General features: G+C 43.5%; 5 protein-coding genes across 13 annotated transcripts; 3 read left to right on the top strand and 2 right to left on the bottom strand.

Annotated features, from left to right (window-relative positions):
- Positions 1-2772: 2772 nt before the first annotated feature.
- Positions 2773-47865, bottom strand: FBH1 (F-box DNA helicase 1). The gene is made up of 21 exons (XM_060005998.1): positions 47772-47865; positions 36509-36664; positions 34623-35206; positions 30711-30841; positions 30469-30604; positions 28727-28917; positions 28125-28217; positions 27677-27771; positions 25743-25911; positions 24827-25049; positions 24114-24201; positions 23949-24035; positions 23127-23263; positions 19175-19274; positions 18964-19085; positions 17176-17251; positions 16392-16589; positions 15736-15861; positions 14098-14204; positions 3746-3877; positions 2773-3262 (listed from the first exon to the last, which is right to left on the bottom strand). Coding segments are annotated over exons 1-21 (3123 nt in total). The 5' UTR covers positions 47773-47865; the 3' UTR covers positions 2773-3091.
- A 616-nt stretch (positions 47866-48481) lies between these two features.
- ANKRD16 (ankyrin repeat domain 16) lies at positions 48482-67894 on the top strand. 3 transcript variants are annotated; one of them, XM_060005997.1, is made up of 8 exons: positions 48482-48819; positions 50704-50924; positions 52459-52501; positions 55491-55599; positions 56090-56251; positions 57382-57460; positions 59833-60011; positions 67661-67894. In XM_060005997.1, exons 1-8 carry the CDS (start codon positions 48500-48502, stop codon positions 67892-67894), a joined length of 1347 nt encoding a protein of 448 aa, XP_059861980.1. In that variant the 5' UTR covers positions 48482-48499. The 3 variants fall into 3 exon arrangements, with proteins under 3 accessions (XP_059861980.1, XP_059861978.1, XP_059861979.1); XM_060005995.1 differs by lacking the exons at positions 52459-52501; positions 59833-60011; positions 67661-67894 and adding exons at positions 52712-52841; positions 58495-59681; XM_060005996.1 differs by lacking the exons at positions 59833-60011; positions 67661-67894 and adding an exon at positions 58495-59680.
- Positions 67895-93928: 26034 nt separating this feature from the next.
- GDI2 (GDP dissociation inhibitor 2) lies at positions 93929-138030 on the top strand. Of its 2 annotated transcripts, none has more exons than XM_060005992.1 (11): positions 93929-94206; positions 105029-105136; positions 109061-109160; positions 114317-114451; positions 119973-120171; positions 120434-120565; positions 133455-133554; positions 135171-135342; positions 136877-137021; positions 137206-137260; positions 137349-138030. In XM_060005992.1, exons 1-11 carry the CDS (start codon positions 94162-94164, stop codon positions 137493-137495), a joined length of 1338 nt encoding a protein of 445 aa, XP_059861975.1. In that variant the 5' UTR covers positions 93929-94161; the 3' UTR covers positions 137496-138030. The 2 variants fall into 2 exon arrangements, with proteins under 2 accessions (XP_059861975.1, XP_059861976.1); XM_060005993.1 differs by having other exon boundaries at positions 105008-105136.
- Positions 138031-140164: 2134 nt separating this feature from the next.
- TASOR2 (transcription activation suppressor family member 2) lies at positions 140165-207080 on the bottom strand. Of its 4 annotated transcripts, XM_060005988.1 has the most exons (26): positions 206533-206548; positions 196935-197111; positions 189391-189524; positions 185064-185209; positions 184672-184767; positions 183515-183587; positions 180404-180495; positions 179042-179179; positions 178778-178908; positions 178676-178695; positions 178476-178575; positions 176547-176647; positions 172858-172961; positions 169646-169718; positions 169486-169548; positions 165516-166220; positions 164918-165205; positions 161749-161991; positions 157069-157936; positions 156310-156739; positions 149337-153149; positions 146011-146136; positions 145092-145245; positions 144075-144180; positions 141804-141985; positions 140165-141379 (listed from the first exon to the last, which is right to left on the bottom strand). In XM_060005988.1, exons 2-26 carry the CDS (start codon positions 196955-196957, stop codon positions 141261-141263), a joined length of 8328 nt encoding a protein of 2775 aa, XP_059861971.1. In that variant the 5' UTR covers positions 196958-197111; positions 206533-206548; the 3' UTR covers positions 140165-141260. The 4 variants fall into 4 exon arrangements, with proteins under 4 accessions (XP_059861971.1, XP_059861972.1, XP_059861973.1 ...); XM_060005989.1 differs by lacking the exons at positions 196935-197111; positions 206533-206548 and adding an exon at positions 194369-195251; XM_060005990.2 differs by lacking the exons at positions 189391-189524; positions 196935-197111 and having other exon boundaries at positions 206533-207080.
- Positions 207081-222346: 15266 nt separating this feature from the next.
- ASB13 (ankyrin repeat and SOCS box containing 13) lies at positions 222347-249240 on the top strand. Of its 3 annotated transcripts, XM_060005985.1 has the most exons (7): positions 222347-222441; positions 235815-236002; positions 237147-237297; positions 239531-239665; positions 245961-246152; positions 247348-247379; positions 248326-249240. In XM_060005985.1, the coding sequence occupies exons 1-7, from the start codon at positions 222399-222401 to the stop codon at positions 248515-248517; spliced, it is 933 nt and encodes a 310-aa protein (XP_059861968.1). In that variant the 5' UTR covers positions 222347-222398; the 3' UTR covers positions 248518-249240. The 3 variants fall into 3 exon arrangements, with proteins under 3 accessions (XP_059861968.1, XP_059861969.1, XP_059861970.1); XM_060005986.1 differs by having other exon boundaries at positions 247348-248457; XM_060005987.1 differs by lacking the exons at positions 245961-246152; positions 247348-247379; positions 248326-249240 and adding an exon at positions 241351-241641.
- Positions 249241-276954: the final 27714 nt, after the last annotated feature.

Below are 276954 nucleotides of genomic sequence, written 5' to 3'. Positions count from 1 at the left end.
AATCTCTCATTGACTCATAATCTTTGAGGATACCACCCAAACTCCTTCGTGTCCCGGGCCCTTTGTTACCTGGCCCTCGCTAGCCGGCTCCTACTATATACATTCTCCAGCCATACACATCTCATTTCCCCAAGCCTTTCCTACAGTGGCATACCTTTAGTGAATGCAATTTCAGGTGCTGATGTTCTGTGACATTTTAAAATTTCTCTATGCCAATATTTCAGGTTGGTCAACTACTATCACCTAGTTTTTTAAAAATCTAAAATCTGAAATATGTTTTGAGAATAATTATGTGAAAGGAAAAACTAATGCATAGTCTACAATGCACTATGATATTTTAACACTTCTATTCCAAGAATAATTTTTATTTTATTTCAAATACCTTCTAAACAAATGGATTATGACATAACATAATTTGTTTTTATATGAGTAACTCTGCATCAGAACCTCTATATACATGACAAAGTCAAAGACAGAGACAAATCAGAAATCCTAACTTTGAAACAAAAAAACTAGAACTTGCTATCAGTAGACTGCACATTCTTAAACAACTGAAAAAAGAACTCCTCTAAGTTATCAAATAAGAGGGATTATTTAAAAATTAATGAACCAAAGAAAAATATTTGGAACTAGCTTATAATTATTTTTTCTCCCAATTTACGTGGTGTAAAAACAAAACAAACTTCTACAGAAAATTGTGCACAAAAATACATTAACAACTAAATGAAATCATGGAAGCCCCATATTTTAAAGACTATACCTTATAAAAGATCTAAAAGATTTTCATTTTCATGTAGTATTTAGTTTACATTTTTGAATAATGCTTTTACTCTTTCCATCTAATCACTTTTATTCAAGTGATAATGGGTATTTAACACTTATAGATAAGGGTATGGGATTAAGAGATGCAAACTACTATGTATAAAATAGATAAGCAACAAAGATATATTGTACAGCACAGGGAAATATAACCATTTTTAAAAACTTTAAACGGAGTATATCTATAAAAATATTAAATCACTATGTTGTACACCTGAAACTAATATAATATTGTAAATCAACTACACTTCAATAAAAAATTTTTAATAAAAATAAATAGAATATAATTAACTTTATAAGTATATTTAACAAAATTGTAAGTTTTATATAGGAATTTCTATCTTAAACTGATTACTGATAAGAAACTAAAATAAATAACATTTCTATTTTTACTGTGTATTTAAAAATTGTTTTTCTATTTGAAACACACCAACCATTTGATTTTACTGATTTTTTAGAAATTCTTAACACTTAAAAAATAAAGTACCAGCATCAATTCCTAGATCCTATTATTTTTTAAATAAGTACCAAAATACTAGTGCTGACATTTTGCCCTGGTAGTGCCGTGACCACCAACACCTTCATGTTTTTCCTTCTTTCTAGAATATTCTTTTCTTCTTTAATAGCTAACGACTCACCCCGTTATTAAAAACAGCTCCAGCACCACCCGCTTTGGTGGTCCTCCGACCTCACCTCTGAGAGAGACACCCCTCCCGCCCCAGAGCAGCAGTGCGGCCCCCTCTCCGGACGCCCTCTGCCCCACACCCGAGCGGCCCACCTCCAAACACCCCACACGCATCACACCTCTTACTGTCACCTCTCCGAGTCAGGACCACGGCTGACTGCAGGCGCCCGCGACCAGGGCCCTGCCCCACATCAGGTGCTCTGAGAAGGTCTAGAGAATTCATGACTTCTCCCCAATAAATAAGTTGCTTCCTCTCTGGTTGGTAAAAGCAGATTTCCAGAAAACGTGTTCATGGCCCCTCTTGCCACCCACCCCCACAAACCCCTCTTCTGAACGACTCTGAGCACTGTGACCTCCAAATCCAAACCATTTCCTTTCACGTGCTGTTTTGCTCTGAGTTAACCAAAAGCACCAAATGAGGCGAGGCGAGGCCAGGCATGCCGGCGGAGCAGATGAAAGCACCCCGTCCCACCTCTGTCTTCAGGGCCCATTCTGTGAATCCTCTGCTATATGCAGACATGTCCCTCACCCTTTCCAAGCACCCCAGCCCGATCCAACAGCACCCTTGCTTTACTCACCGGCCTGCTCGCTAAACTCCACTAGAGGCCTGACGTGGGAGAGGTTAGGGGCGGCCGCAACAATGAGGCTAGGAGTCTGCTCTCCACTCCGCTGACTGGGCTCAGACACTAGCTGGTGAACTCTCTGGGCAATGCCCTCACCTGCCATCTGCATCCCTGAAGTGCTGCATGGCAAAAATGTAAAAAACCAGATCCATGTACGGCTAAGCAACGTGGGTTTTCCCACTGGTCTCTATAAAGAACAGCTTTATTACGACATCCACCCAGCATCCCCAGGCAGTGAACTAGGTACCAGCTGCCCATCTCCACCTGCTCCTGTCTCCCCCACAACGTGGCTGGCCTACTCCGCCTCCCTCTCAGGTATTTCTGGTCTTCCGTTCTACCTGTGGGAACACAAGGTGTCTAGCTAGTGTCACTTCCTACTTGTCTTGTTATATGTCACGCTGCCTCCCTGTTCAGGCTGTGAACCCCGTGATGACAAAGGCGCACCCTGTGTCTTATACATGTGTGATTCCCCACAGCATGAAAAATCTCATTTTTGATGCATTAGTTGTCACCCTGGACAATAAGCCTCCTACTCTGCTTGGTGTGCACTGTGAACAGTTACAGAGCTTTGAAAAGAGTAAGAGGAGAAAAGGAGAAAGTCCAGAAACAACAGGGCTGAAGGCAGGGGCCGTCACACAGTGGAACGCCAGTGCTACAATGCCTGTTTAATCGAAACCTTGTAATAAAAGTTTAAATACATAATTTTTCTTTTTTTTTTCTCTTTTTTTTTTTTTATCAAAAGACCATCCCCTGCATCCCCGGCCTGCTGGGGTGGAGGAGGGGCAGTGGGGTCTGGCTACCTCCAGGGGTGGAGACACGGCAAGTCCAGCTCCAGTCGGCTTCATCTTCCTCAGAAGATGCTCTGTGAGTGAGTCCGGTCTCGGGGAGGGAGCCCCCCATGCCGCCGTCCACGGAGGCAGGAGTCTGCCCAGCATCCCGGCCGGAGGAGAGAGCTCCCTGCACCTCAGAAGACAAGGAAGAGCAGGGCCTCATGCCGGGGAAGCACGATGTTCTCCACGGTGCGGTCCATGGCGCGCACCTGCTCGGGGGAGGCAGTCAGGAAGGCCAGCGGCCCAATGCGCTGCTCTGCACATGAGTGGCACAGGTACCCACCCTTGTTTTCCTTCCTGTTGCTCTGCAGGGCGGGATGAGAAAAAGGGAGCAGGGGGAACAATTGAAGGGCAAGCGTTTCCCACCAAGAAGCGTGAACCAACCACCACCAGCACTGCCATCATGACTGATGCTTTCAGACCCGCCTGTGTGGCCCTGAGGCCGTACCTCCCCCAGCACAAGTGCCCAGGGTGGACTCTGCTCTATCAAATCCCCCAGAACGTATCAAGGCAAGGGATGAAGAGCCAAGAAAAACCTAACTGGGCCCCCAGGTAAATTGTCCTCACCTGAGTGTCCACACAAGCCCACCTCCCAGACTGTGGTCACCCAGCCTGGCCCCACTGGGTCCAGCATCTGTGACACTGAGGCCCACCAGACACCTCTGGGCCTTCCTCGTGGAAGGATCGGACGAGCTTCCCCTTCACCTCCCTCACCCACAACCCAGATGGGCACAAAGACGACAGAACTAAATCCTACGGAGAGCAGAGGTCGTGGCCGAGACACGTACATAGGTGATGGGCAGCTTCCGCATGGTGAGCACGGTGTCCATGGGGATGGCGTTGCTGCACTGCCCCACGCAGCAGCGGACCACGCCTGTCTTCAAAACATTACTTGTCAGCTCTGCTTGCAAGAAATACTCCTGGGAAGGAAAGAGTGAGGACAAGAGTCACAGCAATGCCTCTGCCACTTCCTACTTGGACACCCCAACAGCTGAGGGCTGTCAACACTCTGTAGACCTTGCACAAGTCCCGGAATGAGAAGAGCACTGACCCCTGCATCTTCCCTCCATTTCTCTACCTTCCTCCTGCCTGTAACACCGTCTCCAAGAGAACACTCACAGCTGGACCCAGTCTAGCTGGATTCTTGCTAAAATGGTCAGTTTAAAAAGGAAAGGTTTAATGGACAAATGTGAAACTGTTGGCTATAATGATATTTCAGGACTATTTCTGGATTTTATCTTAGGCTGACCTGTGCCTGAATCATTAAGGATGACTTGTATATTCTCTTTACAGCCCAGATGAGCTTAAAAGACCTGCCCACATCAGTCCTGCCCACTACCATCTTGCAAGTCTTTGGCTGTCCTAGGGGGCAAACACTCAACCTCTCTAAACCCCAGTTTCTCCATCTGTAAAATGCACAGAAGCCAGCACCCACTTCACCCAGCTGTTGTGAGGAAGATACACAACACCGAGAGCTAAGTGCTCAGCGACTGCACACAATGGGCACCCAGATCAAATGCCAGACGGGAAATGCCATGAGAACAGGGACCAGGGTCTGGTCTGCTGCTGCCCCACAGGAGGCTAACAAGGTTCTGGCATACCAGTAAGACTGCAAATACTTGCTGACAAAATAATTATGATTTCATGTTTTTTTGGATTACAACTGGCTATTTATCCAATTTTTGCAAAATCCGTGTCCAAAGTTCTGATTTATATGGTTTTTCTCTCTTTCAGGATCTGGCTACCTGCTTTAGGAAAGAACAGAAAATAAATAAACACTAGTGTTCCCAATCTAACGGTGGGAAATCCTTTCTAAAATAAAATTAGAGATTTTCTTGGAGTCCCCTTTGCCCATCTGTCATCAAAGTCCCTCCCTAGGGGAAAGCAGCATCATGAATCTGGCATGAATCCTTTCCAATCCATTCTAAACTGGCTTTACACTTCACATATATTTCTAAGAACATAAGGTGTCATATTATAGGTATTTATTTACGTAAGTGTTATACTGTTAGTTTGCTTCTCATCTAGTACATTTCTTTTTGGTTTTTTTGGTTTGTTTTTGTTTTTGCGGTATGTGGGCCTCTCACTGTTGTGGCCTCTCCCGTTGCGGAGCAAGGCTCTGGACGCGCAGGCTCAGCGGCCATGGCTCACAGGCCCAGCCGCTCCGCGGCATGTGGGATCTTCCCGGACCGGGGCACGAACCCGTGTCCCCTGCATCGGCAGGCGGACTCTCAACCACTGCACCACCAGGGAAGCCCTAGTACATTTCTTTTAAGTGCTGTACAGGATTCAATCATCTCACTCTCCCACATTTTATTAAGACAGTCCCTCTGTGTGGAGACTGATGTTACCAAATTATTTCCAACAACACAGCAATGAACATCCTTGTACATGATTTCCCGCCCACACATGCATGAGGTCCTCCAGGGCTTTCTACCTTTTCTGACCCCGATCCATGCCAAGAAATCCACTCAGCACTACAATTCTACATACACACACATGAATGTATGAAAGACTGAAATCAGTTTCACAAAATAGTATGTAACCTCACATGCTGTGGACTGATTCCTCCTTTAGACTTTACTCCACTTCCCTTTTTTTTTTTAAAAGATCATCATAACCCACTAACTAGGTTCCTAAGTCGTTAATAAATTGCAATCTACAGTTGGAAAAACACTGCTGCAGAGCAGTGGTTTTCAAACATTTTGGTCTCGGGACTCCTTTACACTAATAAACATTAAAGGCTCCAAAGAGGTATTGCTTCCATGAGTTAGAGCTACTAATGTTTACCTGATTAGAAATTTAAACTTTTGTTTTTTGGTTGTGCCGGGTCTTAGTTGCAGCTCATGGGCTCCTTAGTTGATGCATGCGAACTCTTAGTTGCGGCATGCATGTAGGATCTAGCTCCCTGACCAGGGATCGAACCCAGGCCCCCTGCATTGGGAGCCTGGAGTCTTAACCACTGCACCACCAGGGAAGTCCCAAACGTTTTAAAATGTTTATTAATTCATTTAAAACGTAACATAATAAACCTATCATATGTTAACCTGTATATTTTTATGAAAAACAACTGTATTAAAAAAAACCTTAACAAGGGACTTCCCCAGCAGTCCAGTGGTTAACACTCTGCCTTTCAATGCAGGGGGCGTGGGTTCAATCCCTGGTTGGGGAACTAAGATCCCACATGCCGTGCAGTGTGGCCAAAAAAGAAAAAAAACAAAGGGTACCATGAAAACAAACCAGCTCAATAAAAGTAAATAAACAGACTGGACAGCTAATATGTCAATTAGGCGTTGTGTTCTACTGCCTGTAACACTTAAATAATGGCTCAAATAATTGCAGGGTTTTTATTTAAAAAAAAAAAAAACTTTAACGAGAAGAGTAGCATTGCTATACATTTTTGCAAATCTCTTTCATGTCCGGCTTAAAAGAAGGCAACTGGGCTCCCATCTCTGCCTCTGGGTTCAATCTGTGGTGACGACATGCCATGTGGCCTCTGGAAAACTCCACTGTACACTTGTGAGAGCACTGAGGGAAAAGGGCAAGTAACTACCCAGTATTATGAGAAGAGCACGGAGTACACGTAGAGTGTGTATTGTGAAAGGTTCCCAGAAGGTTCCTCTGACCACACTTTGAGAACCAGTGCCCACCCCCGACCATCCTGGCCAGAATCTGAAAGGACAGACTTCTTCATTCTCACCCATCAGACAATTTTAGGTTGCATTTCCCTGACCATCAAGGAGGCTGCATAAATATAAATTTTTTAACAGATTCCCTGGCCCCTGGGGCTTTCTTTGCCCATTTACCCACTAGGTTGCCTGTGTCTCAGGAATGTGCAGTTCTTTATGACTGTGTGGGTCCTCTTTTCCACGATCACATAAGCTCAAGGAGGGCAGAGTTATGCTTGGCTCATGCCCACGACCTCAGCACTGTGCCCAGTACAGTGCTGAGTACAGCTGCGCTGAGTAAGCACATGCAGGACGGATGGGAGAAGTGTCCCCTCCACTCCGTGACGGGCCTTTTAACTGCATGCAAAGCAGCGGCCGGCACGGTGAAGGGCACAGGCCCTGCAGACTCACCTCAGTTCACAGCCCAGTCTACCCACTTTGGGGTAGTGCACCTTTGGGCAGGTGATTCTACTCGGTGCCTCAGTTTTCTCATCAGTAAAACTGGCAAAACGACAACTGCATCACGAAAGATGTTTTTTTAAGGGTTAACTATATGTTAGCTGTTACTTTATCACACTGAAGCTTTACATCTCGATGCAATCAGATTTACCTGTTTTATCATTTACTATTATATGTCCTGCTTATTATTAATCTCCTCCTAAATGCCAGGCCTCCCTCGGCCCCTGCCCCTGGAGGTCAACGTCTCAAAGACAAGTAGCCATCTCTGAGGACCCTGACGCTTCTCCCAATCGACTGTAATGCAGTTATCTCATTAGCTCATCACAACCCTTCTCTAACCGTCTCCTCTGAGGTGTGGTGATCGCCGTTTTGCCAGTATTACAGACTAGGAAACAGAGGTACAGAGCAATGAGTAACTTGCCAAGGTCTCAGAGCGCCCACGTGGAGGACCCAGTCTGACCCGGATCTGTAGAATTGGCCCCGCAAAGCCTCTCAACAGGAGGGGATGCTGCTGTCCCTCATCCCACAAATGCGCACTGAGTGTTGACTCTGTGCAGGCCCTGTTCTAAGGAGAGACCCGTGAGGGCTGGGTTCAGAATCCAAGATGCTGAGGCTGAGAAGCGTCTTTGAGCAACCAGCATAACTCCACGTCATTTAATAATTCAATAATGTAATGATCCCCTCGCTTCCTCAAAACTTAAAGAAACAAAAGGTGTTTACCTAGATTTTCTAAGGGGGTCAGAGAAAAAGGAGTCTGCCTGCCCTACTTTTGGTTACAGGGGAGACCAGGATGGCTCATCACCTTACAGGTGATAAGGTAGCAGGAAACAAGGGCTCCCTTTTGTTCTAAATCCTCACCAGGCACGACTTGCTTTCACCTTCTCCAGTGACTACCCTCCTCTCCCCCTCCAGAACCTCCAAGATCCCCCATGAGCTGAGGGTAGGCTTAGCCACTTCTGAAACAGGATGACCCCAAATTGGTTCATATTGCAGCTGCGATAAAGAAAAAGCAGAAGTCCTCACGCAAGGTCCTTCAGACTTAGAAACAAATGGGCAATATTTCTGGGGCTTCCTCAGAGCCCCCCACCCTGTGGGCCAACAGATGTTTCCCAGCCCAGTCTCAGTAAGGGGGAAGTATTTCTCTAGAGTCTGTGTTCTTTTTTCCATGGAGAAAATTCATTTTCCCCATAAAATATATGCAGTGACCAACTGATAAGCTTCCAGTTAGTTTTAAAAAGCCTATTAGACTCTAATACATAACTTGTGGGACTCTAAGGTATAAAATCCATGTGATGAATTTAGCAATACCTAGAAAAATGACATATCCATTTACCCTTGACCCAGAAATTTAGACTATAGAAATGTATCCCCAAGAAGCACTGGCAAAAACAGAACATGACTTGTGCATAAGATTATGCATTGTGGCATTAGTTTTAAAACCAAAAGATTGGAAAGAACCCAATACCCATCAGTGAGGAGCTACATAAATCATGATAAATGGACACAGTGAATACTACTCAGCTGTAAAAAGGAGAAAGAGCTTTAGAAACTGATAAAGAGCCAGCATCAAAAAATCTAGAAACAATAAATGCTGGAGAGGGTGTGGAGAAAAGGGAACCCTCCTGCACTATTGGTGGGAATGTAAATTGATACAGCCACTATGGAGAACAGTATGCAGCTCCTTTAAAAAACTAAAAACAGGGCTTCCCTGGTGGCACAGTGGTTGAGAGTCCGCCTGCTGATGTAGGGGACACAGGTTCATGCCCCGGTCTGGGAGGGTCCCACATGCCGCGGAGCGACTGGGCCCATAGGCCATGGCCGCTGAGCCTGCGCGTCCAGAGCCTGTGCTCCGCAACGGGAGAGGCCACAGCAGTGAGAGGCCCACGTAGCGCCAAAAAAAAAACAAGAACAAAAAAAACTAAAAACAACTACCATATGACCCAGCAATCCTAGTACTGGGTATATAGCCCTGAGAAAACCATAATTCAAAAAGATAACATGTACCACAATGTTCATTGCAGCACTATTTACAATAGCCAGGACATGGAAACAACCTAAATGTCCATCGACAGACGAATGGATAAAGAAGATGTGGCATGTATATACAATGGAATATTACTCAGCCATAAAAAGGAACGAAAATGGGTTATTTGTAGTGAGGTGGATGGACCCAGAGTCTGTCATACAGAGTGAAGTAAGTCAGAAAGAGAAAAACAAATACCGTATGCTAACACATATATATGGAATCTAGAAAAATGGTACTGATTAACCTAGTGGTAGGGCAGGAATAAAGATGCAGACGTTGAGAACAGATTGAGGACCCAGGGGGGAAGGGGAAGCTGGGATGCAGTCAGCGAGTAGCACTGACATACATACACTACCAAATGTAAAATGGATGGCCGGTGCGAAGCTGCTGCACAGCTCATGGAGATCAGCTCGGTGCTTTGTAATGACCTAGAGGGGTGGGATAGGGAGGGTGGGAGGGAGACGCAAGAGGGAGGGGATATGGGGATATGTGTGTGCATATAGCTGATTCACTTTGTTATACAGCAGAAACTAACACAACATTGTGAAGCAATTATACCCCAGTAAAGATTTATTAAAAAATGTTATTAAAAAAAAAGGAACTGATAAAGAATGATTTCCATGTCTATTTCTCGGTGACAAAGTGAGGTACAGAATTTTACAGAATGCTACTTTCTGTGAAAAAGGAGAACAGAAGAATATATGTACACATATCTGCCAATATTTGCAAAAAGAAATACTGAAGGATAAATCAAAAACTAATTTTTAAAAACTAGCTATCGGGACTTCCCTGGTTGGCACAGTGGTTAAGAATCCACCTGCCAATGCAGGGGACACGGCTTCAATTCCTGGTCTGGGAAGATCCCACATGCCGCAGGGCAGCTAAGCCCGTGTGCCACAACTACTGAGCCTGTGCCCTAGGGCCCGCATGCCACAACTACTGAAGCCCACGTGCTCTAGGGCCCACATGCCACAACTACTGAGTCCGCGTGCTGCAACCACTGAAGCCTGCGTGCCTAGAGCCCTTGCTCCACAACAAGAGAAGCCACTGCGATGAGAAGCCTGCGCACCACAATGAATAGCAGCCCCCGCTCGCCGCAACTAGAGAAAGCCCGTGCACAGCAACGAAGACCCAACGCAGCCAAAAATTTAAAAATAAGTAAAAACTAGCTATCAACAATGGAGGGAAAGAAAGTGTGCAGGAGACAGGGAGGGAATGAGACTTCTCGGGGATACATGTGTTACAAAGTTTTCACTTTGAAAACGTAAATTTTATACATTCAAAAAAGATAATCAAACAGGAAAGCAATTCTTTCAGGAAGTGTAGACAAAGAAACATATCTGCCTACAATTAAACTGGTGATCATACCATACAAAGAGAGACTCATCTCAGGCACCTTCAAAACATGCTCTTCTGACTGCACATCCTCGGTGGAATGTGGGGAAACAGAGATGGTAGGAAATCTTAAATTCCATACAGTATTCTGCCAACAGTAATACTGGTATTACATTAAAACTTTTATACACAGAATAGTGTAAATAAGTAAGTAATAAATACTGTTCGGAACCAAGATTTTCAGTGTAAGAGAAAATATTCAAGCATTTAAAAGAAGTAAAAATCCTTAAAGGTTAAATCTGATTGGGCTGGAAAACCACAAGTGATGAGGTTTATAAATGTAATTGGCCACCGGCTCCGACAGTGCGGACACAGAGCAGCCTCACGAAACGGGAGCAGAAGGACAGCAGGTGAAGAAAAGGTTTTCACTGTCTGTGGTGCACACTCGGCAAAAAACTCTGAGGAAAAGTGAGAAAGTGCTTGTGGTCACAGCTGGGGCGGTGGCTACTCCCGGGGGTGTGGGTGGGGGGTGGGGGTGCTGGCTGTGAGGCCACCAGGAAGGCAGTGGGGACAGCTGGCAGACCCACTCTCCTGACCTGGGTGGATGCCCACCTCACCCCTAGTTGCACCCGCCCGTGTGTTTTATACATTTGTGTCACGTTTAACAACAAGAAGTTTAAATTAAAAATTGCGATTGGAATTATCAGTATGATAATAATCAGAACTGTTGATTTTTCTTTTCAAAAATACGGATTTCCTAGCCCTGTCTACTAAAAAGGTAAACAGTCTGAGCATCACTAACAGGGAGAGAATCTGAAATCACGCCTCCTGATGGGATGCAACACAAAGCAAAGCCCCCTGCCCACCCCACCCCCCATGGAGGATTCTGGCCAGAACAGTTAGACCCAAATCCAGTAATGCCCCTGCAGTGACTTCCAGTGATGGGGAGCCCAGGGCGGGGGACAGCAGAACAAACCCAGAACGGGAGACGTTCTGGGGGACAACCAACTCGGTTTCCACAAAAAGACAGGAGCGTCAGAAAGGACGCAGGGGGTCCTGGGCTGCTCTAAATTAAGAAGCTTAAAAGACCTTATAACCAAACATGCGTTTGGGTCCTAATTTGAACAAATCAACTGTAAAAGACATTTCTGAGATAATCATAAAAGTATGACTGCAGAATGGGTAGTAGAGCCCATAAGGAATCACCATAAATTTTATAAGATATAAAATGGGACCGTGGTTACGAGAGAAAGGTCCAGGGCGTTTTAGAGATGTGGACTCCAAATATACACATGGGTGATTTGTACACGGAAATTCGATATACCATTTTCTCAACTTTAAAACGTCTCAAAATTTTCCTTATGTAGCCCATGTTGTGAAGTATCACTGCTCTACAAGACCTCCATTAAAAGTCACAGATGAGGGCTTCCCTGGTGGCACAGTGGTTGAGAGTCCGCCTGCCGATGCAAGGGACACGGCTTCGTGGCCCGGTCCGGGAAGATCCCACATGCCGCGGAGCAGCTGGGCCTGTGAGGCATGGCCGCTGAGCCTGTGCGTCCAGAGCCTGTGCTCCACAGTGGGAGGGGCCGCGACAGTGGAAGGCCCACATACCGCAAAAAAAACCCAAAAAGTCACGGATGTGACAATCTGCTTTCGTTACAGATCTAACCACTACCATAACACAGGTTCTACAAGAAAACCATACTACAGGTTCTAAAAAAAATTACTTATGATCAAAGTTTATGCAAAAACTCACACAGTAGGTACAGATTATTTGTACATAAAAATTACTCTCCTACTTCACTCCCTAGGGTACTGGTTTTAGAGGTTAAAAAAAGCCATGCTTATCTCTACACTAGGAGTCAGCAAACTGCAACCAGGGGCCAAATCCAGACCCGCGTCCGCTGCTGTCAATAAAGTTTTATTGGGACGTGGCCCACCGTTTGTTAACAGATGGCCCACAGCTCTCTTTGCTGTGGTGGCAGAGTTGAGAAGACGCAGCAGAAACTGCAGGCCTGCAAAGCCTCAGATATTTACCGTCTGGCCCTTGACAGAAACAGATGGCAGCACTCTGCTCTAAGTCATCTCTGGAAACCCCACTGGGTGACCCAGGTGCCACCAAGGGTGCAGCCAAAGAAAAAGGCTTACAGTTCTAAGCGCTGACACATTAGCTGTTACACACAGCGAGGCCCAGGCGAAGCAAAGCTGCTGGGGAAGCATGCAGCTGACTTCAAATTCCAGAAACATTCTTATGGTCAAACAGGCCTGTCTTCGAGAGGCATGGAAGACAAGTGCCAGAGAGGGTTCAGAGAAAAGTGCAATAAAAATGCAAGGTCATCAGTCTCACACAGGAAGCTTTTGCTGCCACGACAGGTCATACAGCATATTCATCTGCAATTTCTCCCTTTTAAGCGCTGACACACTCTTCCTCAAGAATGTGAAGAGAAATGCTATTTGCTAACTTGTTTACCATCTATCTCTCGTCCTAGAACTCAGGCTCTGTGAGGGGAGGAATTTCTCTGGCCCACTATCACACCCCAGGGCCTAGACACGCACTTGGAACACATCAGACATTCAACAGATATTCGATTATGAGCATCAGGGTTCTGTGTTACCACCACTTACCAACTCTGAGACTGTGGACACCACTTACTAGAAAGGACCACTGCCCCCCATCTCCCCCAGCCCAGGCCCCAAGCCGTGAGCAGCAAAGCTGAGATTCCGCGGCTCCCAGTGTTCTCACCTCTGAGAGAACACGCACTACAGCACTTGGACTAAATCCTCCTACTGTACAAAACCTCACACATTTGGGAGACGGCTAAGGAAAAAAGAGTATTTATAGGGGCTTCCCTGGCGATCTGGTGGTTAAGATTTCCAATGCAGGGTTCAATCCCTGGTCAGGGAACTAAGATCCTGCAAGCCATGCAGCACAGCCAAAAGGAAAAAAAAAAAAGAATATTTACAGTCTCTTTTACGTGTAAGTTTTATGTTTCGGGCTTAAGAATCTTTGCTTCAGGGAAAGACAGACGAAGTAGTAACCATTAGCTCAAATTTCTGTTCTAGTTTCAACCCAACAGCGTTGAAAAAACTGAACAGCTTATCCTCTAGACCCTGAAAGGCAGAAAAGACGTGGAAATGAGGGGGTGGGGGAGGGGGCTGGTCTGTGAGGGGTAAAGAGGGAGGGCTGACACTTTCCTGCTTCTCACCAGTGACAAGGACAGGTGCCTGAACACGCGCTCTCCCTGGCAGGACACATTCTGTCCAAGTCTGGAGTCCACCAGTCCAAAAGGGACCAAGGAGCAGGAGGAGGGCGTGCAGACCCAGAGGACATTCCTGCTGTTCTTCCCGAAGAGTGCTGAGCGCTAACCGAGCAGGGAGAACTCACCAAAGACGTGAGTGCAGTTAGCGTTTTAAAAAGAACTTTTAAAACTGACTCAGGAAAGAACGTAGAAAAGAACCCAGGTTTTTGTTTCTGTGGTTAGGAAGGACCCTCCCCCACTGGCAATCGGCCTCCAAGCACCCAAGAAAGAGAAGCCCCTCTCTTCTGATGCAGACCCCCAACCAAAAGCCTCGAAGGCCCCGGGTTGGCTGATCCCTTATTCAAACCGGTAAAATCCGGACGTTGTTAAATTAACTCGTGCTGTCCTCTTACCCCAGCCAAAGTCAAGATGTTCTCCAGTGACCTGGTCATGATGAGACGCTTCCTGGCGCGAGTTACTGCTACATACAGTAAATTCCACTCGTCCTCAGAAAACGACTCTGAAGAAAGCAAAGGGGAAAAAAATATCAACACAGAAGCCCGCTTACAGAAATTTATATTCTTATCTAAACGTTTACTATTCGGGTCTTCCCTGGTGGCGCAGTGGTTAAGAATCTGCCTGCCAATGCAGGGGACACAGGTCTTATCCCTGGTTCGGGAAGATCCCACATGCCGTGGAGCAACTAAGCCCATGCGCCACACCTACTGAACCTGAGCTCAAGAGCCTGCAAGCCATAACTACTGAAGCCCATGCACCACAACTACTGAGCCTGTGCTCAAGAGCCCACAAGCCACAATTACTGAACCCATGCACAACTACTGAAGTCCATGCATCCTAGAGCCCGCGCCACAACTACTGAGCCCACATGCCTCAACTACTGAAGCCCACGTGCTCTAGGACTCACATGCTGCAACTACTGAGCCCACGTGCTGCAACTACTGAAGCCCACACGCCCTAGAGCCTGTGCCGCAATTACTGAGCCCACGTGCTGCAACTACTAAAGCCTGTGCGCCTAGAGCCCGTGCTCCGCAACAAGAGAAGCCACTGCAATGAGAAGCCCATGCACCACAACAAAGAGCAGTCCCTGCTCACCGCAACTAGAGAAAGCCCGTGTGCAAAGCGCGCGTGCAGCAATGAAGACCCAACACAGCCAAAAAAAAAAAAGTTTACTACGCCCCATCGCCCCAAAAAACCCTCAGGATTTGCTGGCTTTATAAGCAAAATTTTCCTACAAACACCAACTCCGAAAAGAAACAAAACTCTAACAGATTAGGGGCACAGAACACCCACACTTTGACTCCATGACTAACAGAGAGCTTTTGTGTCTGTTTGTGGGAAAACTTCAAATGGTTTTATTATAAGACTTAAAACCAAAACAACAACACTGGGCTTCCCTGGTGGCGCAAGTGGTTGAGAGTCCGCCTGCCGATGCAGGGGACACGGGTTCGTGCCCCAGTCCGGGGGGATCCCACATGCCGCGGAGCGGCTGGGCCCGTGAGCCATGGCCGCTGAGCCTGCGCGTCCGGAGCCTGTGCTCCACAACGGGAGAGGCCACAACAGTGAGAGGCCCACGTACCACAAAAAAAAAAAAAAAAAAAAACAGCACTGATGCTTAGATGCTTAGAGTTTAACAGGTAGCCTTGAGTATAACTGATACAAAAGCAGACAAATGATAGAGTGCTTACACTAATCCCTTGTATGATTTTCGGGCCTCTTTAATAAAAAGGAGAATTAATTAAAGAAAACACCTTGGCGAGCAGGTAAACTGTTTTAGAGCTTCTGTCTGATGGGGAAAAACCCACAGCTGAAGAGCCGGTGCAGGTTAAACAGGATGCAATAAACACAGCTGCCCTCCGAGCAGCCCTGAGGGAGGTGGACCCTGGAGGCTCAGTTTTTCTAAACACACAGTCTAAAAACAACAAATTTAGGAGCAGGAGGATTTTCTTGTTCTAGAAGGATCCTTCCAAGGAGCCACACCGTGCAAGAAAAAGCAAGGCAGCCCTGCAGTGAGGCGCCAGCGGTCTCCTTACCGACTCTGAAGTGGGGCAGCTGAGCGAGGTTGTGCCTAGCACAAGGCACTTTCACGAAATCATCTAGGACATGCACAGTGTCAAACTCCAGGCCTTTGGCCTTGTGCACAGTGCCCAAGATGTACTCTGGAACAGAAACACAGCGGACGGGCAGATGAGGGGGTGACTGGGAAAGAAAGGAAAGAGGTGAAAAGCTTACACTTCCCACCACTCCCAAAACGCTAATTACGTTTTCTTGCCTGGGTGCGGCTCTGCAGAAAAAGGGGGAAAGAGGAAACCTCAGTCAGAATAAAAAAGGGAGAAACAAAAAAAAGACGAGGGGAAAGTAGAAATTCGTTGCAGGTGTTGCGAACACGGCCGAGTTCCAGTCCAGAGCTCATGGCGGCTGCCCACCGCCTGCTTCCTACGCACGAGGGGACAGAGGCCCAGAAGAGGCTGGGGGTTTGCCAAGGGTCAGCCGGTAGCAGAGATGGGACTCGGGAGCCCCTTCTACGGGCTGGAAGTAGAACAGAAATAAAGGGGCCACAGGAGAACAGCAGCCTTGTTCCACTGACACAGCCGCCCCTAGTCACCCATGATGTCCACGCTGGCAAGAGGCACCAGAGGCGGGCTGCCCCCGCCCCCAGGGGGAAGTGAAGAGCCCCCGTGTCCCTCACCTGCAAAGTCCAAGTCCTCTATGTGGCATCTCTCTATCCTTTCCACCAGCTCTGGAATCCGGATGTTGTACTTCTCCACGACCGCAATCTTGGCTTCCAGCTCCTTGTCCTCGGCCGCAGTCACATACCGCTTGAAGCCACTGAAGCCCTCTCTGTGCACCCACCTTCTGATGAACCTGTCTTTAATGACGAGGTTTCCTAGAGGGAACAGGCGTAGGGGTCAAGGTGACACAGGCTGCACCGACGTGCACTCCTCACTGACCACATGATAAATGAATGGTCTCAGAGCTGGAGACCCAGGTCCAGGCTCGACGGCATCACTAACCTGCCGTGGGTGCCTGGGCAAGTCAGCGCAGTGACCTGTGCCATAGCCCCTCCAGCTCCAAACTCAGGGTCAAGAGCCCTGCTGACATCCTTGTCTGCTTCTCAGGGATTCGAAATTGTGCAGTAATGAAAAAACGAAAGTGCTACAGAAAATTAGAAAGGATCACATGGGGCCCATGCAGAAGTCTCGGTGTGTGAGGTCACCCGGGCAGACAGAAAGATGGCGGGGAAGACGGCCTAGGGGCCAGCGTGACAGAGAAACTTAGACTCCTGAGAAAAGGGTCTGGAAAGAGCCATCGGTGCCTCTGAAAACAGGAGGTCTCTGGCATCCCACCGCTGATGAGAAGAAGCCACACTGGCTCCTCCAGAGCAAACGGGAACTGACTCAGAACCTGCCCGCTCTCCTCCACCCCGCCACTGTGTGCCTGCGTCCACCCCACGCAGCAAGGAGGACACTCACGTCTCTTCCGTTCTTCCTCCGGCTGAAGAAGCGTCCAAATATCAATGATTCTGTCCAATCCAAATGATTTAATCCCCTGAAAAAGTTTTTCGGTGGGAATTTTTTGGTGTTTTGTTGTTTTTAATTTTGTTTTATTTTTGTTACTGTTGTTAACAGGACAAAGTAAAGCAAATGTAGAGGTGGGATTTTGAAATGAGACGCTTTTTTTGGAAACAGATCTCAAATTGCACCCAATGCATAAAGACATCGAGTGGGAACCTTCATTACGCACAAAAGCAGAGGTCACAACGCAGCCTGCAAACTCGGGATGACCCAGTGCTAAGCTCTGGCTGCTCCCTCAGACTTCTCCTACGTTTAAAAAAACGGCAAGAACTAGCTGCATGTTGCTTTCATGTCAAAGAAGGCAATTTAAATCATCTACCTTCCACGAATATAAAACAGCTGCAGCAAAGAAGACAGACGAGACCTGAATACTGAGCGTGGAGCACAAACACTTGCCGCTGTTCCTTCTGAGGAAAGAACTAGACTGTCTACAGGTACTGGATCTGTTAAAAGGTCAGCTCCTGGAGGAGAGGGCCTGACCCTCCCAGTTCAGCCCACCTCTACTGGGAAGCATGTACTGAGCACTGACTGGGGCCCAGGACAAAGGCTCCACACTCCAAGGGTTTAGATCATTTGGGGAAGGGACACATAAAACATTAACATCAAACTGAGACCAAAATAAGACAGTACAGATTATAACGTAACCAGAAGTGATCAAGCGGGATGACACATGTGGGAGTGAGACAGGGGAGAGGACAAGCTCACATCCTGCCTGGCATGGAAGATGCTCCAACAGTACCATTTCCTTACAATAACAAAGATGGCTAAACTATGCTACATCCACTGAGAAAGTATTGTAAAGTCACTCAAATAGCAACATGGGAGAAAATATGCTCGTGGGTGGAGTAAAAAACACATACTCTTTTTTGTACTCTCTAAATGCAATTGTGTAAAAATACACAACTATAAGGCCAAAGACATAAATAATTAGCAAAAATGAGAATTTTTACATAAAACACTGAGATTAAGGGTGATTTTTTTCCTTTTAATTTCCAAAACTTCTGTAACTTGGTTACATAATCTTTATAAATTAAAAAAAGGAGCATCAGAAATTTTTTATTTTGATTCACTTACTGTATGTACTGAGGGTCTACACATAGTAGGCCCTAGAAAATATTTTTTTCATACATGAACGGATGAATGTCTCTTAGACATAAAACTCTTGCTTCCAAGAGTTAAAAACGCCATACACATGTCACTCAACCCTCTTAGCTTCCCTGTGAAACAAGCAGTGTCGCTGTCCCAGAGACAGAGGGGCTGAGTCGCCTGCCACAAGCCACACACAGTTAGTGAAGAAGCAGAGCTAGAACCAGTGTCCACTCTGCATCTGGAGCCCCGGGCACCTCCCAGCTGTGCCCTCACCTCGCTTGTCTTACACGACTGATCATCACACCCCAGGACACTCACAGGCAGCTGGCAGGCCCGCATGCACACAGGTTAGAAGGGCATTCTTTTTTTTTTTTTAAATAACGGAGGAAAAGGTCCACAGTCCTTGCTGGGCCAGACTTTACAGGACTCGCTGGACCAGAATGGCCAGGGGGAAGGACTTCACAGCGCAGGCTCGGGAACAGTCACAAACCCAAATGCCTGTGTGCAGAGTAAGCCTGGACATGCGGGCCGTTTTCAATGGCTCTGTGTGTCGGCAATGTTTCCGGGCGAGAGCAGAGAACAGAAACGCACTCCTACCCCTATCAGGTGGATCCGGGCAGGCACTTCTCCTTCCGTCACCCGGACGGCCTCATCAAACACGTTGGCGTTGGTCCGGGACAGCAGGGCCACCTGCCCCTTCGTGTCACCTCGAATGCCACCTTTTGGGAGAGAGCACAAACTCTAGGGCAAATCCAGATAAAGAGGGAAGCTAATCTGTGTAACAAATACGTGTAACTGAAAGCCTTACTCTGATGGTTGCCTCCAACCAAAGTCTTTTTTCTTACTCGCTTGCAGACATCCAAGATTGTAGCTCCCACATAGGCAATTTCCACACCAAACCTAAAACTCTGTGGGAGAACAACACAATGAAAGGAGTTAACACCCCCTGAAGAACGTGAGCGCATTGCTACCACTGCCAAGGCCTGGCCTCGCCAAACCCCACTGAGCATCTCTGACTTGCCCGACCTGGAATGGGTACTTGGAAATTCCCTACTGTAAACTGATTTACACAGAACAGGAGCTTGGAAAGCAAAGAATCACCATTCTAAGTTTTCAGAATAGCATTTTCTATCTTGAAACCTGAGAGTTACCTGCTTTTCTTTATCTCTTGCCCCCAAATCCAAACCTTGACAATCTTCCACCATGTTTTCTACAGTCGTTTTCTTACCACTGCTCCCAGCGCAGCTCAGAGACCCCTACCTCATGCATCCCCAACTTGGCCTCTTTCCCTCTGCCACTTGAATCTTTCCCTCATGTGTTCATCAAGCCCCGTGCCTCGCCACAAAAAGGACGAGCACTCTACGAAGAAAAGGTGACGTATGGACTTTCAGGACTCCTGCAGCCTGGACAGCCTTAAGCCCCTTCGTTCCCCGAGACCAGCAGCAAACTTTTCTTTTAAGCAAATCTACCATTCTTTCCAAACTGCCTCTAACAAAGAAGCGTATATTATACAGAAAATTAAGGGAGGAGGGGGTCTCTCCCTGCCCCCTGAGGCTCCCTCAACATCGATTCAAACCCTACATAACCGGCCACAGGACCAATCACCATTTCCTGAGCGTTCCCTGCCCTCCCCCTGCCGTGCTGCATGGCAGTAACTTCAAAACGCGGCCCAACACACTAATCCCTTGACCACTGTAGCTGGAAAGACACCATTCTTGCCCAAACTCGTGGTATTTATTGCCTTTTTCCATTCACTTATAACTTAAGGTAATGAAGTATTATGTACTTTGGTGAATATCAATAACACAGCCTAAGGAAAGCAAGACTTTCAACAAACAGTACTTTGTTGCTATAGAACTATTCTAAGTGAGCCATAACTCAAATTATAAAGATCCACGAGTCTATACTGACACAAATGAATAAATGAATAAATAAATGGAAGAGAAGACACAAAATCTCCTTTGCAGAAGAATTCCGAATAATCTATGTAGACACTCCAACTCTTGTTCCCGAGTGAGCACTGAGGGCAGTGACTTCCTTCCAAGGCACACAGTGTGGAGGGGTGGCGGGGGGAGTCACTTCACGGTGAAGGGAACTGCCAAGCACCACTTCAGCCAGGGGACCAAGACAACATCATCAGTTATAAATCATGTTGATGGGGGACTTCCCTGGTGGCGCAGTGGGTAAGACTACACACTCCCAAGGCAGGGGGCCCAGGTTCGATCCCTGGTTGGGGAACTAGATCCCATATGCATGCCCCAGCTGAGAGTTCACATGCCACAACTAAGGAGCCCGCCTGCCGTAACTAAGACCCAGTGCAACCAAATAAATAAATAAATATTTTTCAAATAAATAAATAAATAAATAAACCACGTTGACAGTACGGGCCCCCAATACCTTGTAATGAAAATGGCAATTTTTCTTCCAAGGCCTTCCTCCCAAAACATCAGTGCAACCACCAGACAAACACCAACAGAGGGGTATCCGACAGAACACCTAACCAGTCCTCTTCAAGGTCCAAAAAAAAGACAAGCGTGAGAAACCACAGAGCACAGCCAATAGGAGCCTAAGAAGACTTGACAACTGAATGCAGATAGGGTCACCTGAATAAGATCCTGGAATAGAAAAAGGACATTTGGTAAAAAACCAAGGAAATCTGAATAAACGATGGACTTTAGTTTATAATAATGTATCCACAGTAGTTCATTAACTGTAGCAAATGTACCACACGAATATAAGACGTGAATAATAAAGGAAACTGAATGTAGGATGTGTAAGAACTTTCCATACTATCTTCTCAACTCTTCTATATATCTGAAACTAAAAAACGTCTATTAAAAAAAATTCCTCTGGGTTGACACCACCCTAAGTCACTACAGCAAACAAGGGAAACTCCAGGAAATAAGGTCACTGAGTGGGCTACAGGGCCTCCTAGAAAAGAACAGAACACAGTTTAGATGACGCTGGCACTTTCGCTGGCAGTCTCACATCCTCTTACTAGAAGTGAGGTTTTTAAAAGCAGTGGTTTTCACACCTTTTAGTCTCAGGACTCCTCATACTTTAAAAAATTAGTGAGCACCCAAAGATGCTTATCATTTACGTGAGTTGTACCTACCTACAATTACCACATTAGCAACTTTAGTGCATTTCAATATAACAATAACCCCATTACATGATAACATACAGAACATATTTTTAAAACGGTATTTTTCAGGACTTCCCTGGTGGCACAGTGGTTAAGAATCCACCTGTCAATGCAGGGGACACGGGTTCGAGCCCTGGTCCGGGAAGATCCACATGCCATGGAGCAACTAAGCCCATGCGCCACAACTACTGAGCCTGCACTCTAGAGCCTGAGAGCCACAACTACTGGGCCCACGGCGGTGCCCTAGAGCCCACACGCCGCAACTACTGAGCCCTCATGCTGCAACTACTGAAGCCCGCATGCCTAGAGCCCGTGCTCCACAACAAGAGAAGCCACCGCAATGAGAAGCCTGCACACCGCAACAAAGAGTAGCCCCCACTCACCGCAACTAGAGAAAGCCCGCACGCAGCAACAAGACCCGACGCAGCCAAAAAATAAAAAAAAAATTTTTAAATGGTATTTTCCAAAACAGAAGTTAGAGAGAAGAGTGGCACTGTTTTTACATTTTTGCAAATGTTTTTAGTGCCCAGCTTAAGACAGCCGAATCTCAGAGCTCTGTCTGCATCCAGCCTGGTGTGACAGCCTCACAAAGATGAGTGCTGAAAAGGGGAGGAACATGTAACAGCTTTTCCAGATAATCAAGGCCCCAGGAATTGCCATGCTCATGCTGGAGACAAGGTTTCCAAAATCTGGATTTCACTTGAAAGCAAGTTTATCTTCGGCAATACATATGTCAGCTGTTTTCCTTGAAGTCACAGCTCATAGCATGCGTTTTTGAGAAAATGCCAAATCCCCAAGTCTGAATAACCAGAATTGGTCTGTCAGCTGCTCGTTCAAGCACAAACGAAAGAAGCAGCGGTGGAGCTCACAACACAATCACAAAAGTGCTCCTGGTCAGACAGCAGCACACTGCAGGGGCAGAAGGACTTCATCCTACTTCCCATTTCATCACACAGACTGTGAGAGAGACGGACTCAAGGGTCTACAGTAATGAAATTAATCATTTTTCCTGTGCCATCAAGGATGTTCTTAGTAGGGACTTCCCTGGTGGTCCAGTGGGTAAGACTCTGCGCCCCCAATGCAGGGGGCCCAGGTTCGATCCCTGGTCAGGGAACTAGATCCCATATGCATGCCACAACTAAGAGTTTGCATGCTGCAACCAGAAGATCCTGTGTGCTACAATGAAGATAATAAATAAAAATAAATATTAAAAAAAATAGTACTCTTAAAAACAAAAGATGTTCTTAGTGAACTGCCTACTTTCTTTTTTGACTCAGTGCCTTGCAGTGAAGAATAAGGCAACTGCTAGGACCGGCTGGTGCCAAAGCCGAGATTCTCAGCCACAGTCTCACCACTGACTTTGCATCATCAGTGCAAATGTCAACATAGTGCAAGAGGCAGATAACTATTATGAAAACAGTTTTGACTTTGCAGACCCCCTGAGAACCACGGAGAGCCACTGCTTAGAGGCCCGGATTTGCTACACACAGTGAGCCTCATGAAGAGCCTTACACGGGGCCTGGCACATAGTCAACACTGGAGAACCAGGGTGGGGAGCCACAAGGCTTGCGTGTATATACGCGTCTGGGGACTGGGAAGAAAAGACAGCGCTTACCTGTGTGAGATAGAAGACGTGCGTGTGAGGGACTGTGAACAGAGCGTTGACTGCACCTCGGAAGGTATAGATCTGTTGGTGTGGGTCCCCCACGAAGATTTTCCCACATGGCTGAGACAGAACTATGTTCATGATCGCTGCGACCAAGAAGATGGAAAGTAAGGGCTCTGAAGCGACACCAACCCACGGAGCAAAAAGAAACCAAACTTAAGACAGAAAAGGATGAAAACGCTTGCACACTGGACAACAGTTATCTTTCCCTCCAGCATAGGTGCACTCAGTCCAAAGAAATGATTTTATAACAAACAAAAGAAACAGCTTCTAACCCTACGAATGCAGATTATTTTTACTCCTGAATAAATTATTGAGTATAAGAAACCACATAGGCAAATATAAAATGAGGCAAGTTATCTTCTCTGATATTATAATTTAAGGCCCCAAAATGACCTAGTCACACTATTTTCTATCAGCCACTGGAAAAATACACAACACAAATTGTTCACTCTAAATTGACTACCTTTTCCCCCTCCACATGAGTCTCAACCCAATCATCTGGTGACCTAGGCTCAGCCAATATTTTAAGAATAACGCAAGCAAAACATTTAGAGAAAATTAAGTCTCCTTTGGGTGAGGGGTGGGGGTGGAGAGACAAGTGCTGAAATCCACAGTCAGACAGCAAAGGGTTTCTGAATGACTAAGCGTCATGCGCTCCTCCTCATGACAGACAAGAATCATCGACTTATGCACACACGTGTCCTCTTACACATTCACAACACTGTTGCTATATGTTTGGGACTACTGGTGTCCTGAATGGTTTATCACCTGGGGTACAGTCCTGGGCCTCGTCCACAAAGATGGCGTCAAAAGAGGCCAGCAGAGGCTTGCTGAGCTGCCAGAGTTTCAAGTAGCCTACAAGAAGGGGCAGAAGAGTCAGAAATCGGAATGAGGCAGGTCCACGGCGGGGCTCAGGACTGGGCGCGTGCGTACCGTCGTGCGTCATATGGTAAGCCTCCTCCTTGCACTCGCCCAGCTTCCGCATGTTGTCCCAAAGTCGGCTCGCTTCGAGGACACCGTTCTAGAAAGCAAGTGACACGGTGATGTGAAGGTCATGACCCTGAAATCAGGAGTTCATGTCCATGTGCAGGGGTCAAAGCAAAGGCCCCAGCTCACGGTGAACGGCAGCCCCCCTCCCCCGACCTCCCCCGGCTCCACGAGGGCCTCATGTCAACGTCAGGCGCCCAGATGGGCAAAAGCCAGGGGCTGGACCACACCCAGAGGTAGAGCATCGCTCAGGGAGCACAGCATCTGATGAACCAAGAAAGGCTGGATGATTCCTCTAGATTTATGACCAAGAGTTAATTCATAAAAAGTGTGGTCAATGACTGAAAAGACTTGATAAAAATTAGAAAAGAGAATCACATCTTTAGACCCTGGACCAGCAGACCCCACGACGAGCTCTTATAAGCCCTGGGCAGGAGCCCCATCTGTGAAATGGAGGACCAGGCTGAGGACTAAGCAAGATGAGTGCTCTTCACAGAAAACCCTATATACTTCGCAGCCAGCACAACTGGCCTAGGGTCTCCCCTCCACCTCTACCTCCTGCCAGCAGCTCTAGAGACATCAAAGACCAGTACAAGCTGGCACCGTGTTGAGCCCTTGTTCCTCCCGAGCCCTAACTCCAAAGGGACTGAGACACTCACAAGCTTCTCGCTCTGCTCGACCATGACTCTCTGTCCCTGGCTGTTCTTACACCAGATGGGCACGTGGTCGATCGTCAGCTCGTCGTCAGCCGAGGCAAAGAAGTTTTCCAGAGTCTTACATACTAGCTTGGCCCTTATGAAGCCACCCTTCCCTTCAGCGAGGACAGAGTTGACCATGAAGGGGGTTAACTTGAAGAGATTCAACTTCTTCTTCAATTGGTACCTGCAATGCACGTCCCAAAGGCACCGGGTTGGCTTTTGTGGCAACTCGCGATTTAGTGTCTCCCCCAGGTCTGCCCCCTTCTCTCCAATGACACCACCAGGTCACTGGAAGTGGCACATACAGGTGACAAAAAAAAGCCTGAGGAGCTGAGTGAGGTCCTCGTAGGATTGGAAAGGGCTCCATTACGCTTTCCAGAATTCACATCTAATAACCCAGGAGACGAAGTGGCTCACAGCAGATACCACTGTTCCAAGGTGTGGACCAGACTCCAGGAGGCCCCAGGGGGGGACCCTCGAAGCTCCCTGAAGCTTTCTCGTCCAAGAGGACATGGCTCAGAGGCCCTGGGTGCCTGGAACAAGTGCCCCTCAGCCCCGTCTTCTCCCCTCCAGCTTCTGAGGAAAGCCTGAATGGGTCAACCAGACTGGTGATGCCCTGAACTTTAGGCAAGTCACTCTGACCTTCTGTGCCTCAGTTCGAGACATGAAAATGCCTCCCTCAGTGAGACAGTGTTAAGCTTCCCTCAGTAGCAATATATCTCTATGGGGGAAGTAAAAATTACTCAATCTATGGCCATATTCCCTGCCTGTAAGTGAAGATAAAGCACTAAGTTTTCTCCGAGTCACTGTGGTGTACTGACTGCAACGTGAGAGCAGTAACTGGACGTAATGGCAACAGTGGCACCATGATGCTCACTTGCGCCCGATGTGCCCGTAGGCCATGGAGTGGAAGGTCTTGCAGATGACATTGCTGGGGAAGACGAGCTCGGCCTGCTTGGCGATGCTCTTGTTGAAGGTCACGTACAGAAACCTGCTCTCAGACCACTTCTCAGCGTACTTGACCAGGGTGGAGGTCTTCCCAGTACCTGAGGAAGCCAAGAGCAAGGGAGGTGACCCTCTGACCAGGAATAACGGTTCCCACAGACGCTATAATCGGGTCCCACCCATGTCTATCTCCCCGCTTGTCTGGGACCAGACAGTGGCAAGTTCTCCAGTACTGATGAAAATTAAAAACAGTGCTGTGAAGGGAGCAGCAGACTCAAGATAGAGCCACCTGGGTTGGGGTAGCAGATCCTGCAGCTCTAAAGGGGCCACTTCAGTCTGCTCCTCAGCCTGTGTGGGTAACACTGACCTCATAGGGTGTGCAGGATAATTACCCAGGTACCCAGCAGAGGAACTCATAAACAGTAGCTATGCTGGCCTAGGCACCATTCATGCTTCGACAGCAAGAGCATGAAAATGAGATTCAAGGATCCTTCCAACCTGTTCTGAACTATCCTATCTACCCCCCCTCCCCACCTTTCATTCAGTTATTCAGTTAGTCAACTGTCACCCACTGAACAAGTATTTCCTGAGCACCTACTGCACATTCAGCCCTACACTAGGCATGTCACAAACACAAAGCAAGGTTCCTGCATTACAATCTAGTTGGGAATAAAACACCAACACAGTTGGAACAATTGGAACAAAAAAAAAGAGAATAATGATAACACAGTAGAGTGAAAAAGAATATGGATCTGGAAACAAAAAAGAAAATCTCGCCTATGAAAGAAGAAAAATAGCACCTCCTTTCCTACCTACCAGGGCTGTTTGAAGATCAACAGATCAATGACATAGTGTGGAGGTGTTTACAGAAGGTGTGTGTTGGCTATTCTTCCTATGTAATCAGGCACCAAACAGTTAATACAGATTAGTCACAGTGAGAGTTCAGAATCACGGAGATCTCAAAGGGCTGAGGAAGCCTCCACCAAGAAGACACATAAGTGACGGGGGTCAACGTCAGATGGCAGAGAGATAGAGGAAGTAGGGGACGGGGAGGGTAGGCGAACAGGCACGTTTCTGGAGAGAAATAGATCCAGCTTTGAATTCCACCTCCACCACGTATTTGCTCATTTAATCTGGACCACATCATTTTAATTTCCCTGAGCTTTAAAACCTCATACATAAAATGAACCAGAAATTCCCTGGCCATCCACACTTCCACCGCAGAGGGCATGGGTTCAATCCCTGGGGAATTAGGATCCTCCATGCCACGCAGTGCAGCCAAAAAATAAATAAATAAACCAACCTCACAGAATGTTAGGATTAGCACAGGGCAGACATTTGATAAAGTGGCTGTTGTTTTTAGTACGATATTTAGGCAGAAAAGAAGCGGGAAGGCATTCCAGGTAGAGAAAATAGTATAAGCAAAGGTTCAAAGAGCAACCAAGTACTTTAAGAGCCAGGAAGCACAATTAGCTGACTGAGTAATGTATGTTAGAACCAAAGGTAGGAGGCCCTTCCAGACTTCACCCTATAGAAATCAAGGAGCTCCTGACACTGTCTGAACAAGGGATTCACATGACCTACCGCCCCATAAGCAATCAGTGTCTGTGCAGATATGATGATACATAATAGGCTGGATCAATCCCAGTGGCATCTACCCCACAAACAAACTCCTATGGACCATTTGTTCAGCAGGAAGCCCAGTGTGGATGCCCCCCTGGAGTGGTAAGAAAAAGCACTTATCCCTTGGCAACTGCTTTTTAGATGATTTAATTGCAGCAGTTCAATAATAGATTAAGGTAAAGATATTCTGGCAGGTGGTGGGTAAGGTGGTAAGAGGCATTCCAGGAATGGCAGCCCCCTTACCTGCAAATGCCATAATTTTTACCACCTGGAGAGGTTCCATCTTATGGCTTAGGATCAGCTGTTGTTCATGTGTCAGCTGGATGGTTGTTTTCTTGCTATAATCATTACAGAAGAGAAATCAGGAAAAGAATAAGGAATTGAAAAGATCAGGTGATAGACTGTCAAAAATGAAACAGGAAACCAAATGGGACGAATAAAATTTAACCAGAAAAAAGGGGAGGGCCGCCTCCCCTTAGGGTGATTAAATTGTTCTAAAACTAGGTTATGATGTTAGTTGCACACTCAGTAAATCTACTAAAAATTATTGAATTATACAATTAAAATGGGTGAATTTTATTTAATGTAAATTATAACTCAATAAAGTGGTTAAAACAAAACACCTTTTCCTCTTCAAGTACGAGAGTCAGGAATCAAAGACGTCCACACACACACACCCTTACAGACATACCCTGGCCAGACCGATGGTTCCTCTTTGACTTCTGTGGCCTGAGCACAGGAATTCTCCTGAAGATACAGGCAATAGAAAATGTTGTAGTGAATCCTAACAGGAAAAAAGCAGATTAGAGATTTTCAAATTCAGTCATGACCTGTATCTTATTTTTCCTCAGATGTTTTTTAGACTCCTAATCATTGCTAAAAATAAAATATGTACCACCATTTTATGAAAAAAAGGGAAGAAAAGGGTTTAAATATACCTAGAGCTGAGCTATATTTACCTGCACTGTTGGAGGTAAATATTTGGAGAGCACGGTTCTGGGAGAGATGCCTGGCTGCGATGGGCAGAGGCAAAGGAGACAGACCAGGATGTGCTCTTTGGGGAACAAAATGTAGCCACGTATGAACACAGAAGGCTCCGTCCACTCCAGGCTCAACAGCCCTGTAGGTAAACACTATCTTGGGGATGGCGTACGACCCCACGGCACCTCACGTTCACAGAGCCCGCCTGCCTGCATCACTGCACTCAAACCTCACGGAGAACCTGGCGGAGCAGTGGGTGGTGGGGCTCGCCCAGCGGTAACGCGGGGAAGGGGCAGGGCGGGGGCCAGTTACCGGTTGCTGATGTTGATCCCTTTCTCCCTCATGGCGTAGAGCAACACGGCAATGCAGTACAGAGTCTCGGTGATGTCTGGCATGGTCACTGTGGAGCTGGGCCGCCGGAGGCAGAAGAGCAGCTGCTGGATGTCATTGACGCTGCTGGACAGGAGGATGATGGCCGCCACCAAGGCCCACACGTTGACACCCTGAGGAGGGAGGTGGACAGGACAGGAGACGAGACCCAAAACACAACCGGTAAGAATCACATGGGACAGCCGGTGAAGAAAGCCAGGTTTGGGGTTCGTGTACCTTCCTCAGACCATCTAAACGGAGCGCAAACTTCCTGAATGACATATGGGAAACACCAGGCATGTCTCCTTTTACCCTGGATTCCTTCTTTCTCATCATTTTTGGGTTTGAGTTCTTAAGTTTTCTTTGATTAAATAACATTTATAAAGTACTTAACGCAAGACGCTGCACAGACGTGATCCTCCCGCCTCCTCACCAGCCCACCCTACCCGCACCACCAGGTCAGTGTGAGCTCTGAGGTCCAGACACGCAACTCAAACAAGCTCACTATTAAATGGGTGCCCATCTGGGAGGCACAAAAACTGGGGGATACAAAAGAAGACAGCAGTCTTTAGGGGGAAATCAAGACTGACAATTCAATGGCATTAAGATGTTAATTTAGTATTTATGTTATTATTATTTAATACTTATTAAATATTAAGTTAACTAAATATTAAATTATTGAAAATTTATTATTATGGACACAGTATGCTCCATTTATTAATGTCTAAGAAAATGTTCACTAACATGGAAATATCAATAACAGACATATAGGGACTTCCCTGGTGGCTCAGTGGTCAAGACTCCACTCTCCCAATGCAGAGGGCCTGGGTTCGATCCCTGATCAAGGAACTAGATCCCACATGCAGGCCTCAACTAAGAGTTCGCAAGCCACAACTAAGGAGCCAGCAAGCCGCAACTAAGGAGCCCGCCTGCTGCAACTAAGACCCAGCACAACCAAATAAAAATAAAAATAATAATAATAGACATATAAGTATATAACTATCATTCTTAACTTTACTGCAAGCCTCCCTGTTAAAAATGCATCCACAAAAGCAAAGTTCCACACACCTTTCACTACAACCATACTGGGAAACAAATCTCACTCCATCGACAATCACTTCACTAAAGATGGACAGAGAAATGCACATGGCTGGATTTCCAACCCTCGACTGGCTGCAGAATGAGGCTGAGGTTGCATGTGGCTTCCAAAACAAAATTTAAGAATCGCTATCCAGATGAGAAGCCACAAGACAAAGGAAACTGGAGACTATTTCCAGCTTCTCATTAACTCACTGTGCGTCAGTACAAAATCCTTCTTTTCTCTGGTTCTTTCAAATAACCCAAGGTGTCAACAATACAATGGGCTGCCTTGTAAAGAAGTCCTTACTAATCAAAGTGTGTAGAGGCTAGATGACCATCCTCTGTTGGAACCGCTCAACAGAATGGGAAATTGGATGAAATACTTTTTAAAATTCCTTCCAAATTAAAGAATCTATAACAATGTAGCCTTTTATTTCTCTATGGGACCAATGACAAGATTAAGGCTTCAAAGCAAAGGCTGAAGGAAGATTTTGAAAATAAATCTAAAATAACCTTCAACCAAATTTGATCACCAATACACTTTCTTCCAAAGAGAAAAGGTGTCACCTCCCCAACCCTCCCCTCCCTGCAGCCTCTTCACGTACGGCAGGGGCAGCGTAGAGATCGGGGAGGTGTTGGCGCACGCAGGCCTCTGCCTCGGGGAGGAGGAGGTGATCCCTCAGACTCCACAACGCCCGTCCAGGGTCCACACTCGGGGAGCACTTAGTGGTGGCTGTGTAGCTGTAAGACATTCACAGCAGCGTCCATGGGAAAGGTGATCCAGTAAGTGCTGATTTCTGGGAAAGGACTTTGGAAACTGACTTCCTCCCAGGAAACGGGGACTCACCGGATGAGGTTCAGCACACACAGGTCTGACTCCTTCTCTATGCCATAGCTCGAGAGGATGCCATCCACTTTGCTGACAGCTTGCTCTTCATTCATCAGGTATCGGTGATACAGCTTTTTCCAAGGAATGAACTAGACAGTTTAAAAAATCCAAAACAACATGCAGGCAATGGCTATTAGAGAACTTATCAGGCCACAAACATATAGATAATTGCTTGAAAAACAATCACAGTCTCCAATTCAAAAGCTGGGCAAATAGGGTAGAAACATTATACAAATTTTAGTTGGAAACTAGAAGGGGGGGCTCTTGGTTTGGGTTCCAACATAACTTTTTACAGAATCTGGGAAAAGCCAGTGCTTCAATTTCCCTGTCTGAAATAGTGTCCTGTCCCTGTAGGGACACTAATGGCTCAGAGCTTCAGCGAGGATTAAATAACATGAGAGTTGTGGCTATACTAAGATTAGACAAAATAGACTTTAAGTCAAAAGTTATTAGAAGAGGGACTTCCTTGGTGGTCCAGTGGTGAAGAATCCGCCTTCCAAGGCAGGGGACACAGGTTCGATCCCTGGCCGGGGAACTAAGATCCCACATGCTGCAGGGCAACTAAGCCCACGTGCCACAACTACTGAGCTCACGCACCTCAACTAGAGCCTGCATGCTGCAAACTACAGAGCCCACGTGCCCTGGAGCCCACGCCACAACTAGAGAAGAGAAAACCTGCACAGCACAACTAGAGAGAAGCCCGCGTGCCACAACAAAGACCCCGCGCGCCACAGCGAGCGCTGCAATGAAGATCCTGCGTGCCTCGATGAAGACCCGATGCAGCCGAATAAATAACTTAAAAAAAATTATTAGAAGAGACAAAGAATATTACTTGATGATAAAAGGGTCAATTCACCAAGAAAATATAACAATTATAAATATGCATGTACCAAATATCAGAGCTCCTAAATCTAGGAAGGAAACACTGACAGAATTGAAGAGAAAAACAGCAACATAGTAACAGGAGACTTCTATACTCCACTTTCAAGAATGGATAGAACAAACAACACTGGACCAAAAAGGCATATACTGAACACTCCATCCAGCAACAGTAGAATATACAATCTTCTCAAGTATACATAGAACATTCTCCAGGAAAGATCACGTACAAGAACACAAAACAAGTGTCTTAACATATTTTAAAAGACTGAAATTATAGAAAGTATGTTTTTCAATCACTATAGAAACTAGAAATCAGTAGCAGAAAGAAAACTGGAAAATCCACAAATATGTGGAAATTAAACAACACACTTAAAACAACCAATGGGTCAAAAAGGAAATCACAAAGAAATTAGAAAATACCTTGAGACAAATGAAAACAAAAACACAGCATATCAAAACGTATGGAATGAAGTGCAAGCAGGGCTAAAAGTTAAGTTGATAGTTATAAAAACTTACATTAAAGAAGAAGAAAGATCTGGATTTCCCTGGTGGTGCAGTGGTTAAGAATCCGCCTGCCAATGCAGAGGACACAGGTTTGAGCCCTGGTCCAGGAAGATTCCACAGGCCGCGGAGCAACTAAGCCCATGTGTCGCAACTACTTAGCCTGTGCTCTAGAGCCTACGAGCCACAACTACAGAGCCCACGTGCCTACAGCCCATGCTCTGCAACAAAAGAAGCCACCACAATGAGAAGCCCGCACACCACAACGAAGAGTAGTCCCCACTCACCGCAACTAGAGAAAGCCCACATGCAGCAATGAAGACCCAACAAGCCAAAAATAAAATAATGTTTTAAAAATATTTTTAAAAAAATGAAGAAAGATCACAAATCAACAACCTAACTTTACACCTAAAGGAACTATAAAAAGAACAAACTAAACCCAAAGCTAGCAGGAGGGAGGAAATAATAAAGACTAAAGAGCAGAGATAAATGAAATAGAGAATAGAAAAATAGGAAAAAAAACCAATAAGGGCTTCCCTGGTGGCGCAGTGATTGAGAGTCTGCCTGCCGATGCAGGGGACATAGGTTCGTGCCCTGGTCCGGGAAGATCCCACATGCCGCAGAGCAGCTAGGCCCGTGAGCCATGGCTGCTGAGCCTGCGCGTCCGGAGCCTGTGCTCCGCAATGGGAGAGGCCACAACAGTGAGAGGCCCGCGTACCGCAAAAAAAAAAAAAAAAAAAACAAACAAACAAACAAAAAAAACAAAAAAAACAATAAAACTAAGAGTTGTTTTTTTTTTTAACAAGATCAACAAAATTGACAACCCTTAGATATATTTTGGAAAAAAGAGAAGATTCAAATAACTGAACTCAGAAATGAGGGGAACATTACAACTGATGTCACAGAAATAACAAGACTTATAAGAATACTATGACCAACTGCAGATCAACCAACTGGATATAGTAGAAGAAATGGATAAATTCCTAGGAACACACAACCTACAAAGACTGAATGATGAAGAAATAGAAAATCTGAACAGACCAATAATTAGTAAAGAGACTGAATCGGTAATCAAAAGCCTCCCAAAAAGTTAAGAGTCCAGGACCAGACTGCTTCACTGAAAAATTCTACTGAACATTTAAAGAAGAACTAACATCAATCCCCCTCAAACTCTTCAAAAAAACTGAAGAGGAGGGAGCACTTGCAGACTTATTCTGAGGCCAGCATAATCTTATACCAAAGCCAGACAAAGACACTACAAGAAATAAAAAGAAAATGAGAGCTGTGACAAGGTCACTGAAAATAACCAAGTCATTGCTGGTGATGATAAAAACATCAAGAGGTAAGGATAAGCTGGGATATCCTCCCAAAATCCTCTCGAGCAGAATGGAGTGAAACCTCATCTATCCCCAGTTCACATCAGAGAGATAATTAAATGGGTAGAAATACTGAACCAAAACAGAGTTCACAAATAAAAACAGAAAGATATTTCTTAGAAAGTAGGAGACAAGACCCCAGGCAAAGAATGGAGCAAGAGCGATACGAAATTTCCTCCAAAATCTTTTGGGCTTGGAAGAGAAATGTACCAAGTTTTGATATATCCACCTTTCCCTCCATCTCCAAGGTTTTAAACTTCAATGCATTTGAAGAATAAATTAAACTCTCTACCTCTGGTTTCTTCCCAATGTCTGGTCTAAGGGACATACAAGCTAAGGAGAACATTCTCCCAGCCCTCAGGCTTACTGGAGACCTGAACCTGGGAAGTATAATGACACAACAAAGGGAAGGGCAGGGCACAGGATAACGGTATCAGGAAATCCTTTCTGAGATCACCGGCTGCCCCTGTGTCATCTTCAAAAGGTACTCTTGTGACTAAACGCAACACTCATTTACTAATCACCTACTGTATGTAGAACATCGTGAGACAGTGCCGAATGCAAAAACAAACAGGACAACCAGCCCTCTAGCAATATGCTAATAATTTACAGGGAGGAAGAAGGCTCTCTAAGACCATAACAGAACATGATAAGCTTGAACAGAGGTATAAATCACTATAATAGCACAAGGAAGAGAGTGAGTGATTTCAGTGGGATGGAATGGGAAAGCGTTAGTCTAAGAGTGCAGCCTTGAAGAGGAAAGACATCAACAGAGCTATGAGGGGCCCTTTTGGTTAGCTGGGGGAAGTGGGGTGCAGATTAGACCAACATAAGGGAAGTACTGTGCAGTCCACAGTTGGGAAGCAGAACATCATTGGTTGTGGACAGAATACAGGAATGGACTGGAATGAAGTCAGCAATGAGCCTGGAATAATAAGGTGGGACACACACAGAAGGTCCCGGTTGCCTCCAGGAGATTGGGATTTGATCCTGCAGGCAAATGGACACCAACATTTCTGAAGAAATGCCATTGTCAGGAGTATGCATTAAGTGAAGCGAATCCATGGACTTTTTAGAGAAAACACGAGAGAACAAAAAGCGCTTTCCGTACCAGTGGATCACTGATTATCTCCCTCCAAAAGTGGCACACCAAGCTCAGATTCCAGTAGAGGTCTTCCATGGGGAGGAAAGCAAAGATGTGCCTTAGGACCTCACTGGGCAGGCTGCAGATGTGGCTCTGGGGTTCCTGGCAGGGCGAGGTCCCAAGAAGCCCATAGTAAGAGTCAGGAACAGGATCAGGACCAATGTCCTCCACCTCCTGGCTGGATTCTCCAGGCTGCGCAGAGAACCACGACACACCGTCCTCTGCTTCCTGCCTGCCTTCCCTGGGCCGTCTGCACGACAGGGACAGATGATGCCGTGGGGTCTTCCTAGAAACCCCATCCCACTGACTGGTCCCTGTGGCTTGATTCCTCTCGTCCTCGAAGGACCGAGACCGCTTCCCTGACGAGCGTGGCCGTACTGCTCCATCACCTCCCTGAGGCAGGGCGCAGTGGCCTTCTGCAGCAAAAATCATCTCGTCCTCCGAGTCCTTAGAGCTGTCCTGGCCCACAGAATTGCTTTTGGCCATGTCATTGGTGCGCCGCTGCTGGCCAGCGAGGAAGAATTCAGGGTTGTATCCCAGGCATCCTCGACCTGGAGAGAGAACCCAAACAAGGTGAACGAGAAGTGAATAATGACTGATGACCCTTTGTTGACCCAAATAAGACAAACTAATTTTCAATTATCTATTTTAATAGAGGAAAGAGACAAGGATGTATTTTATTGGTCAACTAATTATATAAATAGATTAATCCAAAAAATATTTATATCGGGCTCTATCATACAGTCAGATACACATTTGGAAAGGGACAGAGACCAGTCTTTGGATGGTGTGAGGACCACAGTACACCTTGCAATAGGCCAGGGTTAAATTCTGATGTTTTCTAATTGTGGAGTTAATTACACCAATATTTATGAAGAGCTACCACCTGCTCAGTGCTAGGACTTCATGCTGAAACACACATGCTGATAAGTCTTTATCAGTAAAGAACTCACAACACAGAGGAGAAGTTGACTTATACACACAAAACAGACAAAATATCAAACACTATATAACCACCGAGTTTAAAACTGCCTCATACAATTGGTTACAGTGGTTCCAAAAAGTGGGAAACAGAGACTACAATCACATCACAAGAATTGAAGATGACCAGTGAGATCCGAGTTGGATTCTGAAATGAGATATATCACAGGGAAATAAGACAATCTGGATTATACAAACAGGTATTAACGAAAGTGGGAATTCACTTGGCACTAAATGGGTCATAAGGAAAACAATCTGCCAGAAGTAGAGCCTGCATGTAATAACGTCAGGGGATTGAACCTGAGTCCCTCATAGTAACAGGGAACATACCACACTGGAGGTTCTTGAGAGTGGCAGTGACATGACAGAAAATGGTACTCAGGAACATTATTTGATATTCGAGCTGATATGGAAAAAATAAACTCTGAATGCAACGAGAGGGTTATTGCACCAGCCCAGGTACGAGGTGACTGAGCGCACAATCTACCGTAAAAGCACTGAGTGAGGGGACGTTTGGGAGAAAAAGAGTGAGACGGTGGACCTAGTGATGGATTGGACAAAGAGGACTGCTGAAGAGTCAGGAAATCACGACGGTTCCAGAATGGTATCGTGGTGATGCTGGGACGTGTTCCCTACCACGTTAAAGTTAAGCCAGCTAGTGGAATTCATTCAGCCGTGCTTTTCTGGGGCTTTTACCAACCACTATGATAGGATGGAATTTTCACAGAAAACTCACAAATAGTGAAAAAGTGTCAAACTACTGCAACAGAACCACAAGATCACAGTAGCAGTATTTACAAATACCGGGAGATACTCAAAGGTCACACACACTACAGATTCTGAAACGCAAGATATTTGGGGGAAAGACATACCTCTAGTCCCTCTTTTGGTTCTGGGTCTAGGATAGAGACCGTGGTTCGGGTCTCTGTTTGTCCATCTTTGACCGAAGGGCTGGGTCACGGCCAAGTGACTGCGAGCCAGATGTTGGCAGTCGACGGCTGTAAGATGCTTCCGCTTAAACGGTCTCACTGTTTTGTATCAACAGGCAGAAGAAATGGGACACTTGTTAGTTATCACCAATTCTACAAGCTAGCAAGTTAACCTTAATTTTCAGGAATACAGTGGCTGTGGGCCACCCCAGCCAGCCCTTTCCCTCTTCCCCATATTCCCATCAACTTTCAGTCATTTTATAGTTTCTTTGCATCTCTTCCTTAGGATTTGAGAATCCTAAAATAGCCTTCTTTTCCACCTATCACACTTTGTAGAAGCCCTGATCATGAAGTGCTCATTCAAAAAGAAGTTGCCACTAATGGATAAATGGAGATCTGGCAACTTTTCCTTGACTTTAGCCAGGCCATTTATACTATCATAATAACCATAAATATTTTAAGAGTTGGCTATAGCTTTTCAAAATATACTCATGCATTGTCCCCTGTATACACCAGCTTTTCCAAGTCTGAGAAGCAGAAGGCACTAAGCGGACAGTCACAGGAGATTTCCCACCCCTGCTGTATGTCTCTCCCCATGCACCCCACCCCACCCCATGCACCCCTCTCAGCCCCGAGAGCATCTCAGCATCGGGCACTGATGTAATAGGACAGGAGCAAGGCCCCCAAGTAGAAGAGAAAAGAGCCCACTTTTCAGCATCTTCAGAGGAGGAAATTTCATATTCTCCCTCAGCAAAACACTACAGCAGTGACTGTGCCTAGAATTCTGTCTCGAGAGTATTGAAATACTTTTGTTTATATTAGTCATTTTTCTGCCAGGTATTTTTTCATTCCTATTTCTGCATTTTATCGCATGTAAGATCTAACTACCTCCTTATGGCATTAAATAGAACAGTTACACTACTGTAAAACAGAATAGTTACACTTAAAAAAAAAAAGAGGACAAGAACAGATACAAGAGAATTAAAGTGACCCTTTAAGGACTTCCCTGGTGGCGCAGTGGTTAAGAATCACCTGCCAGGGCTTCCCTGGTGGCGCAGCGGTTGAGAGTCCGGCTGCTGATGCAGGGGACACGGGTTCGTGCCCCGGTCTGGGAAGATCCCACATGCCGCAGAGCGGCTGGGCCCATGAGCCATGGCCGCTGAGCCTGCACGTCCGGAGCCTGTGCTCCACAATGGGAGAGGCCACAACAGTGAGAGGCCCGTATACCGCAAAAACAAACAAACAAAACAACAAAAAAAGAATCACCTGCCAATGCAGGGGAGATGGTTTTGATCACTGGTCCAGGAAGATCCCACATGCCGCGGAACACCTAAGCCCACGTGCCACAACTACTGACCCTGCACTCCAGAGCCCGCGAGGCACAACTACTGAAGCCCAGTGCCTAGAGCCTGTGCTCTGCAGCAACAGAAGCCACTGAAATGAGAAGCCCTTGCACCACAACGAAGAGTAGCCCCTGCTCGCCACAATCAGAAAAAGCCTGTGCACAGCAACAAAGACCCAACGCAGCCAAAAATAAATAACATAAATAAAAATAAATTAAAAAAAAATAAAAACGTGACCCTTTACAGGAGATGGTCAACAGAGAAATCAGTTCCTGCCAGTACCATATTTTCAGATGCTAAAAATACTCCAGTAAACTGTAGTATCAAATGCCAGAATCTCACTCAACATTTCCTGTAAGCCTGAAAACTTCTGAAACCAAGACACCACTGAGTATATCTGATACAGTTTATAAACTTAATAACTCCCCTCAGCCCTTAGCTTCTTCAGAAATGATCCTTCCAAATTTCAGTTTATTCTTTCAAGGTTTAATGGAAGTTTAAAAAAACTTCATGGATATTTCAAGACTTTTTAAAAATTACTTCTACACACAGAAATAGTTCTACAGGCCCCTCTGAAAGGACGCTAGAGACCTTTTCACTACCTGAATTCAGAGTTACAATGCAGTGGTATAACTCTTAAGTCATGAAGAAGTACTTAAAAATATGCTCAGCCGGGCTTCCCTCGTGGCGCAGTGGTTGAGAATCCACCTGCCGATGCAGGGAACATGGGTTCGAGCCCTGGTCCAGGAAGATCCCACATGCCGTGGAGCAGCTAAGCCCGTGTGCCACAACTACTAAGGCTGTGCTCTGGAGCCCATGAGCCACAACTACTGAAGCCCACGCGCCTGGGGCCCATGCTCCACAACAAGAGAAGCCACCGCAATGAGAAGCCCGCGCACCGCAACAAAGAGTGGCCCCCGCTCGCCGCAACTAAAAGCCGACATGCAGCAACGAAGACCCAACACAGCCAAAAATAAATAAATTTATTTTAAAAAATGCTCAGCCGGATAAAAGCAGTGTCACATAGTGAGGGGACAGTGGACTTAAAAGGAAAAAAACTGGGTGTGAGCCCTAAGTTGGCCACATAGTGGCCGGAGGACCCCTGGTCACTTAGCTTCTCTAAGACTCAGGGGCGTTACAATGATTAAATGAGAAAACACACTCCAAAAGACTTGTTAAACTATAAAACCCTACACAAATATACACATCTGCTTATTGTGTTAAACAAAGCTTAGATGTGACTGATTTGCATAAAACATTGAAATAACTTTCAAATTATAAAGATGTCACCTAATGGCAAGACATGAAGTATATCAGCAGTCCAATTACAGCCTACTCTGTATTACTGAAAATACCTTTTAAAAAGCCAAGGGACTTCCCTGGTGGCGCAGTGGTTGGGAGTCCGCCTGCCGGTGCGGGGGACACGGGTTCAAACCCTGGTCCGGGAAGATCCCACATGCCACGAAGCAACTAAGCCCGTGCGCCACAACTACTGAGCCCACGCACCTAGAGCCTGTGCTCCGCAGCGGGAGAGGCCACCGCAATGAGAAGCCTGTGCAATGCAACGAAGAGTAGCCCCCGCTCGCCGCAACTAGGGAAAGCCGGCGCGCAGCAGCAAAGACCCAATGCAGCAAAAAATAAATTAATTAATTAAAAAAAAAAAGCCAAGTCATATATCTTAATTACTTATTATGAACAAAAAAATCCCCTCCACTATAATGGTTTTATAATTATTTTGTTGTTGAACATATTCCTCATACTTACAGAGGCAGAAAAAATGAATGTGCAGTTTTTCTATGTTAAAACAATAAATTTGAAAATTTTCCACATTAAAAAAAAAGCTTGAAATCTGATTATTCTTTTTAAAAATAAGACACGAAAGTTTACCTCTTCTGCTCAAAATTCTTCATATTACAAAGCCAACAACCTAATTGCTATTTTGTCTGAATGGGGACCTCTGGGCTGACTGGCAGAAGACACAAGGAAGCTACAATGGGCCTTGCAGAACAGAGTTGGCCCTTGGGATCCATGAGTTCCGCACCTGCGAGTTCCACCAACTGCAGATGAAAAACACCAACACCTGTGGTTGGCTGAATCCGCGGATGTGGGATCCACAGGTCCCTGTCCACAGGGTGGACTCTGAGGGGCCTGAGCCCTCTCAGATTTTGGTGCCATAGGGGGTCCTGGAACGAATTCCCTGCAGAAACCCTGGAATGACTATACTGACGAATACTGGCCCCTAATTCAGGTGCTCCAAACACACTTGGGTCAACTACAGAAGCAGTTGAAGAATTCCAGCCGATAAACCCACTAACCCTGTAGATTCCAGATATGAGACTGATCTCTGCTTTCTCTTCAAACATTCCCAACTGTTTCAAAGCTGGCAAATACAGTGTCCAGAATTAAAACTGGAAACAGTCTAGAAAAATTATCAACAGACAGTATCTTATTTAAAGAAGGTTCCATAGATAAAATCACAAACGAATAAGATTAACAATATCAAACCCTCAAATTCATATGACCCAGGACCTTGACGCTGGTACAGACCTGCAGGAAGCGTTCTGCTTCCAGAGTCCTGGTACAGCCCAGAGTGGTCCTGCATGAAGCCATCACAGAGCAAAGGCTAGCAGCTGGGGACAGAGGTGCCCACACTGGGCCATCTGGCCTCTGGGTACCAGCACAGCCGCCTACACTGTCCATCTGGAATGGTCCTCACAGCCCTGACTGCTCATCTGGGAGGCAGAGCTAGCACTTTTACGTTCTTACTTTTCTGACTTCAGTGAGAGGTCAGAAACCGAGACTATTCTTTCTGCCTCTCAGGTCTCTGCGAGATGAAGCGCTGTGACTCACTGCACGGGGAGCTGGGGCCCCCGCACCTGTCTCCGGAGTTAACAAGGCACTTAAGTCAAAGGCCGTGTGATGCACTCGGATCCGGAGCCGGGAGACCTCCTCCCTAACAGCCTTGGTCCCCTTCTCATCACAACGAGGACCCTGACAAGCTAACATGCAGAGTTAATACCACAGTCATGTGGTTTGAACCAGACAAGACAGATGAAAGTGCCTAGCGACACCCATGCAGAGGCTCACAAAGCCCAGCAGCTCAGAATTACACGTGGACCACACTGTGCTGAGTCTCCTAAAAGATGCCTACATTTTAACAGCACCAATGTTCTTGTGAAGTTATTTAAAATTACTACAGTAAAATTCTAACCACCTTCTGTTCTTGTTAATATACTTCTAAACCAGCAGCTCAAATATAACTTTATCAAAATAAAGATGCTCAAATGCTACTTCTTGCTTCCCTGAGTCCCCAAACCTTGTGTTGCTCCTCCGTCCTCTGAGCAGTAGGTGCCCTTTGCATCGCTCTCCAAGGGCACTATTAGAAGCTGCTCGCGTTTCTTCAAGAAGCAAACTTAAAGTGGTCGGTGAGAAACGTGCACCGTTAAAGGGATGGAGGGAGATGACAACCAAACTACGTGAGGTCCCAGAGGCCCAGCGGAATCATCTCCAGGCCACAGTGGGTATCTGTACCCTTGGAGACTCCACCACAGTAACTAACAGAAATGTGTCACATCCCTCAGATGTGATGAAAGAAACACACTGGAAAAGTATGAAAACCATTTGTCAAACAGAATTTTGCTCATTCCCACGCTGCTTTTTCTGTGATGGTCCTCTCACAGAGAGACGCCTCACTGGACCGCAGGTGCAGGTCCCGGCCTTGCATCTCACTCTGAAGTGGCGATCACCTGGAGTGCGGTCCTCTGCCAATCACCGATCTCTTCACCTTGATGATGACCTGTCCCACCCACCCCCGCCCCCAGTCAGGCACACTGCTGGAGATTAGACTCTCCTCAGCCCCCCCTGGAACGATCATCACTAAACCTGTATGAGACCACCAGCCCTGAAAAGGCAGGGAACATGTCTCATCAGCTTCTTCCTCAAAGCACTTAGCACGACATTGTGCAAATAACAGTTATTTCCTCCAACGCTTATTGAATGAGAAGTATGTGCTATGACTCAATTCTGTTGTAATCCGCCTAGCTTCATTTTGTCATCTTCTTGATTGCAAGACAATTTAAAAAACAAGTCACACAAAGCAGAATGGACTGCTCCTGGTTTCGTGGTGAAGACTGTCAGTCCCCTTCCTCCTTGGCACATGGCTGGTCCACGCTTCCCCATCGTGCTGGTAGCTGGAGGCCCCACAGAATGTGCGTAGAAGGATGTGCGCCTCTTCCAGGCCTGGCCCATAAAAGCCTCTCCTGCTCCTTCCTCCGTCCGCTGCTCCCATCCAGAGAAGGGAAGGGTGACCCCAGAGAATCTTAGAGGCCAAACATTCGAAAAGGAAGACCCTCCAGCAGGCTGGGTCCTCGGATAACTGCTTTAAAGAGCACCACTCCTCCCGCACAATGCTCACACGCTCACACACACACACACACACACACACACAGACACAAAACTGCAACCACCTGAGGCTGTTATGGGATTGAGAAATGAGCTTGGATTGTGAGGTCATTACACATTTGGATCTGTTTGTTACTGCAGTCACACCTACCCTAACCATTCTAGGATCATTTGAAATTGACACAAGTCACTTCCCTTATTCCCCTACATTTGTTAATCATAATTTATACCAAAAGGCTTGCAGGACTTCCCTGGTGGTACAGTGGTTAAGAATCTGCCTGCCAGTGCAGGGAACACGGGTTTGGTCCCTGGTCCAGGAAGATCCCAAATGCCACAGAGCAACTAAGTCTGTATGCCACAACTACTGAGCCTGCGCTCTAGGGCCCGCAAGCCACAACTACTGAGCCCACGTGCCACAGCTACTGAAGCCTGCGTGCCTAGAGCCCGTGCTCCGCAATGAAAAGAAGCCACCGCAAAGAGAAGCCCACACACCACAAAGAGTAGTCCCCGCTCGCCACAACTAGAGAAAAGCCTGTGCACAGCAATGAAGACCCAACACAGCCAAAAATAAATTTAATTAATTAATTAAAACAAACCAACAGGGCTTCCCTGGTGGCGCAGTGGCTGGGGGTCCGCCTGCCGATGCAGGGGACGCAGGTTCGTGCCCCGGTCCGGGAGGATCCCACGTGCTGTGGAGTGGCTGGGCCCATGGGCCACGGCCGCTGAGCCTGTGCGTCCGGAGCCTGTGGTCCGCAATGGCGTAGGCCACAGTGGTGAGAGGCCCGCATACCGCAAAAAAACTAAAACAAAAGAAAAAACAAAAGGCCTCCAAAATGTACAGGTTACAGACCTAAATGGACAAGCTGAAAATAATAAGTGCCTACAATTCCTGGAAGGAAAGATTATTAAAAAACCATTTAAAAAAAAAATTAAGATAACTCACCAGCACAGGTGCCTGACTGGAGAAACAGCTCATAACAAGAACCCAGCTGGGTGGTTTTGCTAATCTAGAGAAACCCAACCTCGTCCTGTTAGCTCCCCACAACCCTCCTGCCCTTTTCCGAGGGACTCCGTGCAGATCAAGCGGACACCCTCTTGTTTCTGGTGAGACAGCAAAGGTGCCCACTGCTGGCCCATCGTTACCAGGAGCAGGTACTTCACAGGCCAAACTGCGCCCTGAGAGAACTAAGAGCCCAATCTGAGCAACATGAACGGTGTTGGTCCCCAATTCCAGTGCGACAGAAAGTATTCATTCAACCCAGGCAGCACTCTGTAGTAATAAAACCACCCTGTATGTCTCTGAGAGACCTGCAACAATTATCTGTACAACTATATTTAATATAAGTCATTTATATACAAATTATTACTATTACTATAGTATGGTTTTTTAAATTTATTTATTTAATTAATTTATTTATTTGGCTGCGTTGGGTCTTCGTTGCTGCTCGCGGGCTTTCTCTAGTTGCGGCGAGCGGGGTCTACTCTTCGTTGCGGTGCGCGGGCTTCTCATCGCGGTGGTTTCTCTTGTTGTGGATCATGAGTTCTAGGCCTGCGGGCTTCAGCAGTTGTGGCTCGTGGGCTCTAGAGCGCAGGCTCAGTAGTTGTGGCGCACAGGCTTAGCTGCTCTGCGGCATATGGGATTTTCCCAGAGCAAGGCTCAAACCTGTGTCCTCTGAATTGGGAGGCGGATCCTTAACCACTGCACCACCAGGAAAGTCCCTATAGTATGTTTTATTAACGTCTTCTTAATCATTGTTTAAGCGTGTATTAACATGTCTTCTGCCCCTAGGCTGAAAGCTTTATAGTCTGGTGGGAGGAGCAAGGCACTCGGCCCTAGCACCCAACACTCACTGCTCCATAAATATTAATGAAATGAATGCATTAAAAGAACAAATGCACAACTACGGCACTTCCCTCTGAAGAAGATGAGGTTGAGGTTGTCTTCTTTGGCTTTGAAATCCTACACTATGTTATAGGTCCAACGTGCTTCACAGTTTTTGGAAGTTCTTTCACGTACTCTCATCTGATCCTTGCACCATCCTGCAATTGTGCCAGGATGACACTGGGGCTCAGGTGATGGAACTTAGGTCTTCTGACTCCTCAAGCCAGAGTTCTTTCTACGGAAGGTAATATTCTCTCTTCCACATCCAGAAATATTCAAAGCAGCTTCTAAAAACCTCAGCTTTAATTTCTCTGTCCCTTTTTAGAAATCACTGTGGAACACCATAACCAAAGATAGCAAGTATTTAGAAAATAGCAAGCATAAGGAAAATATCACAAAATACTGTACACTCAAAATGAAAAAACTTCCAAATATTTTGTCCCCATTAGCTCTACAAGAAGCAAAGGCAGAAAGGAAACACAACATCCAAGTCCTCACTCTCAGTGCAGAGCTGGGTCCCTGCCAGCACTACATCCCGCTTCCCTACAAACCCAAAGGTCCAGGCCCGCAGGCCCAACCTCACTTAGGTCCCCTCACACCCACAAACACCTGTTCCTCCCCTGGAAGAGCACTCACTTATTACAGCAAACAAGGATGGCAAGAGCTTTTCTATGTGTTTCTCGCAAGGAAAAGAAAGAACAGGGGAAGAACGGAAATACAAGAAAATAACCATTACTTACAGACTAGAATTTATAGATTTGAAAGGCTTTTTTCTACTGTCAATTCAACCCACAACCACTTTTAAGTATCTATGATTTCCCAGATTCATTATAAACACCATGAGGGCTTCCTCTCTTGGCATCTCTGGGGTCAAATGCTATTTGAGACACTGAGGATTCAAAAACAAATGATGTCACTTGTCCATAAGGCAGCTCTCAAAACACACACAAATTACTATACATAAGGCACTATAAGTGCTACACAAATGCACTTATGAAATGAAGAAAAGTGACCAGTTAGGAAGGATGAAAAAGGCTTTATGAAGAGTTCAGCCTTGCAAGATGAGTAGGATCGGGGAAGGCAAAAGAAACAGTGTGTGCAGAAACACAGAGAAATAGCACACCAGTGGTGTGCCGGTAAGCCGGGTTTCATTAGAACAAGAGGCTCATGGATTGTGGAAAAGGATGGAAAAGAATTTGGAAACACAGAGGATAAATGTCCTTAAATATAATGCCAAGGAATTTAGACTTTATCATGTAGGCAACTCGGCGAATCATCTCGCTTTTCTAAGCAGGGTCAATGACCAACCAAATTTACACATTAGAATGGTAACTCTGGAGGCAGGCAGAGGATGAGTAAACATGCAGACTGTCAAGAAAACAAGGCAGAAAGTCACTTTACCAACCAAGGCAAGAGGTGGTCAAGGCCTAAGGGCAACAGCAGCAAAAATAGGGAGAAGGGGAAAGTGAAGCCTAACAAGTTTTTTTGGACTGGTGAGACTGGAAGAGAAAAAACAAAACAGGTAACTGACGTTTCTAGCCAGAGCTCAATGATCACATCATTAACCACGTTAAAGAGTAAAGGAGAAATCGTGTTTTCGTTTTAATCACTTCTTCCGGGAATGAACGGAAAATGAAAGCTTTCAGTTTTGAAAATGGCTGTTTGTTCTGTTTTAAAATTATCTGTAGCATGCCAGGTTAAGCTCCGGGAGGTACTCTGAGATATGAGACTTGTCCTCAAACGTCTGTGAGTGACAACTGGAGACATAAGATTCAAGACGCTTTGGTGAGATGCTCTAAGAGCAGATGATTCCACTGACAGATGGGCAAAGACAGAATTCACATTCAATCTTCGAATAAAATCAGCCTAGGAAGGATAGAGGGGAATGACAAGCAGAGAAAGATGATGACAACAAATCTGAAATGAGAGTTCTAAGTCCAATACCAAGTTTGGTGTTCACACACTCACAGGTCACAAAACATGTCAAATGATCACGACACCGGAACCACGAAACACAACAAAAGATAAAGGAAAGAGGACAGCCAAGCAGCAAATCACAATGCCAATGAAAGCCACATGCGAAATGAGTCACTACAGGGCACACCACAAATTCCAAACACCTGCACAAAAAGGAATGAGCAGACCAACTGGGAAACCTTAAGACCCCAGTATAGCTCCATCCATTAGCTTACTGTCAAGATCTGTCCCCTCTACACCAAACTTTTACTCCAGAGAACCACAGGGGCTGTGGACAGGTTAACATACATTGTCATCTAGTTATCTCAAGGGGGACGCAGACCAAAATAAGCTCCTAAAGAAGGTAGGAGGTGCAGAACTGCATGTGGGATACCAGTTAAATAACCAATCATCTGCATTTAAAATACTATCCTATACTGCAAACGTTTTGTTTTTAAAAGCAAGGAAGCTGGAGGCGTAAGGCAAGAGAAGGTGGAGTCACTGGCAATGAGGATGTGGAGGGGGATTAACAACAAGAAGTGTGAAACTACCGGATACCTCAACTTCCATTTGCACCAACACCAACAGCTGCACTAAGACCAATGCTTGGCATGTCCTAAGACTTGATGCACTTCAAAGCACTTTTACACCTTCCTTTCTTTTGGAAGTGGCAAAATACAAGGGGACAATAACTTTGGCAAAGCTGATACTGGACTTGGTTCTATCTCTGATGATTATCCATATTACACTCAGTTAACCAAATTCAATCCGCTCACAAGTAAAATGAGCTTGTTTTGAGGTCTTTTTTCATTTTATCTCCCTTAATTTATTTGAGCAGAGTGCCAAGCACTAGCAGACCCTCACCAGGGGCTACCACCCTTCCTTCCAGAGGTCTTTATTAGCTGTACTCCCGTGGGAAAATCGCTAACTTCTTTAGGTCTCAATTTCCCCACCTGTCATGATGCCTTCCTTACAGGGTTGTTTGCGGATGAGATAATTAATGTAAAGTGGTTTGTAAACCAGAGTACAATACAAGATGTAAAGCAGAATTGTCTCCAGGCCTGGCAAATAGCAGCTGCTCCCATTTTATCTCTAAAGGAACCGAAAACACCAGGAAGGTTAAATGACGAGCATCCAGGAAGATCGGGTAAAGAACTCAACACCTACCCTCACGTCTCCCGTCACCCCACACAGCTTGCTCAGACCTCAAGTACCCTCCACCCGCTCAAGGCCCTCCCACATCACCTTAATTTTCTTAATACTCAGGTTAGGGGGAGGGCGACTGCAAACGAAAGAGGCAGAAGGATACCATAAAATGACTCGCCCAAGGTCAAAACAGCAGAGCAGAAGGAAAGGAAACGCTGGCTGCCCCCAGCGGAGGCCACGTCTCCGCGACTCCCACACCGCCGAGCAGCGCCGCGCCCCCGCGTCCCAGGGCGCCTCGGCCTCCAGCGCGCGCGCCCCGCCGCGCCCCTCACCGCCGGCCCGCGCCCCTCTGCGTCCGCGCCCGGCCCCCAGTCCCCCGCGGACCCCCTGAGGCGGGACCCGCTGAGGAACCCAAAGGTTCAGCATCCACACGACTGGGCCCGCCCGCGCCCCCTTCCACGCCGTCGGCCTCACGCACTATGGCGCTCCACACCCGGGGTCCCGCCGCCGCCGCCACCGCCACCGCCGCCGCCTCCGGGCCAGAGCCGCCCGGACACCCAGTCCCAGCATCCCCCGGGCAGCGCGAGCCCGAGAAGGCCGCGGACTTCCTCCACCAGCTCCGCCCCCGCCGCAGCCCAGGGAAGAGCCCGCCGCCGGCGCTGACGGAATGCGCCCCTGGCCAATTGAAACGCGCGTGCGGAGGGGGCGTGCTTACGGACTTCTCTGGCGGCCAATCGCAACGCGCACCCGGAGAAGGGGTGGCTACCGCTAGCGGGCTCCGCCCCGTCCGTGCTTCCGCTAGGGCGGAAGAGGCGAACAGAAACTTTCCCAGAGTTCCTCCGAGCTCGGGGACCCACTGAGGGGTTGCGGCAGTCGGGGTGGGGCGGGGCCGATGCTGTGGGCGGGGCAGGCTGCGGTGGGCGGGGACGCGCGGGCCCCACCCCGTCCCCGCGGGTCCGCTCTGCTTGTGACCGGGACCGGCAGCGGCGGTCCCGCGGTTCACCTAATGTTTCGCCGGAAAGTGAAACCAGCGCGGGCTGCAGCCTCCGAGCGTGCGTTCGCGGCGGCCAGCGGGGCGCGTGGTCAGCCGGAGACCTGAGCGCCCGCCCGGGGCCGAGCCGGCAGGGCGAGGCCGGGGGCGTCCGGGGGAAGGGTCGGGGAGGGCCCTTGGGGGGCGGGGGCGGACCAGGAGCGGAGCCAGGGGCCATGGCAGCGCCCGCGGACCCAAGGCGGCTGTGCCGGCTGGTGCAGGAAGGCCGGCTGTGTGCCCTGCGGGAGGAGCTGCGGGCTGCGGGGCGCGCCGGCTGCGCGGGGCCGGCCAGGGACACCCTTCTGCATTGCGCCGCGCGCCACGGCCGCCGGGAAATCCTGGCCTATCTGGTCGAGGCCTGGGACCTGGACATCGAGGCTGCCAACCGAGACTACAAGCGGCCTCTGCACGAGGCTGCCTCCATGGGCCACCGGGACTGCGTGCGGTATCTGCTGGGCCGAGGGGCCGCGGTCGACTGCCTGAAGAAGGCCGACTGGTAGGTGGCGGAACTTGCGGAGAGACCCTCACCATTCCCCGCAGAATCGTAGATTCCCGCTCCTTGGTCGGCCTCCACGCCATAGCCCCTCAGCCTTCCCCTATTGAGCAGAACATGGTTGCTACCCTTATGGGGTTAACTGCTCCGATCTTCTGTTCCAGACTGCCTCCCATGATAGAGCAGAGAACAGTAAAGTACATGATCAGATAGAGTATAAGCAAACTACAAATTGTCTATATGTCCTACGTATAGCATGAGCCCCAGGGCGGGATGTTCTTCTAGGAACATGTAGCTAAATGATTACTTCACCAGTGACATTGTTTTAACTTTATACTTTGAAATTCGTAGTTATAGGTTCTCAGAAATTTGCAAAGACATGGGAGAAGTCCCATGCACCTTTCCCCCATCTTCCCCCAAAGTTAACATGTTAACAGCCACAGTAAGGTAACAAGAAGAAGGAACTGCAATTGCTACAATCAGTATACTTACTCGGATTTCACCAGTTATACGTACACATGTGTGTGTGGGGGGGTACTCTGTGTGATTTTATCACGTGTAGCCTTGCATGACCACCTCCACAGTCAACGATGCTCACCTGTAACCATCACACAAAGTAATTGCATTGTGTTAGATCCACATCGTTTTTAGTACTATGTCTGTCCACCTCCTTAGAGGTTATGAACATCTGAAGATTCATAACATAATGAAGTTCCTGAATGAATCCACAAGGGATTCCTGATCTGATATAAATAAGGAACACATCAGACAGCCAGATAGCTAGACAAAGTGCATCTTGCCCACTGGCATGGGGGGGCGGGGGGCGTAGACCTGGTGACTTTTTGAGGTTTGCACTTTGGCTGTGACTAAGCACAAAACTGATTTTCTTATGCTTATCCAGTTCTATGGGTAAGGAAACAGTCTTCCCAAACAACCGTTAAAAGGGCACGTTTCATTTGATTGTGTGCTTGGGAGGTGCAGTTACAGTGAGACATTTTTGCCTGTTCTCACCTTGCTGGCTTTCTCAAGTCCCTTACCTGGATTCATTCCCTCTGTGAAGCACTCTTGAAGATTCCAGCCTTCATTTATCTGGGTGTCTCCCTCTTGATTTCTCATTCACTATCATTACTACATTACCAAAAATAAAAAATCAAAATAGTGTTGGTAATTAAGTAATGTCAAAGCAGTCTCAGAGGACAGATCCTGGCTGAGACCCATGTAGTTACGTTGCGCTTCAGCTGGGCCAGCCCCTGGGACAGGAGGTAAACAAGACCTGCCCCTGCTTCCCAGAGTCATAGCAGATGAGAAGGCAGAAGCACAAAATCACTGATGTGGGAGAAGAGGAGTTGATAGTGATGTAGTTCACTGTCCCATAGTTGTGGACACACATCAGTTCAGAACCTTATTGTAATCACGCCGTTTCATTTGCTCCACCAATGTAGGCTCCTTACGGCAAGGCACTTTGTCATCTGCTCTGTTTTAACTCCGTTTCAGAACCGTTTAATTATCGGTTACTGATTGAGGTGAATGGGATAAGTCCAGCAGAGTACCTCTTATGCAAATATTAAGCACAAACTGTGATTTTGACTAGTTCTATTCCAATTCAGTGCCATACTAAAAACTAGTTCAGAAACAACTTTGCCTCCTCAGTATTCCCCACCTGTAGGGGCACCCACGTCACAATCACTTTCCCCTTGTTAATTCTCCCAGGGCCCTCACGACAGGCAGGGAAGTTGCCAGCCAAAGCTGTTTTCCTGCTTCCCAGACTCTCGAGTCCTCTAGGTCTTCCATCTCTGCCAAGGGTGTGCGTTTTTCTGAAGCCCTGGTCGAGCGCTTCTAATGCCTCAGCTGCCCTTCCGTCTGACAGCTTGTCCCGATTAATCTTAGGACTCCTCTGATGATGGCTTGCACAAGGAGGAATCTTGAGGTGGTCCAGGACCTCGTGGAGCATGGCGCCAATCCACTGCTGAAGAACAAAGATGGCTGGAACAGTTTCCACATTGCCAGCCGAGAAGGCGACCCTCTGATCCTCCAGTACCTGCTCGCTGTTTGCCCAGCTGCCTGGAAGACAGAGAGCAAGATTGGGAGAACCCCGCTGCACACGGCAGGTATGACCTGGAGCTGTGCGGGATGCCACCCACCAGGGAGCGAGGGGTTGGGGAAATGGCAAGGAATACGAGCAGCTTTGGGGTATTTTGGCAAACACTTAGTTTCTAAAACCAGTGTCACCGGGCCCTTAACATGCTCTTCTTTCTTGTTTTAGGTGACTTTTCACATACATTTGTCTTCTCCTCCCCAGTTAGATGGTAGGCTGGTTCTGTTCCTTACTAAGTCTTTGACCTTGGGCAAGGAACTTAGTCTCTTGAGCAGGTTTCCTCAGCCACAAAATAATGATAATGATGATGCCCATATCACAAGGTCGTAGGGATTAAGGCACATGCAAGGCCCTCTGTGCAGTGCTCCACACGCAGTGAGCACGGGACAGCTACAGCTGCTATTTTCACAACCATTTTGACATTATTATTATTAAAAGCAAAAGGAAAGGGGACTATTTCCTTTTATCTTCAGTAATACCTACTATGGTACTGTCCATTTAAATAAATATAGGTGCTTATAATTAAATACCAGGGCTCAATGGATGTGACTTACCTAGTGACAATGTTGAATATAAATCTGGACTACCATTTTCATTGTTTGGAGTAATTATCCTTAACTCTGAACTGTTTATTTGTAGATTATCTTAGTTGAAAGCAAAAGCACCACGGTATAAGACAAAAGGGGCACTAAGCAGACCAAGAGTCCAGGTCAAGACATTTAGAACATAATCTTTAGCCCTCTGGATAGCACATTGAATTAGAATACAGGGCTTTTAGGTTTCTCTGAAATCAATGCCTGTGACATGATGTAATTGAGGAGATAGGCACACAGTTATTCTGGCCACAGTTAGGGACTAAAGAATCCTTTATAAAACTTTGCACATGAGTGGAAAAACTTCTCTGCTCATGAATTGTTTGACAAACTACCCTGCTCTTGTGGAGAAACAGTCAGTGCCCAGTCATTCACACAAAATAGTGGAGAGTAGGTAGTCAAAATCTTTTTTTTTTTTTTTTTTTTTTTTTTTTTGGCCACGCCGTGTGGCTTGTGGGATCTCAGTTCTCTGACCAGGGATTGAACCCGGGTTAGAGCAGAGAAAGCTCGCAATCCTAACCACTAGGCCACCAGGGAACTCCCTCGAAATCTTTATTATAGAGGATAGTTATTTCTAGCAGGAGAATTAAATTCCTGGTTATTTTGTCATGGATTACTCTTAAAATGTTTTACATTTCTTGGGAAAAAACTGACTGGTCCTAGGGATTTGTAGCACGAAAGTGAGGAGGCAGGTTTAAGATTGAATGTTTGCCATCAGAGTCTCATAAAGACAAGATAATCAAGTGTGAGCCTTGTACCTGTTAAGTGAAAACATCACCCTTTACCACTCATCGAGCTAAATTTGTCTTTTTCTGGGGCGGTGGCAGTGTACCTAACTTAATACTCTTTCCTGGAAGTTACAGCTAGAGGGATGGGGCACAGAGAGGTGCCAGGAGGGAAGAAGCATTTTGGTTTTGTGCTGAAAAGCTCTCATTCTCAACTCTCTCCACCCAGCAATGCATGGCTGTTCAGAGGCAGTAGAGGTGCTTCTTCAGAGGTAAGAACAGAACAGCAGATTAAGGAAAATATTTGCTAATTGACAGTTAATATCAGTGCTGCATAATATCAGAGCTCAGACAAAATGTTCATAAAGAATCTAAGGTACCAAAACAGACATGAACAAAGGACTTAAGCAGATAAAGAAGGTGAAACAAAAATAGCTGACAAACCTGGGGAAACATTGGCCTTTTATCTGTTCATTCAACAGACATTCATATGCTCACTCAGCACTCACTGTACCAGGCACAGGGGCTACCACAGCAACAAGATAATGCGGTTTCCCCCCCAACCCATGGAACTCACAGACGGGCAGGGAAGATAGACGCTGCCCATGTCGTGTGAGTCTGATGAGCATTACAGGGAATTGCGAGGTCCCCACAACAGCATGGGACGTGGCCTAGGGGTGAGGGATCTTGGCCCCAGTGACACTGATGCTATGACCTGGAAGAGGCTGAAAATGGGGGCAGGGTGGAGGGGGCATTCCAGGCAGAGGTGACAGTACCGTGAATGCTCAGGGCCAGGGACAAACACAGTGCATGGAAGAGACCAAAAGAAGATAGGCACTTGCTGTGTCCCAAGAGTGACGGGGAGGCTGCAGAGGAAGGGCGATTCAGGGCCAGTGGGACACTGGGCACCACCTGAGGATTCCAGATCTTGTGCTAAGCGTATAAGATACCACTGAATAATAAGAGATTTTCATTTTTCAAAGATCCCCCGGTTGCAAAACAGAATGGATTGGAGGGGGAGCAAGCGTGGGTGCTGTGAACGCAGTCCGGCGGCTGTTGCAGTTGAACAGGAGAGATGGTGGTGGCTGGACCACGATGCTGACTATAGGGTGAAGAGAAAGGTCTGGAGACACTTGAGAGGTAGAATCACCAGATCTCGGTGAATAAAGGGACAAACGGAATGAGGGAGAAGGACGAGTCCAGGAAAATGGCCAGGTGTCTTGTTTAAGCAGCTGGTGCTGTGCTGGTGCCACCTGCCGAGGTAGATGACACCTGGGGAGGAGGGGCAGGCTTGGGGAGAAGCTGGCAGTGTCACTTTTGGGCATGTTGAGTCACATGTACCTGTGAGACACCCAGGCAGAGACATCCAGCGGGCAGTTAGACACAGATTTTAGCCCAGAAGAGAGGTGTGGGCTGAGATACAGGAGGGGGCCTCGTCAACATGGAAGTGACGATTGAATCCATAGGATGGAAGTGGTTACCTAGGAGACGATGAGTGAAGAGGAGGAGGCCTCATGTAGTGCCCCGAAAGCATCACTGTGTAGGGCTTGCCTCCTACGCGTTGGGACTGTATACCTGCAGTCATAAATACTCCTTCCTTCATTCAACAGATGTTTTCTAAGCACTTCCTGTGTGTGTTAAGCACTGGGTGATAAGCAGTTAACACCGTTCTTTCCCTAACAGCCTTCAGGCTAGTGTGGAAGCCAAGTATAGACACACAATCACAGAAATGTCATAAAATTTCAAATGGTGATGATACTACAAAGGGAAAGTCCACAATGCTTTGTGGGAGCAGGGGTCGTCCTGTAGATCTGGGGGAGAAGATGGGCCTCTGAGGTCCTCCTGAAGCTGAGATTTGAAGGATGCCTTGGAGTGGCCAGGTGAAGAATGGCACTAGGATGTTCCAAGCAGAGGGGACCAGCAAGTGCAAAGGCAGCAAAGAGCCTGGCACCCTGGGGAGCAGAAGGAGGTGGGACAGGCAGGACCGTTGAAGGTAGGAACAGAAGAAGATGGGACAGGTGAGAGGTAGGGCCGAGAGGAAGGGGAGACAGGTGTGACCATGAGGAAGGTAGGAACGGAAGAAGGGAGGACTGGGGAGAAGGGAAGACGGGTAGGAATGAAAGGAGGTAGGACCATGAAGCAATAGGAACAGAAGGAGGACAAATAGGCTGTGGGACCGAGAAGAAAGTGGGACTGGACAGAAGGGGGGTCGCCTTAAGCACAGGGAGGAGGGGCCAGAGGATCCCGGAGAAGTGAGTGGATGCCACATAATCCTGACCGTGGGAGGTCATGTTGAGGTTTTAGGCTTTGTCCTTTGTGGTTGGGAAGTAGTTAAAGCTTTTAACCAGGAGAGGCTGTACCCAAATTACATGGTGAAAAGATTACTCTGTTAGTGGTGAGAACAGAATGGCTGGGCCAGAACCAAAGAGAGAAAAATGGGTAGGAGGCTGTTGCGTGTTGACTTGGTCTTTTGTTTTCTTTTTCCCGGCTGCACTGGGTCTCGGTTGCTGCACATGGGCTTTTCTCTAGTTGCAGCAAGCAGGGGCTATTCTTAGTTGTGGGGTGAGGGCTTTTTTTTTTTTTTAACATCTTTATTGGAGTATAATTGCTTTACAATGGTGTGTTAGTTTCTGCTTTATAACACAGTGAATCAGCTATACATATACATATATCCCTCTTGCGTGGGCTTCTCATTGCGGTGGCTTCTCTTGTTGTGGAGCATGGGCTCTAGGCGCACAGGCTTCGGTAGTTGTGGCACACGGGCTTCAGTAGTTGTGGCACACAGGCTTAGTTGCTCCGTGGCAGGTGGGATCTTCCCAGACCAGGGCTCGCACCCGTGTCCCCTGCCTTGGCAGGCGGATTCCTAACCACTGCGCCACCAGGGAGGTCCCTGTTGACTTGGTCTTAAGGGGTGAAGACAAAGATGGAGACAAGGATACAGGTTTGTTTAATATTTTGGATGTAGAATTGAGAGGTTTTGGTAATAGATTGGCTATGAGGGATGAGGGGTGACTTCAAGGTTCTGCATGAGAAGCTGGAGAGATCATGGTCCCTAAAATGTGACAAGAAGCTTAGAGGAGGAGAAGGTTTGCTGGGGAAACCAACCTGCTCTCGAAGAGCTCGGTACAGATACTGAGGTGGGGAAGGAGGGCAAGCACTCCAATTCTCACGGATCATCTATAAGGCAGGTGGTCAGGAGTCAGCACCGTTGGGTTTGAAGCAGTGACTGTTCCCAGCTGTTACTTTGTGTTTGGGCTCTAGGTGCCAGTATGAACCGGACTGCAGAGACAAGTGTGGCCTCACGCCCTTCATGGACGCCATCCAGTGTGGACACATCGACGTAGCCAGGCTGCTCCTCGAAAAACACAAGGTATAGAAATGGTTTGGTTTTATCCCTTTAGTTCTTCCTACACGTTTTAGATCATGGGATAAACAGGAAGCATTGTTGTTCAGATCATGGGTTCAAATCTCAGCTCTGCCACATCCCCCCCTCTGAGGTCCCCTTTACCTCTTTAAGCAGCAGTGTTTCCATTTGTAAAACAGGGTTACTATAAGGATTACATAACATAATGTACATAAAGCAGTTAGCAAAATAAGTATTCAATAAATAGTAGTTGTTTCGTAATAATAATAACGGGCTCTCCCCAGTAACTCTATTTGTTTGGCACTTTAGCCTACAGCGTTGAATCTTAACCATTTTTTTTGGTTAGAGCATCCTTTGAGAATCTGACAAAAGCTTTGTATGTATCATGTGCCCAGGAAAATGTACATAGACCACAGAGTTTTGCCAAAATGTCAGAAGTCCATGGACCCAGGTATCTCTGCTCCTTACTTTTGTTCATGTCTCTCCCAACCTCTAGGCTTGTGTTTCTGCTGAGGACTCCCTGGGGGCCCAGGCCATCCACCGGGCAGCAGTCACTGGGCAGAATGAGGCCGTCCAATTCTTGGTCTCTGAGCTTGGCATCAACGTAGATGTGAGAGCAGCCTCCACCCACCTCACAGCACTTCACTACGCAGCTAAGGTTTGTTTCTTTCCAGAACAGTGTTCCTGCTTCCTGAGGCTTGCCTAACTCTGTTGATGAGTAACCCTGTAGTCGTGGTTCTTTTGCTCGATCTCTATGGAAGAAAGAAATTGCCCATGACATACTCTTAAAATGGTCGTGATTCTAAAGCCCTGTGGCCCTTTAAATAGAAACCTGCCTTTATTTGTTTCTGGGTAAAAACTGAGAAGAGCCCTTTACTCCATGTAATGTCTGGACTCTGTGTTCCCTCCTGCCCTTTTTTGTTTTCAGGAATAATGTTATTTGAAGCCGTAAAAATCCATCGTATGAACTTCCTAGTTCCTTATCCTTTTACTGGATTTCAGAAGATTTCTTTAAGAAAAGGGAATTGCATTTACTGGGCTCTCTGATGTATGAAGTATTTAAGACACACAAAAGTTTTCGCTAGAAAAGTAGCCACTATCTTTAATATTATTGGCCACCTGCCTTTACTTGTTTTCCTAGCAACAGGAATAAACATTTTTCTGGTGAACTGCACTCCCCTGCCTGTGTTCCCCCTTTGAGAACGTGGGTATACAGTTGAGGGTGGGCTAAGAGCATGGTCTATGGCCACGGGGATAAAAGCGAGTGGGAAGATTGAACCTGCAGCCTTGGTTTCAGTCTCAGCAGGTACTGACAGGCTAACTGGCTGGACAAAGGTATATCGATTGCTTCTCAAAGGACAATGCCAGCTATGATAAGAATCCCATCCAGGGGAGGTTACGCTCTTTTCCAGTTTATTTCTCCCCTAAAGATTTAACGAAGAGTGTGTTTGCTTGGGACATTTAGAATTGTGCTTTCTGAGTAAATCACAAGATTTATACTCCTTACACTGAGGGAAACCCAACCAAAGTGGTCAGTGGCTCTCTGACCACTACAAAATTGATCATCTGTATTCTAATAATACAGATGTATTCTAATAACTAAACGTCACCTACATCTTTAATGATTTATGCTGAAGTTCGAGAGTAATGTGATGAGCCTTCCTTTGGATATGAAAATTGAGTTTCAGCAGTCGAGTATTTTAGAAGAAGCACCTAATGTGCACTAGAGTTTGTGTTTAAGGCTTGCTTTTGTTGTTACGGTGGTAACACCTTTATTTCAACTCTCAGGAAGGACACGTAAGCACAATCCAGACACTCTTGTCCTTGCGTGCCGACATCAACGCCAAGGACGAAAGAAATCGATCAGGTACGACCTCATTTTACACGTGCTTTGAAAATTATTAGTAAACTGAATGTAAACAATGTAAACAATGGACTTCTATGTTAAAATCATCACTTTTAATATTATTCCTCTAGTAGCTCAGCAACTTTTCCTTAAAAAAGCACCTCCTCCATTTGCAAAGCTATAGAACTACTGCTGTTACCATGGTAACGATGATGACTACTACTCCTTACTGCTGCTGGTATTACTGTTGTTGTTTTGATTATTTTAAACCACACAACGTATGTGACATCAAAGCACTTTCTATCTTAATCCATGATCACACCAGCTCCCCAGGTGTTACATAGATTCTTCATAGGTCTTCTCTCTACGGAATGTATTTTAAAACCTTAATCACTATAATTTTTTAGATTTTGGGCTCAGAAAGATATATTCAGAGCTAATTCCTTAGACCTGGACTTTAGAATAAACCTTCTCAGTAGCACTCTATGCACCAGTGTCCATCTTGCAAGGGTTAAGTAGGACCTTGTGATGCCTCACAACTCACTCCAGGGCTGCAGAGGAAGATCACTAAGTCCCAGGACACAAACTTTCTCCTAACGACAGGGGAGCAGGACCCAGGATCATGGCTCACAGCACATCAGAAACCCTCAGCACCAATTTCTAACCAGAATGGGAAGATGTGTCAGCAGTTTTTCTTTCTGTTACGTCATTCTCACTCATGGTGATATTTTCACTTACACAGAGAATTCACAAAACTTTGAAAATGTCTTCTGTACTATTTAAAGTCTCCTATTTCTCATTAACTTACTTTGTTGTTTTAGACAAGTCTCTCAAATTCTCTCCGATTGGTTTTGTTACTTTTAAAACCATTTGTGACCAAGTCAGGTTAAAAGGAAAAATGTTTTGATCCAGAATAGGCAAAGTCATAGGGAAGAATATGGAACTATGAAATCTGTGCAGTTGAAAGAGTCAGTGTTTTTATCAGGGGCATCCTGCTCCCCAGTCAGTACTGCTGTAGGTGATGCACTGAGCTGGGTGCCTCTGTCCCCACCCAGCCCTGCACCTGGCCTGCGCGGGGCAGCACGCGGCCTGCGTCAAGTTCCTCCTGTGCTCTGGGCTCGAGGACTCTCTGGACATGACGGGCGCCCTGGCTCAGCAGCTCACACGGAGTCCGGACGTCCTTCAGTGCTTCAACCACAGCGCAACAGCGGAGGGCGTTTCCAGAGGAAAACAGTGAACCCACAGTAATCCACGTCCTGCTGCTTGAATCTGTTTGCAGATGCAATGAAATGGGCCAGTAGCCAGTGTTTTCTGCCCTCCCTCTCCTGCACTCCCCGCTTTGGTGGCGGATTCCCCAGGAATGAGGCGTCTGTCTTCCTGGCTGTATGACTGCACACCGCACGATCGGAATCTTTCCATAATCTCTGATTCACTTTTTCTGCCCTTCCAGTGGAGTCAGATGATGTTGATGAAGTCGGTGTCTGGAATCCTTAGAGAAGCATGAAAATACAGTGTACATACTGTTATGTATGTGTGTGAAATGTTTTATAATCAAGAGTGTGTGGTGAGGCCATGATAATAATATTTAGAATATAGCAAGTTCCTATTGCCTTGAGAGGTAAAACATAATTGGCCTGTATACTTTCTTCTTTCATGGGCTTTTCATTGGCATTGCAATGGTTTAACTTTTGGCTTCAAAGCCTGGAAGGAAATGCTGGGATCTGTTTACATAGACATTTACAAGGAATGGAAACGTTTCTATAGTCTAAGCACTGCTCCTTGAGCTATAATGTTTTAATCTTGAGGTTATTATTTTTTTAATGACAAGTTCTGAATTGGCTCCCTTTGGATAATAAAGGCATCTCAAAACGCATTGAAGATATTTACAAAGCCTTTCCACGACCTCATTTGAAAAATGGGGTTTGTCCCACAGGTCACATTTCCTGTCCCACCTTCCACCTGCCCACGGAAGCTTGTGGCTGTCCAGAAGTGAAACACTCGGCATTGTAACTTTGAAAAATTTTGTAGCAACTTAAACAGATTGAAGAAAGGATGAGTCCTCAGGCATTTGGATTCTTTTCCTGTATCTTTTCCTTTTCTTTATATGCAAATAATAATTATTAGTCCAAGTCAATCTGTTAAAAAAGCGTTTGCATCAATCACAAGCAAGACTCAGTCCCCTCGTTCAGTGTCATCTAGTAAGAACTCATCGCACGCCCTCACCCCCGTTCTCAGCATCGTGCCAGGCTGGGCAAATAGCAGGAATGTCCAGTTCTCTGTTATTCCCAGGTGGTGCTGGCTGATTTTCATCCCTAACAACCAGATAAATGTGCTGGTAGAAACACGACTGGGACCTCTGAATCACACACTGTCTCCATCTGCACCTTCTCCAGCTGCAGTTAACCGTTTCCTGTTGCTCCAGAGATGTCTTCGTGTCCCTGCCTTTGGGTCTGAGGATGGCCTGTTACGTGCATCCCTACTTGCAGGTGGGACAGAAAGACCGGTCTGGGGCTGCCCTTCTCCCCTCAACACACACGTGAAGCAGCTTTTTCTTTGCAGTGACTGCACACAGGTGTGTTCCCACCCGAGCTGTGCCTCTGCCTTACACACTCGCCGTGATGATGGTCTGTCGGGTTATGCTTGGTTCTCCAGTACACGGGTCTCCATTGAAAATGCCCCTGTAGCGTGGACAGGGCTGCTGGATGCTGCTGCCAAAGCTACTCGAGAGCCAGAGAGGGCAGTGATGATAGTAACATTCATTGTGGCAAAGATAGTGGTGATGAAATAATTACAACCTATTACCGCAGTAGTAATATATTGAGAATGCTAATGACAATGGTGGTGATCATTAGTATTATTCTCTCACTTCCTAATTATAGGTACTTTTCTCACTTCCTTTGGGTGTTAAAAGTGGGGCCCGTCCCTGGCCACCAGATCTAGAATTTTGTTCCCTCCTTCAACATTTTATATCTTCTTCCCTTAGTTCATGTTTTCTCCATAGCATTTACCACTGTGGAATATACCAGCTGTCTTGAGTTATTTATTTTCTCTGTTGTCTGTCTCACCCACGAGAATGTAAGCTCCTTGGCCAGGGTTTTTGTGTCTCTTGCTCACTGACTATATCTACAGGGCCCAGAACAATGCCTGGCACATGGTAAGGTTGTAGATCATGAGATAGCCAACGAGTGAACAATAACTTCTGTTTCTTGAGCACTTGCTGTGTCCTGGATGCTGTGCTAAGTGCCTTTCCTGGCCAGTCTCGTTCCATCCCTGGCTCTTAAGAGGGGCAGCCCCTCCTAATTATCCTCCATCTCAAGCATCCTTTCTCATCCCGACCTCCTTAGAGAAGAGCCTGTGCTTGGTTCCCAGTTCATGGGCACTGCCGGCCCCTGCCGCCTGGCTTCCTCACTGCTGCTTTTAGGTCACCGGGACCCAATTGCCAAATCAAGTAACGTGCCTTTAGCCCTCATGTTACTGATCCTTTCAGTTCAATTATCAATCACTCCCACCTTCCGGAAGCTCGTTTCTTGTCACCTCCGACAACACGCTTCTGGGTTTTCCTTTCTGACCTTCCTTTTCCGTCTCTGTCGTGAGCGCCTCTGTCAGGGCCTATCCCATACATGCTTCTGTCCCCGCTCAGCACTGTCCCTGTGCCGAGTGTGCCTCCACCCGTCTCATCCATCTCATCTCACTGCCCCCTGACCATTGAGTCCCTCCAGCCCTGACCCTCTGCTGCCGGCTGTACGTTTTTGCATGGATGTCCCAAGGCTGCCCCACACTCAACTCACTCAAAACCTAGCCTCCCCCTAAAATAAAAAATTAAAAAAAAAACACATTGTAAATCAACTATACCCTAATATAAAGTAAAAAATTGTAAAAAAAAAAAAAAAAAAAACCCAAAAAACCCTAGCCTCCCCCAAACTGTGTACATTCATTCTGCGCCTGCTGTCGGAGCTGTGACACCGCCCTTGATCCCGCCTCCCCGGGTCCCTTCCTTCTACAGGAGGCCCGGCCAGTCTGGTCAGCTCCATCCTTATGGTGACTCCCTGGTTCAGGCTTCACATCCAGACCGCTGCTGCCACAGCCCAAGTTCTCCTCCTGCGCCCCCTCAGATGCATTCCCCGCACAGCTGTCGGGGCTCTGATGTGACCAAGGGCGCTGACCGCCGATGCTGGCTGCCACCTTCACCAGGGTTCCCAGCGCCTCATCCATGACCCACGTCCAGAGACCGTGGCCGGTCCTTCCGAGAGCACAGCTGATCCACGTGAGAGGTCAGAGCAGAAGCCGGAAGGGATACAAAGAATTGCTGTCATTTGAAAATAGCTGGGACCCAACACACATTACCAAAAAAAGTTATACAAGAAAGTATTTACAAGACAAAAGTAGAAAAGGGATTGCAACATGGAAAAGAAAGCACAAAACTCACACTCAGAAAATGAGAGCTCTGCTGTTGGGGGGCGGGGGGAGCAACACTTTATCCAGCCTGCTGTTCCTAGATCCGCTAGCGGGTGGCGGCACAGAGCAATGTCCCTTTTATTCGCCCAGGCTTTTTTTTTTTAATAGAGCCCATTGTAAAATATAAAAAAGTAAAGGAGAAAACAAAACCGATCATTCCGCTGCCCTGAAATGACCACCCTTACTTCTTCCTAGTCTTTGTAAATGTACATAGTTGAGATGATGCTGTATGTGCGGTTTACCCCAACTTTACATCTCAAGCACATCCTAATACTCTTCAGAATTCTGTGACCTTTTACTTTAATGGCTGTCTAATGCCCCATCGTATGACTGTCCACACTTATTCCTTTATGTTGTCATTTTGGGGTTATTTTATCTCGTTAAGATGAGATGTAGATGGGATAACCAGTGAAGCTTTGTCAAATTCGACTGAAAGCAGGTTTAGGGAGCGGGTCCTTCGGGAGGTGGGGGAGGGGGACCGGAAGTCCGTGGAGGCCAAGCTCCAGGCGCACAGGAGAGCGGAGGGAGGGTAAGGAGACAGCTTCAGGTGGACCCACGCAAACACCTCAACTGACATCGGTATTTAGAGGGAGTGGGGTTGGTGGAACACGTGTGTTACATTTTCTACCATCGCGAATAACAATGTGAACTTACATTTGACGGTCTGTAGACTTGTTAAAATTGCTTTCATAAGCCGGCAAGGGTGTGGAGGGTTCAAGACCCAATTTGAAAGAGGGATGTGATGTTTCTCGAGAAAAACGAGGTAGAAGTGGGGCCTGGCCTTTGACCTGAGCCGTGACAGTAGGATTTGCTTGGCCTGCATGAGGAAGGCCTATGGGAAAGCATTTGTAACAACCCCCAGAAAGGTGATTGACTTTGTAACATGGACAGGCCAAGGGCTTCCTGAGAAGAGCGCTGGGGAATATCTACACTCATCAGCCACCCAGGCGCTGCCACGGGGCCTTTTCTGGCCTGAGAACGTCAACCTCAGGGTGGACGCAGGCATTTCAGCCAGCCTCGTGGTGTGAGCTAAACCTCTTTTTCCTTCTTCCCCGTCTCTGGAAGACTCAGAGCATACTTAAGGGTGGGTGGCATCCCGGGAGGCACATGAAACAAGATGAAAAACACCGCAGAGCAGTGATTACCTCTTGTTCAGGGTTCACTGCTCCAGGCGTTCCTCGCCCGGTTACCAGGATGGCCTGAGGACCAGTGGTACTGCTGGCAGGATCAGGGCGCCTCTCCAGGCTCTGCAGTTAGCAGAATCCAACTCACATCCAGAAGTGTGGCTGGAAGGGAGCCCAGGAAACGTGGTTTATAATCTTCCTGGTACTGCAGCGTAGGAAATCCCATAAAGAGGAGGTGGCGTTCGAGTCCACACACCCACCATACTCGGTGTTGCTGGAATACCTTAGCAAATCTACCACCTGGGACCAGCACAGCCCCAGGGGCTAGTCACTAATACCTATAAAATAATCCCCCCAAAGGAGAATCATTTCAGTGTTCTTGGGACTTCAAAAGTAGCCAAAGAATTCAAGTGACAGCTTATGGCAGAAAGTCTTTTTCAGTTATTGAAATTAGGGCATAACTAAGAACATTCAGAATACCACACACACAGTTTAGGTGGTCTTGGTATGACTGGTAGGGGTGGGACAGCAGTGACTGCAAAATGAAAGTAGTTAGCATGTACATGCTCTGTTAGGGGAGACTAAGGGGAAACAGGTGTTCAGCCTAGAACATTCCAGTGGATTTCCTATGAAGTCAATGTGTCCTGAGTTTAACTTTGAAACAAATTTAAAAATTGAAATTAATTAATTAATTAAAATCTACCACCTGGGAAAGTGCCTGATTCCCACACACATCACCAGAGCTGTGCTACCACGTTCTTAATTTCTACTAACTTGATATACCATCTCACTGTTGTAATCCTGCATTTCTTTAATTATGGATCAGATTGAAGATCTTTAGATTGATTTACTGGCCATTTACATTTTTTCAGTTTTTATCAGCATTCGTTTAGCTATGACCTAGTCAACAACAAACTACCACAAAATTCAGTGGCTTAGAAAACAACTGTTGATTTCTCCAGAGGCTTCGGGTCCTCCGGTGGTTTGCTGATCCTACCTGAGCCGGGCGGGTGGCGTCCTGTCGCTTGAGCCAGCCGTGCAGGATGGAGTCGGCTCTGCTTTGTGTGGGTCCCTTCCTCAGTCAGGCTGGCCCGGGCTTGCTCTCCTGACAGCGGCAGAGATTGGACAGAGGAAAAAGAGACTCCAGTGCCCTTCTGTCTCTGCCCTGTGTGTGCAGACACTCCCATCCCATCAGCCAAAGCAAGTCCTCCTGCCAAGCAGAGCATGCGCCAGAGGGCACCACCCAGAGCCTGGATACTGGGAGGCCATTGACTGAGACCACTGGTGAAATCAACGTCTTGCATTATATTTGACTGTTGTTTTGTTTGTCTTGATTTGTGAGAGCCTTTTTTATATTGAGTGAATTAGCTCTACACAAAATTCACGTGGTAACTAAAATTTTTGGTGTGCATTTATAAGTGAAGAAAAAACAGACTACAGCATTGCAGAGATAATTTCCTATATATCTCCTTTTTTAGAAAACCTCTTTTGAATAGATATGGTCGTACATAGAGGCTAACTAAAATTCTTGGAGGGGAAAGACACCGCCTGGATGCAGTGGGGTATGTCTGTTTGGATTAGTCTCTGATAACTTCAGAGCACCTCTCAGATTCTAGAGCATTCACCCGTGCCAGACTACAGCATGCGTGGACTTTATTTTTCCCCGTTTTGCTGAAAATCCACAATCAACTAAGATTCAGATGAACATAAAAGACCTAGGAACGAAGTCCAGCTTGCAGGTTACCCTGTCCCTTGGTCCACAGCTCTGGTCTCGCTCTCTCCCCATTCTTCCAGTTGACGCGGGCTTAACTAGCTCAATTTAATCATTTAACATTAGACTGAAACAAAAATCGCTTAGTAAGAAAGGTCCGCAAGTAAAGAAAAACACATACTCCAAAAGCAAAGAAGAATGTGGATCCCATATTTTCTCAAAAACACCTTCCTGACCTTATATGCATGTATGTGGGGAGGGAAGATCAATAAAACATTTACACACATAACTTTTCCTTCTCGGAGCTTCCATCCACTCTATTCACACCTCCTTTGTTGCCTGCATTAGTTACAATATAAATTCTCCCATTAGCAAATACCCAAAATAACAGAGGCATAAACACAAGTGTATTTCTCTCCCAGGTAAAAGCCTGGGCAAAGCCAACCTAGGGTGGGTTAGGACAGTTGGGGACAGACAGACTCCCGATGTCAGTGGTCCAGGCCCTAAGACTGCTCACCAGCCTGTAAAGGGAGTTGCACCCCCGTTTTAGGAAGGCAGGTGTAGGGACTTCCCTGGTGGTGCAGTGGTTAAGAATCCGCCTGCCAATGCAGGGGACACGGGTTCGAGCCCTGGTCCGGGAAGATCCCACAGGCCGCGGAGCAACTAAGCCCGTGTGCCACAACTACTGAGCCTGCGCTCTAGAGCCCACGAGCCACAATGACTCAAGCCCGCACGCCTAGAGCCCGTGCTCCGCAACAAGAGAAGCCACCACAATGAGAAGCCCGCGCACTGCAACGAAGAGTGGCCCCTGCTCACTGCAACTAGAGAAAGCCCACGTGCAGCAATGAAGACCCAACACAGCCAAAAATAAATAAATAAAAATAAATAAATGTTTTAAGAAACCTTTAAAATTTTTTTAAATTTTTTTAAAAAATTAAAAACGAAGGCAGGTGTATCATTTCCATTCCCATCCCGCTGGCCACAGCTTAGCCATGATAGCTGGCAGAGAATCAAAGTTGGGGGCCAGATGGGGTCTCTGCCACATGCCATTTTCAGAGCTGCCTTGATGAGGGCTGTTTGTGTGCCTTCCGTGTTCATTGTGAGGATTCAGTGGGGTCGTGCTTGAGGTGACCGGCACATGGTAAGCACATGCATGTCACCTGTGGGCATCTTCCCCGGTAACAGCAGCAGGATAAAGAGTCAGGGCTGACGCCCTATGGAGGCATCATTTGTATTTTGTGTCCTGAATTTTCTTTCTCTTTCCTTCCTTGGGGACATCTCCCCACTTGACCCTCAGGTGCCTCCCTTTTCTTTTTTTAATCATTCTTTTTTTAATTAATTAATTTACTTATTTATTTATTTGGTTGTGCCAGGTCTTAGTTGCAGCAAGCGGGCTCCTCAGTTGCGGCTCGCCAGCTCCTTAGTTGCAGCTCATGGGCTCCTTAGTTGTGGCTTGCAGGCTCCTTAGTTGTGGCTTGCAGGCTCCTTAGTTGCGGCATGCGAACTCTTAGTTGCAGCATGCGTGTGGGATCTAGTTCCCTGACCAGGGAGCGTACCCGGGCCCCCTGCATTGGGAGCGTGGAGTCTTAACCACTGAGCCACCAGGGAAGTCCCCCTCCATTTTCTTTACTGAAAAGAAAATTTCATCTCAAAATCTTTATCCATGCTAAGATGTTAATAAATGAATGAAAAACTCAAATTTTACCAGTCCCTGAGTAATCTGCATTTTACCAGGGATCAAATTATTAAACTGAACGAATGAAGCTCTCGAGCTGAAATGCATGCACCATTCAAAATGTAAAGAGGGATTTTAAAAATGTGTTCTGGGCTTCCCTGGTGGCGCAGTGGTTGAGAGTCCGCCTGCCGATGTGGGGGGCGCGGGTTCGTGCCCCGGTCTGGGAGGATCCCACATGCCGCGAAGCGGCTGGGCCCGTGGGCTGTGGCCGCTGGACCTGCACGTCCGGAGCCTGTGCTCCGAAACGGGAGAGGCCGCTGCAGTGAGAGGCCCGCGTACCACAGGGAAAAAAAAAAAAAAAAATGTGTTCCATCTGGGCCTTTCCTCCTATCTTCCTACTTGAGACGTTTTCCATCCCTTTCATGACTACGTCTTGTTAACATTGTCTCCTTTCAGCATCTCAGGTGGGTCAGCTTTTCTCCAGGTCCCCTGCTACCCACCCAAGTTCCAACCAGGATCCTCTTGTTCCAGTGACTATGGCTGCGCAACATTTTACCCCAGAGTCTAACGGTTCAAAGCAACGTTTCCCGTGCTCATGGAGGCTGTGGGTCAGGGATTCAGACCAGGCATGGCGGGTGGCTCGTCTGGTGTCCATGTGGCCGGTTGGCGGCCACAGGTCTTCACAGGGGCTTCCACTGGAGGCCTCTCCCTATGGGCTGGTGTGAGCTTCTTCACGGAGTGAGACTGGGGTCCCAGGGGTGAGCATGCGGGGTGGGGGGAGGGCAGGGCAGGCAGAACCCACACTGCCTTTCCCCACCTGCCTGGGAAAGTCACACAGCATCACCTCCCCACCTGCCATCCGTCAAGGCCGGCTGGGAAAATCTCACCCAGGAGCCAAGGGAGACAGCCTCCACTTCTTGGGGGGAGTCGACAAGTTCCAGAACAGGTGGGACAGCAAGTGAGCCCCTTTCCACGTTGCCTCCCCCATTTCTCTCTCACCTGAATTCCTATAATGGCCTCTGACTGGTCTCGCTTCTTCCACCTTGGTGCTTCGCTTTGTGTAATTCTCACAAGCAGCCCAAAAAGCTTGTAACAGATTATATTGTGCCCCCACTACCCACCGCTAACTCACCAACTTCACTTGGGGTGGAGCTCAGTCCCATGCCACCCACCGCGTAGAAGACCTCTGGGTCCCACTTCCATGTCAAAGGCCTGCCTTCAGTTCCCCAAACTGACCAGATTTTCTTACCCCTCAGTGTCTTCTGGAAATTTCTCTTGACTTGTCGTGTGGGTTCCTCCTGTTCATCCTGGCCCCTGAGCACCACCCCCCAGAGAAGCCGTGCAGGACCCCAGCCTCAGAGCAGCCCTTCTGCAGCACTTTGTCCCATCCCTTCACGCAGCTGTTCATAACTGCCCGGATAATGCCGTGCTTTCCTACGAAACAAAAACCCACGAGATCAGCATCCGCATCTGCTTTGCGGTTGGCATAGTGTGGAATGAATGAATTCCACAGTGAGGAGCTGTGGGAAAAGGACCAGCGTCTGCCCTCACGAGTCTGATGTCTGAGAGAGGAGCAAGGCTTGTTCTGTGACTATGTGACAGGCACAGTGTGCTGGGGGCCAGGAGAGGAGACAGCTTCGCAGAAGACGTGTTATCTGGGCTGGGCCTCGAAGGATGGAAAGAATTTTGATTCGTGGGCTTTCTGAGCGGAGTCCACAACAACGATATGATATCGTGAGTTTGGGGCTGCCAGAGAAGATGCAGTTACATCTGAATTTCAGGTAAACCACGGGTACTGTTTAGTATAAATATGTCCCAGATATTTCGCAGGATATAATTACACTCACAAAGTATTCGCGGTTTATCTGAAATTCAGGTTTAAGGGGGTGTCCCGGGTTTTCACTTGCCAGGTCTGGTGACCCTAAGTGAAACTCCAGTTCACAGAGCATCCTTGCCTCTGCTGGGCAGTTTCTGCTGAACAGTGGCCCCTTTGTTTCCCGTCTCACAAACCAGGGACAGAGACAGCGTGAAAAGTCATGTGACTCCTCTGTGGGCATCTCAGCCCCTCGAGATGCCATGTTCAGGTGCCCCTGAGCTCACCCATGCCGAGTCAGAGCAGGTGTGTAGGATGAATGCCAGGAACCAGGCTTGGGTGGCAGAGGACTCTCCCTGCCTTTCACTGTCTGGGAGACTGCACCAAGTGACTCAAGGTTCTCATCTGCACAAAGGCCACAACACCCACCCGGCAAAATCGCCAGAGTACAACGCCTGGCACACTGAAGGGGCTGAGCGAAGAGTTGGCACCGTGGCATTGTTATTTTGTTTGTAACCTGTCTTTAAAAGCATCTCCATGTCTTACTGTGTGGTGTCCGTTTCCCCGATAGCAACAGGGAACAGTATTGTCAAAATTTTTCAGATCTTAGAGTTTTAAGTCTAAGAACCCATCCAGGGACTTCCCTGGCAGTCCAGTGGTTAAGACTGCGCCTTCCAGTGCAGGGGGTGTGGGTTTGATCCCTGGTCGGGGAGCTAAGATCCCACATGCCTCGCAGCCAAAAAACCGAAACATAAAAAAAACAGGAGCAATATTGTAACAAATTCAATAAGGACATTAAAAACGGTCCACATCAAAAAAAAAAGCACCCATCCAATCCAGTGGAGGCTCAGCAAAGTTCAATAACTTGTCTGCCCTACAGCCAAGTGTCTGAAAACCCAGCTGGCACCCTGCCCTCTTAGTCACGGGTGTGACGCTCCCCGAACGTCCAGTCACCCAGGCATTTCTCCATGAAGGCATCAGGCTGCATCGCTACCTCTTTCCAATAGTTGGGAGATTTTCTCTCTTTTAAATATCAGTGAGAGGGAACCTCCCTGGTGGCGCAGTTGTTAAGAATCTGCCTGCCAACGCAGGGGACACGGGTTCAATCCCTAGTCCGGGAAGATCCCACATGCCATGGAGCAACAAAGCCCACGTGCCACAGCTACTGAAGACTGCGTACTTAGAGCCCATGCTCTGCAAAAAGAAAAGCCACCACAATGAGAAGCCCGTGCACCGCAACGAAGAGTAGCCCCCGCTCACTGCAACTAGAGAAAGCCCGCGCGCAGCAACGAAGACCAAATGCAGCCCAAAAAATTAATAAATATTAGTGAGAATTGTGCCGAGGCAGGAATTTCAGTTTCCCACTCCATCTGCCGGAACATAATCCAGAAGTTGTCTTTTCTCACTGGCCTCAGCACCGAACTTGTGAGCCTGACTTCTCGGTGGGGTGAATTTCCTGCCGCCTACACACACACACACACACACACACACACACACACACACACACACACACGTCTTACTCATTTTTTTCAGCGTGTAGGATACCCCCCCATGATAATAACCAAACACTTTTACTATGCAGGTGTCCGAAATAGTAAGTGGATCGAAAGTGGGTTGCTAATGACAGCAGGCAAACAGCCCGACCACATTTCCCCTGCTTTGCCTTTTGGTTTTCACTTCAGTTTTGTTTTGCCAAGTCAAAGGAGCTCACAGAAGAGGCCGGGCTGCCAGGCCGACAGCAGGGCCTGAGATCGTGTACCTGGGGCTCTTCTATAGTCAGCATCTGCATTGCTTGGGTTAACTGATCTTCACCATATTTTTCCAAATGTCAGGGAAGAATGGGACCAGGGAGAGAGGAGCAACTGATTGTGACATGAGTTTCTCAGACGTCCCAGCTTTGTGACTCATTGCAACAGCTCGGCTGGTTTACCGTGGGGACGTTGCCCACCTGCCAGTGTCCAATAATGGAACAGGGGTCCCCAGACCTCAGGGATCAACAATAATCTTCCCTTTTCTCTTAATCCAAAGATGGGGTGGTACACTCTGTAGGCAAGTAACATCCTTCAAAACGATTAACCCACGAGGAAGTGGGGGGAAGGGCCAGGGACAGGGAAGGACCAAAAAAAAACAACAACCCACAAATCATCTCGAACCAGTTCTTCTTTACAAGTGGTTTTCAAGCAACTAACAAGATCCTATTCTCTAGATATTTTCACGGGGCAAATCACAAAACAAATCGTCCCCCTGGCAGATTGGCGAGTAAATACATCCAAGGCTATGTTATAAACGAAATACCCAGTTCTACAGGAAGGCTTGAAAAATACCTCTGAGTAAAATAAGAGGAAGTTATGAGGAGGTTGTGATTTAGAGTGCGTTCAGAGCAAAGATTTGAGAGGGTGCTCCCTGAGAAGCCATCATCACCTTCTGTTCGCTCTGTTTCCCATGAGGGAAGAAGAGGTTTCCTGAAGGAAGTAGCATCTTTGGGTCGACCCACATGGGAGATGAGGTGTCAGGAGCCACTGACCCAACTCCCAGGCTCAGAATTGTGAGATTCCTGGACCAACCAAAGACTCACAGTTGACTCTTCTTTAAAAAAAAAAAGAGAGAGAGAGAGAGAGATCTCACGTGATGATTGTTGATAAGACCAATTCCTCTAGTTTATCCCCTCTGAGGTGGTCACCATCCTTCCTGACAGCCAAGTCCAGCTAGACAGCACACACAGCTTCCCCTCAGATAAAGAGGAAAGAGAGAGGAGAGGGAGAAGGCAGGTTATGGAAGGAAATTATTATTTACGCAGATGAAAATAGCTGGGTGATTCCACATTTTCACTGCGGGAGGAAGGAGTTGCCATTTGATAGAACAGCTGCTCTTCCCATCAGAGAGCCTGGTAACTTGTGAAAAGCTAAATACAGTGCTGGTTTAGAATTGGGTCTGTGCCGGCCTCAGTGTGAGCACGAGTTTTAAGAATTAGATTTTTTTAAATGCAATTACCAAAGACAGAAAAGGTGTAGCTAAAATGGGTGATTTATTCAACAAGGACCTGCTGTATAGCACAGGGAACTCTAAATATTCTGTAATTACCTATATGGGAAAAGAATCTGAAAAAGAATGGATATATGTATATGTATAACTGAATCACTTAGCTGTACACCTGAAACTAACACAACATTGTAAATCAACTATACTCCAATATAAAATAAAAACTAAATTTTAAAAAAGACTAAAAATATAAAATGGGTGATTTAAACTTTTTTATTGCTAACTATACAAAATGAATACATGATCAAGTGCAGGAAAACGTAAAAGGGCAGAAAAAGCTTACGATTTTAAATGTTTATTAAAATAAAAGTGTAAGCATGCAAATAACACAAACAATATAGAACTATGAACACAGAAAGTGAAAGTTCCCTGTTATCCTTTCCAGAACCAACCAGAGGTAACAGCTTAGTGAGCAGTTTTCCAGATTTTTATCTATATGTATGTAATCAAATACATACATTTGCAGGGGAGGGTACTACAAAAACTATGATCATAATTTAATACTTTCTTTGGGGGGTTCACTTTCTTTTTCTCTCATAACTGTATCTTGGACATCCTTCCATGCTAGTACTTTATAGGCACACCTTACACTTCTCAACTGCTACATAGGGTTCTATTGAGTGGGTATAATTGCAGGTGCACATTGTAACCCAAATTTTATCTAATAGCATTATAGTCAAACCAAAAGGCAATTTTTTTTTTTTTTTGAGGTACGCGGGCCTCCCACCGCTGTAGTCTCTCCCGCTGCGGAGCACAGGCTCCTGACGCGCAGGCTCAGCGGCCATGGCTCATGGGACCAGCCGCTCCGCGGCATGTGGGATCTTCCCGGACCGGGGCACGAAGCCGTGTCCCCTGCATCGGCAGGCGGACTCTCAACCACTGTGCCACCAGAGAAGCCCCACCAAAAGGCAATTTTAGGGGATTCAATGTAATCATACTCTCATTACACAAATACAGTGTTTCTACTTTTTCATACTTTTTTCCTGCCCTCGTCCATCTGCACACACGTTCCCATCACTCGTTCATTTAACCGCGAGCCTCTCACGGAACCCCTGCTCTGAGGGCTGCTAGGTGCTGCCAGGTCCTAGGGACCAGGCATGGCTGGTTTTGGGAGGGAACTGACAAAACAAGCAAACGTATCAAGCCCTCCAGTTGCTCTGTAATTTAAAGTTAAATGTAAACAGGCCTTTTGTACAAATGTTACATACCTTCCTGAAAAAGCAAAAGACTCTCATTTCTGAGTCCACCTGCTGATGCAGGGGACACGGGTTCGTGCCCCGGTCCAGGAAGATCCCTCCAGGAAGATCCCACATGCCGCGGAGCGGCTGGGCCCGTGAGCCATGGCCGCTGAGCCTGCGCGTCCGAAGCCTGTGCTCCGCAACGGGAGAGGCCACAACAGTGAGAGGCCCGCGTACGGCAAAAAACCAAAAACAAACAAAAATACTCTCATTTCTGTCAGATGCTTTTATCAAAGGCAGAATTCCCTTTCCCTGTCCTGGGTCTGTTTAGTCACAGTGCGTGGGAATCCCGGGGATGGGGTGGGAGGGCAGTGCTAGGGTTTGGTGTCTGTTTGTTCGTGACAGCGTTTAGCAAGCTGGTAACTTTACCTCACTGTTCTCACAGTTCCTCTGGGGCCTGACAGGAAGTGGACTGTTTTTTCCTGCGGATCCTCCGGGCCACTGCTACGCTACAAGAAGTGTCAAGTGTAGAAGCTGCAGACACATCACCTATTCAAACATAAAGATAGACTCGGGGACTTGGATTATTATGAGAACAGAGATGCTAAACTCTTAGTAGGTAATAAGTATTTTATTCTTTTGTGAGAAAATATGTCATATTAAGAAATTAAGTTGTTTATTTAGCACACTCAACAATGGATATTTAATACTATTAGTATTTATTAAAATGCTTATGAGGCATTTAAAAATATTGTATATCAGACTTGCTAAAAATTGAAATTCAATAACAGACTTGCTAAAAATTGAAATTCAAAAAATTCAAGTAACTAAGTTTATTATGAGTAAAGAGGAATTGTGGAAAGGGGCACAGTGCCTTCTGGAAACTTTTAAAAACAGCTTTATATAATTCACACGGCATACAACTTACCCAGTTAAAATGTGGTTTTTAGTGTATTTACAGATGCTTACAGCTCTCACCGATTTTAGAACATCTTGAGTCGATTTTAGAACACCCTCATTGCTCAAAAAGAAACCCCATGCCTTTTAGCCATCATGCCCCTCCTCCCCACTCCCACCGCCAGCCCCTGCAACTGCTAATTTACATTCTACCTCTATGGATTTGCCATTTCTGGACATTTCATATCAACGGAATCATACGTCAAGTGGTCTTTTGTGACTGCTTCTTTCATTGGCTCAATGTTCCCAAGGTTCGTCCAGGTTGGAGCATGTATCAGCATTTCATTCCTTTTTATGACCAAATAATATTCCATTGTTTAGATAAACCACACGTTGTTTATCCGTTCATCAGCTGATGGACATTTGGGTTGTTTTTACCTTTTGGCCATTACGATTAATGCTGCTATGAACATGCTTTCATAAGTTTGTGTGGACATGTGTCTTTGTTTCTCTTGGATGTATACCTAAGAGTGCTGGGTCCTATGACAGCTCTGTGTGTAAGTAGGTCCAGTGTATAAGTTCACTTGTTTGAGGAGCTGTCAGACTGTGTGACAAAGTGGCTTCTCAGTTTCGAATTCCCCCCAGCAGTGTGTGAGGGTTCCGGTTTCGCCACATCCTCGGTAGCACCTGTTATTGTCTGTCTTTTCAACTCTGGCCATCCTGTCAGATGTGAAGTGGTTTTGATTTGCATTTCCCTGTTGACTAATGACATTAAACATTTTCACATGCTTGTTGGCCATGTGTCCATCTTAGTTGGAGAAATAACTGTTCAAGTCCTTTGCCCGTGTTTTAATTGGCTTGTCTTTTCAGTTGAAGAGTAATTGAGGTGTACAATGTAGTGATTGGATGTTTTTATACATAAAATGATCATCAGTTGGCCTGTCTTTTTATAATGAAATGTAAATAAACCTTCTGGAAACTTTTCTTTCTTCCTCTCTTTCTCCTTTTTCCCACTAAAAGAGCACTGGACAAGATGATTACTTAAATGCGGTCCCTGAGCACAGGATGTCAAGGTCTAGTGGAGGGGATAACACAAAAGGGGTGGGGGTCTGGGGGCTTCCTAGGAGACAGAGCACTTGAAGTGAGTTGAGAAGAGCAACCCAGCTTGCCTGTGGCCTTAGGTGAGTCTTACTCTTGATTCTGTTTCCAGCATATATTTAAATTAAAAGGATGGTGAAGAAAGTGCCTCAGTGCACCTGTGCTCACTCAGAGTCACCTGTTTGTCAATTTAAAGAGCAAATACTGCTATTGAGCCTTTGTGAAATAAACCTGTTAAATAACACGTAGAATAGGCTGTCACATAATTTGGGGATTATAGAAAGACCTCCTCCTCATATAAAATATATGTCCAAATACCTCCCGTCTCTCTGCAAATACACTGCTGCTACCACAGAAATCTCATTTTTACTCTGTTGAGACATTATGTCATTTGGGAGGGATAATTTCTCCAATCACTGGTTTACTAGTAGAGGTCAGTTTATTAACATTAAATTTAGAGCTTGAATCCTATCCTGCCACTAACCAGCTGTTTACCTTGGCCAAATCCCAATCTCTCTGAGTCTGTTTCCTTATCAGTACAGTGGACTTAGCAATACAGTACCTGCTTTCTGTGCTAATGACAAGGGTTAAATGAACTGGCTAATGATAAGTACTAGCTAGTTCCTGTCCAAAGCAGAACCACAAAGCAGTGGTTTGAATTTGTGTCAGAGACCTTGAAAGAACGGAACAATGGAACAGACGCGTGGAAGGGGATTCTGGAGAAGAGAAGGAGGAGTCTGATGGGTGTCAGAAAGGGGGCCTTAAATGGGGAGGAAATACCCAAAATAAGGGGAAATGGAGGGGGCATGCCAATGCCTTACCTTTTCCCAAGCCGACTGCAGAGTGAAACCTTCGGGGAACATGCATGCATTAACTCCAGAGCCACACCTGCCAACAGGTTCTGTCTGATTCCATCGTCTGATTCCAGGAAGCGGTCCCTAGCCTCCCAAGTCCCCACCCTCCACAGCGCACAGCCCAGACCTGAGTGGACTCCATTGCCCGGGGCCCCTCAGACATGAAATGAGGTGCTCTGTGCCATGGAAAGAAACCTTCCTGCCTTGCAGGGTGGCAATTCACCCCCAGAGGAAAATGTACTTTGTAGCTGCTTCATCCACACAAGGGCCGCTTTGTCCTCCCCAGGATGCTGTGCAGCCGCAGCAACGGGGCAGGGCACGCACGGTCCTTGGAGAACAGCCCTTCCCTCCGTCTCTGAACAAGCAAGCTCTAAACAAGCTCCAGCAAGCACAGCCGGGCTCGGGACCCTGCAGTGAAGGCCCATCTCCCTGGTGAGAAGCACCAGCCTCCTTGTAAATCAGAAGAAAACGGAACCGTGGGTCCCTGCACACAGCTGCGCTTGCCTCCGTTACTCAAAGCGTCTCCCCAGAGGAAGTCCGTGCCCAGAACGGCTCTCCTGACCCCACCATGCACTTAATCACCCCTCCTTCTCCAACCTGACTTCTCATATGCTTTGTATAACTTACGGACAACTTCATGGGCACTTTTGTTTTTCATTGAGTGAAATTCACATCACATAAAACTAAACATTTTAAAGTGAGTGCTTCAATGGCATTTAGTACAATCACAATATTGTGTAACCACCACCTCTATCTAGTTCCAAAACATGTTCATCACCCCAGAATAAGCCCCAGGAAACAGGGGCTTACTCCTCGATCCACCCCCCATCCCCGCCCCCTGAAACCACCAGTCTGTTCCGTGTTTCTGTGGATTTGCTTGTGCTGGATATCTCATACAAATGGAATCATACAACACCTTTGTGTAGCACTGTTTTCACTTAGCACAAAGTTTCACTGCATGTATCAGTGCTTCATTCCTTTTTATGGATGAAGCTTCCGTGGCGTGTATAGACCACAACTTGTTTTACATTCATCCACTGATGGACATCTGGGTTTCCTTTTGGCTCTTGTGAATTGTACTGGTGTGAACACTGGCGTGCAAATATATGTTTGAGTGCCTGCTTACAGTTATATTGGGTGTATACCTAGAAGCAGAGTTGCTGGGTCAGAGGGTAATTCTGTTTAACTTTTTGAAGAACCGCCAAGCTGTTTTCCACAGTGGCTGCACCATTTTACATTCCTACCAGCAGTGTATGAGGGCCCCTGTTTCTCCACACATACTTTGTCTTACTTTTCAACGCAGCAGCCACCCTAATGGGTGTGGACTGGTATCTCATGATTTAGATTTGCATCTCCCTCATGACTAGTGACGCTGAGCATCTTTTCATGGGCTTGTTGGCCATGCGTGTACCTCCTTTGGAGGAATGTCTATTCGAGTTCTTTGCTCATTTTTTTTTTTTTTTTAACTGAGTCTTCTGCCTTTTCGTTTTTCAGTGGAAAGCATTGTTTACACATCCTGGAGGCATTCGTGTCCCTTTATCGTTGCTCTTTTAACACATTCCAATTTCTTACCGGTTTGCCTCCTCTGCCAGGTGGAGAGCACCTGGACGGCAGGGCCTGTGTCTTCAGAAAAAGTCCTCTAGTCCCTGGGCCTGGAACAGCGCTAATTACTGTGTGCTAACGGGTGGTAGAATGAATAAATACCGGTTGTTAGGTGGTCCTATGATAAAACGTGGTTCATCCTTAGCGTTCATTCTGTTCTCTTCTTCGGAGTCTTGGCACTTCGGGATGTGCTGCTTAGTGCAGGGTGGAAGGGCAACTCGACACAGAGAATAGTGGTTAAAAGCCATGGTGGGCCTGGTTTTGCCTGAGCAGCATCCCTTCCCTCTCTTTCGGCAACAGAAGCCCTTCTTCCCGTGGGGAGCTGATTCCATGCAGTTCAGGTGGGGCTGCTGCCTACCCAAGGGCAGTCTCAGGCCAGGCCTGGGCAATTGGAGGACCTCACCCCCGCCCCCCAGTTGCCTAATGGGTTTAGTGATGGGCATGTGACCAAAGCTATGTCCCCACAGTCCTCTCCAGGCCATCACAGCAGAAGCTCTTTACTGAGGTGACTGGCCTGGACATGATCTGGGTGGCCATGAAGTCTGCCACTCGGGAGGGCCTATATCTGAAGAGAAGGATGGACCCCCAGTGACATAGCCTCTGGATTAGCCACGCTTAAAGCCTACACTTACACTTCTAAATTTGGGGACCCAAATATCCTCTTCTTTGTCGAAGATAGTTTGACTTGGATTTCTATAATTTGCCACAGAAAGCCAAAAGAGCCCAGATTTGGGTGTCAGAGAGACCTTTGTTCAAATCCCAGCTCTGCCATTTACTGGGGGTGTGACGTTGGGCAAAACCTTTAACCTCTCAAGGCTCCGGTTTCTTCATCTGTAAAATGGGGATGACAGTGAAACCCCGTTGTGAGGCTGTGGAGGGTGCAGAACCCATGTAGGGGACCTGAATGTGGGCACCCAGCTTCTCTTGCCGTCTGCCTGACACCTGCCCTTCTGTGTAACTCACATCCCATTTCCCCCTACTTGTTCAGTGTCTGTCCTTCATACCAGACTTGACTCCAGGAGGGCAGGCCCTGCGATGCTTACCACTGTCGTGTCCTCATTACAGTACCAGGCACCTCCAGTCACTCAGTATTGGTTGGACGATTGACTTTTCCACTAATTGACCGAGTTTCTTCAGCAAATCGCTTATTCCCACTGAAGTCAAAGGCTCTACTGGCCCCATCTACCCATGGCGGGGGGCATGCATCTCACTAAATACCTGGTAGAATCCTAGAGGATCTAAAATCCAGTTGGTCTGTGTGATGGTTAACATTATGTGTCCACCTGACAGGGCGGAGGGTGCCCAGGTCGCTGGTAACATTTCCAGGTGTGGCTGCAAGGGTGTTTCTGGAAAAGATGAGCATTTGTATCAGTGAACTGAGGAAAGAAGATCACCCTCCCCAACACAGATGCCCGAACAGATCTAAAAGTTGGAGGAGGGGATCTGCTGTCTCTGCTGGACGCAGGGTTGGACACTGGTCTTCTCCTGCCCTTGGACTGGGACTTACATATTGGTGCCCTGGTCCTCAGGCCTCTGGACTCCACCTGGAACTTACACCGTCAGCCCTCTAGTTCGCAGGCTGAGTAAAGAAGATCACACTCATCAATGCGGGGGGCATAATTCAATCCAGAGGAGGGTTAAATTTGCCCTCTGCTTCAGGTGACCTGGGATGTCCATCTCCTCCCGGCCTCACACATCATTGCTCCTGGCTCTCAGACCTTCAAACTCGGACTGAAATATACCCCTGGCTTTCCTGGGCCTCCAGCTTGCAGACAGCAGATTAGGGGACTTCTCAGCCTCCATAAGGCATGAGCTAGTCCCTGTAATAAGTCTCCTCTTGTGTATATCTCTACATATATCCTGTTGCTTCTGTTCTCTGGAGAGCCCTGACTAACACAGTCTGTTTCCTCCCCACATCTTGTTCCGTGGCAACTTGCAAGCTACCTCTCCTGGAATACACGTGTTTCTCCCAAATCCCTTCTGAAAAAAAAGGATTCATCTCCTATTAGGTTTGTATAATTCCTAAGTTATCTCCCTTTCCTGGGAAGCTCTTGTGGTCACCCACACTCGCTCCCCAAAGTGGCCCCTGCTTTCACAGAGAATCCTTTGCCCTTCTTGGGCCGCATGTCCATCCATGCTTCACCCACAGGCCAAGCACAGGGGCCAGTGCTCGGGGCAGATGTGAGGGAGGCCTCAGGTGTGGAGACCTCAGATCGGAGCCCAGCGTACGCTGAAGGCCACAAGACCCCTGATTCTCTCACTTATTTGGTCCTCACCAGGGCCTGCCCCCAGAATACAGTCAGGTCCCCCCAGCTTCCAGATTGCTTGGAAAATGCACTCCCAGCAGAAGCCTGAAATTCTTTCCTTGAAAGTTAGTCCCTTTGGTAGAATGCATTGATCCCTATCAGGATGTAAATGCTCAGGAGAGGTTTCACCTGGGCCGCTCACTTGCTAAATGAAAGAAGGATGAGATGGACAGCAGGGAAGTGGATAGGGGCAGGGCCTGTTTGGACCCTCTTCCTTTCAGCTGATGTCGTCAGCACAAAAACCAGAGACAAGACACACAAGAAGTGTGCCCTGGCTCCACAGGCTCCAGGTGGACTGTCCCAGTCCCAGGACCTCAGAGTCCCTGTCTCTGAGGCCCTGCTTCCTGACCTCTGCACTTTCCTGGTGAGGTGCAGCCCCTGTGCACCTGCATTCACATCGCTTCCCAGCTGAGGACCGAATGGACCCACAGCACCTCAGGGTCTTGATTCCAAAGCGGCCAGAGGGGGATGTGCCTGGTTTAGGTCAGGGGCCCATCCTGGTACAATCAGTTCTCGGAGGGAACAGAGGCAGTGGGGGGAGGGGGCCATGCAAGATCCTGAGGGTCTCTCTATCTGCAGAGCTCATGCAGTTCTGACCGGGCCTTTGTGGCTTGCGGGGGTGGGGGAGGGGTGTGAAAGAGAGATTTTGTTAGGTTTGGGGTTTTTATTTAATTTGCTTTGATTCTCTTAATGTTACATTTTCCTTACTAAACTCAAGGGCTGTTGTACTTATAGGTTAGCACTGTTTTGAATGTCTGGAATGAGTTGAAAAGTACATCTAAGTGGGGATTAGCGACACCCTTGCTAAGCAGTCCATGCCATTCCTCTTCGTTTAAACTACAAGGAACTAGTGTCGGTTCACCCACCACGTTTGTTATGCCCAGTCGAAGGCCTGTGAGGAGTCCAGTTCAGAAAGCATGATGCCCACCTCAGGAGACTTAAACCCTGTGAAGAAACAACGTTAACAGGAGCATGCAGCGAGGGGGTATCCCGGACCTCCAAGGTCACGGCCCAGCATGCTGCCCCCCGCTTCCCCTGGGCCAGACAGCGGGGGCTCCCCGGCAGAGACTAAGTGATGGGGACAGGGTGCTCATGGTGTCCGGGGGTCATGGTTTGTCCATTCAGTAGCACTTTCCTGCCTCTTATGTTGCCTGGCTGTGGCCCCCCACTGAACAGGTAAACTGAACACAGCCGGCGTTGCTTCTTCCTGAGTCTGGAGCCGCAGTCAAGGCCAATCAGCGCCTTTTCCCAGCATCTGCCCTGGGGACAATGTATGGTCAGGCCACTCAAGATGGCTGTTCTCTTGCTCTTCGTGCATCCTCTGCTGGACTAGCCCCTGCTTCACCCACACCCCACTCATCTGACTGACCTGCCTACATACTTGCCATGTCCCAGGTGATGATTGTTCTTGTCAAAGGGGTGGTGAGGGGCGTGCCCTCTGCTAGTATCCCTGGTAACCAAGGAGCCAACCTGATGTAATTCCCCCTATAACTAGCAATTCACACCACCTGCTACCAGCAAAACCTGCTGCCATGTCCTGCCCACCGTGCTGGGGTGTCGCTCTAGGACCCTGCTTCTGACACGTAAGCTCCCCCATCCATTAAACCATTGATGTCTCGTTCGCTGACTCTGGGCTCTCTCTTTGGTCTTAAAGCGGGGCAAGTGCAGGGCTTGCAGGCCTGTGGGGTGCAGCCCAACAGGAAGAGACAGGAGAAGTCTGGTTTCTCTCTGGTGTGAGCGGCCAGCGTGAGGCCAGCGTGGAGCAGGTCTCTGGTCGAACCCCCGATCCAGCCCCTGGTACATGGGTCCCGGGCTGCTGCACTGCTACTCCACGAATGGTTTGGTTACAGAAGCCAGTAGCTTCCCTGCCCAGGCTGGGATGGAGATGGGGTTTGGCGGGCGCGTGGCCCATTAGGGAGTGTCTTGGTGTCAACACCTGTGGTTGGAGGACAGGATTGGGTGGACAGAGGAGCCTCACTGCTACACAGGCAACAGGACAGCCTGGACTGGCCCCCGGGGGCTCTGGACAGCGAGTCTTCCTTCCAAATCTAGGGCGAGACCATGTGCCCCTCAAGGACGCGTCCCTGGACGTGGACCTGGCTTTCTGCAAGATGTCTCTCCTGTGCTGATGCAACCCCTTGAGGAGCTGACAGCCCAGGGTTGCCACGGCACTCCTGGCATTTGAGGTGGAGAGTTATTCATGAAGGGGGATCTAGGTGATGCCACATAACATCCACATGGCTCCCCTTTTCCTAAGCTGTTTTGAATTGTGTTTGTCACCAAAGAGTCCTGACCTTTTGAAGGGAACATTGTTCCTTCTGGTTGGAAACAGTCATGAAGTTTCATGCCAGCACTCGTGGAAAAGCATTAGGTGGCCACGAGGAAAGAAACACTTTGAAAGGAAAGGAGAGAAAAAACCAAGTGGTGGAAAAGGGCAGATACTGGCTCCGTGGCCTGAGCTGATGTACTCACAGCCGGAGCCCGCACGAGGGCATTCTTGATGCGTTTGACATAAAAGGAGGCTGGAAAGGCCTGTGTTATAAGTGGTACCTGTAACCTCTTGATCTAAGGGACCAGAAACTGTAACAAATAGTGTTGTTTTTTTTTGAGGTACGTGGTCCTACTCACTGTTGTGGCCTCTCCCGTTGCGGAACACAGGCTCTGGATGCGCAGGCTCAGCGGCCATAGCTCACGGGCCCAGCCGCTTCGCGGCACGTGGGATCTTCCCAGACCGGGGCACGAACCCGTGTCCCCTGCATTGGCAGGCAAACTCTCAACCACTGCACCACCAGGGAAGCCCACAAATAGTGTTTTTTTTTCCCTTAATGTCTTCCCCTTCCCATCTCCCCGCGTCTCCACACTATTAATTCGAGAAGCAGTCCCTGACGCTGTCGGCAGCCTCCCTCCCTGACCTGCTCAGCTGGGTCTCCTGGTCAGAGTCCCTGCACCTGTCCTCCAGGCCCCCATCCCCTGCATCTTCTCCGTGGCCCCGATGTCTCCTTGCTCATCACTGCAATGTCATCCTCCCACTCAGCTCTCCTTGGCAGACTTCTCGATTTTGTCACCTTGGTGAAATAAGCTACCACGCACGTATAAACATGGGTTTATGCTTGTATATGTACAGAATGTTTCTGGAAGGACACATAAGAAATAGTGGGGAGTGGAGGTCTGGGGTGGAAGGAACACATGCTACTTTCCACTGTATACTCAAGTTTAATTTGACTATTTTTAAACTATGTGTGTTATCTTGAAATCAAAAATTAATAAAAATATATACCACTGGCTTTTTAAGGGTGAATTGCAGTGTTAGTGTTCTGACACCGTAGAAACATTAGGTTCTAAGGTCGTGAGAACTTGCCCAAGAATTTCTCCTGCCCACCAGCTGAGCTGCAGGTCAAGGCCAGTTTCACGTATGGCAAAAAGTGTGGGATGGTCTTTGTGCAACACAGGATCCCCAGGTGTCTCCCACAGGAGTGACAATATTTGCATATTGTGACCCCAATATGCAAATAAAGCTGTTTGATGAGCATGCTAATCTTCAGAGCTGTCTTCCAGGAGGCACTTGGATGAGCAGCAGGAAGGGTGACCACGCAGCGAGGCATGCTCTCCATCCACATCCCAGGCCCTTTTACTCTGCACGTTGAAGGGAGCAAAGCCCCCAGAGAGAGACAGAGCCCCTAGAAACCCACCACCTGATAGTGCTAGGAAGACAGAGACAGAGACATAGACAGAAACAGAGAGACACAAAGACAGAGAGACACAGAGAGAAAGAGACAGAGAGACAGAGACAGGAGGGGGGACGGGGACCTACTGCACGTTCCAGGGGGTGGAAACAAACACTTCATTACATCACACCAACAGCACACACAGGAAGAGTTGACCTCATGTCAGTGGCTTGGAAAGTGTCAAAGGTGCCATGGGAAGAAAGACCCAAGAAAGGGGGAGAAATAAGGCAAAAAAAGAGAGGGAGAGAGAGAGAGAGAGAGAAACAGGGAAGAGGGAGAAGAAGAGAAAGTGTGGGCAAGAGATGCAGAGCTGACCAGAGGGTGTGTTTTCACAACCTGAGGTGACCAGGGGCTGCTGACCAGCTTCTGAACCCCCAGCCCTCACTCCTGCTTACAAGAGAGTGTTACTTAAAACAGTGAAAGAAATGCTGTTGAGAGATGCACTAGGCATCAAGGATACATTAAGCCCATGCATATTTTTTTAAATTTGCATTTTGGGAGTTCTCCTTCTGTGCTGACCAGTAGGGTAATCAGTAGCACAGCCAGTGGGGCAGGGCCTGCTGGCTCAGGCCCCCTGGAAAGCAGAGAGGAAGCACACGGTCAGCTCTGAGTGTGAATCGAACCTCATAGGTCAGAGGGCTGAAAGGTGAAGAGATTCCCTGGGTCCAAAGTAAAATCTTCACAGCATAAAGCAAGGCTTTCATAAAACACACAATGATAGTGTATGGGGAGGGGCCGGGGGAAATAAATTAGGAGTTTGGGATTAGCAGATACACACCACTATCTATAAAATAGATAAACAAGGACCTACTGTTATAGCACAGGGAACTATATTCAATGTCTTGTAATAACTTATAATGGAAAAGAATCTAAAAAAGAAGATATATACATGGGTGCGTGTATAACTGAATCACTTAGCTGTACACCTGAAGCTAACACATTGTAAGTTAACTATACCTCAAAAAAAAAAAGTGTTAGCACGTATACACAATGCTGATGGGATTCTACCAGCAGGGAAATGTAACTTAATTAACTGACAGATGGTGGTTAGAGGTACAAGCTACTGAGACTTTCTTAGGCATGGGTTTCTTCATCCATAAAATGGGGAGATTGAGTGGGGCCTCCAAAATCCTTTTCCGTCTATTCTAGAATCCTGCGGCTCTACACTGTTTGAAGAGAAGTGTGGGGAGGCAAACTGGGACCTGCAGCATCGGAGACCTGAAAACCTTGTGACAGAACAAAAACAAGATAAACATGACGATAAGCTCACCTGAATGTGAATGAAATGGCAAGAATAAAATATCTACAGCTCAGTTCCACAGATTGATACATCAGCACAGACCCCCCGACCCTGTTTGGAAGTCGTTTTTATTGCCATGGAAGAGGAAAGGTCCAGATGTTTGTAGATGTTCATCCGAGTAGCCAGTAAACCGCTGCGGCCGTAAACACCGGAGGAACCAGCGAGCCTGCTGCAGGCCCACCGCTGCCGGGATGCAGGGCCGCTGGTCACCTGGAACCAGCGGTGCTGGGGGGGAGGGGAGAGGGGCCCACGCCACGTCTCCCACCCGCCATGTCATCACCAGGGAGATAGTCACTCTCCCTGCATCGCAGTTTTCTCACCTGACAAGCGCCATTTGGATTCCTTTTATTTTCTTAAGTGAAAATGCTATATTTTATTTTTCTTAAAATGAGAATCTATCCCAAAGCGTTTTAAAACTCTCTATTTATTATGATTATTATTTTGTTCCTACACTTTTTTTTTTTTTTTTTTGCGTTACGCGGGCCTCTCACCGTTATGGCCTCTCCCGTTGCGGAACACAGGCTCCGGACGCGCAGGCTCAGCGGCCATGGCTCACGGGCCCAGCCGCTCCGCGGCATGTGGGATCCTCCCAGGCCGGGGCACGAACCCGTGTCCCCTGCATCGGCAGGCGGACCCTCAACCACTGCGCCACCAGGGAAGCCCCTACACTTTATTTTTTAGAGTGGTTTCAGGTTCACAGCAAAACTGAGTGGAAGGTGCAGAGATTTCCCATGTACCTCCTGCTTCCCCCACTATGAGTACCGGGCCCGGCGAATCCCATTTGTTCAGCTGTGAAGTGTTTTTTCTCTGTGTGTCTAGTGCGTCAGAATCAGGACCTTGCTGACTCAACCGCCTGCCTTTGTTGGGGCGGGGGGAGAAGGAGGGATCCAGGAACCCACTGCTCCTTGTCTGCACCTCCAGCCAGTTCTGTTTTCACCCCTGTGCATGGCCTGGCCTTTGAGGTTCCCCCTAACTTCTGTTTTTCTGGGGTCTTCTAGCTTGAATGCGTTTGCTTCTTAATGCCTTACCTCTGTGCAGGCTCTGAAGTTTTGGCTTCCTCTGGTCTGTTAAGTCAGTTAGATTTGACCATCTGCTTTCGATCTTTCAAAAATTCCATCAGCTTCTCTCAACGGCTGATCTCCTTTTCTATTCTCTTTGAACTCACGGGTTTATATCCTTTTTTATTCCCTTATTGCCATTTTAGCAGACTTTGAGGAAGGAGTCAGATTAAAGGCATGTGTTCAGTCTGTGAAACATCATATCATGTTCCTTCTTTTATTTTATTATTGTGCCCCCCCTGCCTCCACTCCCCTGTAACAGAGAAGAACAAACCTGACTCCATATTGGATCTGTTCCTGTAGCTCTAACTTTTGGGCTCTGTTGCCTGTGCTTAGTCATGCTGGCTCTGCACCTTTTGTAAAAGAATGTTGCCTGTAGCCTGAAATTTATGGGGTAGCCCATTCTCAAGGCTTTGACTTTTAAAGGTATAACACTTTTCCTTTCATGTAGAGATAAAAGGTTGCAGAACAGAGAATAACAGTTGTCTTGGTGGAGGTTTATAGGAACATTGTGACCAGACCTACATGGACAGCTGCAAGAACAAAGGGTTCTGGCACCAAGAGGTTTGCAGCAACCAGTCACCTCCCCTCCCCTTTTAGCATTAAAGAAGTCCGAACGAATTCTAACTCGGGTAAGATGGTCTTTGGGACACGAGTCCACCATCTTCTCTGTCAGCTGGCTTTCCAAATAAAGTTGCTATTCCTTCCCCCAAAACCTCGTCCCTCGATTTTTGGGCTTGTTGTGTGGCAAGAAGTACGAGCTTGGACGCGATGACATCCCATACGTGCACCTGCTCTCTAATGAGTGCCATTGCAATTCAACTTAACATAAGTATTTAAACATAAGTATATTTTGAACAATGTATAAGATGCATGTGATTTACAGTTTTACAATAATGGCATTGTGCTGGGAATCCCATTTTGTTTTCAGCCTCCCTCACTTGGCTACATTGTAGATTAATCCTTCTGATTGCTGCAGGAAGGTTACCTCCAACTCTTTGCTGCTACATGTTGGTATCCGATGAACATTTTAACACATCTTCTTACACACCAGAAAACTGATTTTTGATACGTACCCAGGAGTAGGGAGATGGGATATAGGGTGTACGCATGTTAAATTTATTAAATACTGCCGATTTCTCTCCTAAATGGCTATGGCAGTGAGAACTCCTTAGAGCCCTTACATCCTCATTGTGGCTCTCCCGAAAGAGGGTATAAAAGGCAGCACTTCAACTTATATGACCTTGGAACTCTCTCCAGGAAAAGCATCTTGAGCGCACTGGGAGATGCTGATGTAGATTACAAGGGACTGGAGGAGCAGCACACTGTTTGGGGAGGTGGGAAGAGATTAGTAGCTGTAAACCTAGCTCATTTTGTTTTTGTTGTTTTTTTTTTTTTGGCTGCGTTGGGTCTTCGTTGCTGCATGCGGGCTTTCTCTAGTTGCGGAAAGCAGAATATCTGTCCATCCCTCCCACAGGGGTGGACTCCTGGCAGCCATATTTCTGCCACGTGACCCTATGCCCTGGCTATAGTTAATTGGGTCGAATTGGACACAGACTCGAGCTGGGCCAATCCGATTCTCTCTTCTGGAAATTTGATGCTGAATTATGAAACACTAGATAGTCTGGTTTAGAGGTTCTCACCCACATTAATTTTTGAACCCCCCGGGGGGACACTGACAATATCTGGAGACATTTTGATTGTCACAGCTGGGATGGGGGTTGGGGGATGCTGGCATCCAGTGGGTAGAGGCCAGGGATGCTGCTAAACACACTGCAACGCACAGGATTGTCCCCATCACAAATTACCTGCCTAAGTGTCGGCAGTGTGTGGCTGAGAAATCTTGCTCCAGGTGAGCCCCTGAACAGGCATCGGGTAACTCAGGTGAGTGGGGCTGCCCACCGCCATCTCCCGTCTTCATCCAAGGGAAGCAGAGTGGACCCACAGGGAGAGGACAGCGGAGAAGCCAGACAGAGGGCAGCTGAGCTCAGAGACAGTCTTCCAGTTCCTGATTCCCATTCCTTCCAGACCCCTGACTACATTTTTGCCCCTTTATCCTTCTAACATATTCTCCTTTTATTCTTAAGGTAGATCGACATGGTTTTTGTTATTTGAAACCAAAGTAACTTAAGTTAATACAAGAAACATTCAAGTGAATGTTTTTTTTAAAAACAAATTTATTTATTTTTGGCTGTGTTGGGTCTTCGTTGCTGCGTGTGGGCTTTCTCTAGTTGCGGTGAGCAGAGGCTACTCTTCGTTGCGGTGCACAGGCTTCTCATCACGGTGGTTTCTCTTGTTGTGGAGCACGGGCTCTAGGTCCATGGGCTTCAGTAGTTGTGGCACATGGGCTTCAGTAGTTGTGGCTCGCAGGCTCTAGAGCGCAGGCTCAGGAGTTGTGGCACACGGGCTTAGTTGCTCCGCGGCACGTGGGATCTTCCCGGACCAGGGCTTCAACCCATGTCCCCTGAATTGGCAGGCAGATTCTTAACCACTGCGCCATCAGGGAAGTCCCCAAGTGAATGGTTTTAAAGTGACTTAAGCAACATTAAGGCTTGGGCAGCTTAGAGAACTGTCTAGTCTTTCAGGATGGAACAAATATGTGAAATGAAATAGTTAATTGTCATTACTTCTTCATCCCACGAGGTCTCTACACTTAGGTGCTAGAGTGAGCTGAATCTTCCTGAAGGGCAAAGGGGTCTAGAACATGCCTGCCCTGTGCCTGTGATTCTTCTGGGAATCAGGACACCCGGCTTACCTGTCCTGCCACCACACCTGAGCCCCACCCAGTTCCACCAACTACCAGTCCACATACAAAGCATCTCTGCAGAGCGGCTAATAATTACACTTGCTAATGATTTCTATTTTGCATATTATTTTGTATTTCCATGTACATTATCAGTCTTGGTACTGATTTTACTTCTCTATATACAAGAATTCAATAAAAGTGATGGAGGCTAAGACACTGAAGTGGTCTTTGATACTCAGTTTCTTCCTGGCAATTACATTTTTCTTTACATTTTAGGAATATTGTGAGTTCATTCCGTTATCCATACATACAGTTTCTTAAACATTTAGGAGTCGTTGACCCCTTGGGGAATCTGATGGTGGATCCTCTCTCTGGAAAAATTCACATAAGCACTATATTTTGCATACAAATCTGAGGGCTCACAGACCATTGAGAGGCCATCACAATTATCCCCCAGATTCTGAGCCTTGCATTAAATATTTATTTACTGCCTACTATGATTTAGGTGCTAAGGAACAAAAGGATGAAAAGGGAGCGTTCTACCCTTGAGAGGAATACAACTTAGTAAGACTACAGAGCAGTAAACACTCAGGTGACAAGTGTCAAGAGAGGGTTGGTAGAACCCTGTAGCCCAGAATAGAGGAGTTTAATCCCGACTGGGCATTAAGAAAGGATTCCTGGAACAGGTGACATCTGCACTGAGAATTCTAACAAGCAGGAGAAAGCAAGGTCAAGTAGAAGGAGAAGGAAAGAACATTTCAGATAGAGGGAAAAGTATGTTCAGAAGGGAAAGAGGGGAATTCCCTAGCCGTCCAGTGGTTAAGACTCCACGCTTCCACTGCAGGGGACGCGGGTGAGATCCCTGGTTGGGGAATTAAGACCCTGCATGCCACATGGCACGGTGCCGCCAAACAAACAAAAAACAGAAGGGAAAGAGCCTGGTGAGTTCACGGAACGCAAAAGCATTTAGCTCTCTGATCAGCTGTCTGGTGGCTCCCGGCTCCATGCCTGCTTTTCTCTATGTTGCAGGAGGCTGAGTCAGCAGAGTACACCAACCAGATCCCTCTGCCAACTCGCTTCTGCTGCTTCTGGGGAGGTGCTGCCGAGGGGAAGCGCTGGTAGGAGACTGGAGGCAGGAGGGAGGGAGGAGCCATGTTCCCTGCCCTTGTAGCATCTGGGGGAGGGGGCAGCAGTAGCATCAGTGAGTGGGGGGCACTCCTGGGTTCCTGGGGCAGTGGTGGCAAAGTGGCCCTGTAGCAGCAGTACCAGCAGTGGGTCAGCCTGAGCAGCCCAGCAATCATGAGCGTTGGGTAACACACTCCCCTTCTGCTCCAGCCTAGTACCCAGGCACTACCTCACTTCTGGGTCACCTTTTTTGCCCCTCCAGCCCTTACAAATTTTGAAACCAATTCCATATATTTTACTGCCTTTGTTTAAAATACCTAGAGTGGCTCTGATTTTGTGACTGGAAACTAACAAATACAGCAATGGATCAGAAAATACGGTGGAGGAGGGCTGGGGTGAGGATTTGGTTGATTAGGTAATTGAGGCAGATCATTCAGGCTCCTCTTAGGAAATGACCAGGTGTTTGAACTTTATGCTAAGAGCAATGGAGACCCATGAAAGACTTTAAAGTCATGGTCAACTCAGTCACTTTCTATGAAGATCATTTGGGCTATAATATAGAGACCACTAAATGGAAGGAAGCTTTTGCAATGATCTAGGAGAGAATTTGATGGTGGCCGGTACTAGGGTAGTGGCCGTGAGGATGAAGAGAAGGGACTGGAAGGCTTTTTATGAGGTGGAATGGCCAGAACATAATGGGGCATTGTGGCCAGTTAAAGGCGGCTACAGATTCATTGGCACTGTTTCCACTGATAGCTGGGTTCTATAGCTCCTCCTTTTGAACTTGGGTGTGCTCTGTAACTGCTTTGACAAAAGAATATGGCACAAGGGACACTGTGGCAGGTTCTGGGCCTTAAGAGGCCTGCAGCTTCTATTTCTGATTTCTTGCTTCTTGGAATCTCTACTAGTGGAACACAACTGCCATACTTTGAGAAGTATAGCCAAATGGAGAAGTCACACATATATAGCTGCTCTGGTTGACAGCCCCAGCTAAGCTCCCAGCCGACAGTGGCAACAACTGTCAGCCATGTGGGTGCCATGTTGGACGTCCAGATCACTAGAGCCTTCAGATGACCCCAGCCCCAGCCCCAGGCCCAAGCAATTCCCATGCGTCTGAGCCCATTCAACCCACAGAACCATAAGAGGTAATAGTACACTGTTGTTTTAAGCCACTACATTTGTTGGTTTGTTTGTTTTAAAGCCACTAAGTTTTAGGGTGGTTTGTTACATAGCAAAAGAAAACAGGAATATATGTGGAAGGAGAGAAAGAAGACAGAATCAGGATGATACCTAGAATTCCGGTTTGGGCCCAGGGTGGAGCCAGTCACTGCTGAGATGGAGACCACAGACAGATGAAGAGTTTGGGGGTCGGGATGGGGGAGTAAATGATCTATCATAAACTAGAAAATATATATTTTTGGAAATTCATTAAAATTTTTTCTAGATCCTATCATGTTTTATCTTCAGCATCAGCCATCCTGATTTTAAACAGATTTATGTTTCGCCAATTCCTACCTTTAAGACCCTCTAAAATATGAACTTTAGTATCTTCTGCTATAAGAAAAGCTGTGCTTTTCAAAAGTACCAAGAGGAGCTGGTACCTATTTCATCACAGTTAGTCCTTGTAGATCTAGGGATCAACTTCCAGGTCTCTTATTCGTTCGTCAGATATTTACTCATCACCTGCCAGGGACTCAGCAGGACTCAGGGAGTTTACATTCTGATCCACAGGCAGACAAAAAACAAGCAAATGATCACCAATTTCTTTTAAAAAAAGGAATGAAAGAAGTAAGCAGGGGGCTGATGGAGAATAAAAGTTGAGGGGAACCCACTTTACATAAAGTGGTCAGGGAAGATTTTTAAGCTGAAACTTAAGGAAGTGGAGAGAACTAGCTGTGAGAAGAGGTGCAGGAGGGGAAGTGAGGGTCGGTAGCCACAGGACTGCCAAGAGTGCAAGGCCCTCGGTTGGTTAAATGCTCCACCAGATTCTAGGAACTGAAAGACTAGTGTGTTTGGAGTGTAGTGAGACAGAAGTATGGCAGGATGGAGCGGGAGAGGGAGAAGAGGCAGATTAAACAATACCTTTTAGGCCCTATTCAAGAATTTGCATTTTACTCGAAGTGCAAAACACAGGCAGAAAGAAGCATGAACATGCTCTGATTCAAGTTTTAAGAAGATAATGGTCAGATCACCCAGGAGGGGGAATACTGGTTGAGAAACTTGTGGTTTTGGACAGAGAAAGACAGCCTGGACTAAGAAGGTTCACTCTAATTTTCTTTTCCTTGGACTCTGTCTCTTCCTTTGTGAAGTGCAGGCAGAGAAACAGATCAGCAAACAATTATTCCCCAGTGCCAAGTATAAATAAGACTGTCTCTGGACTCCTCTTGCTTTGTGTAAAGATTTGAAACATTTTCAAGGTTGATGGTGTTTTCTACTCCTTTCCACCAACCTACTTCCCCCAACCTAAGGTTTCACACTCTATCAGGAACTGCCATCTGTGGCCTTTGATACACTGAAACAATTAGTGGCTTTTAAGCCACTGCACCATAAACAGTATTTGTTGTCTGCCAAGTTTGTTGGCAACTGGAGTAGGTGGGGTGGAATCTGGATGGACTCAATCTGTTGAAGATTAGTTTTTTTTTTTTTTTTGTCCTTCTGCAGGGCCATAGGATTTATCTGCCAACAAAACTAAACTTGAGTGTAACGGATCAGACTGAGGAGCCTTATTAACCTTAAATTCTATTCTCTTATCTAATACCTTTAAGTTTTTCAGTAACTCCATGTGGGTATTGATGAACTATCCTTCACTTAAGACATGGCAACGTAATTCAGCTGATATGCTAAAAAGCTTCTTCAACATTCAGAGGCTGATGGCAATATGTGAAAAAGGTTCTAGTTAAAAAAAAAATGAGTCAATATTTTCGGTCAGTTTAAAAACATAGGTAACATTATAAAAGCAGCCCCAGAGAGATCCCTTGTCCCTTCCGCCACATAAGGACACAGTGAAAAGACAGGGTGAACCAGGCAACTGGTCCTCACCAGACACAACTTGACCCTGTACTTCCTAGACTCCAGAACTGTAAGAAATAAATTCCTGTTGTTTGTAAACATGTTAGATACACATGACACCTGACTACTTAGAGAGTAACAGCAGGACTTTCTTAAGGCATCATCTGTTTAGCTAAAGAAAAGTCAGTTACACTGTTACACAATCTGTTCAGTAGTCTAGTAACTTTGCACTTGATTTTTGTCTACTTGTAAAAATTCATTTGGTCACTAATGTATACAGATCCAATTAAGATTGAATATAGGGACTTCCTTGGTGGCCCAGTGGTTGGGACTTCACCTTCTAACTAGGGGGTACAATCCCTGGTGAGGGAGCTAAGATCCCGCATGCCTCCTGGCTAAAAACCCAAAACATAAAACAGAAGCAATACTGTAACAAATTCAATACTCTAAAAATGGTCCACATCAAAAACATCTTAAAAAAAATTGTAAATTTAAGCAGCTTTCTTCTCCCTCCCCCTCACCCCCCCAAAAAAGTCCATCTTCCAATATAATATACCTTCTTAACCTCTAGTTAGGGGTGAAGAAACATTGTAAAAAATTGTTACATTCTTTCCTGAATCAGTGATTTAAACATGAAGGAAGGCAGATCTGTCTACCAAGATTTACTTTATGCTATCATGCTATTCATAGTAGCACTTATCCAGCTATGTTTGAGAGTAAATCTTGAAAGAAATACCAACTCTTGTCTGCTGAGTATGCAGACCTGTCACAGGCTGAAAACACAGGTTGTCAAGGCCTTTAGGAAAATTACCTTTATAGAAGGCCTGTATAGGGTCTACTCTCTGGTTGAGAACACAAGCCACTGCTTACACCTCACCCAGAGCTGGAGATGCCAAATAGAATCCTAAAAAAAGGTGTGTGTGTGTTTGGAGGGCCGGGCGGTCAGTGGTAGAGGGAGTGGAAGGCAAACAGGGACTCTTTCCTGCTACACTCATGGCGTAAACCGATGCACATACTGGTCAGTTATTTTTACAGCTGGTTTAAGTTATAGCCCTCAGTAGGCTCAGACCTGCTTCCAATCTAATCTGGCCTTCCCCTTTATGCGAAGGGTAACTTTTTAAAAGGAAGATTTTTTGTTCGTTTTTCGTTTTTTAAAATTCTTCTAAATTTCGTAAGGCTGCACAAGGGGCAATGCATCAAGCAAGGACGACATAGGGCGGGAAGTAAGAGAAAACAGTGATTTCTGAATTCCTTAAAATATGTTGGGTCCTTTTTCCTTCAGGAAAGGGAGGCAGGATAGAAAGAAAAGCAAGAGAAGTTGCAAAAGACCAGCCTAGGCGCGCCGTAGGTGCGCAGGGGGCTGAGCCCCAGCCAGGGTCAGGTCACATGGCGTCAGCTCCGGGTCTGCGGGGCCCGGGGCGGCCGCTCGCTGTCCTGGCCCAAAGTCCAAGGGCGGCGGCAAGGCTCCCGCTGGGCGGCGGGAGTAACGAACTGGACAGCTGCCTCCCGGCCGCAAGCACGCTTCCGCCCCAGCCCTCGGAGGCCAGGGCGCGACCGCCTCCGCTCCCAACCACGGCAGCAGTCCGCCGCGTGGAGAGCCGGATTCCGCAAGGGGCACGACCCGCCCTCTTCTCGCGAGAGGTAGGAAAAGAGGAAGGTTGGGCTGGCGATGGGGATCTAGCCAATGAGCGAGCGGGAAGGGCGTGATCGACGGCCTCCTCTGAGCCCCGCCCCGGCTGCAGAGGCCCCAGTCGCCGCCCGCCTCTCCTTCCCTCCCTTCTTGCACTCCCTTCCCTCCCCGCCCCGCTCTTCTCTTTCCGTCTGAGGTGGTGGCCGGCTCCCTCCTCGCCAGCTCCGTTTTCCCTCTGCTCCCGCTTCCCTTTTCCCTTGTGCCCGGGCCCGGCCTGAGCGCTTCCTCCGCCTCCTCAGGGTGGCCGCCTAGCTCCCGACCCCTAGAGTACTGCGCCTTTTCTTTTCTCTGGTCTTCCGTCCGCGCCCGGCCCCGCCATGAATGAGGAGTACGACGTGATAGTGCTGGGCACCGGCCTGACGGTGAGGCCCGGCGGGGAGGGGCGGGGGTCCCGGGGCCGGGGGCCGGGGTTCAGGGTCGGGAGAGGGCTGGCCGCACGCCTTGCTCAGCCCCCTTTTCCCCATCCCCGCGGGCCGCGCCGCGCCTCGCCTCCGAGGGTCTCCGGGTGGGGCCGGTTTCCGCCGCGGTCTCGGGCCGCGCTCTGGAGCGGAGGCGGGTCGGGCCTGCGGCGGGGCCTGCGGGCCGGGCGGCGCATCGGGACGGGGAGGAGACACCGGGGGATGGAAAGCCCGGTCCGGCAGGTGCCTGGGCGGGTTGTGACGGCCGAGTAAGAGTAGGTGGGAAACGAGAGTCCGCTCTGCTGCAGCAGAGGCCGGAAAAGCCCGGATTGGTGTATTGATGCGTCTTCCTTACGGGTTGATGGCCTCTCGCGATTGGAAACAGAAAAGCAGCCGGCGGAGTGGGGGAGGGTGGAGGCCAATCACAGTGGCATTTCCTACTTAGACTTCAGCCTCTACTACTAGTCGGTGTCGGTGACGAGTCACTGGATAATCACTGTTTGGTAGGTAATTAAGTTCAATGAACTTACATTTTTGGAGAAAATTAGATTTCATCCTCCTGCCCCACTCCAGGTGAGAAGCATTATCCTTTTCTTTTAACCACCCTCCCATCCCACTTGAGCAACTGTAGAATGGAAATGAGTTTTCTCAAAATTTGTCTAGTCCATTCTCACCTGGCCTTTGCCATCTTTTACTTTTGTGTGATCTGTCCTTGCCTACATTGTCTCTTCTGGAGGCTTTCCCCTGAGAAAGAGGTTGGTGATAGGGTGCTAGAGGCCAGGTTCTCTATTACTGCATGGTGTGCGTAATACCATGGTAAATTTATTTTCCTGGCTGTCTGCTTAGAGAACTTTAGATAATATTCTGCAAATAATACAGGCAGATGTTTTACTTCTTTTTGTGCTTTTAAAGGAAAATGAAGACTATTCATCTTGCAAAAGAATTCCATTTGAAGAGAGGACCATTTCCGTTATCAAAAGTTTTTTGGAAATTTGAAATTCTGACATTGGACTGCTTTGTTTTAAAAGATGAATACTGATTTTGATCTTGCGTATCCCATATAAACTGATCTCAAAGTCCGGAGTCATTTAATGTAAACCACTACGAATTTGTTGAAATGCATTGTAATCTCTCAAGATGGAATTAACATTTCTTTCAGCTAACACTCCAGAGTAACTATTTTAGATTTCTCTGGACAAGAGAAAACTGTCAAACTTGCATTTGGCCAGTTTTTTAGGAAAAGATTGTTGGGAACTAGAATGGCACTTTTCTGGCATGTCATTTTTCTATTTATGGTGATTTATGGTGATTGTTGGATAATACTCATTTCTGAATGCTTCATTATGTTTCAGCAGTCCAGAAAAAGAAATGGGACTGGCTAGGAAATAGTACCGAATAGATGAGATTGTTTACCTAGAAAGCTATTTAGTCATTTTGAATGTGAGGTATTGGGTTGAATTTCTTTTTTGATGGTGAGTTGGAAGACTGTTGGATGCCTAAATGAATAGCCTACCCACTGCAGGGTGTTTTTTTTTCATTTTCTAAGTGCTTAATTGGGATTCTGAGCTGAGCTTATTAGTTTGTGGTGGATTTTGCCCACTGGAATGGGCACTGTTGTTGCCAGCATATTGTAAGAGCTAGTTAGTTCCACTGTTTTTCTACGGTTATTGCTGGTCTTTCAGATTTGCTCTTGATTAGGGCAGTTAAACACGGACAAATAAGTGCAAATCCTTTCTCATGCAGGTTTCTATATGCCTAATTCGGAAGTATCACTTTGTCTCAAAGAGGGCACAGTCTTATTGCATAAGAACCAAGTTAAGATAATGCACCTTATTTAAATTTTCATTTGGATCAATTGTGACCGTTTTGGTGAATGATAGATGCATACTTAACTAGTAATCAGATACATTTCTGCTGTCATTTATTATTTTATTTATTTTTGGCTGCATTGGGTCTTCGTTGCTGCACGCCGGCTTTCTCTAATTGTGGCGGGGCGGGGCTACTCTTCCTTGCGGCACACGGGCTTCAGTAGTTGTGGCACGTGGGCTTCAGTAGGTGTGGCTCGCGGGCTCTAGAGCGCAGGCTCAGTAGTTGTGGCGCACGGGCTTAGTTGCTCCGCGGCATGTGGGGTCTTTCCGGACCAGGGCTCAAACCCGTGTCCCTTGCGTTGGCAGGTGGATTCTTAACCATTGCGCTACCACGGAAGTCCCGGGATGATTTTTTTTTTTTTTTTTCTGGACGCGGGCCTCTCACTGTTGTGGCCTCTCCCGTTGCGGAGCACAGGCTCCGGACGCGCAGACTCAGCGGCCATGGCTCACGGGCCCAGCCGCTCCGCGGCATGTGGGATCTTCCCGGACCGGGGCACGAACCCGTGTCCCCTGCATCGGCAGGCGGACTCTCAACCACTGCGCCACCAGGGAAGCCCCCCGGGATGATTTTGATAGTGATAAAATCTTATACCCTCATTTTTAGTGATACAGGGACTTTGATTACTTAAATGAAGAGATCACCAAAGTTAAAAAGCCTCAAATTATAATTAACTTTGAGTAATTGGTGTGAACATACCATTTACTTTTCTTAATTTTTGATTTATAAATATTTAGTGCCTGAGATTTAAGAACCTAAAAACAGGTGTGTGCTATCAGTTGTGGGTAGCAAATACTGCATGATGCCTGTGTGACAGTGCATTTTTTAGTGCGATTAACTTGTTACTTTTAATATAAAGTGTAAGGAAGTGTTGGGGTTTCTCTGTGTTGCCTAATGTTGTCACTGTTTTGTATCGATTGTTACATCTAAAATAAGGTCATAATAGTGCACAAATATTGATAGTAACTTTGATAAAGAAGGCATAAAACAATTTAGTGTAAACTAGAGCAAAATCTTCATTCTGTCTAGGAGAAATGGAATATTTCATATAATTGAGTTCTTTAAGGAAGTGAGGGCTATCCCTTTAAACCATAACTTTTAGATAAAAACCTTTCAAATGGTATCACAACTTCTTTAACAGACTAAGGAACATAGTTAATGTACTGATAACAAAGATTTCACATCAGGAGGATTAATTACTGTTATGCTATAACATAATGAAGCCATTGAGACCTAGGGAGCTTTGTAGGAACTTTGGCCTCCTTACTAAGTCCTCTTAGACTGCTCAGCTTTGGGAGTTAGTTCTACCGTCTACTTTTCATTTTTTCCTCTTTGCTTACTTTGGTTAGGCTGGTGACTGTCGACAGCCTCTGACCACTTAATTTGCTGTTTCTGATTGACTTTGGGCTTGGCAATAAATTCATGAGTCTTCTTAGAAATAGTAATAAATAATAAAATAAGGGTAACTAGCTCCACAGCTGCTTGTGCTTCCGAGCAGTATTTTGTTTTGTTTTGTGCTGCATGGTAATTTTCGTAAGGAGTTTTGAATCGAAAAGGACACTTTAGTGATATCTAACCAGATTATTCTCAGCAGTATTTGTTTAAAACATTGTTTTATATCCCAGCCATACTTTTCCTCCTTTCTCTTTATTAAAATTTTGCGACTTCAAAGAGGAGTTTTTGTACCGCATTTAAAAATCTTGAATTGCCTTTTATATTTACTCCTTGACAATCCTTGCCATTGCTATTTGAGTTCTATGGACAAACAACTTTCTGTCCACTGCAGTAGTGATCATAGGACCAATGTGTTCAAATGTCTTATTTTTGGAAGGTATAAATACTGTGTAGGCAGTTTGTATTTTAAATCAGCCTTAAGCATACTGGTCCAGTAGAGTAGAAGTAAAATCAGACATATTTCAGCATTTCGAGGTAGTAGTGAGACATTTGGTTGTGAAGACCGCTAGGTAAACGTTTGGCTCGCATACGTGATACCCTGCAGTTACCCTTATGTCCCCTCTCACAGTACCTGATTAAAGACTTACTGGAGTAATGGCCTACTCAGTTTCAGTTACCTGTGACTGTTGTGCTCGATTATGGGCAATAAAAAGGCAAACACACCTGTCTGTGAGTAGCTTCTTCTCATGTGGGGGTAACTATAATATGAGTTAATGTGAGAAAGTACTAAGTGCCATAAGGGAATTCACACATGTGGGAATTCAGATAGGGGAATCAGAAAAACCTGCATAAAGAAGGAGTTATTGAAGTTGGCTTTTAAAAATAATTGATAAGCAGGGTAGGGGGAAGGGGGTATTAGATGAAGGTAATCAAAAGGAACAAACTTAAGCTATAAGATAAGTACTAGGGATGTAATGTACAACATGATAAAGATAATGAACACTGCTGTATGTTATGAATGAAAGTTAAGAGCGTAAATCACAAGGAAAAATGTATTTTTTCCATTTCTTTAATGTTGTATCTATGTGAGATGATGGATGTTAACTAAACCTATGGTAATCATTTCATGTTGTATGTAAATCAAATCATTATGCTGTACACCTTAAGTCTTTACCGTGCTGTATGTCAATTATATCTCAATAAAACTGAAAAAGTTTAAAAAAATATTGGTAAGTTTTGAACATGAGGAGGAATGATTTTCTAGGCAGAGAGAGCAGTGTAAGTCAGTATTAAGAAAAGGATATATATATTTAGGGGATAGGGAGTTTATTTAGTGTGAAACAGAAGGTATGAAGAGGTGTAATGGAAACAGTGTTGGAAAGAAGGTATATCACCAAGGATGCTGAAGATAGTAGGTTAAGAAGTTTGAATTTTATCTTCTAGGCCAACGAGAGAGGGTTTTGAGCAGGAATGATCTAATTAGAGCCAAATTTCAAGAAAAGTTATCCTTGACAGCTTTTAATGAGATGCATTAGAGGGACAGAGACATTTAAAGAAACACTTATTCTGCTGAAAACTAACTTCCACTTTTATTGTTATTGCTGTAAGACGTATACCACTGAGATTAAATGATTTAAAAGTTTTCTAGCTAATATATTTTCTAGATAAGTATAAAGACACTTTTCTTTAAGATGACTTATTAGGTACCTTGTTTTCCTGATCACATTTTTGTGTGCATTTACTTTGTTTCTTTTTTTTTTTTAAATCACTCCAGAACTTTAAAATGCAGGAGGATTTAGAGTGTTAATAATGTTTAGTTTGGTCACTTGGAAGTTACATCAGAATTTTTTTTTTTTACATCAGAATATTAACGTACTCTGGTTCTATTCTCTTCCAAGCCTGAGTTGCCCTCTAAGTAGGAAGGGGGGTGGGCATTAACTTTTCCAGGATACTGGGATACTATTTTAGTACCAGTGGCCTTCGCAATTGTGTTTAGGTTCGTCACAGTTCGTATTTGGGAACACCATACAGGCTGCTTCACTACGTAAGAGGTACTTCGCCTAGTGTGTTTAGGTGCTGTCCGTTTGAGTTAGTTACTCTGATTATTGCAAACCTAGCGCTATGTGTAGGTGCTGAAGGGAAGTGAGCCTCAGTATCACTGATTTGGTCCTTCCTGACCATCACCGCACCCACACATCTGCACAGACTAGAATTTTGCTGCAGCTGAACTTCAAACATTTAGTTTAATCTGGTTACCTCTTTATGTAGGCCAACATGAAGAACCAGTTGGGTGGCAGATGCCATTATCTTAACTTGGATTCTGGGCCTGAGCTCAGTTTGGATGAAAGACCCACCTGAGATTGCCAGGCATCCTATGTGCATCATTAATGCATGCATGCATGCATGCATTTGTTCACTTATTCATGCTGAGCACCTAATATGCTCTAAGCACTAAAAATAAAAAATAAATAAGGCATAATAGCAAACAAAACACCAAAAAAACTTGGATTCTGAAGATGGTTTTACAGTTTTAGTTATTTTGGTTGTGAGTCTGTATATTCTTATCCTGTTAGGTCAGTTGTGGGTGAGCTTGAAATTAAGTGTGGAGCACTCTCATCTGTTAGTTTTAAAACTAATGTGTTCGTTAATATTCATTCATATATGTTTCCTGGTAAAAGTTATCAGTATTCTTGACATAGATGATGGATGGTCCAGGTTGTCTAGTGTGAAAAAAGGAAATTCACTTAGAGTATTTTCTCTGACTTTGATGTGCTTTGCTTTTTATTCTGTATTCACCAGATAGTAGTAGATTTTAATTTTGAGTTGTTAATTTGGGAAGATACTAAAATTTTGGGATCATTAATATATACCCTATACTCAGATGTGATTGGTTTTATCAGTGAATTAATGACTTCATCCCATGTTGTAAAGTAAAATTTAAAATATTACATTTGTGCTTCTATGTATTCTCTTGGCATTGTAAAAGCAGTCTTTTATAGATGGGTTTAGAAGAATCAGTGAACCTGCAAATTATTAATTAGCTTTTAATATATTTGCTCCAAGTGATGCCTTTAAAGGTAGTTAGTATCAGCTCTTTGGACTGCTGAATCTTTATATTCCTGGGTCCTTTATTAGGCCTCAGCCTTCAGTGCTTCCTTTGGAGCCATGGTCCAGTGAGTGGGTCATGCTTATTTGCAGTGAAGTATGAAAAGTTATATATAGAAGCTGTGCAACACTCAAAGTTGCTTGCTGTGATTTTGCTTCCAAAAGTTGAACAGTGAAGTCTACTTTTTGTCAACTGGAAATGTGACTATTTGGTTTTCCTTTGTTTATGTCATAATCTGTTTTTGAGATTGTAAATATTATTCTACTTTCATATAATATATTGAATCATATGTTAGTACTTCTTTAGATTTTTTTTTTTAAGCAAGTGATTTGCTTTTGATAATATTGGAGTTAATTTTTACAGTTAAAATACTTTCGGTTCTGTTTATCAAGACCTCATTAAGAAAGTTAAAAGTCAAGCTGTGGAATGGATGAAGATATTTTCAATATATATATAACCAATAAAGCACTTTTAAATATCTAGAATATATAAGGAATTTTTATATAGTAGTAAAAAAAAGAAAGCCCACTTTAAAAATGGGCAAATAATATGAATAGGCACTTATCAAAAGAAGGTACTACAATTATCAGTAAACTGTGAAAAAGTGCTCAGTCTCATTATTTGTCAGGCAATGTAAATTAAACCACATCCTAACTAGAATGACTAAAATTAAAAGGCCAGAACAAAATGTTGGGCAAGGATTTGAAACAACAGGAACTTTCATATACTGCTGACACAGCTTATGAAATTGGTACAACCATTTTGGAAAGCTGTTTGGCAGTATCTGTACTCTCCTTGATGTCTATCCAACAAGTGCATACATAAAAGACACATTGAGAATGTTTATAGAGCATTATTTGTAACAGCCCCAAACTGGAAACGATCCCAATGTCCACCTGTAATAGAATGGACAAATAAGTTGTGGAATATCTGTGTGGAGTATTCATTCAAAAGACTCCTATGGCTTTGTTACCCGCAGCGTGGTCCATGAATCAACTGCTTCTGCAACACCTGAGAACTTACTAGAGGTGCAGATGGTTATACCCCTCACCCCAGATACGCTGAATCAAAATCTAGTTTCCCAGGTGTTTAATAAAGTTTGAGCAGCACTGCTTTACTAGTGGTTCTTGAAACTGGTCCTGGACCAGCAGTATTCTCACCTGGGAACTGGTGAGAAATGCAGATTCTCAGGCTCCACCGCAGACCTGCTGACTCAGAAGCTCTGGGGGTGGGGCCCTGCGTTCTGTTTTAGCAAGCTGTCCCGGTGATGTGGATGCAAAGTAAAGTTTCAGAATCTGCTTAGAATTTACATTTCTAACAAGTTCACAAGGTGATACCAAATCAGGAGCTCTCTTTGAGATCCACTGTTGGTAGGGCTAGGCAAACCTGTAAAAGTCCACAGCTTTTTCAGGCCACTTGGTCTTTGTCACAGCTACAGTTCCAATGTGGTACAGTGAAAACAGCCAACATGTAAATGAATGGGCATGGGTGTTTACTGGTAAAACTTTATTTACAAATATAGCCTGCAGGCTGGATTTGGCTCCTGTACTTTAGAGACCTCTGCCGTATAACAGTAAGAGTAAGAAAGTTTCTATTGCAAACAAAACATGGATGAATCTTGTAAACATATGTTGACCAAAAGGTGTATACAAGAAGTGTATACTACAAGATTCTGTTTATTCAGAGTTCAAAATCTTTCCTCTTAAAAGTCATGAGCGTGGCTGTGGGCTGAGGAGTGGTTATGGCTGGAGGTGGCCTGGAGTGCTCATAATGTTTTTTGATCTAAATAAGAAATGATGCACCCTCTTGGAGTAAAATTTGAACCTGATAGTAACTAATTTAAAATATTTTTAAAATATTAAAATGAATAGTACATTATGGAGGAGAATTTGAGATATGTATGAATTTTTGAAAATAAAGATTTTAGAGTCAGGCTTCTAGGGGGATGAGCTTGTTCTCTGTTGTCTGGAGTCTTGGATAAATTTGAGAAGCACTAGGATTTATAAAGTTACAGAGATTTTCCTTTGTCATTAAAAAAAATAAAGCTCGCATCACCTAAACTCTGGTATAAGGGTTTTGGGTGAATGAATATCCCATCTCTGTGTTTCTTCTCATTAATCCATTAATTGGATTGACTTTCTTGACTGCTCCCCCACCCCATCTTGATTTGGTATGTCTTAGTATATTCACGCTTTGTTTACCTTTTTACTGAGAGTGATGGTTTATAATCCTCTGTTGATTATCAGTTGATTAATGGTTATCCTGGATGCTTCATTTAGGGCTCTAGTTCTCAAACTCTTGATCTCAGGATCTATTTACACTCTTAAAAATTGAGGTCCCTGAAGAGCTTTTGCTTGTAAGAGTATCTGTCAGTATTTATCCTATTAGAAATCAATGCTGAGAAATTAAAAAAATGTTTTTTATTCACTTAAAGATAACGGTGATAAACTCATTACATGTTAACGTGAATAACAGTTTTTTGAAGTATAACTGTTTTCCAAAACAAAAAAATTTATGAGAAGAGTATGGTTGTTTTACATTTTCTGCACATCTCTTTAATATCTAGTTTAAAAGATAGCCGATTCTTATCTGCTTTGGTGTTCAGTCTTCCATAATTTTTGTCATAGCTGAAGTATATGAAGAAAATCAGGCTTTAGACAGATGTGTAGTTGGAAAAAGGAGGAGTATTTTAATAGCCTTTCAGATTGTTGTGGGTATCCTTTTATAATTTACACCTAAACACAAGTGGCAGGGTATTTTTAAAGATTAATTGTAATATGAAATTTGAAACCACATCAGTGAACATTTCTTATTCCGTTACATTAAAATCTGTTAATCTAGCTTGAATTTCTCTTTTAACCTCCTGTATGATTTTGTAACATCATTCATTGGTCACTTGGGAAAGTACTGTTTTACTTAGTAATGCAGGTCTTCTGAATTGTTGACACATTTCATTATGCCATATCAAAAGCTCATATTTGTTAATATCACTGATGTTGTCTGAAAAGTCCTTTAACTATTGGGGATCTGATGTACCCATGGTGGTGGATATAAGTTTTCCAAAATTCAGATTTTCATTCAAAAATTTTTTTCAATACATTTTATTTATTTATTTTTAATATTTGGATGTGTTGGGTCTTCATTGCTGCGCATGGGCCTTCTCTAGTTGTGGCAAGCAGGGGCTACTCTTGCTTGCATCGGCTTCTCATTGCAGTGGCTTCTCTTGTTGCAGAGCACGGGCTCTAGGTGTGTGGGCTTCAGTGGTAGTGGCACATGGGCTCAGTAGTTGCGGCTCGTGGGCTGTAGAGCACAGGCTCAGTAGTTGTGGCACATGGGCTTAGTTGCTCTGTGGCATGTGGGATCTTCCCAGACCAGGGATCGAACCCGTGTCCTCTGCATTGGCAGGCGGATTCTTAACCATTGTGCCACCAGGGAAGTCCCTCATTCAGAATTTTGACTTTTCATTTTTGGCAACAAATACTGTTGGTTATTTTCCTTGACATTCATTTTTGAGAAAATGTCTGCCAAAATCCTAAGTCTGAGCAATCATAGTCTGTCAGTTATTTTTCCACTTAAAAATGATGATCCGTGGGGCTTCCCTGGTGGCGCAGTGGTTAAGAATCCGCCTGCCAATGCAGGGGACACAGATTCAAGTCCTGGTCCGGGAAGATCCCACATACCGCGGAGCAACTAAGCCCGTGAGCTACAACTACTGAGCCCCCGTGCCACAACTACTTAAGCCCGCACGCCTAGAGCCTGTGCTCCGCAACAAGAGAAGCCACCACAATGAGAAGCCCGCGCGCAGCGACAAAGACCCAGTGCAGCCAAAAATAAATAAATAAAAATAAGTATATTAAAAAAAAATGATGATCCATGAAAAAAGTAGCTAGGTCAGCTTACAAATCAGTCACACAAAAGGCTTTCCTTGAGCTAGAATTGCTTTATGTGAACTTCCTGTTTTGCTACACGGGATATTTAAAAGATGGGTGTTCAAGGGTGTTGTTAACAGAGGTGATTTTTAATGCTTCATCAAGGATAGTCTTAAGTGAAACTGGCCTTGTTTTTTTAAACCATGAGTGCCTTGTGGTGAAGAATATAATGACTAGTGCAGCTAGATGCCACCGCCTTAATTTGCTTTATCCACCATTGATCTTCTGCTGTCAGTGCAAGTATAACACAGTGGGAAAAAATGATGTCTTAGTGTTACTATGAAAATAGTTTAAACCTTGGGACTCAGAACACACTTTGAACCCTGGTTGCTTTAGGGCTTTGTCTTTAAAAATTACATCAAATATCGCATATACATAAGTATTAATTAATTACTAAAAGAATGTTTAATGACAGGCTTGTAAAAATTATCTGTTTGAAACATGCAGTAACATTTTCCTTCCTTTGAAGATACTTACGCTTTCCCTGTAGGAATGTATCCTGTCAGGTATAATGTCAGTGAACGGAAAGAAAGTTCTTCACATGGATAGAAACCCATATTATGGAGGAGAGAGTGCATCTATAACACCGCTGGAAGATGTAAGTATTAAAATAAATTAATGTCCCTTTTGTACTTTGAGTCTTTTACTTGTGAATCTCTACTTCTTTATGGATGGTTTTAATTTTGTTTTATTAAATAGATTATCTGTAACATCATAATTTTCAGGAGCGCCTAGTTTGGGGCTTGTAGATATTTAAATTGTGACCTTTGTTGCCATCTGGAGCAGTTATCTATTCCCTCTCGAAGTTAATAGAGTGTAGACTTGACAGGGTGCATGGAGGGTACCTTTTGATGAAGACCTAACATACGCCAGGCACAGTGCCAGTGCTTTCCACATGGTCTTAGTTATCTTCCCAGTCACTCAAAGAGATTTTATCCCCATTTTTTAGATTGCAAAATAGTTTCTGTGGGCTTAAGATCACGGAGACGGGCTGATAACCCAGGTTATATGATTCCAAAGCTTAGTTCCTTTTTCTTTTAATTTATTTTATTGAAGTACAGTTGATTTACAATGTTATGTTAATTTCTGCTGTACAGCAGAGTGATTCAGTTACACATACATATATATATTCTTTTTTAAAATTTATTTTATTTTCATTTATTTTTGGCTGCATTGGGTCTTTGTTGGTGCATGCAGGCTTTCTCTAGTTGTGGTGAGCAGGGGCTACTCTTCGTTGTGGAGCGCGGGTTTCTCATTGTGGTGGCTTCTCTTGTTGCCGAGCACAGGCTCTAGGTGCACAGGCTTCAGTAGTTGTGGCACGCGGGCTCTAGAGCACAGGCTCCGTAGTTGTGGCACGCGGGCTTAGTTGCTCCGCGGCATGTGGGATCTTCCCAGACCAGGTCTTGAACCCGTGTCCCCTGCATTGGCAAGTGGATTCTTAACCACTATGCCACCAGGGAAGCCCTATATATATTCTTTTTCATATTCTTTTCCATTATGGTTTTTCACAGGATATTGAACACAGTTCCCTGTGCCATACAGTACCTTATTGTTTGTCCGCTCTAGTTTGCATCTTCTAATCCCAAAGTCGCACTCCATCTCTCCTCCAGCTTCCCTCCCCCTTGGCAACCACAAGTCTGTTCTCTGAGAGTCTGTTACTGTTTTGTAGATAGATTCATTTGTGTCATATTTTAGATACCACATATAAGTGATATCATATGGTATTTCTTCCTCTTTCTGATTTATTTCACTTAGTATGATAATCTCTAGGTCCATCATGTTGCTGCAAATGGCATTATTTCATTCTTTTTTATGGCTGAGTAGTATTCCATTGTATATATGCACCACATCTTCTTTATCCATTCCTCTGTTGATGGATATTTAGGTGTTTCCGTGTCAAAGCTTAGTTCCTTTTGCTATACTCTGTGCTTCCTACTTCTTTAGAAAATGAGCACATGAAGCATTTCCAAAGTGTGTTTTACTAAGTATATTTATTTCTCTGTGTGGGGTTTGTTCACCATCCACGTGTATGAATCTGAGCTGTACTGTGCTTTATAGGAGATATATAGATATTGTCAGTTACTTTTAAAATAGTGACTTTGATGAAATAAACTTAATGTTTATATCAAAGAGGGTTTTTCTCTATATTCAGGCATATAGGGAAGTTGAAAGAATAATACCAGTGGAATATTTTTTTGCTTCATGTCTGTTTGTGTTATTGGTTTTGAACCATTGAAAGTAATAGACATGATACTTGACCTAAATATTTCAGCATTCATCTGTGAAGAACAACATTCTCCAACATAATCATAATATCATTATCACACTTAAGAAAATTAACCATAATATCCAGACTATATTGAAATCCCCCACTGAACCCAAGAATGTTGTATATTGCTGTGTAGGAGTGGTTTGTTTTTTTTTTAAACTAGTTTAAGCATTGCCTTTTGTGTTGTTTCCCTTTATTCTCTTAATCTACAAAAGTCTCGCCACCTCTTTTTTTTTGGCAAGTCTAGGCCAGTTTATAAGAAGGTATTGTTGGGCACTTCATACTGCATCCCATAAGGAGGCACGGTGCCTGCATCAGCATCACTGTTCATGATGCTCAATTTGATCTGGTTGAGGTGATGACCACTGACCTCTCCATTGTAAATCATCTGTGGAGTGATGCACTGGCGTCATTCCTTCTTCACCTAGTATATTTATTAGCTAGTGTTAAGTAAGATGAGCAAGCTGTCCTGTTTCTTTTTTTTTTTTTTTTTTTTGCGGTGCGCGGGCCTCTCACTGTTGTGGCCTCTCCCGTTGCGGAGCACAGGCTCTAGACGCGCAGGCTCAGCGGCCATGGCTCATGGGCCTAGCTGCTACAAGGCATGTGGGATCTTCCCGGACCGGGGCACGAACCTGTGTCCCCTGCATCGGCAGGCGGACTCTCAACCACTGCGCCACCAGAGAAGCCCCCCTCTTTTTTTAAATTTAATTTTTATTTTATATTGGAGTATAGTTGATTTATAATGTTGTTAGTTTCAGGTGTATAGCTAAGTGATTTAGTTATATATATACATATATCCATTCTTTTTCAGTTTCTTTTCCCATATAGCTTATTATAGAATACTGAGTAGAGTTCCCTGTGCTATATAGTAGGTCCTTGTTGATTATCTATTTTATATATAGTGGTGTGTGTATGTTAATCACAAACTCCTAGATTATCCGTCCCCTGCGTGTTTCTCCTTTGTTAACCATAAGTTTGTTTTCGAAATCTGTGAGTCTGTTTCTGTGTTTTAAGTTCATTTGTATGATTTTTTCTTTAGATTCCACGTGTAAGTGATATCATATGGTATTTGTCTTCCTCTACTGACTTACTTCACTTAGTATGATAATCTCTAGGTCCACCCATGTTGCTGCAAATGGCATTACTTCATTCTGTTTTACGGCTGAGTAATATTCCATTGTATATATGTACGATATCTTCTTTATCCATTCCTCTGCTGATGGACATTTAGGTTGCTTCCATGTCTTGGCTATTGTAAATAGTGCTGCAGTGAACATTGGGGTGCATGTATCTTTTTGAATTGTGGTTTTCTTCACATATATGCCCAGGAGTGGGATTGCTGGATTATATGGTAGGTCTCTTTTTAGGTTTTTAAGGAAGCTCCATGCTGTTCTCCATAGTGGCTACACCAATTTACATTCCCACCAACAGTGTAGGAGAGTTCCCTTTTCTCCACACCCTCTCTAGCGTTTATTGTTTGTAGACTTTTTGATGAAGGCCATTCTTACTGGTGTGAGGTGATTTGCATTTCTCTAATAATTAGTGATGTTGAGCATTTTTTCATGTGTTTTTTGGCCATATATATGTCTGTGTAGAAATGTCTGTTTAGATCTTTTGCCCATTTTTTGACTGGGTTGTGTACTCTTTTTTAATGTACTCAAGAACTTGGGGGTTTTTATTGAGTGAATATATACCACCTTTGCTTGTTCTGTTCCATCTTAGCAATAGAATTCATGAGTTTGAATGAATATTAAATTTTAAGCTGCAAGCTGCTTTTTAGAGCCTCAAACTCATGTAAATTATAAATTAACTGGAACTAATTTTAATTGTCTTTTCTGATTTGAATAATCCAAAATTTATTTTTAACTCCCTATGTAACCACAGAAGCAAAATTAAGCCTTTGTTAGCTTTTTATTTAATAGAGAATGAACGTAAATGATTTCTACAAATAGTAAGGGATGTTTCTGCAAAACTAGTACATCATAACAAATAGTTTGTTTTGTATTCCTGCTAGTTAAAAGCAAATACACACCACCTCTGCAATATTTATTTTGGCATTCATGAGTTGAGTAATATGTTTAATTTATATATGTATTGGAATAGTGTTACATGTTCTGATTAAAAATGAAATGCACTTGTACTTTACCTCATGTTGGTGGTATTTAGTTATACCAAAATCACTTCATCAAAAAATAGTTGTGCAATGAAAGTTAAATTTTGTTACATTATGTGTGTGTTTTGTTTTGGTTTTAGTTATACAAAAGATTTAAAATACCTGGAGCACCACCAGCATCAATGGGGAGAGGAAGAGACTGGAATGTTGACTTAATTCCCAAGTTCCTTATGGCGAATGGTAAAGAATTCCAGCTTAAACTTATGATAGTACATTGAATCCAATTTGAAAGTAGAAAGTAACTGTTGACAGAGAGTGTTACTCCAGTTATGTGGAAGTGGATTCTGTTGAATGGCAACGGTATGGTGAGTAATAGGGCCCATTAGAGGCATCTAGAGTTGGTAAGTTAAGAATGGAGGGAAGAGGGGGTGACTTCTTAGTAATTGGTTTTGGAGAAACAAAATTATGCTGTGGCATAATATCAGAATTGTAAGCATTTGTAACAGACTTTCCTCTTGATACTTTGGTGACAATCTTAGGTAACTGGGCCTTCAGAAACAGCCATATTAATGTTTTTTTCTAGTTTGTAAGCTTTCACAATTATTTTTTCATATTAATTTTTTCTCATTTTTTTCCTTTTTTCCTTCCGTTTTATTGAGATATAATTGACATACAGCACTGTATAAGTTTAAGGTATACGGCATAATGATTTGACTTACATATATTGTGAAGATTACCGTAGTAAATTTAGTGAAAATCCATCATCTCATAGAGATACAAAAAAGAAAAAGAAAAAAATGGTTTTTTTTCTTGTGATGAGATCTCTTAGGATCCACTCTCTTAACCACCTAGATCCCCTTTAAATGCTGGAAGATAAGGACTCACTGGCAGCTTCCTCCCTTAGATAAGGCCTCCTGAGCTCTCAGGTTCCCCTCAGCTTCCACCACTTCCTACCTTCCCTTAAGCCCAGTCCACCTTGCTCGTTTCTATTACCTGCCTGGCCTCAGTAGGAAATGAGTTTGCAAACTCGTCTGTAACATGCTAGGCTAGATAAGAGAGAAAAGGACAGGCAGGTGGGTGGGCGGGGGATGGGGGGCGGTAAGCAAGTAAATGTGAGTGAGTGAACAGTGAGAGACATAAATGCTCATATTCCAGGTAGGTCCCTTAACTCAGTTAAGGAACTGATCCACACACTGTGTATACTTTCCTCACTACACATGGAACTGGGTGGAACAGACATTTCCCAGGACAGTGTCTTCTGTTCATCAACTCCCATGGAACAGCTGGGGCACCTGACAAAGAATAAAAGGGAACTGAAAACAAATGATTGCATAATGTGTTAATGGCATTGCAGTAGTATAAAAAGTGTGACTTTTTTCAAATAATTATCATAATCAAGTTATATTAAAAGAAAAATTCCTACAAAGGCAATAATTTTGGTGTGCGCAGAATTCCAATCTCAAATCTTAACTTTTGGTAAATAAATACTAATAACATCTTTGTGGCTGCTCTCAAATGTATGCCAGTCAGAAGATCTTCTTGAGGTTCACTCATCAATAGAAACATGGACACATCTCACTGTAATGCAGCAGAAATGGCAGCTATGAAGTCATAAATACGGCCTTAGGTGGCTCCAAGGAACACTGCAGTGGTAGAGTGGATCCACCCTCCTGGTCGGCGACCATGGCTTTCAGCAGGGTTCATATCACAGAACAGAGGGCTCATGCACTGGGGGTACTTAGAGATCACCTGATGATTCACTTTGCCTCACGGAGCACGAAGAGTAAGAAGAAACTGGATTCAGTATGCTCTAGTGGGCTTTTTCTTTTCTTTTTTTTTGTGGGGGGAGGTCTTTTGTGTGCTTTAAAAATAATGTGAAGTCCCTAGGTAACACCAAAGAGCTCAGTGAAGTCTGAATGATCTGACACTGTTCAATATACATGAAACTTTAAGACAGCTGAGTGGATTTATTTCTGTACATCCTTTTGAGAATCACTAATATTACTGGTTCACACTTGTGGGTCATTTCTGTTAGGAAATTTTTTAAAGGTATATGAAGGCAGGGAGTAGAAAAGGAAATAAGGCCAAGGCAGAGAGGAGGTGGAAGAGGCGAGAAAACGGAGGAAAGTAATGCCTTAAGACTTTGCAAAGTTCAGTCCATGGACTAAGGGGCACTTGGAGCTGGTTGGAAATGCAGAATCTTGGACGCTACCTACAACTACCCAAGCAAAATTTGTATTTTAATAAGAGCCCCGGGCAATTCCTAAGCAGAATGACGTTAGAGAAGCACTGCCTTAACAGTCCATTGCAGGCTCTTTAATGTCAGAAAAAGGTGACATACGGTGAGAGAACTTCACAAAATGTCTTTACCTGGGCGACCCCAGACCACCTACAAAACCTGTCTGAGCTTCATTTCCTTATCTGTAAAATGGAGATGATAATAATAGTAATGTGATAGGGTGGTTCTGAGGATTGAGGGAGTTGTTAAATAACCCTTTCAAAGGCCTTGGCATAGACTAAGTAATGGATGTTCATTAGATTTTTGTTTTTAAAACGCATCACGGTATTTTCTTAGTTCCTGGTTTAATGGGTATATTATTTTAGAACATTATAATTTTAGCTGTTGAATTTTTTGAAACTTTTTTTTCCCTAGGCAAACTAATAAACTAATCCTTAACACAAACTAGAAATTTAAAATATACTCTTTTTCTCATATTTTTAGTTAGAGGAGTATCTTTAAATTGCATCTTGTGATTTTTAGCATCTTTTTCTGAGATGACGTTGAAGAACGAAATTGTTTATGTCCCATGATATAAAGTATGTACCACCCTTTCCCCCTTTTTTGAATTTATGTTCTGTAATTTGGGAATATGTTCAGTGGAAAGATCCTATTGGAATTTTCCCTGAAATTTGAAGTTAAATAACTGAATTATCTTGAGGTTAATTGTAAACACAAAATTTTTATTATATAAATAGTAAAATTATTTAATTAAAATTAGAAAACACAGATAAGCAGAAAGGAAATAAAATTTTCATAACCAGAATCTTATTGTTTAGAATCACGGTTAATATTCTGGTGTATCACCTGCCAGTTTCCCCCCCACCTCTTCCCAGTTAACATGTTTTTCAGTCAGTATACTGTGAACATTTAAAAGAGGGAGGGAGGGATGGAACCAGGGGCTGGAGGGGATGATAAATCTCATTGTATACTCCTGGAAGTGTAGTATGGGGATAAAGGCAGTAATTTTCTTTCTTTCTTTAAAAATATTTATTTGGTTGTGTCGGGTGTTAGTTGTGGCAGGTGGGCTCCTTAGTTTCATTCATGAGCTCCTTAGTTGTGGCATGTGAACTCTTAGTTGCGAAATGCGTGTGGGATCTAGTTCCCTGACCAGGGATCGAACCTGACCACCCTGCTTTGGGAGCACGGAGTCTTATCCACTGTGCCTCCAGGGAAGTCCCTAAAGGCAGTAATTTTTTAAGGCTTTTTCCTTTATATTGCCAAATTTTACTTCACCAGTAGACTGAGGCTGCCCCTTTCCCAGTACCTTTACCACTCCCAGATATTACTCATTTTAGTTTTTGTGATTTTGTCATACTAGAAGACAAAATAGTGGATTTTTAAAATATGTCTACTTACTAGAGGGTGAAATGATTTCTAGAGTTACTGGCTTTCATGTTCTTTTTTTTTTTTTTTTTTTTTTTTTTTTTTTGCTGGACGCGGGCCTCTCACTGTTATGGCCTCTCCTGTTGCGGAGCACAGGCTCCGGATGCGCAGGCTCAGCAGCCATGGCTCACAAGCCTAGCCGCTCTGCGGCATGTGGGATCTTCCCGGACCGGGGCACGAACCCGCGTCGCCTGCATCGGCAGGCGGACTCTCAACCACTGCACCACCAGGGAAGCCCGGCTTTCATGTTCTTTAATGAACTGGCCAACCTTTCGCTTTGCACATTTTTCTATTGACGTTTTGTGTTTTTCCTTATTGATATAAAAGAGCTTATTATAACAGCTGTTAAATGCCCTTTTGAAGTATGTTGAAAATATCTTTTCCAGTTTGTGATTGGCATTATATATAACTCCTGTGGTTTTTTTTTTTTTCTGTACAAAAGCTTTTATTTTTCACACAGTCATTGGTTGAGCTTTCTTTTATTGGTTTTGATTTGGAAGTATGTTTAAAATTTTTCTCTCTACCTCAAGTTTATAAAAATACTAATATCTGCTTTTAATGGTATTATGGTTTCATTTTTTCACTGTATAAATAAGTTCATCTGTTTTGTTTTGTGTTTTTATGTCAGCATCTATCTTATTCCTTCATAGAACTATGAAAATATGTCACAATTTTATTTTTAAAAAAAATTTTATTGGAGTAGATTTACAATGTTGTGTTAGTTTCAGGTGTACAGCGAAGTGAATTAGTTATAAATACACATATATCACTTTTTTAGATTCTTTTCCCATATAGGCCATTACAGAGTATTGAGTAGAGCTCCCTGTGCTATAGAGTAGGTCCTTATTAGTTCTGTTTTATATATAGTAGTGTGTTTGTCAATCCCAATCTCCCAAGGTTCATCTGTCTTAACATGAATAAATGTATTTTATTACCTTGTTGTTTGAGAAGTAGAGATAGAAATTTATTTCTTCAAAATGGCTAATCAGTTGTTCCTCAACATCATTTATCTTTTCCACTTTGATTAGAAAACTTTCATCATATATTAAATTCTTTTACATGGGTCTCTATTTTTCACTGATTATGGACTAGTTAATGTACAGTATACTGAAACATTTGGCTGTATAAAGGTCTCCTCATTACTCTATTTCTTGTTCTCAAAAAGAATTTTTTTTGAATGTCCTTGTATGTTTATCCTTTCAAATGAGCTTTAAAATAATTTTTTTGGTTTCTCAAAGAAGTTTACAATTTTTAGTATACCAGAATTTCTTTGGTTTATCCTAGCTTTTTCTTGACCCAAAACTAGTAGTCATTTTAATAAATATAAATTAACTTAGAAACTGAAAAGCACAAATTCCTGGAAAATTTTGCCTATGAGTTGTCTCTCTTTAAAATACAGTAGGAACTTTAAAGAAACCCAAACACACCTGCAGTTGTACTATAATTCGAAACCTCATACTTCTAATAATTATTGTATAACTTTTACAAAAGCATGTTGAAGTTATTAACCTTGAAGTTGTAACATTTAAAAAAAGTCTAAATATGCTAAGCAGTAGGTCTGCATTCTGATTGTCCTATTTAAAATATGGCTTTGGAGACTTTTCTAGGAGTTACGGGATGGTGTTAAGAAAAAATTGGAAAGCCATTAGTATTAGTAAATGTACTTTTATTTCTGCTGATTTTTGAAAGTAGTAAGATTTAAGTAACAGTTTGAATTATGTGACTCTTACAGGTCAGCTGGTTAAGATGCTGCTTTTTACAGAGGTCACTCGCTATCTGGATTTCAAAGTGACTGAAGGGAGCTTTGTTTATAAGGGAGGAAAAATCTACAAGGTTCCTTCCACTGAAGCAGAAGCCCTGGCATCTAGTAAGTAATTCTATTTTATTTTCTCAGAATATTAAGATTTTATAACATAAAGGGATCTTAGAGATAAAATTTAAGGTCCCCTGCATTAGTCATCCATCCATTCATCCAGTCAACAAAGATTTATTGGGTGTCTGTTATGTGCCAGACACTGTTGTAGGCAGTTGAGAGTACTTCAGTAAACAAGATGTTCAGAAATTCCTGCCCTTCTGAAGCCTGGAGAGGTTTTATCTCATGGAGCCTGTTGCTGGTGAAGCTGAGCCTTCCTAGGTCTAGTATACTCTTTTCAGATTAATAATTCGTGAGAGTCACTGTCTCTTGGACTGTTTCCTGTGCTAGGCTCTGTGAGAGACACTTCACATTTGCTTTCTTAGTTGACTTGTGAAGCCCTTTGTGAGGTAGGGTTTCCATTTTATAGATGAGGAAACTCGGGCCCAAAATCACATAGGTAATGAGTGGCAGGATGGCATTGAAACCCTGGTGGGATTGCTGCACAGTCCGTGTACTTCATCACCCATCTACGCTGACCTCCTTTGCTACTCTATCCAACATGCTGTTCTGGTGGAACTCATCCTCTAAGTGGTGTTGGTGTCATTATCCACCATCTCTGTTTCTAGGTATTCCCAGTAAATATGGAGTGATTTTGTTTTCTGCCCCAAATTATTTCCTCTACTGGCTCATCAAAGATTTCTCCTTAACATTTTTTATTCTGAGTATTTTAAATAGCAAACACCCTGAGAAAAAACCTTCCATCCTTTAAGGTGTTTTTGTTGCCATGCAGAGCAGTTTAAGGAAGGATAAATTTGTATATCTAAAGGGTAGATAAGTTTTGTAGGTGCTGTAGGAGTTCAGAGGAGGGAAAGGTTTGCATTGGGAGAATAGGAAGAGTGTCAGTAAATTCTCCAGTAATTATTTTGGCATTGAGATTGGAAAAGATTTCTCACCTAGGGGTCGTCCCTGGTGGCACAGCGGTTAAGAATCTGCCTGCCAATGCAGGGGACACAGGTTCGAGCCCTGGTCCAGGAAGATCCCACATGCCGCGGAGCAACTAAGCCCATGCATCACAGCTACTGAGCCTGCGCTCTAGAGCCCATGAGCCACAACTACTGAAGCCCATGAGCCACAACTACTGACGCCCACACGCCTAGAGCCTGTGCTCCGCAGCAAGAGAAGCCACCGCAATGAGAAGCCCACTCACCGCAACAAAGAGTAGCCCCCGCTCGCCATAACTAGAGAAAGCCCGTGCACAACAATGAAGACCCAATGCAGCCCCCCCCAAAAAAAAAAAAATTTCTCACCTAAAAACCTAGTTTAAGGGCTTCCCTGGTGGCGCAGTGGTTGAGAAGTCCGCCTGCCGATGCAGGGGACACGGGTTCGTGCCCCAGTCCGGGAAGATCCCACATGCTGCGGAGCGGCTGGGCCCGTGAGCCATGGCCGCTGAGCCTGCGCGTCCGGAGCCTGTGCTCCGCAACGGGAGAGGCCACAACAGTGAGAGGCCCGCGTACCGCAAAAAAACGAAAACAAAAACCTAGTTTAAGTTATTTTGGCAGTTTTTCTAACTCCATTTATTTACTTCTTGCTATTAGGGGAGAAAATATTGGGCATAAAACGTTGAAAAACACTAAAGCCAGAAAGTAAAAAATAGCACTAATAATTGCAGCCAGGTTGGGAGTGACAGTTGGGTAAGGGAAGGGATGGCTTCTGAATGAATGGAGGGGAGTCCATGGTGTGATCATGGGTTAGAAATCATTTAAAGTCTTTTCAGTGACAGTGCATCTAATTTAAATAAAGTGTTTTCATAGAAATAAGAGTTCAGCAGTTTGAGTAGAACTCTTTTAAACAAAGTTTGTGGTTTTGTAATTTAAAATTTTTATTCTCTCTTTGAGCTCTTATCTATATTAATAGCTTCAGCCACTTCCTTCATTTAATAAAAATTGAAGGACTTAACAGTTTTATGTTTCTGTTTTTGATTTAGTATTTTCAAATATGTAAAACATTTACATGGCTTGAAAGTCAAAATTATATTAAAAGATATATTTAGAGTCTTATCTTTGCCACTCCATTCTTTCCACCCTGATAGGTGATCATTTTTACTTATTTCTGATTTACCCTCCTTATGTTTCTTTTTGCAAAAATAAGCAAATATATTAATGTATGTATTTCTTAAGGTTAGATTTATTGAGGTTTAATTTACATATACTAGGATTTACCTATTTTAGTATACAGTTTCATGAATTTTTACCAATCACTACCTTATCAGCAACTATTTTTATATTAATGGATAGGATTTTGAATTTGGAATGGCAGGCAAGACAATTCTAGGCAGAATGAATGAATGGGGTAGGAAAAGTGTAGAGGGTGGGAAGTTCAAAAGAAAGATAAATAGAAACAAATTATTTTATGCTTTTAATAATAGCTAACATTTTTTAACATTTTGTGCAGGCATTTATATACTAATTATTTTATGTGTATAGTCGAAGTTTATTTTATATAGTCCTTCACTACAACCCTCTGAGACGTGGTGCTATTATCTATATTGACAGATGGGAACACCGAGGTATACAGGTGTGAAAGAGCCCAAAGCAGCATAGTTCATGACTAGTAAAACTAGTTTGAAGCCAGATTTGTCAGACTCAAGAACCCCACACTCTTAACCTCTGAACTATCTAGTATATAAACGTAGCTTCTCAGATATTTTAACAACTGTCACGTACACTGGAATTCCTTTTTTCTCCGTGCTACATATTTCCAGTTCATGTGGTTGTTTCTCATATAATATGCTGTCTAGGTCCCTTGGCCACTTTTCTTTGGAAATTCTCTGATTTGCCAAGATTATCTTATATATAATAGAATTAGAGCCAGACCAGACCTGATACTCCAAGTGTTGTCTGCCCACTCAGTGTCCTTGGGACTTTTACTTTCCTAGGACAATATATTTCTATTAATGTAGCCTAAGTTTACATTGGCTTTTTTAGGAGCTGTATATACTGTTGGTTCTTGTGGTAGGTCATGATGCCAGCTAAAACCTCAAGGTTCCAATAAATATTTGTTTATTGGTCACATGTTATTTTAGTCAAATAAATGAGGAGTATATTTGGCCTCTAGAGTAATGTTGAACACAGATACTATGTTCAGAGAAGTTTGAGACATTTTCATGAATAGCTTTGAAACGTGCCCAGCAAAATCTTGTATCCTTGGTTGAATCTTTAGCTTGCTTGTTTGTTCTCACTCTTACCGCTGTGAGGCATCTGTTTGTCGGGAGCACCTTTGACATCTCAGGGCTTGTGGCTGTCAGGAGTTGGTGTGCCTGCTGCAAAGCCCAGCTGTGAACTGGGGTGAGGCTGCTTAGGTCCACTGTTGGAATGACATGTTGTGTGCCATGTTTTAGTGCTTTTCTTGTGACGTTAATTCTACTCTGATTTTTCTATTTTTTAATTCACTTGTCAAATCTTATGCCTGTTAGTTAATTGGAACGCTTTTTTCTGTTCTCTTATTGAAACTGCTCTGGATTTTGTAGCTTTATTCTGTTTTAAAAGTCTTGACATAAGTGTCTTTTTTGGTAAATAACCCTCAGTGTGCAAGTGAATGAAGGAAAAGTAAAACCATTTGAAATGAGTGAAGGTACAACTCAATGGACTAATTGTGAAAAAGATTTTTTCTAGTCCTTTTATCATATAATTTGAGTATTTTATTTATATATTGTATGTCCAGTATATGAATAAGTCAACTTCTTTTATATTCAGTCCCATCAGATGTTAATTATATGGATTGAATATTTATTGAGCACTTGCTATATGCCAGGTACCCTTCTAGGTTTGGGGGTAGGGAGGGTGCAACAGAAGGAAAAAAGTAAACAAAAATGCTTTCCCTTTTGGAGCTTCCATTAGTGGGAGACTGGCTATAGATAAATAAGGAGAAGCATTTCAGATGGTGATATAATCTGATATAAAAACGTATCAGATGGATATGGAGATGAAAGGAGGGAGTGAGGGTGGGGCTACTAGTTTAAATAGGGTGACCAGGGAAGGCATCGTCATATAGAAGTAGCTGTTATAAAAATTACGTGGTAGGAAATAATATTTGAATTTGTTAAATTAGGACTTTTTCAGAATGAGCACCGGGTCTCTCACATGTTGGTAATTGCACTGGTATCTGGTTCTGACATAAAGGGATGGAGGAGCAGCTTAGAGCATCTCCTCTGTGCTGGGAGACAGGAGTCCACTGCGCTGGGAGAGTGTCCCTGTCAGGCTCAAGGCTTGGAGGAGGGAGGGAGATGAAAAGAGGGAAAGAGTGGGGAGTTTAAGAATACACAGTAGATTTTCATTTTTATTTTAAGAGAAGTTATGCGATAACTCAACAATAAACTGTTGGTAAGAGCTTTAGGTTCCAACAGGCAGTGTCCACCAGATTGACCCCCAAGTTGTAAGTGCGTTGCAGTGGTGACTCATGTTTCCTTTGGCTGTTTTACACCTTCCCCTGAAACTACACTTGTGTCTTAAGTAGGGGGCTGCGTGGTAATAGAATATTTCTTTTTAGCCTTATGCTTTTACTGTGTATGCAGTCTGTCCATTTTTTTAAAGCTAGGTTGTAAATATTAATTTAAAAAGTTAAATGTAGTCAGCTGTCATGAATAGCCTCATGATCATTTTAATTTTCAGTTTTGTTGATTTCAGCTATAGTCTTGGGGGAAATAATGTTTAAATTATCACAATATTCAGCTGTCAACAGATATAAAAGAAATGGTTAAGCGTTTATTTTTAAAGCTATAGTTGTTTTTAAAGTAGCCGTATGGTTTAAGAAAGGGGAAGACGGAGATGGAACCAGAAATTTTTCTTTTCCTTTGACCTTGTCTTTCTACCAGCAATCTACGGTAGTAGGGATCCTGACTAGTAGGAAGAACTGAGGGTTTCTTAGGTGGTAGTTCATAGCTTTCTCCTGATCTACTTTTTAGTGTAAAAAGCAGTGAACTGCTTATCTAGGACTTCATTAAAGTGACTGGCAGCATAATCAGCATCTAAATTTCTTTGAGGTCAGAGGTTGTTCTTGGTATCTAAGCTGCTTTTCCATTAAATACCAGAGTGTATCTTAGCATACAGAAAAAGAAAAAAGAATGAAGTGCATTGAGAATTTTAGGCAGTTGCTGGAGTACAGATCAGAGTTGTCAAAAAAACTTTCAGATAGATGCCTTCATGAATAATAGTTTTTCAAAGTCTTATTTATCTTGTACCTAATAAGAGGTATAATTATACATATTGCATTTAATTAATTACTGGTTATAATTACTTGTAATTGTAGTGTAAAATTGAAGGCTTAATAGCTGATCTATTGTAATTATGACAGTTTATTTTAAAGTGTTATGAAACTGTCAGTTTATTTTAAAGCAATGTCCAAACTCCCATATTTTAAATTGCACATTGCCTTAGAAGAGCCTCAGATAACATAAAATATTTAAACTTTATTTTCACACTTTCTTTTCCTCAGTGTCCTATTGTGAGTGTGTGCTTTTTGAAAAATTATTTTTTAGGCCTAATGGGGCTGTTTGAAAAACGTCGATTCAGAAAATTCCTGGTGTATGTTGCCAACTTTGATGAGAGTGATCCTAGAACTTTTGAGGGCATTGATCCTAAGAAGACGGCAATGCGAGAGGTGTATAAGAAATTTGACCTGGGCCAAGATGTTATAGATTTTACTGGTCATGCCCTGGCACTTTACAGAACTGATGAGTAAGTTTTTTGGTTTTTAGATTTACATTTTTCTTGGAATTCTTCACTGAATTTCCCAATTCTGCAGAGTGGAAATTCTAACAAAACAAATATATAGCTCTATTATACTACTAAAGAAGAAGTTCTAACTGCATATTAGAGTTAGAGCCTTTTAAATAAAATATGGAGATGTTGAATTAAAATCCATTCAGAAAAAGATTTTAAATTGAATATAAGAATGCAAACCAAAGCCCTTTTCTAATGGTCATTTCCTTTTGTCTAGCTATTTAGATCAACCATGTTGTGAAACCATTAATAGGATTAAACTTTACAGTGAGTCTTTGGCAAGATATGGCAAAAGCCCATACCTTTATCCACTCTACGGCCTTGGAGAACTGCCACAAGGATTTGCACGGTGAGAGCCCATGTTTAATCTTTGTGCTAAAACCTCACTGATCCTGAACCTCGTCTTGAACGGTAGTTTATGATATGGTTGTGGTTGTGAATAATGAGACAAGATTTGTCTGTGAGTGGTGAGGTGCTTTTTGTTTTTATTGAAGTAAAATTTATATACAGTGAAACCACAGATCTATGGTTAAAAAAAAATGAGTTGGACATATATATAGACCTTTGTAACCAAAACTCCAATCTAGATGTAGAACATTTTCCTTACTCCAGAAGTTCCCTTGTATCCCCTCATAATCACCACCACCCTTGCACTGTAACAGCTACATTTGTGATTCCTATCATCATAGAACACTTTTGCCTGTTTTTGAAGTTTTATTATATAAAAGGAATAATATGTACTTACTTAAAAAATTATTTATTTTTTGCTGTGTTGGGTCTTTGTTGCTGTGCACAGGCTTTCTCTAGTTGTGGTGAGCGGGGGCTGCTCTTCGTTGTGGTGCACGGGCTTCTCATTGCGGTGGCTTCTCTTGTTGCGGAGCATGGGCTCTAGGCGCGCGGGCTTCAGTCGTTGTGGCACACGGGCTCAGTAGTTGTGGCTCATGGGCTCTAGAGCGCAGGCTCAGTAGCTGTGGCGCACAGGCTTAGTTGCTCCGCGGCATGTGGGATCTTCCCGGACCAGGGATGGAACCCGCGTCCCCTGCATTGGCAGGCGGATTCTTAACTACTGCACCACCAGGGAAGTCCCTATGTACTCATTTTTATCTGGCTTTCGCTTAACAATGTTTTTGAGATTCAGCCATGTTGATGCACGTGCTGTTAATTCATTTAAAAAATACTGAGTAATGTTTCATTATGTGAATTATGTGAATATACCAGATTGTCCTGTTGATGGACATCTGGGTAGTTTTCAAAACGTTTTGGGGTATTATGAATGAAGCTACTATGAACTTTTGTGTAAAAGTGTGTATGGACATCAGTTGTCATTCTTTTGGGTACATATCCAGGAGTGGAATTGCTGGCTGATATGGCAAGTATATGTTTAACTTGATAATACTGCCTAACAACTTTCCAGAGTGGTGGTTGTACCATTTTACATTCACTTAGCAGCGTGTGAGAGTTGTGGTTGCTCCACATACCTGCCAACCTTTAGTATTGTCAGTCTTCTTAATTTTAACGACCCAAGTAGGTGTGAAATGCTATCTCATTATGGTTTTAATTTACATTTCCTGAGGACTAATGTTGATCATCTTTTCATGAACTTGTTTTATATAATTTTGTGGTGTGAGTGTTCATTTCTTTTGCACATTTTTAAAGATTGGGCTTTTTGTTTTTGATTTGTAGGCAATCTTGATGTATCCTGACTGAAGTCTTCTGTCAGTATATGTATTATAAATGTTTCTCTTAGTCTGTGGCTTGTCTTCTGATAAGCAGAAGTTTTAAATTTTGCTAATATACCAAAGGGTTTTTTTTTTAATGTTTAGTATTTTTTGGTTTCTAAGAAGCTTTGCCTACCTCAGGAGCACAAAGATACTCCTATGTCTTTTTCTAGAAGCTTTATAGTTTTAGCTTTGTGTTTAAATCTGTGATTCATCCTGAAATCATGTTGGTGTGTGAGGTGAGGCTTGAGGTTCACTTTTTTCTGTACTGATATTTAGTTGTTCTAGCACCATTTGTTGTAAAGTTGTCTTGGTGCCTTTGTGAAAAATCAGTTGGCCATATACACATGCCTATTTTGTTCCAATGATCGATTTACTTTTCCTATTCCATTACTACACCATCCTGATTATTACAGTTTTTTATAATAAGTCTTGAAATCAGGTAATATAAATCCTTCAACTTTGTTCTTTTTCAAAATTGGTTTGTCTATTCTAGGTCCTTGCATTTCTACATAGATTTTAGAAGAAGGTGTCAGTGTCTTGAAAAAAATATTTGGTGTGATTTTAGTTGGGATTGAGTTAAACCTGTAGATCAATTAGGGAGAGAATTATCTTAATAACATTGAGTTTTCCAGTACGTGAACGCTGTCTCTCACCATGTATTTAGGTTTTCTTTGGTTCAGCAATATTTTGTAGCTTTCATTGTAGAGATCCAGCACTTTTTTGGTTCAAACTTATTCATAAGTATTATATGTTATTTTGATGCTGCTGTTAATGAAAGTTTCAATTTTATTTAAAGTTGTTTGCTGCTTATATACAGAAGTACAATTGATTTTTGTACTTCCTGTGACCTTGCACTTATTCTATTAGTTTTATAGATTTCTTAGAATTTTCCTTGTACACAGTTACATCATCAGTGAATAGAGAGATTAGCTTCTTCCTATACAACCTTTGTGTTTTTACTCTCTTAACTTTATGAACTGGCTAGTACTTCCAGAAGAATGAGGAATAGAAGCGATGAAGATGGACATTCTTGCTTTGTTTCCAGCCTTCAGGGGAATGTTTTCAGTATTTTATTATTAAATATGTTTTCTGTATGTTTTTTTTAATAGGCAGTTTTGTCAGATTAAATTCCATTTTCATAGCTTGCTGAGAATTTTTATTATGAATGGGTGTTGACATTGAGTTAATAATGCATATTTTCTTTATGCTATTGTGAATTTTATAGATTGATATTTGGATATTAAATTAACCTTGCATTCTTAGAGCAAACACTACTTATTCATGATGTATTTTCCTTTTAATTTATTGTTGGATTTAATTTGCATATATGTGTGTGTATGTATGCGTTTGTGTGTGCCTGTTTGTATGTGTACATTCACACACGAGTTCTTGTGCCTACTATGTTCATGATAGATACTGGTTTATAATTCCTGTAATATTCTTGTCTGTTTTTTTGTATCAGGGCTTAATAGACTCATAACATGAGTTGGAAGAGTTTCCTCCTACTCTGTCTTCTGAAAGAGGTTGTGAAAAATGGTATTGTGCTTAAAGGTTTGATAGAATTGACCAATGAAGCCATCTGGACCTGTAGAACTTTTTTTATGGGAAGGCTTTTGAGTGTTAATTCATTTTCTTTTAATAGAAATAAGGCTGTTCAAATGTACTACTTCTTATTTTCAGTTGTGTTTTTCAAGGAATTTGACTATTTCAAATAAGTTCTTGAACTTTTTGACAAAAAGTTGTTCATAATATTTCTTTATTATGTTTTTGATGTCTATAGGATCCTTAGTGAGGTTCCCATCTTCATTCTTGTGTTGGATAGTTTATAATTTTTCTTGATGGGATTGCATCAATTTTATTAATCTTTTCAAAGTGCCAAATTTTTAGCTTTGTTAATTTCCTTTGTAGTTATTTTTAATTTTACTGATTTCTGACCTTAATTTTTTCCTTTTACTTATTTGGGTTTTTTTTTTCTTTTAGTTTTTAAGGTTGAAACATAATTGATTTTATACTTTTCTTCTCTGACATAAACATTTGAAGGTCTAAATTTCCCTCTAAATATGTACCATCTAATATGGTACCCTATCTTTCCTATGATTTTTTTTTCTTTGACCCTTGGGTTATTTGAAAGTATAGTGTCTAATTCCTAAACATTTGAGGATTTCCCTAAATACCGTACTGACATCTAATTTAATTCCATTATGGTCAGAGGACAAACTTGTAAATTATCAGTCTTTGAAATTAATTAAGGCATAATTTATGGCCAAATATATGTTTTAGTGAATATGCCCTTGAAAGAATTCTGCATGCATGTTTTAGAAAGGTAGCTCGTAGAGTTGTTCAAATGTATATTCTTACTGATTCTTTTTCTAGTTCTGTTGCTGAGAGAGGGTCTTCTACCACGATTGTGGATTTATCTGTTTCCTACTTTAGTTCTGTCAGTTTGTACTTGAGACATTTAAAGCTCTTTTACTAGGTGATACTAATTTCTGATTACACCAAATCTTCCTTGTCTCATACTAATATAACCATACCAACTTGTTTACTGTTTGAACAATTTTTTTTATCCTTTTGATTTTAAACCCTCTGTGTCTTTATATTTAAAGTGAGTCTCTTACAGCATATAGTTGAATATTGCTTTTTTATCCAATGTGACAACCTTGGCCTTTTAATGGAATTTTTTAGTCATTTATGTTTAATATAATTATTGATATGGTTGGGATTAGATCTGTTGTTTTGCTGTTTTCCCCCCCTCCCCCTGACTCCCCCCCCAGGTTTCTCTTTCCTTTTTTGGAATTAATCAAATATTTTCATCTTAATTTTTAGCTGTGCCTTTTCATTTCTAATTTTTTAGTGCTCACTCCATAAATTATAATATCATCCTTCATTTATCACAGTTATTTGGAGTTAATACTGTCCTTCTTTACATAAACTGTAAGAACTTTGCAACAATCTCATCCCATTTACTATTCCTTTGTGCTGTTGTTGCCTATATTTTATGTCTACATACTTTATTAAACCCCACAATACAACATTATAATTTCTGCATTAAACAGTCAGTTTAAAGAAATGAAGGGAAGGAAAAATGTAATCATTTGTCCACAATTTTACCATTTTTGATGCTATTCATTTTTTCTTATAAATCCTTGTTTCCATCTGTTGTCATTTCTCTTCAGCTTTTCATTGGCATTATTGTAGTTACTGTTGATGATTTCTCTCAACTTTTATTTTTATCTGAAAGTGTTAAGTCACCCTCATTTTTGAAGGACTTTTGTTGGCTTAAGATTTTTTTTTATTCAGAACTTTATAGCTGTTGTTCACTTGTGGCCTGCTTTGTTTATGAGAAGTTAGCTGTCAACTGTAATAAATAGTTGTTTCTGTGTTTTTGTTTTTTGTTTGTTTTTTGTTCTTCTGGTTGCTTTCAAGATTTTCTTTGTGTTTTGGGGAGTATAACTAGGATTTGCCTAGGTGTGGTTTTGCTTGGGATTTGCTGAACTGCTTGGATGTGTAAGTTAATTTTTTAGATCAAGCTGGGAATTTTAAAGTCATTATCCTCTTCAGATATTCTGTCTCATTTTCCCTCTTGTCCCCTGGGACACTGATTGCTTGTATGTTAGATACTTGGTATTATTCCATAGTTCAGGGGTCTCCAACCCCTGGTAAAGGTCCTCAGCCTGTTAAGAACCAGGCCACACAGCAGGAGGTGATTGGTGGGTGAGCAAGCGAAGCTTCATCTGCCGCTCCCCATTGCTCGCATTACCGCCTGAATGATCCCCCCCATCACTCACATTACCACCTGAACAAACTCTACCCCCGCTTCCCCTACCCCTGGTCTGTGGAAACATTGTCTTCCATGAAACTGGTCTCTGGTGCCAAAAAGGTTGGGGACCGCTGCCATAGGTCACTGAGGCTCTGCTCATTTTTTTCTTTGTTTTATCTCTTTATGTTTCATATCGGGTAATGCATGTTCATTTAAGTTCACTAGTTCCTTTTTCTGTTATTTCCAGTAAGCTGTTAATCACATTCAGTGAGTTTTAATTTTTTAAAAAATATTTTTCAACTGATCTAGAATTTTCATTTTTTAAATATAGTTTTCATTTTTCTTGTGAGATTTTCTGTTTATTCATTTTGACTTTCACGAATATATAATGTTCTTTTTTTTAAATCTTCATTGGAGTATAATTGCTTCACAATAGTGTGTTAGTTTCTTCTGCACAACAAAGCAAATCAGCCATATGCATACACATGTCCCCATATCCCCTCCCTCTTGAGTCTCCCTCCCATCCTCCCTATCCCATCCCTCTCGGTCATCGCAAAGCACCAAGCCAGTCTCCCTGTGCTATGCTGTTGCTTCCCACCAGCTAACTATTTTAAATTCGGTAGTGTATATATGTTGATGCTACTCTCACTTAGCCCCAGCTTCACCCTCCGACCCCATGTCATCAAGTGCATTCTCTATGTCTACCTCTTTATTCCTGCCCTGCAGCTAGGTTCATCAGTACCTTTTTTTTTTTTTTTTGATTCCATGTATATGTGTTAGCATACAGTATTTGTTTTTCTCTTTCTCACTTACTTCACTCTGTATGACAGACTCTGGGTCCATCCACCTCACTACAAATAACTCAATTTCGTTTCTTTTTATGGAGTAATATTCCATTGTATATATGTGCCACATTTTCTTTATCTATTCATCTGTCGATGGATGTTTAAGTTGGTTCCATGTCCTGGCTATTGTAAATAGTGCTGCAGTGAACATTGTGGTGCATGTCTCTTTTTGAATTATGGTTTTCTTACGGTATATGCCCATTAGTGGGATTGCTGGGTCATATGGTAGTTCTATTTTTAGTTTTCTAAGGACCCTCCATACTGTTTCCCATAGTGGTTGTATCAATTTACATTCCCATCAACAGTGTAGGAGGGTTCCCTTTTCACCACACCCTTTCCAGCATTTATTGTTTCTAGCTTTTTTTGATAATGGCCATTATGACTGGTGAGAGGTGATACCTCATTTTAGTTTTGATTTGCATTTATCTAATAATTAGTGATGTTGAGCATCTTTTCATGTGCCTCTTGGCTATCTGTATGTCTTCCTTGGTGAAATGTCTATTTAGGTCTTTTACCCATTTTATAACTGGATTGTTTTTTTGATATTGAGCTCCATGAGCTATTTGTATATTTTGGAGATTAATCCTGTGTCTGTTGTTTCATTTGCAAATATTTTCTCCTATTCTGAAAGTTGTCTTTTTGTCTTGTTTATGGTTTCCTTTGCTGTTCAAAAGCTTTTAAGTTTAATTAAGTCCCATTTGTTTATTTTTGTTTTTATTTCTGTTACTCTAGGAGGTGGGTCAAAAATCTTGCTGTGATTTATGTCAAAGAGTGTTTTTCCTATAAAAGTTTTATAGTGTCTGGTCTTACATTTAAGTCTCTAATCCATTTTGAGTTTATTTTTGTGTTTGGTGTTAGGGAGTGTTCTAATTTCCTTCTTTTACATGTAGCTGTCCAGTTTTCCCAGCACCACTTACTGAAGAGGCTGTCTTTTCTCCATTGTATGTTCTTGCCTCCCTTGTCGTAAATTAGGTGCCCATATGTGTGTGGGTTTATCTCTGGGCATTCTATCCTGTACCATTAATCTATATTTCTGTTTTTGTGCCAGTACCATACTGTCTAGATTATTGTAGCTTTGTGGTATAGTTTGAGGTCGGGGAGCCTGATTCTTCCAACTCCGTTTTCTTTCTCAAGATTGCTCTGGCTATTCAGGGTCTTTTGTGTTTCCATATGAATTGTAAGATTTTTTTCTTCTAATTCTGTGAAGAATGCCATTGGTAGTTTGATAGTAATTGCATTGAAACTGTAGATTGCTTTGGGTAGTATAGTCATTTTCACAATATTGATTGTTCCAATCCAGAACATGGTATGTTTCTCCATCTGTTTGTGTTATCTTTGATTTCTTTCATCAGTGTTTTATAGTTTTCTGAGTACAAGTCTTTCACCTCCTTAGGCAGGTTTATTCCTAGGTATTTTATTCTTTTTGTTGCAGTGGTAAATGGGAGTGTTTCCTTAATTTCTCTTTCTGGTTTTTTGTTGTTGGTGTATAGGAATGCCAGAGATTCCTGTGCATTAATTTTGTATCCTGCAACCTTACCAAATTCATTGATTAGTTCTAATAGTTTTCTGGTGGCATCTTTAGGATTTTCTATATATAGTATCATGTCATTGGCAAATAGTGACAGTTTTACTTCTTCTTTTCCAATTTGTATTCCTTTTGTTTCTTTTTCTTCTCTGATTGCTGTTGCTTGGACTTCCAAAACTATGTTGAATAAGAGTGGACATCCTTGTCATGTTCCTGATCCTAGTGGAAATGCTTTGTTTTCCACCATTGAGTATGATGCTTGCTGAGGGTTTGTCATATATGGCCTTTATTATGTTGAAGTAGGTTCCCTCTATGCCCATTTTCTTGAGAGTTTTTGATCATAAATTGGTGTTGAATTTTGTCAAAAGCTTTTTCTGCATCTATTGAGATGATCATATGGTTTTTATTCCTTAATTTGTTAATGTTGTGTATCACCTTGATTGATTTGTGTATATTGAAGAATCCTTGCATCCCTGGGATAAATCCCACTTTACCATGGTGTATGATCCTTTTAATGTGCTGTTGGATTCTGTTTGCTAGTATTTTGTTGAGGATTTTTGCATCTGTGTTCATCAGTGATATTAGTCTATAATTTTGTGATATCTTTTTCTGGTTTTGGTATCAGGGTGATGGTGGCTTTGTAGAATGAATTTGGGAGTGTTTCTCCATCTGCAGTTTTTTGAGAAGGATCGGTGTTAGCTCTTCTCTAAATGATTGATAGAATCCGCCTGTGAGTCCATCTGGTCCTGGACTTTTGTTTGTTCGAAGATTTTTAATTACGGTTTCAATTTAATTACTTGTGATAGGTCTGTTTATATTTTCTAATTCTGCCTGGTTCAGTCTTGGAAAACTGTACCTTTCCAAGAATTTGTCTATTTCTTCGTGGTTGTCCATTTTATTGGCATATAGTTGTTTGTAGTAGTCTCTTATAATCCTTTGTATTTCTGCCGTGTCAGTTGTGTGATTTTTCATTTCTAATTTTATTGATTTGCATCTTCTCCCTCTTTTTCTTGATGAGTCTGGCTAAGGGTTTATCAATTTTGTTTATCCTCTCAAAGAACCAGCTTTTAGTTTTATTGATATTTGCTATTGTTTTCTTCATTTCTGTTTCATTTATTTCTGCTCCGATCTTTATGATTTCTTTCCTTCTACTGACTTTGGGTTTTCTTTGTTCTTCTTTCTCTAGTTGTTTTAAGTGTAGGGTTAGATTGTTGAGATTTTTCTTGTTTCTTGAGATGAGATTGAATTGCTATAAACTTCCCTCTTAGAACTGCTTTGCTGCATCCCATAGGTGTTGGGTCATTGTATTTTCATTGTCATTCGTTTCTATGTGTATTTTTATTTCTTCTTTGATTTCTTCAGTGATCTCTTGGTTATTTAGTAGTGCACTGTTTAGCCTCCATGTATTTGTGTTTTTTACATTTTTTTTCCTGTAATTGATTTCCAGTAGCATTGTGGTCAGAAAAGATGCTTGATACGATTTCAGTTTTCTTAAATTTTCTGTGGCTTGATTTGTGACCCAAGGTGTGATCTATCCTGGAGAATGTTCCATGTGCACTTGAGGAGAAAGTGTATTCTGCCACTTTTGGATGGAATGTTCTATAAATATCAATTAAGTCTGTCTGGTCTGTTATGTTATTTAAAGCTTGTGTTTCCTTATTTATTTTCATTTTGGATGATCTGTTCATTTGTAAGTGGGTTGTTAAAGTCCCCTACTGTTGTTGTGTTACTGTCGATTTCTCCTTTCATGGTTGTTAGTATTTGCCTTATGTATTGAGGTGCTCCTATGTTGGGTGCATAAACATTTATAATTGTTACACCTTCTTCTTGGATTGATCCTTTGATCATTATGTAATGTCCCTCCTTATCTCTTGTAACAGTGTTTATTTTAAAGTCTATTTTATCTGATCCCGAGTATTGCTCCTCCAGGTTTCTTTTGATTTCCATTTGCGTGGAATATCTTTTTCCTTCCCTTCGCTTTCAGTCTGTATGTGTCCCTAGGTCTGAAGTGGGTCTCTTATAGACAGCATATATATGGGTCTTGTTTTTGTATCCATTCAGCCAGTCTGTGTCTTTTGGTTGGGGCATTTAATCCATTTACATTCAAGGTTATTATTGATATGTATGTTCCTATTACCATTTTCTTAATTGTTTTGGGTTTGTTTTTGTGGTTCTTTTTCTTCTCTTTTGTTTCCCGCTTAGAGAAGTTCCTTTAACATTTGTTGTAAAGCTGGTATGGTGGTGCTGAATTCTCTTAGCTTTTGCTAGTCTGAAAAGCTTTTGACTTCTCCATCAAATCTAAATGAGATCCTTGCTGGTTAGAGTAATCTTGGTTGTAGGTTTTTCTCTTTCATCTCTTTAAGTATATCCTGCCACTCCCTTCTGGCCTGCAGAGTTTCTGCTGAAAAATCAGCTGATAACCTTATGGGGATGGATCCCTTTGTATGTTATTTTTTGTTTTTCCCTTGCTGCTTTTAATATTTTTTCTTTGAATTTAATTTTTGTTTGTTTGATTAATATGTGTCTTGGTGTGTCTTTCTGAGGGTTTATCCTGTATGGGACTCTCTGTGCTTCCTGGACTTGAATGACTATGTCCTTTCCCATGTTAGGGAAGTTTTCCACTATAATCTCTTCAGATATATTCTCAGACCTTTGTTTTTCTTTTCTTCTTCTGGGACCCCTATAATTCGAATGTTGGTGCGTTTAGTGTTGTCCCAGAGGCCTCTGAGATTGTCCTCAATTCTTTTCTTTTTTCTTTATTCTGCTCCTCAGCAGTTATTTCCACCATTGTCTTCCAGCTCACTTTTTCGTTCTCCTACCTCAGTTATTCTGTTATTGATTCCTTCTAGTGTATTTTTCATTTCAGTTACTGTGTTGTTCATCTCTGTTAGTTTATTCTCTAGTTCTTCTAGATCTTTGTTAAACATTTCTTGTATTTTCTCAATCCGTGCTTCCATTTTATTTCTGAGATTCTGGATCATCTTTACTATCGTTACTCTGAATTCTTTTCAGGTAGATTGCCTATTTCCTCTTTATTTATTTGGTCTTGTAGGTTTTTACCTTGCTTCTTCATCTGTGACATTTTTTTGCCATCTCCCTTTTTTTTTTTTTTTTTTTTTTAATTAGTGGGCTTGTGTTCCTGTTTTACTAGTTGTTTGGCCAGAGGCTTCCAACACTGGAGTTTGTAGGCTATTCGGTAGAGCTGGGTCTTGGTGCTGAGATGAGGAACTCTGTGAGACCTCACTCCAGTGAATATTCCCTGGGGCCTCTGTTAGTCCAGTGGTTCGGACTCACAGCTCCCACCATAGGAGCTTCCACCCGACCCCAGGCTCACGAATCAAGATCCCGCAAGCCGCGTAGGATGGCAAAAAAGAAAAAAAAGAATAACAAAGTAAAAAGTAAAATTAGACTAGGAAACTAACAGATGTATTATAAAGAATGTAAAAATAAAAATAAAGATGAATCAACAACCAGAAGGTACATCAGTACCACAATAGTGAAAAAGAGGAGGAGGGAAAAGGGAAAAAAAAAAGCGGGGGGCGGGGGGAAGGTCCTTGGCTGTGGAGAGCGGGGCCTAAGCAAGGGTGAGGTTTGGGTGGTAGGTGGGGCCAATGCTCAGGACCTGCAGGACTGGAAAAGGCCCTGGGGGCTGTGAGGGGTGGGGCTTAGGCTCAAGGAACAGAAGGGGCCCAGGCGTGCTCCCCACCCCTGGTCTCAGAGGGCAGGGGACCTCATCTGGGAGCTCAGCAGGCTCCCCGTGCCTGAGTGCATGGGGTGACAGTAACCCTCTGCTCCTCACCCACTCCTCTGGAGGGCCCCTCCCGCTTGCCTCTCAGGTACTCCCCTTGGCCTCCTTTCTGTGCCCCCCAGGACACATGTGGCCTGGATGGTGCTTTGGAGCTGGGGGAACCGGCTTGGGAGCTCCCCGTGCCCGAGTAGGTGGGGCAGTCGCCCTCCACTGCTCTCCCGCTCTTCCTGGAGACTCCCTCCCACCTGCCTCTCCTGATCTCCCCAGACTCAGGGGCTGATCTTGTCTGGCCTCCACTTCTCCTCCCCCCTCGGTCCCCTTACATCCTACTCGTTCATTATGGAGTTCCTTCTGTCTCCTTGGGGGTCAGAGTCCCCCACCAGCGCCCGGCAGCCACCCTAGTTCTGGGGAGACGCTAACTCCGTGTCTTCCCACATCGCCCTCTTGACTTCTCTCCTGTAACGTTCTTGAACATAGATCTTTGAACAAGGATGTTTGTCCTTGTACATATTCGTAGTAGCTGCATTTAACTCCCTGCGTATTTTAGCATCAGTAATCTGGGCATCTGTTTGTTTTGATCACTCTTCCTCTTTACTTTTTTCCATTTTCTTTTTTTCATGTGTCCAGTAATTTTTGATTGTATATTGGACATAACTGATTGGTATATTGTAGAGATGGTGGATTCTTTCTGTGATGAGTGTTGATTTTAGTTTTGAGTTGGCAGTTAAACTATTGGCTGTTCACCTTGAACTTTTGGAGACTTGATTTTATACTTTGTAGGTGGGGGGTCTTTTGTCTTTGGCTGAATCCTTCATGAGGTGTGGTCCTCTGGGGTTTCATTGGAAAGCCCAAGGTATGTACCAAGTTCCTCTAATATGGCAGTTTCAAACTTCAAACTTATTTGTCCTTAAGGCCTGTAGCTGTAGTTTCTCCTCAAGTCTTTTTGCCTTTTAGCTTTTGCTTTTTCCTGGGTTCCTTGGAGTTTCTCTCCTGTGTACAAGCATTTCTGGAGTTAGTTAAGGATTTGAAGAGATTTTATAATTTGGTTGCTCCCCATTTTGGAAGACTTTCTCCCACAATTTTTATCTCCTCATACAGCCCCAAACTCTATCTTATGGCACGTTAAATCAGTAAGACTGCAGGTTTTTTGCTTCTGTTCTAGCTGTCCCATGTTACAAGGACTGGGTAGGTCATTCTGTCAGGGGAAGAGCCATACAAACCACATGAAGATCTCATCCAATTGCTTCCTTCAAGTCTCTTGTCTAGTTTCTGCCTGCTTTTACTCACTGTCCAGTGTGCTTTCTGATAGATTTTTGGTTGTTCAGAGTCTTAATTTTTAATATGCAGGAGGATTAGACTTACAAGCTGTTCTTCCATTACTGGTCAGTGTGGTTTGTTTGCACTTGATATTCATAACTACGAATGTGAGACATCATTACATGGTTTTGACTGTTTTAGAATTGATGCTTTTACGACTTAAACTAATGCCGTCTGGAAGGAAACTGAACAAATAAATACATGTTTCCTGTAACTCATTAAAATCTAAGAAAGGAGACTTTAGTAGTTGAAATAATTATAAATTACTGATTGATTATAATTACAATTATAATTACTAATTATAGTTTAAATACTTTGCTAGGCTAAGTGCTATTTATGGAGGTACCTACATGCTGAATAAACCAATTGAAGAAATCATTATGCAAAATGGAAAAGTGATTGGTGTAAAATCTGAAGGAGAGGTAAGTAGCTTTTACAATTTAAGAAATATTATATTCTTGTAAAGAAAACTTTATTGTTTAATAAGTACTAAATTTGGTATGGACATCGATCCTAGATTTCACACCATGTATGTTTTCTTTATGGTAACTTGGTATTCATAATGACTGAAAACTTATAATGTTTAATATTTTCTGTTGTGTTGATTGTTGCTTAAGACTAAAACAGAAATTATGAATGAGCTCTAAATGGTAAGTATTATATATGTAGTGTGGGTTGGTGTCTGTCTCCCAAATTTTCATTCAAATTTAGCTTTATATGTACCACATAACTTATTGGTTGAATTGGGGCTTGGCCAATACTATTTTATTATTTAATTTATTATTATTAAATATTAGTAATGTTAATCATTATTGTTAACATTATTTTATTTTGGGTTTAGCCAAGGAACTGGCCGGGTGGAGTTTTGAGCAGTGTTTCTCAAATTTGAATTGAATGTAAATTGTTAATTTTGTCAGAGTACATGTTTCTCATTCAGTAGGTCTGTGGTGGGTCTGCATTTTCTTGCAAGCTCTCAGATGGTGCCAGTGCTGTTGGTCTGCAAGCCAGACCATATTTCATGAACCATCAACTTTTACAAATGGAACCGTTCAAAAAAGAAACTGAAAAACTATGTGTAAAAAAATATTTTGGGGGCTTCCCTGGTGGTGTAGTGGTTGAGGGTCTGCCTGCCAGTGCAGGGGACACGGGTTCGTGTCCCGGTCCAGGAAGATCCCACATGCCGTGGAGTGGTTGGGCCCGTGAGCCGTGGCCGCTGGGCCTGAGCATCCGGAGCCTGTGCTCTGCCCTGCGTACCGCAAAAAAAAAAAAAAAAAAAAAAAAAAAAAAAAATATATATATATATATATATATATATATTTGGGGATTCCTGATGGTATTCTATGGGTTCAGACCATATAATCTACACTCACTAGCTGGCCATCTGACCCTTTATTGTTGTAGGTCTTTTGTAACTACCTTGTGCTTCCAGCATACACATAGTAGATGTTTAGGAATAGGGATAAATGTCTTAATCTGATATCTCAAAGTTCTTTTTATTCATTCCATTTTTCTTTGCTTCAGGCAACTGCTTCCTCTTAGGACATTTCAGGGCTTTGATATAAAGAGGAAGACTATAATATAATACATAATTTATCTTGCAACTTAACTTTTACTTAGTAAGTATAGTCTTAAAAGGAGAGATTATGGTCTGTTTCTAATATTAGAAAGAACTATTTATAGACCATTTACTTTTTACTGGGTCCATTTACATATAATGACATTCCTTAAATACACTGTTTCATTTAATCCTAACAACAACCTCTTTGAGGTTGGGTAGAGCAAGGATTTTAACCCTCTTCTGCCCAGTTTTAAAACTTATGTGTCTGAAAACCATGCAACACACTTTTCCTAATATTTCAATAAGATTTAGAATTTATAGATTTGCTCCAGGAGAATTTATAGGGATTGTCGGCAAAGCTGGTTTTAATAGTTATCTATAATTCACTAATTATCTACAGTTAACTTGAAGATAACAGGTGATGTTCAAGAACGATGGCATCATTATACCCATTAGAAAGTCTTTAATGTTTTATTACAGATTGCTCGCTGTAAGCAGCTCATCTGTGATCCCAGCTACGTGAAAGATCGAGTCGAAAAAGTGGGCCAGGTGATCAGAGTCATCTGTATCCTCAGCCATCCCATCAAGAACACCAATGATGCCAACTCCTGCCAGATCATTATTCCACAGAACCAAGTCAATCGGAAGTCAGGTCAGTTTTGAAGATAAGCAGATGTGTGTAGGAATTCCAAATTTTATCTGCTCTATTATAGTGAAGAGACTCTAGTTTCCATATGGAAAATAAAATGTGATGTATCCCTTTTAGCTCATAGAGATCCTAAGTCATCACTTTGAAATGGAAACGTTTGCCTAGGAGCCCCGCCTTGGACTTGTACCCCCCACTCTTTGGGCCTCCATTTCTTCTTCTGTAGAACTGAGAGGCTGGACTGGATGAGCAGGCAGTCTTGCCTGGTTTGAACATTGTGTGCCTTGTGGAGGTTTATGCTTATTAGTTGACCTGATTTCACTGTTACTTTGAGCTGATGACAGCACTGCTTTTGTGTCATGATTTGTCAACTTAATACTTGTATTTGATTTTAGCAGTGCGCTAGAAAACAACTTTGATTTCTCTGATTGAGATCAGGACTTAGCAGGACTTCCCTGGTGGCGCAGTGGTTAAGAATCCGCCTGCCAATGCGGGGGACACGGGTTTGATCCCTGGTCTGGGAAGACCCCACATGCCACGGAGCAACTAAGCCCGTGCACCACAATTACTGAGTCTGCACTCTAGAGCCCGTGAGCCACAACTGCTGAGCGTACGCTCCGCAACTACTGAAGCCCACGCACCTAGAGCCTGTGCTCTGCAACAAGAGAAGCCACCACAATGAGAAGCCTGTGAACTGCAACGAAGAGTAGCCCCTACTCGCCACAAATAGAGAAAGCCCGCGTGCAGCAATGAAGACCCAACGCAGACAAAAATAAATAATAAATTAAAAAAAAAAGATCAGGACTTAGCTCTGAAATCGTAATTCCTAATCTGTTTGCTTTAACCAGTTTTCTTTCATCCACTAGCTTTCCCCCCTTTCAGTTAGAAGCCCTAAAGCTTTTAATTTTTTTTCCCATGTAAGAGACGAAATCACAGAAGATTATTATGAGAACTAAGAGACACAGATGAAAGTAATCTTTCAAGGGTTCCCAAGTAGATCTCAGGGTCAGGGAGAGTGTAAAAAGAGTAAAGGGAACCCAGTAATTAGTAATTATCTCTTATATTGGAAATTACGTAGTTAACTAGTAGTATACAGACAAGTAGAATCTATGGAATTATTACGAGCTTATGCCAACTCAAGAATAGCTTATTGTGTTTGCAATTTTATATTGCTTAAAAAATGAGAAATTAGTAGTTAAATAAATCCTATCTTAGCTATTCAAAACCTTTCTAAATGCAGGGTTCAGAGAGGAAGACAGGTTTCCACAGTGAGCTGTGACATCTGGGTAGAGAATGTCATCTCCCCGTCCACCGTTCACTGCCACATAAATCCTTCATCTCCAGTAGGCTAAGAGTTGCTGAATATTTGTATATTTTATGTATGACCTTGTTTGTCTCCATATAAAACTTAATCTTAGAATATCCAGTCTGTTCCAAGTAATTTTAACTCACACCTCAATGAAGTATGGGTGAAACTGAGTGCACACACAGGCCCAAGGTTTAAAGACCCTGGCAGTGAGGTGGCTTTGCTTGCTTGCAGATATCTATGTCTGCATGATCTCCTCCGCACACAATGTGGCCGCACAGGGCAAGTACATTGCCATCGCCAGCACAACCGTGGAGACCAAGGAGCCCGAGAAAGAAATCAGACCAGCTCTGGAACTCTTGGAACCAATTGAGCAGAAGTAAGTGATGCGTTCATTTATAGCAGCTCAAACCCAGGATTGCCTTTGGCTCCATGGTGAACAGAACCCCACGAGAACAATGAGAGCAGCCATCATCTCTTACCAGCCTGGGTTTTGAATTTCAGGCAAAGCGGTGAGTGGGCGTGTCAACTTCCCTGCTTACTTAATTCTTTTTCCCCTCCAGATTCGTAAGCATCAGTGACCTCCTTGTACCAAAAGATTTGGGAACAGAAAGCCAGGTGAGTGGCAATCTGAAAAGGGTAATTACCAGGCTTTATTGGGAGACATCACTAAATAGTCTTAGGTCTTTGTGACTTTCATTTCCAGATCTTTATATCCCGTACATATGATGCGACAACTCACTTTGAGACAACCTGTGATGACATTAAGGACATCTATAAGAGGATGATGGGATCCGAGTTTGACTTTGAGGAAATGAAGCGCAAGAAAAATGACATCTATGGGGAAGACTAACAGCAGTACATGTTATCATCTAATTAGGACAAACTTAAAATTTGGCAAATGATGCATATTGTATGAAATCAATATTGTAAGGCCTGCTTTTGTAATCAAAGCTGAGAGATTGCAGAGCACTGTACCAGTAAATATTCTTCCCCTTTCTAATATCATGTATTAACTTGTTTTCATGGAGTGGCTCTTCAGAATTGGCAGGTTCCCACATTCTGTTCAATTTAACCAATACTGGCTTGTTTTTTCTAGTGAAGGATCAGTTTTAAAACATTGTGATACTGATACAGAGAACTTGATACAGTATTTGTATCTTTTAATCAGTGTAGCCTTTGCAGTTATGAGCTTCTGCTGCTCAAGAGCTGTGTCAGTACAGTTTGCGTGCCATCTGTCCTCTTGACATTAAGGAGATACGGAATCGAATGTTCCATCGTTGGGGACAGTATCCCTCCCTCCTCCCCACCCCTTTACATTTACATCAAGTGTTAGAACAGTGCCCAGGCAGCATAGCCACAAGCTGGGTTTATGTGGGCCTCCAATTCTAACCAAACTCCAGACTTTGAGAGTCATTTTGGAGGAAGCCTGTGTGCGGTGTTTTAATCTAATAAATTTGATGAGAGCAGAGGGGAAAGAAACTATCATAAAGCAGGTAAACGTAGAAGCTTCTTTTGTATCCCAGGTGTGGCTTCTTCAATGGACCAAGCTGCTGCAACGCAGTATTGATTTGACAGAGCCTCTGCTTCAATGATGTCTGTCTCACAATGGCTCCAAATGATTTCTGTACTGCAAAATAAAGCCAAACTCTGGAAACCAGCTCCCTCTTGTTGGTCTTTTGTGTCCTGACAATTCAGAGCTAGTAAGTATTGTACTGGCCTTGACACAGCTGCTCATTTCCTTCACTAGAGCTGAAAACGGATGCTGGGGAAGAGTGCTGAAGACCCTAGTGGTTGGTGGAGTGCTGCCATCTGGCTTCACTGTGAGTAGACCCCGAATTACTTCTTGGTACAATAATTAGACCTTCTTAGATATCCTTAGTAGTGGTGTAGAACAAGGATTCGTTCCCATCAGAGAGTAAGTGACATCCGGTGGAATGGGTGCGTTAATGTATTTATTTAATAAGTTAATTAATTTTATTTTTGGCTGTGTTGGGTCTTCCTTGCTGTTCACGGGCTTTCTCTAGTTGTGGTGAGTGGGGGCTACTCTTCGTTGTGGTGTCTGGGCTTCTTGTTGCGGAGCATGGACTCCAGGCACGTGGTCTTCAGTAGTTGTGGCACATGGGCTCAGTAATTGTGGCACACGGGCTTAGTTGCTCTGTGGCATGTGGGATCTTCCCGGACCAGGGATCGAACCTGTGTCCCCTGCATTGGCAGGTGGATTCTTAACCACTGTGCCACAAGGGAAGTCCCAGTATTTTCATTTAATTCAGATTGTAGACAGTTTTTAGTGGTACCTCCTTTCCCCTTGATTGTTACAAGCCTCACTGTATGTGCTGTCATTTATATCGAGGACATTGTATTCTCTTTTATAGTTGAGTCGGTCATTTATGTCGGAGGAATGAGGACATTGTAACTGTATTCTCTTTTAAAGTTGAGTCTGAAGGACATAGACTAAGGTAGGCGATCTGTTAAAGGATTTAGGGTAATAATAACTTCGATTATCCAAGTGATTACTTTAGCTTTCTCAATCTCATACTATCCATTTTTGGCTGAAGAATTTTTTGTTGTAGGTGGGCTGTCCTGCACATTGTATGCACCTCCCTGGCGTGACAACCCCAGATAACCCCGGTTGAAAACAACTGCTTCCTTTTCATAAGATTATCTAAAATTCCAGCAGGCCTTTCCCCTCTTTTCCTGCAATATTTCACATTGTGAACCATTAACGCAGGTGGAGGCACAAGCTGGGTTAGTAGTACGAAGGAAGCCTCAGGATGTCTTCGTATTCTGCACTCGGCATATTTATTGGAACAACTAACATTTCTGTGCCAGGCCAACGGGGCACAAAGGTGATGAGGGCAGAGTCTCTGCAGAAGCTCAGTCTGGAGGCGCCTGCTCCTCTGTGGCCTGGCTAAGCCTTCAGTTACAGAACGGGCGGCCTTGTGGGTGCTGGAAGGTTCTTCGGTGGAGGAGCACGGCTGGCAGGTGCGCTGTAAATGTTACTTTCCTTTTCTGTAGTAATTTCAGATTAATTCAGTGTACCAAATACAGTTATGGTCCTATTAGATTCTTATCCCTGGGGTAAAAATCAGCTGAGTGGGTCTCTAAGCAAGAGCTAGGGTAAGAATTAAAACTCAGTCATTCTTCCTCCTCCTAAGAACATACCGAGGGGAAAGGAACACTTTGGGTTCTGTAGGGGGAGTATAAAAGCAGATAAATGGCTTTTGAGGGAAGTTCCTGTGCAGGCTGACATGACCCCCTGGAAGGGCCAATTGGAGCGTGTGAAGTGTCCTCTTGCTGGAGCCTGCTGCTCGGCACCGCACGAGGGAGGGGAAAGCACCGGGCAGGCCTGCGGGGATGAGGCTTGACAGATGGCGGCCAAAGTGAGGTAAGTGGTAGGATTCTTTTGGAAGCTACTTATTCTGCTAAATGGCCTAAAAAATTTAAAGTGCTGTAAAACATTCTCTTACAAATTTAATATTTGCTATAAAATCATTGCAGAAGCAGTTGAATGATTTTTAGTTGTCTTTATTAAAATGAAACAAATTAGGTACAAAAACCTTTGTTCCAAATAGATACTATGTATCTTACCAATGTTTTTGCTTGGTTTTGAGTTTTAAAGATTGTTGTAGAAATTATTTCTAATATAAATAAATGATTATTTCTTCCTCCGAGGATTGATTTTTGTAGTACGCTGTTTACAAAAACTGAGTAAGTGAAAATGACAGTTTATAAATTTGTACCATTTAGGAAAAAAATGTTATGTAGTGTAGCATGAATAACAGCAGATAGAGCCATTGAAGATGTTAGTTTTTACACAGGTGGTAAAACCTTTAAAACAGACTACAACATGCATTACATGTGCATTTCTGACCTTAACGTGCAAAAACAAAGCTACTGGTTAAAATAGACTTATTTTTGCTACAATTGAGTACACTTGTGAAATTCTTATTTTTATCATTAATTTCAATGAATAGCTTTGAAGCTATTCTGCTTAAAATGAGAATAATTTAAAACAATAATATTGAACACTGTAACCCAAAACTAATGGAAAACTACAGTGCTGCTGTGAACAAAGCCAGACAACAAAGTCAGACATTCTGGCAATGTGTAAAACATGAAGAAAAATGTTCCCCCAAGTTGTAGAACACTGAGATACACAGAACAGTCTTCTCATATAAATCAAAGGTTTTCAAAGAAAAGGGAAAATACTCATTTGTTGTTGGCATCACCGATGTCTAGGTAAGGTGCAGTTAAATCACCTGAATACAAAATTGATAATTCCGTCTTTAAAATAAAATAACCAAGAACTATTCCATAAATAGGATGCTACCTACTGGGGAAAATGTCTATGCATGTAGGCTACATTGTCTTCCGTCCTGGCAGCAGATGGACTGCAGGTGAAAACACTCACAGAATGGAGGTTAGTTATTTCATTAGTGATACTTGAGAAAGTCCCATTTATGCCAAACTAGCAGCACCCCTAAATAAACAAAACTTTAAATTTACAGCATGACGTATAACGTACAAAAGTTTTTGAGCAACTGGTTTCCCGCAGACACAGATGTCAGCATCTGCTGTCAGTTGCAGCTCACGTGGGAGAGAGTCACAAGTGTTCTTACCAGTAGCTACTCCTGAACGGAGCTGCTACTTTCTGTATATTTTCAATAAAGTCATTTACATCTGTAACAAGGATGCCACTGTTTTCAAAGACATCTCTGGAGACAACAGGCTTTTCTGTAAAAAGAAAAATAACCTTTTTTGGTGAAAAAAATTCATTAATACTTTTTAAAAGTAGCAAAATCCCTTTTATTGAAAAAAAAAGACTCATACACGTGAAGGAAAAAGCGAGCCTGTTTCAAGTGAGGAATGAGGTTGGAGCTCTGGGAGCAGTCGCCTCCATGGGCGGTGGTGGGTGGGAGGGAGCTGAAACCACTGATGGGCACTTTTTTAAAAGCTTAGATGGTTACACTTAACAGATCTAGTACAGGTTTTTTTTTCTATTAACAGGACAAAACCCACAATACCTGGTGCCCCAGCCTCGTGTGCGTTTATTCCTGGCCGCCAATGACTCCACTTGGATGGAAGGACGTTTCTAAAGAGTGGACCTACTGGGCGTTAACTGGTTGATGAAAATTAGAACTTAAGGCTATGAATTTACCTGTAAGGAAGACGGCAAACCTCGCGTGGACACGCTGAATTTGCAGGTTTAGCAGACATTTCAGGTGCTCAGCTTTTGTTGATAATCGGGAGTCACACTGGTGATAATGAAGCAGCTCAAAGATATTTGCACTCTGATACGATTTCAATATTAAGTTCTTTTTATATGCAATTGAATCCACTCTGAAAAATACACAAAAATGTTAAATTTAGATAAGTCTAAGTTTGTGAAAGATTTTCTGTATCTTAATTTTCAGTTGCTTTATTCCTAGACTTTTTCTGGTCTTCACTATACTTAGTCAAACTCCTTTTCCCTTCTTTGTTCTTCTGTACGACACACTTGGCTTCCCAGACGGCACCGTCCTGTCGAATTCCCTCAAAACATTCCGAGTGTACTTACTCCTCGTCCCGTCAGGAAGGACAGCACATGGCCATCGAACACTGCTTCCAGCCATGTGGCTGGCAAGCCTCCCACTCATTCCCAGCGGGCCCCTTCCTGCATCCTGACTCATACAGCAGTGCTTCCCGTGCTTTGGCTCTCCAAAACCACTCTACTTCTTTTTGGTTAGATAGTCACCAACTTCATTAAGATCATCTAACAGCTAGAATTTTCTCACCTCACTTTAAATCTTGTTTCTACCTTTTATTCTTCCTTTTAGAGGAAAGTGTTCCATCCTGCAGCCCCTCCAGTACTCACACCCTCGCTCCTGCTTGCTGGAGAAAACCCAAAGCCTGCGTATTCCCATAGCTCTAGTCACACCATGAACTGCATCACGATGAATTTCCTTCCAGGTTTTATCCTTCATGTGTGTAAATTTATATGCCTGGCATCATACTGTACATAGTTTATCACTGTGAATAGAAATTTTTTATATGCTTCTAGTTACTATTTTATGCTATGTGTGGCATTATTTTGCATATTTAAAAAATTATGTATCTATTTAGTCCTGTATCTGCCTAGAGATGAATTAGAGGATGGTTTTGTAGCTACTCATAACCACGCATGGTTTTTGTTCTGTTTTGTTTTAGTTTTGGACAAATTCTCCCCGCCTCCAAGGGCAAAAGGATATGATAAGTTTTCTGAAAAGTTCTCACTATTCGAGACTGGCCTGATGTGAAGAGATTCCAGTGACATAAGTGTCTCTGTTTACGCAAAGTCCTATGCATGCTGAATTAATTTACACTGACCGATCTTAACAGGTGTGCTCTGCCACCTCAGCTTTCATCTGCTTCTGTACTTACTTCTGAAGTTGAACCTTCCCTCTGAAGTGCTGTGTTAACTAAGCCCTGTGAGGGCCCCTTGGAGCCCTTCCTCCCTGACAGTCTCAGCTCTCGGTTCCGCTCCCTCTTTTCCTCCTGTACAAGTTCCTCTCCTAAGTGCAAGCCTTTCCCCAACTGCTATTCTCGGCCATCTTTCGAGATCCCGTGCACATCCACGATTTCAGTTGTCTTCCTCCGGAGAAAGCAGTGCGGTCAAACAGAAGGTAACTGTCAGGTTGGAGACGAACATTCCGGGTCAAAGCCCAGCTTCCTGACTTCCTCCTTGTCTGCCTGGGTCAGGTCTGGCATCCTCTGTGCCTCAACTTCCACATCATTAAAGTGGGTTTGTACTGTCTGCTTCCTATGTGTGAACTTATTAGAGATGGGACAGGTCATCTGTCACAGGACTGTCCTAATGACAGTCCTGTGACAGATGACCTGTCCCATCTATAGATTCCCCCAGTCCACCTCTGCATTCCCACACTCCTTTTCCCCTCTCATTACAACCTGCAGGCCCATCTTTGATACGGAAGGGCCTCCCGCAGGCCCCAAGTCTCTTCATTTAAGGGAGTCTGCCTGTTTCTAGTCTATTATTTAAGAGTTAAATTAAGGCTACATGCTGGTCTCAATTTTTCTGTCCTTATAACTGGAGCAACCTAATTTATCAATAAATGTACAAAAACCCATAGGTGAATTTATTTTTTTTACATTTTAGGATTCCTGTGTGTGTCTGACTTGGTCACTGTTGGTCTGGAGAAGGCAACTCAGACCCTGGATTATGGTCACAACACAGCTTCCTGCACTGAAAGCCTTACTATAAAAACAAAACCCGAAAAACAGTCCACAGACCTAAACACTGCCTTCAGTGACATAGACGATTTATGTTCTTACAAAGTGACCTTGTGGCAACATGTGGATGACACTGGTCCAGAGCTCAGGGAGCCTTTCTGGGTGAACCCAGGTGTCTCCACCCTCCCCCACACCCAGGCCTCAAATTCCATAAAGGTCTCACCTCACATCTTCTTTTAGCTTTTTAGTTTCCCTGTAGTGAAGCAACCACTTCCATCTTCCATTTTCATTTAGTTTCTCCAGGATTCTGATAATTTCCTTCAGTTGTACTACAGAATGAACAAGTTTGACAAGACAAGATGTATTTTAGGATTTTTGGCTTGTCTAGTCAAAGCCCAGGGATGATGATTTGTGAGAATAAGGCCCCATGTTTGAGTGTTGACCATCACTGCCACTCCTGTAGCTGGGCAGGAAGGATGCTGTGCCACACTTTAACCCGTGGTCCCTCAACCCAGCCCCACCTTCTCACACTAGCAGGAGAGAAGAGCACTGCAGTCATTAGCAGTTAAAAGCTCTGAGTGTATATAAATCTATGGATGGAACGAAAGTGGGGTCCTGTTGCAACAGAGATAAGATAGGTCTAGGCTTCTAAATACAGAATCTACAAATGTTTTCAACTCCACTTTCTATGCAACATTCATGCTTGTTAAGGTACGTCCTCCTCCTCTTCAATGGAGAAGTGGTATCCATGTTTACTTCTAATGTGCTATCAGAGCTGGGCAGGTTTTGATTGTACATAAAGTGTCTGCCCTGTGCTCTAACATTCTTTGACGTCAAATTCATTGCCCCGAGAGAAACTATTTATATATGAGTGTTTAAGCAGATGACTGAGAAGACTTCCATGATACCGACAAAACGGTAGGGGTGATGGCAACAGAAATGGAGGAAAGAGGGCTGATTCTAAACCAATATGTAGCTGATTGATTTGGCAAAGGGAAGAATTGAATATAACAAACTCTCAAATGTGTATGAGTAGTTTAGCCACATTACTGAGAGGTTTTAATACAAAAGAGGTCAAGAGCAAAGTGCTTATTTAGCACAGCATATGACAGAAATTAAGCCCTCAACAGACAGTGACATATTGAGTTAATGCTGATTTCTTTTTGATGAAATAATATTTGAATCACTGGGCAAGGAGAAATTGATTTGACTAGATATGAAAGGAAAATGAGAGACAAACCTAATGTTAAAGTTTCTAGTATTCTGTCATCTGACACCACAAAGCCTCCTGTCTGGAACAACTCTTGGTAGGTGTAACTGAGGACGTCTTCAGGGCTGTCGATTCCGGCAAAGATGACACTGGGAAGGTGCTTCAGTTTCAGCAGAGAAGGAATCTGAAACATAAAAAGTACCCCGGTGAAGACAGGCTCATTGGGTCACTTTTGTCATTTCTATCCAAGGGTGTCCAAACTCAGGAACAGCTGGAAATATCTTTAACCTTGATGACTGACTGGTAATTCTGTCAGTTAATAAGGAATTTTAACTCCATCAGCAATGCTGCAAACTCATTAAGATTGGTTACAAAGTGGTCTCTCAACTCCAAAGGTGGAAGACGGAATGAGGGGAGAACACCTGAGGTTTGGGACCTGTAATCAGGCAGGTGGCAAGCTCACCACCACCCTAGTCTCCCACTTCACGTGGCATCCATGCTGTGGGTTCAGTTCCTGCCTCCTGACGCAGGACCGTAAGCCCAGGCTGAGCCTCGATGTCAGAGCTTTTTGGGACAAGCAATTACTTTTATTTAACTGATAGGTAAATATGGTAACAAAGAGTTAAGAAAATTTTCAAAAGTCCTTTTAAAGCAAGATTTATTACTGTTAGACATCAACAAATGTAGATTTATATTTCAGGTGAGAAAATTTTACCAGTCTCTCTTCATCGAAGTTCTCCCTTAGTTACTATGAAAATGTTCTTAACTCTGAGACATAATTTGCCTTATAAATACCTTGGTAAATTACAACGTTAGTATCAGTAGTACAAATGGTATTGTGCTTTAACTTCTTCCCTAAATAAAAAGGCAGTGATGAGCCTGATAATTATAGAATAACATAAAATGCCCGGAATACATTTCTCCGTAAGAAAGTTACTTCCAAACCTACCTGATGCAAATGTGATGATATATCTTCATTTCTGATGATGACTATGAGCATATCCTTCTCCCTGTAAAATGCTTGACAGAAATGCTGAGGTTCAATTTCTGTGTAGCCTCCTTTCCTTAGAATATGCTGAAAGATTTACAAATAGACATGATTTAAAAAAGGATACTTGCACAGAACTACTTTTACAGTTTACTAAAAATATCAAAGACCACATCCTGTTTACTAAATTACGTTCTAATAAGGCAACATAAATGGCAGTTTATCTTATTACTAGATGTCAGCTTTCACATATAAAATGACTCCTGGGTATCACTGACAACTGGATTTAGAAGTTTATTTCAAAGGCAAAGCACTTTATAATGAATCTTTCATGTTCATAAAGTATCAAAAGTGGATTCTTCTGAAACCTCAGACTAATATACATACATGAACCTCACCCTATTCAAAGGAGTTACCTTGGGAAGGCAGATATTTACTTTAAAAATGCCATCTCCAGTCAAAATGTTTCTACAACTTTTGACAATACTTATGATGCCTATGCATTACTTTGAGTATCGATAACAAGGACGGATTCTGGAAGCTGGCAGTGGCTTGGACCCAGGCTTTGAAGAGTGGCGGGAGCCGGGTGTTACACTGTGCCTGGTTATGGGGCGCGGCTGTGTTCCACAGAGCAGTTCTGCAATAAGCCTCATTGGGAGGATAAGTTCGTGTAGTTAAAGAAGTTCCTTAACCTTGTCCTCCTTTGTGATTTTGACATTGTTTCTGTCTGAAGGATTCTGGAGGTTTACCAAAAACACGGACCATCACTTGTTATTTCCTTTCTAAAATAAGGTGTTACTTTGGTCAGTCTCCCCGCCAGATCTCAAGACAACTCAAATTTTGACTTCAAGTTTTCACTCAAAATGCATGGCAATGCTAACACAACATAGTGAATCAACTATACTCCAATAAAAATTTAAAAATAAAATGAGAAAAGTATGGTGATGTATTTTCAAAGACATTCCTACAGACTAGATATCTTTTAACAAAGAGCTCCTTAAAATATCTAAATATAAATCCTTATAAATCCTCACCTATTTTACTAATGAACGATTTGAATTAATACATTTTCTGATAGGGTCAACATTTTCATCAGCTCCTGTGGAATTCTGGGCCATCCTGTCACACCCTGAATCACCTTATGAGTAAACAGGACCTGATACCCCATCACTGGTGAATGCTCCAGGACAGACGGATTCTCCACCATAGCTTTCTGAGCTTTTTAAAAACACTTTGCTCTTGATCACACTTTATTCTCAAATGTACTTTATACTATGTCCACTTTCTCACTAGAAGTTGTTTTAAAGGTGCAAACAATTTGTTATTTTCTGTTGTAAATAGTGGCCACGTGATAAAATATTACCATGAAATGATAGTCACTACCAAAACAAGCATGTTATCTAGAAGTACCATGAAATGATACAGTCACTACCGAAACAAGCATGTTATCTAGAAGTACCATGAAATGATACAGTCACTACCGAAACAAGCGTGTTATCTAGAAGTGTTACTTCGATAAACATCACTGTGACTGCTCCCGTATGAAAACCAGCGTCACCTGTGCTTTGTAAAAGACATGAGAACTAAGATAGTGCATTGTTGCTTTTGAGATGGAAGCAAAAAGAAATCAAGTATTTTGCTCAATGTGGTAAAACAAGGACATGGCCATGGTGCTAACTCAGTCGATCCCTGACTTATTTCAGCGCAGGTCAGGGTGTGGTGTATCTACTCAGCCAGAGAAAATCAACTTTAATTCAAGGTTGAAATAAATAAATAATTTCCAGGTTACTTTTGGAGGCTAATCACCTTCCAAAGACTGAAGGCCACTTAATGCTTTATTTTTTCAACTAAAATCTTACCAAAATTGTCAGAAATTGCAACAAAGACAATGGGGAGGGGGGCGGGCGGAGGGCAGACCAGACATGGCAGCCATTTGTGAAGAATGTTGGACAACAAAAGGATCCTTGATTCCACAAATTTGGAAAAAACTAAAAATCATATTAAATGATACAAAACAGGAGCCATCAGCCGCCTCACAGGAGAACGTACTGCTGACTCGGGCGACACGGGGAAGCCTCGCGTTGAGGCCGGTTGCCTCGCTTTTCTAATCCACTCTCCGTGCTGTGGTGGAGGGACCACTCTGTCAAGTGCAAACGTGCCGCTCTTCATCTTTCAGAAACATTTCTCGGTGCCCTGCAGGTACCTCAGGAGAGCCCAAGTGCCCCCGCGTGACGTCCACGTGGCCCTTTTACCCCTGACGGTGATCGCCGTACCCCCGACCGCCCCCCACCCTTCCGGAAGCCTCCTCAGGCCCCGTGCTTCCCCCGGGGGCAGCGCTGAGCCTCGGCCCGCAGGTGCCTGATGACTGCGACGTCCACACTGACCGATGCGGGGCAGGACCTGCCAGGAGGCGCAAGGCGCGGTCTGGGGCCTTTCGCTCCTCCGCAGCGGCCCTGGCATCTACACGCCGCGCACCCGTCATGGCGACCGTCACGCTCGTCACTCAGCCCAGACGTTGCAAACATCTGCAGGCACTCTGTGCTCCTCAGCAGCTTGGCGCTGGCAGGGGTCTCCTGGGACACGTCATCCCGGGGCAGCCACCCCGACTTAACCCAAGACTTAGCACGAGGGCAGACACGCGTGGACCTGAAACAAATCTCATCGGGCATCGGGACCTGAACTCTTACTGGTCTACCCGTCCACACTTGGTGAGAGGCCGGCGTCCTCTCCTGAAGGATAACGTCCCTGGGCCCCTGACCAGGTCTGCCACCCTCAGAATGACATCTTCGCACCTGCCCCGCCACACCTGCCACAGCTGCACAGTTATCTTTACCATGTTTCTCACGTCCCGTTAGACCGTGAGGATCAGGAGAGGCAACGTTCCCCTCACCTGCGCACGCGGGGCTCCAACACGCACACCTGAGAAGGACCCTGGATCCCCCTCACTCTCCACACTAATGGAGGTACACAGGTAAGTTTTTTTTTAAAGCTGAATCTTACCTTTGGCCTGTGTGTGTGTGTACAATTGAATATGCCTCCACTGGTACTGTTTTATGAAAAGAACTCACTGCACTAATCCTGGGTAATCATACAAATCTTCAAATATAGTACAACGGCAGATCCCTGTGGCCAAACCTTTAGTCTGCAGGGAAAGACTGAGCTGAGAAGCTGAAACACCACTTCATATCAATGGCTTCTTTCTGAAGCTGAGAATCCTGTATTACTTACAAAAAACGTAGACAGCAATCAAAATAATATAAACTGTTAAGAAAAATCTGGCACTTTACCTTTGTTCTTACAAAGAATGACTTGTCCTCTGTCTCCACGAGGTGGAAGAGGAAGGTCCTGGTACAAGCCTCCTTCACAACCCTCTCCAGTTTGACGTGCAGACTGGTGCACAGGTCTGCAACCATGTCATCGTAGGAGGCTGACCGAGGGATGGAGGGGCACAGCTCTCGGGGTTTGGCTTCTCCAGAAGCAGCATGTGGCTCTTTCTCCTGGAAGATGACCGGGTGGCTGTTCATCACCTTGTTGAATTCGGCGTATTCGCTGAGAATGAGGGAAATGTCATTCCGGGACTCTTTCAATGTACTGTTATATTTCAGTTTGTTGAGGTGGTATGAAACAGTCGAATTTCGTTCAGAGTTTGGGAGATGATTTCTATCGTGGCCACACCTCTCCTTCCAGGAGGAGGAGGAACGGCCCACACAGCTGGGTGTCTGCCTTCTCGCCTGCTGACCCTGGTGTCTGGGGTCTGAGTGCACGACTGTCACCATGAGGGGACTCCTGCTACGGGAGGAAGGAGGCAGCCCTGGGGCCTCGGGCACTTTTGTCGCAGGGAAAGCCCCCATGGCACCCTGGAGAGGGGGCTCCTTAGGAAAGACGGCGGTGGAAGGGGCGGAACATGGAGCAACTCCCGTCTTCACAATTTGTTTTAGTTTATGTGCAAAACGCAGATACTCCAGATCTAAAGTGTTCTGGGTGAGGTCGTCTGCCACCTGCCAAGTGTCTGTCCAGGAGCTGAGCAAGCCGCCCTTGGCCGTGATGCCGGGGTGCCTGCACAGGCTATGCAGGGTTCTCGTAGTGTCTCTCAGGTCTTTAGTGACAGTGAAGTTAGCGTAGGTCCTGGGGATCCCACGGAGATCTCGGATTTGGACGTAAGAGGGCACACACTTATCTTCCTTCTTTAATCCCATGGGCCAGCTTCTGGGAGAAATGCCCGTCTCCAGCCCTGGAACCTGGCTCGAGTAGCCCCAGTCGTCATTATCACTGTTGTTTAGGTTCAGGAAAGAGTCAAAACCATCTTTGGAAGTACGTTGTTTTTTCTCGGTGTGACTATATCGCAAAGTACAGGACTCTTCCGTATCTAATCTGGGGTTTCCACACTCACCAAAAGAGTCTTGATCCGAGTCTCCAGAAAGTGGTTCATAATGGATGTCAGAGTTCCCACTGACATCCAGGCCTCCACCTCGGGTCACAGAGCCCCACTCAGCCCTCAGCCCCTCATCAGCACTCTTATCTTCCACCTGCTCTTCAAAGACCCCACAAACAAGAGGGGCACAAGATTTGGGAACAAAGGAAGAAGGCTCTGTATCGATAGTTTCACCGGTTGCTGCTGTATTCTGGTAAGAATCAGCATGTAAACAGACAGGGAAAAGCCCACCATTCAGCAGAGCTCTTGCTGAACACGGTGACTCATCTTGCAGCATGTGGGCCGGTTTGTGTCTGTCTTCTGAAGAGGTGGTGTGCAGCTGAGAGCCGACACCTCCTAGATCTATAGCTGTTTCACATAACTCAGCTCCAGTTTCATTATTCTTCAGCAGACTGGCCATTCTGACGATCATCTCCTGTGTTTCAAACTCCATCTCTGCATCGCTGGGTCCTGCCCTGTGGGTTAGGGTGGCCCCTCCCGAGAAGAGGGTGGGCTTGGGGAGCTCCAGGTACCCGCGGGCCTGCACAGCCTCAGCTCCAGCAACTGGGTCAAGGCACAAGGACTTAACCAGGATGTAACAGAGTTCGTTTGTTTTCACATCACTGCTCGAGTCATTTTCCTTAAGGCTCTTAGAGCTGGTCTGCTGTTTTAATGACACATTCACACCACTTGGTGTGGTTGTAGAAACAAACGTGTCAGCAAAAGACTTATTTTCAAGGATCTTCTGAGGGCTAAACGGAGGCTCACTGGTATCCACAAGATGACTTAGGTGGGGATTTCTGTTCTCTACACTCATTGGTTGCAGTGGATTTCTTGACGTTACCAGGTTTTCTAGAGAATCTCTGCATGTGGCAGCTGAGGCAGGCTGGTTTAACTCTGCATCATGGTGTGGCACCTTTTCTGAGAAAGAGTAACCCTCACCACACTCACTTGGGACAATTTCCTCAGTGACTTCACCAGGAAGGGTTAAAAATCTATCTTTTCTTCCTGGGTGATTTTTTAGTATTAGAGGCATTTCAGCAGAAAGCTGCATTTGCTGTATCTGAGTTAAGTTATCTTGTCCCACTGGATGGGTGGGACCAACAAAAGAATTCTCTTTTTCTGTTATGGCTAAATCTACTGTTTCAACCTGGGAGGATCTGTCAGTTTTCTTACAGTGTGCATCACAGAGTTTAAAACTACTTGGAGATACAGCCCAAGCTGGTTGTGCTTCTTCACCTGGTACCTGGCAGTCAGGGCTAGAAGCTGGTGACACTTCTTCAATTAAAGAACTGAAGGAGAAGTCTGAACCAGCATGAACTTCCTCTGCAACCTCAAGGGCACAGGTTTCTTTCGAAAGTATGAAAGCCACTGTCTGTAAGTTATCACCTTTTCTCTCACTTTCTCGTGGTTTCATTGACGTGTGATCAGCAGAGTTCACATCAGGCACCTCTTCAGGCTCAATTATTTCTTCCACTGTCTCCTGAAGCTCTAAGCAGGGTAACGTGGCCTCCTGCTGCTGCTCCATTTCACCAGCGGATGCTTCTTCCCAGGGACTTGTGGGCGGTGATATGGTGAGAGTGAGGTCAAGGTCAGAATCCTCCTCTGATAACTCGAGGCTGACTTCCTCTCTAGTCACAGATAGGCTGGTTTGTTTGGTAAATGCAGAATTAAATGTTTCAAAACTCATATTTTCACTGTTTAGACCACTCTTGTCATTCTTTAGTTCTGAAGAGCCATCCGAAGCATTCCTCATTGATGGGATGCAGTCAAGTGAATCCTTTTCTTCCAAGGGGTCAGAGGCCGACGATGAGACTACTTCTTCAAGCTGGGACGACTCTACAGTCTCTTCCGAAGAGATGCTAAAGAGACTCTGAGCTGACAGAAAACATTCTTGAGAGAGCTTCATTTCTTCTCTGGGTAACAAATAACTAGAACTTTTAACTAGTGATAATGCCTCTGTTACAAGGGAATTATCAGACGGCGATGGTGAGCCTACAACAGCCTGTCCTTTCTGTAATGAACACATTTCTTTAGCAAGTATCTCTCTACTCACTGAGGAGGCACAAAGGTACTTAGCGCCTTGTTGTCCTGACACTGCCAGAGAGGGAACGTCCCTAAGACCCTGTGTCTGTGCCTTTTCAAATGTGGACACAGGATGTCTAAGGCTTGTAGCAGGTGATACTTGTTTAATCAACTCCACATTAAAGGTTGTAGGTTTATCAGCTCTGTTTACAACTTCTGTCTGTATTGGTGCATAGGCATTTTTTTCAAAAGTGAATGTAACTGGTTCCAGATTAATCACTACATACTCCGTATCATCCTCCCCTTCCAACGATGACTGACATTCTTTGTTTATAGAGTTGCTGTGCTGGATAAGGCCCTGCAAAGCACCTGTTTTTGTTTGCATTTTTGCATGAAAAACATCAACTTTGCTTTCAAGGGTGCTGTACACAGACTTCTGAAAAATCATTGACGGATTGCTGATCCCATCGTAAGTCCTGGCGAATGTGGACTGTGTGACGGTATCATTATAAGAAGTCACCTGTGTGCCATCAAGTGGCTCAAAAGTTTTATCTTCAGCAGGAATAGAAGATCCATTAGTTTGGGTGCTTCCAATGCTAGAAAGCACCAGATTAGAGGTCTCTAGTTTATCTGATGACTCTTGTTCGACTTTCCCCCCAATTATCTGAAACGATAAAAGCAAAAGAAATAAATTAATTAAAAAAATCAAGAGCCAAATAGATCTTTTTTTCAAGCATTTACATATGTGAAGAACAGAACAAAGATCAATTTCAGTTTGCTCTGTTCTTTTGAATCTTCATAGGGTAGAGATCAAGCAAATCCCTCTCTTCTTAGATAGGCTTAAAATACCCCCCAAATAGGAATTTGTTTTATCTAAATACACACACACGAGAACTCCAAAACTTTCTTAGTTGCACAGCCTTTTTTTTTTTTAATGGACTTTTGGGAAGAAAAGTGGCTAGACCACTGGCAATTTAAAGACTTGAAAATGCAGACTGTTTGCTAAATAGCATCACTTAATTCAGAAATGCAGCAGTAGAGGAAAAAGTGCTCAATTAATTTAAATTATTTTTAGTAAGATTAAAAGATAATCTTTAAAGCAAAGAATAACTTATTTTAAACACCAGCTTTCAATTAGACTATAAATGCACTGTCATCTGGAATGTTCCCATGAGGAAACACTAATTATTATCTCTTGTACTCAGAATACACTGATAAGCAGCTTTCCCAAGGTATCAATCTCTATCCTGTTAAATAAAGGTCCCTTACCCCTTAGCTGTCTTCTTAGCTTATAACTGGACATAATCTCTCTCTCATTTTAATACCTCCCTATTCAACAAAGCAGTAGAAAACACAGTGCAGCTTGCATTAATAAACTAAACTAAAAGGACTGATTTAAACAGTACCAGAAAGGATTTAGGATAAACAGTAACAGAAATACCTCTGGACAATTTTGATAACCTCATAAAAAGGCTGTTTCTTTTCTTTTTTTTTTTAAAGGCTGAAGAATGGTCTTGTTCAGAATATGGTAAAGTGGATTGATCATACAATTGACCTACACCTGTAGTTCTGGAACACTACGGTCACAGATTTCCTGCCATATTTTGAAGCAGTCGTGTTGTAAGTCAGGACCTGTGTTTCAAATCTCTTGTTAAAAACATTTCTGCCTTAGTCAAAGAAAGACACTGACCTGAGTAATTGGCAGGGAGGAGCTGAGACTTGGTTTTAAGAGGACACGACTGGCCAGATACAAAGCATAGAAAACTCTTGATGGTACACTCATTCTGAGAACAGTTCTATGACCCTCCCAATCATACTGTGGCTGATAATGTTGGGCCATAGTCGTGAATCTCACCATGCCTGTGCTCTTAGTGAAATGAAAACTTTGATAATCCTAGTTTGCCCTAGAATAGGGAGTGGTACAGGATGTGTGTGCACCTTTAAAGTATGGGTACAGTATTCAAGAAGATGACGGAAACATATTTCTAAGTATATGCTATAGAAAGTGTTAGGAATCGTTAATTTTAACATTCTACTTTCTACTTAATACTCTTTCATGTTTGCAAGAAAATCATTCCTAATTGGACATTACTAAAGTACCACAACCAAAAATACTTTATAAGAAACTAGTGTGTGTATAAATATATATGTAATAATAAAATCTGCCTGACTAAACATAAATACTTTCTTATTCTAAGGTAGTGATTTTATGTATCTCTTTGAGAATAAGATGAAATTTATGAACGCCATCCTCAGAAAAAAAACGCATACACACGTAACATATATTTTATGTGTACACATATAAACACACACATATGTGCATATATATACATAAATACATCCACAGAATTAGACATTGAGAAACAGCTAGAGTGTCCAGATCTGAGTCTTGGCCGGACAATTTACTATGTGCCTCCAGGCCATTCTGTACTTCTCCATCCTCAGTCTTCTCACCTATGAGATGGGTGGCACTGTCCTTACCTCAACCGGCCGTGTGAGAATTAACTGAGCTAATGCGAGTGAAGGGCTCAGACCAGTCTCTGGCCCACAGCGTTCCACCAGTCTTCATTCTGATGAAGATGAGCATCTGCAGACACTCACAGACCCTCTGAGGCTCACCCCTGGACCTGCAAATCCCCACGGAAGCCCAGGTACAGAAACTCAATGTTCACACAGGCACTGAAGGTGCCCAAACCCATGTAAAATTATTCTGTAATAAATCTGCTCTGAAAGCTTAAAAAGGCAGTTATTTTGTCAATCCATTTACTTAGAATCTTGATACAACTTTTTAATTTGCTTCAATTAAAATTCGATTATCAGGCTTCCCTGGTGGCGCAGTGGTTAAGAGCCTGCCTGCCGATGCAGGGGATACGGGTTCGTGCCCCAGTACGGGAACATCCCACATGCCGCGGAGCGGCTGGGCCCGTGAGCCGTGGCCGCTGAACCTCCACGTCTGGAGCCTGTGCTTCGCAAAGGAAGAGGCCACAAGAGTGAGAGGCCCGTGTACCGCAAAAAAAAAAAAAAAAAAAAAAAAATTCGATTATCTGTCCTATCAGTTGAGAACAGTGAAATGAAACAAAGTGTATTTTCCATATTTACAAACAGTTATCTGCAGACCTATGAGAGGTCTGGCATTTTATTTACTGTCTCAGGATTTGTTGTTTCGCGGTACACGGGCCTGTCACTGTTGTGGCCTCTCCCGTTGCGGAGCACAGACTCCGGACGCGCAGGCTCAGCGGCCACGGCTCACGGGCCCAGCCGCTCCGCAGCATGTGGGATCTTCCCAGACCGGGGCACGAACCCGTGTCCCCTGCATCGGCAGGCGGACTCTCAACCACTGCGCCACCAGGGAAGCCCTCAGGATTTGTTTTTAAAAATATTTTTTAATATATTCAATTTTAGTTTCCTTTAAGGTTTATCAAAGATTTTTTATATTTATTATTACTGCATTTGATCCATAAACACTATTATAGGTAAACAGAATAAGTATTATTCACCTCTTTTAAAAAGTAATAAGCTCAGAGAACAAGTAATTTGCCCCAAATCATACAACTAAAAAGTTACATAATTATGGTTGGCTCCCAGATCATCTGAGGCCTACGATTTTTTTCCTACTTTTGTTTCTTCAATCAGGATGGTAGATAAGCTCCACCTGCAGACAATCCAGACTTTGTAAACTAAGTTTCTGGCATTCTAATCCTTTACATAGCTAGAGAATCCACTTTCCTAAAGAAACCAATTCCTTGTTATGAATGTGATTTTACGTACAAAAAAAATTTCTTCAAAAATAATACCAGCATTTACAGTATTCAGCTTTTACCTACCTCATTATTACAAGAATAGATGAAATTCTGGCTTTCCGGGGTCTCTGGATGACCTGCTGTTGCAAACATTTCTTTCTGTTCATTCTGCACCCAAAGCTCCAAGCCTCTCACAGGCGGTGGTTTCATGAAAGGAAGCAGGGGGTCAGTGTCTGGGAAGGACACTTTGGCAGTAGGACCTCTGGGAGCCTCATTAGTCTCCAACAGAGGGTCTACGGAGCACCTTTCTACACCGGAGGACTCCTCAATTTCACTGAATTCAAACGATTCTAACGTGCTATTTATGCACACGTATTTTGCTGGGTTGCTGTGTTCTACTACTTTTCGGGATGATTGTATGCCTTTGTTTTGATTGCTGTAAAACAGAGCTACCCACATATGAAGTAAAAGCCTCACTTCTTCCATGTTATCTGGTAAATCAGTATTCCAAGGCCTGAGATTTTAAAGAAAGAAGAAACCAAAATCATTGAAAATGACTATTTTAGTTGATTATCTTATCATAAATAAGTGCCTTAATTATTAACCTTAGTTTTTGTGTTCATTTTTATTTTAAAAATTACATGACCATGGAACAATGAGTAAAATAAAAATGAAGTTGATTTAACAAATAATTACAGTGAATCTGCCTGGTATTATTCCCAAGTTACTGGATTTTACACACTTCCTTCTCCCTCCCCAGAGTTTAGCACAAGTATCCCTTCTCGCTACATTTATCTCAACAGAAAAGTTCATCCATTTTCATCCAGTGTCACTCCTACTCACCCGTGTAGTGCTCTGATTACAGTCTTCTCCAGGGGGTTGTTGGTATACTTGCTGTCTAAGCTGAACACGTAATCTGCTTCCCATATGAAAGTGACCTTAAAGGAGCTGTCACAGCTGAATACGGTACGAGAGCGGCAGAAGTCCTGCAGGCTGGAGGGCAGCACCCTGCTCCTGCGCCTGAGCGCTGGGGCCTCGGAAAGCTGCTGCAGTGGGGAAGTGACCTGCTGATGCCGAAATGGCATCACTTTCCCCACTGGGGTTCCCGCTTCAGGGCCTTTTGTGCCATTCTTGGCAAACGCAGGGCCTGGGGCCCCTCTCTGCTGTAGATGCTTCTTTGAATGTTCTGCAAGGAGCAGGGCATAGGAATGCTCCACAGCCACAAAAGAGCTTTGGCTTGCGTCGGAACTTCCTAGGGTTTCCTCAGGCAGTGCCAACTGGGCTTCTGCAGGGGCCTGAATGCCAGCAACCAAGCTTTCTTCCTCCTGGCTGACCGTGGGGTCTGATGTCAGATTACTCTTATCAGAGGGCTTGGATAACGGTCCACCTTTTTGACTTTTAACTCCTCTATGATATTCGTGGTCTGATGTACCACGCAAAGAATGTTCTTTAGAAAGCAAAACATCGTTTTGTGGCAATTCAGAGGAGCAGGGCAAGTTTCTGGGCTCAGAGGATGGTGTGGTAGAGGTAGCAGCGCTTAATGCAAGATCAGCCAACATATTTAGGGCCTGGGAGTCACAGTTGACAATGGAGTTTTCAGGTGGGTCTTCTGGAGCCACTGTGATATTTTCTGGTTGAGCTGTACTTATGCTAATAACTTCTTGACCATCTGAAATTTCTGATTGAAGCTGTGAAGAAGTTTCTCCTTTGGCTTCAGCATAAAAGAAAAAAAGACACATAACACTTGATTTCCATAGAATTAATTCTTTGTCATATTACTATGGTTCAGTGAAAATCAACAGTTAAGTCAACATATTCAAGAAAAACCTCTTGATATGTTGCATAAATTGTATGTTAAATTTTTATTACCAGAGTGAGGTCTTGTCCAACTTCCTGAGGTATTATAATGTATTTACCAGAGGAACAAGTCTTAAGGAATGTGCATATTAATTTAAAAAGAAATCACCCTTCAAAACTGCATGTACTCAGGCTTCCCTGGTGGCGCAGTGGTTAAGAGTCTGCCTGCCGATGCAGGGGATACGGGTTCGTGCCCCGGTACGGGAAGATCCCACATGCCGCGGAGCGGCTGGGCCCGTGAGCCGTGGCCGCTGAACCTGCACGTCCGGAGCCTGTGCTCCACAACGGAAGAGGCCACAACAGTGAGAGGCCCGCGTACCGCAAAAAAAAAAAAAAAAAAAAAAAACCCTGCATGTACTGATCTACACACAAGGCATACTGCTCAGCTAAAGAAATATACAAAGAGAAAAAAACAAAAACAAGAAAAGAAAACAAGACTCCTGCCCTCAGAGAGCTTACAATCTAGTGAGAATCTAAGAATTTCTAAGTTTAAAGTGTATATTATAGAAGGTTAATGTACTTTCTTAGAAATCATTTCCCTTGGCAAGTTATTAGAGAAATCACCTAAGTTCAAAATAGAGATGATTTTTAACCATATTGATGTTTATAATGTTTATGATGTTATAATGATATTTATAATACGTTATGATACAAATAAAAAATGAGAAAAGTAAGAATATTCAGAATCGCCAATTAATTTCAAGTTTTAAGACTTCAGTTTCTGCATTAAAAATATTTCCTCTCTATTCTATCTGCAAAAAAGCAAATCTCCTCATCTACTGATAATTCTTCTTACAGCAGGTACGCAAATCTACCCACTGGCATTCGGTCAGAAAACTAACATTCTCAGGTGGTTTACTTGCCTTCTCAGGACTTTGATTCAGCCTTTTAAAATGTGGTTATCATGAAGGACAAAGTTCTCAACAATACTGGGCAGTGAGTCCCTGTAGCAGGTGGCTGGATGGACAGAAAAGCCAACTGTGCTCCTCTTTATAATTAGCAGTAGCAGGTCTGAAATAAATTACTGACCTGTCTGCAAAGCCCAATGACAGTACATTTACAGAGAAAACTCTGGCCTATGAGGTCATCAAACAGAATGACAAGAGTGTGTGTATGGTGAGGAGGGTAAAATTAATCAACCACTGCCCAGTTTTTATTTAAAATATCAAAGCCCAACGGGGTGAGGTACGAGAAAGTGGCCCAAAGAGGGCTGTCTCGTGAACCCTCCGGGTGTACTGGAAACACATTCATTTTAGGATCTGATGTGTTTACTGACACTAAGTTCATTCTATCCTTAAATACTATGGTTCTTACACTGAGTATCACTATGAGGAAGGTCGAATATAGAGAACACTGTATTGAGTCAAGAAAAAGGGTTCATTTTAATATGTGTCATTTCAGGTAAATCATTTAATAACTGACTTGTTAGAGGTTTTCAATTAATTAAAAATACAATACTGATAATCTATCTCTTTTAAGAAATATAGATAAAATGATGCCAAATAAATTATAAAAAATTAAAGAGTTCAGTAAATAAAAACTATATTGAAAACTTTAAAAAGGACAGAAAACCATTAGTTTCAGCAACAAAAGGATTGAGCCTTCTTAAACTCTGATATTTCAAGTAAAAGAAATGAAGTGGATTAGCATGGGTGATTAAGAAATAAAAGAAAAATTAACACATTATTTAAAAGGTGGTAATCTTAAAATTTTAACTTGGAATGTGGCTGCACAATATATACAGACACTTGCAATACAAATCGGCCTCTTTCTGAATACCCATTCTGGAAACTTTTCATTTTCTGGGCTCACTTTTCTGCCAATGCCCAGTTGCACACCTCCTCCCGCTAATCGATTAGCCTGCAAGTATATAGAAGCCAATTCAGCACAAGGAATTCTAATGACAAGGCTGGGAATACAATGCATTATGTATGTATCTATACTCATCCTGTTTACAGACTAATTGGAAAGACAGGACCAAGACACACCAGATGATTGGAAAATAGTATGAATTAACTCTTTAATGTTCTCAAAAATCCAAAAAAGAAATGAAAAAAAAAAGGAGAAATGAGTACAGATCAGAGCATCAGGAAATGGCTCCGTGTGGACTTAGCTGAGCAGAGGGGACTGCACAGGGGTGACAACAGGCGTGGTTCGTGTGGGTGGCACCATGTGCCTGGCAGGGAAGGCACGCATTGGGAAACAGCAGGAGAGAAATGTGGACCCGTGGGTAAGACCACCTCGTAACTGCCTGGGGAGACAAGCAGAGAGTCTGTGTTGGGTATGACTCTCTACAGGTTGTACGGTGATATGACTGAGGAGCTTTCAGAAAAATCTTCAGCCATAAACAACATTAACGAAACTGAGGAAAGGGACTTCCCTGTGGTCCAGTGGTTAAGACTCTGCGCTTCCAATGCAGGCAGTGTGGGTTCGATCCCTGGTCAGGGAACCGATATCCCACATGCTGCAAGGTGTGGCCGAAAAAATTTTTTTTAAAAATGAGGAAAGAAAAAACCAAGCTCATCCATAATACCATCACCCCAACAAAACAAGAGTTTCTTTCCCTGAATTCCACTAAATTTGAGGCTTTTAAAAAACCTAAAGGTAGATGAGAGAAAGTGGAATCATGAGATTAGACAGAAAATTGATGGAAATACAGAGATATGAGGAAATGAAGGTTTTTCTAAACAAAAAACACCACCACACATACAACACAGTAGGACTCAATACCGAAGATACTGTAAAATGTATAGATTTTGCAGCTTGGTGGAGCTGCACTCTACTCAGAGAGACGGGTGCGAAGAGGGACATGGAGCTGGGAGAAAAGTGAGGTCCGCGGTGATGAGGGAACGTGCCAGCAACGAGGAGGTTCCAGCAGGTGGAACACGGAACTAGCAGTCAGCTGCTGGCTCACAGAAGGAGACTTGGTTATTCACTTCCGCACAAGTAGAAGTAGAAAAGTAAAACTGCTTTTAAAATTAATTTAATGCCTTTTAAAAGCAAATACAGGGAGGGGCTTCCCTGGTGGTGTAGTGGTTGAGAGTCTGCCTGCCGATGCAGGGGACACGGGTTCGTGCCCCGGTCCGGGAAGATCCCGCATGCCGCGGAGCGGCTGGGCCCGTGAGCCATGGCTGCTGAGCCTGTGCGTCTGGAGCCTGTGCTCCGCAACGGGAGAGGCCACAGCAGTGAGAGGCCCGCATACCGAAAAAAAAAAAAAAAAAAAAAAAAACAAGAAAAAATACAAATGAAATACAGGATTCGGGATTACTGACTGCTTTGAACCATGTCTTTACAGTTCCCTCTGGACAAACTTATAATATCCTTTTTATAACTGATTATGGTCCAGAAAAATACTGCCAGATGCTACTTGCTTGTGAATTTAGTCATTAAAAAAGGCCATTTATACTTTAACTCTGCTAAACAGTTCACGTTCAGGCTTTCTGCAGAATGAAAAGTAGGGTCTATTTAGTGAAGGTATGAATCTTTGCACTTTCTAATTTATTCACAATGGGAAACCAAGTTACTTGTCCTGTCAGTGTCTGAACTAAAGAAGACCATAAGAACGTGACAGATTTCAACTGATCTTACACTGTTTCAATATGCTATTTTATAATCTCGATTAGTCTGTATTACGGTGCTGAAATTTACAGGAAGAGGACTTCTTACCAGGTTGTGGCTGCTTTCTGATTCTGGGATTCTGATTGCCTTTTACTATATTTTCCCTCTGTTTTTGTGGAGATTTCTTCACAGGTGGCTCAGCCCTTGGAACAGTTTTGACTGGAGATGTCTCTTGTTTCCTTGCCCTTTTAGCATTCGTTGACACTGGAACATCTTCAGAAATAGGAGCTTCTTGGTTTTTCCAATCCAATTTGGTTGTCTGTACAAACTGTGCAGTCAGCACTTCAGCACCTTATGCAGAAAAGACACCGTTTTTTAAGGGGTAGGGGGCTCACATATTTATCAGCATAGCTTTCCTTTGATTTGTTTTGGGGGGGAAACTTTAATAATGGGGAACAAAATATAAAATTTGGGGTATTTCATTAAAAGATTTTTGAACTTGCTAAGTGTTGGTCTGTATCCCTAATTAGGATTAGGAGAAAAATATCCGAGTAATAACTTTATAAAAACAAGGCATGACTTAATTTTTTAAAAAGATTCCATAATCTTTGCTGACTGATGTGGCAGGTAAGGCTGAACATGCTAGTTCACAGCACAGGGTGACGGATAATTCAATTTACACAAAAGCGACACAGCTCCCATAAAGCCATATGGTTAAAACCATGATCACAATGTAGAGAAGAGACTGTAGGTTCACAAAGAGCCATCTTACATATTTTCCTTCACTACACCTAAATATCAAAGCTTTAACACTGCCTGAAAAATCATCTCTTAAGACAGAGGAAGGTACATTGAAGAAAGTCCTCTTCTGATTTAACTTCCTATAAATCTATTATAATTGCTCATTTCTCTTACAAAATGCTCAGCTTTACCTCTCACAGGGAAGGAAGGAAAGAACTAAAGGTGGAGGCACATGAGGAGAAAAAACTATTAACAACCTGCTTGTATCACACGCAGAAAGTGTTTCAATCCTTTAAGAGTTAAAAAAAAGTTAATAAATGTTCCCCGTGAAAACGTTTTCCCCATTGACTATATAAAATAATCACACATGTGAATGTTTGCAAATATTTTAAAATCACATTATATGGAAAATACTATTTCTAATTGATTGAGAACAGAAAACATATTAAAGTTTCAGAATGTGATGGTTATTAGTGAAATGTAGAAAAGAGACCAATTTCATTTTATTCTTTTGAAGGTTAGAAAAACAAATGGTTTTTTAAAAAAGCTTTTAGACTCTCTTAATGTTGTACATTTCCCTGGGTCTAATTATTTTCTTCCCTACTAAACTATTAAAGGCAATAAAGCAGCAGTTTTATTTGCTTTTAGAGTAAGACTTCTGATTTTATACCGGTTACAATTTCTAAAATTTTTAGCATAAAAAAAGGCAAAATATAAGTCAAGCAGGAAAACTGTTAAGACTAAATTAAGAAGAGAAAGAAAATAAGATGAGATGATCAAGACTAGGGGAAGCGTAACATCTGCATGGGCAGGAGGGGAACATCTCTCACAACCTAGGTCCTGCGAGGAAAAGGAGAAACACAAAACAGGTGATCCTGCAGGGACTGCCCTGCTTATTTGCATCACTCAGTGACATGTTTCTCAAACTGCATGCAATAATCCATGGGTGTATTATAAAATAAACTTAATGGGTTGCAACCAGAATTCTTTATTAAATGAAACAGAAGATATCAGATTGTATTACACATAGTTAGGGTAAATGCTCCCTGAAATTTCTATTTCAGTAATGTATGAATTTGTGTGTACTGGACTACAATATACAACGTATTTCTTTTCTTTTTTTTTTTTTTGAGCTTTTGTGGTATTATATTTAGTCATCTTGGCTGGTTTAATCACATCGTTGTTGTTGTTCATTTTTTGGCCACACTGTGTGGCATGTTGTGTCTTAGTTCCCTGACCAGGGATCAAACCCATGCCCTGTGCACTGGAAGTGTGGAGTTGTAACCACTGTACTGCCAGGGACATCCCTAAAACATATTTCTTATAGTGGATGAAATTAGCACACTTGAGAAACAGTGACAACATATATGTTGAATTATAGGTAATTTATTTAATACCTTTAAAATGGTTCATATAGAGAGAAACCCAATATGGTTGGCCTGGAATTTGTGAGGAAATGTAGAGTGTGAGTCGCTGCTTCATACTGCCGTTCTTTCTACCACCCTCCTAAACACACATACACACACAATTTCTCAAACTATAATTGGCCAGAAATAACTACTTGTTAAACCACAGGGTAAAATCTTAATTATCTAGGATCCTGGGGATCCACACACCTCCAATGTTTCTTCTTTAGGCATCAGAATTTTTAAATTCAAAATACTATAGATAGGGTTGGCAAATTTTTTCTGTGAAGGGCCAGACCTCAGTCACAGCCGCCCACCTGTGCCAGCGCAGTGAAGTACAGAGACAACAGGTAATGCCTGAGGGGCCCTTTGGCCCAAGTCTGCTCACCTCTTCTCTAAGGGGTCATAGAGCATAAGTTCCCTAGTTTTAAACAAAATACACCACACGTAATCTGAGATGACTCTCAGCCAAAATTGTGTTATTTGTTGTGCTCTGTTCACTGAAGTGCATTTGACTAACATTAAATGGCTCTGGACGCTGATTCTCCCTCAGTTTTCAGGGGGCAACAAAACCACTTGAGGAACTGTTTCAATATATATGTCTCGAGGCCACTGGACCTTGTTTCAGTAGGTCTGTAGTAGGATCCAGACGACCACTTTTAAAACACACAAAGGATTAGAAATTCTGCCCCAGGATGCTCTAGTTCTGGGAGAGTCCAGGCACTTTCCCCCCTCTTTAAATATGTTCAGACTATCACTTATCAGTTTTTGCCATCTGTTCTTAGTGTGCCTGATTTTAGCAGATCCTCTTCTTCCACTCGAATTTGTCCAAGGACAGTTCAGAAACTGAATGACCTTATTTCTTAGACAGGTAAGTAAATAACTGAGTGATGATTTGAGCAGTTTTACAAGTGAAATACAAGCTTTTGGTGGGTGGGCTTTTGTCCTATTTCTTGAATTTCATGTTATCTAGACTAGTGCTTCTCCAACCTTAGCATGCACACAGATCACCTGGAGAGAGCTAACGGACACTGTCAAGCTACAGTCCAGGATGGTCACACAGGAACAGGGCTAACACACAACAGTTATTACTAATTGCTCATCTGAAAATCCATACAGACCATGCTTACCGTTTTCTCTTTTCCGAGGAAACTTGAGAGTTGTGGGAGAGTCTGGACGCTTGTTTGCTCCAGCAGGAGTTCTTCTGGGAAAGGGACGGCACAACTTCACCCTTTTACTCCGTACCACGGGCAGCGTGCCTGCTTTTCTCTTAGGCTGAACTCTCAGATTTGATGCTGGACTTAATGGGACCAGAGCTCCCTGCCTTGCTTTAAACATCTCTTCAGAATTCTTTTGTGTTTCTGTTTCTTTTCTTACTTCTGCCGCTGAGTCGTGAAATTCAGGATCTGGAGTCATAACTAAAGAAAATCCAGCATCACAAATTCCATCTGAAATACCTTATTTCTTAGGTAAGTAAACAACTGAGTGATGATTTGAGCAGTTTTACAAGTGAAATACAAGCTTTCGGTGGGTGGGCTTTTGTCCTATTTCTTGAATTTCATGTTATCTAGATTAGTGCTTCTCCAACTTTAGCATGCACACAGATCACCTGGAGAGAGCTAACGGACACTGTCAAGCTACAGTCCAGGATGGTCACACAGGAACAGGGTTAACACACAACAGTTATTACTAATTGCTCATCTGAAAATCCATACAGACCATGCTTACCGTTTTCTCTTTTCTGAGGAAACTTGAGAGTTGTGGGAGAGTCTGGACGCTTGTTTGCTCCAGCAGGAGTTCTTCTGGGAAAGGGACGGCACAACTTCACCCTTTTACTCTGTACCACGGGCAGCGTGCCTGCTTTTCTCTTAGGCTGAACTCTCAGATTTGATGCTGGACTTAATGGGACCAGAGCTCCCTGCCTTGCTTTAAACATCTCTTCAGAATTCTTTTGTGTTTCTGTTTCTTCTCTTACTTCTGCCTCTGAGTCGTGAAATTCAGCATCTGGAGTCATAACTAAAGAAAATCCAGCATCACAAATTCCATCTGAAATACACGGAGACTGAGGACACTCTGCCAATAAGTCTAGTGCAGTAGACACTTCCAAAATGTACCCATTAGGATTTGAAAAATAAGATCTCAACTGAGTTAAAGACTGTAAAGGGCACTTTTCAGCTGAAGGAGTCACGTCAAAACCACTGGACACTTTGCCAAAGAATGCAGTCTCTTTAATTCCATCCTGAGAAGCAGCAGTCAATGAAGGACTTTTGTCCACCTTGTACAGTTCTTGGAGATTATGCTTTACTAATGTGTTTAGACAGATTCCTTTTTCAGAAAATGATTTCTTTGCTTCCAGCAGGGCACAATTAAGGGCAGGTAAAATAGGTACCACCTTCAATGAGATGTCATCTTCAACTTTCAAGTCTTTCAGCCCTAAAATATATACACATGTATTAAAAACCCAAAGTTCTTTTTTTTTTCAAAAACATGCAGGAAAAAACGCTTTAGGTTACAAAATTACAAGATGGTTAAATATGATACAGTGTTTCAAATGGTAATCTAAATAGCAATTAATAGAAGACTTATGGATGCACTTAATGAACATATATTATCTCCATATATATGAAAACACGCACACACAGAACCAAAAAAGAGTCACTCAGATGGGATCATCAGGTGAGAATGAAGAAGGCAGGCCCGCCTGCAGCTCCATCTCATCTGACCAGGAGCCCAGCGTGGGCTCAGTGCACCGGCATTTAGAGTTGGCAGAATTACTTTTCTATTCTCATTTTCTGCTTTTAAAATATATCTAATCTGTACCTTATATGACCTACTTCAAGTTCTCTTAAGAAGGTAGTCACAGGTGCAAACTTTCAGTTATAAGATAAATAAGTACTAAAGATGTAATGTACAACATAATAAAAAATAATTAACACTGCTGACGTTACATATGAAAGTTAAGAAAGTAAATACTGGGACTTCCCTGGTGGCGCAGTGGTTGAGAATCCAGCTGCCTTTGCAGGGTACACGGGTTCGAGCCCTGGTCTGGGAAGATCCCACATGCCATGGAGCAACAAAGCCCGTGCGCCACAACTACTGAGCCTGCGCTCTAGAGACTGCGAGCCACAACTACTGAGCTTGCATGCCACAACTACCGAAGCCCGCGTGCCTAGAGCCAGTGCTCTGCGACAATAGAAGCCACCACAATGAGAAGCACGTGCACTGCAATGAAGAGTAGCCCGCGCTAGCCGCAACTAGAGAAAGCCTGTAGCAACGAGGACCCAACGCAGCCAAAGAAGGAAAAAGAAAGGGAATACTAATAGTTCTCATCATAAGGGAAAAAATTTTTTGTTCTATTTTCTTTAATTTTGTATCTATATGATATGATGGATGTTCACTAGAATTACTGTGGTAGTTGTTTCATGATGTATGTAAGTCAAATCTTTATGCTGGTAAACCCTAAACTTATATAGTGCTGTATGTCAATTATATAATATCTCAATAAAACTGGAAGAAACTAGAGTTACAACACAAACCAGCTGAACTAAAAGAAAGTAAACCCTAAGTAACCCCCAAGTCTCATGGTAACTACTGGTATATATTTCATCACCTTCTCTATCAAATGAAATTTTTTAATATTATGTAACTAGACTGACTAGTCTGTATTTTACTTCCTCTCCCTGGTTCACTCTCTGACTGAAATGCTAATTTTTCAGCAACTCAATAACCTAAAGGAAAATAATACAGGGAAAAAAGAGAAAAGGTCAGGTCACTGAGAAATAGGTAATAAAATCCTAGAAAATGTAATTTATCAGTAATAAAAAACCCACAGATAATAAAGACCTTTGGTGCCTACTAAACTGAAGTATGAATTATACCATTCTTTTTAACGAAAAAGTAACTGCAAAATTAAGAAACACTTAGCTGAATACATTTATACTTGAGCAGGTATCAGGAAAAGAATGGCAAATAAAAATAAATAGGAAAATGTGGCTAGCCATTAAAATAAAAATTCCTTTCTGTGCAGTTCATTTAGATAGTAACAAGGAAAAATAAAACATGACAAAGTTCTTAGGTACTACTAACAGTTCACAATAAAGCAGTAGTTTTCTAGACAACTTCATTATTTCAAGAATTTGGAAAGGCAGAAGTCAGAACGATTTGTAACAGGCTATTATGAAATCTAAGAAAAAGAACTTTTTAAGTCTGCTAAGCGAAGAGTCACTCAATTTAAAACAAATAACCACAGCACTGAACATTTCTGAGTGACCAGAAATAGAAAAGTGTCTTAATGAACTAGAGGAGGCTGTGAACATTGAACACAACAATCCAATGTTTACTCAAAAAGAAATCCTGTGCTGTTCAACACCAAATGGTCCAGGAACTAATGTTTCTTATTCAGGTGGTAGTGTACACCTAAAAATAAGAATAAAGGCAGAGCTCCTGCGTACGGAGGGAGGCAGTGTGGGAACAGAGCTGGAAGCCTGCTCAGACTCAGCTGTTTGACCTTGGGCAAGTTTAAGTTTCAGTTTCCTCATCTTTGAAATGGTCATAATAAAAATACCTATTAAGGGCTGTGAAATCAATTGTGCCTAGCAGAATATCAATGTAGTAAATGCTTGAAAAATGCAAGTAGCTATTGCCATTATGTTATTATAATTGGTAATATTTTGCTTATTCCAAACAGGTAATGCCAGTAGTTCTCTGCTTTGAGTAGCTGAATACAATTTAAAAATATCAATTAAAAAAATTTTTTGGGGTTGGTTGTAGCTTTATAAATACTATATACTATATACAAATTATGTTTAAACATACACAGTGTGATTATAAAACAATGAGGAAAATTTCCTCATAGGACAAAAAGAAATGACTCATTTACTTTAATTTATTTATTTGCTCAGCAAGCATTTATTATTTTTTAGGTGCCTGACATTTCTAAGCAGTAGGGATGCAGTAGAATACAAGAAAGGCAGGCATTAAATAATTATAAAAATAAATATTTAAATTATATTGGTGAAAAGCCTAGGGGTCCTCATTGAAGGAAAAGTGGTGATGGGAATAAATAAAGTGATATTTAAACTGACACCTGACAGCTATGGGTAAGTGGCTAGACCAGCACTTCTCCTCCAATTTTATTCATTATCTACTCCCACCAGAGAGAGCCTTTCTAGACTTTGTTTCCTAACTGCCCTCTGAAATTCTAATACCACAGATATACTGTATATCTATTTACATACTGCAGGAGCAATATTTTTTGCCCCTAACAGGCAATTCCTGGTCCTGGCTCGGGGGGTGGTCAACATCATCTGATCAGGGGGAAGGAGACAAGTAGTCCAGACAGAGGGAAGTGCTTCTGTGAGGACCTTAAGTCCTACTGTCGGGGAGACTATGATAAAACCAACTCCCAGCTCTTGTTGTTCAATAACAAATGAATCCAGTTTTGGACATGCTGAATGTGAGGACCATCTGAGACATTTAAGTAGAAAGAAATGTCCATAGGCAGGTGGATATCTGAACATGGAGCAGACAGGAAAGGATAAGCCTACAAAGAAAGGAGATGAAGGATTAACCAGGGAGAGTAAAGGAAGAGTTATTTAAGAGAAGAAAAGAGTTACCAGGGTCATATGCTGCTGAGAGTTTAAGATGAGGACTGAAAAATGGCCCACAGGTGCAGTGAACTGCCAGTCCTGGTCCTTACCTGCTGACGGGGATGAATGGAATAAATGCAACCCGTGAAGACCCATCTGCTCCTCTCCAAAACCTACACAGAATGAGAATCAGAAGAAAAGTGAGGTTGCTGATCTTATACAATAAAAGTAAACATACTGAAAAACATTTATTCAAAAAGTTGTTCTTACTTGTTTCTGACATAAAGGCTGACGACGTAAGTAAAATGAAAAATTCTCGATCTTCTAAGCATTTGATGATTGCCTTAAACATAAAATAGCAAGAAAGAAGATTCAATTACTCTCTCCTTCTCCCTCTACCACATTCTTCAGTGATTTTTAAGCTCATGAAAAGTTAAAGAAGAAAATTCTTGAAATGTCAGTATTTATGGGAATCAGGACAATTTTGTCCCTAGTATCAGAAACTGCAAGTTCCTTAGCATTCAAGTAATCTTGGCCTTGTTATGGCTACATATAATAAATAACTAGAACATCATGGGTTAGTTTTAGGATAGTGTTCAACTACATAACAAATCAATCAGAAACAACGTCTTTCATTTTTTTCATTGACATGTTGGACATTTCATCCTGCTAAGTAGCCGCTCTGTTCCCATTTAGCCACTACAAATTCAAGGTCAATCAGACCTATGATTAACATGTTAAGCTCATTTTAATACAAAACATATCACAGAATCCTGGGACTAGAAAAACTGGAAGATACTATCCATTAAAAGAATCTTTTCTACAGCTTCCTAAGAGATGAGTAATAAAAGAAAATAACATCATTAGGTCCCCTGGTTATAAGAAATGCAGATGAAAATAAATACTTCTATTTTCCCTCTACCACAGTCTTCAGTGGCATCTTCTGTCATTCTAAATCACAGAGATAACAGCTCTTCTTCCCCATTAGTCACCATTTCAAAAGCCTATATACCCTTAACAAAGATAAAATTCAATGTCATACAATAATTTGTCAGTTAAAAAGCAATAAAATATACCACTTTATAAAGTGATAAAACATACTTCAAAAATTGACAGGTCATAAGCCTACAAATATGATAAATCAATAAATTATTCAACAACTCAAGTATGAAAAAAAGACGTCTTTTCTAATTATTTATTGGAACTAATTATGAGACTGAAACTTCACCCACAGGAACAATCACTATTGTGAGTGTCCAAACATTTCTATCACAGCCCCTATGCATTGGTTGGTTTACATTTTTGTCTCCTATAGTCTTGTAAGTTCCTTGATGGCAGGGACTATTTGTCTTTTTGCTTCTGGCACACAGTAAGCACTCAAGAAAGAATTACTGAATAAATGTATCAACAGTTATATATACCCATATATCTTTGGTATTTATCAGCAAACAGATGTAATTCTTGTTTTATTTTTTTATCGGTGTAAAGAGTAAAAGTGACAATAATTAGCTACATTATTCTGAATTTTAGTTTTGTAATATAGATGAAAGTAAAATCCTGTATCTGCTTAAAACTGTACATTTCTTTATTCCAAAATATGTGCAAGTAAAACAAATATGTAGTGTATCTTATTAGTCTCTCAAATTATGCGCTGAAAGGGCTATATAAAATTCCTATTTTAACCTTTGTGGGGAAAAAAATCTTAGAATCTTTGAAATATCTACTTCTAGCCTTTTCCATTCACACACAGAAAAATCCAGCCATACATGTCTTTACCACCTTTTAAAGAAGAGACCTTCCTCAGTACTGTTCTTGAAGTCCAGTGTTGTAGGTACAAGGGACATTTACTGCTCGTCCACTATACACCAGGCACCAAGGTGTCAAAGATGCTTAAGACATGATACCTACCCTCAAGGAGCTCAATGTCTAGGTAGGGAGACCGATATGCAAAGATTATTCATTATAAAATGAGGCAGGAAAAGCAGCCTGGAGCACTGAGAGCGAAGGACCTTATGTGATAAGTAATTTCTGTTAAGTAATTAACACACAAACTGTGAAGTAAAGCTGGGCACCGAGTCTCCTGAGTTCAATACCAGAAGCACTCACAAGTAGACCCTTCACTAATGCATTTTCTGAAAGTATCTTTGAACTTCCTTCTTTTGAATTTCCAAATATAAAATGAACTACACTACTTCAAAAACACATAGCCTATAATCCCAGTCGATATTCAATGGTTATCTGCTCAGCATCTTGTGTCACCCACTGCACCTCCTTACTGCAGAATGGGGGGCACTGACCTCGCACCCAGTTCTGGAAGGTGGGCTCTGAGTGGCCTGAACTTATCAGTGTGGGCCATTCGCTTTCTAGTTACTGCTGAGAGACATGCAGATGATGGAACTGGTCTAAGGACATAAGCCATGGTTTGGAGGATGGGTTCTCTCTGGATGCAAAAAGGAGGCACGCAGCCCTGCCTGGCAGCCGAGGACAGAACTATTGCACAGAGGAGGGAGAAGCTGAAAGAAAAAGAGTCCTGAGCAAACAGGACTTGAACTTGCTTTACCATCTAAAACTGAAAAGTAAGCCTGTCAAAACTCTTTATTGTTTAAGCCAGTTTGAATTTCTGTTACATGCAACTCAAGCATCTTACCTGACACTACCCCCAAGGCAGCTCACCTATCTATTCTGTTAATTTACTGGTTTCATACTGTCTACTATGGGGATAAGTCCGTTGTGCCACTAAAGGGCTGAGCAGACTTGTTTGGTCACTTCCATCACGCACACTGTTTCCTTTGGGATGTTTGGGAATCACTCACTATAAGGTCAGCATCTACTCCTTTCCTCAGACCGAGGAGCCCTGGTTAACACAGTGGAGAGGTCTTTGGATGTTACATATTTCTCAGTAGAATCGTGCTTTTCTAAGCTATGAAAACAATAGAAGCAGCAACTTTTCTTTCTTTATACACCTATGTGTTGACAAGGGTCACTTTTAAAGAAATATCCCACAAATCAATCTCCTTTGATTAATGCAGAAATACTAGGGATCTACTCAATTCTTCCATCATAAAACAAAACAACAACAAAAAAGGATTTGAGAAAAACTGTCCTCCTATACTTAAAATCAGGAGTATGAACTGACTAGTGAGACACAGAAAAAGTAAACTAAGATACAAAGGGGATGAATATGTTAGCCAATAAATATCATGTCAATAAATATTAAATGATAAATATCCTCTGAAGGGAATTTCCTCGCGGTCCAGTGGTTAGGACTTGGCACTTTCATTGTTGTGGGCCCAGGGTTTGACCCCTGGTCAGGGAACTAAGATCCTACAAGCTGTGTGGCGTGACCAAAAAAAAAAAAAAAAAAAAAATCCTTTTAAGCAAGCTAAAACAATTCAAACTAGGCAGAGCCAACTAATAAATAGATATCAATTTCTCAATTTAAGGAAAACATAATAATAATATTTTAAACTGATGATTCTTACCAATTGCTCCCTTTTAATGTACTCTGTTAGTTTATCTACTTTTTCCCCTTGTTTGTTGGATAGTTCCACCTCATACATATTGAAGCACATATCTTGGCAACAGACTGTGAAGAAAACCAGAAACACAGAACATTTCCTATTTTAAAATGCTATTGTGAAAAATTCCGTTTCTCCCTAGACCCACCGTGTGGCTGACATGGTTGGTCTTGGTGCTCCGGCCTGGTGTCAGGCCTGAGCCTCTGAGGTGGGAGAGCCGAGTTCAGGACACTGGACCACCAGAGACCACCCAGCTCCATGTAATATCAACCGGCAAGAGCTCTCCCAGAGATCTCTGTCTCAACGCTAAGATCCAGCTCCACCCAATGGCCAGCAAACTCCAGGGCTGGATGCCCCATGCCAAACAACTAGCAAGACAGGAACACAACCCCACCCATTAGCAGAGAGGCTACCTAAAATCATACTAAATTCAGAGACACCCCAAAACACACCACTGGACACAGCCCTGCCCACCAGAAAGACAAGATCCAGCCCCACCCACCAGAACACAGGCACCAGTCCTCTCCACCAGGAAGGCTACACAAGCCACTGAACCAACCTTACCCACTGGGGGCAGACACCAAAAACAAAAGGAACTACGAACCTGCAGCCTGCGAAAAGGAGATCCCAAACACAGTAAGTTAAGCACAATGGGAAAACAGAGAAATATGTAGCAGATGAAGGAGCAAGGTAAAAAACCATCAGACCAAACGAAGAGGAAATAGGCAGTCTACCTGAAAAAGAATTCAGAGTAATGATAGGAAAGATGATCCAAAATCTTGGAAATAGGATGGAGAAAAAACAAGAAACGTTTAACAAGGACCTAGAAGAACTAAAGAGCAAACAAACAATGATGAACAACACAATAAATGAAAATAAAAATTCTCAGGAAGGAAGCAATAGCAGAATAACTGAGGCAGAAGAATGGATAAGTGACCAGGAAGATAAAACAGTGGAAGTAACTACCGCAGAGCAAAATAGAGAAAAAAGAATGAAAAGAACTGAGGACAGTCTCAGAGACCTCTGGGACAACATTAAAAGCACCAATGTTTGAATTATAAGGATCCCAGAAGAAGAAGAGAAAAAGAAAGGGTCTGAGAAAATATTTGAAGAGATTATAGTTGAAAACTTCCCTAACATGAGAAAAGAAATAGTCAAGTCCAGGAAGTGCAGAGAGTCCCATACAGGATAAATCCAAGGAGAAACATGCCAAGACTATATTAATCAAACTATCAAAAGTTAAATACAAAGAAAAAAATCCTAAAAGCAGCAAGGGAAAAGCAACAAATAACACACAAGGGAATCCCCGTAAGGTTAACAGCTGATCATTCAGCAGAAACTCTGCAGGCCAGAAGGGAGTGGCAGGACATATTTAAAGTGATGAAAGGGAAAAACCTACAACCAAGATTACTCTACCAGCAAGGATCTCATTCAGGTTCGATGGAGAAATTAAAACCTTTACAGACAAGCAAAAGCTAAGAGAATTCAGCACTACCAAACCAGCTTTACAACAAATGCTAAAGGAACTTCTCTAGGCAGGAAACACAAGAGAAGGAAAACACCTATAAAAACCAACCCAAAACAATTAAGAAAATGGTACTAGGAACATACATATCGATAATTACCTTAAATGTAAATGGATTAAATGCTCCAACAAAAAGACATAGACTGGCTGAAGGGATACAAAAACAAGACCTGTATATATGCTGTCTACAAGAGACCCACTTCAGACCCAGGGACACATACAGACTGAAAGTGAGGGGATGGAAAAAGATATTCCATGCAAATGGAAATTGAAAGAAAGCTGGAATAGCAATTCTCATATCAGACAAAATAAACTTTAAAATAAAGACTATTACAAGAGACAAAGAAGGACACTACATAATGATCAAGGGATCAATCCAAGAAGATATAACAATTGTAAATATTATGCATCTGACATAGGAGCACCGCAATACACAAGACAAATGCTAACAGCCATGAAAGGGGAAATCAATAGTAACACAATAATAGTAGGGGACTTTAACACTCCACTTTCACCAACAGACAAATCATCCAAAATGAAAATAAATAAGGAAACAAAAGCTTTAAATAACACCTTAAACAAGATGGACTTCACTGATATTTATAGGACATTCCATCCAACAACAACAGAATACACTTTCTTCTCAAGTGCTCATGGAACATTCCCCAGGATACATCATATCTTGGGTCACAAATCAAGCCTTGGGAAATTTAAGAAAATTGAAATCGTATCCAGTATCTTTTCGGACCACAACTTTATGAGACTAGGTATCAATTACAGGGAAAAAAAACTGTAAAAAATACAAACACATGGAGGTTAAACAACACGCTACTAAATAACCAAGAAATCACTGAAGAAATCAAAGAGGAAATAAAAAATACCTAGAGACAAATGACAATGAAAACACGACCCAAAACCTATGGGATGCAGCAAAAGTTCTAAGAGGGAAGTTTACAGCAATACAATCCTACCTCAAGAAACAAGAAACATCTCAAATAAACAACCTAACCTTACACCTAAAGCAATTAGAGAAAGAAGAACAAAAAAACCCCCAAAGTTAGCAGATGGAAAGAAATCATAAAGATCAGATCAGAAATAAATGAAAAAGAAATGAAGGAAACAATAGCAAAGATCAATCAAACTAAAAGCTGGTTCTTTGAGAAGATAAACAAAATTGATAAACCATTAGCCAGACTCATCAAGAAAAACAGGGAGAAGACTCAAATCAACAGAATTAGAAATGAAAAAAGGAGAAGTAACAACTGACACTGCAGAAATACAAAGGATCATAAGAGACTACTGCAAGCAACTATATGCCAATAAAATGGACAACCTGGAAGAAATGGACAAGTTCTCAGAAAAGCACAACCTTCCGAGACTGAGTCAGGAAGAAACAGAAAATATAAACAGACCAATCACAAGCAGTGAAACTGAAACTGTGATTAAAATTCTTCCAACAAACAAAAGGCCAGGACCAGATGGCTTCACAGGCAAATTCTATCAAACATTTAGAGAAGAGCTAACACCTATCCTTCTCAAACTCTTCCAAAATATAGCAGAGGGAGGAACACTGCCAACCTCATTCTACGAGGCCACCATCATCCTGATACCAAAACCAGACAAAGATGTCAGAAAGAAAGAAAACTACAGGCCAATAACACTAATGAACATAGATGCAAAAATCCTCAACAAAATACTAGCAAACAGAATCCAAGAACACATTAAAAGGATCATACACCATGATCAAGTGGGGTTTATCCCAGGAATGCAAGGATTCTTCAATATACGCAAATCAATCAACGTGATACACCATATTAACAAACTGGAGGATAAAAACCACATGATAATCTCAATGGATGCAGAAAAAGCTTTTGAGAAAATTCAGCACCCATTTACGATATAAACTCTCCAGAAAGTAGGTAGAAAGGGAACCTCCCAAGAACTGAATCACAGAGCTACTCTACACCTTTCACAAAAGACCCTTTTAAGAATTACTTAAGGGAAAACAGAAGTAAGAGGGCGAGAGAGAGAGTGCACATGCACGCGTGTATGTGTGTATGAAAGAGAGGGTGGAAAAGAACTGGAACAAAGCTCAGGACATGCAGTGTACCATGGTATCTGAACAGACCTTTGTGCTCCACGTAATTCTGTTTTCTAAAAGCAGCTTCTGGTAGTCTGTTTTTCAAAGACGACACTTTCATTACATACTTAAAATCTAGTTCATGTGGTCTAAAAAACAAAATAACAATATCATGTAATGTAATAAACACTGAAACTACAGCTTCATAAGTTTTGGTTTTCTAATATAAAGCAAACAAAAATATTATAACCACAAAAAATTCTTAAATCTATAAACGCCAGATCAAATAATGTACATATTCATAAATATTATAGATTTTTGAGTATGTGACCTCATAAACCATGGTCTGCAAATGTGTTCACATTTTCTGAATGCATGCATTTCTGTTATAACCAAAATATCCAGACATGTGGAAGAATTATGCATATTGGAATGAGAATCTTCTAGAAATTACACTACGTAAGAACTTTTGATAATATGGGACTGCCGACCATGCAGTGCCACAGGATGAACCGCAGCCAGACTTGCATCATTTCCCCTGACTACCTTTTCCTTCTTTAAAACTCATTTTTAAATACTTGTAGACTTACAGATGCCTCCTTTCCCCCCAAATACTTCTTAATGTGTACCCTTAAGAAAAATATTTCTTTATATAACCACAAAACAATTAGCAAAAATCAAGAAATTAACAATGATACAGGACAATCTTTTAACCACAGACCTCATTCAAATGTTGCCAACTGTCTCACTAAGGTCCCTTGTAACAAAAGAAGGTACTTTTTTCTGGTTCAGGATCCAATCCAGGATGCTACATTGCATTTACGTATGTCTCTTTAGTCTCCTTCAGTCTGCAACAATCTCTTAGTCTTTATCTTCAGTGCCCTTGATATTTTTGAATAATATAGACCATTTATTTTGCAGAATGTCCCTCAATCTGGGCATGTCTAACATTTCTTCCTGATTAGATTGGCAGGAGCACCACAGACTGATATCGTGTTATTCTCTGTGCATCATATCAGGAAGCACATGATGTTTATTCCTCTCCTGGTGACATTAACTTAACCACTTAGTGAAGATGGTATCTGTAGCTTCTTCCATTGTAAAGTCTTTATTTTTTCCTTTGCGAGATATGTAAATACCAACAAACTTTCACCTACTATATCAAGCCTCCATTGATTATTATGATGTTGCCAAAATGTGATTTCCAAATTCCATCACTCTTTCTATACCTATTAGTTGCACTCTATAGTGAGAAAGAACTTTCCCTTCTCTCCCATTTATTTATTCACAGAATGCTTAATTTATTCTATGGGCTAAAAATTCCCTCCCTCTTCTTAAAAAAGGCCAGTAGAAAGTAAATGATTTCTAATAGCACACCAGTTTTCATTTTATTTTTCAATTAAAGCATGTCTAACTTTCAACAGTTTTGGGTGCAAACTAAGAATAGATTAAACAAAAAGATATCACAAGATGCCCTTCACAGTTCTCTCTGCAGAAGCAAATACTGTAATTCATCATAATGTAAATACATGTAAAAGCTACTCTAATACTAGTCTAGGAAAATCATGTGAAAATTGAAAAACTAGATACTGCAAACCTTATAAAGATTCTAATAGAATTCAGTGGCTAGAATCTGTTGCAACTGTTATCTAGGCAAGTCCAATTTGTTTCTTGGGGAAAGTCAAACTTCTAGCATCTTAGCCTGAGCGATCATTCTCCCATAAATGGATTAAGATACTAAAATATAAAAAGTGATTTGTCAAAGATTATAAAACTAACTTATTTCAAGGCAACGGTCAGATTTATATCTGAATTTAGGTCTCCTGTGTCATGGCCCTGTGCTCTATACATCTCCCCAAGAGTAATCTAAAACCAAGTACAGTTGCTGTATTTCACACCAGTGCCAACAAGCAAGACCTAAAAATGAGAATCAAAAAATTATACAAGCATCAGTAAAGGCACTTATTCAATACTTACAGTTGTTTTGGAACCAATGTACCGTAAGAGGACCAAAGAGTTATATCACACATCAGACAGCCTTGAATAATTAATTTCCCTTTCCATGGATAGATGAGAACTGTAAGAAATGAGGGTAAGAAAGAAACTGATTATTTTATTTATGAACAAAACATTTACTTAAAGAAACAGCTAAAAGAACCAATTAAATAATTTCTTACCATCTTCTTTGAGTTCAAGTCTAGGGGGAAAAAAAAGAAACATATTTTATAAGAGCAAAGGAAAGAAATCCAGTAAAACAAAGTATGTACATAATTACTTACATGCTTTTATGATTATGAGCTGGTGCTGCCATTTTTTTAGGTTCCCTGTACTGAAAAGCTACAATCACATAAGGACAGATCTGTCTGGGTCGCTCAATAACAGTGCTGCCTGAAAGTTCATAGAGGTAATACTGAAAGAAGCAAAATAAGTATTATCAGGGTAATACTACAGAATTCCACGTGCATCTAGTTTATTTCAACCCTACCCAACCCCAAAATTTAACTCATTAGATTTAGAAATGATTTATTACCAGGTGACTATACCTGATTCAGTTCAAAGGTGCGAAAATGACTTGTCTTGTGAGAAACCTTGTTAGTATTTACAGCCACGTGGCAATCATAGCCAGAAGATGGGCTGGTATAGTTAGTTGTATAATTCTCAGACACAAACTTGACTCTTCCCTAGAATGAAAATATTAAGACTAATCAAATGTTTTCAAATAGCAATAATCTTACTCTAGGATTTATTTAAAAGTAGCCTAATAAAGAACATATACACGTTTGCTGTCAAGGTCCCGCCTCTTCATCAACAGGACCACCAAAGGCAATACTAAGAAGACAAATGATATAAATGGTACTTCAGTGAGCAATCAAAACCTGTATCCTCTCCCCATTAAACAGCTTATGATGTTGGGCAGGGCTGGCTTCTAAGCAGTAAAGTAAGGAAGACTGAGAGCACATAGGCAAAAACTAAACAGCAGTATCCACCAGACAGGGTGGGATATGGGGGCACGAAACCAATGGCGAGGCACAATCTGACATAAACAAAAAATGTTTGTTACCTGAGCTGACAGGCACGTTGTCTGCGGCAGAACTACAGCACTTATCACAGAGCAGGAGAGGGAAGAGTAAGGGAGGGAAGCAGTGACTATGAGCCAATGCAATGCTACTTTCCCTCCAGTTCTTGGGGACAAGTTTTGGAATATGAAGAGTTCACACTCTTAAAAAAATCAGTAGTGTTAGGTTTATAACCAAAGAACTTAAGATAGTAGGAAAGCTAAAACAAAAGCAAAAACAAAACAAGACCACAGAATATGTCCTCAAAAAGCCCCCCAACCTCTAAAATTAGAGTTTTCCTACTATTTGAGTGAAAATTCTAATTGCGTGATTCATTTATACTGGACTATTTAAGGGCATTTAAACATTTCTGAGATCATCAGTTGCAGGTGCCCCATGAAACTGTGAACAAGGTCTCGATGTTTTAGGGGTTAAAAAAATATATAAAGGTTTCTCATTTTGACAATTTAAATCAATGAACGTTGCTTTCTAAATTCATCTCTTATAACTGAAATCACACTGCTTTATAAGCAGCTACTTGTTTTCTGTTATTTACTATTTAAAAAGTGGCATTGTGGGACAGGGTGAGAGGAAAGCTTTTCACTGAATACCTGTTGTATTATTTTGAAGCTTTTTTTTAAAAAAACATATTCATAGATCATCTATAAAATGAATTTAAAAAAAGCTTTGTCCGTAAAGGAAAGCAAAAAGCAGTTATTTTTTCTGACTTTAGATAGCTGTCTTTGGCAAGGACTATGTGTAGCAAATGATCTGCAAAGAACATTATCACAGACTGATAATCTTTCATTTTTAAAAGAAAAATTACATAGAAGCACATTTAGTCTTTACCTTAATTAGATTAAAAATTACAACATAACCAGACTTCCCATGATACCAAGGTCTTGCATGAAGATAGTCTGAGTATTTGGAAATGTATACACCTATAAAAGTATAAAAATAGATTAATTTATACTTTAAAAAATTATTTACACATGGGTTACCTTTAACTGAACAAGACAACACAAAAGACAAATAAATGCTAACATTAAAAAACTATTTTGAAACTGCTTACCTTTTAAAAACTATTTGAGATATTCTAAAGGTATGGAAACATTAGAGCTGAGATACAATACATCTGTTCGACAACCAATTTTCTATTTGGGTATGGTAAGTGAAAAGGGATAAGAGTATCACATTTTTGGAAAAGTCTTTGTGAGTCTTTTTTTTCTCCATGCAATCATTCAGTGAAAAGGCCTATAGTAATCTGATTCTCAAGTTATTTTTTGCAAAAAATCTTAGTAAGTACTCATATTTAAGAATGTGTGCTGAGGTCTACTACACTGCAGCTGTGTGCCAGGCAGCAGTGCCACAAAGGGAAATACAACGAGGTCCTGCCTTCAAGCAGCTTATTCTGCTGGGCTGTGAATTCCAGGGAGGCGGGGGTTATATTTGTTTTGTTCACCACTGTAGCCACATCACAGCCCACTGCAGCTTAATAGAGAAGTGAGTCTCAAGAGGGGAGAGACTCCTTTAAGTTACGACAGGAGAAGAGGATCCCCACACGGCAGCAGCAGTGAGAATAAGGAGGAAAGAACACATTTCAGAGATATTCCTGAAGTATCTCTTTTGAAATATAAAAGACAATGGTGAGGACATGGATATAGCAGACAGAGCAATAAACTTGTGGCCAGAAGATTGGGTTCCAGTTCCAGGTTTTTCACTTACTGCTAATAATAACCATGTGACTGAGGAGTATGTCACTTAAGCGGGCAGGGTGGGCATGAGTATAGATACATAAATCACAGGGTTCTCAGGAAGATTTAAAAAGATCCATAAACTTTTAAAACTATAATACACTACAGTAATATAAAGGATTACTTTCATACACAGAACTATCCATTTCTATTTGAGCCCAAAACTATAGAACACGCACAGGCAGTAGTGCTATTTTATTATTACCCCCAGTACACGTGATGAAGAAGATTGTGTATTTATAGGAGCAATCCAGCCTCTATCTACTCCACCACCCTACTGAAGCCAGCCTCTCAAACATCAACAATAAACTCATGCGATTGCAGTAAAGCACAAAAATGGCCTTAATTTTTAGAGATGTAAGCTGAGGTGTTTGCTTGTAATTCACTTTCACAATTTTCAGGAAAAAAATTTTTTTTAAACAAATGAAGAGAATAATGCAAAACATTATCTGTTAAATGTAGGTGATAGGTATATTATATTATGCTCTCTACTTTTTCTATGTTAGCATTTTTCATAATGAAAAGAAGCGGGGGTTAAAAAGAGTAGGGGAGAAGGAAAAATAGGTTTTAGGTAAACTGTTATTGGGGTTATGAACTTATCCCCTTTCATGTCCTTTAGAAGAGCTGAATATAAGTTTAAAAAAACATTTGTTTTACACAGAGTTACCATATGAGCCAGCAATTCCACTCCTAGGTATAAACCCAACAGAAATGAAAAAACATGCCCACATAAAGACCTGTACAAGAATGTACATAGTAGCATTTTTTATAATAGCCAAAAAGTAGAAACAATCAAATGTCCATCAAGTGCTGAATGGATAAAGAAAATGTGGTACAGTGGAATATTATTCAGTCAAAAAAGGAATGAAGTACATGCTACAACATGGATGAATCTCAAAAACACTAAGCTAAGTAAAAAAGTTAGTCACAAAAGGTCATATACGATTCCATCTACATGGAATGTCTGGAATAGGCCAATCCATAGGGGCAAAAAGTAGAGTACTGGTTGCTTAGGCTGGTGGGAGTGGGGAGTGACTGATGAAAATGGTCTAAAATTGATTGTGCTGATGGCTGCATATTCATTTTAGTGAATATGCTAAAAAAAAATTGTATACTTTCAACAGGTGAAATGAATGGTATGTGAATGTTATCTCAATAAAGTTGTTATTTAAAAGAAATGGTCAGCAGGAATGTAGCCATGAAGCCCAGTAATCCTTCTCAGTGCTTATCTCCAACTTCTGTAGCATCTGACACTGCTAACACCCCTCCTTACAGCCTTCTGTTCTCTGTGAAACTCCACCTCCTGATTCTTCATCCCCTGGACTGCTCTCAACTCCCTCTTCCTAGTCTTGCCCCATGGCCCCATCCCTTGCTCCCATAACCACCTGAAAGTTCTGCTCTTGCCATCTTTGCTGCCCCATGTAACAATGTTTTTGGCTTCAACTAACACCCACCCGCTGCCACCTTGAACCCCAACCTCCAGTTCTAATCCCTTTTCCAACTATTTTTACCACCAGCAGGACAGCTTTCAGAAACACTTATGACCACCTCATTATTTCTCAAATTTAGCTCACTGAAGTAGTAGTGTTCATTTAGGTGTAAGCTCCAAGCTAAGCACTTGACACAGTCTCATGTAATCCTCACAGCAAATCTGGATGATAGTTTTATCTATTTTACAGATGAGGAAAGTGAAGCTTAAAGAAATTAGTGCTAATCCGCATTCTTGACAATAAGATTACCTTTCTCGTTTAACTCAACAGCTTCGCTACAATTTCCTCTCCTCCGTGTCTCTCCTCTACTGACAATATCAATGCAGTGTAAGTTATCTTATATCTGATTCTTTCCTTTCTGTTACTCCTCACATTCCACAGTTGCCAAGGTGCGTCAGTTCCATCTATTATGTGTTCCTAACTGCCATTATGATAATTCCGAAGAAATCCTCATTAGCCCCAGATGACTGCACTAAACTCTTGGCACTGAAAGATACCTTCAGTACCTTTTCTAGTCCAACCATCCTTTTAAAAAAGATAACTCCTATTAGAAAACCTTAAGTCTTAGATTCAAAGCTCATTTATATGTTTAAAGGTCTGCTTCCAAAGATTACTATTTATCATCAATGAAACTAGCATTTAACATAGGTATCTTATGTAACTAACTAAACCCCACTTCACCTTGTAAAAGAGATTCCTTTTCCTTACAGACGTACCTTTCCCTGGGTCACCCAGAGTGGTGATAGCACTGCTGCCAACACAGAGTCCACGCTGACATACCAACTTTGCCTTAAACAAAAGATCGTACTTTGCTTATCATATCGTTCTTGGGAGGGTCAATGAAATAACTCTATAATCTATATACAAACTTTCAATACAGAATCTGTACATTGTATGCATTCATGGCACAAAGTAAGCTTATGTAAGGCAATTGTGTTTTAGTTAATATTAACAGTTCAAACTTTTTCGTGAAATTTTATTATTCCTGTTAACAAAAATGTCACCAGCAAAACCAAATTAAACAAGCTCACAGATAAGTCCTCTCTTGAAGATTTCTTTTTCAATTACAGCTTGGGAATCAGTAAATTTGAAAATGTCTTATCCGCAAATGCTTTTTTTTTTTTTTTTTGGGTATGAATCCATAACATATCTTATTTGGAAGTTAAATAAACTCTCTAGTATTACTATATAATCCATAAGTTATATGGTAATGTTAATTATTCTTTAGCAAATCTATCCCTGTTCTTTAAAAATCATGACCTCAACCGAAATACTACCTTTGAATTACTTTAAGTTGGATTATAGATCTCTAGCATTGCTGAACTGTATCTCGAAGCCACACACATCTCTGGAGACATACCTGCACACAGCAGTTTCCTTCTCCACAATTTAGGTACAACCAATAATATGGATGTTCAATTTTCAAAATAAGGCATGAAACAATTCCAAGTAACTAGAATGCTGAACGTGTTCATCTTGTCCCCAAAATCATGTAATTTAAACTTGAAAAACCTCCACAAGAAATAGAAAATATCTATCTAAACAATGATCGAGAATAGAAAATATCCATTCACTCCATTAAAAGTCATTATTAATACTTAAGAAATCTGTATTAATCAAAATCTCACCACGAGCTTACAAATGTATTCAAGATAAAACTAAAGAAAACCTATGGAAAGTTGTAGAAATCCAATCTCTTTCATGACAAGCTTTCACTGTCATTTACATTGCCACCAAACTAACAAAAAAGACTGATGAACTGGTAATCTTACAAACTTTATAGACCTAAAATACCAATATTTAACTTTAATGATATAATTAATTTTGTACATTAACATCACAAAATTACTTTTCTAAGATCGAATTCCCTTACCTGATTTTCAGTTTCAAACAGAAGAAATCCGTAAGTTTCTTGAAGTTCTTCGTGAGTATAGTTACTTGCTTTTTTTTCTTGGTAAAAAGTTTTGTACTGTATAAGGAGAGAATAATCAAATGTTATAAACATGTTATTTTGCCTTGAAAATTAATTTTTAAAAATGCATCATCTGAATTCCTCCTGCTAAAAGACTAATGAAATTTATTATTTTTCTATTCCATAGAATATATTATAATTACCTTTCAAGTGACTATTTCCAAGGATCTTTTATTTCAGCTGAAATGTGATAGCTAAAAAGAACTAGGCTTATATATCAAAAATAATGGGTCTATTTCTTTAAAACTAAAATAAAACGAACACACAGACACAGTGTGTACCAAGCACCTCACCTCATTTAAGAAAATGTCATTTTTCACCAAAGTCACTTGACTGTACTGAAAACCATGCTCAGATGCAGAGTCCAAGTAAGAAGTATGGAGAATTGAAACTGCCCTCTGGAAGAGAGAGTCTGAACTCAAGGACACTGTCTCAAAAACTGTAAAACACAAACAAAAATAATGCAACTGTTTAAGATAACCAAAGGATGGGGAAAAGTGGCACACTAAATATCACTGAATACTGATACAGGAAATATATCATCTATGATAATAGGAAATAATCATCTATTTCCTTCCTGTATAATTAAGACATTTACAATGTGTTTTGGCTACCATATCTGGACTATCTTAAAAGATCTCACATGTGAAAATAACCTAAATGGATTATAACTGAAGGTGAATTACTTTTAATGCAAGAATAAATCCCTTTTGGTTTAAAGCTGGGTGCTGTAACCATACTGGGTAAAAGCAGATGCAACTGTAGTGTCAAGTTGGTGGTCAGCAACTGCTTAGACCAATGCTTCTCATTCTTAAATTTTTTTAAACCTAAGCCACATTTTGATAAACTTACCCTTCCTGTCTTCTCACCAAATCCCCAAGGAAGTCTGTTAGGTTCCTTGGAAGGAGCCTACTACTGCACACTCAGCAAACACATTAGAAATCATATTTCTTTGGGGCTTCCTCACCAGCCTGTACATGTCTATTAAAATTTACTTCTTATGGGCTGTATTATAAAATCATCATTTTACAAAAATAAAACTTTATTACTTTTTTTGAAAGTGCTTTTTTCAAACCATACCCATGTGTTATCCCAAAGATGTTGGTATACCCCTCCCATGAGAGGCATGTTTCCTAATTGAGAACTACTGACTCAATCCAGTAATTCTCTTGATTGAGCCCTTGTGTCTTTTGATTTTACCAGTCCTCACTTAGCAAGAACTGAGCCTAATGAGTTCTCATAACATTTAACTATTTGATTTGTTTACTCCTTTCTATTTATATCCTCTCTATTCTCTTTAACAAGGTTGGGGGGAGGATACACACTGATTATTTGTAAATAATAGAATAATTTATGTAAGACTGGAAGTTTGGGCCTTACAGTATAAATAAGTACATTAATATGGCTTCCTACTTATACCAGGACTCTGCCAATTACACTAAAGTTCAAAAGTTAAAGAAAACATAAGCTTTTTAATTAAAATTAATTTATGAACAACAGATTAAAAAACCCTAGACTATTACAGAAATCAAAACAAACATTTCAGTAAAATTAATTTGGACTAAACTGTCCTAATGCTTCAATTCCCAAGGTAATTTAAAAATGATTTTGATAACAATACTTCATAGTATCAAAAATAAAAGATTATAAATAGCAAGGAAAGAAAGAAAAGAGGATGAAAAAACTTAATATTCTGAAGTTGGCACATCTGATCTATATCGATTGTATCTTACTTTTATTTTTCCTCAGTTTCACCTTCTCTCTTTCAATATCAGTATACCAGTGCTGTGAAAAATATGGATATTCTAAAGAGATTCAAATAGCAAAACACCAGTGATAACAATTAAAAAATTATGGCTTTCTTTAGCTACTTCCTCAAAACAAACTGGGAAGCCTATGCACTTGCAAACTCCTTTTACAAATAATCTGTAGAGCTAGCTCAAATGCAAATCAGGATTCCTTTAAAAATTATAATTTTGGAAACCTAGTATTTAATTTTTTTAAAAGGCAATATAATATTTAAAGAATCTAATTATACTATGAGGCTCAATATTTGTGAAAGATGTTGCTTACAAGTGAAAGAAATAAAAGTTGTCATAGCTTTGGAAATGACCAATCTATGATTATCAACTTCCCTAAATTCTGCAAGATGTTAATAGATTTTAAGTTTCAGAAGTACTGAATACTACATATATCCCCAATTTTGAGCGTCAACGCACAATAATAAACTGAAAACTGTGAGAAATAATGCAATTTAAAAAACCCTATCTAATACAATGTGGGGAGTACTGCTCCCAATAAAGCTAGGACTAATGGTAATGATTTAAAATAAACAAGGAGGAACAAGTAAGAAATGACTTATTTTGTACTTTTATACTGTAACTTCTAAAACTATTTATTTATGGTTAAAAATGCTTCCTTTTTATGTCAGCACTCTCCAAATAGCCATATGTTAGAAAAGTAATAATTTTACAGTTGGCAGAAGGAAAAGCATATCAAGAGAGAAGTTAGTGGAAAACCACAATAAACCCTGAATCTTTCATGACTTCATAATAAATGACCTCAATTATACTCTCAAGAAAGCACAAGTTTCCTGCTCTATAATTAAGGAGATAATGAGAATGTTATTGATAAATCATTTGACATTGTCTCTTCCCATACAATGCGCTTTCATTTAACCACCTAAAACAAATGTACAAAACGAGGAGCATTAAATAAATGGATAGTTTCATTTTTTGCTGAGCAATGCACATGCTCTAGTTAAACATTCAAGATGATCAGAATATTAAGAGAAAGAAGAGGGGGCTATTCCACAAAGAAATCTAAAGCAACATCTAAGAAGGTAACTTGAAAAGTACCTGTCTGTAAAGCATAAAGAGTATCCCTTACGGTTTAAGTGACCAACAGAGAGCACATGGAAAAAACTGAAGTTCAATCAAAATGGCTCTGAAAACTGAGTTAATATTCTTTCCTGTAGCACCTGGCTTTGGGCACGTTTCTCTGCCATTTGTGGATTGGATCTTAAAAGTTAGGTCAAGCTTGGGTTTCCCTGGTGGCACAGTGGTTGAGAGTCCGCCTGCCGATGCAGGGGACACGGGTTCGTGCCCCGGTCCGGGAAGATCCCACATGCCACGGAGCGGCTGGGCCCGTGAGCCATGGCCGCTGAGCCTGCACATCCGGAGCCTGTGCTCCGCAACGGGAGAGGCCACAACAGCGAGAGGCCTGCGTACCGCAAAAAAAAAAAAAAAAAGTTAGGTCAAGCTTGACACAACAAGTTGGATTCTGCTCAAAGCGCCCTGCATCAATCTCCCCCATCTCAAAATCCATGACAGGGATACTGAGTGTCTGATTTCGGGACACTTTTTTCTCTCTTTACAACTTCTAATAAGAGAGATAAAAAAATTATAAACCAGTTTCTGATGCTATACCACAGGTATCTATTTTCCATTCTATAAGCATCTGGTCTGAAAGCAAATAATGAGATGAACAAACGTCAACAACTTAGGGGTCACAGTAATCTAACAGAATCTAGCCACTTCTACATCTCCCCCAGACTTACATGACCACAACTCCTGTTTGTGAATTAAGCAATAGCACTTATCAAAGACAGAAACACTAAGAACCCAACAATATGTGCCATTAAAGGCCCTTATTAGTAGAATGCAACCTACACCTTTTAATACTCTCCATGCCTATATACTTTATCTCCTCTAAGTAGGTCATTTGACAGTTGCTGAAGGAACAGCCCATTCTTTAATCACCTAATCCTAAAATGTACTACCCTTACCTTTAAGATATCAAAGGACTGCCAGTTTAAGATATATACAACTTTTTTAGAACACAATTTGGCAGAAAGTAACAAAAACTTAAATGGGCATGGCATACCAAATAACCATTCCATTTCTGGGAATCTATTCCTCAGAAATATTAGCATAAGTGCAGGGGTTGTATGTACAAGGGTGTTCCATGCACCAACACCTATAACAGCAAAAACACTGGAGACAACCTAAATTGCCATCAATAGGGAAACACCTTGCAATTACTAAATAAAAACAAAGTAAATCTGTATATACTGACGTACAAAGATATCTATTGTATACTACTCAGTGAATAATATGTATTATATGTCATTTTGGTAAAAAAAACCATAAAAAATTATGTGTTTGGAAGTATACAGAAAAAGATGTAGAAAGATGGGAAATCCAACCGTTAACAGTATATACACCAATGGTGATTGGAGAGTGGACAAAAAGGAGAACTTATACTTTTACCTTATATATATCACTACAATTTAGATTTTTCTTACATAAGCATGTATTACTTCTACTATTTGAAATATCTCAATTTAAAATCAAGTAAAATAAATCATAATTTCAAAGAAATACAAATACAGGAGTGTGACAATTTCTCTTGAACACACACACCTTTTCTGATGCAATTTGCAAACTTAATCACCTATCAATTTTGGACTAATAATTATAAGAAATCTGTAGCTACTGGAAGTTATAATTTTTTAAAAAGTCCTTTCATTTTACACAATCTAAATTGAAATCTAAAAAACTGTACTGTGCAACTTTGGATTCATTAGTAATAGCTTATAGCATTTAGTTTAATACCCACTCTTCTCTGATATGAACCTTGTCTTGGTCTTCTCTAACAGGGAATGTAGCTGGGAGGGTGGTCTTAATTCATTTTCACCAAGTATACCCCCAGAATTCTTGACATAGTCCTGTTCTCTGCTAATGTCATAAATGCTAAAATGAAAAAAGAAAAAATTAAATCATAAAGTGAATAGTTCTATTTCAGGCATATCTACTATATAAATAAATGTTTACTGAGCATCTAGTTTGCATTAGGTACAATTTTGTAATGTTTCCCTTCTTTGTCAAGTCTCCAGAGCTAAAGGCTAAATTTGCTGTATAAGAAGTAGTAACACACATAAATTGAAGTGGTTTTCCCCCAATTATTTAATTTCTAAAGAAAATTTTCTTCACAAACAGGAATCAATTTTGCCTCATTGAAAAAAAACTTTCAAAATGCACAGATTATAGAACCACACCCACGTTCTACTGGTTGGAAATAATAAAATCAAATAGAACACAAATAAAACCTCTCCCCACCCCTAAATAAGTAATAACAAAACATTAAACAAAACTATTAGTGATGACTACTATGTATCTAGTACTATGTTATACCCTGGATTTTATCAAGACAAACGAGAAAAAGTCTCTATAATGAAAGTGTCCGGGTGGCCTGGAGATCTTAGAATGTGCTCACAAAATACTCCTAGAGTGAGTGTGTGACCTTTGGAAAGCAAGGGCTGTATCTCCTGGTGACAGTGGTCTCAAAGAGGAAAGCAGAGCTGGAAGTAAAGACCCTCCCAAACCAGATTACACTTGCAACTTAGAAAAGGAGTAGCAACAAAGGCACCATATTTTTAAAAACAATCCTCAGCTTCAGGAGCAGAGGAGGGAACCCTTAAGCCTGAAAACTGCTCTGTTGCATCCCTACACTGGGCTCAAACACATCTTCAGAGCTAGAATAAGATGAAGGCAGGGAGAGTGCATCTTTTCCTTTGTCCTTGGTGAGAAAGCTTTCCCAGAATTCTCTCTGCAGGCACCCCATTCTCACCTCATTGGCCAGAACTGAGTCACACGTTTATTCCTAAAACAATCACTAACCAAAGAGAGTGGAATTACCATAATGAGCTTAGAGTAACTAATAGTCACACAGCCCCCCACTCTCACCCGCCCAAACTGCTCCTGAAGCATGGGATCACCCCAAAAGCTAGACAAAATTGTGGTTTGGGGGAAGGGAAGAAAAAGGGAGGTGATTACTGGGAAGGCAGTCAACAACATTATCACACTAAGGTCTCAACAAGTTAGTGGTAGGTCTGCACTAGAATCCTGGTCTCCTGAATCCCAATTTAATTCTCCCCTCTTGACATAATGAATGATATAATCAATATTGCTACTTTTTCTAAAGAATCTTAAATATATTCACACAGTTCTACCTCAAATCCTTTTTGAAAAAAGGTGTACTATTATAAACCTATACATGCTATTTTTTGTAAAGTATACTGAATTTCTCAAATAATGAACTGCTTGCAGTTCCTCAGGTGTATCGTGTTTCCACCCCTGCATTTGCTATTTCTATTGCCCTGAAAATGTTTACACTAGTGCCCTTTTTTGGCTTATCATTTGAATACTTACTTAGATTTCAGGTATCAGTACCTCTCTGAAACCTTTCATGACATATCCCATCTCAATGACACTGGCTGTTGGTATCACTGGGTACCCACTGTATCATGTTCCAGATTCTCCCACATATTTATAGTACTGATTTCGTTATAGATTTTTCTCCCTACCACTGGATTAGATGAAAAACTTCCTTGACTGGACCTTTATTTTCTAAATACTTTCTCACTCTTTTCGTCTAATTGTTGTGGCTATTCTATTTTTTAGGAGAGTTCTTCAGCTTTATTATCTAATCCTTTCCTGCTTCCTGAATAATTTCTCTCCCTTTTTAAAAAATAGAATCTCTTCTTTTACGTAAGTTGTATTTTCTCTTTTCTTTTTAAAGATACCACAGTTTACAGATACTTCTATTTCTATTCCACCCATATTCCTGCCCTGAGAAGTACTTGGTACCTCTAAATCCTGAGCCTTTTCCAGATTCTGTGGAGGGAATTGGCTTGCTCTTGTTGGCTTACCTCTCTTCAGCCTTCAGCATTCTCTAATCCACTAAATCATTTAGTAATTGACCACCTTCTTTTGTAGTTTCCCAAATACTGATTTCATTTATCTTCTCCTTTCTCACTCTCTTGATCTTTGTGGATTTATATCTTTACTCTTTTACTATAATCTTAGTGGAATTTCCAGAGGAGTGTACAACTGGAGGTGTCACAGACATAACTGAAGTGTCTACTTAATGTAAGTCTTAATTTCTTCAATCAAAAAATGTGCAATATACCACCTACCATGGTAGCTACTATCACCATTATTTTTATTTTAACTTTTATAATTATGAAGACCTCATTTTATTTACTTATGTATTTATCACAGAAGTAATTACATATCAAATCTTCAACAAATATTAATTTTAAAAGAATTAATTTTTAGTGTGTATTAACGCAATAACCATTTACTCAAATACATGAAAAGAACAGTCAAAGTAGATCTTCAATGATTTCTTTCAGAGTATTTATCATGGTTTATAATTACATAATCATAATTATTTCACTAATGTCTATTTACCTAATAAACCAAGCCTTATGAGGACAGGAATCATGTCTGTTTTGTCTACTTGTGATTACCCAGCATCAGCCCAATGCCTGGCACGCAGTGAATGTTCAGTAAATATGTATTTGATAATTAAATGAAAGAATAATACTTATGCAATTTAATCTGTTCCAAAACTCAGAAAAAGAGCTTCCCAATTTTTTTTATAAAGCAGTCAAATGCTAACACCAAAATCTGACAAAGAAAATACTAAGAAAGGAAACTATAGATCTATCTCATGAATATTGATACTAAAATCCTAAAATATATGTATTGGCAAAGAGAATCCATCAGGACACTAATATAATAACAGAAGTCAATTAAGGTACATTTTAGGAATGTATGAATTGGTTCAATAAATAGGAAATCCATAAATTTAACTAACCACATTAACAGGTCAAAGTTATCATGAGGGGCTGCTGGAACATGGGATGAGGTAGGAGAGCCACATGTCAGACTGTCCAAAGGAAGTTACTATATACTTCTTTCCAAACAGATGACTTAGATAAGTTTTTGTTGCTGCACAGTATTTTTTCATTTATGTAGTATTATTTTGGCCATACTTAATCTACAAAACAAATTGATGCTCCCAAATAAAAGAAAGCTGTTCATTTAATGTAACACAGAAAAAATCCTACCATAAGTTGTTTAGGGGAAAGAAAAGCTGATAACAAAGGAGAAGTATGTATATATATATACACAAAGTCTTAAGAACATATACTATGATTTAAACAATGGTCATCATCTGTATAATGCTTATCAATATCTGATGTTTTTCTTGTTTATTTGATTATGCTCCCACCACTAGATTATTAGCTTCATGAATACAGGAATTTATCCTTTTCCATGCTGTACCCCAGTGCCCAGAACAGTGCCTGGTACACAGTAAGGTTTCAATACACATTCATGTATTGAATGAATCAATCCATATTCCAAATCACTTCACTTCTCTACTTAAACCCTTAGCGGCTTCTCGTTGCCCCCCAGAATACAACACACACTCCCTGCCATGGCCCTGTGAAATCTGACCCCTGCTTGCTTCCTCCACCTCACCTGATCCTCCCTCCTCTGGCTTACTACTACGGTCCAGCTACCCTGGTCTTTCCATTCAAGCTCTTTGCTCTTTTCAGGCCTTTGCACTTGCTGTTATTTCTGACTGAAACGCTCGCTCTCCTGTTTTGCCCTTGGCTTAGCTCCCTCTCTTCTTTTAGTGAAATCTCAAGTTATTCCCTCAGATAAACCTCCTCTGATCACCCCACCTAAAGTAGGTATTTTCTTTAAATCACTCATTACAACATACAGCTATTTTGTCAATTTACTTTTGTGTGTGTGTGTGTCCATCTTTCCCAGCAGAATGTAAGGTCCATAGAGGCAAATACTCTTTGTCTTGCTCACAAAGCCCTTCAGTACCCAGCAGAGCTCCTAGTACCACAGTACTCAACGCTCTACCAAGTTATCTTTGGGTAGGTCAAGTACAGGTAATTCCTGTTTCATTCTTTTTACAGCTTTATGTATTATCTGAAATTTTACGTAAGCATAAATATAATCTGGGGAAGTAAAGCTATTTTCATTTTGGAAAAAAAGATCTTCCATGGCCCTACGTAGTAGCAAGTTAGTTTTTAAAATGAACACAAAGTAAATGAATGGAAATAACATTTCCCATAAGCCAAAACAGTAAGAGACCCATAAGATAAAGCTTCTCTATTAAAAACTACTACAGAATGAGAAATGTATGATTTTTATAACAATTTTTAAGTTCTTAAAAATTTTTAAACTTTAAATTTTTAAAATTTCTTAAATTAAAAAAAGTCTACCACGTACAAAAGTTTAAATGTTTTCTAATGTCAAGATAATCACCCACAGAAAGAATAAAAACCAAGATACCCTTGCTATTATTTGAAGTGCAAAAGTCCATTTGGAATCACTGCTTTACAATTCAAAAGACTTCCTAAAATACTGTACACACACAGAAGTCTACACACACAGAAGAGTTGTAAAGAGTGATGCCATCTCTCTGGCAGTTCGGCAAGGGTTTCTCCACTCCACCCTCGCAGAATCCCATGAGTCAGGAGGCAAAGGCGCTCCGTAAACCCTTAAGTACATAAAACCGTTTGTTCACCACCTACCTCGGCGGCCCCACCAAAGTTTCACTCCCTAAAGCCCCCTGAAGGTGGGACACCCAGTCCGTCCCTTCTCCCAGTCTCCTCGTCACCCAGTTCTCTGGCAGGCAGCTCAGCGGCCAGGTGGGAGGCCCCAGACGCAGGTGTCTCCAGGAGCCCCTGGCTGGGTGGGGGTTAGAGCCGGCCCCTCCTCCTCACCTCATGGTGTGTGGCGGAGGGGGCTGTCCCTCTGCCCAGCTGGCCCCTCCGGCCCCCTCCCGCCAGCGAAAGCCAGTGTGGCGGGGGCGGCGCGGGTTGTGCCTTTAAAAGTCAACGAGGGCGGGTGGCGAACCGCGAGCCGCGCACACGCGCACAGCCAGGTAGCCTGGCTGTGCGCCCGGTCGGGGAGCCGCAGTCTGGTCCGAGGGCTGGACAAGCAGAGTGTCCTCAGTTCCCTGTTTCTGACGTCTCCCAGTACTCCTAGGTGGACAGTTTTATTGTTATTTTACAACGATCGCTCCAAGCTTCAATTCCCTCGAAGGTCTTGCCTGCAGGTTATTCAGTAACCATTCTGGATTGCAAATCCTAGACCTAAACCGAAATCCACGTCTTTTCACCACAGTGACCCCAAGTTATTCTAACTCACCGCTGCTATAAAGCTTTCCCATTATTGTCTAGTAAATTTGCTGATTATAGTTTCATGGGGCTTTGCTGTGTAATTTACAAAAAAAAAAGGTCTACTGAATATGGTTTTGGATACTCCATATATGCCCAGGAGATGCTGATACCAGCACCCAGGGTTGGGATGGGGTGCTTGTCCCTCCCACTAAGCCACACAGCCTTAACAAAACTCATGAAAAATAAAGTTGGAGTGTGTGTGTGCGTATGTGCGTGTGTGCGTGTGTGTGCGTGTGTGTGTGTGTGTGTGTGGTGTTTGGCCTGATCTAAGGACGTCTTTCCTTTTGGCTTATGTTTTAACCAAGTAATCTAAGACATCCATACGCATTTCCTGGACCGTATCTGCACTTGCTAGCGGAAAACTAATCAGGAGCTCCTAGAGAATCATTGCCGCTATGGTATTGTACAAATAGAAAACATACAGGAAAACCTTAACTCACAAAGGAAATTACTTAAATTCATAAAGAATCACGTAGATTAATTACTATTTAAAATAGCAAAATCACTTTGCATATTTAACATATGCAATGGGAGAGCAACTGCCTTCTTTTTAAAAACTTTAAAAAATTATTTCCATTGCTGGGGGAAAATTGGCTGCGGGTGGTAGTGGTGTGATGAATTGGGAGATTGGGATTGACATGTATACACTAATATGTATAAAATGGATAACTAATAAGAACCTGCTGTATAAAAACACAAAGAAAATTCAAAAGTAAAAAAAAAAATTATTTCCATTGCTAAAAATCCCTTTGTACTATGATTTTTTCATTTAACTGTGGCTTACTTTTAGACTTAATATTCAATTTTTGAAGACTGTTTTAACATTTTCAAAATCCATTTCTACTATAAAAAAGATTTCTATATATCAGACAGATGCTTATAATCTTATATCATATTTTGTTTTCTTTCTTGCTATGCTGTGTAAAAAGTCAACAGATTCTTTGGAGAACATACTTTCCATATTCAAGATTATGCACTTTTTATTAGAATCACTTCGAAGTTTATATGGTGCCATTTTCAGACATCTGTATAAAGGAACCGGCCTTTGTTCTGGCTCATCAAACCACGTTTACTAATTTGTGCTTCAGCATCAAACTATCAGCCTGCAATGAAATGGCTGCATTAAACACATTACTGTATTTATACACTACAAAGATACTGTTAAGTAGTTTTGTCCTTCTTACAAGAAAATCCTAAGACTAAATTTCTCTCAGGGTCAATTACATTTTAAGACCTGCTTTAGATTATTTTGATTATCACATATAACAAAAGGGAAAGTGACATCTAATCCATACCATAACAATGATTTTTTTTTAATCACCACCACCCCTAGATATATCCCATCACAAATGCCCTGGGCAGAGAATAGGCCTATGTACTAAAGGTGGCTCATAGAGAAGTGGAGGATAACCACAGGGTGAAGCAGGTGCTTCAACTGGTCAAAACAGGCCTCAGGAGTTGGGGTCTTGAATATTTAATGAGGGAGCCGGTGTACCCAAAGGTTCTAAACAGGGTCTATTTCACCGTACCAAGGAGGGCAGAGTCTTTAATATAGAATATTACCAAGGGATTTAGTTATCCAATTAAGTGTTACTAAATTCTTAAGAAAAAACAGAAAGTATGCCCCAGACACTTCTTAGAAAATTCATAAATAAAAAGAGGCCAAATTTAAAAACAAAAGGCCAATTGAGTTAAACAATAAAAACCAAAAGCTAGTTCTTTTTTTAAAAAAAAAGATTTTTTTTAATGTGGACCATTTCTTGAAAAAAACTTTACTGAATTTGTTACAATATTGCTTCTGTTTTATGGTTTTTGTCCCCCCACCCCTGCCAGCCATGAGGCATGTGGGATCTTAGCTCCCCCACCAGGGATTGAACCCACACCCCCTGCATTGGAAGGTGAAGCCCTAACCACTGGACCACCAGGGAAGTCCCCAAACTGGTTCTTTTGGAATAAGTAACCTTTAGCAAATATAATCAATAAAGAGAAAAAATTAAATATCAACAAAAGAAGGCTAACCACAAATACAGGGAAAAATTTTGAAAATAATAAATTATCACACACTATACCAATAAATTTGAAAATTATAAAAATATAATTTACTAACATTGGTCTAAGTGGAAGAAACATCTGAATAAACCAATTATGATGAAAAAACTGAAAGAGTAGTCGCAGTCCTACTCCTCTCAAAAGACCAGTTCCAGAGTTTTATTGTCAAGGTTCACTTTTCACTTATCAGATTATTAAAAATCCATGAGTTTGGCAATGCAGTCTGTTGGGGAAACTGTGGGAAACAAAGGAAAAGAAAAGCAAAAGACCAGGAGAAAATATTTACTATGAAGGTTATAAAAGATTTATTTATACATTAAGACAAACAGATCAATAGAACATAAAAATGGAAATTCACAGTTTAGGAGTTATGAATAAGTCAATAAACACATTTCAAAACACCTCCAATTTACAGACTTAAAAAAGCCAAATAAACCCAAGCAAGATAAATATAGATACAGTGAAACAGCAGAAAGCTAAAAACAAAGGGAAAAATATTAAAGCAGCCAGAGACAAGGAACTGAAAGACTGACAGGTGACTTTTCAATAGCAATAATGGAAACCAAAAGACAGAGGAATGAGATCTTCAAATTGCTACAAGAAAATAACTGCCAACCTAAACTGCTATATTTAGCAAAAACATCTTCCTTAAGTGATGGTGAAACAAAGACATTTTCAGGTAAACACAAACTAAGAAAGTTCATCTATTCTAAAGGATAGACTTTAAGCAGAAGGAAAATGGCCCTAGGTGGATGGTCTAAAAGATAAAACAATCAATGAATAATAAAGAAAGTAGCAAAAATGTGGGAAATATAAAAAAGGACTGACTGCAAGACACAATAACAATTCTAAACAGGTCTCCTTCTGTCTTATAAGAATATTAAAAAAAAATTAAACTACATAATAATAACATGTTAAGTCATGAGGGGCTGAATAAAATTAAACTACTAAGGTTCTTGTATTATCTAAGAGGAAGGTAAAGATATTGGTTATTTTATTTTTATTATTAAAAAAATTTTTTTTTTGCGGTACACGGGCCTCTCACCACCGCAGCCTCTACTGTTGCCCTCTACGCGCAGGCCCAGCGGCCATGGCCCACGGGCCCAGCCGCTCTGCGGCACGTGGGATCCTCCCGGACCGGCGCACGAACCCGCGTCCCCTGCATCAGCAGGCGGACCCCCAACCCCTGTGCCACCAGGGAAGCCCTACTGGTTATTTTTAGATTTTGAAAAGTCAAGGATGCATGATATTTCTAGGATAACTATAAAAAGAGAAAAAAGTATAAAACTTCTGAAATAATATATGGGGAAAATGAAATGATATAAGATATTAAATAGCTATTTTAAAAAAAATAACAAAAAAGGAGAAAAAAGAAATATAAAACAGCCAGGACAAATAGAAAGCAAAAATAAGAGCAACTGCAGCAAATGTAAATAGGCTATATATCCCAGCTAAAAATGTTTGAAAATTGCATTAAAATTCCAACTGATGCTCTTTAAAATGAGCATATCTAAAGCATACACATGCATACAAATCTATAGCTATCTCAAAAATAGTTTAATAAATGAAAAAACAAAAAATAAACACAAAAAGAAATATATGATAAGACTTCCCTGGTAGCTCAGTGCTTAAGAATCTACCTGCCAATGCAGGGGATACAGGTTCAAGCCTTGGTCTGGGAAGATCCCACATGCTGCGGAGCAACTAAGCCCATGTGCCACAACTACTGAGTCTGCAAGCCAAACTACTGAGCCCACATGCCACAACTACTGAAGCCTGAGAGCCTAGAGCCTGTGCTCCGCAACAAGAGAAGCCACCGCAATGAGAAGCCTGCACACCACAACGAAGAGTAGTCCCATCTCACCGCAACTAGAAACAGCCCGCACACAGCAACGAAGACCCAACGCAGCTGAGTATAAAATATAAACAAATAAATTAATAAAAAAAGAATTAAAAAATAAAAACAAATACATGATAGAGATAATCACAAAGCTAAAAAAGGATTCACTGAAAAGACTAATAAGATAGATGATAAACTACAGGCAAGATGAATTAATAGAAAAGGAGGAGGGGAGTTGGGAACAGAAGTATGCAGTATCAGAAATGAAAAAAGGAGACATAATTACACATTCTTCACACATTAAAAATAGGAAGAGGGCACTTTTAACAACCCTGTACCAATAAATATTACAAATTTAGACAAAATGGACAGTCCTAGAAAAAATCTAATTTACCAAAACTGACATAATTTTCTTTAAGAATCTAAGTAATCCTGCTACTATTAAAAAAATTAAATCACTAGTCAAGAATCTGCCACCACCAAAACTTCAAACCCAAGTGGATTCAATGGTAATTTCTACCACAACTGGTTATCCATATGTGAATAAAGTTAAAATTACAGCTATACTCCAAACTACCCACAAATAACAATTCTAAATATACAGACATGAAATAAAAATGTTTAAAATTAAGAATTACTAGCACCACAAAGAGAAAAAGAATTTGCAACCTACTTAACTATCAAAAGATTAGTACCTAGAGTATGTAAAGAAGTCCCAAAGTTCAACAACCCAATAAAAAACAGAAAAATGGACAAAGGATATGAACAGTTAGTACAAAAAAAGAGGGGGGAAAGACCTTTAAGCATATATAAAGATGCTCAAACGGTCCAAGAAAATGTAAATTCAAATAAATTGATACCACTTTTCACTGATCACACTATCAAAACCTATAAATTTATAAGCATATTCCGTGAGGCGAGGTTTTAGGAAAAATAGTCACTTAGGTATACTGCAGGTAAGAGTGCAAAATCCAAGGAAAAGCAATTTGGCAATATTTACCAAAATTTCAAAAGCATTTACATATTGACCCAACAATCAGTTTTGGAAATTAACTGTATAGAAATCTCACATACAAAATGACAACTCTACAAAGTTACTCCATGCACCACTGTTTCGTTTTTTTTTAATAGCAAAAGATTAGAAAAATATCAAATACTCTATCTACTACAGATTAGGTAAAACTGGTACAGCCACAAAGTAGAAAACTGCTTTTCCTACTCTATAGAATGAGTACGCTTCATCTATACTTATTTGTGAAGACTTCTAGAATATACTGAAAAGTGGAGGAAAATAAGGAGCATAATAGCAGAAATTAGAGTAAGAAGGAGGAATATAAAAAAATACACTGGGGGAATGAGCTGGACAGGTACAGGGAAGAAAGACTAAAACATGCCTTTACATGTTTTTAAATTGTTTAAATAAATGATCCTAGTAACTTTTTTAGCAACATGAAGAGTTCATCAACTAGTATATATAACATATTTCATTTTAATTCGTAGATATTAGTAAGAAAAAACAAGCAGCCTGTAGAAAACAGACCCTGAGTTTCTTTTAAGTAATCAGAGAAATGCAGTTTAAAACCACAGTAATATATCATTTCACTTCTACCAGACCAGCAAAGATTTTAAAAGTTGGACAATGCCATACGTAGAGAGAATGGAGAGCAAAGGGAGGTTTCATTCACAACTGGTGGAGTATAAATCAGAATCACCATCTGGGAAAAGTTAGATATTATCTAATGAAATTGAACATGCAAATATCCTCCCAATGGATCTAGCATTTCCACTACAAATATGCCCGATCAACAGTACTGTGTATATGCACTTGGAGATGACTGAGAACATTTATGGCTCCGCTAATTATAATAGCCCAAATGTTGGAAATAACCAATATGTTCATAAAGAATAAAATGGATAAACGTATAATATATTCTTTGAGTAGATTATTATACTTCAACAAAAACGAATGAATCACAGGAGTGGTTCCCAAAGTGGTGATGATAATGTAAGTGAGTTTTTGGTATTATATATTGAAATGTGCCATCATTTGGGAAATCTACATAATTCAGTGAACTAGTATCTTCCTCATGACCAATGCATGGGTGAAAGATCCCTTTAAAGTGCAAGCTACCAGACAAACATGTCACAAAGAAAGAAAACTACAGGCCAATATCACTGATGAACATAGATGCAAAAATCCTCAACAAAATACTAGCAAACAGAATCCAACAGCACATTAAAAGGATCATACACCATGATCAACTGGGGTTTATCCCAGGAATGCAAGGATTCTTCAATATACAAAAAGCAATCAATGTGATACACCATATTAACAAATTGAAGGAGAAAAAGCATATGACCATCTCAATAGATGCAGAAAAAGCTTCTGAAAAAATTCAACACACATTTATGATAAAAACCCTCCAGAAAGTAGGCACAGAGAGAACTTACCTCAACATAATAACGGCCATATATGACAAACCCACAGACAGCATCGTTCTCAATGGTGAAAAACTGAAACCATTTCCTCTAAGATCAGTAACAAAACAAGGTTGCCCACTCTCACCACTATTATTCAACACAGTTTTGGAAGTTTTAGCCACAGCAATCAGAGAAGAAGAAGAAATAAAAGGAATCCAAACCAGAAAAGTAGAAGCAAAGCTGTCACTGTCTGCTGATGACATAATACTACAGAGAATCCTAAATACTTTACCAGAAAACTACTAGAGCTAATCAGTGAATTTGGTAATGTAGCAGGATACAAAATTTATGCACAGAAATCTCTTGCATTCCTATAAACTAATGATAAAAAATCTGAAAGAGAAATTAAGGAAACACTCACATTTACCACTGCAACAAAAAGAATAAAATACCTAGGAATAAACCTACCTAAGGACACAAAAGACCTGTATGCAGAAAATTATAAGACACTGATGAAAGAAATTAAAGATGATACCAACAGATGGAGAGATATACCATGTTCTTGGATTGGGAGAATCAACATTGTGAAAGTGACTCTACTACCCAAAGCAATCTACAGATTCAATGCAATCCTTATCAAACTACCAATGGCATTCTTCACAGAACTAGAACAAAAAATTTCACAATTTGTATGGAAACACAAAAGACCCCGAAGAGCCAAAGCAATCTTGAGAAAGAAAAGCGGAGCTCAAGGAATCAGGCTCCGTGACTTCAGACTATACTACAAAGCTACAGTAATCAAGACACTATGGTACTGGCACAAAAACAGAAATATAGATCAATGGAACAGGACAGAAAACCCAGAGATAAACCCACACACATATGGTCACCTTATTTTTGATAAAGGAGGCAAGAATATACAATGGAGAAAAGACAGCCTCTTCAATAAGTGGTGCTGGGAAAAACTGGACAGCTACATGTAAAAGAAGGAAATTAGAACACTCCCTAACAACATACACAAAAATAAACTCAAAATGGATTAAAGACCTAAATGTAAGGTCATACACTATAAAACACTTAGAGGAAAACATAGGCAGAACACTCTATGACATACATCACAGCAAGATCCTTTTTGACCCACCTCCTAGAGTAATGGAAATAAAAACAAAAATAAACAAATGGGACCTGATGAAACTTAAAAGCTTTTACACAGCAAATGAAAACACAAACAAGATGAAAAGACAACCCTCAGAATGGGAGAAAATATTTGCAAATGAAGCAACTGACAAAGGATTAATCTCCAAAATTTACAAGCAGCTCAGTATCAAAAAAACAAACAACCCAATCCAAAAGTGGACAGAAGACCTAAACAGACATTTCTCCAAAGAAGATATACAGATTGCCAACAAACACATGTAAGGATGCTCAACATCATTAATCATTAGAGAAATACAAATCAAAACTACAGTAAGGTATCACCTCACACCAGTCAGAATGGCCATCATCAAAGAATCTACAAACAATAAATGCTGGAGAGGGTGTGGAGAAAAGGGAAGCCTCTTGCACTGTTGGTGGGAATGTAAATTGATACAGCCACTATGGAGAACAGTAGGGAGGTTCCTTAAAAAGCTAAAAATAAAACTACCATATGACCCAGCAATCCCACTACTGGGCATATACCTGAGAAAACCATAATTCAAAAAGAGTCATGTACCACAATGTTCACTGCAGCTCTGTTTACAATAGCCAGGACATGGAAGCAACCTAAGTGTCCACTGACAGATGAATGGATAAAGAAGTGGCACATATATACAATGTGTATATTACTCAGCCACAGAAGGAAACAAAACTGAGTTATTTGTAGTGAGGTGGATGGACCTAGAGTCTGTCATACAGAGTGAAGTAAGTCAGAAAGAGAAAAACAAATACTGTACAATAACACATATATATGGAGTTTTTTTTAAAAAAAGTTCTGAAGAACCTAGGGGCAAGACAGGAATAAAGATGCAGACGTAGAGAATGGACTTGAGGACACAGGGAGGGGGAAGGGTAAGCTGGGATGAAGTGAGAGAGTGGCATGGACTTATATATACTACCAAATGTAACATAGGTAGCTAGTGGGAAGCAGCTGCATAGCACAGGGAGATCAGCTCGGTGCTTTGTGACCACCTAGAGGGGTGAGATAGGGCGTGTGGGAGGGAGATGCAAGAGGGAGGAGATATGGGGATATATGTATATGTATAGCTGGTTCACTCTGTTATAAAGAAGAAACTAACACACCATTATAAAGCAATTATACTCCAATAAAGATGTTAAAAAAATGCAAGCTAGACCAATAGGTTTTAATATCGCATAGTTTGAGAAGTTCATTGATTCCAAACTCTATATTTCAGCTAACCGTTAAGAAACTATTAGGTTTTGATGAGTATTAAAGAAAAAGATAACTATTTAAAAGAATATTAAAATATTCCTCCCTCTTCTAAACATACAGCTTAGTGAGGCCGGATTTTTTCATATACTTCAACTAAAACAGTATATTGCAACTAACTGAATGCAGAAGCAAACATGAGACTCCAGTCATTAAATATATTTGCGAAAACGTAAAACAAAAACACTCTTGCCACTAACTTATTTTGGGTGTTGGAACATAGTTATTTTTCATTAAAAATGTTATTTAAGATGTAGTAGGTTTACTATTATTAGTAGTAGTATTTTTTAGAGGTATACAAATCTATAAGCAATACACCATATGCTTAATGTTATATGTAAATATACCAACATCTACGTTTAAAATTGGTTGGTTTTAATATCTAATATGATATAATCCACATAAGCAAAGGATCTTTGTGGTCCTCAATACTTCCTAGAACTGTGAAGGAGTCCTCAAGTTTCTGAATTGAGCTATAGGTACATGCTTCAACAGGGATGGATCTCAGAAACATAACGTTTAACGAAAGTAATTCACAGAGTACACAATATGATTCTACTTAAAGTTCAAAAACAGGTGAAAGTAAACAATATGTTGGTTAAGGATACATATATGGTTGATAAAACTGTAAAGAAAAGCAAAGGGATAATTAACACAAAATTCAGGATGACCATGGTGATGGGGGCAGAGAATCCTTTGTTTCTGGAGAAAGGCACACACCAAAGGCTTCTAAGGTACTTGTGATGGTCTATTAAGCAGAGTACACAGATACAGTTTTTTGTTTTTGTTTTTTAAAACAGTATATACAAATGGTATATTTCACAACAAAAATTTTAACAGAAGAAACAAGGAGACATACCTATCCTCTTAGAAGGAAAAACTCAAAAGAATGTCTCTTTTCAAATTAATCTATAAATTCAATGCAATCACAAACAGTATCTATCCCAACAAGATTTTCTATAGAACTTGAAAAGATGATTTTAAATTTCATCTGGAAGAAAAATGCAAAAGAAGAGCCCAAAACTTTTTTCAAAAGAAAGTACCAAACTATGTTATAAAGCTACAATAATTAAAACAGTGTGGTAGTAGATAAATGAGTCAAAGAAAAGAAGAAAATTCAGAACTCAATTAAAAAAAAAATCAGCAAAGTATATGACCTGGCCAAAAATGCTTAATTTTCCTACTACCCAAGGAAGATAAACATTTAAATGAGATGTTATTTCAACTATTAGAAAATTAGTAAAATATTACCATCCGGTGCTGGCTAGTGGGGAGATAAAACACATCTTTTGAGAAAGTGAATATAAAAAGGTACAATCATTTGAGGGTAATTTAATACCATTATTATCCATCATTCTCAGAAGCTATCAAGTCTACGATTCATAGAAATACTATGATGAGCACATGAAACACTGCTTATAATGGCAAAAAAATCACTGCAGCATTTTAGTTATAAGGGAAAACTTGAAAATAATTTAAACGTCCATCAGTAGAGGAATGAAAGACTCATTTGACAAATAGATGCCATATCTATTTAATTACACTAAGTAGATATATCACACTGCATTTATTTAACAAACACTACGTCTCAGTTAAGTTTTTAGACACTTTGCAGATTTTAATTCATTTAAGCAACTATGTCTGGATTACAGGAGATGCTCCTGATACAACTCTTTTTAAAAAAGAACTGGTTACACTTGGACAAATGTCCTGAAAACACAAAATTTCAAACACTGTTCTTTGTCTTCCTTAAAATAGTTGTGAACACTGTGTCACTTTTAATTTTTCTCCAGTATGAGTTATTTACTGTTGTACTGAGTATACTGTATAGAGCTATCCGGTTCTAGAAGGCAGTTTTTCAACAGAAAAGTATTTTTACACTATTAAGGAATAGCAGCTTTGTTATAAACCTCCTGAGTAGGCTTACTACCAATCTCATAGCCTATAATATTAAATATATCCAAACCCCTTTCCCCTTCTAATGCTTTTTCAGGGGAACACCGTGGGCCCTTGGATCACCAACGTTACTGCAATAACACCGTATGCTTGCACAGCACTTAACGTCTGGAATATATTTTCAAAAACCTTACTGTTCTAATTTTACCTTACAGGGAGAATAAAGGGTAAAAGAGGTGTATTTAAATATATGGATTTCAAATAGACAAGTGGTGATTAAGAGAAACTTGAGGATTTTCAAAGGATCTTCCCCCCAATTTTGAGGTTAATGTGCCACGTTCTCCCACAAATGCTGCTTGGTGCCACCTTCAGACAAACTGCTGGGTTGAATGGACCAACCTACGATGACGCGCTACTTCGGTTTTCAGCTAAATGACCCTCCCTGGGGAAAGACCTCTTCTATGCCTACTTTAAAAAAGAAAAGGTCACACACGGCCAATGAAGTCTATACAGAAGGAAAGCGGAGGTGCGGACTTCACCAAGAATCCTTAGAAAAGTACTTCACTGCCAGTCCCAACCCAAGGAGCAAAGAAAGCTTCAGCTGGCTACTTCTTACAACGTCCACGGGGATGCAGCGGTCCTCTCACAGGCAACTCAAAGGAAGTGCTGAACCACCCTACACTTTCCACCTCCGAAAGGGGAAACAGGAATTCTGACGCCTTACACACCTGGAAGACGCTGACTGACTAGAAACAGGTGAAGATCGGTGTGTTAGCAGCTGAAAGCGGCCACAGGTGGAGTCAGAGCCGAAGCAGCAAAGCAAAAGCGATTCTGAAAACCTCCGACCCCCGCCCCTCCCACCCAGAGCAGCGCTACCAGGCAAGAACGCGTGAGTCAACTCAGCATCCATGAGAAGCATGCAAAGTCGACTGGAACTCAATTTTTCATTAAAAAATAAAATGACAACAACGAACCCCGCACAGCCCGAGCGGCCACGCCGGGCACTCGGCCCCGGAGGACGGGCTCCTCTCGCCTGCCCTCTGGGTGGGCGTTCACGAGAGGCAGTCTCACCTGTCCTGTGCGCCGCCGCCGCCCCCGCGGACCGAAGATCAGCGTTCAGTTTCCTCCCCATGCTAAAATGCTGTCCGCGCCTCCACACGCGCTTCCTCCCCTCAGGCCCTCGAGGCCAAGCGTGACAGATCCCGTCGGACCCTGCCAACCAGCCGCGCCCGGGCCAACTCCCCGGGCCGGGGAGCCTTCGGGCCGCCCCTTGCAGGGACTCCCCTCCTCTCGGTTCCACAGGGCCCGCGTTCGCACAGGCTCGTCAGCAGCGCGCGGGACCCTCCACGTCGCAAACAGTCCTTCCTCTCCGCCCTTGTGCCAAGAACGCCGCCCGGGCGTCGCGGGGCGGCTCCGAGGCGCCGGCGGGAGTGACGCGGGACCGGAGTCCAGGCTCGGAGCCTGCAGACCTCGCCGCGCTCGTCAGCCAAACGCTGCTCCTGCCCCAGAGGGTCATAGGAAGGCACGAACGCTGAAACTCCCCACCACCTGAGGTAACAAGTCGACTTTCTCAGTGACTGACGCTGGAACCCGGAAGTAAAACCCCACGCCCACAGGAAGCGGAGATGGGGGGAGAGAAAGTGAAAACTGAACTGTGGCGTCCCTAGGAGGCAGGAGCCAATCGCTGGGGAGAAGCCGACGCGCAGGCGCGAGCTGCGGCCGTCGTCCACGCGGCGCTCACCTCTCTCCTCTACGCAGGCGCGAGCCCGCGGCGCGGCCCGGGATTGGACAAAGGATTCTGGCGGGCGCGGTTGCCCGGCGGGCGGAGCGGGGCGTCTCGCGGGGCTGACGCGTTACCGGAAGCGGAAGGCGCGCAAGGGGAACCGCGGAGGCGCGGCCATGACGGCCTTGAATGTGTTTGCGGGCGTCTTTCGCCTCACCGTTGGGAGTATATACCTCCTTGAGTCTCCTGCTACAGCTGCCGCAGCGTTGCTTGTCTTGTCTTGCCCAAAAGCGACGTTTACGAAATCACGCCTTTGTAGTAATTTAATAAACGTTGATCCATGTAACATTTGTTTATGTGGTGGGTTCCCTAGGAAAACACCACTAGAAGTTTCTATTCCATGCAGAGTTAAGGGAATAGCATTACTATAGCAATGCTGTTACCACAAATAGCATTACTTATACCAATCAGAGATACTAGGTGATGCACTTAACCGTGAGCCAGACACTGGGCCACACTATGGGAATAGAATAATTTACTCATTCAGTAGCATCTTTTATTGTTTACTGTGGCCAGGTGCTGAATTAGGCACTAAGATTACAGTCATGAATAAGCCAGATAAGGACCTGCACAGAGTGGAGCTTATTCTAGAGGTGGATGACAAACAGTAACAAGTAACACCACCACCACCACCAGAACAGAACTTAATAATACTGCAGTGAAAACAAGCCAGAAATGCTGAGGATGGGGTTGGAGGCTGGAGGCCGGAGCAGAAGAGGCAGAGCTACAACGTCTCACTGAATAAGGGACATTTGAGGTCAAACCTCAGTGATAAAAACAGACCAAATTAGTTCTTGGAAGATGAGGAGGAAGAACTTTCCAAGCAGAAGACAAAGTAAGCACAAAAGTCCTAGACATGAAATTGTGTTCAAGAACTGAGGAAGGTTGGCTGTAGAAGCAGAGACTGAGGTACAGCCGATGTTTTCAAAGTACATAAAACCAGTATGTACAACTCCCTGGTTTATCACAAAGCAAATATTCATGAAACCACCACCCTGGTCAGGAAATAGAACATTGCCAAAAACCCAGGAGTTCCTTCTTGCGCCACCTATGGATCAATACCCACTCCCCTTACCTACCATCAAACCTAACAACGAATCTAACTTACATGGTAATCTCTTCCTTTCCTTTCTCAGTAGGTTTGCTGCCTAAATATGCATCCCTAAACTTTATCATTTAGTTTTGCTTGTGGTTTGAACTTTATATAAACTGAATGGGTTTGTGCCTGGTTTCTTTGGAGTAACACTGTGAGACTCATGTTTTTGTGTACACAATTCTTTCATTTTCATTGCTATATATATAGGGGTGGGTGTAGTACATTTTCTTTATCTATTTTACTGTTGATAGACATTTGCATTATTTCCAGTTCTTGGCTATGATGCATAATACTGTGGAGCACAGGCTCCGGATGCGCAGGCTCAGCGGCCATGGCTTATGGGCCTAGCCGCTCCGCAGCATGTGGGATCTTCCCGGACCAGGGCACGAACCCATGTCCCCTGCATCGGCAGGTGGACTCTCAACCACTGCGCCACCAGGGAAGCCCTGAACTTTCTTATTCACATCTCTGTACACCTGGGCATCATTTATGTTGGGTGTATTACATGCTGGACGTGCTGGACATGATGATTTGGACTTTTTGCTTCAGCAAATATTTATTCCCTTCCCTCTTTTACTGTTGGTCAGGTTTGCTTTTCTACCCCATTGATATTGTCCTTGGTCATATGAATGCTTTTGGCTGATAGAATATTAGCAGACATGATATATGCAGGAGTCTTGTGTGCTTGCATAGTTTGATTTGGCTCCTGAGTGCAGGTGATGCACACGAGGAGACCATAGTCTCATGTAGCTGTTGCCCCTTCAGTCTGGGCCCTCAGAATAAGCACATATGGAGCAGATGTGAATCCAACCTGCAGGCCAAACCAATCTTAGATTAGCATAAACTTAGACATCCCAAAGATTGGTGAGTATGAGAATTAATGCTGTTGTCCTAAGTCACTGAGCCTGGGGTGGTCTATTATACAGCATTATTGTGGCAATAAAGAAGGCATATGTTCAGCTTTAATAGATAAAGTCAAACTTCTTGCAAATTGGTTTTACAAAGTTATATTTCCACAAGAAATCTATGAGAATTCTAGTTTCTCTACATCTTGGTCAATATTTTTTAACTTTAGTTACTCTGAAGGGTGTCATATGGTTTGAATCTGCATTGCCTCCAACTTTGTTCTTTTTCCAATATTTGAATAGTTTTGGCTATTCTAAGTCATTTGAATTTCTGTATAAATTTTAGAATCAGTTTATTTTCTACCTCAAAACACACATACACACACAAAAACAAACAAATCAAAAAAAAACAAACAACCCACAGCTTCTAGGATATTGCCTGGGATTGTGTTTAATACATAGATCAATTTGGAGAGAATTAACATCTCAATATTCTACCTTTGAATTCATGAACATGATATCTCTATTTATTTAGGTCTCTCATATTTTCTCTAGGCAACATCTATATTTTCCAGTGTTCAGGTCTTGTGCACATTTTGTTATATTTATCTCTTCATATTTTTATGGTATTTTGAAATTTTAATTTATAATGGCTTATTGCTAGTATATAGAAATACAAATGATGTTCCCATAGCAACCTTATATCCTGCAACTTGCTAAACTCACTAATTAGATCTAATAGCTATTTGTGTGTGTGTATGTGTGTGTATTCCTTAAGATTTTTCTAAGACAAACATGTTGATTGCAAATAAAAATACTTTTCTTTGTTTCCAATCTGTATTTTTTTTCCTATTGCATTGGTTAAGTCCTCAAATGCAATATTGAATATAAGAGGTGAGAGCAAACATCTTATTATTGATCTATGGGGAAAGCATTCAATATTTCACCATTAAGTATAATGTTACCTTTGGTGTTTTCTGTCCTTTTTTAGGTTGAGGATTTGCCCTTTTATTCCTAGTTTTTGAGAGCTTTTATCATAAATGAATGTTGAATTTTGTCTGCATCTATTGAGAGGATTATATAGTTTTTTTTAATCTACTAGTATGATGAATTACATTATTTTCAAATGTTCATCCAACCTTGAATTCCTGGGATGAACCAAATTTACTTAGGATGCATTATCCTTTCTCTATATTACTGGACATGAATTGCTATATTTTGTTAAGGATTTTGGCATGTATGTTCATGAGAGATATTGGTCCACAGTTTACTTTTCTTGTGATATCTTAGTTTTGGTATGAGGGTAACTCTAGCTTCACAGAATGAGTTGGTAAGTATTCCCTCATCTTTTAATTTCCAAAATACTCTGATTAAAATAGGTATTATTTCTTCCAAAAATGTTTAATAGAATTAATCAGTGAAGTCATTAGGGACCTGTATTTTCTTTATAGGGAGTTTTTTTAAGTACAAATTTTATTTCATTAATAGATATAGAGTTATTAAGAATATCTATTTTAGAGGAATAGAGCTCTACCAATACCACTGTCACAGCAGGGTGACTGTGGGCTTTCTCCCAAAGCCCCAAGGAGAAACAGCAGAAGCTTAACACTGTGTGTTTGAGGAAATAGATACCACCAAAATAATCCAGTGAGTCACTGAGCAAATAAATAAGCAAATAACAGTAACAAGGCCCCAAGGGGTGAGGGGAGAACAGCACACAGAGTTGTGGCAATTTATTACATAAATGTTCAGCTTCCAACCAAAAATTATGAGTCATGAAAAGAAAACAGAAAAGTATGACCATGCACTGAAAAAAGCAAGCAACAGAAACTCTTGTGAGAGTGACTAAAATTGTATTTAAGAAAGAAAGACTTCAAAGTAGCCATTATAAACATGTTCAACAGACTAAAGGAAAGTGTGATAAAAGAAGTAAGGAAAGATATGTTGACAATATCACATCAAATGAAGAATATCAATAAAGCGAAATTATGAAACCAATTCTAAAAAAAACAAAGAGAAATTACAAAAAAGAGCCAAATGGAAAGTGTGGAGTTGAAAAGTAAAATAATTGAAATAAAAACACCTAGAGGGACTCAACAGTGATTAGAACTGGAAGAAGAAAGAATTAGCAAGCTTGAATATAGATCAATAGAGATTATTGATCAAGCTGAAAAACAGCATAAACAATAAAGAAAAAGGAAAAAGAGGCTTCAAGATGGCAGAAGAGTAAGACGTGGAGATCACCTTCCTCCCCACAAATACATCAGAAATACATCTACATCTGGAACAACTCCTACAGAACACCTACTGGACGCTGGCAGAAGACCTCAGACCTCCCAAATGGCAAGAAAGTCCCCACGTACCTGGGTAGGGCAAAAAAAAAAAAAAGAAAAAACAGAGACAAAAGAATAGGGACGGGACCTGCACCACTGGGAGGGAGCTGTGAAGGAGGATAGGTTTCCACACACTAGGAAGCCCCTTCACTGGCGGAGACTGCGGGTTGCTTAGGGGGGAAGCTTCAGAGCCGCGAAGGAGAGCGCAGTAAAAGGGGTGCACAGGGCAAAGTGGAGAGATTCCCGCACAGAGGACCAGTGCCGACCGGCACTCACCAGCCCGAGAGGCTTGTCTGCTCACCCGCTGGGGCGGGCTGTGGCTGGGAGCTGAGGCTCGGGCTTCGGAGGTTGGATCCCAGGCAGAGGACTGGGGTTGGCTGCATGAACACAGCCTGAAGGGACTAGTGCGCCACAGCTAGCGAGGAGGGAGTCCGGGAAAAAGTCTGGAGCTGCCGAAAAGGCAAGAGACTTCTTCTTGCCTCTTTGTTTCGCGGTGTGCGAGGAGAGGGGATTCAGAGCTCCGCTTAAAGGAGCTCCAGAGACGGGCGCGAGCCGCGGCTAACAGCGCAGACCCCAGAGATGGGCATGAGACGCTAAGGCTGCTGCTGCAGCCACCAAGAAGCCTGTGTGCAAGCACAGGTCACTCTCCACACCTCCCCTCCCAGGAGCCTGTGCGGCCCGCCACTGCCAGGGTCCCGTGATCCAGGGACAACTTCCCCGGGAGAATGCACGGCGCGCCTGAGGCTGGTGCAGCGTCACACCAGCCGCTGCCGCTGCAGGCTCACCCCACATCCGTACCCCTCCTCTCCCCAGCCTGAGAGAGCCAGAGACCCCGAATCAGCTGCTCCTTTAACCCTGTCCTGTCAGAGCGAAGAACAGACGCCCTTAGGCGACCTACACGCACAGGCAGAGGGCCAAATCCAAAGCTGAATCCCAGGAGCTGTGCGAACAAAGAGGAGAAAGGGAAATCTCTCCCAGCGGCCTCAGGAGCAGCGGATTAAATCTCCAAAATCAACTTGATGTACCCTGCCTCTGTGGAATACCTGAATAGACAACAAATCATCATAACTTGAGGAGGTGGATGTTGGGAGCAATGATATATATTTTTTTCCCCTTTTTCTTTTTTTGTTAATGTGTGTGTGTATGCTTCTGTGTGTGATTCTGTCTGTGTAGCTTTGCTTTTACCATTTGTCCTAGGGTTCTGTCTGTCCGGTTTTTTTCCTTCTTTTTTTTAGTATAGTTTTTAGTGCCTGTTATCATTGGTGCATTTGTTATTTGGTTTGGTTGCTCTCTTCTTTCTTTTTTTTATTACTTTTAAAATTTTTTCTTAATATTTTTTTATTTTAAATAACGTTATTTTCTTTTTTTTTTCTTTCTTTCTTTTTTTCTCCCTTTTTTTCTGAGCCGTGTGGATGACAGGCTCATGGTGCTCTGGCCAGGCATCAGGGCAGTGCCTCTGAGGTGGGAGAGCCAAGTTCAGGACATCGGTCCACCAGAGACGTCCCAGCTCCATGTAATATCAAATGGCAAAAATCTCCCAGAGATCTCCATCTCAATGCCAAGACCCAGCTCCAGTCAATGACCAGCAAGCTACAGTGCTGGACACCCTGTGTCAAACAACTAGCAGGACAGGACCACAACCCCACCCATTAGCAGAGAGGCTGCCTACAAGCATAATAAGATCACAGACACCCCAAAACACACCACCAGATGTGGACCTGCCCACCTGAAAGACAAGATCCAGCCTCATCCACCAGAACACAGGCACTAGTCCCCTCCACCAGGAAGCCTACACAACCCACTGAACCAACCATAGCCACTGGGGGCACACACCAAAAACAATGGGAATTACTAACCTGCAGTCTGTGAAAAGCAGACCCCAAACACAGTAAGGTAAACAAAATGAGAAGACAGAGAAACACATAGCAGATGAAGGAGCAAGGTAAAAACCCACCAGACCTAACAAATGAAGAGGAAATAGGCAGTCTACCTGAAAAAGAATTCAGAATGATTGTAAAGATGATCCAAAATCTTGGAAATAGAACAGAGAAATACAAGAAACATTTAACAAAGACCTAGAAGAACTAAAGAGCAAGCAAACAATGATGAACAACACAATAAATGAAATTAAAAATTCTCTAGAAGGGATCAATAGCAGAATAACTGAGGCGGAAGAACAGATAAGTGACCTGGAAGATAAAATAGTGGAAATAACTACTGCAGAGCAGAATAAAGAAAAAAGAATGAAAAGAATTAAGGACAGTCTCAGAGACCTCTGAGACAACATTAAAGACAGCAACATTCAAATTATAGGGGTCCCAGAAGAAGAAGAGAAAAAGAAAGGGACTGAGAAAATATTTGAAGAGATTATAGTTGAAAACTTCCCTAACATGGGAAAAGAAATAGTCAATCAAGTCCAGGAAGCACAGAGAGTCCCATACAGGATAAATCCAAAGAGAAACACGCCAAGACACATATTAATCAAACTACCAAAACTTAAATACAAAGAAAAAATATTAAAAGCAGCAAAGGAAAACAACAAATAACATACAAGGGAATCCCCATACGGTAAACAGCTGATCTTTCAGCAGAAACTGCAAGCCAGGAAGGAGTGGCAAGACATATTTAAATTGATGAAAGGGAAAAAACCTACAACCAAGATTACTCTGCCCAGCAAGGATCTCATTCAGATTCGATGGAGAAATTAAAACCTTTGCAGACAAGCAAAAGCTAAGAGAATTCAGCACCACCAAACCAGCTTTACAACAAATGCTAAAGGAACTTCTCTAGGCAGGAAACACAAGAGAAGGAAAACACCTACAATAACAAACCCAAAACAATTTAAAAAATGGTAATAGGAACATACATATCGATAATTACCTTAAATGTAAATGGATTAAATGATCCAACCAAAAGACATAGACTGGCTGAAGGGATACAAAAACAAGACCCGTATATATGCTGTCTACAAGAGACCCACTTCAGACCTAGGGACACATACAGACTGAAAGTGAGGGGATGGAAAAGGATATTCCATGCAAATGGAAATTGAAAGAAAGCTGGAATAGCAATTCTCATATCAGACAAAATAGACTTTAAAACAAAGACTATTATTACAAGAGACAAAGAAGGACACTACATAATGATCAAGGGATCAATCCAAGAAGAAATATAACAATTCTAAATATTTATGCACCCAACATAGGAGCACCTCAATACATAAGGCAAAAACTAACAGCCATAAAAGGGGAAATCAACAGTAACACAATCATAGAAGGGGACTTTAACACCCCACTTTCACCAATGGACAAATCATCCAAAATGAAAATAAATAAGGAAACACAAGCTTTAAATGCTACATTAAACAAGATAGACTTAATTGATATTTATAGGACATTCCATCCAAAAACAACAGAATACACTTTCTTCTCAAGTTCTCATGGAACATTCTCTAGGATAGATCATATCTTGGGTCACAAATCAAGCCTTGGGAAATTTAAGAAAACTGAAATGGTATCAAGTATCTTTTCTGACCACAGTGCTATGAGACTACATATAAATTACAGGAAAAAACCTGTAAAAAATACAAACACTTGGAGGCTAAAAATACACTACTTAATAAGCAAAATATCACTGAAGAAATCAAAGAGGAAATCAAAAAATACCTAGAAACAAATGACAATGAAAACACGACGACCCAAAACTTATGGGAAGCAGCAAAAGCAGTTCTAAGAGGGAAGTTTATAGCAATGCAGTCCTATCTTAACAAACAAGAAAAACCTCAAATAAACAACCTAACCTTACACTTAAAGGAATTAGAGAAAGAAGAACCAAAAAACCCCAAAACTAGCAGAAGGAAAGAATCATAAAGATCAGATCATAAATAAATGAAAAAGAAATGAAGGAAACGATAGCAAAGGTCAATAAAACTAAAAGCTGGTTCTTTGAGAAGATAAACAGAACTGATAAACCATTAGCCAGACTCATCAAGAAAAAAAAGGGAGAAGACTCAAATCAATAGAATTAGAAATGAAAAAGGAGAAGTAATAACTGACACTGCAGCAATAGAAAGGATCATGAGAGATTACTACAAGCAAATATAAGCTAATAAAATGAACAACCTGGAAGAAATGGACAATTTCTTAGAAATGCACAACCTTCCAAGACTGAACCAGGAAGAAATAGAAAATATGAACAGACCAATCACAAGCACTGAAATTGAAACTGTGATTAAAAATCTTCCAACAAACAAAAGCCCAAGACCAGATGGCTGCACAGGCAAATTCTATCAAACATTTAGAGAAGAGCTAACACCTATCCTTCTCAAACTCTTCCAAAATATAGCAGAGGTAGGAACACTCCCAAACTCATTCTATGAGGCCACCATCATCCTGATACCAAAATCAGACAAAGAAGCCACAAAGAAAGAAAACTACAGGCCAATATCACTGATGAACATAGATGCAAAAATCCTAAATAAAATACTAGCAAACAGAATCCAAGAGCACATTAAATGGATCATACACCATGATCAAGTGGGGTTTATCCCAGAAATGCAAGGATTCTTCAGTATACGCAAATCAATCAATGTGATACACCATATTAATAAACTGAAAGAGAAAAACCATATGATCATCTCAATAGATGCAGAGAAAGCTTTTGACAAAATTCAACCCATTTATGATAAAAACCCTTCAGGAAGTAGGCAGAGAGGGAAGTTACCTCAACATAATAAAGGTCATATATGACAAACCCACAGCCAACATTGGTCTCAATGGTGAAAAACTGAAACCACTTCCACTAAGATCAGGAGCAAGACAAGGTTGCCCACTCTCACCACTATTATTCAACATAGTTTTATAGTTTTGGAACTTTTAGCCACAGCAATCAGAGAAGAAAAAGAAATAAAAGGAATCCAAATCGGGTAAGAAGTAAAGCTGTCACTGTTTGCAGATGACATGAAACTATACATAGAGAATACTAAAGATGCTACCAGAAAACTACTAGAGCTAATCAATGAATTTGGTAAAGTAGCAGGATACAAAATTTATGCACAGAAGTCTCTTGCATTCCTATACACTAATGATAAAAAAATCTGAAAGAGAAATTAAGGAAACACTCCCATTTACCACTGCAACAAAAAGAATAAAATACCTAGGAATAAACCTACCTAAGGACACAAAAGTCCTGTATGCAGCAAATTATAAGACACTGATGAAAGAAATCAAAGATGATACAAATAGATGGAGAGATATACCATGTTCTTGGATTGGAAGAATCAATATTGTGAAAATGACTATACTACCCAAAGCAATCTACAGATTCAATGCAATCCCTATCAAACTACCACTGGCATTTTTCACAGAACTAGAACAAAAAATTTCACAATTTGTATGGAAACACAAAAGACCCTGAAGAGCCAAAGCAATCTTGAGAAAGAAAAACGGAGCTGGAAGAATCAGGCTCCCTGTCTTCCGACTATACTACAAAGCTACAGTAATCAAGACAGAATGGTACTGGCACAAAAACAGAAATAGATAGTGGAACAGGATAGAATGACCAGAGATAAACCCACACACATATGGTCACCTTATCTTTGATAAAGTAGGCAAGAATATACAATGGAGAAAAGACAGACTCTTCAATAAGTGGTGCTGGGAAAACTGGACAGCTAAATGTAAAGAGTGAAATTAGAACACTCCCTAACAACATACACAAAAATAAACTCAAAATGGATTAAAGACCTAAATGTAAGGGCAGATACTATAAAACTCTTAGAGGAAAACATAGGCAGAACACTCTATGACATACATCACAGCAAGATCCTTTTTGACCCACCTCCTAGAGTAATGGAAATAAAAACAAAAATAAACAGATGGGACCTGATGAAACTTAAAAGCTTTTACACAGCAAAGGAAAACACAAACAAGATGAAAAGACAACCCTCAGAATGGGAGAAAATATTTGCAAATGAAGCAACTGACAAAGGATTAATCTCCAAAATTTACAAGCAGCTCATGCAGCTCAGTATCCAAAAAAACAAACAACCCAATCCAAAAATGGGCAGAAGACCTAAACAGACATTTCTCCAAAGAAGATATACAGATTGCCAAGAAACACATGAAAGAATGCTCAACATCATTAATCATTAGAGAAATGCAAATCAAAACTACATTGAGATATCATCTCACACCAGTCAGAATGGCCATCATCAAAAAAATCCACACACAATAAATGCTGGAGAGGGTGTGGAGAAAAGGGAACCCTCTTGCACTTTTGGTGGGAATGTAAATTGGTGCAGCCACTATGGAGAACAGTATGGAGGTTCCTTAAAAAACTAAAAATAGAACTACCATAAGGCCCAGCAATCCCACTACTGGGCATATACCCTGAGAAAATCATAATTCAAGAAGAGTCATGTGACACAATGTTCATTGCAGCTCTATTTATAATAGCCAGGACATGGAAGCAACCTAAGTGTCCATCGACAGATGAATGGATAAATAAGATATGGTACATACATACAATGGAATACTACTCAGAGTACATTAACCTATGTATAATGGGAGTAGCAGGAGAGGAGAGAGAACAGAGAAGAAAATATATTTGGAGAAATAATAGCTAAAAACTCCCCAAATTGATGGAAAAATAATAATATAGACATCCAGGAAGCTCAATGAACTCCAAGTGGTATAAATTCAGAGAGTCACAAACAAACACATCATAGGAAAAAAATGCTCAAAGTCAAAGACAAGGACAAAATCTTGAAAGCAGCAACAAAAAAATAACTTGTCGCTTATAATAGACCCCTGATAAGATTAACAGCCGACTTCTCAGCAGAAACAGTGGAATCTAGAAGACAGTGAGATGACATATTTAAAGTACTCAAAGAAAAAAAACTGTCAACCAAGGATCCTATATCCAGCAACTTTATGTTTCAAAAGTGAAAGTGAATAAAAGACTGTCCCAAATAAACAAAAACTGAAAGAATTTTTTGCTAGCAGATCTGCATTGCAACAAATACAAAGAAGTTCTTCAGGTTGAAACCAAGTGACCACAAATGGTAATCTGAATCTGCATGAAAAAGCAAAGAACTCTGGTAAAATTTATTACATAAAGATAAAAAACAGTATAAATGCATATTTTTCTTCTTCATTCTCATAACTAATTTTAAAAGCCATGAAATAATATGTACATAATGTAATATTGGGCTTATTGGGGCTTATAACATGTAGAAATGAAATATATGTACAGTACAGTTGCCAATAAAAGCACAAAGGAGGTAAGTGGGGGCAAAGCTGCATTTGGCTAAGGAAATGACAACAGATGGTAAGGTAATAATTATAAGAATGTATTCTTGGGTTTGTAACATTTGTATGTGTAATATGTATGACAATAATAATGCAAAAGGAAAAAATGGATTAGATCTAAATAGGTGTAGCATTTTTATATATCACTGAATTAAGCTAGTATAAATCTGAAACTGATTCCGATAAGATGTATATAGCAAACCCTAGAGAAAAACTAAAATAAACAAACAAAATTAAAGAAATGAAAATGCTACAATAGAAAATATTACTTAATGCAAATGAAAGCAGTAACGGAGGAACAGAGAAACAAATAAGACATGAGACATATAGAAAACAAAAAATAAAATGGCAAGACATTAATCCAACTATATAAATATAATTAAATGTGAATGGATTAAACAACAAATCAAAAGGAGAATTAGTAGAGAGTTCAGCAGAATGGATTAAAAGATGATATAACTATAGTCTGTTTGCAGGAGAGACACTCTAGATCCAAAGATATAAATATATTGAAAGTAAAAGGATGGGAGTATATTCACCCATAAGAAAGCTGAAATGGCTATACTAATATAAGACAAAACATACTTTGAAACAAAAAAGATATTCCTAGAGATAAGGAGGGAAATTTATATAAGTATCAATTCATAAGGAAGCGATACCAGTTATAAATAGATATGCACCTAATAACAGAACTCCGAAACACATGAAGAAAAAACTGCAGAAATGAAGAGAGAAATAGGCAATTAAACAACACAGTTGGAGACGTCAATACTCACTTTCAATAATGGATAGAATAATAAGATCAACAAGTAAACCTTCTTTTCCTAAGTTCCCCCTTGAGAGGGCCTTGGGAACCACGGAGGAACTGCTCCCCAAATGTGTGTGGAGAAATGGATCTGTGTGGTGCAAAGGATTGACTGTGATGGCACTGGAGGTGAACTCGTTCAAGAGCACCTGCTGTGGAAGTGTAGTTGAGTCACGGACTCCAGCAGCCAGCCCACTGGACCCACCATGGCATTCACATTTCCTTCAGGATGCTCCTAGACAGTAACCATTGGCATGGAGAATTGGGAAATTTTAGGCAAAACAAGTTTAATCACGCATTAATAGTTGTTAAAACTAAAAACACCAAAACAGCATTTTGCTTTCTGGCCATGATGAAGTAACTGGTGTCATTTTAGCTTTTCACTATAAATTTCTGGAAAACTGGGAAAAACATTTACAACAACTATTTTCAGACTTTGAACAAGAGATAGCCCAGCACTTTGATCCCTGAACTGAAAGAAAGTGAACAAACAAGCTTTCTGACTGGATGCATGTATTGCACCATGGGTGGGAAGGGAGAACCCCACATAGAATGATGGTATTGTTGAGCTAAGGAAACAGAAATTTGAGTTTCAAGAAACTAAGGTGGTTTGAATTTTTGGGACAGTACACAAGGAGGAGAAAGATATGTGAAGAACTCCAGAAATTTGCATAGGGGTTCACTAAAGTCTGACTGAATACTAAGTTTCACATGTATAGCGAGAGACTCCAAGAGGTCAGGAAAAGAACTCCCAGAAAAAGACTCCTGGGGAGCTGTAGAATTACTAAGTACCAGAGCTCACACAGGCTTGGAAGACATTTGAGTTCTGACCTACCAGAGAGGAAAGAAAGACCTTGCTGAACACCTGGGGCATTCAGGAGAAACCCCTGAAAGCCTTGCCTTAGTAGGTTAGCAAAAAAAATAGTAGCCTTAGAGATTAACAAAAAAATAGATAAATGAATTACTACATAATAAGTATTTTGGGAACAATTCTTTCTAAGTTCAGAAAAAAATTACCTTAGATTCTACACATAGCAACAAATTCCAGATGGGTTAAAGACTTAACAGAACAGAACAAAACAGAATAATATACATATTCTGGCTCTTGGTGGGTAAATACATTCAGAATATTGAAGATAAAAGAAATACTCTAAGAGAATATATTTCTGAATATATAAAAACTTAAAAAATCTTTTCTACAAGAAAATGTTGAAATCAAGCAACAGAGTGGAGAAAAATTATAACATAGTAAGCTAATAATAAGGAAATGTTTGCTTTCTAATATATTTAGTAAATACTTGCATACACATATATGTGTGTATATATGCATACAGATACAGATATAAATACATCTATACATAAGTATATAAATATATGGTATATACATATATAAATATAAATTTTAAAATATAGTCTATACTCAGATCTAGATGATCCTTTGTTAAGGAAGAAATATTGAAGAAAATACAAACATACAAACACACGGCATTGTCATAGGGAAAAACATAACATCCCCTGGGCAAATATATTCATTAAAAAGTGTACTGCACTTAGTAAAAAATGCAAGAAACTTGCAAGAAAAATGCAAGAGCCTAATTTTGGTAGACAAGTGGCAAAAAGGTTATAAACACATATTGCTAATAGGCTTGAAATGTCACTTCCAGGCCTGGGGCTATGAATTTCCCCGCGCTTGGGATTCGGATAGACGGGGTTCAAACCCTTGTGGGTACAGCGCCGGACTGGTGGTAAAGACTCAGTCTTAGGGGAGACCTCTCCTGGGTCTGCTCTCTGCTAGTCCTTATGTGTTTCCAGATGGGATCATTCCTGCTATTTTTACTTTTCAGCTCAAACTAACTTCTGCATTTAGGCTCAGTACAGGTCCCATGATGTGGCTGCAATCGATTACGCAATCGCCCACTTGGAATCATTTGTAAACAGAGTCTTCATTTCTGTCATGAGACTTCAAAAGGCGTGGTGTATGCGTGCGTTTTAACGAAACTGAACAATTTGGAATTTATGATTTCTCTGGAAAGATGAAAGAAACAGGGGTATGCCAACTCGGGTAGGAAGTGTGTCTTTAAAATGAAAGTATGGGGGGAGGGGCGGGGAGGCTCTGGAGCTTTGCTGAGGTCGATTCAATACAAAGGAAGGTAGTGAGTTGTAGCAGCTGGACACTTTTGCACACGGACACTTAGACACGTGGACACGTTTTACACACGGACACAGGACATGTTATGCACGTGGACACATGGGCGCAATTTGCATGCACATACATATTTTGCACACGGACGCTGATTTTGCCCGTGGATACCTGGACATGTGGAAATGTTTTGCACACGGACACTTGTTCTGCACTTAGACACGTTTTGCACACTGACACGGACGCGCTGTGCACATGGACATACGGGCACGTTTTGCATGTGGACATATTTTGCACCTGGACACGTGTTTTGCAGAGGGATGTATGGACACGTTTTGCACACTGACACCCTCTGCACATGGACACACGGCACGGTTTGCACAAGAATATTTTGCACGTGAACACGTTTGCCTAGCAAACACCAGCGGCGAGCGCGGAGTCAGACGCAGGTGTCTGCGGCTTGGCGAAGGCCCTGAGCTGGGGGAGGCGCGCCGGCCGGGCCTGGAACTACAACTCCCAGCGCGCGCGGCCGCCTCTCCTGGACGCGCGGCGACGCCGATTGGCCCCGCCCAGCGGGCGGTGCTAGTGGCGGGGCCGCAGAGCCGGGACGCGGGGAGCCGGTGGCATGGAGACCCGTGCCGCAGACGGCAGCTTCCTGGGCGACTTGGGTACGTGCGGGTTGCCGGGAGCGCGGGGCCGCCTTCGTGGACCGAGAGCTGCATCTGCTTACATTCGCCCCGGGCAGGGACGAACCCGCTCCGAGGGGTCGTCAGGGGCGTCTGGCTGGGTCCGGGTCGGAGGGCCGTGTCTTTAAAGGAGCAGGTCCGGGGGTCCCATGCAGCTCAGACGCGGTTTCTGCGTCCGGCTCCTGGTCCCCTGCCGGCCGGGTCATCCTTGTGACTTCAGAACCGGAGACCCACCGGAGCGCTGCGCACCCTGGGGAGGATGCGGGACTGTACGTGGTCATTGCCAGGTTCCGAGGGGAACCTAGGAAATGCCAACGCGGGACCACTCGTAGGGCAGCCCTGGCACGGGCCCGGGGTGGGAGCTGGACCGTCTTCCAGGCGCCCTGTGGGAAGGTCGTGCGCAGGGTCGTTCGCATGCAACGGATACACCCAGGAATCCAATCCAGAATGAGCATGTGCCCTTGTCGCACTGTGTGAGACATGCGACCTCGGTTCTTAACTGAACCTTCTTTACCGTTTGGGCAACCCGAGAATAAAATGGATTCGAGGGCAAAAGGCCATTCTTTGGGGAAGCAAACTTTCCCGCCTACGGAGTAATTCTAGGGCAAATGAGCAGTGAAAACACTTCCAAAGACTGCAAAGAAAAAAATAATCTATAAAGTATTTTTACACTGATAAAAAAAATGTAGTGCGAATGAAAGTGAGAAGTCTTATGGGTTAATTTAGCTTAAGACGAAGTGCAGTCCTCGCAAAGCTATTTTAGTTGATTTTGCAAAACAGCCACCTGCCACAGGATCAAAGGCATTTAATAAGCATCTCTGTTTTTACTTGGCATTCCACCCCAGGCAGGCACAGGGCTTTGACCCTGCCAGTGGGTGCTGTGTTTGGTTGGTTCACCGTGGAAGCTTTTTAAACACGTTTTAATATTTTTGTTCATGTGTAAGTTTCAATAGCATAGCATCACTTCCGAGTATGTTTTTTGTATAGTTTAAGGAATGTATCTTTAGAAGAAAAACATATTCTAAACTAATAGATGCACCGTTTCTGGGGTTTGTGGCTACTTTTGACATTGTCATTGTTTAATTTCATATATTTCTCTCAAAATACATCCTGCTGACAGTTTTATTCTCAACACTAATGAATAAACTCAATGTGTTGAATCCAGAGCGACACTGCTATCCCAGCAGAAGTAATCCCAGCAGAAGTAGAGGCCCATCATAGGAACTTTAACGCATTTTATCATTCTGATCTCAAATTCTATACATGTGGTATACTCTAACCAAACCGTGTAGCTTTATTTTTATTTTTTTAAATTAAAAAAATTTTTTTATTGGAGTATAGGTGCTTTACAATGTTGTGTTAGTTTCTACTGTACAGCAAAAGTGAATCAGCTATACGTATACATATATCCCCTTTTTTGGATTTCCTTCCAATTTGGTCACCACAGAACACTGAGTAGAGTTCCCTGTGCTATACAGTAGGTTCTCCGTAGTTTTATTATTATTTTTTAATGAATTTATTTATTTAATTTTTTTGGCTGCGTTGGGTCTTCGTTGCTGCGTGCGGGCTTTCTCTAGTTGCAGGAAGCGGGGGCTACTCTTCGTTGTGGTACGTGGGCTTCTCACTGCGGTGGCTTCTCTTGTCGCGGAGTACGGGCTTTAGGTGCACAGGCTTAAGTAGTTGTGGCTCGTGGGCTCTAGAGCGCAGGCTCAGTAGTTGTGGTGCATGGGCTTAGGTGGTCCGCGGCATGTGGGATCTTCCCGGACCAGGGCTCGAACCCGTGTCCCCTGCATTGGCAGGCGGATTCTTAACCACTGTGCCACCAGGGAAGCCCTGTAGCTTTATTTTTAATGTAACACCTCACAGAGGTAAAGGTTGCAGTCTTATAATATGGCCTTATCAATAAGAACCAAGAATTTAGGGCAAGTCACATCCTAAAGTGAATCAGTGTTTGTTACTTAGCAAATGTAATTCATATCATTATTGACCCTAGGTTGTGTCTATTTGTAAAGTTGAAAACGTGACTCTCGTATTCAGCATCTGTGCTCAAGGGCTTCTGACTTGGAAGCAAGAGGTTGGCAGAAGATGAAAGGGTGCCTTAGGGATCTGGGCTCTAAGCAAGGTGAGCTGCTGGTGTTCTTCAGTTATCCTCAGCCGAGAAGTCTAACCAGTTCATTGGCCTCTGGGGTGTTGGGAAGATGGGATGGAGAGAGAAAAGGAGAGGCAGCCCCTGGGACCGTGATGAGAGCCACTGAGCTGCTTTGCTGTGGGCCAGGCGCTGGCCACGAGCCCTGTGACAGTTGCAGGACAGTCATCATTATCGATTAACTTAGAGGTGAAACTGAGTTCGCACAGCTAGGAAGTCACAAAGCTGAGGTTTTAACACAGGTGGTTCTTTTTTGTTTCGTTTCTTTTTGCTTTGCTTGTTTTATGTTAAAGATCCTTTTGTTCTTCCTACCAGATAGGTTCATCTGTAATCAATTTGTAGGGCTGCCTGGAGCGCTGAGCTGGTTTTGTGACTGGGATGGATGAGCCATGTCCGCTGGGGGTTCTCAGGGGACTGGGGAGCACCGCTACCAGCCATCATCTCTGTACTATAGCACCTTTCGGGCTCTGAGAAATGTCTTTGCCTCCAGGGGTCCACAATCAGGATGGTAGACTGATCTGAGTCCCCGGGCCCGGGAACCTGTATCCAAGTTCATCCTTTTGTTGAGTCTGTGGAATTGGATTTTTTTTTTTTTTGCTGCGCTGCGTGGCTTGCGGGATCCTAGTTCCCCGACCAGGGATGGAACCTGGGGCCCTGGCAGTGAGAGCAAGGAGTCCTATCCACTGGACTGCCACGGAATTCCGGAATTTGATTTTTTAAACATAGAATTGTATGGAAAGTACTTTGAGAGATCTAGATAATCAGTGCCCTGGCTGGGAGGTCAACTTCCTTAAAATCTTCTCAAATCGTGCTTCTGTTTCTGCCTTAGCGAAAGCTGCATTCTAGAAGTGTCTAGATGTGTCCTTTAGTGGAGAAGCCTCTGGGCACTATATTACACTGCTAATAACAACGTTTGAAGGAAATTAGGCTGATGTTAACACCAGCTGGGATTCCAGGTAGTCACTGCGGCCAGGAGTGGCTGCTGACTATAGCAGTACAAGTGAGTTTTGATTTTTTTGGTATAACCCTCCTGCCCTGGTCATCAGCACCGTGGGGTGGGAGGGAGGCAAGGGGAGGGGTTGGGTGGCAGAGAATTGGATAAGCGATTAGTAGGGGCTGCTGAGTGAGGGCGAAAGTTGGATTCGGGCGTTTCTCCTTAAGCATGTTTAGGAAGATCTTTCTTTCCTTTTCCCTGGCTGTCTGCTGCTTCGGTAACCTCTTCCCGCTTTTCTCTTTTGCTTTCACTTGTTCTCTTTCACTTTCCTTTTGCCTCTCCTAACTGAGCTTTGACTGTCTTGTCCCTGTAGGAAAGTAAACCTTTTCTCTTTAATTTTTATCACATTTAACAGATCTTAAAACCACGTATGCCAACCTCAAGTTTACTGACAAACAGTATTTGGGGTATTCATAATTAAAACACTGAAATAGAACTTGTTGAAAAATCTCTTCAAGAGTAACAAAATTCTCAGCCCCAGTTTCTAAATAAGTGTTTCTACATATAAAAATGAGTTCCATTTTCCCTGAGAATCAAGGTGACTGGTAATATCAAGCTCACTGAACTTTAATTCGGACAGCATGTTAAAGATGGGTGGTCGCCACAAAGCATTTATTAAGCACCACCTGTGCCAGGCGCTTTGCATGTATTGTGTCTTTGGTCTTTGCAGCATCCTCTGGAGCAGGTCTGTCGTCCTCAGGTGCTGGTTTCTTTGTGCTTGTGGGGTTTTGCCCCTCTTTTGTTTTTTCACTCTTTACTGTCAGATGGATGGGTGCACTTTGCCATGATTTCTAGGTCCTTTTAGCTCTTCAATTTGTTTTTGCTTTGTACACACAAATCCTTGGCCTTCTGGGACCTTGGGGGACAAGTCACTCGGGACCCCTGACTTTCCCGAAAGCTGAGTTTAGCCCGCTGAGAGCGGTCCTCAAAACACCAGCTCCACTGTGGCTTCAGCAGCCGCTCCCGGCGGCTACATCTGCACACAGGTGCCCCACGGGCATGGATGGGGTATGGGGAGGCTATCCATCATCATTTCAAGAATATTTATCTGCTGGGGTATTTGGGGAGAAGGGCTTATTTCAGAGCTGCAGCTGTGGCCGAGAAGGACATGTCTGCAGCGAGGGCCCTGGGCCCCCCTTCATGACATACCTGGAGCAAGATTCCTGGCCCAAGCAGCATTGAAGGGTGCCTGGTGGATACTGAGCACGTTGGATCCGCTTGTGGTGTAGGTGTTCTCCGTGGCGTTTGGAAAACACTTTGTTTGAGCGGGGCTGCTGTGTGGAGGGGCCCCTGGCTGAGGGAGGAGCGGTCAGGGTCAGGGTCTGCACAGGGGTCGGGTTCTAGACTCTGGACAGGTGGGTAGGGCCGATGAGTGCTCCACTCTGCATGTGGAACGGGAGCCCGGCAGGCCCTGCACGTCGCAAGGCCAGGCTCTCGAGGAGGGCCGGTGGGGCCCTGGCTGAGAGCTGCGGTTTGGGCTCAAAGAGCAGGATTCTGGGCTCTGGATGACTAAGCAGGATGTTGGTAAATTGGCTCTCTGGAGAAAAAAGGAAAAAAAAAAAAAAAAAAAAAAAAGGAAACCTGATCTGATTTTCTGCTTTCCCTGGTGTAAATACTCACCCTCACGCTGATTTCAGCTCCCAGGGGTTTCCGCCTGGCGGACTTGCTGAATATTGAACAGTCGGCCAGGGGAGCTGGTCTGGAACACCCACTGCTGGACACGCGTAGAGAAGGCGGGTGCCAGGGCCAAGGGGCTGGGACTCCATGCAGGGGACTCATGCGGGATCCAGATGCTGGAGCCGGAGTCCCAGGTGGGGCTTTGGAACATGACAGGCAGTAGAACTGGAGGCTGGGACCCAAGCAGGACCAGCAGAAATAGAATGATGCTAACAATCCCATCATGGTCATAGTGTGTGCTGTCGTCATACACTTGCCTGCCACCGTGCCGGTCACGCCCAGCAGGATTTCACTGTCATTACAGCCACCCCAGGGGAGTAGGCAAAAACATCGCCATTTTATATGAGAGAAAGCTGAGGCTTAAAAAAAATTGATGTGTAATTGAAAACTGAGGCTTTGAGAGGATAAGTGACGTGCCCCAGGTCACAGGGCTAAAGGACAGACAGGCGTTGGACTCATGAGCTGGGTGGTCCCTGAGGCTCCTCACCATGTATCCCGCTCCCAAGGGAAGGCTGACGCTGAACCACTTGAAGTGTTCAGCTGGGGTTTCTTGATTCCCGAAGGCTGGGCCTGGGCCAGGCAGGGCCAGCCCTCAGATGTGAGAGTGTCAGGGCCCGGCCAAGGTACACAGGGGTGTCAGGTTGGGAGTCAGCAGGTGCACATCTGGTGTCCAGGCTGGATCAGTGAGGTCAGGCAGGGGTGCAGAAAAGTGGCAGAAATGTTCTTAAGCGTCTGTCATTCCTTCTCGGGGTGACCTTGCACTTGTCCGGTAGAAGATCCTGTAGGTGGTGTTGGTGAGACTCTAGTTTTGCAGATGACGGTTTTCACTTAGTCCTTCGTGAGCCTGGCTTGCCAGCAGCCACTCAGCAGAAGGAGTGACACAGGTATCTCCGTGACCTTGAACCGAAGCACGGGCAGGAGGCAGGAGGGGCCTGGGCGCTGCTGTCTGCCCTGCAGCACCAGCGCCCTGGTGCTCTGTCTTCTGGGGACTGCAGCCTGGGCTCTGCTACAACAAACTCCTGTTTAATTGATGCCCCGGCCCCTGGCACGGCCGGAGTGGGCAAGGCCAAGGTGTGGCCCAGGTCAGTGTCAGGGCTGGGCAGGCCTGTAAGGGGCCGGTAGTGGGGTGTACTCTGGCGGGGGCAGACCCAACTGCAGTAGAAGTTTTCCGGCACGTAGAACAGGCTTCTGGAGAGTCTATTTATTTGATACCTGTGTGTCAGGCGCTGTGCTGGAACAGGAGGTCGGCGGCTGCGGTCCTGTCCTAAAGATGCTCGTGGAAGGATGGAAGAGGCGTGAAATCAGGTGCAGCTGTGTGTAGAGAGGTGGCTTACAGGAGGGCCTGGGTGGGCAGGCTGCACGCTGGAAGGCTTCCTGAAGGCGCTAAGACTCGGTCTCGGTGGGGAGGATGGAGAGTGGGGGGCTGAGTGGGGCACAGCACCCCCAAAGGCACAGGCCCTGGACCACCCGACCCTATGTCAGCTACATGAAGCTCAGTGTAATTGGAGACAAGGGTGTGTGTGTGAGGGTGGTGATGGGAGGGTGTGGGGGGAGACTGGAAAATGGGGCTGGGACTCCATCCTGGAGGGTCAGTTTGCCTGGCTTGCGAAGGAGTGTGGATGCTTTTCTGGAATCAGGAGCAATCTAAGGGTCCTGAGCAGGCCCCCCATGACCTGCTGATGACCTAGCTGCATTAGGGAGGGGGCGAGGGGAGGGGCTGCTGGGGCAGGGGAGCACCAGAGGGGGCTGTTGACGGGATGAAGGGAGGGAGGGTGACGGGAAGAGGGTGCTAGGAGTCCACTTATGTGGCAGGGCTGGGATTTAGGGGAAGGCTCATCCCCGAGGGAACTTGCCAGAGGGAGGGTCTCAGGTTTCCAGGGCGGCCCCTCTCCCAGGGCGATGGTACAGGGGTGGGGGCATCTGGTCACAAGTGGGGTCCAGGCACAGGGCCAGAAACAAAGCCTGAGGTCAGTGGGTTGACCAACGTACAGCGTTTTCCTGCCTCTCTTCCCTAACAGACGTCTTTTTGCTTTAAAGTTGATAAGTACGTGTCAGCCGTCCCCCGTCTTCTCTCTGGCGGGGGGTCGTGGGAGGGGTCGGGGGTGGATGCCTCTGAGCTTCCCACTGAGGACCAGCGCTCCTTCATGCAGCTGCAGCCCCGTGGGCCACCAGGCACCCCGTGTTCTTTATCTCTGGGGTGGCTCTCCCCTCCCCCTGTGCTTCTTGGGGTCTCCAGAGGCCATTGAGGCTACCACCTCCCCCTTACCCCCACCTCCCACTGTAAAGGTGTCCCCCCAATGACATCCTGTGGTTGGTACCAGCTGTGGGTGACAACCTCCCTCATCTCCGGGGCCTCCTCTATCTTTGTTACTTCTTTAAAAAATAATTTTTAGGGCTTCCCTGGTGGCGCAGTGGTTAAGAATCTGCCTGCCAATGCAGGGAACACGGGTTCGAGCCCTGGTCTGGGAAGATCCCACAGGCTGCGGAGCAACTAAGCCCATGCGCCACAACTACTGAGCCTGTGCTCTAGAGCCCGTGAGCCACAGCTACTGAGCCCGCGTGCCACAACTACAGGAGCCCACGCGCCTAGAGCCTGTGCTCTGCAACAAGAGAAGCCACTGCAATGAGAAGCCCGCGCACTGCAATGAAGAGTAGCCCCCACTCGCCACAACTAGAGAAAACCCACGTGTAGCATCGAAGACCCAACGCAGCCAAAAATAAATAAAAATTTTAAAAGTGACATTTAAAAAACATAATTTTTAAAGTTTTAATTGTGGCTAAAAACATAGAAATGGTTAAGATGGTAAATTTTAAGTGTGCAGTTCAGCAGTATTAACTACATGCACATTTTGGTACAACAGAGCTCCAGAATTTTTTCATCTTATAACACAGGAAACTCTGCACCTGTTCACCTTCCCATTTCTCCCCTTCCCCACCCCCGGCAGCCACTATTCCATTTTCTGTCTCTACGACTTTGATTCTAGGAACCTCATATAAGTGGAATTGTACAGTATTTGTCTTTTGTGACTTGCTTATTTTACTGAGCATCATGTCCTCAAGGTTCATTTACGTTGTAGCCTGTGACAGAATCTCCTTCGTTTTTAAGGCTGAGTAATAAATATTCCAGTGTGTGTATATATCACATCTTCTTTATCCATTCTTCCCTTCATGGACACTTAGGTTGTTTCCATGTCATGCCTATTGTAAGTAATACAGCAGTGAATAGGGGTGCACATATCTTATCGAGTTAGTGTTTGCATTTTCTTAGGATAAAAACTGCTGGATCGTATGGTAGTTCTGTTTGAATTTTTGAGGAACCAGAATACTCTTGTCCAAAGTCCTTGCACCACTTTACATTCCCATCAACAATGCACAAGCGTTCCAGTTTCTCCACATCTTTGGCAACATTTATTTTTTGTTTTTTGATAGTAGCCATCCTAATAGGTGTGAGGTGGTATCTTGCTGTGGTTTTAATTTGCATTCCTCTGATAACTGGTGATGTTGAATATCTTTTCTTGTGCCTGTTGACCATTTGTATATCTTTTTTAGGGAAATACCTATTTAAGTCCTTTGTTAATTTTTTAATTGGGTTATTTATGTTATTGAGTTGTAGGCATTCTTTATATATTCTGATATACATGGTTTACAAATATTCCTCCCTATCCTATAGGTGCCTTTTCACTGTTGACTGTGCTCTTTGATGCACACAATGCTCTCCTGTGTTATCACACCTGCTGCTTCTGATCTCTGCCCTCAGTTGCTGCTAAGACAACTGCAGCTGATGTTTATTCACTAGAAAATATGGTTCCCAGTAAGTTGCACTTCCTCTATAGACTGGTCATAAGGAGATAGAATTAGATTTTCTTTAAAAAATTTTATGTCCATACTTTATCATTCACATTAGTAATTCCTTCCATTCATTCGTCCCTTATGCACTCAACAAGCAAGTGACGTGAGCATCTTTTTTGGGCCTCACACTGTGCCAGGTGCTGGGAATAGAGCCAAGCCAGTGATGCCCAGCAGGCTCACTGCAGCCCCGCCTCCTCGGTGATGCTTTCCTGATGGGCTGTCTTGCTTCTAAGTTCCCGTAGCGTGACCTGTTCCACCACTGTCGCAGTCGTCCTGTCCTGTTGTTTTGAATTGTTTCCCCACCCTCCCCAGCCCATGACCGTGACCTGCTGATTGCCATGTCCATCCGTCTCTGTGCAACGCGGTGGGAGAGGCTGCATCTACCTGCACAGGCTGCTGAGGGATGCTCAGGCCTTCCCTGCACCGCCTTCCTGAGCTGCACTTTCCTCCTTCCTGCAGGACCCAGGACTCGCCCTGCTCTCCTCTTTTTACTCAGTCTGCCCTTGGGGTTCTGCTCCCTCCAGACTGACTTGAGAGTGATCCACAGCTGCTTTCCACTACCCACCCCACAAGACAGGCATACGGGCGGCCATTCATCACGACTGGGAGACATACTGGGGTCCCCAAGCTTGGCTTACTTACTTACTCCTGGGACAGTAAGTAAGAAGTTCCCCAAGCCTGGCTTTTACGTTTGTGGGGATCAGATCTTCCTCTGCATTCCAGTCCTCCCTTCACTTCCCTGGCCCCCATGACCCCTGTGGGGTCGCACAGTTAGGTACAATGAGGGGGTTAAAATACCACAAATAGACTCCATTTATGGAGCACTTACTCTGTGCTGGGCCCAACGCTAAGTGCTCTTACTTTCATTCATTTAATTTTCATAACCCACCGATGAATGAACTATATTATTATCCCAATTTACAGGTGACAAAACTGACAGTCAGGGAAGCTATTTCTCGCACAAGCTAATAAACGGCCGCGCTGAGTTTTAGCCCTGAGCCGTTTGGCTCTGGAGAACCCTGAGCCACGCATCATGCGGCTCCACTGCGGGGGTGGGGTAGGGCTGTAGGTCGGCGGAAATGAGGGGATCTCCAAGAGGGGACAGTCATCAACACATAACCCAGGGGGTTATCCACCTGCCAAGGAAACACATTCACCCCAGATATGGTTCGTGAAAGTGCTTCTGATAAGACTTGGGAACCATGTGGTTGATCAGAAGGTTTTCTAGGGACATGTGATAATAAAATGTAGTTATAATAAAAGGAAACTGCTTATTATGAAGAGGTGTGTAATGTGGTCATCTGCCGAAGTTGGGGCTTGACAGTAAGGATGTGTCAGCATAATCCAGCACTGTTGTCATTTATGACATTTTAAAAGAGTGTCTAGAAGACTGCCCTGTATCCCAGGTGCTCTGACGGGTGTTGAGAAAACGTCCTGTAGTTTCTGCATCTGGGGAGTTTACACTCTGAGTTTGCATGTGTTTGTCTGCACCTGGCTTAAACCGTAAAGAAACATCACCGTCACACCACAGGAAGCCTGGCTGTCAGGGCTGCAGGCCCCACGTGACCAGTGACTCACCTGGTGCTTCCCATCCTCAGAGCCGACGTTAGGCAGGTGGTCCGACGGCCACGGCACTTCCCAGCTCGCGTCTAGGCAACATCGGGGGCGAGGGGTGTGTCGAAACTGTGAACGCTCTCAGCAGCCTCTCCCTCATGTGTCGTTCACTGGAGTTGGGTCAGACGTCCTACGGGAAATGGGAATCCTGTGGTTAACTTAGACCGCTTGTCTGGGTGGGATGGATACATGGCACTACTAGTCTACTGCTGCTGCACGGCAGGCAGCCAGGTGGGGACCGCAGCACAGTAAGCCCTGGTGGAGGCACAGACGAGGGGCTCACCCAGCACGGATGAGGCTGAGGCTGGGCAAGGCCTCCTGCAAACCTGACCACTGCACTTCAGTCAGGAAAGGAACAAGCAGGCGTTATCTAGGATGAACAGGGAGGGGTGGAAGGTGAGATAGAGAGGCTAGAGGTGGGGAGAGAAGGGGGAGAAGTGGTGTCGGTTCTTAAGTGTGGTCTCCAGACCAGCTACATCAGCATCGTCTGGGCACGTTTTAGAAACTTAGATTCCCAGGTCCCACCAAGACCCACTCAGCTCTGGGGGTGGGGCTCAGCAGCCTTCGATTTCACAAGCCCTCCAGGCGATGCTGATGGAAGCTCCAGTTTGAGAACCCTTGGCTAAAACATGGGAGGTCAGGGTGCTGCATCTCGTGCACCTGGTTCTCTAGAGCTGAGGGCAGGGGAGGGGGAGAGGTAAGGCATTGTGGAAGAAAGGGGGGATGTTAGAGAATTTTACTCCTTTTTGGGAGAGGAGTCGTGCCTTTGTTTATTTCTTAATCAACACGTTGTTGTTGAATATGTATTTTACGAGGTTGGAATGCAAAAATAAATAATTATAGTTTGAGATGAATGAAAATGAAGAGATAACATACCAAACTTATAAGCTGCAACTCATGCCATACTTAGAGAAGATTTATAGCTGTAAACGTTTACATTAAAAAAAAGAAGAAAGAGCTCAAATCAATAACCTAATAACCTTTCATCTTAAGACATTGGAAATAAAAAAGCAAACTAAACCTAAAGACAGCAGAAGCAAAGAAATAATAAAGATTAGAGAGGAAATTAATGAAATAGAATAGAGAAACAATGCAGAATATCAACAAAACAGAAGTTGGTTCTTTGAAAAGATCAACAAAATTGACAAGTCTTTAGTTAAACTGACCAAGGGTGTGTGGGGGGGAAAGATGCAAATGACAAAATCAGCAATGAAAGAGGGGATGTTATTATGGACATTACAGACATAAAATGATTATAAGGGAATACTATGAGCAATTGTTTGTTAGTCTGCTTGGGCTGCCATACCAGAACACCACAGACTGGAGGCTTAAACAACACGTTTATTTCTGAGGTTCTGGAGGCTGGACGTACAAGATCAAGGTGCCAGCAGGCTTGATTTCTCCTGAGGCTTCTCTCCTATGCTTGCAGACAGCGCCTTCTTGCATGTCCTCACATGGTCTTTCCTCTGTTCATACTCATCCCTGGTGTCTGTGTGTCCTAATCTCCTCTTCTTATAAGGGCACCAGTCAGATTGGATTAGGGCCCACACTAATGGCCTCACTTTATTTGGAGTTACATCTCCAAATACAGTCACATTCTGAGGTATTAGGGGTTAGGGCTTCAACATATGGATTTTGTGACAGAGGGCACAGTTCAGTCCATAACAAATTGTATGCCAACAAATTAGATAATGTACATTAAGTGGACAAATTCCTAAAAAAGATAAACTACCAAAGTGGACTCAAAAAAAAAGGAATAGATTTATAACAAATGAAGAGATTGAATTATTAAAAAAAACTTAAATAAATGAAAGCTCAGGCCCAGATGTCTTCACAGATGAATTTGACCAAATATTTAAAGATTGAATACCAATTCTTCATAAACTCTTCCAAAAATTAAAAGAGAGAATACTTCCCAACTCATTCTCTGAGTCCAGTATTACTTTGATGCCAAAACCAGACAAATACATCAATCACAAGAAAAATGACACTTATGAATGTAGACCCCCAAATTCTCAAAATATGCACCAACCAAATTGAGCAATGTATAAAAAAGATTATACACCATGACCAAGTGGAATTTATCCCAGGGACGCATGGTTGGTTTAACATCTGAAAATCAATCCATGTAATACAGCATTTTGACAGAATTAAGGAAAAAAAGCCAGCCTGATCTTTGCAATAGATGCAGATAAAGTACTTGACAAACTGCAACACCCTCTCATGATAAAAAGACTCAACAAACTAGAAATAGAAGAGAACTTCCTTGACCTGATAAAGGGCATTTATGAAAACCCACAGCTCACATGATGGTTTGTGGTGAAGGACAAAGCTCCAGGACCAGGAACATGGCAGGAGGTGCCTCTCGGCACTTTTGGTCAATGTGGGGCTAGACGTTCAAACCAAGGCAGTTAGGCAAGAAAAAGAAAAGGCATTCAGATTAGAAAGGAAGAAGCACAGCTACCTCTATCTAAATGCATATGACATGATTTTGTATGTAGGAAATCCTGAGATTTCTGCTAAAATTGAATAATTAAATCAAGTCCCTACTTTGAAGGCTCTCCCAGGCCAGGAGTGGGGACAGTATAATTGCTGCATTATAAGCATGTAGATGTCAGGGTTGTGGGAGACGTGTCTTCCGGAGAAGGAGCTATTTCAAATGGGTCCACGTGGGTGACATAACATCTAAACAGGAGATGCAGAATGGATGATCGGGGTGGGGGCAAAGGTGGGCTTCTCAGGCAGAGAGAATATATGCAGAGATGCAGGTGTGCAAGGGCAGGGGGCCACATTGAGCCAGCTGTGTGTCTGGAGAGAGGGGGCTTGTGTAGGGCAGTGGTGGCAGATGGGTCAAGGAGGTGAGCAAGCTCCAGATCATGAAGGACCTTGCAGGCCTCACCAAAGACTTGGACTCCACCCCTGGGCAGTGGGAATCACTCAAGGGTTTTGAGTAGGGGTGTTTGGACCAATTACACCACTGTGTATACAATGGCTTGGGTTTCGTAAAGGGTCCTGGGGTTCATCTGACCTGGACAGAAGTGGCGTGCTCTTAGCACTGCATGTTTTTCTTTCCAGGTTTCTGGGTGGAGCGCACCCCCGTGCACGAGGCAGCCCAGCGGGGGGAGACACGGCAGCTGCAGCAGCTGATCGAGAGCGGGGCCTGCGTCAACCAGGTCATGGTGGACTCCATCACGCCCCTGCACGCGGCCAGCCTGCAGGGCCAGGCGCAGTGCGTGCAGCTGCTGCTGGCCGCCGGGGCCCAGGTAAGCCACCTGCAGCATGGTCCCCAGACTGATGGGACCAGCTCCAGAGAAAAAGAGGCTTGGGAAGAGCGTTCTGTGTTATGCAACACATGGGAAGAAAGGAAACCACTGCAGGAGGCTGAGAAGGAGAGGAAGGAGGAAACCAGAGTGGGCTGTAGTGGAGGCTGAAGGAGGAGGGAGGGCTGGTCTCCATGGCAACCACACCCTGAGAGGACCGGTGAGGGTGCTCGAGGACCTGGCTGTTGGGAGGTCACTGGTGGTGGAAGAGAAGTCCGGGTTAGCAAAGTGATGGCATGCTCTGCTCTGCACGTGGGCAGGCAGGCTGTGGACACAGAGGCGGGCTGCCTACCGGGCTGGCGGGGCCTTGACGGCAGGAGCCTTTTGGGCTCAGAGAGCAGGATGACTAAGTGGGATGCTGGCAATCTAGCTCTGGAAGGACAGGTAAAAGGAACAAGAACAAGATTCTGATTCGCTGCTTTCCCCTAGTTTACGTACTCACACCACAGCCCACGTGGAGTCCCCAGCATATGGTATCTGGTATCCGGCTGGTAGAATTGCTGGGTATTTACCAGTTGGCTGGGCGAGCTGGTAGGAGCTGCCCTGGGACAGCGGTGGGGGGTGAGGAAGAAGGGAAGGCTGTGTTCTGCTCACTCTTCCCAGAACTCAGCTATGAAGGCGGTTCCAGAGGAAATGGAACAGGCTTCAGCGTGAACCCAAGTAAACAGCTGAATTTGGACAAATTCTAAGCAGAATCTGCCAGTTTGGGGAGTTGCCTTTTCCTGCCTCATGATTTTCCAACTAGAGGAGGCATGTTAAACAGTTTCAGGCACACCTCCTAGCTGAGGCTGGAGTTAAAGCCCGTTTTCACACCCCGCCTGTGCTTAGTAGGTGTTGGGGTGGTGGCCGGAGTGAGGCTAAGCTAAAAAAAGCCCCCAGTTGCACGCCCGCTGTACTCAGGCGGCCAGTAGACACGCCCTACTTTCTATCTCTGAACCCCCTTGCCTGGCACGGCACCTCAGCACGTAATAGAAAACCTAAGAACTTCGAAAAACTACGTGGTGTTTCAAAGATGAACGTGCATCAGGATGAGAAGGCGAGTGGCCTGCACCTTGCCCTCTGATGCTCGTTTCCTCCCCCCCTCAAGGTGGACGCCCGCAACATCGATGGCAGCACCCCGCTCTGTGACGCCTGTGCCTCGGGCAGCATCGAGTGCGTGAAGCTCCTGCTCTCCCACGGGGCCAAGGTCAACCCGCCCCTGTACACGGCATCCCCGCTGCACGAGGCCTGCATGAGCGGTGAGTCGGGTAGCGGTGATAGCCAGGAGGGGAAGCCATCCGCTGGTGAAGCCGGGCTCCTGGGCTGGGTCTGGCTCTTGGTCCGTCAGCCGTGGAATCTGACGCTTTTCCTCCTGGAGATACAGTCCTCACCCAGGGCTGGGGGCTGAAGGTAGGGTTCTATTTCTAGCTCATTCGGTGCCTTTCAGATGCTAACCCTGGAAACGGATGCCCTCGGCAGCCGCTCACTTAGTGGCTGCTGTCGTTCTGGCCTGCAGGCCCCTGATCTTGTGGGGAGATGAGGCCCAGACGCACCCCCAGGCAGGAACTCTCAGAGGAGCCGAGAGCTGGTCCTCAAGGCTCAGGGTTGCCCTCTGAGAATAGGTGGATTTCAGACGGTGGGAGGATATGGCTGCTCCAGCCTCGCTGGGTCAGACGTGCCCAGCAGAGGAGCTACAACAGGCAGACCTGGAAGTTTGGGGTGAGGCCAGCTGATGGGCAGTGTTTCAGATGACAGACCAGGGAGTTCGGGTTCGACTGTTTTGAGCAAGGTTTGCACACTTGTGTCTTGTGCTTTGGTCGGCACGGTGTTCGTCTTCGCTGCATTTGTTAGGGTGCGGGGTGTGGGCTCTTCCACGGCTGCACACAGGGCCAGTCTTTGCTGCCCTCACCCCGAATCCCACAGTTAGGTCACCTTGGTCGCCCACAGGCACTGGGAATTGCTACAGACGGCTCTGAAGGTTTTTGAGCAGATGCTGAATGATAAGAACACATTTTTGAAAGGTTCGTTTAGTGGCCATCCATGTGCAGCGTAGGGGAGGGAAGCTTATTTTTCTTCCTTCACCTATCTTTGGTTCATTGGCCGGGGCCCTGCCGATGAGACTGACAAGGGACCAATTAACAAGAGAAAAACAAGTGGAAGTTAGCGTGTGCATTGCACATACGCACGGGAGAGCTCAGGCAAAGGGTGGTTAGAATTGGGGTTTATGTAGCATTTTAACAAAGAGCAGTAATTCTGTCGAGCAGACACAAGACCAACGAAAAGGACTATGAGCTTCTAGGGATGATAAGTTATGTGGAGGCAAATACAGCAGGGAACTCCTGGGAGACAAAGGCCAGTTAGTAAGATTTGCGGTGTGGACTCCTCTGGTGCCGGCTCTGGGCTGATCAGGGTCTAGAGTTGTCCCTGGTGGTTCACTTCTGTCCTTCCTAGTAGAGACGGGAGGGGACACCTTTATACATTTATGTCCTGCTTTTAGGCAAATGGGGGAAGACAAGAGAGCTTTTCTTGTATCTGCTGCTTCTTACTTGTCTTCAGCTCCAAACAGTCCTTATGCCAAAGTGGCATATTTTGGGGTGGCATATTCTGCTGCCCTTCAATATGAAATGGGGGGGGCGATATCCTGGAAATGAAGAGATGAGCTGGGGGCCATCGCAGTGACCCAAGTGCAAAGCTCTTGGAGCCCAGGTGGGATGGATTCATGTGCAGAGCTTTGAGGGAAGAATCAATGGGATTTGACGTGAGGGAGAGGAGAGCACGGCGTCAAGACCGACTCAGGGTGAGGAGGAGGCTGGCTGGGGAGTGGGGGGAGGACCTCGTCGTGGGGGGCATGTCCCCCGGTGAAGGGCCAGCGCCCGGTGGTGGAGGTGGGGCTGGGTTTCAGGGCTGGAGGTGGAGAGTCGGTGCCAACAGCCAAGCATGATCAAGGGGTGAGAGAGGATGGAGTCTGGGACGGGATGAAGCCTGACCCCAAACCAGAGTTAAAGACGCCAGAGAGGAGCCGGGAAAGGGGCCAGAAAGGTGTCTGCTGAGAGGGGGCAGGGAACCCAAGCAGTGGGGAAGTCTAGGGAAGTTCATCCAGGCGGCTTGGCGTTCCTGACACAGCTTGGGGGACAGCTGGAGGTGGGGAGCCCCTTCCTTTTCCCCCGAGGGCTCGAGAGCAGTGAGGAGCCTTCTCTGCGTCCACAGCTGGTGAGCCCAATTTTGTGTTCTCCCAGCACGGGCGCCAGCCGTGCCCTCCCTCCCTTTCTCCCACTGCCTGGTGAGCTCGGGGGGCCACTGAGCTCCCGGGGGAAGGACACCCACGCCGTGTCCAGGACCCACTGCTCCTGGTCAGGATGCAGGCCCACTTCCCTTCCCTCCTGCTGCCGCCAAGCTCGGGGCTCACCTGCTTCAGCAGCCGCGTGTCTGCCAAGCCTGTTATTTCAAATATATGTGATACGATGCCTTTCCTCCGTCTCCATTTCTTTTAAGGAAGTTCTGAGTGTGTGAGGCTTCTTATTGATGTTGGGGCCAACCTGGAAGCGCACGACTGCCACTTTGGGACCCCTCTGCACGTGGCCTGCGCCCGGGAGCATCTGGACTGCGTCAAAATGCTGCTCAATGCAGGTGCGTCATGTTTATACCTGCCCGGCTCACTGTAGGTGCGTGGTGTTCACCTGTGCTGCAAGCTGGCAGAGAGCTGACTGGTGCAGTCAGGCAGCCCAGGTTTGCAGCTGGTTCTCCCACTTGTCAGCTGAGTCCTTGGGCCTCAGTTTCTGCATCTATAAAACCAGACAAATAAAACTTATTTTGCAGGACTGTTGGGAGGATTTGTGATAACATTTCCACAGTACTTGCTGAACAGTAGGTGCTCAACGAACATGAATGATTATTTTTGGCAGCCGCAGGGGATTGTCCCCAAGGCCTGCCTGGTCTGAATCAGGAGATGGGGTCCAGGGGAAGCGGGTCAGTTGCATCAGGATCCAGGAGGCTGTCAGGTGTCCTAAGGATAGAGAGGTTCCCATGGTGAAAAACAAAAACGAAATAAAAAGAACCCACCAAGAGACTTCCCTCGTGGCGCAGTGGTTAAGAATCCACCTGCCAATGCAGGGGACACGGGTGCAATCCCTGTTCTGGGAAGATCCCACATGCCACGGAGCAACTAAGCCCGTTCACCATAACTACTGAGCCTGCGCTCTAGAGCCTGCAAGCCACAACTACTGAGCCCATGCACCTAGAGCCCGGGCTGTGCGATAAGAGAAGCCCGCACAATGAAGCCCGCGCACCACAACAAAGAGTAGCCTCCGCTCACCACAACTAGAGAAAGCCCGCACACAGCAACGAAGACTCAACGCAGCCAAAAATAAATTAATTAATTTATTAAAAACAAACAAACAACCTGCCCAACTGAAGCTAGAGTCAGGACCTGTCGACCACAGAAGTTTTAAAATGTAGCCAAAGCGGCTATGGGCAAGGAGTTATTATGAACCCAACTTAAATTTCTTTTTTTTCAAGATTTTCTTTATAAAGTAGGGTCACATCTAATGCATTCTTTTTTTCTTTAATTAATTTACTTACTTTTGGCTGCATTGGGTCTTCGTTGCTGCACGTGGGCTTTCTTTAGTTGTGGTGAGCAGGGGCTACTCTTCATTGCGGTGAGCGGGCTTCTCATTGCGGTGGCTTCTCTTGTTGCAGAGCACGGGCTCTAGGCGTGTGGGCTTCAGTAGTTGTGGCTCGCGGGATCTAGAGCACAGGCTCAGTAGTTGTGGCGCATGGGCTTAGTTGCTCTGCGGCACGTGGGATCTTCTGGGACCAGGGCTTCAACCCGTGTCTCCTGCACTGGCAGGCGGATTCTTAACCACTGTGCCACCAGGGAAGCCCCCAACTTAAATGTTTTGTTGAGGGAACATTTTAGCTCAGCCATCTTGTCCATTCTGGGGGCAACCTAGGGAAAAACCAAAATGGTTCAGAAATAGAGGATGAATTCTTTCCGGATGACGGTCTTTTGAGCATCAGTTATATACAGTTTTCTACTACTGAGTCTTATTCACTTTAGCATGCCACCCTTAAGTCTTTTCAGTGAACACGCTTCATTTTGTGTAAGGTTAGTCACTGGGGTAGTTTTTGTTTTTTACGCAAAGATTAAATATCTAGATTAGAAACAGTGGGTCTTCCAGCCGAGTTGCTCATGGGATGGTTGGATCCCATTTTTACCAACGGCATCTACCTATTGTTCCTGTTGAGATTTTTTTTTTTTTTTTTTTTTTTTGCGGTACGCGGGCCTCTCACTGTTGTGGCCTCTCCCATTGCAGAGCACAGGCTCCGGACGCGCAGGCTCAGTGGCCATGGCTTACGGGCCCAGCCGCTCCGTGGCATGTGGGATCTTCCCGGACCGGGGCACGAACCCGTGTCCCCTGCATCGGCAGGCGGACTCTCAACCACTGCGCCACCGGGGAAGCCCTGTTGAGCTTATTAAAATAAAAATTTCATAGCACAGCCACCCTCTGCGGGGCGCCTGGCGTGCACGTGTGCAGTACACCTTCATCTGTTTTCTCTCTGGTTCCTTTCTCGTGGTTGGAGGGGAGAGGATCAAGCGAGTGGTGTAACCCACTGTCCTTTCCGTGTCCTGAGGACCCTGTGTAAGTGATGACTCCTTTGTAAGAAGTAGGAAACCAGCTCCCCTCGACCCCTGGGTGATGGAGTTTCCTGGTTCAGTAACCGAAAGGATCAGAAGTAGAGCAGATTTCAGGGTCTCTCTGACGCGGGGGGCTCAGCAGTGTCAGCAAGAACTCACCTCGTCTGAATCTTACATCTCTGCCTTCCTCACCGTTCCCTTTATCCCACGCCTGGCGTCCCTAGTAGGGGAGAAATGGCTGCAGCAGCAGAGTTTGGCTAAAATGCAGATTCTTGACTCCTGAGGCTTCTGATGGCTTCCTCCCCTCAGGAGAGCGAAACTCCCCCCTCACACCTCCTCCATGTCCCATCGGCCTGAAATGGGTTCGTGTCCAAACCTTATCCCATCCCTTTGGCTGAATTGTGCCACATTCTGAGCGGCTGGGGTCTGGGTTGAGGAGAGGGATTCACCCAATCAGGGCCCAGCCCTGCCCTAAGACCTCTGCCCCGGGACCCCTGCCCCACACCGCAGGGTGCAGCTCCTGGGTGGGAGGCAGCCATGATGTCCATGACGGCCTTAAGCAGGGGATCCGGTGGTTACAAAGGGGGTTTCCATCCCCTGGGAGTGAGGGCTGAGGAGACTTCCCCTGGGGCAGGATCCTGAGGTGTCAGTGTCTACCACCAGCTCCAGATTTCATCCCTGATTCTGTTGTAATCTCAGATGGTCTCCTTGACACCCCTTCCTAGATCACATGCATTCTTTTTTCTTCTTAAAGAAAACTACTTGTTAACTATGGAAAATCTCAAACATACGGAAAAGTAGAGAGAAGAGGACAGCATATGCTTTATTTTTAGAGTAGTGATTTGTCACTTTTTGCTGGAACATCTAATGAAAGCTATGGACCACATCTCTAGAAAAATACACGTGCAGGTGCTTTTGCACGCGATTTTGGAGAGGGCCCTGGCCCCGCAGGAGGAGCAGAGCCGTCGGGGCCACGTGGTGCCCCCCGGGGTGGACTCAGAGGCTTTCTGTTGGCAGCGAGGTCAAGCTGCCAAGCTGTGGATTATTTTTGCAGAGGATTGCGGCCAAGGGGGTGAAAGTCCAGTTATTTCTGGTGAGGTAACTTTTAATCTGGTCCCCGGCAGTAAATATTTAACCGTGCTGGGAGCGTTCAGAAGGGGCGTCCACCCTCCCAGCAGTGCTGGTCCCTCACGTCTCTGCTGTTGTCTCAGTGAGCGAATCCCAAGACCCTGTGCTTGCCACCCCGTCCTGGGCATTGCGCTGGGTTCTATTTTTATATATATGTATATTAAAATTTTTTTTATTGGAGTATAGTTGATTTACAATGTTATGTTAGTTTTAGGTGTACAGCAAAGTGAATCAGTTATACATATACATATATCCATTCTTTTTTAGATTCTTTTCCCATATAGGCCATTACAGAGTATTGAGTAGAGTTCCCTGTGCTATACAGTAGGTCCTTATTAGTTATCTATTTTATATATAGTATTGTGTATGTGTCAGTCCCAATCTTCCAACTTATCCCTCCCCACTTCCTTTCCCCCGGTAATTGTAAGTTTGTTTTCTACATCTGTGACTCTATTTCTGTTTTTGTAAATAAGTTCATTTGTATCGTTTTTTTTTAGATTCTACATATATGCGATATCATATATTTGTCTGTCTGACTTACTTCACTCAATATGACAATCTCTAGGTCCATCTATGTTGCTGCAAATGGCATTATTTCATTCTTTCTCATGGCTGCGTAGTATTCCATTGTATATATGTGCCACATCTTCTTTATCCATTCATCTGTCAATGGACATTTAGGTTGCTTCCATGTCTTGGCTATTGTAAATAGTGTTACAATGAACATAGGGGTGCATGTATCTTTTTGAATTAGAGTTTTGTCTGGCTATATGCCCAGGAGTGGGATTGCTGGGTCATATGGTAGCTCTATTTTTAGTTTTTTGAGGAACCTCCATACTGTTCTCCATAGTGTCGTGCTGGGTTCTTGGTGGGCATGTGACAGCCCCTGTCCTTGTTCCCGGAGGTTTTACTGAATCCACTCTAATCCTGTTTTGCTTTGAAATCAGGCTTTTGATCACGAGCAAACATTGATCCCTTCTCTCTGACGCGTGAATGGAGAATTTTTAAGGCCTAGGTGGCGTCAGGTGTTTTGCTGGCTCTGGCTTTTGTCCTCAGTTCCAGGCAATGTCATCGTTAGTCCCATAAAGCCACTTTCTCCCTGGCTTCTCTGTCCCTTCTTTCCTCTGCCCCCATACCCACTGTTCTAATGAGTATCTGTGTGTTATTGGTTGAGACATGAACTTTTCATCGCGGTAAATGGTGTTGTTATAGATTTGACTCTCCTTCCTGTTTGCTCACCCATTCCTGAATTTTCGAGACCCACCCGTGTTGCTCCAGGAAGCTCTGGTCCGTTGTTTCCAGCTTCTGCGGAGATGCCAGCTGCCCCTCTTAATCACCAGCCCTCTCTCTGCGCCCAATCCAGTGATACCAAGGCACATTTTAAACAGATCCCATTTGTCCCTTGGAACAGTCACCCCGCCAAGCCTTGTGTACGGAGAACCCACAGTGGGCGGGAGGGAAGAGCTGTTCAGTGCTGGTTCTCCTTGACCTTGAGAGTGACTCTGCTTCCCCACCCACCCTTCTCCATCCCTAAAATAGAGACAGCCTCTTTCCTCCCCGATTGGCAAGAATATTGAGAGCATTAATGACCTGAGAGGAAGCCACAGGGACTTTAGATTCTGCAGACTTTGCAGCTTATTTTTCATTACAAGTTTAATGTTCAAATTCATATTTGCATTATGACTGCAACACTGTAACATTACTTATTTGTATCAGCAATATTGGAAGAAACCCCTGATGTGGTAGATTGGTTAGATTGTGGGGAAAATGCTTCTTTTATTTCATGGGTTGATTTTTACTATTATTTTTGTAATACGTATCTGCTAAGTTAAACAATTAGGTAATTTATCCTGCTTCCTAACTGACGGATTCTTTTTCCTGAACTGCCGTCTGAGTTTTGACTCTGGGAAGTATGGGAGCTTTTCGTCACGTGTGTTGTGTGCTTGCATGCTTGCTATCTTCTTAGCATCACACAGGCCGCTTTAGGAACACAGTTCTTATATTCTACTAGGGGATTAAAATGATTTTAAGTCAGAAAGCAGAAGTTTTCAAGTATTTTTGAGCTGTGGGACTAGAACATCTACTAGCCTTATACCCCCTCATTTCCTCTTGTTCTGACCCTCAGAATTTCTTATTACACAGTGACATACTGGTGATCTGACTTTTTTTAAGCCTCACCTTGATAATATTTTATGATTGTGATTTGAATCTGTTATTGGAGGGAATATCTTCACTGATCCTGGGCTCTTTGCTGGCTTCTTGAAAATACTTTTCTCCCATCTCCTTTCTCTTGTAACCTCCTTATCCACTTGGGAGCAGACCTCAAAGAAGTTGGTATTTTCTTAAAAAAAATTCTGAGGCTCCAGGGGATCCCACTGTATAGAATGGTGATGGTCGTGCCCTAAGAATGGTGTTTTACACAAATCATATTTTTATCAAAATCTCTTATTTTTAAAAAGCGTCTAAAAATGCTGTGTTTAGCTATTACTTGTTTGCATCTTTCTGAATGTCTGCTGTCATCCCGAGAGCGAGGTAGATGGCAGAGCTGAATTCACAGTTACTATACTTCCTCTCTATCTGAACTTCAGGGAATTTGGGGGGAACACTCCCTATTTTCCCTTTGAGCTTCCCTTTTGTAAAAGATTTCTTATATTTAATGTTCATTCATTCATACAACACACATTTTTAGAGCCACTGTCCTGTGTACGTGGTGTGTGCGTGCACGTGATGTGTGTGCCTGAGTGCATGTCTGTATCTGAGGTGTGTGCAACTGTGTACCTGTGTGCACGTGTGTGTGCCTGTGTGTGTGTGTCCATGGTGTGTGTGTGTGTACACGTGGAGGACGGCAGGAGAGCTTGAGCAACTCACCTGAGCTTCCAGAGCCTCAGGACCTGGGGACAGACAGCATAGGGCATTAGAGCAGCCTCTGAACTCACAGGGAAGGTTTCTGTCTTGTTTTTCTTCTTTTTGGTTGTTTCCAGTTATACTTCTTTTTTAGCTCTCTTTTCCTAAGGAAAAATAAAAGGAATCAGTGCTTCTGGATTTTGAAGAAGGTTTTGAAAAGGCTGCAGCAGAGTCTTGATTTTGTTCCCGGGGAGGGGTTGCCGCTTTTGTGTCCTGTGCTCCTTGGTGATGTTTGTTCCTGCTCCGGACCTGCAGGGGCCAACGTGAACGCGGCAAAGCTCCACGAGACGGCACTGCACCATGCAGCCAAGGTGAAGAACGTGGACCTCATCGAGATGCTCATCCAGTTTGGAGGCAACATCTATGCCCGGGACAACCGGGGGCGGAAGCCATCCGACTACACATGGAGCAGCAGTGCCTCCGCCAAGTGCCTGGAGCACTATGAGAGTGAGTGTGTGTCGTTTGTGTGACGCCTGCACTAAGGTCTGCAGGGGAACCTCGTGCAGGAGGGCTTTGTTCTGATCACGTATCAGTTCATCTCTGAGTCAGTCGTCTCTTGACTCAGACTGGGTCCCTATGAGGCCGATGATATAGATGCAGCCCTCACTCTTCAGGAAACAAAGGACAAACCATCTGGCTAAGGCAAGACCTCCTCTCTGGGACACATTTTTAAATGAGTTTACATAGAATTACAGTCACAAGAGGCTTTCAAACACTTATCAATTGAAAAAGAGCCCATTTATTCCACATTTTGCCAACCTTACCCAACCAAAATCCATCATGAGTTTAGAGGCAAATACCATCCACGTCTACTGGGGAAACATTTCCTAGAAGGTGTTTCTTTTCCTGCATTCAAATAATTTGGGGGAGGAAGTAAATGGGAAAATGAATGTCATTAGTAATTCTGTTTATTTTTCTTTCAGGGAGCTTTGTCTTTCATAATGTTTCATAAGTTGAGAATACTTTCTTTGGTTGATTTATACTTTGATCAAACACAGATGGTCCTAAAGGCAGCCTTCGAGGCCAGGCTCTGCTCTGTACACATTCCCGTGGCCCAGCTGCCAGGGACCTCCAGGCACTTTCCTTCTTTGGCCCTGGTGTCCATCCCTCGTGAGCTGTAGCTCCAGGCTTCATCTTCAGGCCTGTGGCCCTGACCCTCTGCCACCAGGATGTGCATTTGTGGACTGTCTGCCCCTGTGGGTCAGTTCTCCGTGGGTCCCTGTGGCCTGCAGCGATCAGGAGCAGAGCAGAGCCAGCACTGCCCGCCCGAACCCTCCCCCAGCCCTCATTTGTCTGGAAGTTTGACAAACAAGCCTACTAGCTGTAGATTAGTGCTTTGCTGGCAAATATGTGTGCTGAGTTATAACGTTATGGGGGAAAAAAAATCACAAAACCCCAAAAGCCAGAAGCTCACAAAGTGAAATCCCAGTGGCCATGACCTGAATTCCATTTCCTGATCTTCCATCCTTGGTCCCTATTTGTCCTTCCTGGTCGCCTTCCAGAGAAGGTACTCAGGGTTCAGCCTCTTTTCAGGAAAAGGGAGGTGTTTTCAGTTCCATGTTGGTACTTGTTAAGTTGAAGGATGCTGTGCTTCTTCCTTAAGTTAAGCTAACCTCACGTGCGTCTTGTCCCCTTTTTCCAGAGACACCTCTGAGCCTGTCCCAGCTCTGCAGGGTGAGCCTGAGGAGGGCAGCTGGCGTCAGGGGGCTGGAGAAAATTGCCAGGTTGAACATCCCTCCCCGGCTCATTGACTACCTTTCCTACAACTGAGCTGCAGACACGGGGTCAGGGTGGGCTGGTGACACCGGGCTGCTGGCCTTGCTGAGCCCAGCGTTGGGCCACAGGGTCGCTCTGCCCTGGGTGCCTGAAGCCATGCTGTTGCTGTAGAGAACTGGAGTCTCTCCGGGCCGTCCTGTTTCGTCTTCTCTGCAGACCCTTGGCAGGTGTTTCTGAGGCCCTGGGAAGGCCCTGGGCTGGCCCTCCTGGGACTTCAGTCTAACTCTGGCATCCTCCCGGCCATGCAGTTGTCTCTCTTCACAGATCCCTTGGAGGGATCGTCAGGAAAGACTCTCCCAGGAGCACAAGGGAGCCCGGCGGGGCTGGGGGTCCAGGGCCCTGATGCTGATTCCACATGCCCGGGAATGATTCCTTCATCACCAGGTGGCCCTGGGTGTTCAAGAGGAGGACCTGTGCTGAAGAGGGGTGGGGCCCTGGGAGGGGGGTCCTGACTGCGGCCTGGACGCCACTTTGGGGACAGCCTGCCACTTGGGTGCTGTTTTCTGAAGCCACAGTTGGCACTTTCCGAGACCCACCTGCGCCCAGGTGTACCCATCGCTCAGGGGGCTTTATACGGGTCTTAGTGGGGGAAGCCTCAGGCTTCTTATTCCCCACAATAAGCTCAGTGTTTCTTAGGAAGTTTTTCTTTGAGGTCTTAATTCTTTTAAAAAGTGTATAAAGCAAAAACTTTTAGACACATACGCTGTAACACTTAGGTTTCGTTAACAAGTCTCTAAAGCAACAGGTAAAAGGAAGGCATCTCAGCACATCTTCCCAGGGCTAGTGATCCAATGTGAAGCACTGTTAGGAAGCTCTTCAGAGATTGTTTTTCATCTCTCTACAGCTGCCAAATGAATCCTATTGCCACCCTAAGTTTTGCTCATTCCTTGAAGCTCTGCAATTGCAATTGGCAGGAGAGGTCGCTGGCACCTGGTGGGTACTGTCAACCGTGGACTTATGCATTTTGTGGATACCTAAGGAACATCTGTTATGCTTCAGGCACTGGCTCAGTGTTTTGAACTGGCTAAGAATGTGACTCACCATCAAGGCAGGGAAAGAAACGGTTTCACAATCTGTTTCTTTAGTAATAGAAACAAGTAATTCTACATGATAAACCATGAGGTAACATGACATAGTATGTTTAGACTGCATCTGTCTGCTTAAGATTCTATATCATAGTTTAAAAAACGAACCCAAAACCCGGGAGTTAAACTAGAGGACTTCTGTATAAGTAGTTGAGGTCTATTTGGTTTCAGGGGAAATGGAGAAGGTACCGCTTGTGAACCCTCTTGAGGGTCAAGCCTGAAGCCATCGTCCCCAAAAATGTGACCTCACCAGATTCCCCCAGGAGTGTGGGTAGCAGAGTGAGTGGGGATGGGCCAAGGTCACGCCAGCTGTGCCCACAACCAGAGGCACCTCTTGGCAGGTCTACTTGGGTGGGGCCCAGATCTGGTGGAAAGTTCCATGCTGGCAGCCGTGGGTATTTTCCAGCTCCTCGGTTCTGGCTGTTGTTACGATGGTGCTTCATCGTATGTGGAGATAAGAGCCCCTCCCATTCGGCTGCAGGTGTACATGCATGTTCTGGGTAAATCAGTGTATCTGCGTGTACTAATAAAATTAAAAAGAGCATTGGGTTCTGCCCTTTCATCTTTGTAACAGGAACTTGCCTCTAGCCATGACAGTTGCTAACATTTCCACACGCGGAGTGCTCAGGGCAGAATCCGGTCCCCATACTCACTGCTCAATAAAGGTTGTTGGAGAGAGTCCATCCTTGTGTTCACATGGCCCTTTTCTTACTTGGGTGTGTGTGTGTGTGTGAGCTTCATCCTATGGGAGTCAGAGGGGCCACTGTCATCTCCTCTGGGTTTTAGATGGTCAAGTGATGTCTGTCTCACATTCCCATCTTCCCGCCTCTCTGTCCCTGATGCTGGTCTCAATGCCACCCACATGCGGAGAGACCCTGCCCAAGGGATCAGATGACTAAGATTCTAGGGCCTCCAGTACCTACCCCTCCCCATCTTTACTGAGATGTAATTGACATAAGATTCTTCAGTCTAGACCCATCCGTAGGGTGAGGCTGAAGACATCTCTCCAGCCCTCTGAGCCTGGGTCTTCCCAGCTGCAGGAGAGGGATCAAAGGTCAGACTTTGATCATTGAAAGGATGTTGATGATCAACCACTGAATCTTAGCAGTGAGAAAATGAGGCCCTGTTAGGCTCAGATGTTTTTGTGAGGCCAAAATTAGGTGATTAGAAGATGCCTTGAAAACTGAGACGTGCTCCTCAAATGTAAAAGTTGTATGTATGACTGTACTGTGGCTTTGCTGATGTGTGTAGATCTTACAGCCATGTAAATGATTCTCTTCTGACTTTGGGATAGGACCACCTATTTCAGGAGTAATCGATTCAGAAGTCCTCGCAGTTTACATTTTAAAACTTAATGTGCACATAGGGAACTATATTTAATATCCTGTGATAAACCATAATGGAAAAGAATATGAAAAAGAATATATATATGTGTATAAATGAGTCACTTTGCTGAACAGCAGAAATTAACACAACACTGTAAATCAACTATACTTCGACAAAATTAAAAAAAAATTCAACATGCAGCTAACAGATTTGGAGAAGACATTTGCAACACTGATATAAATGGTGATTGAAATATATAAGGATGTTTTATAAATCATTCAGAAAAAGATTAACAACCCAGTAAAAAAAAAACAGGCAAAGACGATGAACAAGAAATTTACAAAAGCGGAAACCTCAAATGTCCCGTGACAGGAAAGGATGGTCACTAATGAAGAGAGAAATGCAAATTAGTGAATACACAGTTCAACAAAATGATACTGTTATATACCAATATCTTGACGAAAATGAAAAGGTCTGACAGTTACTTAATGTTGATAGATCGTATGGGTAAATGGGAACTCACAGACTGCCAATGGGGATATAAACTGGTACTTGTGTTTTGGAGAGCTATTAAATGGTACTGTTAAAAGTGCTTATACCACATGTGCACAGCATTTCTATTTGTTGGGGAATTTTTTTTTCCCTTCCAGTTTTGTTGAGATATAGTTGACATACGGCACTGTATAAGTTTAAGGTGTACATCGTGAAATGATGACAACCTTAGATTTAGCGAATATCCATCATCTCATACAGTTACATTAAAGAAATAGAACCCTCAGAATAGGAGAAAATATTTGCAAATGAGGCAACTGACAAAGGATTAATCTCCAAAATTTATAAGCGGCTCATGCAGCTCAATAACAGAAAAACAAACAACCCAATCCAAAAATGGGCAGAAGACCTAAATAGACATTTCTCCAAAGAAGATATACAGACTGCCAACAAACACATGAAAGAATGCTCAACATCATTAATCATTAGAGAACTGCAAATCAAAACTACAATGAGATATCATCTCACACCAGTCAGAATGGCCATCATCAAAAAATCTAGAAACAATAAATGCTGGAGAGGGTGCAGAGAAAAGGGAACACTCTTGCACTGCTGGTGGGAATGTGAATTGGTACAGCCACTATGGAGAACAGTATGGAGGTTCCTTAAAAAACTACAAATAGAACTACCATATGACCCAACAATCCCACTACTGGGCATATACCCTGAGAAAACCATAATTCAAAAAGAGTCATGTACCAAAATGTTCATTGCAGCTCTATTTACAATAGCCCGGAGATGGAAACAACCTAAGTGTCCATCATCAGATGAATGGATAAAGAAGATGTGGCACATATATACAATGGAATATTACTCAGCCATAAAAAGAAATGAAATTGAGCTATTTGTAATGAGGTGGATGGACCTAGAGTCTGTCATACAGAGTGAAGTAAGTCAGAAAGAGAAAGACAAATACCGTATGTTAACACATATATATGGAATTTAAGGGGAAAAAAATGTCATGAAGAACCTAGGGGTAAGACAGGAATCAAGACACAGACCTACTAGAGAATGGACTTGAGGATATGGGGAGGGGGAAGGGTGAGCTGTGACAAAGCGAGAGAGTGGCATGGACATATATACACTACCAAACGTAAGGTAGATAGCTAGTGGGAAGCAGCTGCATAGCACAGGGAGATCAGCTCGGTGCTTTGTGACCGCCTGGAGGGGTGGGATAGGGAGGGTGGGAGGGAGGGAGACGCAAGAGGGAAGAGATATGGGAACATATGTATATGTATAACTGATTCACTTTGTTATAAAGCAGAAACTGACACACCATTGTAAAGCAATTATACTCCAATAAAGATGTAAACAAACAAAAAAAAGAAATAGAGAAAAAATGTTTTTCCTTGTGATGAAAACTCAGGATTTACTCTCTTAACGACTTTCATACAATGTACAGCAATTAATTATCTCTATCACGTTGTACGTTACATTCCTAGTACTTATTTAACTTGTAACTGGAAGTTTGTACCTTTTGACCGCTTTCATCCAATTCCCCCTGGTATTTCTACTTTAGCGAATGTACCTTAAAGAAACGCTCAGATGTATCAAAAGGAGATGAGTGGGGATGTTTAGTGCCGCAGTGTTTGTCATAGTGAAAGACCCCATCAGTAGGGGAGAAGTTGTACAAGATATTCATGTATTCACATAATGCTTACACTCCGTGACAGTTAAGATGAATTAAGAGTTACATGTCTTACCACTAATGGATCTAAAAATTATAATGGCAAACGAAAAAATGTTGCCAACCTTATTTACATGTAGTATGAATCCATTTGTATAAATCGAAATACAAAACAGTCTATCTAAGAATACCCGTGTGTAGTGAACACACATCATGGAACCCACACGCCAGTGTCACGCAGTGGTTACCTCTGTGTGAGGAAGGGACATGTGACTTGGGGATGGGAACAAAGGGAACTTCAACTCTGAGGTTTCATTTGTTTTAAAAAAAAGACATGAAGCAAATATGACAGAATGCTGCAATTTGTTCATGTTGGGTGGTGAATATGTATGTGGCATTAATATACATGTAATAACACACGGGTGTTATTCTCCATGTGTTTCAGCATTTTTATTCATAACAAAAATTTAATGCAGAGGAGGGACAAAGGGTAGAATTATCTTAAAAAAAGAGATCTGTGTGACTGTTATTAAGTGGATTCTGTTTAAGAATCCCTCTCAGCTTCCTATTGGCGATGAGGTCGTGTTTTGGGTTCTAAGATCTTGTATTCATTCCACAATATGTGCTGACACTTTTTTAAAAAAATTAATTATTTTTGGCTGTGTTGGGTCTTCATTGCTGTGCGCAGGCTTTCTCTAGTTGCGGTGAGCGGGGGCTACTCTTTGTTGCGGTGCGCAGCCTTCTCATTGCAGTGGCTTCTCTTGTCTCAGAGCACGGGCTCTAGGTGCGTGGGCTTCAGTAGTTGTGGCACACGGGCTCAGCAGTTGTGGCTCGCGGGCTCTAGAGCACAGGCTCAGTAGTTGTGGCGCACGGGCTTAGTTGCTCCGTGGCACGTGGGATCTTCCTGGACCAGGGCTTGAACCCGTGTCCCCTGCATTGGCAGGCGGATTCTTAACCACTGTGCCACCAGGGAAGCCCCTAACACTTCTTTTTGACCCACCTCGTTCATGGACGAGGAAACAGGCTGCGGCTACTTCCTTAGATAAACTAGGCTTTAAAGGCCCTGAGCGTGCTGTGTGCTGTGTGGCTCCCAGGGCTGGCCTGCATCTCATCGGAAGGAAAACGTCAGGTAAGATCCCTTCCATTGCTTGGCCTCTCCTGCTTTGGTGTGACTTACTCCCTGGATGACTGTGAACCTTCCAAAGTCCCCAGCTTCCAAATCCCAGCCGTTGGAGAGATCAAAGTGTGTTCCTATAACTGGAGGAACCATTTCACAGCAGGAAGACTGGCCTCAGGTTCCTGGGCACTGCCCAACCTCTGCAGGTGGAAACAAGGGGAGGGGCAGGAAAGAGTGGGTCTCCTGGCTGCCTGTGTCCCCATCTCCCTCAAAGGAGGTGAAGTCTCCTCCCTCCCTCCTGCCCTCACTGATGCCTGCACAGAGATACTACATGGGGTGACCCATCGATACTCCTAGAGGAGCTTTGGCATTTGTTAAAAGCAAGACAACAGACCCCAATAAAGCCACTTATGCTAAGCCCCACGTCACCAAACCGAGACATAATTACAGTTTCCAGCCTCCCAGAACTGAACCCAGAGCAGTCAATCAGGAACCACCTGACCAGCACTAGTTACACAATCTGCCTGACAGACCCCTGCACTCCCTAAAGAAAAGTGACCTTGCAGTAACCAAGCCGCTTTTTTTGCCTAAAATAACTTCCTTAACCTGGCTCCCCCTGGCCTATCAAAGTCTCTCATTTTGTACAGCTAGACGGACGCTGCTAGACTTGACTCAGTTTCCTCAAATAAACTCTTACAATTTTTAATATTCCTCAGTTTATCTTTTAACAAGTTCTTGCAGACACAAAGGATGCCTTTGCAAGCCCATTTCCTCTCCTGGGCTGCTTTCCTTCCGGGGGTAACACCCCTCACGTTTAAGCATTTGAGTTCCTTTATTCGGGAAAATGAGCCTAAACCTGGCTCCCGGCACGAAGCTCACCAGCTCACGTTGTGAACAGCTATGCTGTCCCAGGGGAGTGCTAGCAGGCTGATTGCTTTCCCACCCTCGGCGGCCCCGCAGCATTGACTGTTCTCCCTGTAATGGCCTGGAAAAGACTTCCAGATCCCGGAGACTTTGCTTCCTCTTTCCTCAGTGTGAGTACCATATGCATCGACAGCTAAGCCCATGTTATGTTGGAGTCGAAGTCTGGTGATCTCTGGCAGTTTGAATGCAAATATGTCCTAAGTTGGCCCCATCTAAACAGGGTGCCTCCTAAAAGCCTAATGTCTCAAAACCACAAATAAAGGGAGGAGAGGTTCGTGACAAGTCTCTCTCTCACACACAGTTCCTTCCCCGTATAGAATTTGACTTCCCAACAGCTGGTCTCTAGGTGTGTAGTTCTCAGGAACCACAGACCTCAGAGATGAGAATTGGCAGCTGAACTCTGAGCTGGGTGTGCAAGTGGCTTAGCTCTCTGCTTTCTGCATGATCTACAGAGAACACTCCCACTGCTTCTCGTTGTTCACCAAATCCCGAGGCTCATTCTGCTGTGGTAGAGGCAGGGCACTGGATGAGATGAGAAGCAGAACATTCTCTCAGCCCCTTGGTCCACTTACCCCTCCCTCCCTCCCTTCCATCCAACTTTCCATCCATTCATCCATCCTTCCTTCCCACATCCATACATCTATCCTTTTTTTCTTTCTTGTTTTAACCAGTTATTCTATTTTCAGTTCTCTGCTGGGCACTGAGGATACCAAAAAAAACCCACCAAAACCCAAAAGCAACATCCCAAACAAACACAAATCCTGGCCCTGAAGGATCTGAGATCACTTCTCAGGGAGCAGACACAGGAACTGCAACTGGAAACAGGGCAGGTGAGGGTCATGAGCCCCAAACAGGAAGGAAGCTCCAACTCTACTCTTAGGAGGGAAAGAGAGAGATGACCTTGCTTCTGTTTCTCAGGTCTGGGGTTAATAAATACGATTGCATTCATTTTTATATCCATGGTGTTGTATAGTTTACAAAGCTTTATAAGGACTTGAATTATTGGCAGGACTTTTCCAGAGTGAGTATGAAGATGCAAAAGACTCATTGACGCAGTTTCTCTTTTGTTTCATACTTTTCTCCCAAACACAGAAACAAGAGACTGAAGTTTAATTTTACACGTGTGAAGTGTTTACTCTAATCCCTTCTTATGCTTACTGTTTCCAAAGACCTGGAGGAGACTTTTACAAAGGGCCAGATTGGGCCACGCAGGGAGCAAGAGATTTTGCCTATGAGCCTCTGGGGATCTATACCATGCAGAACACGGACAGATGATTAAAAAAACTGAAATTAATTGAGCTGTAGGAAAAAAAAATCATCACAAGCTACCTTCAAAGAATCTAATCATTACTTTTTTTTCCCCCTTTTTATTCTGGAGAGTCAGAGGGGTCCCTTGCTTCTTTTAAAAAAGCAAAGAGTGTACAGCAAAAATAGGAGTTAGTTCTACTTAAAATAACCACCTGAAAGGGGATAAGGGTAGCACAGCGAGAGGGTGGAAGGTGGAGGCACGGAGGAGGGGAAAAGGAGAGAGAGCTAGTGGAAGATGGGTGGGGCACCGGGTCCTGCTTGTCGGGATTACCAGTTCTACCAACTGCCCTTGGCATCTCACAAGAGAAGACTGGCCAAAGCTCTCAGAACAGGCTGACAGTAGGGTGCTGTTTCTGACATATAGGGCACCGATTAGAGCAATATTACCTGCAAGGCTTGAGGACATCAACCTCCACACCTGTAAGCCAGGGAGCCACACCTGAAAGGCAGCCCCAGGATCAACTCCACATGCCTCTAAAACAAGGGCCGCACAATCGCGGAGACCTGATCAAACCGAATGACATTTCTAATCACAAGGAAACTAATCACGAGGAACCAGACGGGGGACTTTGGTTCTTAGTTGAACACATTGCTTTACAGAAACAAATATGACAAGCTCCCAGCCCAGCCTGCAACAACGTGTTCCTTTGTGTTTTAGAAACATGTAATCGGTTTAACTGATTGCCTGTGATGGTTAGAGCATCCTGCTAGGGTCTGCCCTGGTCACAGAAGAATAAAACCCAAAGCAAGGCAGCCAGCTGACTGCAAACTCGAGGGCTCTGCTCAGGGCTGTGGGGACACTGCTCGGGGAGGGGCCGTCACCCACAAATGGAAGCATGACGGAGTCCAAAGGCTGGATGGTGAAGGATGAGGACCGAATGCACTCGAGACTAAACAAAACAATTTCAAAGACAGGCATTTGGTTTATATTGAACTTGAGAGAAAGCAGGAGGAGGAAACCTTTACTGAGATGCCCAAGGCACTTCTTGTTTTAGAAGTTTGTAACATGGGTTGTCCCACCTATGTGACTTTAAACGGAGGTGGTGCCTTTTGTCACAGGTATGCCTCCAGGACTCCTGTGAGTCACCTGCAAGTCCAGTTTGGTGCCCCAAATGGGAGAAGAGTGGAACAGAGAAAACGAATAATGAGAGAGAGGAAAATAAATTTCTAAGTTATTGGGCAAAAGTTGGATGAGAAAGAAACAAGTTAGGGGTGAAAGAGATGTTGAAAACTTGTCCCAGCAGAGTTTGGTTACTACCTGGAGTGACACTCACGGGTGGGAGGCCTCGGGGTGGATTGGGAGGAAGGGATTCTATGAAGAATGTGATGGTTAATTTTATGGGTCACCTTGACTGGGCCAAGGGATGCCAGGTAGCAGGTTCAACATTATTCTGGGGTGTCTGTGAGGTTCTCTTTGCAAGAGATGAGCATTTGAATCAGTAGAGTAAGAAGACCACTGTCGAGTAAAGAAGATGACTATCCTCAATGTGTGGGCACCATCCAATCCTTCGATGGCCGGGAGAGAACAAAGACGGGGAGGAGGGGACATCTACTCTCTGCCTGACTGCTGAGCTAGACGTGGGCTTTCTCCTGCCCTCTGACTGAGACTTACACTATTGGTGTCTCTGGTCCCCAGGCCTCCAGGTTTGGACTGAAATACACCACCAGCTCCCTGGGTCTCCAGCTTGCAGACAGATGGTGGGACTTTCTGCCTCCATAATCGAGTGAGCTCTGTGTGATAAGTCCCCTGCTCTCTGTCTGCATGGATATGCATATCCCATTGGTTCTGTTTCCGGGGAGAACCTTGACTAACACAAGAAAGGAGTATTTTGCAAATCTGATGGTCGTGATTCAACATGGTGGTGTCTATTGAACATAAACTTAGGACACACCATTTGCCAAGCAAAAATGTGGCTTAAAAATCGGCATTTATTAAAATATGTAGCATAGTCTGCTACCTACTAAGCACTGTCTTCCGTCACGGAGTAATGCCTGAAAGCAGCTAGGCTGGCATTTCCAGGGTTGGGGTCAAACGGACCTAAAATATCCAGTCCCACACCCTGATCTGCCAGGAAGGAGATAGAGGTGATCATGGGCTTTCCTCAGCTTCTGTTCCAGTGGTTCCCAAACTTTTGCATGGATCTGAGTCACCTGGGAGGTTTGTTAAAACAGACTGCTGGGCCCCCAACCCCAGAGAACCTGATTCAGTCGGTCTGGGGTGAGGTCCAAAAATCTGCATTTCCAGTAGGTTCCAGGGGAACGCGGCTGCTGCTGGAGGGGTGTCGGGAAGACCCACACTTTGGGGACCACTGCTCTGCCTGCTGCGGTTTCCTCTTCACCAGGCTCTCGGATTTTAGCTTCTAGGCCCTGTTTAGTGAAATGTCCTTGACGTCTAGTACTTTAGGGAGATGTATGCAGCCTCGCGATGCCAGGCACAGCTGAGGCCATTTGCTGTCGTGGACCGTGCTCCGTGCTTTCTGGAGGAATCGCAGGGAGCCAGGCTTCTGAGGCTGGAGTCCTTGGAACGTTGATTCCCGGCTCCTGGCTACAAAGAATAACACTTTCTCTCTGCTGCCGTCTGTGTCGACTTCCAGATGCAGCCAAGCGTCTGAACCTCAGGAATACACTGTAAGTGTATGGACTTGGTGCGGACAGATGGCTCTGATCACAGCCCCGGTGTGAATCATTATTTCCCTCAGGATGTTCCTTCCAATGGCTGAAGGAAGTGACAGATGACTGGAAGAGATCCAGAGACGTTGCATAAATCTCTGTCTTACCAGTGAACAAGGGCAGGCCACCGTGGATTGAGTTTCCTCTGGTGTTTTTTATATTTCCAAGTGAATCCAGGCCCCTGGTAAAGCCTGGCCCTTGAGCAGCTTCATAAAGTAAAGGAGAGGGCATGCTGCCATTTTCTGCACTGAAAACAGCAGAATAAAACTGTAACTTGGGGAGCGGCTGCATCCGAGTGCATGGCAGGATGGGGATGCTTCTCTCCCTTCTGGGGATTTGCCAGACTGAACCCTCAGCTGCACCTTATTTCCTCAGGAGGTCCTTTTGCCCAAACTGGGACATCTGGTCCTCTTAGGAGATCAGAATGCCCACCTGGGCTGGTTCCTGGGGGGGACACTGAGGAAGGCAGGTACCCGGGGTCAGGAGTATTTCTCATGGTGCTCAGGAAGCTACAGCCAGAGTGGGGACCCAGCCCCTGCCCAGTGCAGGCAGGACTTTTTTTTTTCTGTTATAGTTTTTTTTTTTTTATTCAAACAGAAAGTCACAAAAATTATAATCATCCTCATCAGTTCACTCAGTCCCATGTAATTAATTTTTTTTCATCTTGATCTTTTGTTAGCACTCTTATGAATTCATCAGTTTTCCATTAGAGTTCTGAAAATGCTTATTCATTCAGTTCAGCAGTATAGTCAGTTACCAGAAACCTGTACTTGTCAGAGTCTTTTCCATGAATTCCTTGAAGATGAAACCCTTTTATAGGAACATTTTTGCAAAAGCATCAGAGTACACCCAGAACTGTCTGTAATGACAAAAGGCTTAAAAATGACCATGGTTAAAGATTTGATGAAGTTCATAATAATGCAATTGACAAGGAAATTTAGTTATTTCTGAGAAATACATTTTAAAGTAATAACTAGAATTGTGACTTATAACATTATACCGGAACATATAAGATTTTTAGAAATTTCATGTAACGTCTGAAACATTTATATTCACATATTTCCATACAAATAACCCAAAGAAAGTTTAGTACTAGTTTTGTTTTCTTTCTAATTTTGTTTTATTTACATTTTTATACAGTACTTATTACAGTTATTAGTCATCAATTTTTTTTTTTTTTTTTTTTTTTTTGCGGTATGCGGGCCTCTCACTGCAGCAGCCTCTCCCATTGCGGAACACAGGCTTCGGACGCGCAGGCTCAGCGGCCATGGCTCACGGGCCCAGCCGCTCCACGGCATGTGGGATCTTCCTGGACCGGGGCACGAACCCGTGTCCCCTGCATCGGCAGGCGGACTCTCAACCACTGCGCCACCAGGGAAGACTTAGTCATCAATTTTATACACATCAGTGTATACATGTCAATCCCAATTGCCCAATTCATCACACCCCCACCCCCACTCCCCCGCGGCTTTCCTCCCTTGGTGTCCATACGTTTGTTCTCTATATCTGTGTCTCAACTTCTGCCCTGCAAACCGGTTCATCTGTACCATTTTTCTAGGTTCCACATACATGCGTTAATATACGATATTTGTTTTTCTCTCTGACTTACTTCACTCTGTATGACAGTCTCTAGGTCCATCCACGTCTCAACAAATGACCCAATTTTGTTCCTTTTAATGGCTGAGTAATGTTCCATTGTATATATGTACCACACCTTCTTTATCCATTCGTCTGTCAATGGGCATTTAGGTTGCTTCCGTGACCTGGCTATTGTAAATAGTGCTGCAGTGAACATTGGGGTGCACGTGTCTTTTTGAATTATGGTTTTCTCTGGGCATATGCCCAGTAGTGGGATTGCTGGATCATATGGTAATTCTAGTTTTAGTTTTTTAAGGAACCTCCATACCGCTCTCCATAGTGGCTGTATCAATTTACATTCCCATCAACAGTGCGAGAGGGTTCCCTTTTCTCCACACCCTCTCCAGCATTTGTTGTTTGTAGATTTTCTGATGATGCACGTTCTAACTGGTGTGAGGTGATACCTCATTGTAGTTTTGATTTGCACTTCTCTAATAATTAGTGATGTTGAGCAGCTTTTCATGTGCTTCTTGGCCATCTGTATGTCTTCTTTGGAGAAATGTCTATTTAGGTCTTCTGCCCATTTTGGGATTGGGTTGTTTGTTTCTTTAATATTGAGCTGCATGAGCTGTTTATGTATTTTGGAGATTAATCATTTGTCTGATGATTCGTTTGCAAATATTTTCTCCCATTCTGAGGGTTGTATTTTCATCTTGTTTATGGTTTCCTTTGCTGTGCAAAAGCTCTGAAGTTTCATTAGGTCCCATTTGTTTTTGTTTTTATTTCCATTATTCTAGGAGATGGATCAAAAAAGATCTTGCTGTGATTTATGTCACAGAGTGTTCTTCCTATGTTTTCCTCTAAGAGTTTTATAGTGTCCGGTCTTACATTTAGGTCTCTAATCCATTTTGAGTTTATTTCTGTGTTTGGTGTGAGGGAGTGTTCTAATTTCCTTCTTTAACATGTAGCTGTCCAGTTTTCCCAGCACCACTTATTGAAGAGACTGTCTTTTCTCCATTATATACCCTTGCCTCCTTTGTCATAGATTAGTTGACCATAGGTGTGTGGGTTTAATCTCTGGGCTTCCTATCCTGTTCCATTGATCTATGTTTCTGTTTTTGTGCCAGTACCATATTGTCTTGATTACTGTAGCTTTGTAGTATAGTCTGAAGTCAGGGAGTCTGATTCCTCCAGCTCCATTTTTTTCCCTGAAGACTGCTTTGGCTATTCGGGGTCTTCTGTGGCTCCATACAAATTTTAAGATTTTTTGTTCTAGCTCTGTAAAAAATTCCATTGGTAATCTGATAGGGATTGCATTGAATCTGTAGATTGTTTTGGGTAGCATAGTCATTTTCACATATTGATTCTTCCAATCCAAGAACATGGCATATCTCTCCATCTGTTGGTATTATCTTTAATTTCTTTCATCAGTGTCTTATAGTTTTCTGCATACAGGTCTTTTGTTTCCCTAGGTAGGTTTATTCCTAGGTATTTTATTCTTTTTGTTGCAATGGTAAATGGGAGTGTTTCCTTAATTTCTCTTTCAGATTTTTCATCATTAGTGTATAGGAATGCAAGAGATTTCTGTGCATTAATTTTGTATCCTGCAACTTTACCAAATTCATTGATTAGCTCTAGTAGTTTTCTGGTGGCATTTTTAGGATTCTCCAAGTATAGTATCATGTCATCTGCAAACAGTGACAGATTTACTTCTTCTTTTCCAATTTGTATTCCTTTTATTTCTTTTTCTTCTCTGATTACCATGGCTAGGACTTCCAAAGCTATGTTGAATAATAGTGGTGAGAGTGGACATCCTTGTCTTGTTCCTGATCTTAGAGGAAATGCTTTCAGTCTTTCACCATTGAGAATGATGTTTGCTGTGGGTTTGTGGTATATGGCCTTTATTATGTTGAGGTAGGTTCCCTCTATGCCCACTTTCTGGAGAGTTTTTATCATAAATGGGTGTTGAATTTTGTCAAAAGCTTTTTCTGCATCTATTGAGATGATGATATGGCTTTTATTCTTCAATTTGTTAATATGGTGTATCATATTGATTGATTTGTGTATATTGAAGAATCCTTGCGTCCCTGGGATAAATCCCACTTGACTGTGGTGTATGATCCTTTTAATGTGTTGTTGGATTCTGTTTGCTAGTATTCTGTTGAGAATTTTTGCATCTATATTCATCAGTGATATTGGTCTGTAATTTTCTTTTTTTGTAGTATCTTAGTCTGGTTTTGGTATCAGGGTGATGGTGGCCTCACAGAATGAGTTTGGGAGTGTTCCTTCCTCTAAAATTTTTTGGAAGAGTTTGAGAAGGATGGGTGTTAGCTATTCTCTAAATGTTTGACAGAATTCACCTATGAAGCCAACCGGGCCCGGACTTCCGTTTGTTGGAAGATTTTTAATCACAGTTTCAATTTCATTACTTGTGATTGGTCCGTTCATATTTTCTATTTCTTCCTGGTTCAGTCTTGGAAGTTTATACCTTTCGAAGAATTTGTCCATTTCTTCCAGGTTGTCCATTTTATTGGCATAGAGTTGCTTGTAGTAGTCTCTTAGGATGCTTTGTATTTCTGCACTGTCTGTTGTAACTTCTCCTTTTTCATTTCTAATTTTATTGATTTGAGTCCTCTCCCTCTTTTTCTTGATGAGTCTGGCTAATGGTTTATTAATTTTGTTTATCCTCTCAAAGAACCAGCTTTTAGTTTTATTGATCTTTGTTATTGTTTTCTTTGTTTCTATTTCATTTATTTCTGATCTGATCTTTATGATTTCTTTCCTTCTGCTAACTTTGGGTTTTGTTTGTTCTTCTTTCTCTAGTTCCTTTAGGTGTAAGGTTAGATTGTTTATTTGAGATTTTTCTTGTTTCTTGAGGTAGGCTTGTAGAGCTATAAACTTCCCTCTTAGAACTGCTTTTGCTGCATCCCATACATTTTGGATCGTTGTGTTTTCATTGTCATTTGTCTCTAGGTATTTTTTTATTTCCTCTTTGATTTCTTCAGTGATCTCTTAGTTATTTAGTAACGTATTGTTTAGCCTCCATATGTTTGTGTTTTTTACATTTTTTCCCTGTAATTCATTTCTAATCTCATAGCACTGTGGTCAGAAAAGGTGCTTGATATGATTTCAATTTTCCTAAATTTACTGAGGCTTGATTTGTGACCCAAGATGTGATCTCTCCTGGAGAATGTTCCATGCGCACTTGAGAAGAAAGTGTAATCTGTTTTTGGATGGAATGTCCTATAAATATCAATTAAGTCTATCTGGTCTATTGTGTCATTTAAAGCTTCTGTTTCCTTATTTATTTTCATTTGGGATGATCTGTCCATTGGTGTGAGGTGTTAAAGTCCCTCACTATTATTGTCTTACTGTCGATTTCCTCTTTTATAGCTATTAACAGTTGCCTTATGTATTGAGGTGCTCCTATGTTGGGTGCATATATATTTATAATTGTTATATCTTCTTCTTGGATTGATCCCTTTATATTATGTAGCGTCCTTCCTTGTCTCTTGTAACTTTCTTTATTTTAAAGTCTATTTTATCTGATATGAGTATTGTTACTCCAGCTTTCTTTTGATTTCCATTTCATGGAATATCTTTTTCCATCCCCTCACTTTCAGTCTGTATATGTCCCTAGGTCTGAAGTGGGTCTCTTGTGGACAGCATATGTATGGGTCTTGTTTTTGTATCCATTCAGCAAGCCTGTGTCTTTTGGTTGGAGCATTTAATCCATTCACGCTTAAGGTAATTATTGCTATGTATGTTCCTATGACCATTTTCTTAATTGTTTTGGGTTTGTTTTCGTAGGTGCTTTTCTTCTCTTGTGTTTCCCATTTAGAGAAGTTCCTTTAGCATTTGTTGTAGAGCTGGTTTGCTGGTGCTGAATTCTCTTAGCTTTTGCTTGTCTGTAAAGCTTTTGATTTCTCCATCGAATCTGAATGAGATCCTTGCTGGGTAGAGTAATCTTGGTTGTAGGTTCTTCCCTTTCATCACTTTAAGTATATCATGCCACTCCCTTCTGGCTTGTAGAGTTCCTGCTGAGAAATCAGCTGTTAACCTTATGGGCGTTCCCTTGTATGTTATTTGTCATTTTTCCCTTGCTGCTTTCAAGAATTTTTCTTTGTCTTTAATTTTTGCCAATATGATTACTATGTGTCTCGGCATGTTTCTCCTTGGGTTTATCCTGTCTGGGACTCACTGCGCTTCCTGGACTTGGGTGGCTATTTCCTTTCCCATGTTAGGGAAGTTTTTGACTATAATCTCTTCAACTATTTTCTCAGGTCCTTTCTCTCTCTCTTCTCCTTCTGAGACCTCGATAATGTGAATGTTGTTGCGTTTAATGTTGTCCCAGAGGTCTCTTAGGCTGTCTTCATTTCTTTTCATTCTTTTTTCTTTATTCTGTTCCGCAACAGTGAATTCCACCATTCTGTCTTCCAGGTCACTTATCCGTTATTCTGCCTCAGTTATTCTGCTATTGATTCCTTCTAGTGTAGTTTTCATTTCAGTTATTGTATTGTTCATTTCTGTTTGTTTGTTCTTTAAATCTAGGTCTTTGTTAAACACTTCTTGAATCTTCTCGATCTTTGCCTCCGTTCTTCTTCTGAGGTCCTGGATCATCTTCACTATCATTATTCTGAATTCTTTTTCTGGAAGGTTGCCTATCTCCACTTCATTTAGTTGTTTTTCCGGGGTTTTATCATGTTCCTTCATGTGGTACATAGCCCTCTGCCTTTTCATCTTGTCTATCTTTCTGTGAACGTAGTTTTTGTTCCACAGGCTGCAGGACTGTAGTTCTTCTTGCTTCTGTTGTCTGCCCTCTGGTGGATGAGACTATCTAAGAGGCTTGTGTAAGTCTCCTGATGGGAGGGACTGGTGGTGGGTATAGCTGACTGTTTCTCTGGTGGGCAGAGCTCAGTAAAACTTTAATCTGCTTGACTGCTGATGGGTGTGGCTGGGTTCCCTCCCTGTTGGTTGTTTGGCCTGAGGCGACCCAACACTGGAGCCTACCTGGACTCTTTGGTGGGGCCAATTACAGACTCAGGGAGGGCTCATGCCAAGGAGTACTTCCCAGAACCTCCACCACCAGTGTCCTCGACCCCACGGTGAGCCACAGCCACCCCCCACCTCTGCAAGAGACCCTCCAACACTAGCAGATAGGTCTGGCTCAGTCTCCCCTGGGGTCACTACTCCTTCCCCTGGGTCCCGATGCGCACATGACTTTGTGTGTGCCCTCCAAGAGTGGAGTCTCTGTTTCCCCCAGTCCTGTCAAAGTCCTGCAATCAAATCCCACTAGGCTTCAAAGTTTGATTCTCTAGGAATTCCTCCTCCCGTTGCCGGAACCCCAGGTTGGGAAGCCTGATGTGGTGCTCAGAACCTTCACTCCAGTAGTTGGACTTCTGTGGTGTAAGTGTTCTCCAGTCTGTGAGTCACCCACCCAGCAGTTATGGGATTTGATTTTACTGTGACTGCACCCCTCCTACTGTCTCATTGTGGCTTCTCCTTTGTCTTTGGATGTGGGGTACCCTTTCTGGTGAGCTCCAGTGTCCTCCTGTCGATGACTGTCCAGCAGCTAGCCGTGACTCTGGCGTTCTCACAAGAGGGAGTGAGCGCACGTCCTTCTGCTCCACCATCTTCGTCCCTTATCTAGCCAGGACCTTTAACCTGGCTCCAATAGCATTCCACAAGGCCAGAGATAACAGCTGTCCATGTTATTGATGTTCCCTCCTTCCCCCCCTTCTCCCCTCCTTCTTCCCTCCCTCCCTTCCTTCCACCTAGCCATCCATGCATCCATCCATCACGTCTGTGTGTCTATGTATCTATCTGTCATCCATCTATCTATGTCTATCATTTATCTGTCTATGCCTTATCTAGTAGAAATGTATTACATGTCCAATACACGGTTCTGAGCTGGGTGTTGGGAGGGGAAAGCAAAGCTCTTAGGTCCCCTCCAGGACCTAAGTGATATCATCTCTTTTCTGGGGTTCTCTTTTAGGATGGGGGAAACTTTCCCTAAATCTCCCTAAGAGACATCCCTCATCTTTCTGCAGCTCCCCCCAGCCCTGCCCCACCGCCCACTCAGCAGACATTGGGCAGATGTGGACTAATGTTCATTCCTGAACCAATTGCTGGCAATGAAGTGATGGAGATTTGCTTAGACTAATCACTGGGGTGAAATGGGTGTTGGGGGCCCACAAAGGGACCGCCAGGGAACACAGTAAAGGCCACCTACTGTGGCCTAGGACATGTGTGACGTGGCATCAGGAAATACAGTGGAAAGGAAGGAGGGCAGGGAGATTTATTCTGGAGGCGGAGGGGACCTTCTGAGGGATTTTAGGGAATAACAGGAGCTGGGAGACAGACAAACAGATGCAGAGGCTGGAGGCACGAGATGCGAGGCCCGTTAAAGTTTCTTTGAGGAGTGGGGGAGGGGGAAGGAGAGGTGGCAGTGAGGGACAACAGTGAGGAAGGTTGTGCCCTCCAGCTCAGATGTAAAGCAACTGGACTGACAGAATGACTGCATTAAGTCTGGATGGTGGTCTCGTGAATTTAAGCCTGAGTTCCTGGGAAAATGGCAGTCAGTCTCTCTCTCTCTCTCTCTCTCTCTCTCTCTCTCTCTCTCACACACACACACACACTCACACACACACACACACACACACACACACACACACACACACACACAGTAAAGGGATCAAGACATGGAGCTGGTTGACCACCCCCTTCACTCAGCTTAGGACCCCGGTTCCACCTGTAGCATTCCCTCAAGACCAGGCTGAAACGTCAGCAAGACCCTGTGCAGGTTTGGGGATAAGGTGTGCAAAATGCAACCTCCTTCTAGACTTTGCCCCAGCTCTGCTGGCCAAGAAGATGCGTCCTCACCTAAGGCTTGGACCAGCCTCCCTGGGCACCTGCTGTGCACGTAATACAGGAGGGAGGAGAAGGACCTTTCTGCCATGAGGGCCGAGGCATGTCTGTGTCCCCCTTGGAGCCAGATGTCATGTCCTTGCTCTCTTGTCCTCCTTTGGGACAACCTAACCTGACTCAGTTCTGGCCCTGCAGGACACTGGACTTGTAGGAGGACCGGCCGCTGGGCAGAGCAGAGGCCACATTTTCTCTGACACGGCCTCACGCCAACATTTAAGGAGCGGGGAGACAGGAGGGGCAGCAGAAAGAGTTCCCATCTGAGCTGAGGGAAAGAAAACACTATTTTCCAAAATAGCATATTCTCAGGAAATCAAGCATTCAAAGGGAGACGGAAGCTTAAAGTCCAACACACTTCACCTGGAACAGGTCAGGTACACGGCCTAAGTGAGCCCGGAGACCCATCAGGGCCTGTCAGCATTTTACTCCCCCAGATAGAAGAGGGCCTTTTGATTTAGACCAGAGAGAAGAAATCCGGGCAACTGGGACTTCCCTGGTGGGCCAGTGGCTAAGAATCTGCCTTGCAATGCAGGGGATGTGGGTACGATCCCTGGTCAGAGAACTAAGATCCCACATGCTGCGGGGGCAACTAAGCCCACGTGCCACAACTACTGAGCGCTCGAGCCACAACTAAGAGCCCATGTGCTGCAAGCTACAGAGCCCACGTGCTCTAGAGCCTGCACATCACAACTAGAGAGAAGCCTGTGCACTGCAATGAAGTAAGACCTGACACAGCCAAAAATAAAAATCAATAAATATTAAAAAAAAAAAAGAAAGAAAGAAATCCAGGCAACTGAATTCACATCTCCCAGGTCTGTTCCTGCTTCTCAAACAGCACATCAGTCAAGGAAAATCTCAGGGTTGGGGTGCACCCGCCTGAACTTAGGGAAGGTGCCAGCCATGGCTCACCGTCCGAATGTAGACTGGCAGACCAGCATGTCCTTGTCCCACAGGCTCAGAGCTAAGCTACGTGCTGAATTATGTTTGCCTCCAAGGACACTTACCCCAAAGCTTGGTTAAAGACCCCATCTCCAAATGCAGTCACGTTGGGAGTTATAGATTCAACGTGAACTGGGGGTAAGGGGGATGTAGTTCTGTCCCTAACATAGCAATATTTGGTTTACTTCCTCTGTACTGTAAGATTCTAAAGATCTGAGACCTTTTTTTTTTTTGCGGTACGCGGGCCTCTCACTGTTGTGGCCTCTCCCGTTGCGGAGCACAGGCTCCGGACGCGCAGGCTCAGCGGCCATGGCTCACGGGCCCAGCCGCTCCGCGGCATGTGGGATCTTCCCGGACCGGGGCACGAACCCGTGTCCCCTGCATCGGCAGGCGGACTCTCAACCACTGCGCCACCAGGGAAGCCCTGAGACCATTTTTTTAAAATTAATTTTTATTGGAGTATAGCTGTTTTGGGGACCATGTTATATTCACCTTCCCCAGTATCTGGCACAGAGATAATCCACACATACTGGTTGAATGAATGGATGAAGGCAGGGCTACAGGGCTGCCATGTACAGCTGCCCAGGCTGTGTACTTCACAACTCCACCCAGACTACCGTGTGAATAGAGCCTCCTGGAGTTATGTAGGACTATGTCCAGTTGGATGACCATGCTCCTTCTTCCAATGAAGAGAATTTGGGGTGTGCTTTTTTCTTAATTTCCCCTAAGTTGCTCTGCTATGCTCCCATAGCTGTGTAAACTCTATGTACCTCAAGTGTAAGTATTATTATATCAATCAGGCTATGAATAACAGAAAGCTGACCTCTTGTCTTACACAAAGGAGGATTCATTATTTTTACATAATAAGTCTGGGGGTAGCTAGGTACTGCCTGTGGTTTAGAGCAGAGGTTGACAAACTTTTTCTGTAAAGAACCAGCTAGTGAACATTTTCACTTTTTTGGAACATATGTTGCAACTACTCTACTGTGTCATTACAGGGCAAAGTCAACCACAGATGAATTTCATGGCTGTGTTCCAATAAAACTGTATTTACAAAAATAGGTGGTGGGCCAGAATTGGCTCATGGGCCACAGTCTGCCAACCCCTGGTTCCACGGAAGATTGAAAAGAGAGAATGCCAGGGAGGAACGGTCGGGAAATGGTTAAGATGGTCCTGTGCTGCAGAAGGTTCCTAAGCTCGCAGACCACAACAGCTTGTCTCCACAGTTGCCACAAGTTCAGCTGCCCTTTGGGGTTTCTGACCTTTGAACCAACAGTGATCAGGGTGTCCTGGCAAAGCGACCCAGTCTCACGACCCGTCCACAGTGCCTGGAGGGTGAAAGAGGCCACAGCACCCTATCCTCAAGCCAGAGAGTCAGCGAAAACCAGAGATAAATCAGGGCAACTTCCACTTCAGCAATCAGCCCCGCCATGCTGGTGGTCGGCGACAGACTGCCACCCAGAGGGACACAGAGTAGACCCTCCAGGCCCTCTGTGACTCCCCCGAAGCCTGGTCCTCTCTCCCCTGCAGAGGGAGATGTCCTCCTTCCCCACACACACACCGTACCTCCCACGGCGGCACATGGGCCTGGGCCCGACCCTTAGTGGAGGCTCTAACCACCCACCCGCCCGGCCACACGGGACTGGCCACTTCTAGACGGCGTCTGTCCCCTCTTTGCACACCTCAGGCTTTGCTCTGAGATGACGGTGAAGCTCTTACTTACTGGCCTTCATTCTCTCCTTGGAATCGAAGCAAATGAGTCTGCTTTTCCTCCCGCCTGGCAGTCAGTCCTGCAAAGAATAACGATGGAGGTTATTCTTCTCATCTCGGGCTGTCACAATGCAACACAACAGCACAGGCCAGGGGCTGAAACAACACACATTCGTTTCTCACTGTCCTGGGCACTGCCAGGCCCAGGTGAGAGCCTACTTCCCAGCTTGCAGACAACGGTCTTCTCCACGTGTCCTCACAGGGTGGAGGGAGGGAACTCTGGTCTCTCCCTTCTTGTAAGAAAACGAATCCCATGACCCTCATGACTTCATCTACCCCTAATCACCTCCCAAGGCCCCGCCTCCACGTACCATCACAGTGTGGGTTAGGGCGTCAACACAGGAATCTGGGGGGACATAAGCTACCAGTCTGTGATATTATTATTAAGCTCCCATTTCTTGAGACTCTACTGTATATCACAGGAGCTGTATTGGGGACATATTCCTTTCTTCTCTGTTTTTCAGATGAGGGAAGGTTCTGAGAGGTTACACCATTTATTCAAGATTGTCTGCATGTCTCAGAGAACAGATGAGACAGTCCACTCTGTGTAAACAAACGAGGATGGCCTAATCTTGTTCCTTCTCTGGAAATGTATTTTTTTGCCTTCATAAGAGCTCCAGGCCGCATTGTGACTGTCGTGGGCCCGAGTCACGCATGTCATGTGTTCATGGTCTCCTGCCCCATTAAAACACACACACACACACACAAATTATATTTCATGATTGTGTTTGTAGGATTGTTACATATTACAGGCTGGATTATTATATATTCATCATTATTATATTCATTTTCTTCCTTCTTTATTTTGGAAGAACTTCAAGTTGAAATGTTTTCACGGACTCTTAGAAGCACCACGGACCAAGCACTGCAGCACCCCTGCCTGGAAAAGTCAGCCTGATAACGAGCAGGCCGAGCGGCTGCCGAGGGGCTGCTCTGGGGGAAGTGGCACCTGGGCTCTGTAACTACTGAAGCCTGAGCCAGGAGAGATCCCCGACTTAAGCTTTTTAACCTCAGCAGGAACCTCCCTTAAGCTTGGGGTCCTCCGTGTGTCTGCAGCTCTCATGGATGAACTAAGGATTCACCCCAATATTCCGGCCAGCCACTTGAGGAGTCGCCATACACACAGACCCCCTTAGCCTCACTGGCTGATGACCTGTGGGGTGAAAGGTGCCATGGGGGAAAGCCTGGCATTCTGGTGTTTGGCCACAAGGGGGCACCGATGGTCCGGCCTGCTGCCTGGCACCCAGGCCTGGCCCTACCCGCCTGATCTCAGCCCTGTCAGCCTGGCTGCCCCCTTTCTGGCCCAGGTTTGCTGAGCTGTGTGGCCCTGGGGCAGGAGTGTCACCTCCCTGGCCTCAGGCTCCTTACTGAGACACTCAAGGTGGACCGTAAAGATCTCTGAGGTCACTTCTGCTCTCAAAATTCAATTCTGCAGGAAATACAGCTGGGCCAAAGCACAGCTGTGGGCCCCGAGGCCGGTTTCGCTTCTGCTCTGCAGTTACCCTGGCTGGGCGACCTGGGCTAAGTCACTTTCCCTCTCTGGTTTGCACTCACTTGCTGTAAGAAAGAGGCCTTTCAGTGGGCCACCAGCTTGTCTGGAGTGTCCCCGGTGACCCTGACTTCTCCTGCTGAGAAAGGGCTGGGGGCTGGGCCATTGCAGAGAAAGGGGGCTGGACGCAGGCTGCTGGGGGCAACCCCACACCTGGAAACCAGAACCTTCTGTCTTCTGCCTCCAAGGCCCAGAGGAACTCCCGGTTCTGGGGCTGCAAAACCAACCCCAGATCCTCCAACAAGAGCTTTCACTGGCTCTGCCTGGATCCCACTGGGATGAGGGATATTAAATGGTTGCTTTTTGTGGTAAGTGTCTCCACGTGGCTGTGAATTCCCTGGGATTTGAATACCCGGTGTCTCCAGTGCCTGGCCCAGTGGCTGGCAGCAGGCCCCACAATGAGCAGACGTGCTGCACAAGAGTCAGCTGGATGCCAGTTAAAAATACAGAGTTCCAGGCCTGTTCCTGTGATGGATTTTGTAGGTCTGAGTGGGCCCCCGAAAATCAGCATTCTTTCAACGGGCTGCTGGGTAAAAACACCCCACAGAAATGTTGAAAGAACGAATAACTTTCATTAGTGGGTGGGGTTTTTTCCCCCTATCCTTTTTTTTTTTTTTTTGGTTTCTTTTTGTTTTAAATCGTATCTCAGCACCTTGGAATTTGGGGAAGAGGGATGTAAAAATAGCCATTTTTCAGAGTCAGGCTTTCCCATCTCATGTTTAGTCTGGGACCGCGTCCTCAGCCTCTCCGGGGCTGTGGTCACTGTGGAATGCTGGTGGCAGTGCACGCCGGGCGCCCCTGAAACCCCTGGCGCTCAGCCCCCCGCGCCTGCCCAGGGCAGCTGGGCCACCACCAGCCGCCTCCTGGGGCTGGCCGAGGGCACGCCTGAAGCGTCTCTCGTCCTGGTGGGCCTCGATTGACCCCGCACAGGAGAAACAGTTGAGCGGATAAATGATGTCTGCACCAGAGAACAATCTAACTCACAGACGCAAAGTACCTGCACCTGAGGGTACTACCTCCCCACCTCCTAAACCCCAACCCCGGCCAGGTGGGACGACGCCACCGCCCCTCCTCCTGCCCTTGGGGAGGCAGCCCCCACCCCCTGCAGGGGTGCCGGGCCTCCGCAGGCCCCCTCCGGGCTGCCTCCCCCTGTCAGGCCCCCGACACCCACACAGCCTGCACACTCTCCCCGCTCCGTAAGCCAGGCTCCAAAACCAGTCATAACAAGCTCACCAAAGAGGAAAGGGGGGGGGAGTTAAATAAAAAAGGGTATCTTGGCCTCAAAACCCAGAACCCGATTCACTTCCAAACCACATAAAACAGCCAAGTGACAAGGCTCCCGCGTCTGGGCTGAGGGCTTTGCCTCGGGGGGGATCCCCCCCCGCCCCGCCTCGGAAATGGGCGTCTGGAAGAAGCGGGTTGTGGTCAGACCTGCTCTCTCATCGCGCCCCCTCCTCGGCGCCCCAGCGACCCCCATCCTCTTGGAGAGCAGAAAGGAGAGTCTGGCTGGTGGGTTTCCCGTTAACTCTTCCAAGCGTTCCTGCCCCAGGCCTGTGCAGTTCAGCCCCTTCGTCCCTCCCTAGGAGGGGGCACAGCCCCAAGCCCCCGGGCCCTCGCCTCCCTTCTCTGCTCACCTCTTCCCGGAGGCAGCAGCCAGCCCTGCGTGGGGCCTCGGGGCCTCTGAGTCCGGGCGTGGGGCGCGCAAGGGAAGCGCCAGCGGTCACTCGGAAGACAGCTCCGGGGGGTCAGCCTGCTGCTGCTGTTGCTGTTGTGCTCCGTGAGGCTCCAGGGGCCAGGTCCTCCCGCCCCGCAGGCCCCTCTTCTCAGCACCGCGCTGCTAAGGGCGGGAGCCGGGCCACTGGGCGGGCGTCACCGACAACGCCAGGCGCTCATGCACGCGCCCACGCACCGCGCATGCGTCGTCTCAACGTTCAGTGAGCCCTGAGCACCTACTCTGCTCTCTGTAGACCCGCAGGCGGGCGGTTCCAGACGTTGGGCTGGAGAGACCCAGGCTCTGAGTTACAGCTCGGCCAGGCTGCAGAACCACAGGGAGCCGGGGCCTGAGCCTGGGCTGGCGGGCCAGCGGCCGCAGCTGGGACCCATTACCTGGCATGGAGAGCTCGGCCGCCTCGGGTCAGGTGTCTTTCCTGCTTGGAAGAGGAGATGAGGGTGCCTCCCTCGACCCGTGGAGCAGTGCAGGCCTGTGTGGTTGATGTGGCCGGCTGGGGTCCTGCCTCCACCACCGCCTCCTCTGATCCTGCACTTCCCCCGCAACCCCAAGCCCTGTCTGGGAGACGCCCTCCAGGACACGACAGCCCACATTTTTTTTTTGTCTGCGTTGGGTCTTCATTGCTGCGCTCGAGATTTCTCTAGTTGCGGCGAGCAGAGGCTACTCTTCGTTGCGGTGCACGGGCTTCTCATTGTGGTGGCTTCCCTTGTTGCAGGGCACGGGCTCTAGGCGCGCGGGCTTCAGTAGTTGTGGCTCGCGGGCTCTAGAGCGCAGACTCAGTAGTTGTTGCACACGGGCTTAGTTGCTCCGCGGCATGTGGGATCTTCCCGGACCACGGATTGAACCCGTGTCCCCTGCATTGGCAGGCGGATTCTTAACCACTGCGCCACCAGGGAAGCCAGACAGCCCCCAATTTTTTGTGCCTCTGAACTAGATGCTCTGTGAAGCTCAGGCTGGCGTGTCCCTCCTCCCGGCCAGGCTGGGTGATGAGAGGTGAGGACAGCCTCCCAACTGTGCTTTGCCCCTTTTTCAGCAGTGCGATGCTGCATGGTATTTAACCTTCTGAGGTTCAGTTTCCTCACTAGGAACATGGGGAGCCTCGTAGTTCCTACATCCAAGAATCCCAAAAGACTCCTTATTATTCAATCTTCCCGGGATGGTTTCAAAGTAAAATGCTGGAGAAACAGTCCTCATAAAGGCTCATTTTATGGAAGTCTTCTAATGTGTCAGGTGCAGTCCAAGTGTTCACACGAATTATCCCATGACATCCTCAGACTACATCTGTGGGGTAGATATCACCATGATCCCTAGTTGGCTAAAGAAGAGCGGATGCCCAGAGGACTTAGGGAACGTGCACATGGTCACACACCTATTGGTGGTGGAGGTGAGACTCCAGCCTGGGCGTTGTAGCCCAGAACCCCTGCTCTTTGTTTTCCGACTTTATTATGGTATAGTGGACATGACATAGTGGAAGTTTGAAATGTACAACCTGGGAACCCACACTTGTAATCACCACCCTGTCCCACCTTCCAGTGTGGAAGCGTCAGCCAGAGCCTCCCCTGCTTTTAGAGCTCCTAGCATCTCCTTTCAGAGCTGGAGGAGCCCTACCCTCCAGCTTTTGGATGAAGAGGTGATGTGTGCAAAGTGACTAACCAGCGGTGGGGCAGGGAGCTTGCTCTGAAGCACACAATGCTTGCCGCTTTCAGAAAATTTCCTCTGGCTTGAGTCTGTCCAGAGATCTCAAGGCTCCTTTAGGACTTGGAGTCACTGCGTTCCACGGGGCCTTCTACTCACTATGTGCGTCCGAGAGGTGCCCTGCTGCCCCAGCCTGAGGGATGAGTTGGCAGAATCTTCTGGCTCTGGTCTTGCCAAGCTCCGCCCACACCTGCTAAGAACACTTGGTCCTCAGGGCAAGGCCCACTCTCCTTGGAGTGCTATTCAAGGCCCTGCTCACCTGCCACCTGCTCCATCCCATGTGGAGAAGTCAGCTCTAGGGTCTCCCTGGACGCCCCTCCCCAGTGGCACCTGTACCCTTCCTCACACTCATGGCTCACACATCCGTCTGACCCGTAAATTCCTTCACGTGTCTGTCTCCACTTAAGCATCCCATGCTCTCACGGAAAATTGTGGATGCTGACAGCCATCCCTCAGATAAGAGGGTCAGAACTCAGGATGGAGAGGGGTTTTCCGTCCACCCCCAAGAAAATCAACATAAGAAGCAGAACCAGAACCCAGATCCGAGGTGTCCTGGGTGGAGTTGTTTACGGAGGGACATTGTCTCCCCGCCCAACTCTACCCCAGGCACTGAGAAGGAGCCCATTGGGGGTGGGGTCATCACACACAAGCTGCGGACTGGCAGAGCGCCCCCCCAAACGTATATGACTGTGCTTCCAACAGGTGAGCATCTCCTACCACGAAAACCTACTCCCCGGATTCCTCCTTCCCCAGACTCCTGTACCCAGAGTGAGAGAATGCATAAAAATGAAACATGTTGCCCCAACCCCCAAACACCCTTTGTTAGAGTGATCCGGAGGATTAAATGGCTGGTGGAGACCACAGGATTTTAAACTCAGGCTCCTGTGGACAGATGGGCACCTGGCCTTGAGGGGAGAGCCCAGAGGAGGGGCCGGGAGGGCAAGCAGATGGAAATCTGGCAAGAGCAGGAGGCTGCTGTGAGCGGCGGTTAGGTGAGGAAAACTGAGCTGGTGTGAGCAGAAACCATGGGAAGGAGAAGGCTTTTCCAAGAAATTACAGCGGTATCGCCTTCCAAGTGGCTGGGGACCTCTGCAGACATGATCTCATTGCCCCTCCCCCCAGGGCCTCTGGGGGAACCCGGGGTCAGGGGTCTCTGCCCCGGCCTGAGTTCAAAGAGGACTCCACCTGCCGACTCTCCCAAAGAGGCCTGAACCTGGCGTTCCCTCACTGACAGCGGAGGGACCAGAAAACTCCCCTCACAGCTGATTCGACAGAAGTCTCCTCAAGCTTCAAGGGCCCTTAAAAGCACTTGAAATCTCTCAGGACAAAAATGACTGTAACAAAAACAGTTATTCAAGGAGAACTGTTTCATTCTGTACCAAGGGAGTTGACTGTCTATTTGCTTTGGTAAGAGCGGGCCTTGGACCCAGCCACTCTGCTCAGGGTTCTCTAGAGGAACAGAATCAATCGGATATATAGACATACAGAGGAGATTTGTGATAGAAATTGGCTCGTGTGATCATGGAGGCTGAGAAGCCCCACCGTCTGCCATCTACCAGCTGGAGGCCCAAGTGAGCTGGGGGTGGGGGGTGATTGAGTCCAAGTTCGAAGGCCCAAGAACCAGGAATAATTGTCGATGTCCAAGGGATGGAGGTCTCAGCTCAGAGCGAGCAAACTCCCCCCTTCCTCCATCTTTTTGTTCTATTCGGGCGCTTGATGGACTGGATGGTGCCCACCTGCGTGGGCAAAGGTGGTCTTTCCTCAATCCACCAATTCAAATGCTAATCTCTTCCAGAAATACCCTCATAGCCACACCTGGAAATCATGTTTACTGGGCATCGCTTAGCTCAGCCAATGTGACACATGAAATGAGCGATCACACCAGTGGTGTGGATGGAAATACTTGCGTGCCTGGTGCAGTGCGTAGAGAGCATTTGGGGCATCAGCTAAATGATGTTTCTGAGCCTCTTCTATGCCATTAGCACTTTGCTAGACACTGGAGGTTACATGAGCCAGAGTGAGACCTTATCAGCAGGTGGCCGTGTGGCAGTGGGAGCAGAGTCAGCTCAGAAGAAGAGAAGTTTGGTGGCCCTGGGCACTCTGGGAAGGCTTTGTGGTGTGCCATCGTTATGAGCCAGCCCTTGTCTGTCAGGTACCAGCTGTGTGCCAGCTCTGCGCTAAGTGATCTCTAGACACCATCCCATAATATAATCTCCATAACAACCCTGGGGGCTGTATAGCTGCAATTCCCATTCACAGCCCTTAGAGCAGTGCCAGGAACTGTCCATTGATGTTCTTTAGTGAATGGTTGACAATAATGCCAATAATGCCATTGCAAAGTAAGGAGACTGAAGCCACCGAAGAAAAGTAATTTGTCACTAGTTGCCAAGAATGAGAACAAGGGAATGGGCTTCCCTGGTGGCGCAGTGTTTAAGAATCCGCCTGCCAACGCAGGTGACATGGGTTCGAGCCCTGGTCCGGGAAGATCCCACATGCTGTGGAGCAACTAAGCCCGTGAGCCACAGCTACTGAGCCTGCACTCTAGAGCCTGCAAGCCACAACTACTGAGCCTGCATGCCACAACTACTGAAGCCTGTGTGCCTAGAGCCCATGCTCTGCAACAAGGGAAGCCACCACAATGAGAAGCTCGCGCAACGCAATGAAGAGTAGCCCCCGCTCG

This window comes from Delphinus delphis, chromosome 2, assembly GCF_949987515.2.
Source record: "Delphinus delphis chromosome 2, mDelDel1.2, whole genome shotgun sequence".
Classification (NCBI taxonomy): domain Eukaryota; kingdom Metazoa; phylum Chordata; class Mammalia; order Artiodactyla; family Delphinidae; genus Delphinus; species Delphinus delphis.
The sequence above is the reverse complement of the archived record's forward strand: the minus strand, read 5'-3'. Positions and strand labels throughout refer to the sequence as shown.

Bases quoted from the DNA above. Each gene is read 5' to 3' on its own strand.
- FBH1 (XM_060005998.1), bottom strand. The intron at 19,275-23,126 runs GTAAGCGCTGTC...GTTCTCCCACAG, and splicing joins ACGTCTTCTATCTCACACAG to AGTTTTAGGTTTGGTGTGGA. The intron at 19,086-19,174 runs GTAAGGCTTTCA...CTCTCCCAAAAG, and splicing joins GGTTGGAGGCAACCATCAGA to GTGGCATTCGAGGTGACACG.
- ANKRD16 (XM_060005997.1), top strand. From the start codon at position 48,500: ATGGCAGCGCCCGCGGACCCAAGGCGGCTGTGCCGGCTGGTGCAGGAA. The intron at 52,502-55,490 runs GTAAGAACAGAA...TTTGGGCTCTAG, and splicing joins GTAGAGGTGCTTCTTCAGAG to GTGCCAGTATGAACCGGACT. The intron at 55,600-56,089 runs GTATAGAAATGG...CCCAACCTCTAG, and splicing joins TGCTCCTCGAAAAACACAAG to GCTTGTGTTTCTGCTGAGGA.
- GDI2 (XM_060005992.1), top strand. From the start codon at position 94,162: ATGAATGAGGAGTACGACGTGATAGTGCTGGGCACCGGCCTGACG. The intron at 120,172-120,433 runs GTAAGTTTTTTG...CCTTTTGTCTAG, and splicing joins GCACTTTACAGAACTGATGA to CTATTTAGATCAACCATGTT. The intron at 137,261-137,348 runs GTGAGTGGCAAT...TTTCATTTCCAG, and splicing joins ATTTGGGAACAGAAAGCCAG to ATCTTTATATCCCGTACATA.
- TASOR2 (XM_060005988.1), bottom strand. From the start codon at position 196,957: ATGTTTCTTCCACTTAGACCAAT. The intron at 144,181-145,091 runs GTTTGTCTCTCA...TTCATTCTGTAG, and splicing joins ACTAGAAACTTTAACATTAG to TACAACTGAAGGAAATTATC. The intron at 141,986-144,074 runs GTGAGACCTTTA...TGTATTTTTCAG, and splicing joins AAGCTAAAAGAAGATGTGAG to AGTGGATTCAATTGCATATA.
- ASB13 (XM_060005985.1), top strand. From the start codon at position 222,399: ATGGAGACCCGTGCCGCAGACGGCAGCTTCCTGGGCGACTTGG. The intron at 222,442-235,814 runs GTACGTGCGGGT...TTTTCTTTCCAG, and splicing joins CAGCTTCCTGGGCGACTTGG to GTTTCTGGGTGGAGCGCACC. The intron at 236,003-237,146 runs GTAAGCCACCTG...CCCCCCCTCAAG, and splicing joins TGCTGGCCGCCGGGGCCCAG to GTGGACGCCCGCAACATCGA.